Source organism: Lepidochelys kempii, chromosome 13 (assembly GCF_965140265.1).
Source record: "Lepidochelys kempii isolate rLepKem1 chromosome 13, rLepKem1.hap2, whole genome shotgun sequence".
Lineage (NCBI taxonomy): Eukaryota > Metazoa > Chordata > Testudines > Cheloniidae > Lepidochelys > Lepidochelys kempii.
In genome coordinates, this window is record NC_133268.1 from 30,604,159 (window position 1) to 30,853,607 (window position 249,449).

At 43.8% G+C, this 249,449-nt stretch overlaps 1 protein-coding gene across 10 annotated transcripts; it reads right to left on the reverse strand.

The window, feature by feature from the left end:
• Nucleotides 1-20,478: 20,478 nt before the first annotated feature.
• PHF20 (PHD finger protein 20) lies at nucleotides 20,479-210,608 on the reverse strand. 10 transcript variants are annotated; one of them, XM_073310010.1, is made up of 19 exons: nucleotides 210,485-210,607; nucleotides 180,956-181,070; nucleotides 165,655-165,826; nucleotides 165,131-165,215; nucleotides 163,142-163,221; nucleotides 149,098-149,485; nucleotides 142,513-142,620; nucleotides 129,345-129,524; nucleotides 127,934-128,062; nucleotides 116,955-117,230; nucleotides 104,452-104,640; nucleotides 79,322-79,411; nucleotides 64,340-64,504; nucleotides 56,746-56,921; nucleotides 46,992-47,091; nucleotides 43,655-43,850; nucleotides 33,513-33,912; nucleotides 27,032-27,215; nucleotides 20,479-23,304 (listed from the first exon to the last, which is right to left on the reverse strand). In XM_073310010.1, the coding sequence occupies exons 2-19, from the start codon at nucleotides 181,036-181,038 to the stop codon at nucleotides 23,162-23,164; spliced, it is 3,144 nt and encodes a 1,047-aa protein (XP_073166111.1). In that variant the 5' UTR covers nucleotides 181,039-181,070; nucleotides 210,485-210,607; the 3' UTR covers nucleotides 20,479-23,161. The 10 variants fall into 10 exon arrangements, with proteins under 10 accessions (XP_073166111.1, XP_073166110.1, XP_073166117.1 ...); XM_073310009.1 differs by having other exon boundaries at nucleotides 127,886-128,062; XM_073310016.1 differs by lacking the exon at nucleotides 116,955-117,230 and having other exon boundaries at nucleotides 127,886-128,062; nucleotides 210,485-210,608.
• Nucleotides 210,609-249,449: the final 38,841 nt, after the last annotated feature.

Sequence of the window (249,449 nt, forward strand, 5' to 3'; positions counted from 1 at the left end):
GCCTGTTTCTGAACTGATGTTAAGGCAGGAACAGAGCAGAACAGTCCTTATTGCTGATTATGGTCACCTTTTGTTTTAGGATAAGTTTTCATGATAGTATTCACTATAAGGTCTTGTTTCTTATCTGCCTTGCAAATAAAGTTGTGCAAGATTCTTTTGTAAACCCTTTAGTAACCATATAACCCTTTCTAAAATGTAATCCTGTCTGAAATTCTCTGTAAACTTGTTTGGTGTGAGTAAAGGATGTGTGCATGGTTAAGGAGGAGTGTGAAAGACATCACAAATGTCCAGATGGTCAAGAAGAAGTGAGAGACTTGTGTGTGTGTGTGTGTGTGATTGAATGCATATGCTAACTGTTGTATTTTCAATAAACACAGCGTATTGCCTTTTCCCTGAAAAAGATCCCATGTGTTTCTTATAAGTGTAACATTTTTGGTGGAGAATTGCGAAAGGGGGAAGACATGCACTGTGATCGTTGAAAATGCTTTTAAATATTGCTAAAAGGTATACCATATGTGTAAAGCGATTGATCATTCAGGTGTGCACACCCCCGGCCATAGAAGTGCTGGGCAATAGGGGGAGGGTTAGAGTCCTCGCTCCAATCCGTCTGTTGGGGAAAAACTGCATAGGTGAATATACCCTTGGTCATAGCAGGATCAAGCCCAAAGGTGGGGGGCTTAGCGTTTCCCCCTCCTGCTCTGTCAGGCAGAGTTATTTTTAGTGGGTATAAACTTTTGTGTTGTGTAAGTCCCACCATGCACGTGGGCATGGAAGAGTTATAAAGGTAAAAGAGATTAATAAAGTAATATGTTCAGACAGTATTTTCTATGTGAGACCCAACTCTGAAGGACATAGGAGTGTAGGCAAATAGTGGTAGCACCCGTGTAAGAAACGTTTAAAAGGAAGCAATCCAAAGACGATACTTTGTTCAAGAGATTACTCCTTTAAAACAGATCTTGCTCTGTTAAACCAAACTCTGAAGGATATAGGAGTTTGGGCAGTGTAGTATTTTTTGTGAGTGATACTGTGGTGATTTCACAATTTTGAAAGAAATGTTTAAGGAAAGGGACCAGGAGGGGTGGTGGCTAGTTGAGGAGCCCACCCTCCTTGCTAAATTGGTAGTGGAACAAAGCCTGTGTCCATGAAAAGGGACGGTTCAGTGAGGAAAGCAGGATCAGGCCCAGACAAGCAGGCAGGCAACAGATAAAAAAAATTGGAAAACAGGTTGGAAGCCCTGAGGGCATAGTGGCAAGAGTAAGAAAAAAAAGTAAGTACACGCATGGGAATTTCAGATCCCTGGGACAATACTTGCAATGGTGAAATCTGAGCTAATGAAGGTATCATTTTGGGAGATATGCCAGTTATTTAAGGAAAGAGAGTGAGAAGTTCAACTGCTTAATTCCCTCCAGCCTCTGCAGAGTTAACATTGTGAAACTGTTAAAAAGGAAAAGTGTTATAGGAAAACAATTCTTAGTTTCATTGCAGCCATTCTGAAGGAAAAATGGGCCCTTTTCCAAAGGAATGTCTGTAAATAATTCAGGCAGAGAGACAATCTGATTGAAATAATTTGACTATGGACAATTTAGTTAAATTTGCTAAAAGAACATAAGGGGTTTCTGTTGGAACTTAACTGCCCCAAATGTATAAAGGAAATTTAATCTATGTACAGCTATGTAAACATAGAGCAGTGTAAGGGATGTTGTGGAAAAAAGAATGTGTGTATGTGTATGTATATAGATATGTATCAGAGTAACAGCCGTGTTAGTCTGTATTCGCAAAAAGAAAAGGAGTACTTGTGGCACCTTAGAGACTAACCAATTTATTTGAGCATAAGCTTTCGTGAGCTACAGCTCACTTCATCGGATGCATACTGTGCAAAATACGGAAGATGTTTTTATACACACAAACCATGAAAAAATGGGTGTTTATCACTACAAAAGGTTTTCTCTCCCCCCACCCCACTCTCCTGCTGGTAATAGCTTATCTAAAGTGATCACTCTCCTTACAATGTGTATGATAATCAAGGTGGGCCATTTCCAGCACAAATCCAGGTTTTCTCCCCACCCTCCCCAACAAACCCACTCTCCTGTTGGTAATAGCTTATCTAAAGTGATCACTCTCCTTACAATGACAGGTTTCAGAGTAACAGCCATGTTAATCTGTATTCTATGCATCTGATGAAGTGAGCTGTAGCTCACAAAAGCTTATTCTCAAATAAATTGGTTAGTCTCTAAGGTGCCACAAGTACTCCTTTTCTTTTTTCTCCTTACAATGTGTGTGATAATCAAGATGGGCCATTTCCAGCACAAATCCAGGGTTTAACAAGAACGTCTGAGGAACGGAGGGAAGGGGGTAGGAAAAAACAAGGGGAAATAGGTTACCTTGCATAATGACTTAGCCACTCCCAGTCTCTATTCAAGCCTAAGTTAATTGTATCCAATTTGCATGAATATATATGTTTCTATCTCTGTGTGTAAACATATTGTGTAAATATGTGAGGTTCTAAGGACCTAAACCAACACCTGGTTTGTAAAAACTCTTGTTTTATAGGTTTAAGATAAATTGCTTTTGGTTTTAATAATGCCACTAAAAATCCATTTGAATCTTTAATTCAAAGTTGCAGAACCGACAGACCTTTTTGCCAAACACAGGTAATTAGTGTTGTTGGCTTTGGAGTTTAGCATTTAACCATGAAGGGGTACCCTGATGCTTTACAAAGTTTAATATGTTTTTAAATAAAGACCAAAGTCTCCTCATATGGGACCCGTTCCAAACCCCTAATCATTTTAGTTGCCCTTCTCTGAACCTTTTCTAATGCCAGTATATCTTTTTTGTGATGAGACCACATCTGCATGCAGTATTCAAGATGTGGGGGTACCATGGATTTATAAAAAGGCAATAAGATATTCTCCGTCTTATTCTCTATCCCTTTTTAAATGATTCCTATCATCCTGTTTGCTTTTTTGACTGCCACTGCACACTGCATGGATGTCTTCAGAGAACTATCCATGATGACTCCAAGATCTCTTTCCTGATTAGTTGTAGCTAAATTAGCCCCCATCATATTGTATGTATAGTTGGGGTTATTTTTTCCAATGTGCATTACTTTACATTTATCCACATTAAATTTCATTTGCCATTTTGTTGCCCAATCACTTAGTTTTGTGAGATCTTTTTGAACTTCTTCAGTCTGCTTTGGTCTTAACTATCTTGAGCAGTTTATTATCGTTTGCAAACTTTGCCACTGCCCTGTTTACCCCTTTCTCCAGATCACTTATGAATAAGTTGAATAGGATTGGTCCTAGGACTGACCCTTGGGGAACACCACTAGTACCCCTCTCCATTCTGAAAATTTACCATTTATTCCTACCCTTTGTTCTGTCTTTTAACCAGTTCTCAATCCATGAAAGGATCTTTCCTCTGATCCCATGACAACTTAATTTACATAAGAGCCTTTGGTGAGGGACCTTGTCAAAGGCTTTCTGGAAATCTAAGTATACTATGTCCACTGGATCCCCCTTGTCCATATGTTTGTTGACCCCTTCAAAGAACTCTAATAGATTAGTAAGACAGGATTTCCCTTTACAGAAACCATGTTGAGTTTTGTCCAGCAATTTATGTTCTTCTATGTGTTTGACAATTTTATTCTTTACTATTGTTTCAACTCATTTGCCCAGTACTGACGTTAGACTTACCGGTCTGTAATTGCCGGGATCATCTCTAGAGAGCCCTTCTTAAATATTGGTGTTACATTAGCTATCTTCCAGTCATTGGGTACAGAAGCTGATTTAAAGGACAGGTTACAAACCATAGTTAATTGTTCCGCAATCTCACATTTGAGTTCTTTCAGAACTCTTGGGTGAATGCCATCTGGTCCCCGTGACTTGTTACTGTTCAGTTTTTCAATTGATTCCAAAACCTCCTCTAGTGACACTTCAGTCTGTGACAATTCCTCAGATCTGTCACCTGCAAAAGATAGCTCAGGTTTGGGCATCTCCCTAACATCCTCAGCCGTGAAGACTGAAGCAAAGAATTCATTTAGTTTCTCTACAATGACTTTATCGTCTTTAAATGGTCCTTTTGTACCTCAATCGCCCGGGGCCCCACTCGTTGTTTAGCAGGCTTCCTGCTTCTGATGTACTTAAAAAACATTTTGTTATTACCTTTTGACTTTTTGGCTAGCTGTTCTTCAAACTCTTTTTTGGCTTTTCTTAGTACATTTTTATAACAAAATACCTTTAACAAATGTGATGCTAATGTTAATATTAAACATTGCGATAAGTTTAATGTTAATGAGTTAATGTTACCCCTATAACAATGTATAGTGTGCATGATTTCTCAGGAGGGGGGGAGGGGAGAGGAAGCACTGTAGTAATAATGCTTCTCAGCTATCACCTGTGAATAAACTGAAAGCTTAGAACAGCAAAGAAACTATTAAAACCTGGCCTGCCTATGGAACAAAAACACAGGAAAGTAGGGAGGTAATACTCGATTTTGCCTGCAATCAGCAAGGATATTTGTAAAAGAAAGGGATATTTTAAGCAATAATCTGCCACCCCAAAAGGGGTAGAAAAATGTTCATTTTGTCTTTCAGAATTTCAGGAAAATCTGGTACCAGCTGAAGAGCAACCCAGAATGCCATGAATCTACTGTCACAACAAAAATTATACTGCATGAGGCAGAAAAGGATTAATAAGCATTTAAACCGTATTTACAGATGCAAATGATCAGAGGTCAAGGAATGCCAGTATGTTAACAGGGAAACATCCCCAGGTGGTGCAGGCACATTTAAAGGCAAAATATGCATGGGACATGAGGCTTATTTGTTGGTAAGAATGTAAAAACTGGACTTCCCAACAATGGGTAAGCCCCAGCTTACCAATCCTAGAGGAGCCTTGCTCCGTGCAAAACAAAAAGCTAGCAACATGCTACTGAGATAAATTGAATAACAGCACCACCAAAGTATACTATGATGGAAGGAGCTGTGTCGGTGCTATTGGGCCAAAAGAAGTTGTATGCCAAGAATGGTATACCCTAAAACCCCCTGTGCAACAACGTATGTGTAATGTAACCGCACGCTGCACCCCTGAGCTGATGTACTATTTCTTGGTGCATGAAGATAAAAATATGAATGTAATGGCTAAAACTGTAATGTTATTCATTTTGATTATCATTAGAAGTTAATTGGAGAGAGCTATATCATTAAATTTATAAAAATAAACAAATTAGCCAACTAGCTAATGCCACTCATGTTCAAATTCAAACACACAGTTTGGCAATTTTACATTAAGGGTCTGAAATTTCAGATCAAGCTAAACAAGTATTCATCACTGTTATAGTATTTTTAGGGGATGGTCACCTACCTGGACCTCCATCTTAAATACTGCATTTCACCCTATAATTGTTATTATGGTGCTTATTAAACTCATGATCATTGCAATGTGTTGTATGTATTGTTAAATTAAAAAAAAAAAGTACTTGAAGCTAAAACCACAAGCTCAAATTGCCTCTCAGTGCATTGCTTTGAAACAGCTGCATAAGATATGACCCACTCAAGAATTGTTCTTGAGAGTTCAAAAGGGGAACATGGAGTAGTAGGATTTGATGTTTGTATTTTGTATGACTAGAATGAAGGATAAAGGATAACAATGGAGTATGTGTTCTGGGTTCAGTGCTGCAAAGCCTAAGATCAGGAGAGACAGAACACAGCTCCTCACTCATGCTCAAGCTAACTGGCCATTAGATTGACTCGAGCGCTGACAGACTGGTAAGTATATGATCATCTGCAGGATGTGTGTGCGTGCGCATAAGTTTAACGTACCGAGAGCCCAAACTGGAGCCCCCTGAACGGATAGTACTGGCCACGAATCTCAGGAATCATCTATGGGTTGGGCTATTGGATATATGGAAGTACGCATCTTTCAAGTCGAGGACTGCGTACCAGTCCCCCGGATCCAGGGAAGGAATGATGATGGCCAGAGAGATCATGAAAAACTTAACCTTCTTTTTGAATGTGTTGAGGTCTCGCAGGTCCAGGATAGGCTGGAGCCCACCCTTGGCCTTGGGGATGAGAAAATAGGGGAAGTAGAACTCCTTGCCCCTGAACTCCTGAGGAACCTCCTCTATTGCCCCTAGAGCGAGAAGTGATTACACTTCCTGCAAAAGGAGTTGTTTGTGAGAAGGGTCCCTGAAGAGCAATGGGAAAGGGGGGTGGGAACAGAATATCCCATCCCTACCATGCTGAGGACCCAATGATCTGACGTGATCTGGGACTAAGCACTGTAGAAGCGGGAGAGTTGATTCACAAAGGGGAGGGAAGGATCCGAGACTGAAACTGATACTCTGTCCTCAGGCGCATCTTCAAAAGTTTGGCTTCGGGCCTGGGGGCTGTTTTGCCGAACTCTGGCCTTGGCCTGAGGAGGACTAGGGCAGGTGCCTCCTATTATTTCTGCCCCATGTCCTTGATGAGTCCTGCCTAGGAGGCCCAGAGTAGAAGTGAGACAGGGCTGAGGCTTAAATGGCTTTCCTTGGGGTGTGGATCCCCAAAGACTTCAAAGTTGCTCGCGAGTCTTTAAGGCTGTGCAGGCAAGACTCCGTATTTTAGGTGAACAGGACCAAAGGGGAGGTCCTGGATTGTGTTCTGGACCTGAGGTGGTATCCCCAAGACCTGGAGCCACGCACTGCACCTCATTGTGATGGTGGTGGCCATGGTCTGAGCTGCCGAGTCCGTTGCATCTAACGCGGCCTGGAGGGAGGTTCTGGAGACCACCCTGCACTCCTCAAGGAGTATGCTAAACTCCTTGCACAAGAGTCAGCCAGGAGTGACTCCTGGAACATTGCCAACGACCTCCAAGAGTTGAAAGCATAGCAGCTGAGCTCCGCTTGAAGTGGTTGGCCACTCAAAGCTGGAGCCCCCCGGCTCGAGTAGACCTTCCAGCCTCAAAGGTCCAGCTTCTCAGCATCAAGTGACTTAGGTGTGGGACCCGGCTGTCCTTGCCTCTTTTTGTGGTTTGCCACATCAACTACCAGAGTCGCCGGTTGCGGGTGGGTGAAAAGGTGTTTGTACCCATTCTGTGGCACAAAATAGTGTCCTTCCACCACTTTAGCGGTGGGTGGGATAGAGGCCGGAGTCTGCCAGAGCACCTTAGTGCTGTTTTGGATCATACTTATGAGGGGCAAGGCCACCCTAGAAGGACCTTCAGGGGCAAGGATGTTCACCATCGGGTCAGAATTCTCTATGACCTCTTCTGCCTGGAGTTTGAGGTTTATGGCCACCCTCCTAAGGAGGTTCTAGTGTCCCTTAGGGTGGTGGTGGTGCCCACTACTACCTCGTAGGGCAAGAAGGCCAGAGGGACAGGGTGCCCTTCTGGAGGCCGAGTCAGGTACCTCAGAGCCTCTGGTGAATGGAGGTGGCTCTAGTGTCACTGATTGCTCGGTTCGGGTGCTGCGTCTGAGTGTGGGAGCCCTGGGGGTGTAGCGAGCCAGCGATGTTTGGGGTGGGGGTGGGGGGGAGGAGAAAGATGCCAGTGATGCCGGCCTGGAGCCCTGACCCTGATGGTTCCACCGGTCTGTGGTGCCAGGACTGGGAGCAGTAGTGGCTGCATCTAGAGCCAGAAGACTCAGCGTCTGACTCGGACGAGTAGTCTGTGTCCGACCGCGGGGGGAAGCAGAGCCAGATGGTGCCAGGGAGCGGTACGGGCGAGATGAGCAGCGCAGTAACATCATAGGCTTGCCACGGTGATGAAGCAGAGGATAAGCAGACAAATCCTTACATATGCAGGTTGCTGCCACCCCTTCCCATCCAACTTCATTAGCCTCTAAGGATTCCAACTCAGGATTTATAAAAGCCGTTTAGTGGGACTCAGCTGACACCGATGTCATCTGCTGTCATGTTTCTAACTATGGCTAGTTAAGCACTGCACTAGGTTACCAAGGGGGCTGTGGAATCTCCACCCTAGGAGGTTTTTAAGAACAGGCTAGATAACTTTCCAGGATCATCCAGGCATACTTGGTCCTGCCTCTGCATGGGCAATGGCCTAGACTACCTCTAGAGATCCCCCCTGGCACTACATTTCTTGGCCAATTGGGTTTTGACTAAACATTTTTCAGGATAAGCATTTGCATTCTGCAGAACATTTTTACTTTTTCCATCAAAAACAAATCCCCTCCAGAGTGCCCTTTTCATAAGACCTAGAGGGGGAAACATATAGGAAGCATCTGAACTCAGTCTGATGGGTTGAATTAAATCAAGATGTAGTCAGGTGGGATCATAGTGCCTGAGTTCATGAGCAATGATCTGGAATGGTGTAGGGTTTTTAAGACTTCCATGGACTGTATCTAAGAATTAATTTACTCATCTGTAAAGATTAATATCAACCTTATAGTGTAGCTATTTGCAGATGTGTTATAATGGATCACCTGATGATTAACTGCTCTGTTCATTCCCTCGGGTGCACCTGACATCACCCACTGTTGGAAGACAGGATACTGGTCTCAGTGGACCTTTGGTCTGACCCCGTGTGGCTGTTCTCATGCTGAGCCAGTGTGGCTGTTCTCATAGCCACCCAGCAAAATGTCAGTTTACACAGATTTAAGTTCTGCTCCTGCCTAAATGCAGGAGAGCACTGTCAAAATGTCCTTTTCTTTGCCAGCTGCATCAGTTGTTACCTCAGAAGGCTTTCGCACAAAAGTAAGTGTACAAAGTGACATTATATAGTCAGCTGTTCAAGTAATTCTGCTGCAGGAGGGTCAATCAGTCCATATACTGTAGACAGTTATTAAGATCATCCCTCTAAACAATTGCTCTGCTCATGAGTAAAAGATTGAAATGGCATTAGAAAACTCTTTCAGTATGTACAAAACCCAAAAAGACCTGGGTATCAGGCAAAGGTTTTTAATGCACTTGCAAACTCTGACCCAAGTGGCACATTTCACCGAGCAGAGCAATTGCTCCCAGACATGGAGGTTTCTCTTGCATTTAATACCATTATGCAATTTTCAAGCAGGACAAAACCATGGCCCTGAACCATGACAATGCATCTAGAAAAGTAATATTGGAGCATTCAGAGGAAGTGCTGAGGCTACAGACCCACTGAGTTAAACAGGAGCTAGGGAAGCCCTATAGGATCCAGCAGCAAAAGCCTGCAATGGAACATTTGCCAGATGGGGGCCTGTCTTGTGGAAAGCAATGGCACTGAAAAGGACTCAGGGGATGTCTATACTGCAGCTGGAAGCATGCCTCCCAGCCTGGCTAGACAGACACGCACTAGCTCTGCTTGAACTAGCATGCTAAAAACAGCAGCACGCATGGCCCTTGCAGCACACAGTGGCTTGGGACAGCCACCTGAGCTTGGAGCTCGGTGGTCTGGCAGGCTTGGATTCAGGCAGCTAGCCCAAATCGTTGTTCATGCTGCAACATCCACATTGTTATTCTTAGTGTGCTAGCTTGAGCAGAGCTCGTGAGAGTCTGTCTACGCAGATCGAGAGAGACGCTCCCAGCTGCTGTGTAGACATAACCTCGGGAGTTAACGTGAATACACTGAACAGGAGCTACCAAGTGTGATGCTGAGGCTAAGAGGGCTAACACAATCCTCAGCAGGGGGATAATACAGAGTAGGAACAGGGAGGTGGCATTACCTTTGTAAATGGCATTGGTGACCCCATGAGTGGAATAGCGTGTGCTGTTCTAACGCCCGCATTTCAAAAAGGAGGCTGACAAACTGGAAAAAGTTCTGAACAGAGCGACAAGAACGATCTGAGGTTTGGTAAACTTGCATTACAGCGAGAAACATAAGCAGCTCACTATATTTTGGTTACCCAAGGTCAGAAGGTGATTTTATCAATCTACAAGCACTCACATGAAGAAGAGATTTCTGATAGTCGATAGCTTTGTCATTTAGCAGAAAAAATGCAAACGACACCCAATGACTGAAATCGGAAGCAAGACAAATTCCACTAGAAAGAAGCCACAGATTTTTAATAGTGATGGTGATTAACCACTGGAACAATTTACATAGGGATATAGTGGATTATTACCCATAATTTGAAACATTTAAATCAAGACTGGAGGCCTCTTTCTAGAGATGTTCTACTCAATCAGACGTTATAGGCTTGATTCAGGAACAACTGGGTGAAATTCTCTGACCTGTCCTATGCAGATTAGACTACATCATAAGAGACAGATACCTTTATCCGTAACTGGCGTTCTTCGACATGTGTTGCTCATGTCCATTCAACTTAGGTGTGTGTCCTCACCACATGTACGGGTGCCGGAAGTTTTTCCCTGGGCAGTATCCGTAGGGGACTGGCTCCAGTGCCCCCTGGAGTGGCACGCACATACTGTGGAATAAGGGGTGCCGCCGGTTCCCCCCACCCTCCTTCTTGCCAGAAACTCCAACAGAGAGCAGGTTGTGGAATGGGCATGAGCAACACATCTCAAAGAACACCAGTTATGGAAAAAGGTAACTGTCTTTTCTTCTTCGAGTGATTGCTCATGTCCATTCCACTTAGGTGACTCCCAAGCAGTACCCCTCAGAGGTGTTCATGGACACGTAGATTGCATCACCGCTCTGCCGAACCCAGCATCGTCCCTGCTCTGCTGAGTGACGGCATAGTGAGCCATGAACATGTGCACTAAGGACCATGTCCCGGCTTGACAGATGTCCTGGATCGGGAAGTGTGTCAGGAAGGCCGCTGAAGATGTCTGCGCTTTGGTCGAGTGGGCTCCGACGTTCGGCGGCAGAGGGACTCCCACTAACTCGTAGCAGGTCTGAATGCAAGAAGTGATCCAGTTAGAAATCCTCTGCATGGACACCAGGAGGTCCTTCATCCAGTCAGCTGTGGAGATGAAAAGCTGAGCTGACTTACAGAAAGGCTTTGTCCCATCTAGGTAGAAAGTCAGAGCCCTTCCCATGTCTAAAGCATGAAGGCACCTCTCTTCACTCGTCTCATGGGGCTTAGGGCAGAAGACTGGAAGGAAGATGTCCTGGCTCATGTGGAAAGTAGACACTACTTTGGGAAGGAAGGCCAGGTGGGGCTGGAGCTGGACCTTGTCCTTATAGAATACCATGTATGGCGGTTCTGAGGTCAGGGCTCGCAGCCTCGCCCCACCAACATCACCGCCACCAGGAAAGCTGCCTTCCACAATAGGTGAGACAGGGAGCAAGAGGCCAAAGGCTCAAAGGGCGGGCCCATGAGCCTGGACAGAACCAAGCTGAGATCCCACTGAGGGGCCGGGGACCGGACTTGCAGAAAAAGTCTCTATTCGACATTGGTGAGGCCTCATCTGGAGTACTGTGTCCAGTTTTGGGCCCCACACTTCAAGAAGGATGTGGATAAATTGGAGAGAGTCCAGCGAAGGGCAACAAAAATGATTAGGGGACTGGAACACATGAGTTATGAGGAGAGGCTGAGGGAGCTGGGATTGTTTAGCCTGCAGAAGAGAAGAATGAGGGGGGATTTGATAGCTGCTTTCAACTACCTGAAAGGGGGTTCCAAAGAGGATGGCTCTAGACTGTTCTCAATGGTAGCAGATGACAGAACGAGGAGTAATGGTCTCAAGTTGCAGTGGGGGAGGTTTAGATTGGATATTAGGAAAAACTTTTTCACTAAGAGGGTGGTGAAACACTGGAATGCGTTACCTAGGGAGGTGGTAGAATCTCCTTCCTTAGAGGTTTTTAAGGTCAGGCTTGACAAAGCCCTGGCTGGGATGATTTAACTGGGAATTGGTCCTGCTTTGAGCAGGGGGTTGGACTAGATGACCTTCTGGGGTCCCTTCCAACCCTGATATTCTATGATTCTATGATTCTCGAAACCTCTGAGGAACCTGATCGCCATGTCATGGGAGAACACTGTCTGCCCCGGATGGCTGGAAGAAAGGCGGAAATGGCCACCACGTGTACCCTGATAGAGGGGTGTGCCAGGCCCTGGTTCCTCAAATGAAGCAGATAGTCCAAGATTGACTGCACCAAAGAACGCGAAAGGGAGATGCCCTGTTTGGCTGCCCAGCGGGAGAACCTCGTCCATTTTGACAGGTAAGTCTGTCTAGTCAAGGGGTTTCTACTCTCTAGGAGGACCTTCTGGACCTCTTCCGAACAGGCCCATTCATCCGGGTTCAGCCAGGCAACATTCACACCGTGAGGTGGAAGGACGCGAGGTTGGGGTGCAAGAGTCTACTGTGATCCTGTGACAGCAGGTCCAGTCGGTTCGGCAAGGGCCATGGAGGAATTGCTGACAGGCTCGAAAGCGTCCCAAACCAGTGCTGCCAAGACCACGCTGGGGCAATCATGGTAACCTGAGACTTGTCTCTCTTAATGTTCACTATGACCTTGCTGATGAGCGGAATCGGAGGGAATGTGTACATCATGCTTCCTGTCCACAGCAGGAGGAAGCCGTTGGAGAGGGAACCCTTGCCCAGACCCTGTCGGGAGCAAAACCTGTGGCATCTCCTGTTCTGCCTGGTGGCGAACAGATCCACTTGGGGAGTTCCCCACTTCTGGAAGATCATGCCAGCTACCTCCGGGTGAAGCACCCACTCACGGTGAAAGAAGTCCCTGCTTAGGCGATCCGATAGCATGTTCTTGGCACCTGGAAGGTGACACGCTTCTAGGTCGATTCCATGGTCGATGCAAAAGTCCCAAAGATGGAGTGCCTCTTGGCAGAGGATTGCATTCCCCCTTGTCTGTTGATGTAGGGCATGGAGGCTGTGCTGTCCATCAAGACTCTGACCACTTTGCCTGACAGGTGAGGTAGGAAGACCGCACATGCTCTGTGCATTGCCCTGAGCTCTTAGATGTTTATGTGTAGCATCGTTTCTTCTGGGGACCACATACCTCGGTTCTGGAGGGTGCCGAGCTGTGCCCCCCAGCCGAGGCGTCCGAAACCAACTCAACTGAGTGAGGAGTGCTGTCGAAGGGGACTCCTTCCAGAACTTTCTCAGTGTTGGTCCACTATCACAGCGAGATAAGTACAGTCGTGGGGATGGTAAAGACTTTTTCCATGTGGTCCCTGGACTGGGAGTAGACAGTTGCCAGCCATTGCTACAGGGGTCGCATCTGGAGCCTGCTGTGATGCACCACATATGTACACGTTACCAGGTGACCTAGTAGGTGCAGGAAAGCCCTGGCACAGATCGAGTCAAGCACTGCTCTGAAGAACTCTATCCTCTGTACTGGAACTAATGTGGATTTATTATGTCGTTTACCAACAGGCCGAGGCGATGACAGGTGGCTAACAACATCGCAGCATGCCTTTGGACCTGGGTCCTGGAGCTGCCCCTGACTAGCCAGTCGTTGAGGTACGGGTAAAACTGGATACCCTGATGTCTGAGGTAAGCAGCCACCACTGATATGCACTTGGTAAATACCCATGGTGCTGTCGCTAGGCCAAATAGGAGGAGTGCAAACTGACAGTGGTTGGGACCTACTGTAAACTGGAGGAAGCATCTGTGTCTCTTAAAGATGGCAATATGAAAGTACACATCTTTCAGTTTGAGGGCGGCATACCATTCACCTGGATCCGGGGAGGGGATGATGGAGGCCAGGGAGACCACACAGAACTTCAGCTTCACTTGGAAACTGTTCAGGTCTCACAGGTCCAGGATAGGCCGCACACCACCCTTCGCCTTTGGGATTAAAAAGTAGCAGGAATAGAACCCCTTGTTCCTGTACTCCAGAGGAACGACCTCCACCGAACCTAGCTGCAGTAACCTCTCTACCTCCTGTGCGAGGAGACTCTCTTGAGAAGGTTCCCTGAAGAGAGACAGGGAGGGAGAGTGGGAAGGAGGGGTAGAAAGTAACAGAAGGGTTTAACCCTGCGCCACTGGACTGAGGACTCATTGGTCTGATGTTACAGAAGCCCACAAAGGGAGGAAAGAAGAAAGACGGCTGGCAAAATAAGGGAGGGAGGATCCTGGGAACAGTCCGGTAGGTCGCCCTCAGGCGTACCCTTAAAATGAGTGCTTGGCACCTGCTTATTGCGGGTCGAGCTCGACTGAGAGGTCTGCGAAGGCTGTTGGCTAGAAAGCCTCTGGATTTCTTACGGGGAGGCTCCTGGCAAGGGTGGTTCCCCTGGCCCTGATGCTGCTGTGGCTTAAACCGCTTGCAGGCAGGGCTGGGAACATACAGGCCCAGCATCTTAAGGGTCATGCAGGAGTCCTTTAGGCCGCGGAGCTTATTGTCCATCTGTTCTGCAAACAGGGCTTGCCCATTGAAGGGAAGGTCTTGCATCAACTGCTGAGCCTCCATGGACAAGCCAGAGGAGCAGCCAGGATGCCCAGCACATGGCGATGGCTGAGGCCGTGGTTCTGGCGGGGGTGTCCGCCACAGCCGGCGGCACTTGGAGTATCACCCTGTGTGACGAAGCGGGGATTTTCCCTTGTTAGGTTGTATGAGAGTCTTGCTGTTTTGCATGAATACTGTGTATGCCTCAGTTCCCTGTGTGCTACACCAATACCTCAGTGGTGGGAATAGGGGTATGTGACTTCGGCTGAGACTCTACAGCAGGTGAGGGGTGTTCTTCGTAACCTGAGACCCAGGAGGGATGACCAGGTGATTCTTTGCCTGGGAAGCGAGACAAAGACAAGGAGGAGCAGCAACGGGGGTGTCTAAGGTCAGGTCACTGGAAGCCTGCCGGAGGTGGGGGGGGCTGGAAGAGGGGGAGTCCAGGCCACCTGGCCCAGTACTCCCCAAGATGGACTTGGCTGAAAGTCACTGATTTCTGTGATAGCAAGCTCTGTTCTACGCTGTGTTCCTGTCAACTAATAAACCCTTCTGTTCTAAATGATGGCTGAGAGTCACGTCTGACTGTGGAGTTGGGTAGGATCCTCTGGCTTCCCCAGGAGCCCTGTCTGGGCAGATTCGCTATGGGAAGCACACAGTGAGGAAGGGGATGCTGAATGCTCCGAGGTCACACTCAGGAAGGTCGAAGCTGTGTAAACTTCTTGCCCTGGCAACAGTATGCTCAGAGAGAGGAGGCAGGCTGCCCCAGAGTCCTGACTGGCTTTGTATGGAGTAGTTCCAGAGCATTGCTCGGTGACTGCGACAACCTGGCAACAGTCGTGCCCTCTTCCATAATAGGCCAGAACTCTTTACAAGAAGGCTCAGGAAGAGAGACCTTGAACTTGGCCATGGCTTACCACATGTTAAAATCATAGTGGCCCAGGAGGGCTTTCCTGTTGTGGGAATTCTGCTTTCCCACAACTGCTTGGAGAAGTATGCCACATAAGAATGGAGAGCAAAATGCTGATCAAAGAGGAAAAAATTGTGTGTGCAGCATCGAGTGCAATAAAACTTATCAAAACACTAGTGATGACCCGAAACTATGGTTTCTTGGTCAGTATAAGGGTGGGCCAACGTGTGCATTGACTTCTATGAGTGGCAAATGATGGGAATGTGCTGCAGTCAAGGGCTGTGTGTTTGGGGTTGTGTATTCTGGTTCCCCGGGCCTGCCTCTCCTGGTACCGCGTCTTCCCCTCCCCCCAGATTTCTGCCAAGGTTCACACCAGAATGCAGCCAGCAGCAGCCTTTTGGCACTGTGCGGGAGGGAAGGAAAGGGGGTGTGGAGAGGGGAGGGATGACCTGGCCTGTGTCTTTGCAGAGGTCCTCTTCCCCGCCCCCTATGGCTGGAAGCAGCTTGTCCCTTCCTGACCGCAGTGTCCAAAGGCAGCTAACACCTCCAGGCTGCTGCTGGCCACTGACAAACCAGCTGCCTCCTATCCCCTGGCTGCAGCACCCGGGCAGGAAGGGGTTAAGCTCTAAGGCTGCATTGTGCACCAGGGCCCATGGAACCTGACTGCAGGGGAGATTGCCTATGGGACAGAGCAGCCCCATGCTCCCTGGGTGCAGGACCCGGGCGGGGGGGGGGGGGGGGGGAGGAGGAGGAGAGAAGAGGTAAAGAGGGAACTAAGTCCCTGCCCCCGGCCGGCTGCTGTGGAGTCTGCAAGTTTGGGACGTGAACAGGCTGGAAATCCCTTCCCCACCACCACACCAGAGCTTAGCTGAGGGGCAGAGAGGATTCCCTGTGCCAGCACTGTTCAGGACTTTCGCACATGCAGGGCTCGGCTCCTCCTGGCCAGAGGGTCTTGGGCTTTCCCAGGGCGCCAGCCCGGCTGAGGCAGGGGGGAAGTTGGGCACAAAGGGGAAAGCAGGGAGAAGACAGTGAAAGGGGGAGCAAATAAAGGGCCAGTGGGTGGGCAGCAGAAGCAAAATGTAACCGGCTGCTGCCTGGCGCCTGCCCACACTCACCAGCCACAACTTGCAACCAGTGCCAGCCGGAAATGGGACGAGGGGGTAGGGCCCTGCTGTCCGAGAGCCAGCACGCAGCGGGGGGCTGTGCTGACGGATCAGCAGGGGGAACCGCTGGCTATGCCTGCTGCAACTTTGCCCCATCACCAGCCTTGTACACCCACCCCCATTGTCAGCCACTGGCCCCCCCACACTCACTGCTGGTGGGCAGCTGGCAAGTGGGGATCTGGCCAGCAGGAGGACCCACCAGTAGTGATGGGGGAAAGAGAAAATTTGGAACAATTTCCCTGTTTTTAAGAAAAAGTTGGGACACCTGCAGGAGGGCTTAAAAATGGGACATCTGGTCACCCTAGTTTGGGGTTGGTGTGTGTACTGGGAGACAGGTGTTTTGTGTGGGTAGCAAATGAGGGGGGTGTGCTGCAATGAAGGGCTGTGCACCTTTGGGGTAATTATGTGTGCTGCTTGTGTTGTTGTGGTTTTGAAGAATTGTGGCAGATGCATCAAGTAATCCACCATCTGTGCAGTTTCCCTCATACAACCAATGAACTGCTGCATGCAAATTAGCTGCTGAGTGAGGGTGGTAATTGGGTGAGTTAACTCTTATATCACAATGGTCTGGAACTCTTGGCATAACATGTCCTCCAGTAGCCCATGCTGTCACACAACTATAATTCATAAAGTGAAAATGGACGAGAACTTAAAAATTGGACAGTAACGGACTACAAAATCCAGTGATGATTGAATCTGGTAACATTCTAAATGAAATGAGCTCTCACTCACCCATATAGCCATTTCCATGGCCTTGTCTACAGGGAAAAGTCACTCTCCCATCAACTCCCCTTACCCTTCTCAAGCTGGTGGAGTCTTCACTCTTCACTAGACCCTCTAAAATCGACCACCAATGCACCGATCACCGTGCATCGTAGACCAGCTCCATGGCTTCACATTGACTCAGACATTCTAGGTTTCAGAGTGACAGCGTGTGACAATCCTGGAATCTTATTCTATAAACTGTCTCCTCACCCAGTGCAGCCTTTCCAAACTTATTTAACACTTAGCAACTAACTCCTTTATCTCATTTAGACCCAGTTAACCATCAAACTATATTTCCATCTGAAAATGATGTACTTGCTCATTACAAGCGTGCCAAAAAATTCTGTTACAGAGACAGAAAACGGTTTGGTACATATGGCAGCACTGTGTGTAGAGTCAGCTTCACTTCACGTGTTGCTTTAGGGGAAGCTCTTCTGTACACTCTTCCCCAAGCCCTACTTTTGGGAGTGGGGGTGGGGAAGGGGACACCTGCTTTGGGTAGGACAGGATGCTCACATGCACACTTGCTCACTTCCAGACACAATGATTGGGTTGTTAACAGTAGCAGAGCTGCTGCTTTTTAAGAACGTTGGGCCAGGAAGGTGTTTCTCTCTTTCCTGGAGCATTCCCAGGCCAAGGGAGAACCAGGGCAACTGCATCTCACTCTCCATATCTCTGTATGAAGGCTAACAACAATGCCAACCTACCACCCCTTGATAACTGAACTGAAAGACTTCTTGGGATGGATAAAAACCTATTGAAATTAGATTTTAAAATGTAAATTAAATACTTTTTAAAAAAAAATAAGCCTATTTAAACTTAAATTTGAAATTATGACAACCTATGTCAAGGCCTAAACCTACTATAATCTACTAAAACATGTAAATTAAATAAAAATATTAAATACTGCATGTTTTACATGTATCCAAATATTACATATTTGCTGAAGTTTTAAAGAAAGTCAGACTACAATGAACTGGTGATATCACTGGCTAAGCAGCTGGAATCAGAGTTTGCTGAAATGCTACACCAGCTTTTGACAACACTAGCCTCTTTGGGTGCAGAGAGAATATTTCCTTCATTTCAATTTATTCAGCTAGTTCAGTTCAATGCCTAATTCATTTGAAGTTAAGAAACTAACTGGGAATTGCAAAAGCAGGTAAGCTTGTTTTCCTCTTCTAATCTAGGAATAAAAACTAGGTGCAAGAAGATGAGAACTACCAATTCTAAAATCTTGAAGGGCATGAACAGAGATAATCAGTTCAATTCACTAAGCGCAGATAATGCTTCTTTTGTTTGTTAAACCAGTCAGTTTTAAATGCAAAACATGTTTGATAAACTTAAAAAAAAAGTATCCCACACATTTAAGAGGTAGGTTTAGAACACTAATAAAAAAATGGAATTTAATTAAAAAAGCACAACAGCAGCAATTTCCATCCAAATGCAGCTTGAAAGAAATCACGAGTAAAAAAATTTATTCATCTGGTAAATGAAAAATGCATCATTTACCATTTTCTAACCATAAAAATGTTAAGATTAAGACTCGAAATAAATATGTATTAAGCTATATATAGCTGCTTAAATAAAACATATATAGACACAGTATAACCTCTGGTTTAGCAAAATTGTACCAAATTTAGAATCACAGAAGATTAGGGTTGGAAGAGACCTCAGGAGGTCAACTAGCCCAACCCCCTGCTCAAAGCAGGACCAACCCCAACTAAACCATCCCAGCCAAGGCTTTGTTAAGCCAGGCTTTAAAAAGCTCTAAGGATGGAGATTCCACCACCTCCCTAGGTAACCCATTCCAGTGCTTCACCACCCTCCTAGTGAAATAGTGTTTCCTAATATCCAATCTAGACCTCCCCCACTACAACTTGAGACCATTGCTCCTTGTTTTGTCATCTGCCACCACTGAGAACAGCCTAGCTCCATCCTCTTTGGAACCTCCCTTCAGGTAGTTCAAGGCTGCTATCAAAACCCCCCTCACTCTTCTCTTCTGCAGAATAAATAAGCCCAGTACTGTAAAGGCTGTATTTATAGCTGCAAATCAACAGGTTTTAATGCTGGATGGGCAAACTTTTTGGCTTGAGGGCTACATCGAGATTCCGAAACTGTATGGAGGGCAGGATAGGGAAGGCTGTGCCTCCCCAAACAGCCTGGCCCACACCCCCTATCTGCCCCCTCAAAAACCCCTGCCCCATCCAACACCCCCTGCCCCCTGACTTCCCCCCCGACCCGCTGCCCCTAACCACCCCACCCCCCGCTCCCTATCCCCTGACTGCCCTGCCCCCTATCCACACCCCTGCCCCCTGACAGACCCCCCAGGACTCCCATGCCTATCCAACCACTCCCTGCTCCTTGACTGCCCCCCAGGCTCCCCTGCCCTTTATCCAACCTCCCCACTCCCTGCCCCCTTACCATGCCGCTCATAGCACCAGGACTGGCAGCCGTAAGTAGTACATTCCTACAGGGAGCAATTTAATAAACTACACCCAGCGACTCTTGCAGCTGCGCTGCTTGGCAGGAGCTCACAGCCCCACTGCCCAGAGCGCAGGCAGCACAGCGAGCTGAGGCTGTGGGGGAGGGGCTGGGGGCTAGCCTCTCTGGCTGGGAGGTCAAGGGCCAGGCAGGACCATCCCACGGGCCGGATGTGCCCGGAGGCTGTAGTTTGCTCACCTCTGTTTTAATGGTTACTAGCCAATAAGAATTGACCTCTTTTTAGGTAAAAAAAAGTACAAACGGAAAACAAGATTAAAATTGGTTATTTAAACCAAGGTTTCCTGCATAGTGATTTAAATCATGATTAAAACTGGCAATTTAAATCACTGTTTTAAATTAATCCACCCTGATCAGTTGAGGCTCAAGTCCAGTGTTCTGTTTCTCTCCTGCTGCATTCTTTACAATGACAGAAATATTTGTGATGCTATGAACTCATGCAAGAGAAACTTCAATTCTTGCAGTCAGGCTTTGATTGGTAAGTGGTGAAAGAACTGCTTTATAAATATTTGGTTTAATATTATACAGGGTTTTTTTAAGCCTATACATGTATCTTGTTAATTTCAGTGACGTTTTAAATTAAAAAATATTTTATTATAAAATATTCCACTTTAAGCACTACACTGCAGAGAAAAGGTCAGTTTATTTATTGGGAATTCTTATACATGACATTTTTGAGGAATTGATCAATCTAGTGAGTGTTGGGTCAGTATTACTCCTGCTAAACTACAGTATCTAACTTAGAAGAGCTCTATGTAAGCTTCAGAGCTTGTCTCTCTCACTAACAGAAACTGGTCCAATAATATTATTGGTCCAAAATATTAATTCACCAACCTCATCTCTCTAAAGTCCGAAAATGACCTTTTTAATGTATAACTAGTTTGAATAATCGTTACACTGAAACAGAAATAGACTTTACTAAGACTTAACCAACAAAAACCTATTTATTTATTCCAAACACCAAGATACAGAAGTTTTCAAGTTTTGCAAATATTGCTCCAAAGCAAAATTCTATATACAACGCCCTCAGTTCTAATAGTGCATAAACAAAGACATATATACTTATGTATCCACAGTGCAATGTTTGCTCATTTTATCAAGGCTCCATGTCGCATTCACTTACCAGTGATTTAAAGAAACAACAAAAAGTGATTTGCCAGACCAAAATAGTGTTGGTCAACTATAAGGAGAGCTACAAATGTGGAAACTTATAAAAATAGGGACAAAACAATTCAGGCAGAGTACAATACAGAACCTTTCCTGAACGTGAAAAGCACTAACCTATTTCAAATAAATATTTTCAGTCATCCAGATCTGTTTCATCAGCAAGGGGTTCCCTATTGTATAATCATTCTGCTAACGGAAAACAAAACCTTCAGTATTGCTATTTACCAAGTGGAATTTTCTTTGCCATGAGCAAAAATAAACTGGCAAAGCAAACTTAACATGAACACTCCAAAACCAGTTACTTGCAAAGTGAAAATTTCCATTTCTGGAGAGAAAACTCAAACTTGGGGATTAACTACTCCATTGCTTTAAACTGTAACGAAGTTGATTTGTGAATGTACTTGTATTTAATTATTTTCCAGTCTGAGTGCTCGTTATACAGATTTCAAACAGGGAATAATTTACTGGTAAAACAGTAATCTGATAAAAACTTCACAGCTGTTGTTTAAAACCCTTGTTTGGATAGCCGCCTTATCATTTGGTTACTGCTGTCTGATATAGAACTGCACAGCGTGTTACTCATAATTCAGATGTCATTAAGAGGAATGACATCATTTAACCATTTGTTTTTACCTTTAGAAAGCAAAGTGACATTTAAGATCATGTAAGCTTTATTCCAACTGTGTTACAGCAAAATAAGTTTATTCTCCTGCTGTACATATGTCAAATTCATTATATACCAACTAGTGCCATAAAATGATGAGACATAAATTATTCCCTGAAATGAGTCTTGGCATAAAAGCCTTAACTACTACCTTGAGTAGCCTAGTTATTCCATTTTCTGAAGGAACTAAACTGATCAAAATATTCATTGTAGATATTGTTATTCCTATAATGATAGTGGATATTTCAAGTTTACATAGTAAATCATTATTCTTTGCAGCATATAAACTTTACAGATTCATATATCCATAATTAACAATTTGTACACTTCTGGGTCTTTTGATTACAACTGTGCTTTAATTTTAACCCTTTGGTGGTACCATCACAAATAGAACTATAAGAAAGATCAAGATAACAGAAAAATCCTGCTTTTTCAGGACACCCTCTCAACGCAAAAACAATTTACCCTTTTCCACGGTGAAGTTACACTCATCAATATTTGGGAATTAAAAAAAATCACAACCATTATTTATGGAGATATGAGCCGCACGTAAAAGGCTTGTAACATACCAAATACAATACACTAACATTTCAAAAGGTACTATATAATGTATCTTCAACTTAAGCAGCATTTTCATCTTGATCTCACAAAATAATACAAACTAGAAAATTAAAACAAAGTATAAAAAGAGACTGAGAACATATACTATTTAACATAATACCTCACTGTGAGGACAGTACCTCATGCATAGCTTTTGAGGCTTCATTTAAACAAACATAAAATAAACTGATTCCCAAAACCACACATTCATAATAAGTCTTTACAATGTGCATGTTTAGAGTATTGAAAAAAGTCTACATTTCAAAATATAACAGGAATGGAAATTAACAAATGGGCAGAAAACTACACACCTTAAGTTTGGAACTTCTGGTACATCTCCCATCTTTTAGACATAGCACTGTGTACTGTCACAAAGGTGAACCAGTAGCACTAGTTCAAGGAGGCACAGTACGGCCAAATTTAAAAGTTCAAGAATGCACAAGAAGCACAATGTAAATGGATTTCCCCAGTACCGTAGAGTCATGTGATAGTGACATGATAAATATGGAAAACAATCATTTACTATGAAACTAAGTGCAACGCAACTGTGACCACCTGCTACCTCTATTTAAATCAACAGAAGTGGGGTTTTAGGCCAGTATTACTTGAAAACCTCCATGTAAGAGTTTACAATTAAAGATGGACATTCATATTTGCTATGCTTGAAAATTGTTATAACATTGCCTATTGATTAAATACTGTGCTGTGCATAAACCAGTAGGAATAAAGCATGACCCGACCTGGTATACAAGTCGCTTAAATAAACTCTGTAGAACATAATTTACAACCTTCGTCAACTAAACATTTTTGGCTCTTAGAACTCTTATCTTCAGTGGCACAATTTTAAGTCAGTTTAATTATGCAAAAAGTTTATTTCATTCAACAACTTGTTGTAAGGAATGAAAATCTAAGAGTATATTTTGTCAGCCTGCTCCTACCCTTGAATACAAGAGTAAAATCCCCTTCCATATTGTTAAAATTGCCTAGTAAATCCCAAAAGATCAAAAGATAAGGATAACCTTGTTACTGCTTTCAGAACAGTCATACTTCTCCACAATCCCTGAAGTCAGTCTGCATCACATGCAATCAGCATGCTAATTTCATTTAAATATATAGAGCTGTTTGTGTCAAACACTCCGCGTTCATATTCAACAGCAATTTCAAGAGCTCTCTAATCTCATGTTGAGCAGCAAAGAGCAATTTGTTGCACCTTGCCTAGGTCCGTAATAAGCTGTTTTATACAATGTTTGAGTTGTGGAAGTCTAGCTAGTGGTTCTGGTGGTTCCAGCTCTCCTGTGTAATCCAACCAACTCTCTAGAACTGCAAAAGAAATAGAAAAAGTTAATACTATTCACTATTCTTATTAGCTGGCAAATATATACATATATATTTCCAAAGCAATAAAACTAAGAAGAGTTCTTGAAATAAATATATTTTGAAAGACAAACTACAGTACTTTTAACATATACAATATTTTAGAAATCAGAGAAAACAAAAACTTCCCAAATAGTGTTTGGTAATTTACAGAGCTACCATGTGCTTACATCAATGTGTTCATATCTGCAAGGCAAAAAACATCTCTGCAAGGCAAGTTAAAGAAGTATGGATTGGATAAATGGACTATAAAGTGGACAGAAAGTTGGCTAGATCATTGGGCTCAATGGAGAGTAATCAATGGCTCAATGTCCAGTTGGCAGCTGGTATCAAGTGGAGTGCCTCAGGAAGCGGTCCTGGGGCTGGTTTTCTTCAACATCTTCATTAATGATCTGAATTGTACGCTCAGCAAGTTCGCAGACGACACTAAGCTGGGGGGAGAGGTAGATATGCTGGAGGGTAGGGATAGGGTCCAGAGTGATCTAGACAAATTGTAGGATTGGGCCAAAAGAAATCTGATGAGGTTCAACAAGGACAAGTGCAGAGTCCTGCATTTAGGATGGAAGAATCCCATGCACTGCTACAGGCTGGGGACTGACTGGCTAAGCGGAAGTTCAACTGAAAAGGACCTGGGGATTAGAGGACGAGAAGCTGGATATGAGTCAACAGTGTGCCCTTGTTGCCAAGAAGGCTAACAGCATATTGGGCTGAATTAGTAGGAGCATTGCCAGCAGATCGCAGGAAGTGATTACTCCCCTGTATTTCATAGAATAACAGAGTTGGAAGGGACCTCTGGAGGCCATCTAGTCCAACCCCCTGCCCAGAGCAGGATCAATCCCAACTAAATCATCCCAGCCAGGGCTTTGTCAAGCCTGACCTTAAAAATTTCTAAAGGAAGGGGATTGCACCACCTCCTTAGGTAACGCATTCCAGTGTTTCACCACCCTCCTAGTGAAAAAGTTTTTCCTAATATCCAACCTAAACCTCCCCCACTGCAACTTGAGACCATTACTCCTTGTCCTGTCATCTGCTATCACTGAGAATAGTCTAGATCCATCCACTTTGGATTCACCTTTCAGGTAGTTAAAAGCAGCTATCAAATCCCCCCTCATTCTTCTCTTCCATAGACTAAACAATCCCAGTTCCCTCAGCCTCTCCTCATAAGTCATGTGTTCCAGACCCCTAATCATTTTTGTTGCCCTTCGCTGGACTTTCTCCAATTTCTCCACATCCTTCTTGTAGTGTGGGGCCCAAAACCGGACACAGTACTCCAGATGAGGCCTCACCAGTGTCGAATAGAGGGGAACGATCACGTCCCTCGATCTGCTGGCAATGCCCCTACTTATACACCACAAAATGCCACTGGCCTTCTTGGCAACAAGGGCACCCTGTTGACTCATATCCAGCTTCTCGTCCACTGTCACCCCTAGGTCCTTCTCTGCAGAACTGCTGCCTAGCCATTCGGTCCCTAGTCTGTAGTGGTTCATTGGATTCTTCCGTTCTAAGTGCAGGACTCTGCACTTGTCCTTGTTGAACCTCATCAGATTTCTTTTGGTCCAATCCTCCAATTTCTCTAGGTCCCTCTGTATCCTATCCCTACTCTCCAGCGTATCTACCACTCCTCCCAGTTTAGTGTCATCCGCAAACTTGTGAGGGTGCAATCCACACCATCCTCCAGATCATTAATGAAGATATTGAACAAAACCGGCCCCAGGACCGACCCTTGAGGCACTCCGCTAGATACCGGCTGCCAACTAGACATGGAGCCATTGATCACTACCCGTTGAGCCCAACAATCTAGCCAACTTTCTACCCACTTTGTAGTGCATCCATCCAGCCCATACTACTTTAACTTGCTGACAAGAATACTGTGGGAGACAGTGTCAAAAGCTTTGCTAAAGTTGAGGAATAACACGTCCATTGCTTTCCCTTCATCCACAGAACCAGTTATCTCATCATAGAAGGCAATTAGATTAGTCAGGCATGACTTGCTCTTAGCGAATCCAGGCTGACTGTTCCTGATCACTTTCCTCTCGTTTAAGCACTTCAGAATTGATTCCTTGAGGACATGCTCCATGATTTTTCCAGGGACTGAGGTGAGGCTGACTGGCCTGTAGTTCCCAGGATCCTCCTCCTTCCCTTTTTTAAAGATGGGGACTACATTAGCCTTTTTCCAGTCATCTGGGACCTCCCCCAATCGCCATGAGTTTTCAAAGATAATGGCCAACGGCTCTGCAATCACATCCGCCAATTCCTTTAGCACTCTCAGATGCAACGCATCCGGCTCCATGGACTTGTGCACGTCCAGTTTTTCTAAATAGTCCCGAACCACTTCTTCCTTCACTGGTGAGACCACATCTGGAGTACTGCGTCCAGTTTTGGGCCCCCAGCTACAGAAAGGATGTGGACAAATTGGAGAGAGTCCAACAGAGGGCAACAAAAAGGCTGTTCTCAGTGGTGGCAGATGACAGAACAAGGAGCAATGGTCTCAAGCTGCAGTGGGTGAAACACTGGAATGGGTTACCTAGGAAGGTGGTGGAATCTCCATCCTTAGAGATTTTTAAGGGCTGGCTTGACAAAGTCATAGCTGGGATGATTTAGTTGGGGTTGGTCCTGCTTTGAGCAGGGGGTTGGACTAGATGACCTCCTGAGGTCTCTTCCACCCCTAATCTTCTATGATTCTAAACCACAGATGGCTGGGTGTGGGGAGGCAATCCAGGACTAGTGGTAAAAGTGACACCTTACCCCTCTACTGAGCTAGAAATGAGGGCTTTATGTAACTTGATAGGGAAGATTCCCAGCTTTCTGGTGGGACATGGTGCACTTGCTTTTAATCCTTGTAGAACCCAAGATATCAGACTTCAAAATCACAATATTTTTACGTATAAAAGCCATTTTGCATTAAAACTCAGACTGATTAAATGTTTAAAAGACGTATGTCTGTATAGGATTATACAATTTTATACACATGTGCAAGCCTTAATGGATCCACAACCAGCTCCTCGCCCTATTAAACATTTCTATTGTAATGAATATTTTCCCCAAAACTAAAGTGAGAATAAAAAAGATGAAAATACAAAGTAAAGAAATAGAAAGGGAGGGAAAGGAAAGGAAGGGGACCACTCAGGAAAAAGATCTTGGAATCAGTGTGGAAAGTTCTCTGACAACATCCACTCGATGTGCAGTGGCAATCAAAAAAGCAAACAATGTTAGCAACCATTAGGAAAAGGATAGATAAGGAGACAGAAATCATCATAATGCCACTATGTAAATCCAAACCTTCAATACTGAGTGCAGATCTGGTCACCCTATCTCAAAAAAGATATATTAGAATTGGAAAAGGTCCAGAGAAAGGCAACAAAAATGATCAGGGGTAAGGAACAGTTTCTGTTTAAGGAGAGATTAAAAAGACTATTGAACTATATCAAAAGACTAACTATAACTATATATATATTACATAGTGACTATATCAAAACCAAATTTACTCCTAAAAACACAACTTTCGATTATTACAGCTGGCTAGTGTGATAAAAATGATGCTGGTATCTTTGTAGATCTGCAGAAATAGGACACGGATCTCAAGACAATGCATTTTGGATAGAAACAACATAATCTGAATGGTACAAAAATATACATTCTGTTTAATCTGTGAAAGAAAATACATTTAATTTACCATCCAGTTCCTTCTCAATGAAATCCATCCTGTGTGTAACTTCATCTTGTAGAGATTCAACATGGGCTAGAAGGTTAAGTTGCCACTGCAGCTGTGAGTTCACAACTCCTTCCTTTTCTTTTTCCAGCAGTTTCATTTCAATAGCTTCCTCTGAAGGGATTTTCTTAGACACACATTCTCTTACCTGACAAAGGTACATAAATTAGTATTTATCATAGTTAAATGGAAATATGTCAGCCAGCCAATCAGGCTGCATGGATCTTTAGAAAATGACAGGTTCAGAGTAGCAGCCGTGTTAGTCTGTATCCACAAAAAGAAAAGGAGGACTTGCGGCACCTTAGAAACTAACACATTTATTTGAGCATAAGCATCCGCTGAAGTGAGCTGTAGCTCACGAAAGCTTATGCTCAAATAAATTTGTTCGTCTCTAAGGTACCACAAGTTCTCCTTTTCTTTTTGCGGATCTTTAGAGTTCCTGAAACTAATGGTAGAGTTTCCCCCCAGTTATCCAGTCCCCTACATTCATTTTTTTTTTTTTTGCTGTACTCATGATTTGCAGAATTATTTCTCAATAACTAGTCTGAGAATCCTTATTGTCTGACAGCTGTTGCTAGCCCATCAAAATGCAGAGATAGTTCACTAATATGAAACATGAATATTAAAAAGTCTCTATACTCCAGTTGTCTACTAATAAGAATTTAAAAAAACTCTTTACCAGCAACGAAGATGCTGCCTCAGCTTCACACTGTTGGATGAGGCACAAAAATACCAACATTTAAAACGAAAAACAAAATACTCAAAAGCAAAAGAATGTGAGTCTGACACTGAAGAAACAGACTGTTTAAACAGAAGATTTGTTTCTTGATTTCCTGTCTAGGACTGCCCTCTTCCCCAGTCAAAAATATTTGGGCTGCACTACCGTTCTGGCTAGTAACGGAGGAAGTTTAGACTAATTCACAAAGTTCCAGGGTTAGCAACACCCCTTCCTTTTCCTCTCGCCCCCAGACTACCATTTTAAAAAACTGTATGGAAACACTAAATCTTTATTAGCAGATTAAATGTAATTGAACAGAAACACCTAATTAGCTTGTGTTTAATGTGCATATGGTCCTCGGAGAAAGCCAATTGTTAAGATACCGAAAGGACTTATCTGACATAAAGCAGCTCAGTTCCAGCAAGGAAATCATCTGGTAAGAAGCTTTCCATTCTGGATCCTGACCACTTCCCCAGTCCGAGATGTCTGGGCTACAGCAAGCAGTAAAAAGTGGTTACTCACTTTGTGCTGTAACTGCAGTTCTTTGAGATGTGTCCCCCTCTGGGTGCTCTGCTTCAGATGCACATGAACCTCTTGAGCCCTTGATTGGAGATTTTCCATTAGCAGTGTCCATTCAACTGTGATTCATCCTCTACCTCCTTGTGCCACACACCGAGGCTATCCAGAGATGCGCGGTCAATGGTCCTCAGTTTCTTATCCATCCAAATATTCCATATAGACTAATCTGAAGCAGGAGGGCGGGTAGTTGAACATCCATAGGGGGACACGTCGAAGAACTGCAATGACTGCACAAGGTGAGTAACCTCTTCTTCTCTGAGTAGCGTCCCTTAGAGTGCTCCACTTCAGGTGACTCCCAAGCAGTATCCCCACAGGGAGGTGTGAGGTTTGGGACTGAGTCCAGAACTGAAGGAAGTATATTGCATTTACAAACCGCCACATTGGATCTGAAGGCGTGGATCAAGGCATAATGATTAGAAAACGTATGTAGTGAAGCCCATGTAGTGGTCGTGCATATTTCAGATACTTGCACATTCTTGGATACTGCTGGGGCTGTTGCTTATGTTCTGGTAGAGTGTGGTATCACCCTTTGGAGGGGGGATGAATGCTAGTTGCCTCATAAGTGATAATACACCCAGAGATCCACATTGACAGCCTCTGAACAGAGATTGAGGACCCATGGGATCAATCTGTGATGGAGATGAACAGCCTAGGTAACTATTGTAATTGTTTGATTCTATATAAGTAGAAAGCCAATGCTCTTCGAATAACCAAGGTATGATCGTATGTCTCCTGCAGAAACTTGCGAGGTTTTGGAAAAAACTGGCGGATGAATGGACTGGTTAAGATGAAACACTGATAGTATCTTAAGTAAGAATTTAAGGTTTGGGCACAGAGACTTTGTCCTTTCAGAATACTGGAGGGAGGGGGAGATCCGCCATCAAAGCTTCAATCTCTCCAATCCTACATGCTGATGAGATAGCCGCTAAAAAGGCAATCTTCACAGATAAGGAGAGCAGAGAACTGGTTGCCATTGTATCAAATCAGACTCTCATGAAGTAATTAAATGACCATGTTAAGGTCCCAGTTGGAGTGGGGTAGAGATTCCCTAAACCCATTATAAACCTAGACCAGTAGTGCACAAATTGGGACGCACACCAGAGGTTCTTTGTGGGGCACAAAGAAACTGGGATCCTGTGGGTCCCACAGGATCTGCTACCATAATAGTGGGAGCAGGATAAAAATAGAGTGGGTACTGCGGGGCAGGACGGAAATGGGATAAAAAAATAGTTCTCCCACACAGCAAACACGAATACCCCAGCCAGCAGCTGCTGCTCTCCAGCTGCCCAGCTCTGAAGTCAGCACCACCGCCAACAGCAGTGCAGAAGAGAGGGCACTGCCACCCTTACTTCTGCACGGTTGTTGGTGCTGCCTTTAGAGCTGGGCGGCTGGAGAGCAGCAGATGCTGGCCAGAGCATTCACGTTGCTTGTGCTGCAGGAAAACTATTTTTTAAATCCTGCTCCCATCCCACCCCACAATACCTACTCCTGCATTATCTGTTGAATTTTTATCCTGCTCCAGCTATTACGACAGCAGGATCTCAGGGTAGAGCCCTTGGAAAAAAACTGAAACAGTTTGCGATTACAAGTAATGGAGGGTGAGGCACAACAAATTCTGTGAATGATAAATGTGGTGGGGGTGGGGAGATATGACTGAAAAAGTTTGTGAACTACTAACCTAGACAACACAGGGTCAGCAAATATGGAGAATCCTGCTACTGGAGGATGAAAGGCTGATATTACAAATGGACCTTAACTGAACTGATAACCCCGATTTCTTTAGATCTAACAGTTATCCAAGGTGACAGAGCGGCACAGATTCAGACACAAAAATGTGGTGACAACAGCAAAGGAAGAATCTCTTGCACTTCTGCAGGTAAGTAATATGGGTTGACTCCTGATGTTCAGTAACACCTGTGGCACTTCTGCAGAGCAGGAAGATTCTAACCCCACAAACCATCAAGGAATCACACCCGGAGGCGGAGAACCCTAGGCTAGGATGAAGCACATGACTCACAGCCTGGGAGAGGAAATGAGGAATGGTCAGAAATATGAACAACAGTTGGATGCATAGGTGAAGCAGGTCAGGGTACCAAGCTTGTCTCAGCCAGATCAATATTATAAGGATAACTCTGTCTTTGTTCTGTCTGATCTTGTTCATCACCCTTAAAAGCAGTGGTGTTTTAGAAAATGTAAAAAGCAGATCCCGCTGCCAAGATAGAAGAAAGGCATCTCCCAAAGAGTGGCGGCCCAGACCTCTTCTTGAGCAGAATGGAGAACACTTTTTGTTCCTGAAGGTGGTGAAGAGATCCACTTCTGGTAGTCTCCACCTTTGGAATAAAGTGTGGAGTATATGAGAGTCTAGCTCTCATTTGTAGTGCCGGGATAACAGTCTGCTGAGAATATCAGCTATAGTTCTGAATATATGGGAGATAACTGAAACTTGGAGCTGATGGATTATACACCAGTTGCATAGTTTCATAGCTTTGGCACACAGAGGGGGATCTTGTCCCTCACGGCTTGTTGATACAGAACATGAAGGGCATAGGTTGTCCGTCATGACTCTGATTTGCCGCAATGAGTGGCAGGAAATGAAAGCAGGCATTTCTGACCACCTTGAGTTCCAGCAGATTGGTGTGGAGACAGGTTTCCTGATTTGTCCATCTGCCTTGAGTTGTGAGGGCATTGAGGTGAGCTCTCCATCCCAACAATGATGCAGCTGCTGTCATAGTTACTAATGGAGCTGGCAGACAGAAAGGAACGCCTGCACAGATGCTGAGGGTCAAGGCTTCCGAGATCGTAGATCTCACAACGGGAATCGGGGCCCTTTAAGAGCTGGCTCCTTAAGATGAAAGTCCACACTCCTCTTTTTGAAACCTGCCCTGAAGCCTCCAAAAGCCCTAAGGTTGAGGAGCAGTCAACAGTCTCAGTTTAATCTCTCTGTTATTCCTTGTCCTGGATTTGAGGGTCAGGTAGAAGCTGCACTTCTGGGAGACATGGGACTCCCTCAAGCAACCAAGACACAAGAGTGGCTGTTGCTAACAAGTATAGCCTCTCTGCAGGTGATCCAGGCACGCCCTGCCAGGAGAATAAAAGACTCCGGAGGGGGGAGAGAGGAACAAGACAATCCAATCACCACTTATCTCTAACTAAATAGCTATCACTAACAACTAACTAATCCTAAACAAACTACTACAGGAAACTGTAAACACAAGACACCTGAGGCCCGACATGCTAAGGCTCTGCCTCAGGTCAAGGCAGTTGAGAAGGAACTGATGGTAGTTTGCCCGCACATCCCTATATAGCCTTGGTACGTGGCATAAGGAAGTACTAGATGCATGTGGGGGCTGAACGGTCATTGCTACTGGAAAATCTCCGATCAAGAGCTCAAGACACGTTTGCACCTGAAGTGGAGCACCCATAGGGACACTCCTCAATGAAGGAGGTATTAGAAGGAAGAGAGTGCTAAATAGGAGAAGAATATGCTCCTTTCCCTCACATCAGAAATATTTACTTATTTTGGGGACACATCTTGGGAGCACCTTCCTGCTAAATGATGCTTCTCCACAGAATGAAGTTCAAGACTAGCATTTTACAAACATGTTGCTGGATGACTAGGTGGCAGTTTTATAGGTTTCCTTTGTGGTAGCTAACACACTTTTTGCCTCAGATGCTTTCATGATGCCGTCCAGAAAGGCTAGGTATAACGCACTTAAAGCGAACACATGAGCAGGTGAACAGGCAATGCTAACAGGAAAGTTTCTGGGATGTATCTGTAGGTCCTGATGACTTGGTGAGTTGCATATTTGGTTTGATGGTCTCTGTGAGGGTCATATAGTTGAACTTTTGGGCCTCTGAAAAGGCCCAGTGAGCGGTTGGTTTCCTTGTGTCTCTAATGACCATGTGACTGGGGCTATGTGACCTTTGATCAGGCCAGGTGTTTGAAGTCTGAGTGGTTAATCCCTCCCTAATAGCAAGGGTGTAGTACTGACCAACAAAAATAATGGAATTTGAAAAAAACAAAAACCACCTGAGCAGGCTAACAGAGTTTCTGACAGAGTTTGCAGCAGAGAGAGAAGGAATATTTTTCCCCCGGTACATTACCAATACTGACCACCAGCAAAGGACTAGTTATTGGAACAGACAGACTTCTTATGCAGGAAGTACAAGTTGATGGCTGTATAAAAGGAAAAGTTTTATGATCTTCAAAGGCAACTACTGACCCTGAGTGGCATCAGAGAGGCAGAAGAGTTCTTGCATAAACAGATTAAGGTAGCACAGCCAAATGTTCAATTGGAGAATAATATGGTCTCCCACCGTATTCTTGCCAGCAAGTTAAAGTAGTATGGATTGGATGAATGGACTATAAGGTGGATAGAAAGCTGGCTAGATCATCGGGCTCAAAGGGTAGTAATCAATGGCTCAATGTCCAGTTGGCAGCCGGTATCAAGCGGAGTGCCCCAGGGAGCGGTCCTGGGGCCGGGTTTTCTTCAACATCTTCATTAATGATCTGGATGATGGGATGGATTGTACCCTCAGCAAGTTCGTGGATGACATTAAACTGGGGGGAGAGGTAGATATGCTGGAGGGTAGGGATAGGGTCGAGAGTGACCTGGACAAATTGTAGGATTGGGCCAAAAGAAATCTGATGAGGTTCAACAAGCAAAAGTGCAGAGTCCGGCACGTAGGATGGAAGAATCCCATGCACTGCTACAGGCTGGAGACTGACTGGCTAAGTGGCAGTTCTGCAGAAAAGGATCGGTGGATTACAGTGGACGAGAAACTGGATATGAGTCAATAGCGTGCCCTTGTTGCCAAGAAGGCTAATGGCATATTGAGCTGCATTAGTAGGAGCGTCACCAGCAGATTGAGAGAAGTGATTATTCCCCTGAAGCCACATGTGGTAAGAAGGGTGGGTGGAACAACACTTTGCAACATGCCCTCAGATTGGGGGGAGAGCATGTGCAACCCCAATGGACACTGCTGACCAGAAAATTCTAGACCCTGGAGCATGAAGTAAACATGCATCAGCAGTGGGGATCAACACAGATAATACTCAAAGCAGTCAAGGATTTTTAGAAAGCATATTGGATTAGCCTGGTAAAAACAAATGCCCTAGAGAAACAGGGCTATACCAATATAACATACCTTAGAGTAATTATGCTTGGACTCATTCTCCAACTTGTATAATTCTCTGTCCAGATTCCATCCAAATCTCTCTGACAGGGCATCATCTCCATTCTCCCTTATTCTGTTCACTCCATCGTCCATGGCTGAACCTCTGGTTTCCACAACTAGTCTCTGCTCTATAGCAGGGTAGTAGGCCCGAGGTTTCTGGTAACAGTGTTCACTAGTAATATAGGATTCCTCCATAGAAGGAATGGTTGAAGGTTTCTCAGCTGTCCCATTGAAAGTTCTGTAACTTACGGTCTCTTCTTTGCAGCAGTTTTCTTCAATATGAATGATGTGTTTCGTATGAATTTTTTCATCCACTGTAAAATGCTTCCAAGGATGACACCAAAGTTTTAAGTCTGGATGCTCTTTATTTCTGTTTACAGATAAAACAAGTAAAAATCACTTTTTAAATTTAAACTTTTTAAAATGACAGAGTTTCTTTATTACCTTATTTTACAAAGAAGTGAAATGAGAACATTCTATTTAAACACATCAGAACTGATGAACTTCCTCACAAGTAAGCTTCCCTAAATATTCTGGGGTGAGATTTCACTTTCCAGTGATCTCTGTTCAGTATCTTTCAAAAGAATCTTTTTTCATTAGAGTCACTCTTTTTAATAATGCTTTCTGCTTAATGCCATGGCATTAGTTACCCTCTATCCCACAATGTTTAGGTATAGCAGGCATAGTGCAATTTGGAACTACTTCAAATTTGGCATGCTCATATCACCATTTTTTGCGATGCAAATACTTTTGTTAAATTTCAATTATAAAATTGTGTTAACTAAATTCAGAGAAAATATTTTCAGTTATTGGTACATCCCCTGAATCATCTATGAATTTTCTTTATGAAAGCAGAAATTTGTTTTCATGTTTTTATTTTGATTGTAAGAAAGAAATATTTAAAAACATTAGAACTGAGAAACTGTTTGCTCTAAAACAGGTGATTAGTTTATGTGTATACAGAGCTGAAACAGTCCTCTATGCCTACAAACATAAATACAAATTTCATTAGAGTAGTAGGAATGAACCTCTAGAAAGTATGGCCAATAACAGATTACAAGCCCATAAATCAAAACAAAAAAATCCCAACACTCCCACCCCCAGCCTCTCACACATATAAAGACGGCAAACACGCCCAGTATTTGGCTTTAACAATAATTCTCTAATGTATTAATAGCTGAAGAAAAACTTGTGAAAATGAATTCAAACAAACTCTGAGATCAAGAAATTTTCCCAGCAGGAAGTATATTTCTTTGATGAGTATGCCAGGAATTACTTGTGCATTGTGATTTGTTTGACAATTAAGTATTCTTTTCTCTATTATTCTAAAAAAATGTTCTGATTTTACCATGGAAAGCAATAATCCATTACTTAATAAAAACTGGAAAAATAGTTGATATTTGCTTTGTGTTCTTATATACATGTCATTTATATGAAACTAATTTACTGTTAATAAACAAGCTGTAATAAAGGAACAGGAAGCAAGGCACTTCAAATGCAAGCTTCTTAAGTCAAATGAACTTTCAGATCACAGCACTGGAAAGGTCCTTCTGGGTCATTTTAATTCATTCCTAGCAACCTGTACAGAATTGTCCTTCAAACTAAATCCATAAATCTAATAATACATGTCTGTACTGGTTCCTCAATGACCCTTCCTTTGAAAATTATTCCATTACTTAAGTAAACTGTTTGAGCAGTCTCATACCTAGCCAAGCCTATCTTTGTGTACACCAGAACCCCATACCTTTCCCACTAAACTATTTTCTAGAAATTTTTTAGTTTACTTCAATTTCTATCAGGTTGAACAGTACAGAATAACCCTGCAAGAATTTATTTCAGCAGCAGGGGGACTGGGTATATTTATAAATAGTGTAAGGAGGAACCAAGAATTTTAGATAAATATGAATACTAGGTTTCTGTAATTTTCATTGAGGTCCTTCACTTATCCATTAGGGGTCAACAGCAACAAAAAGGAAAGCAAAGTATTTAGCATCTTCGGAATGTCTGCACAAATTATACCCACATAGACTAGAACCAGGCTCAAACGAGAAGAAATGACAGCCTGGGCTAACTCCTGAAAGAATATTGGAGAAGATCCTGGAGAAGTATTCATCTAATTTGAAATCCAAAGTAATTGAAATTGAAATCCCCATGCCACTGAACAGTCTATCAAGACTTGTCTTCACAGAATAAAGAGCCAGAAACAAAAAAACATATTCGAACAGCTCTCTGAAGACATGATAAATGGATAATACTGGGCTAAAGATGTTTGCAACTGAGCTGTCTGCTATATTCATCTTATAGGCAACATATCACAATTGCACAACTGAAACAGTCCAATCAAATCCATGCTAGAGTGGCTAAAGTTTCCTTTCTACATGTTGTAGGAGACTATTGTTGGTACCTGTGACAGATATTGCTAACATATGCAGCATCTTCGGAGACTAATGTTTCAACTTTATAAATGGTTTCAGAGTAGCAGCCGTGTTAGTCTGTATTCGCAAAAAGAAAAGGAGGACTTGTGGCACCTTAGAGACTAACCAATTTATTTGAGCATAAGCTTTCCTGAGCTGCAGCTCACTTCATCGGATGCATTCAATGCTATCTGGACGTTAAGCCAAACCTTGAAAGCATGAGAACTTCAGAGAGACGGTCTGAAGTGGTCCAGACAATATGGGCCCAGAGACCTTTGTACCAATACATGTTATATGTATTTGTGTACTCCTGGCTCACTGTGTGGATTGCTTGGGGGATCTGAGATCACTAAGCGGTGATTTATGCAGAATCCCAATGCTGATTATGGAGACACCCAGACTTTGAAGTACTGCCCCCTTGGCAAAGGGACAGTGACTGGTTTTAGCCGTTTCAGGAGTCCTGGGAACAAAGTCTTTTGGGATATAATGGCTGCATTTAAATTGATTCAGGGGCCTGATTTTGAGCCAACCGACAGCAAGTGGTGGTTACCTGCTAAAGAGTCTGAACGACTGGAACCTGCCAGGGTTTCCACATACAAGATGGGGGACCTCTATAAGTTTAAGCACGTATTTAAATGTTATTGTTTTATGATGTTTTCTGTAGTGCTTTTGTCTTAAATAAAAGTAGTTTACCTGGTGAGGACTGCGTGGTCACTGATGAACCACTGTCATTGTCCCTGAAGAAGGTGAAACTGCAGGTGCTAAGTAAGCCATAAGTCAGACCTGCTGGGATAATCACAGTGAATTGCGGGGGAGCTAAAAGCCTAAAACACTGCTCTGAGGGAGAGGGAGGCAGCTCCTGGCTCAGTGAGTTGGAGGCCTGAGACCTAAAGAGAAACTCCTTGAACAGACCATGGAATGGCAGTTACTCCAAAACTGACAAGTGCTGCTTTAATAAAACAAATCTTCTTAAAAGGGCAAATCTGGTCAGTAAAGGGCTAGAATTCCCCAATAAAAATAAGGATTTCAACATGTGACAGTGTCCACCTCTCTAGAAGTGCCTTCAAGTACAGGTTTATTCACCAATTTAGGAGGCTTACATAGATAAGTTTTTTCCAATCCAGTTCTAGAAACACAACTACACCTTCTTAACCTGGTGTTGTAATTTAGCCTTTTTGGTTTGATATTGCATGTAGCAATACAGTCCCATTAGTGCAATTACTGTTATGGCTTGTATTTCTATCAGTATTACACTAAGGGTTTGTCAGGGTCACCAATGTGTTGGTTAGCTTCACAAGAGAAGCAACACAAGTCAGTCTAGGATAGATTGGCCTATTGCAGACAGGAGGAACATCTGAAAGTGAAGCACCCAAGGAACACTGATCCCAGGCGCTGGCCAAGGAACAAACTAACACTGACCCCAGGCACTGTTCACTAACAGCCTGTGAAAGCTGGCTCTCACTACACTGATTCTGTCAATGCCAATACTGATCTTTTCACCTTTTTCCTTCAGGAGTGCTGAAGAACACTCTCCAAATATTTTCCAAAAGGATATAAAGAGGTTTTTCTCAACTGTACATCAGTATGAGACACTTACTCACCTTGTGCAGTTACTGAGATTCTTCAAGATGCTCAGGTGATTGTGTGCCCCTAAACTTCAAGTCGGAGAATTTTGACAGCAGTGCCTGGTTAGGCCACACATGCACTGTCTCCCTCTTGCGCCTATAGTGGCAGTTAACTAACGCTGTGCGACCAACCCCCCTCGGTTCCTTCTCTACCACAGAAGATCTTGCGAGAACTCTGAAGTATTGGGGAGGAGGGTGGGTACTGGAGCACCCACAGTGGGACACATTTCAAAGAATCTCAGTTACTACATAAGGTGAGTAATCGTCTCTTCTTCTTCTTCAAGTGATGTACTTGTGGGTGCTCCACTTCAGGTGACTGTAGAGCAGTGCCTGTCGGTGGATAGGAGGGGCTTCGAAGTTGGGTCTATGATTGATGATAGGACCATGAGTCCGAGTAAAGTATCAGATGTTGAATCTCTCCTTATTGTGTAGTGCTGAATTAATGTATGGGCTGATGCCCAAGTGGCTGCTTTACATAGGTCTGTAACAGGTACATTATTAAGCAAGGCTACTGATGTAGAGAGCTACCTGCTGGAATGTGTTCTAGCCCCTGGTGGGGGTTGTACTTAGTGTTGGTGGAAGCAGAGATGGTGGAAACACTCTGAAATTCATTTGGAGAGTCTTTGCTTAGATAGATCCCCTCCTTTAGATCTCTCTGTAGTTGAGAGAAATAGTTTTGATGCCTTCCTGAATGATTTAGTCCATTTGAGATAAAAGGCTAGTGCCCTTCTGACATCTAGAGCAGCGGTTCTCAAACTGTGGGTTGGGACCCCAAAGTGGGTCACTAACCCATTTTAATGGGGTCGCCAGGGCTGGCGTTAGACTTGCTGGTGCCCAGGGCCAACGCCTGAGCCCTACTGCCCAGACTTTGGACCCCCACCTAGGGTGGCAGGGTTTGAGTGGCCTCAGTCCTCTGTCCCCCTTTCTGGGGTTGTGTAGTAATTATTGTTGTCAGAAGGGGGTCATGGTGCAATAAAGTTTCAGGACCCCTGAACCAGAGTATGGCGTGCCACATCTTGCCTGTTCTTATGAGGTTTAGGAAAGAATGCAGGAATCTTGGATGGGTTGGTTGAGGTCGAATGAGAAGGGTACTTTACACAGACATTTAGGATGTGGTCTTAGAGTTACTTTGTTCTTGAAATAGATTGTGTATGCGGAGGGGGGTATACCAAGAGGGCCCCAAGTTCTCCTACGGGTCTTACAGATGTGATGGCAACAAGAAAGGCTACTTTCATTGAAAGGTATGATAGTGTACATGTAGCCAAGGGCTCTAACAGATGTCCGGTAAGAGAATGAAGTACTAAATTAAGATCCCATGGAGGCATTGGGACTCTGAGTTCAGGATAGAGGTTCCGGACACCTTGTAGGAATTGCTTTGTAACTGGATGGGCGAAGACTGAGAACCCAACCATTTTATGGTGGAAGGTTGTGATAGCTGCAAGGTGTACTCTGAGTGAGCTCAATGAAAGACCTAATTATTTTAGTTGAAGCATATAGTAGAGGACTAGTGATGGAGTGGAAGTGGTGGCTCTGATGTGTTTGTTCTAGCAATGTGTGAACACACTTCCATTTGTGGAGGTAGGCTGAACGTGTAATCAACCATCTGCTGTTTAGCAAGATATCCATCACCTCTTCTGAACAGGTCATCTCGTTGCCTTGGTACTGTGGAGGAGCTATGCTCTCAGGTGGAGTATCTCCAGGTTTGGGTGCAAGATCTGGCCTGCATCTTGTGACAGGAAACATGGAAGAAGTGGGAGAACGTGCGGTGGACATGCCAACATCTGCTGCAGGTATGGTAAACCAAGCTTGCCTGGACCATGTGGGGGCTATCAAGATGACTCTGGATTGATCAGTCTTGATTTTTTGTATGGTCCTGGACAACACCGGAGTAGGAGAGAAAGTGTAAAGAAGAGGCGCGTCCCATCTGAGGAGGAAGGCATTACCCCTAGATCCTGGCCCTACTCCTGCTCTGAAGCAAAATGTTAGACATTTGCTGTTCTGACTTTGGATGCACCAGTTCCCCAGTCTTAAGGCCTCAGTGTAGAAGGAGTGTGACCTTGCTCCTCCCTGGTTTTTTTATATAGAACATTCAAGCGACATCCATCAGGATTTGTATGATTTTGTTTTTGATCATAGGAAGAAAATGTGCATGTGTTGCAAACTGCTCGCAGTTCCAGAATGTTTATGTGCAGTGTTGGTTCTGGAGGAGACCACCTGCTCTGTGCTGTTAAGTTGCTTAAATGGGAAGCCCAGCCCAGTAGGGAAGTGTCCATTGTGATCAGTGTTCCCTCTAATTTTTCCCAGGCATGTGTGGAATGAATTTTGTTATGTGCATCAATATGGACGTGATGCGAGACAAAATTCATGTGACGGGGGCTGGGGCCGAGGGGTTCAGAGTGTGGGAGAGGGCTCAAGGCTGGGGCACAGGGTTAGGGTGCGGGGTGTGTGTGGACTCCAGCCAGGGGTGCTGGCTCTGGGGTGAGGCTAGGGATGAGGGGTTTGGGATGCAGGCTGCCCTGGGGCTACGGCACGGAGAGAGGACTCCCCCCACAGCAGTACCTGGGCTAGTGGGGAGAGGTGCCTCTCCCCTGGCCGCGGCAGGTCCGGGGCTGGGGGAGAGGCATCTCTCCCCACCGCAGCCCTGAGCGCCTGTGTAGCACTTAATAGGCTGCTGGGCGGCCACGCGGGTTAGAGGGAATTTATGTTGTGACTATCATTGTAGGGGGAATCTGTGAGCCTCAATGAATTCTAGTTCTTGCACAGGTGTCAACATTGACTTTTGAATGTTTATTTGGAGACCGAATTTTGTAAAGAGTGATACTGTCTTGTGTGGCTTCAACAGTTTCTTCTCGAGTTGGGTCCTTGATTAGACAATCATCTACATTTGGGTATATCATGAGTCTCTGCTTGCGTAGGTGGACTACCGCCACTGCTAGAACTTTGGAAAAAACTCAGGGAGCCATGGAGAGGCCAAAAGGCAGAACTCTGTACTAACAGTGATCTTGTCCCAAAACAAATTGGAGAAACTGCCTGTGCGATGGATGTATGGCGACATGAAAGTATGCATCTTGCAGGTCGAGGGCCGAAGACCAGTCCCCTTGTTCCAGTGCTGGAATTACTGTTGCTAAAGTAACCATTCTGAACAGTTTTATTTTGACAGTTTCTCAGGTCGCGAATGGGCCTCCAACCCCATGTCTTTTTCTGGGTTTAAAAAATAATGGGAACAAAATCCCTTCCCTTGGTTACCCAGTACCAGCGCTACCACACCCAACTGCAGGAGCTGATCTACTTCCCGTCGTAGAAGGTATTCGTGAGAGGGGTCCCTGAAGAGGGTCAGGGAGGGAGGGTGGAGGTGAACTGGATGGAACAACCGGTGGTGATAATTTCCAGTACCCATTTGTCCAAAGTAATAATTGCAAATAACTGCTGGGTAGAATGTAATAAATGTCTGTAAATGGATGTTTGGTAGAAAGTGGTTTCAGCAACTGGAATTGGGGGAGGTCTCTCGGGCCCTTGACCAAACCCTCAAATTTGATGTTTCAATTCAGGTTGTTGGGAGGTGGTAGACTGAGATGGAAGTGGCTTATGCCTTGTGGGTCTTTGCCTCTGCCGCTGGGTTATCGTACTGCCTCTGTGGCTGTGTGTAGGGCACTGGCCTTGAGCACTGCGATAAGTAATATCTGCCTTGTTATCGTTTTTGTGCAGGTGTGTAGATGCCTAAAGACCAAAGAGTTGCTCTAGAGTCTTTCAATGTATGGACGGACTCAGTCTTAGTGGCAAATATTTATGGACCTTCAAAGGGAAGATCCTCTACAGTAGATTGCATCTCCCCCCTTGGGAATCCAGACAGATGGAGCCAAGAGTCCTGTAGCATGACTAGGCGGTTGCAATGGATCTTGCCATGTGTCTGCTGATTCTAAGGAAGCCTGTACAGCTGTTCAAGCCAGGAGGTGATCTTCTGAGATGACTGACCTAAATTGCACCTTTTATTCTTCCAGGATAAAATCAATACATTCTTACAGTTTGGAGTAATGTGTATGGTTGTATTTCACCATCAAGGCCTCACACTTTACTATGCTGAACTGTAATCTCGCTGATGAATAGGCCTTATGACCAAAAAGATCCAGTCTTTTCCCCTCTATCATATGGGCTGGACCTTGAATGGTGTTGCCTGCCCCACTTGTTGACTGCCTCTACCACCAATGAGTTTGGCTGAGGGTGTGAAAATAGAAATTCTAGGGCTTTTTTTTTTTTTTTTTTTTTTTTTAAGGAGACAGGTCCCTCCTGTGCAGAGTCAGTGAGGGAGGTCTGTCAGAAGCTGAGGTAGGTGACTGGGAGGACTTTGCGATTCCGGGAGGAGAGATTTCATCATAAAGATAAGTTTGAGTTTAAGGTCCCTCACTTTCCTCGTGCGGGTCCTAAGGTTGTAGCAGTGGAAGCACGTCTCTCTCTCCCCCAAGCAGCACAAAAGAAAAGGGATAGGAACGAGTTCTAACTAACCAATCTACTACACTATGCAGCTAATCCTGAATCTAAATCTAAGGTAAGTCTTGTAGAGGCACTGCTGAAGCTCCGACTCGGACCAAGGGCAGTTCAGAAGGAACCGAGGGGTGGCTGGTCACACTGTGCTAGAACTGCTGCTATAGGCGTGAGATGGGGATAGCACATGTGCTGCCCAATAAGGCACTGCTGTCAAAATTCTCTGACTAGAGGTGCGGGGCACACCATCACCTGGAGTGGAGCACCCACAGAGACATCACTCAAAGAAGAACATCAAGTTACTCTTTCTTCAAATCTAGAAATCTCTTGAAGATTGTTTAATGATGCATTTTATGAGAAACCGAGTTAATGCAGTACAATACCTTACAGCCCGGTCAAGATAAGATGGAAGCCAAAAGGAAAAAAATTCCATAAGCAAAACACTCGTGTATTGTTCCGTACCTTAATGCCACAAAACAGATATTGTGTTCAATAGCTGAAGAATCCTAAAGATCTAAAACTCTCATGTCCCCTTGTTGTACAACACTGGGAAGAAAGGTCCTAAAGATCCTGAGATATTTAAGTTTCACCTCCTTCCTACTAAGTAGAAAAGTATTCCACAGAGGTGATTAAGAAATCCCATGATGAACGGATACATAGTATTTCCATGATGCATGACCCTGTATCTTTTTTTTGCAATCCACTATTCAAACGCTTACAGGTATTGCAATTATCACATTGCAGACACAACAGATTGAGGGGAAAGGAGAAGAAGTTCTAAAAGAGGCCCAAGACACCAAGAGCTTTGCTTTCCAAATGGCTGCTGCTATGTGACCGACTGATCAGTGAATGGAGAAACATTTAAGAAATCACATTCTGAAACTGATGGATTTGACGTTAGGATAATTAATTTTTTTCATCCCCAGAACATTAAGGAAACTGGAAAAATGTTGCTCAACTCATAAAAATGCAGAAAAAGTTGGTTATTGACTGTCCATATCTACTAATACATATATGCATGTATAATGGAACGTTTTGTAATTTTTCTGGTTGCGTTGGTAACCACAAAATAAAGTTCATATAGATTATAAAGTGGTGGGCAAGCCACTGAAAGGCTGCTGAGATATTAATGTTCTCATTCCACTATATATAATAGAGAAATAAGAGATGGGCTAAAAAATAATGTTCCCAGTAGCAAAATTATGGTTTAGTAGCATTGAGATGGAAAAGATAGATGTATACCTGTCATCCATATTCTGCTTTTTTCCGTATTCTGTTTAAATATTCTAGAAGAGTTTTCTTCTATACTTTGCTTGCTCTCTCTTTCTCCAGGCTTCTGTTTCAGTATATCTACACCCCACACCAATATTTTATTTTTTATATTTTATAAATTAGTTTCACTGCACCAAGGAGCAAGCAGCTTTTTTTTTTTGGGGGGGGCAAATCACAACTCAACAAACCAAACTCCATTCCTATATACCCATGGAACAGTATATGAAATCAAAATAAATCTGCATCATCAGTTATTTTTCTACTCTTTGAAATCTGTTTCACATCTAGTACATGCCAATTAAGACTTCAAAACACTGCTTACTGTAGAATGCTCATCTTCAGCTGCAGTCCATGCAGTACTTCTATCACTTTCTGCACATCCCCAAGAAGCTGGTGAGTGGCTACAATCTTCTTGGCATTCTGGTGGGAATAATTTTCTTCCAGAAATGCTAAGCCATGCATATGACCATTACTTAACCACTCCTTCTCATACCAGTATTTTAAGCTGGATCTCTGACCTAAAGCAACAGTAATGAGTGGAATAAAATAATCATTAAGATAACTTTGGTATGTGAACATTACTGGTAATAGTTGTCATTAGCTTGATATCGACTAATATAAATCTTGCATCAGCTTATTAATAGTAACTCTTCTTAACAATAGCACTAGTAAAAGTCTATTTGACATGGGACACTCCACTACCCCAAAGACAGAAGGAACATATGAAGTGGGAAGTACATATGACACCTTGCTCCAAGCCAGGGAATTCTACCCAAGTGTAAAGCAGCAGTATTCAGTGAGGACTTCCACGCCAGACAGTTGCAACTGATGGACATCTTCATCTTTTTGATGTATTCTTATTAACACAATACTGCACATTCCAGTAACTAAATCTTCAGGCATAAAGACATTATATAATTCAGTGCAAATGATTTTAAAGAGTCTGTGGACAGACAAACAAATACACGACAGGGCTGTGAACTTCCCATCACCAGTAGTTTCTTTGATGCCTAGTCAGTTACGTTTTATAAGTAGAATGCATGTACCAAGATGCAGTCATTGAAATTTACAATTTTGACCAAAGCCTCCTGCAAATATATGAATACCCCTTGCTGAGGAGGTTGGGGTGTCACAGAAACAGCTGAAATGCATCTGCGTTATCACATTATAAAATAGATGGGATAAACACAATAGTAAAAACAAATTAAGAAGCCAAGCCAAGGAGCATCAATAAAAATCGTGGGATGGGCCTGGAAATGCATTCTGGCTGGGCGCTAACTGATTAAAACAGAGGGTCTCTCTGAAAAGTAGACTATTCAATAGAAGTGTGCTTGTTTTGGAAGAGCAGAAGTTGGGCTTCTGCAGCTGCCCCAGAAGAGCTTGTTCCACAGCCTGGGGAACATCAGAGCAAAGAACAAGTCACCTGCTCATATAAGGCCCAAAACACTTACAACACAGACCTATCTGAAAGAGGCTCCCAGAAGAATTTTAAAATATAGCTAGGTCAATATCCATTAGGGGGTTTTGACAGCTAACAGGGCAAACTTAAAATCAATGCACAATTTTACGGGCAGGAGGTACATAAGAATGCAGAGTGGATGCATGTTACGAACATCATTGCTCAGTGTAGTCATTGCCTATGCTGCTGCATTCCGCACCAGCAGGGAGGATCCCCTGTTCAGAGCCCTACTAAGGGAACTGTAATCATGGAACCTCTGTCACAAAGCCTTGTGTTGCTGTTCAATGGTCATTACGGGATAAATAAAGGCAAAATATTTTCATTCCATGCACAGTATGAATTTCCATGGCTAAGGTGTGGTTGAAAATAATGTCAAGATTAATGTCAACTAAGCTCATTATTTCCAAACATGCCATCTCCATGAGCAGGGATGGGAAAGGGGAGAGAGCACACTCATAACAATCACTAGGCTTGGCTGGCAACAATGTGAGGTCTTGTAGGTATGACTAGAACCACTGCAAAGGAGTTCCAGGCACACCAGCAACATCCCTTAGTAAATAAAGCAACAACATGTGGTCAATGGTAGGAAAGCTGCCAAATACAACGTCAACTCATCCTAATCGAAAATCTACAGATCATTTAGGACCCTGACTGGCAGTCTCAACTCCCTAAGATAGACTGAATCTGGACTTAAACCTATCCAGGATGTCACTGATTTAGAGGTGGACCTGGAGCCAAAAGGCCATTACCCTTCTGGTTTACTGTCTCCTAAAAAGAAAGGTCAGACAGGGAGAGTACTAGCAAGCACTCCTGTGACTTAAAGAGGGGTGAACTGCCATAACCAACTGGCATCCACCACTTACTAAGTGATGTATTGATAATATCCCTTCAACAACAGCAACACAATGGTAGCAAACAGCTTTCTAAGTAGCCAGAGTGGGCACAGATCAGAGTATAAAACACAAAAACCCTTGAAGATATTGGGTACAGTGGAGAAGACAGTTTGTCAGTTGCCCCAAGTTCTGACAATTAAGAGAACTGGAGAGACAAGCCCCAGACTTCTTAATCGTCTCCAAAAAAATTCAGCAAACTTGTTAACAGTGATTAATTGAAGGAATTACTAAATCATAGAGTGTAAGTCCAGAAGGGACCACTGTGATCATAACACAGGTCATAGGATTTCCCTGAATTAATTCCTGTATGAACTAGAATATGTATTTTATATTATTTCCAGAATGGATAAAAAAAGATATGTGGTGATGTAATCTGAATAAATTTAGATTGTGCATGACACAGAGGAATTAATTTTGATGGCTTCTTACGGTATCTATGTTGACACAAAAAGTGGATCACAAGTGCATTTCAGAGATGAGAGGAGGGGAGAGGAGAGATAGTGATGACTGTTAGGAAACAGCCTCCTGCTGGCTAATTTCATGAGGTAGGTCTGGCACCACCTTAAAGGAGTCTACAGGATTGCTGTTGATGAGCCTGCCACAGCCATCAAAACAGGCATATTTAAAATAAAAGTGGTGGTTTGTAACAACAGTCAGGCACAGGTTCCATCACATTGCTACATGCTGAGAGGCCTGTGTGGGAAAATACCACTGTCATAAATATTACATATCCAAAGTGATGCAATATTAAATTATTCCATTTTTAGTCTATTTACCATCTTTAACATTACTTAGTTCAATATTACATCAATTAATTGCTTTGGCTAACTAAGTTCAAACTATAGCATTACCTAAAGCTTCCTAGCACTTAGTCAACAACAATTTACCATTAGTCTCTAACAAATTTAAAACTCTCAGGAGAGCTCAAAAATAAAACAGACTGAAAAATTAGACAACTTGATCTGTATTTTCCAGTCAAATAGTACACCCCAACTTAAATCTGTGTTACCAGCAAAATATACGGTCTATGCGGAGTATCTTTACAATTATACACATTTAATTCCAACTTCTGTTATGGTTTCACGTAACGCATCTGAACAATGTTGACTAAACAATAACAAATGAAAGCAAATTAAATTCACTTTTTAAAAAAAAACCAATAATCTAAAAAGGACAGACAAACTAACAGGGCAGAAATTAGTGGTATAAGAACAAAAACTATACATATATACTTTTTAATAGATATAAAAAGCTAATAAAATTACTACATGTATTAGAAGGGTCTGTAACCTTAGAAATCTTTGTACCTGGAGGATCTTGGCAAATATAGCAGGTATATTTCTCAGGTACATTATCTTCCAGTAAACCCATACAGACTCCATGCTGCCAGCACAGACACTCTTCACACTGTTTGAAGTCAAGAATTGCACATCAACAAATGAAACCTCAATACGAATACCTTAATTAGTAAGATTAATATGTGTGAGTATGTATGTATATAGTGTCTGTGTAACGAAAAAGCCAATAAACTTAAGAGAAATATAGGCCTAGAAAACAACATCCGGATCCCTCCTTATTTTAAGAACAGCAATTAAATTAAAAGATTGAAAATTTCATTGTAGTTCCACCTTCCCCACTCATTTTTCATAAAAATCACAACCATTTTCGAGTGAAATCAGAGATCATAAAAAGTAGCAAACTGATACCCCTTGAGACCAAAATCCTCTAGTAGATGAGCACATAGAGCAAGCGTCGTTGCAGCCATATCTGTCCCAGGACGTTAAAGAGACAAGATGGGTGAGATAATATCTTTCATTGGACCAGCTTATTTTGATGAAAGAGACAAGCTTTCCCAGACCCGAAGAGCTCTGTGTAGCTCGAAAGCTTCTCCCTCTCACCAACAGAAGCTGATCCAATAAAAGATATTACCTCATCCACACAGAGCAAGGGTAGCCATAGTACAAATTCAAGCTTCCCCTATCAATGTACCTAAAAAACTCCAGAAGTGAGAGGATAGCTGAGTCACCTTTATTCAATCCTTATTCAGAGCATCACAATCCAGGTATATCATCGAACGTGAAGATACCCTGAAGGCAGAGACATACAATCCTGGTCTAAAGTTAACCAGTATTAAACTATGTCAGTATTAAAGAGGTACAACTTTCTAGTGTAGATAAGGTTGTAGCTGCATTTTGTGTTTCTCTCTTTTTTTTTTTAAACCATGAAAAGTACCCAATTGCAATTTCCAAACAGCTCCTAGAAGTTACCACTAGTCCCATGTACACAGTCTAAAACAGGATACAAAGAACCTTACAGATAAATAAGATAACCAAATCTCTCCTCTAAGGCGTTTCTAAGTTTGATAATGAAAAAGATGGTGGAAGTGGGACAAAACTGCACGAGGGAACATTATTTACAGGACGGTGTTATGGCTCTATCTTCTTTTACATAAACCTGTTACAGAGAGGCCTGAGAGGAAAAAACCTTCCTGACTCTCCCTCATTCCCTGCGTGGCTCTCTGCACAGGCTGTACTGACAGGAACAAAGGTGTTTTTCAACTGAATTAGCTCAACCTAATAGTTACAAAATGGCCAGCTCAAACAACCTTAAAAGTATTAAACTGTACCTACAGGGGCATGAATTGGCTAACTCAACTGAGAAACATGTTTATTGTCCCTACGGCCACAGAGATTGTTTAGACTAGAGTTTGGGCCCTGTTTTGAGAGAACTGATTTCCAATTAACTGAAGTTATCCTTTTAGAAATGTAAACTTAGACACTACACAAATGCCTGTAGTTAACTCCTGCAGTAAACTCTAGTCTAGACATATCCTTTGGGACATATCTTCCATCTATGGGGAGAACACATGACTGCAAAGTACATTAGAAAGCACCAACAGATTCTGAACACCCAGGTTCATGGTTAGATCCAGTGACCTTGGGGCAGAGACAGAGAAGACCATGGAAAGGGGGTGGGGGAGGAGAGCACTACACGAAAGGTGGAGAGGGACATGTGGAAGAAGAGAGAGACTCACCCCCTGCCCCACAAATAGACTGCAAGATCCATGTACCAAGTCTCTGAGGAGGCTGGGATTAAGGAGAGCCTCTCCCAAAAAATGGGGAGAGGAAAAGAGGAGGCATTCCGTCACCCTACGAACTGGAGGGGAAGAGTGGTGCAAAAAATAGGAAGGAGACAGGCCAGTCAAGAAGGATGGGGTGGAAGTAGCCCCTCTTCTCACCACTAAGACAATGGTGGTAAAATGGGCAACAGCAAGATCAGTTGAGAAGAAAAGACTCTCCATCCAAAAAAAGAAAAGGCAGGTACCCCTTCCAAAACAGGTCTCCCCAATAAGGGAAGGGAAGAGGAGGCAGAGAAATCCTGCCAAGGGAGGGGCCAGAGGAAAACCCAAGGGAAAGGATGGGTTAATGGGAGGAGGGAAAGCAAGCAGAGGAAAAAGGAAGCCAGCCGAGGATGTGTCAAGAACAAAGAGGAGAGCTCCAGGCCCTGTCTAAACTAGCACTTCTGTAAAATTCCCCATGGCTGCACAACAGCGGAGCTGCACCAGTGAGAGATTTTAGGGAATGTGCTAGTGTAGACTGGGTCCAGAGGGGAAAGGGCAGAAAAGTAAAAGGGTGTTGTAAAACTGAAACCCACTCTGCTTAAAAGCATGATTTAAAAATAGTGCCAAGGCACTACTACACTGGGCAACAAACGAGCTGACAGAACAGTATTTTCCTCCAATTTTTCAATTCTAGTAATCTCAAGGATTACTGGTAGCAATCACACACAAAACATGTTCAGATAGAAGTGGTTTTTAGTTTATACATCTTTAACTGGATGTAAAGCAGACACTGAAAAAGCAGAAAGAAAGATTAGTGAGTACAAAAGGAAGGAAAAGTCACGGAAAACTAGAAAGATCAGGACAAATAAAAAGGAAAGAAGTCTGTTACTTTTGTTTCAAAGTTTTACAGCAAGTTTATAGAAATGAAACAAAAAAACACACAGACATTCAGTTTGAGTTACTATACTGAATCAGGAGATATCAAAGCATGGGACTGTGGAATGAGGAAGACTGGGGAGACTCTCATAAGCCCATTATCACTGTATAAGGGGCAAGGGAAAACCTGTTTTGGTTTTAGATGTTGACCTCCTGACATTTTGAAAATACATGTGTGCAACAGAGATAAATGAGAAATACGCAAAGCATAATTTGCCACACAGGCAAAATACCCAACTACAGAATTCAAGACAGCTGTTTTAACTAAAGTGAATGTTTTGAAATGTCTTCTAAAATGCGGAAAGTTGCCCCAGACACTTCAGAGCATTCCATGGAAGGACACAATGCTCATCACCCTTTTTTAACTGTCTGTCTAGTGCTTCCCACTTTTGCTTCCTGGCTACAGACCCACTGTAACAGGTGAGAGGAAGCAGACTGAGCCAGAGTATAGATTAGTAATGGAAAGTGAGCTAAAATGAGGAGCTAGAGATTTTGAAGGAGGAGAAAAGGTGGACAAGGGGGGGGAAGAGAACAAAAGGGCTAAAAAACCAAACCAAACAAATTAATTATATATACAAAGAAGGTGAGGCGTGAATTTCCCCAAGCTGGTATGTGGAGCAGCTCCATATCTTCCAGAATTAAAACAAAAAATTAAACTAAAAGAAAGACGCACAACCCCCACAAAATAATAATAATAAAAAAAAAAAATCAGGAACTAAACCCAGAAGAGATTATGCAGACTTGTTCTATTTGGGACAAATTGTTGTCCAGACCTTACCTTGGGGATGTTGGCCCCAGGAGAAAGTCTCATTCCCCTCCAATAAAAGGGTGATCAATGTAAAAACTGAATTGCTGCCTATATAGCTCTAATAGCAAAACCCTATGGCCCCTCCAGAGTTAAGCAGAGACCAGGATGAAGCCTAGGTGACAATTTGACACAGGTCCATATTTAAATAAGGTTTTGTTTCAGTTCTAGTACTATTAACTTAGTAATTCTTGCTATACAAACATATTATTTCAATGCAAAAAACATGTACGTACCTTTCTGTAACTACTGTTTTCAGACACAAATGGTTAAAAATTTTATACTATATATTAAACTGTACATGGTATAGTTGAAACTTTAACATGCTGCACTTCCTGTTACTGGGCCCAATCCTGCTCCAACTGAAATCAGTGGGAGGTTTATTGTCAGCTTTTAAGGGAGCTGCACCAGACCCTTTGTTATTTGAACTGTGCCAATATTAGAATTGCATACAATTTTTGTATGTAATCTTTTTATAAAGAAAAATAAAGATATTTTCCATGGCTAATGGCACTGAACTTCTTAGAGATGACCAGAGTGGGGAAGAGAATATTACTCACTTGTAATTCTGCCTTTTTGTAGATAAGATCTCACAGGAGTCCCACTCACAGGTCTTGCAGCCCCAGTGACAGTCATGCATAAACTACTCTAGCTCTTATGTTTTTGATGCCTCAAGACACCTGTGCGTTGACACAAGGGCTCCCTGGAATGTGTATGCTCCAACAAGCACCTCAGAGGTCCCAGAAAATTCTAGCCGGTTTCTTTCAGAGCAGTAAGAAAAGGCAGCATTTTGTCCCATTCTAACTGGCATTTAGAGTGCTCACATTTAAAAAAACCAGAAGTCAGCAATTCCTCCAGGAATGGGCAAATCTCCAAATAACTGCTTTGAGGGCAGATAGAGGAGACACCTCAAATCTGAGCTTCCAAATTGTGAGGTAAGGTAGAGGTCTGAGTGCTAATCTTCTGGGGGTGTGGGGGGGAGGGAATATCTTCAACAATGCAGATTTACAAGTAAGTAGTTTTTTCTTCTTTAAGATTACCAACTGCACAGGATTTTCACTCTTTCAAGAGTGGCTTGGGGGATGACTCAAAAATAATTAGAACGCTCCAAGAAGCAGTGTCAAAAAGAGGCTGGTACCCAATAAAGAAGAAGTCGTCTCTCCCCTCTTCCCCCACCCCTCATACCTCAATAGGATAATGAAAAACATACATAAAACAGCATCCAAGGATGCACCCTTCTAAAACAGAAACTTTCTAAAGCTGGCCAACTCAAATAGGAGAAGTCTCAGTATGTGAATACACAGATGGAGAAATACAAATCCATATAAAGAAAAGGAGTACTTGTGGCACCTAAGAGACTAACAAATTTATTTGAGCATAAGCTTTCGTGAGCTACAGCTCACTTCATCGGATGCATTCAGTGAAACAAATCCATATGTATTCTTCTGTTATACAATTCCCCAGACAAGACAAGCATAGAGAGTCTAGGCAATTACTTAAATAACTAAGCGTTTCTACCAAACTAAGATTTGATGTCCTAGTCAATTTTAATTACAATGTAGGCAATGCAGCTAAGAAAATAACCCAACGCCACCTAGATATCACAACCACCATGGACTTCTTCAAATTACAGCAATTCCCATAACAAAGCCAGCCATGCACGAGACCCCTTCACCCATGCCTTTGGGCACGTCTCTGAAGTATAGACAGCTTCACTCTCCTGGACAGACAGCCCCCTCCTCACGACAGCCAACCAGAGCAATCCACCATCACTATTTTTGTGAACCAACAAAATTAGTTCAACCCTAAAAGCTCTTGGCCCCTCCCCCCCAAAAAAAACCTTCCAGAAGACCCTGTAATAGAGACATCCAAAATGAAGACAGACAGACACCGAGCTACCACCATATGTGGGTGGTCCCTTGTGTTTTGCAATAATAGAATTTACCATAGAAATCCACCCCTTGCCAGAAAATTGTACTCCAGCATCTAAATTTTAATTTCTAATCAAGTTATACTTCTAGCCCTCACATCTATGAAATAGGAGAGCAGTTTAACTGAAGAAATTATATTTTCCTGAGTCTGCAGATAGCCTGAAACAATAGCATAGAGAGATGTGAACTTTCCCAATTCAGCTCTATAGGGCATTAAGTCTGACATCTACGCCTGATAATCGTAAACATTACTATTTCACTGCTGATCATTTTAGGACAACCCCAAAGCTAATTATGTGTATATCACTCCCAACAACTTCCTGCATGTTCTCAAGTACTAATTGTGCCTATGCAGCTGCTACAACACCAGTCCCCCATCCCAATAACTACTACCATGGAAAACATGTTATCCATATAAAAATCTGCTGCAAATCAAAGACTGAAAATATGGTAACATAAAAGACAATATTAAAATAAAAATACATGCTACTGTACTGATTGCATTATTCAATTTCATATTACATTTGTAAAAACAGAAAGGTAACTCAGGAGCTATAATTTTTAAAGTACATTATGTCTCTATATATTCCAGTTTATGGGAGACGCAGCCTTGGCACTGCTGAGCCTTAGAAACGTTTTAGAAAGAAACCCTTATTGGGACTGCACAAGTACCCTCTAGTGGTGCCTACTTTTACAGCAGAGATTAAAAAATAATGGTAATTTATAATCAACAAAAGGGTAATATGATGAGATGGCAGACACATACACTTCCGCTGAATACAAGGAGAGACTGAAAAACGTTAACTACAGTAAGAAGTCTAAGTTGAATAATATGAAAACAGATTGCAGAGAATCTGCTACTCATGGTGAAACCTCTTCCGCTTCTGAGAAAAATATTTAACAAGTAGTTTCCTAGACTGTAATAGGATTTTCCCCATTTCCACAGTACAAGTTAGGTCAGTCAGCATCCTCTCATTCAAGATGTGAGGATGCAGCATGCAAAAGCCTTTCTGGGTCAAGATGTCTGATATCACTGGTAGGAGATATGGCAACTCCCATCAAGTCTGAAGAGATATGCATACAGGTAGTGCTAAGTCAATTAGCATGACTCCCCAAGCTTGTGCACATTAGTGGTGTGAAAGATTTTGGCCAAAGGGTCACTCATCCTCAAAGAATCCAGGCAACCAAAAAGATAAATAAAACCACTAGTTTTTGTCATGTCTCAACTTATATCCACTCTCAATGCTCTTTAGGCTCAAGGAAAACAAAAGTCCCCAACCCCTTGAGTCAGGAACAAACAAAAGCAATCTCTGATCCTCCCTGCTCCGGAGGTTAAGGTAAGCAAAAGATTTAAAATCCCTTTGCCTCAGGATTAAGAACAGTCTCTAATTGTAAAGACACGAGAAATTCACAACCTAGGGATATTTAAAAGGCAGGCAGCCAGTTCCCCTCAAAGCTTCCAACAGACAGCATCTGATTTCTTCTTTTTCCTCCTATGTCCCAGACTGGTTTCCTGCAAGGTTAATGAGACTCAGCTACTTTTAAACCCTGCTCACTAATCCTCATGTCCTATGACATAAAATGGCCTATTCCAGCTTCTTAAGGACTCCTAATCCACACCCCATGCAAGACCTATCCCAGAGAAACAGCTGATGGCATAACAGGGTGAGGTGTATTTCTTTTCTGCCACTTTGAACTTGGGGAGAAAAGTCTGCAGTGTCTTCCATACTTTCTCAGGCAATTGGGTCTGAAATAAGATGCAAGGGCAAAGAAAGGGCTTCCAGTCAAGTTACCAGTCAAGCTTGATTGTTGAGGACAGAAACTGATTCAAACCCAACTGTTTTAGCCAGCTGCTTTATACATCTGAGGCAACAGAGGGATACTGGATCCTCCGGAGCACAGTAACTGTCTTTCTGTTCCTCTGCTGCAGATATGTATCCTGCCTCTGAAAAATTCTCCCCAGCAAATACTTATCCCCACTCAACCTCTTGCATTGATGAGGGTAATGCAAGATTTGTCACTGCTTTGCAAGTAATGTCAGCTGAACCAAGATATTTCATACAAGGTTATTTCAGAGTGTTAGACCAGCTTGCCTTGCACAGATGAATCCTACTTCTAGGGCACATATATTGATGCTGGAATAAACGGTGGTCCCATACCACCAAGTGCTCTGACAGATTTAGGCGTTGAATATGGTGCCATTATGACACTATATGACTAACCTGAAACACTTGAGTATTTCCACCAACATGCACTGCTGCCATCAAGTTTCTCCAAATGCTGCTCCCTACTTGGATTGGGGTATCTGGAGCCTTTGAGTTGGGAAGCTTGGAGTCAAAGGTGATGCACCAAAGGAGAGCTAGCTCTCTCTCAGAGCTTCCTGAACTGCATTTTTCATTAGATGAGTTGGAGCTCAGCCACTGACTTGGCACACGAATGCACCAAGGGTATCAAATCATCACTACTTTGGAGACCTCTGCTTCAAAATGGATGGTTCAGATTGCTTTGATACACCTAGTAAAGCAGATCTGCTAGGTCTGTGTCAACAGAAACGGCAACAGGCCAGAATTATGGGCATCTGATGGCAGCCGCCAGGACTGATTCCAGATGATCCTTTCAAAGCATATACAACCCATATATCTAGTCACATTGACGCCAAGTTCCTCTCCCAGATGCAGAGCACACCAGCCATGCCTACCATTGAGATATTCCAGCCACTAACACTTTCTCAAATTGTTGAGCTTCTTTACATTCTCCTTTTTGCATGCAACAGAATTACAAAGTAGCAGTCAGAGATAATGACCAATCAACAAAGCACTAAAAAATATAATATGAGATAAAAGACTATATTGGGTGCATTTATGAGCCAAAAGGTAGTACAGACTTGACTTGAAGTCTTGCAACCAAGCCAAACTAACTAAAGGGGTTTGGGGATTCAAAAGTGAGCCAGGGAGCTTCAAAAACATTCCTAAAACTGACCATTTCCCAAAAAGGGAGCCAAGAGCCCATTAACAACTGGTACTCCAGGCACAAAGTATCAGCAACCCAAACCACTCCACAGAACTGATTCAATTATTTTCACCACTGGCCAAAATTCAGAGAAATGATCAAAAGATACCAGGCAACTTGCCAAAAGAGCAGTGGTGAACAGAGCTGGAGCAACAACAGTTAAAATCAAAACATTGGCTGCCAGGTGCTTTTTTGCTGATTGAAGTTAGTATGGAACTGGCTCCAATGGTCTGTAGTTGGTGCACATTCAGTAGGTAGATCTCTCCTAACAACATACATATGCCTCAGAGCATCAAAGCACTTAAGAGCTAGGGGAGCTCCCTGAAGCCCCAAGTGTGGAATCTTGTGCGGATATTTATAGAGAAAGGGAAAGTCCCACATTTGCTGCTGCTATTGTGGGGCTGGAAACAGGTATTTTTACAAACTAGGCTGAAAGGAGAGTAGTATATCCAGATTGAATGGATGGATCTTCAAAAAAGTTAAAACTTAGAATGTGCAGATTATTACATAATGCATCAAGAATTTCAGGACCCACCTGCACCCAAAAGAGCAGGTTTAATTTTTTAAAATAGACCACCATCAGATTTTTTCCTGCCCCAATGTTAAAAAATATTTTTAGAGGATTTTACTAAGGCATTTAATAATATCCCTCATGTAAACTGAGTCAAGCACTAACTCGCTGTACTTGTTCATCCTTTTGACTGGGCCAAGTATGGTGAATGTATATTGTGATGAGGCAGGGCTTTTAAAATGAGCAGATAAATAGCTTCTGAGCATGCTCAGAAGCTTGAGGAAGGTTTCAAACCAGTTTCAACATTTTAATTTTAATATATTAACCTAGCAAAGACACTATCTTCAAAGAGAACTATGTCCATGACAAGTTAAAAACTTCAACCATTTTTGCTGTAGCTCTGTTTTTTTTTTTTTAAAGTGTTTTTGTAAAGAAGTAGGAACAATGTTTCCCCCCTCCCATTCACCCTTAATTCAAAAGTAACTGGAGATTTTACTCAAACTTTCAAAAAGGCAACATTAATGGTGATGGTCCTAATGAACTTACATGGAACAAGAATTTCTGAGGTGAGCTACCAAAATATAATTTGTTCACCTGCTACCATGGAACAGTTGCTTGCCCCTGCTAAACTAATTTTTTTTTTTTTTTTTTTCTTTTTTGAGATGTCAGGGCAGAGCAATGATACATTTTGTAAGGGATCCACTCTCACATATTCCTACGTAGATTCTTCCACCGTTGGGCTTCAGATGACATCCTTTCCTGTATTTACATTTACTTCACTGCACATCCACAGTCTACAATCATATACCTGAATCATAAAGTCATTTTCTTCTTCCACTTCACAAATGCACCGAACAATCCCAAAGTCACTGTCTTCTTCATCGAATTCCTCATCGGGGTTAGTGGTTACGTCAATGTCCTGACTGCAGTCATCATCACTCCAAAGCAAACTATCTGTAGATGACTCACTCAAGGTATCTTCCTCTGTGTCAAAAAGTTAAATTGAATAAATCTGTCAGAGTGATTACAGGAAAAAGCCAAATGGGGTGGCCATTCTAAATTACTGTATATCTGGGGATACGCACTGCAGGCAATATAAAATATGTCAAAGCATCTGTGTTTAAAGTAACAGTACAGTATGCAGGGGTGAGGGATAGCTCAGTGGTTTGAGTATTAGCCTGCTTAGCCAAGGGTTGTGAGTTCAGTCCTCGAGGGGGCCATTTAGGGATCTGGGGCAAAAATTGGGGGATTGCCCCTGCTTTGAGCAGGGGGTTAGACTAGATGACCTCTTGAGGTCCCCTCCAACCCTGATATTCTATGAGTAGTAGGCTTAGAACGTGTTGAATTTGTATATTATTAGTTAGCAAAATCATATCTGCTAATTAATAGCTACTCCAAAATACCTTTTGCCTTATCAAAACCTTCAGAATTCGTTAAGATTTTAGTTCCCAAAATATATCTGAAAGTGTCTCAAAACAAAAACAAAGTCACAAGATTCCTTTCCCACTAAGTGAGACCTGTTCCTACTTCTGTAGAAAAAGCAGAAGTGAGAACCACAATCTGGAAGAAAAGTATATTTGTTTCTGGAATGAGGAGTTCACATCTCTGAGATGGCCAATTCCATCCAGACAACTAACAAAAGTTTGTGTCTTCAAGGTCTGAATTTATTGAAACCGGGACGGATTTTGTGATGCTATTCCCAGCTAGATGTAGGAGTATCTAGAGGAACAAAAATTTATCTTCTTTGAGGCCAAAGATTTTTTTTCCCTGTCACGTGTTGTTTTAAAATCCACTGAAGTTCCTGTGGCAACACCTAAAAATTTAATAAGCTCTTTATCAATAACTCAATATTTACAGAGTTGTAACTGCTTTGATAATAGGAGATCAGTTACACATTTCAAAGCCACACCCTGTAGAAGGAGACAGTGCTGTAGAACATTGCACCACTGGGAGTCACTACCTGCCCAAAAGACACGTCTCCCAAGAACGGTCACTGTACTGCACAGTGACGGGGTACATACAGCATGCATCCCTACCACGCAGTTGCGCTGCTGTATCGCTTTAGTGAAGATACTCCTACACTGATAGGAAAGCTTCTCCTGTCAACATAGTTAAGGTATGGTATAACTACGTTGCTCAGAGGGATAGATTTTTCACATCCCTGAGTTACATAGTTATACAGATATAGGTCTGTAGTGCAGACCTAGTCCCAGTCCCCACACAGGGAATCAAGGAGTGGAAGGAAAGCTTTGAACTCGCTCTTTCTTGTGCATCAATACAAGTTTGTCAGAAGGTGGAGATGGATGGCAGGAGGGGAAATCACTTGATTGTTATCTGTTAGGTTCACTCCCTCTGGGGCACCTGGCATTGGCCACTGTTGGTAGACAGGATACTGGGCTGGATGGACCTTTGGTCTGACCCAGTATGGCCATTCTTATGTTAAGTTGGGAACAAACCGAGCTCTTCATACATATTCAATATCAGAAACAATGTTGATTTGTTTTAAGTTTATAATGAATTAAAAAAATGCTAGGGTTAAGGCTGCCCAAGCAAACTTAACTCTGCCCTCTTTTGCATATAGTTTATAATTACATTAAAACATACTATTTAAACAAATACAATGAAACCAATACTGTACAGCCCCAGATATATGACATGTTGTAATTTCTTCATTTATTTTATAGGGCTGTCAATTAATCAGTTAGCTCATGCGAATAACTAAAAAAAATTAATCAAATCGCAGTTTTAATCGCACTGTTAAACAGAATACAAACTGAAATTTATTAAATATTTTTGGATGTATTTCTACATTTTAAAATATATTGTTTTCAATTACAACAGAATACAAAGTGTACAGTGTTCACTTTATATGTAAAAAAAATTAAACAGATTTTTCAATTCACCTCATACAAGTACTGTAGTGCAATCTCTTTGTTGAGACAGTGCAACGTACAGATGTAGATTTTTTTTTGTTACATATCTGCATTCAAACAAAACAATGTGCCTACAAGTCCACTCAGTCCTACTTCTTGTTCATACAATCACTAATACAAACAAGTTTGTTTACATTTACAGGAGATAATGATGCCTTCTTATTTACAATGTCACCTGAAAGTGAGAACAGGCGTTTGCATGGCATTTTTGTAGCAGGCATTGCAGGGTATATGCGTACCAGATATGCCTTTCATATGCCCCTTCATGCTTTGGCCACCATTCCAGAGGACATGCTTCCATTCTGATGATGCTAAATGTGTTAATTAAATTTGTGATTGAACTCCTTGGGGGAGAACTGTATGTCTCCTGCTCTGTTCTACCCACGTTCTATCACATATTTCATGTTTAGCAGGCTCAGATGATGAGCCAGCACACGTTGTTTGTTTTAAGAACACTTTCATTTCAGATTTGACTAAATGCAAAGAAGGTACCAATGTGATATTTCTAAAGATAGCTGCAGCACTTGACCCAAGGTTTAAGAATCTGAAGTGCCTTCCAAAATCAGAGAGGGAAGACATGTGGAGCATGCTTTCAGAAGTCTTAAAAGAGCAACACTCCGATGCGGAAACTACAGAGCCTGAACCACCAAAAAAGAAAATCAACCTTTTGCTGGTGGCATCTAACTCAGATGATGAAAATGAACATGCGTCTGTCCGCAAGGCTTTGGATCATTAATGAGCAGAACCCGTCATCAGCATGGACTCATGTCCTCTGGAATGGTGGTTGAAGCATGAAGGGACACATGAATCTTTAGCGTATCTGGCACATAAATATCTTGCAACATCAGCTACAACAGTGCCATACAAACACCTGTTCTCACTTTCTGGTGACATTGTAAACAAGAAACGGGCAGCATTATCTTCTGCAAATGTAAACAAACTTGTCTGTCTGAGCAATTGGCTGAACAAGAAGTAGGACTGATTTGACTTGTAGGCTGTGAAGTTTTACATTGTTTTATTTTTTAATGGAGTTTTTTTTGGTACATAATTGTACATTTATACGTTCAACTGTCACGATAAAGAGATTGCACTACAGTACTTGTATAAGAAGAAGGCAGCATTATCTCCTGTAAATGTAAACAAACTTGTTTGTCTTAGTGATTGCCTGAACAAGTAGTAAGACTGAGTGTACTTGTAGGCATATTGTTTTGTTTGAGTGCAGATATGTAACAAAAAACAAAACAATCTACATTTGTAAATTGCACTTTCACAACAAAGAGATTGCACTACAGTACTTGTACTGAAAATACTACTTCTTTTGTTTTTTACAGTGCAAATATTTGTAATAAAAATATAAAGTGAGCAGTGTACACTTAGTATTGTGTTGAAATTGAAATCAATATATTTGAAAAGGTAGAAAAATCCAAAAATATTTAAATAAATGGTATTGCATTATTAACAGCACAATTAATCACTCGATTAATTGCAATTAATTTCTTTAATCATTTGACAGCCCTACTATTTTACTTACACTAAAATGTTTGTCAGAATGGTCCAACATCTTTAATTGACATTGATTTGTTTCTTCTCTCATTTAAGTATTCGAGTAACTTTTGTGTAGTATACATTTTTCTATTCAACCATCAGCACAAACTTTTAGATACAACTTGGGACTGAGGCAGTTAACTATAAAAGATAACTGCCAATTTAGGAAGCCTATACATGTTCAGTAAGGATAAGTGCAGGGTCCTGCACTTAGGACAGAAGAACCCAATGCACAGCTACAGACTAGGGACCGAATGGCTAGGCAGCAGTTCTGCGGAAAAGGACCTAGGGGTGACAGTGGACGAGAAGCTGGATATGAGTCAGCAGTGTGCCCTTGTTGCCAAGAAGACCAATGGCATTTTGGGATGTATAAGTAGGGGCATAGCGAGCAGATCGAGGGACGTGATCGTTCCCCTCTATTCGACATTGGTGAGGCCTCATAGTATCATAGAATATCAGGGTTGGAAGCGACCCCAGAAGGTCATCTAGTCCAACTCATCTGGAGTACTGTGTCCAGTTTTGGGCCCCACACTTCAAGAAGGATGTGGATAAATTGGAGAGAGTCCAGCGAAGGGCAACAAAAATGATTAGGGGACTGGAACACATGAGTTATGAGGAGAGGCTGAGGGAGCTGGGATTGTTTAGCCTGCAGAAGAGAAGAATGAGGGGGGATTTGATAGCTGCTTTCAACTACCTGAAAGGGGGTTCCAAAGAGGATGGCTCTAGATTGTTCTCAATGGTAGCAGATGACAGAACGAGGAGTAATGGTCTCAAGTTGCAGTGGGGGAGGTTTAGATTGGATATTAGGAAAAACTTTTTCACTAAGAGGGTGGTGAAACACTGGAATGCGTTACCTAGGGAGGTGGTAGAATTTCCTTCCTTAGAGGTTTTTAAGGTCAGGCTTGACAAAGCCCTGGCTGGGATGATTTAACTGGGAATTGGTCCTGCTTTGAGCAGGGGGTTGGACTAGATGACCTACTGGGGTCCCTTCCAACCCTGATATTCTATGATTCTATGTCACCAAATTGTCACTATTCCTTCATGTGTTTTTCTAAATAAATTGTAGGTTGTGTAAGTATGACTTTTATGGACTGTCTGGCACATATGAAGAGCATGTATTATCATAAGCTGCTATACTTGTGCATCTACAGTTGCAAAGAAAGTATAATGCATCATATTGTTTGAGAAACAGTAGGTCATCAGGCAACTGAAGACAAACACAAAAGGGCAGAGTCAGAATTGTGCATCTAATCTTTATAATTCACCCCCCCCTTTTTTTTAAAGTAATTAATCACACATCCTTTATGTTTACAACATGAATTTCCTGGACTTTTTTTTGGGGGGGGGGAGAAGGGCTAGGTGGGGTATTTTTTTTTTTTAATGGGAAAAAAAGATGGAAAACTGAAGGAGCTTCACTCTTCAGGACTTCTGAATTGTGCTGGCTGGCAAAAAATTGTAAATAGCTTGTATAAATTCTACGATATGGAACTCTCTGGCAAGGACTCAGACCTACATAATATTGTGCACTTTGTCCCCAATCTAGCAAAGGACTTCAGCAAGTGCTCAATTTTAAGCATGTGAGCAGTACCCAAGACAGCAACAGAATGCCATGTATCACACACACACACCCCTTGGGAATACTGCAGATGAGGGGTTCCCTTCCGCACTCATCAGGAGTTAGGAAGCTAAGCAAGGAACCTAAAACAAGGTTTTTAAAGGAATTTAGGGACATGGCTACCACTGATTTCAAATATTGGGGATGTTTATTTTACTACCTCTCCTCATATTCAAAAATGATTGAAATGTTTTTGCTCAAAATTTCCAAAAACGAAGAGTTGCTTTTGAGCAGAAACCAAATCTGGCCTTCAGCCTGAAACTTCAAAGTTCTGGAAAGATACGAGTTATCGAAATGAGATTTAATGAGTAAACTGTTACACAACCTTAATAAAGTGGCCACTGCTGCTCTGTTATTTCCTGATATATCAGTAAGCTATTACCTTGCTAATTACTTTGAGTTATCCTCCTAACTGATTTTTGTCAGACACACATATGTAGAGTGGTGTATCTGGAGTTATTCTCAACCCACTCCCAGATTCATCACTCTTTATATATTTATCTTTTTTACTTCCAGCTCTTCCTAAGAACTTGTGAAAGCCAAAACTTTGTGGCTGTTTTTGAGGCTAGAGAGAAGAAAATGCTTCAACTCCATTTTTTGTTTGATGGTTAGTATTCTATACTTTGTCTAGTGCTTGTCTAGGTAGACAGTTATATTTAGAATAAGGAATGAAGGCTATGGCTACACTACAGCTTAAGTCGGCGTACGTTATGTTGCTCAGGGGTGTGAATTAGCCACTCCCAAGCAACCTAACTTATGCAACTAGCGCTGGTGTGGATGGTGCTATGTCAGCAGGAGAGCTTCTCACACTGACACAGCTACCGCTGCTCACTGGGAGTGGATCAATTAAGTCGAAGGGACAGCTCTTTCCCCCATTTGTTTAGAGTGGCTACACCGAGAGATTATAGTGGAGCAGCTGTGCTGTTGTAAGATCTCTAGTGTAGCCAGAGCCGAAATCACACACACCTGAGCAACACAGTTAAGCCAACCTAATCCTTGGTGTAGACAGTTCTAGCCTGATAGAAGAATTCTTCCCTCAACCTAGCTACCACCTCCCCCAGGGAGAGGGATTACTTACACCCACAGGAGAACTCTCCCATCAGTGTAGGTACCGCCTCCACTGAAGCGCTGCTGCAGCATGTCAAGCATAGGCAAGCCCTGAATCAAAGTGAAGGCAGTACTTTCATAGAGGAACTGGCAGTGAATATTTTAGTTGGTGGAACTGGGCATTTGATTCTAGACCAAGAACACATGGAAAGCTGAGTAAGGCATTAATGCTGCACTCGACTCATTAAGACAACATTTTAATTCATCAAAAGAACTCAATTCAGTCAATTCTATTACTAACTAGGCCTCATGACACTTTGTGAAAGACATCAACACACACTAATAGCTCCCTTTAATATCACGGGATTAATCTTCAGATATCAAACACGAGGACACAAACATTTAAATTAAAAAGGAAAACTTTGCAATCACCTGCTGGTACATGTTCTAAGAAACTTAGCAAATGACTATTTATTATTAATTTTAAATTTTGCTCCCCTTATGAGATATAGCGGACACTATTTTCTAGAAATCTCCAGTCTCAGGCACATGAAATGCATGTGTATACCAGTTGAGGAATACGCATAGGGACAAGTACTTGAAGAACCACCATGATTTACAACCATCTATGAACACCTTCTACTGATGTACTTATAGCACATACGACTCTGTATACCACATATTTATAAACATCTATCAATCATTTATTAGCTTTATGAGCTACGTATAAATAGAAACTTAATAGAATGTATTTACCAAAGGCTACTTCTGCTGTAAACCACATACTGTGTTATGAAAAAAAAACAAAAGGTGACCAGGAGAGATTGAGAGACAGCTGAGTATACACTCAATAGTAGCAACATACTTTGCTATGTTGCTGCTAAGTGGCTGCTGCTGTTAAGGGTAGCGTCAACCATTCACAATAGGAAAAGTGTTCCCAGGGGAAATGCTGCTCATAAGCGGCGACTGCTCTTAGAAGGGGTTGCTGCAGACAAGCGTCTACTGTACTTTAAAAGAACCATTATGGAGTGAAACTGAAAAAAAGCCAAGCAGCAGCGTGTAACCTAGGCAAGTAAATTGGGTTTAGCTTCTTCAGGATGGCAGGGATGTGTAAACAAAACACACCTGAACTGTATAAATGAATTTGCACCACTAATGCTGCTTAAATCCATCTGCCATGACACACTACACATTTCCCTTTTACTTACATTTACTACTACTTACACACGAAGCTATCAAGCCACAAATGATATCCATCTTACCATTTACTTTCACTCTGTCTCTATGGTGCCCAGAATCAGAGACATTTAACGGTGTACTTAGGTGGGGATAAGATCTATTTGAAGAATTATATCTTGTGGTGATGAGTGATTTTGGGGGGGAAAGCTCCTGGGAAATGTCAATGTTTTCTCCACTGCCAGGGTATTCTGTAAAATTATAAATATGTTAGTACTGGGGAAAAAAACAAAAAACACTAACGTTGGGATCTATAAGTTGGGCATTTAGAAATACTAACAGCATTACTGTCCTGTCCTCCTGGAGTGGAACAATGGTGGCTTCCAGGGTGGAGGGCAGGCAAAAGGGGGGTGGAGAGGTAGCCTTTGGACTCTGCCTGATGTATAGGAGGGGAGACTACTTAAAGATGTTATTGCATGGGCTCTGATGCCAACTAAAGATTAAAGGGACACTGGACACTTTACACGTAGTTATTTAAAAAATGAGTGAAAACTAGTTTCAGATACTACAACTACACAGACTTTTTGATCCTTTTCTGGTTTTAATAATTAACATCTTACACACACCCTTTATAACAATCCTTCAGTTCCTCTCTGCCTCCAGAAACCTCTTTTTTAAGCTGGGCTCCAAAGCAGAGGAGAAGAAGGGTCATTGCGGGTCTGTAAAAACAAACAAGACCTGAGGAAACCCAAAACCCAGCAAATAACTGACAGAAAATAGCCCAAGGCTACAAAAGTTAAATCAATACTACGTTCAGCTATCTAAACCACTTAATTTTTACTTGTGTTATGGTATGCCTAGAGGTCCCAACTGAGATAAGACCACCACTGTGCTAGGCATTGTACAGACACATTAGGTACGTGTACACTGTGATAAAAAACCCACGGCAGCAAGTCTGGGTTAGCTAACTCAGGTGTGCAGGGCTCAGGCTGCAGGGCTATAAAATTTCAGGACAGATGTTTGTTTGGGCTCAGGATAAAGCTCGGGCTATGAGATCCCATGAACGGGGAGGGTCTCAGAGTCCAGGCTTCAGCCGCAAATTCACACCGCAATTTTAAAACCCCACAACCCGAGCCCCATGAGCTCAAGTCAGCTGACCCAAGCCAGCCATGGCTGTGCTGCGGGTCTTTTACTGCAGTGCAGATGTACCCATAGAGACAATCCCTGACCCTGCAAGAGCTTACAGGTCTAAATAGACAAGACCTGCTCTAACCACCAGACCATGCTATATGCTATAGTACATATACACACTATGTATTATATGAAAACGAAAGCAATATAGAGAAGGAGAAGTTCTGTGGCTGGACAGACAGGAACAGAGTAGTGATGGGTTTATACACTCAATCCACGGAATGTTGGGGAGACTGCGCACACATTCCAACTGACAGCTATTGCTCAAAAAGATGATCTGCGACTGCATGACTAGGCTGTGAGTCCTACAGTAGACTTCTTTGTAGGAATGTTGAAGAAGAAATGAAAAAACAAAAACAAAAAAACACTGCCCCCCCAAGAATTTGAGATTACTGGGAACAAAGGAAGGTAAAAAAAACATTAAGGCAAGTGTGATTTTGGTGGTTGACTGTGTTCCTGCAAAAATTTATTCCGAATATTTGTGATAAGATGGTTTTGTGATTAGAGATCACTGTTATCTTTGATTGCTTCCATACAGTTTGTGCTGTTTAAAGAAAGTCTATGCGCTATTTAATTAAGACCGTCATGAATGAAGGAGAGAAAGAAAGCTGCATTTGAGAGAATATATCCAGAATAAACATAATATCAGGGGTCAGTTTAGGGTGGTTCAGCAAGCCAGTACTTCTCCCAAGTGGATATGTTTGAGCTTCAGAATCAAAGCTTTTTATTAATAAAAAGTTACTAGCCCTTATGGTTGTGAAGAAAACATTCAAAATGTCAACTGGATATAAACTAATGCAGTGACATCTGCCTGAGACTGAAGACAGCCTGAAAAGACTGGTTACTTACCCTACAGTAATTGGTTCTTGAATATGTTGTAAACAGCATGGATCCCACCATTGCACATGTGCCTCAGGCATGCACAATCAGATTCTTTTGAAAAGCAGTGCTCACTGGGGCGGTGCATGCACCTGTTTCTCCTCATGCTCCTGTGTGATGGACGAACAGGCGAAAAATATGCAACTCCCCCTTAGTTCCCGCACAACATGAAGCCCTACTAACAGAGTATTCTGAAAGGGAAGGTCCCGGGATCCACACTGACATCATCATCTTGAAGAACCAAAGTTACTGCTGAGTAAATAATCTTTCTTCTTTGAGTATGTGTCACTGTGGATTCCATTATATGTGACTGGCAAGGCATATCCTTTCTGGATGGTGGGATAGTGAGTATAAGCGGCATCAGTCCCACAAGGACTGCAGTACTGCTATCCTGAATTTAGCATCTGCCCTGGCAGCTACATCCAATGGATAATGCTTGACAAAAGTTTGTGGGTTCCTCCATATCTATATTCTATATGCCTTCTATATTTCAGAAATTGGCTCATTTCTGAAAGAGTGAGCACAGATGTTTAGTGGGAGAGGTACATCAGCTAATTGGTATCACAGTGAGACACACTTATCCATTTAGATATTCTTTGTGATGAGCTGGACTGGCCTTTGGAAATGTCCAATGTATGCCCCTTCATCTCTCCTGATGAAGTGGGGTTTTTCGGAAAACAGACAGGTGGACCAATTCAAGTGGAATTCCAGACCAACCACCCTGAGATGAACGTGGGGTGATAAGTTTCAGCACTACCATGTCCCTCTGAAATATCATGTAAGGAGGGTCAGCCATAAATTCTTAATTCAGAGTACATGCCATTTTATAATAAATTCCAGTTTAAGAGGGTCAGGACAAATTTGACTTTGCCCCGCCCAATGACTAGATAATGGCCATCAGCTATTTCTTTTTTTTCATTTTGACACCTTCACAGTCAAAGCTGCATCTTTGAGTCTTCACAACATAATACCCCACATGATTTTTGCGGTCTTGCCAAGTGCTGCTAAAAATGGTGATAACATCAATATAAGCACATGCAAAATCTTGTAGCCTATGTAACACCTGGTTAACAAGCGTCTCTGAACTGCGTCTTCTGAAGTGATTAGTCCAAACAGTAACACTTTGAATTCATAAAAACCCAAATCAATTATGAAGGCAGGTTTTTCCTGTGCCTCATTGTCTATGGGATTTGCCAGTATCCTCTGGTAAGATGTAAAGTGCTCAGGAATTTAGCAACTGCCAGCACGTCATCAGTCCTGAACATAAAATAAGGATCAAGTACTGAGACACTATTTTCTATAGCCAACACAATCTTATAGAACCCTCCTTTTTGGTGGACCATAACAAGAATATGTTACTCACCTTACAATAACTTGAGTTCTTCAGGATGGATAGGGATGGTGTCCCTAGCCTGTTTGCCAGAAATTGGGAATGGGCGACAGGGGATGGATCACTTGATGATGATCTATTCTGTTCATTCCCTCTGGGGCACCTGGCATTGGCTACTGTCAGAAAACAGGATACTGGGCTAGATGGACCTTTGGTCTGACCAGCATGGCCTTTTTGTGTTCAAGATGTCTTGTCCCTATGGGTGCTCCACCACAGGATGTGCACATGCTCAGGAGCTCTCAATTGGAAACTGAAAAATACTGTCCACAGGCCCACACCTGTGCAGAGTAGCACGTCATGCTTCAAACGAGGGCATAGAAGAGGTGTCATGTCTGGAAGTAGATAAGATGGCACAATGCTTGGCAAAGGCATGTATAGAAGATCCATGAAGCAGTCCTGTAGATTTCTGCTATGGGAATATCCTTCAGTAGCGCTACAGACGTGGACTGAGCTCGAGTGGAATGTGCCGTTTTTCTGTGAGGAGCCTGCATCCCAACATTTTCCTAGCTGGTCCACATGCAACCCAAAATCCATTTAAGCAGCCTTTGTACGGAAATCGATTAGCACTTCAGCTTTTCTGCAAATGATATAAAAAGCATGGGAAAGGCCCGAAGGTTTTAGTCCTGTCTATGTAGACAAGGACCTTTCTGACATCCAGTAAATTAAGGTTTGATTCCTCTTGGCATGCATGAGGTTTTACGTAGAAGACTAGAAGGTGTATCTCCTAGTTAATGTTATATTTCAGTGAAACCTTTGGATAGCATGACTTTGTCCTTATAAAAGGTGGTGTATGGTGGGTCAGCCATGAGAGCTCCCAGATGCCCCATTCATCTTGCTGAGGTGATGGCAATTAGGAACAAAGTCTTGAGGAAGAGCAAGTAGCCACTGGTTGGAAGCGGGGTTTCTTTAGGGCATTTAGAGCCAGATTGAGGTCCTATTGGGGAGCTGGATGTCAAACTGGAGGAACCAAGTGGGGTAATTCCTTGAGGAATCTGACTGATAGGGTGGGCAAAGACTGAGAAGCCCCAAGGTAGGTGAGTGGAGACTTTGATGACAGCCAGAAGTACTCTGATAAAGCTTATTGAGACAATCCATGTTTTTAGTTCTAATAAGTAGTTCAAGTTCAACGTCCAATGCTTGAAAAGATGGGAGGGAGCACCAGGATAGGATGCATTTCCACTTTTAGAGGTCAGTCTTTTGAGTGCTGGACTTTCTACTAGATAAGAGAACTGACTGAACTTTATCTGAAAAGGTTAGCTCCATGCTTGAGGGCCATTGAGGAGCCATGCTCTCAGATTCAGAAAGAAGGGGTTTGCATGGATGACAGCCCCCGAGTGGTGTCAAGAAGTGCTTCATGACAGGAAGCCTGAGAAATATTACCTTCAAGAGGTGGATAAGATTTGAATACCACACCTGTCTTGGCGAAGCAGGTGCTAGGTGGATAGCTCTTGTTCATTCCTGGCGCAGCATAAGAAGGATTAGCAGTATAGGTGGATAAGCGTAAAGGGTATGGGACCATAGCATTACCAGGGCAACCTTGACAAAGTTGTGTCTGTAACCCTCTTTGGAGCAGAACAGATATTTCATGTTGGTTAGGGTGATGTACTGGAGTTACTCCTGGTTGACCCAGGGTCTGGAAGATGCTGCAGAAGACAGTCTTTGAGGTCCCAGTCATGATCTTGTCAGAAGTGTCTGCTCAGGGAGTGTGCAATTGTGTTCTGGAGGCCTGGTAGATCGTCTGCTGATATGTCTATCCTTAGCGACTGCACATAAGGACTGGGGATCTTGCTCCGCCCTGTTGGTTAACCTAATACATCGTTGTCCTGTTGTCCAACATTACTCCGAGAGATGCCCTAGGATATGAAGGAAGTGTTGGCAAGCATATTGTACTGCTCTTTGTTCCAGGATATTGATATGGAGCATTGATGCCTGTGCGGACCATTTGCCCTGTGCTGTCTCCTCCCGTAGGTGGGCTCCTCATCATAACAGAGGCACATCTGTTGTAAGTGTATTTGAAGGTTCTGGATGCAAAAATGGGGTTCCAGCTCAGGCACACTTTCCTATCATGTAAGAGAGTCAACTCCTTCCGAGACACTAAGATTCATCTACAGAAGCTGTGTATTTGGGGTATACGCTGCTCTTAGCCATGGCTGAAGGCATCTGAGGTGCATCCTTGTGTGCGGGAGTCACATAAGTGGAGGCTGACATGTGGCCCAAGATCTGAAGGTAAGTTCTTACAGTAGTTTGCGGACTGAAGTGTAATGTTGATATTAGGTTGGACAGGGTGGATAATCTCTCCTAGAGTGGGTACGTTCTTGCACTTGAGTCTAGTGTAGTTCCTGTGAGGTCTATTCATAAATGATCTGGATGATGGTGTGGATTGCACTCTCAGCAAATTTGTGGATGATACTAAACTGGGAGGAGTGGCAGATACGCTGGAGAGCAGGGATAGGATACAGAGGGACCTAGACAAATTGGAGGATTGGGCCAAAAGAAATCTGATGAGGTTCAATAAGTGCAGGGTCCTGCACTTAGGACGGAAGAACCCAACGCACAGCTACAGACTAGGGACCGAATGGCTAGGCAGCAGTTCTGCGGAAAAGGACCTAGAGGTGACAGTGGACGAGAAGCTGGATATGAGTCAGCAGTGTGCCCTTGTTGCCAAGAAGGCCAATAGCATTTTGGGATGTAGAAGTAGGGGCATTGCCAGCAGATCGAGGGACGTGATCGTCCCCCTCTATTCGACATTGGTGAGGCCTCATCTGAAGTACTGTGTCCAGTTTTGGGCCCCACACTACAAGAAGGATGTGGATAAATTGGAAAGAGTCCAGCGAAGGGCAACAAAAATGATTAGGGGTCTGGAACACATGACTTATGAGGAGAGGCTGAGGGAACTGGGATTGTTTAGTCTGCAGAAGAGAAGAATGAGGGGGGATTTGATAGCTGCTTTCAACTACTTGAGAGGTGGTTCCAGATAGGATGGTTCTAGACTATTTTCAGTGGTGGAAGAGGACCGGACAAGGAGTAATGGTCTCAAGTTGCAGTGGGGGAGGTTTAGGTTGGATATTAGGAAAAACTTTTTCACTAGGAGGGTGGTGAAACACTGGAATGCGTTACCTAGGGAGGTGGTGGAATCTCCTTCCTTAGAAGTTTTTAAGGTCAGGCTTGACAAAGCCCTGGCTGGGATGATTTAATTGGGGATTGGTCCTGCTTTGAGCAGGGGGTTGGACTAGCTGACCTCCTGAGGTCCCTTCCAACCCTGATATTCTATGATTCTATTCTCTGTACTGGGGTCAGCCTGGACTTTTTGTGGTCAATATGAATGCCCAGAAATTGGAATAGTTATACCCTGGACATTGTTGAGTGGGCTTCTTGAGCTGACTGGCCTCTGAGAAGCCAGTCATTAAACATGGAAATACTGATATTCCCCGCCAGTGGAGACAAGCTGCTACCATTAAGAGAACCTTTGTGAACATCCTCAGGGCCACGGAGCATCTTGCACTTCTTTACTGGGAGTAACATTAATAGCAAGTGTCCCACATCAAATTATCTTTCACAGGTATTTCTGTTGTTCCACTCTTTCTATGCAGCGTGACTCTTCAGAAGACTTTGCTGAACTAAATTCATCATGGATTTTATATCCGCTCTAAATTTGGTTACATATTCAAGTTATGGGCTCCCGTCTGGTTCAGAGTCCTCCTCCCAAGAATCTCTAATAAGACTGAGAGGACCTCAGACCTTTCTTCTATAAAGGAGGTCAGACAGGGAAGACACCATGGACTTTTGAGATACTTCCCTACAAGCAAATAATAGGGCAATAAGACATCCCAATCTCCCGCTTTTCTGTACACATGCATTCTTAGCATGGACTTAAAAGTTCCCTTTGAACCTTTGTTTCTGGGTGATAAAAGCAGATTAACTATTTTACTAAATATTGGGCACATAAAATTTGACCCTCTAGATGGTAATTTCTTTTAGAAAACCTACTCTGCTTAATATAGTGAAACAGTGTATGTGCAACCATTGCAGCTTCCACATTTGCCAGGGTGACTGCCTCTGGATATCTGGTGGAAAATCAACCACCACTACTACTACATATCTTTTTCCATATTTGAATGGCTTGGGAAATGGTCCTTGGATTCCATGGCAAACCTATGGAATGCTTCTTTAGTCTCAGATAAAAGAACAGAGACCAACAGATTTCTTCTGCTTCGGACATAAGTCACATGTCCTACAATATTCCTTTACCTCATCCTGAACATGGGGACAATTAAAGATTTTCTTAAGCATCTCTAAAGTCCTTTCCCTCTTCAAGTGACCAACAAATAGCTCTGCACGATATTTTTTGGGCACTACAAGGTGCCTGTAGGGCTTGTTGTTCTTACTCAGCTGGGCTTCCTTGTATATTTTACCCTCTTGCATAAAGAACTTACCCCTATTTCCCTACTGGGACATTACAGCAGATAGCCTCCCTATTACCTTCTAGAGAAGGGTCAACACCTTGTTCTGTGGCAAACTTTGCTGTACTTGTGTTTATACCGGGGTGGGCAAACTTTCTGGCCTGAGTGCCACACTGGGTTTCTGAAATTGTATGGAGGGTCGGTTAGGGGAAGCTGTGCCTCCCCAAACAGCCAGGCCCGGACCCCGCCCCCATTCAACCCCCCCGCTTCTCACCCCAACTACCCCCCCAGGGACCCCTACCCCATCCAACCATCCCTTCTCCCTCCCCGCCCCTCTCACCCCTAACTGTCCCCCATCCAACCCCTCCTATCCTTCCTGACTGCTCCCTAGGAATCCCTGCCCCCATTCAATCCCTGTTCCCCACCCTCTGACCGCCCTGACCCCTATCCATGCCCCTGACCACTCCGTGAACTCCCCTGCCCTCTATCCGCCCCCCCCCCAAAACAACAAAAAAAAACCCTTACTGGGTTGCCTGGAGCACCAGCGGCTGGCAGCATGGCTGCACCAGGACAGGCAGCCGCGCAGCACAGAGCACCGGGTCAGGCCGAGCTTTGCAGCCCAGAGCATTGCGCTGCGTGGCGGCATGGGAGGGAGGACAGCCTCCCGGGCCAGAAGTTCCGGGGCCGGGCAGGACGGTCCCGCGGGCCAGATGTGGCCTGCGAGCCGTAGTGTGCCCACCTCTGGTTTATACTCAAAGCTGTCTTAGACAAGGAAGCTGATTTAGCAGGAGTGTTGTAAACAAGAGAAGTAGTAATTCTTCCATTCTACTCCACGCTGATAAGGCCTCAACTGGAGTAGTGTGTCCAGTTCTGGGCACTACATTTCAGGAAAGATGTGGATAAACTAGAGAATGTCTAGAGAAGAGCAACAAAAATTATTAAAGGTCTAAAACACATGATTTATGAGGAACAATTGAAAAAATGGTGTTTGTTTAGTCTGCACAAGAAAAGAGAGAGGAAAAGAATAATAGTTTTCAAGTACATAAAAGGTTGTTTTATGGAGAGGAAGAGGGTGAAAAGTAAGTTACTCACCTTGTGCAATAATGATGGTTCTTCAAGATGTCCCCCCCCCCCATTGAGCGCTCCACTATAAGTGTGTCTGTGTCCCTGAGCTTCTGATAGGAGATCTTTGGTAGCAGTGTCCATTCAGACTGCACATGCTCTTTCCCTCCCTTGTATTGTGTCTCAAAGCTAATTAGCATTGCATGGGTGAACCACTCTCAGTTCCTTCTCTACCACGAAGCCTCTATTGAGAACTCTGAAGTAGATGGGAGGAAGATAGGTTGTGGACCACCCACAGGGACCCACATCTCAAAGAACCATAGTTACTGAACAAGGTAACTCCCTCTTTTTGAGTAGTCTCTCTAGGGGGTCCTCCACTGTAAGAGACTCCAAAGCAATATCCCCAATGGGAGGTTGGGGCTTCGGAGTGGAGGCCGTTATGGATGACAACATTGTGGAGCCCAAGATAGCGCTGTAAGCAGAGTCTCCAATAATAGCATAGTGTTCTTCAAAGGCACGAGCAGATGCCCAAGTCTTTCCAAGATAGGGACATTCTTGAGGTAGGCAACAGAGGTGGAAACGGACTACTTTGAGTGTGTGTAGATTCCAGATGGAGATAATACACTGTGAACATGATAGTATTGGTTAATACAGTTCAAGACCCATTAGGAATGTTTTTGGGCTGATATTTCTGCCCCTTTTGACCTTTCCACAATATAGAGGAAATGCTTAGGAAGTTTCCTAAAGGCCTTCATTCCATCCAGATAAAAGGCTAAGGCTCTCCTAACATCTAGCATATGCAGTATAGCCTTCCTGTTATGGTGAGGTGTAGCATAAAAAGTTGGAAGATGAATCAGTTGGTTTATGTGAAAAGACAAGGTCACCTTGGGGATGAACTTTGGATGTGGCCTGGTTTTTAAAGAATACTGTGAAGGGGGTTGTGATGGGATCCACCCAGGGTGCAGCCTGGAATCGTGGGACTGCTGTGCCCCCTTAACTCTCTCCTGCCTGGGCAGTCTCTCACAATGCCTTGCTAGTGATCAGCAGCAACCCCTCCAGGTGCTGTTATCACTCAGCACAACCACTTGAGGAGACCCCACACTCAGCTAGATTGCATGAATGCCTCCAGAGCCAGTCATGAATCACACAGAGAAAGGCACCGGAGCCAAATCCCCCCAGCTCCCAGCATTGTACCACAGGAATATACAGTCTTGCACTGCTCAAGATGAAAGAGGATATACACTAGCCTTTGTACCCTGAGCAGATTTACCTCACACTTAATACAAACTCACTTGTAAAGTTAAACAGTAAAACAAATTTATTGACTATAAAGGGTGGATTTTAAGTGATAGGCAAAAAGTCAGAGCTAGTTACCAAAAGAAATAAAATACAAGCATGCAGTCTAAACTCTCAACCCTATTAGACTGGGCAACATCTAGATAAAGTAGTTTTTCTCACCCCACTGGATACTGCAGTCCATTGTATACAGATTTCACCTTTGAAATCTGGGCCAGTTCCCTCAGTTGGAGTCTCAAGTCTCCAGCATCCTTGTTGTTTGCAGTTCCATAGCTTTAGCACTTCCATGCACAGGGAGGATGAACTATGTTGTCTGTCGTACTTTGTGTGTGAGTATTTCTGACCACTCTGAGTTCAAGGAGGTTGATGTAGAGAGTCATCTCCATGGGTGACCACTTGACATGAGTCTTAAAGTTGTTGAGCTGTACTCTGCAGCCAATGAGGGACGAGTCTGTAGTTAGAAGCAATGTCTGGGGGGGGGGAGGGAGGGGAGGGGTAGAGAAGGAGATGAGAGGGAGGTTGTGTGAACGGGACCCCCCATACAGACATTTGTTGGGTCTTTCCAAGAATCCAGAGAGTGTTTGACCCTGGAGGAACTCGAGAGAGGTTTGTCTAACCTGTCTTTCTTTGGTCTGTAAATAGATCTGAACCATGCCTGTAGATACCTCATGTGTAGTCTGGCATGAAATATGTGCCTTTGAAAAGGAGGTCCTCTACAACCATCTATATCTCCTTTGGCGCCCTGAAAGAATAGGGCACAGTGCCCATCGCATCACCACCATTGTTAATACTGAGCAGACTGCTGTGTCTGTAGCATCTAGTGCAGTCAGGAGTGCTGTTCTAGACACTTACTTACCCTCATGTACGATGGCCTGAAAAAGTCTTCTCGTTGTGATTCCGGCACATGGTCAATAAAAGCATTAAGCTTGGCATAGTTCACGTGGTCGAGTTTCGAAGTTAAGGCCTGGTAATTTGCAATTCTGATTTGAAAAGTTGCTAAAGAGTAGTCTTTCCTTCCAGACAAGTCAAGTATTTTCCCATCCCTGTCATAAACAGTGGATTTTGTGTGATGTTGGCGGCCATGGGCATTCACCGCATCTACCACGATGGAACTAGATGCAGAAAAAAGGAATTCTGTATCTCTGTGGGGTACATAGTACTTTTTATTGGCCGTTTGCATGTTGCCGTGACCAAGGCTGGTGTTTCCATATAACTTTAGCTGGATCCAAAAGTGCATTAATTGGGAGGGCGATCCTTGAGGAGGACCTATGCAGTATGTCCAACAACTTATGGTGGGTGTCCTTCACCTCCTCATGAGGGATCTGCAATGTATCTGCCACTCTCTTTGCAAGGTCTTGAAATCATCTGCCATGGATGCTGGAAGGGGCATTATTGCCTAGTCTTGGGCTGGCAGAAGAGTGGATAGGGGGCGTCCTGCCAGAACAGCTAACCAGCATCCCACCCGCTGGAGCAGCAGCTGGGGTTGTGTCAGCCCCCTGGGACTGGAGCAGAAGCAGTTAGCCCCCACCCCAGGAGCAGCTGCAAGTCCTGGCAGCGCTCTGTTTGCCCCCCACCCCAGGTTATATTTAAGGTAAGTCAGGGAGAGGTCGCTGGCTTCCATAAATTTTTATTCTAGATGACCTATTGAGGTCCCTTCCAGTCCTACACTTCTGTGCTTCTATGATTTCTCAAGTCCCTGCTCTGAAGACATGCTGTTATTACCAGCTGCTAAAGGTGCAGTGATCTCACCTCCCTCTACAGGGTCCATGTTTGGGGACAGTGTTGTCTACCCTTAAAGTGCCACAGCTCCACAGCTGTAGCACTTGGGTGTAGAGTAGACACAACCTATGCCAATGGGAGGGATTCTTTCATCAGCGTAGGTAATCCACCTACGAGAGGAGATAGCTAGGTTGATGTAAAGTCTACAAGGCTACTCAGCTTGGCTTAACTATGCCGCTCAGAGCATAGTTCCACGCCCCTGACTGACATAGTTAAACCAACCTAATTTTCTAGTGCAGATAGGCCTTGGTGTTATGCTCTTTCTTACTAGGAGTTATAATATTAATAGCTTTACACACAGGCATGGTATCATTACAAATTAGTACATCTGCTGGAATGCTTTCCAGTATACCAACATTTAAGTGTTACCAGTCCAGCTCTACTGGAGTTCATTTAAAATTTTCCCAATGCAAGGAGTTTTAAATTTTGCCTTGGGAGCATCTCAGAATCCATAGCCATTTATCTTCCGACCAAAGAAATCTGGGCACCAGTGTCCCTCCAACTTTGGCATACCTTGCTGTTCCCGTGCATCTTTGATAAATGTTTTGCCAACCTCCAACAGGTCAGATCTTACAAAATTCACTAGGATCACCTAAACCACCTCCTGGGGTCTTAAGTCCAAGGTAGATGCATTAACCAGGGCTGAACAGGGTTTTTATTTGGATTCCCCTTGCTTAGGCAATCTCTTTTCATGTGCTCAGTGGAACCACATGAGTAACACTTTCTTGGGCTATTCTCCTGTGTTAGAGGCCTGTAATTACGATTATCAGGAGGGGATGGGTTCTGGGGTGGGGTGTGCTTTCACTCGCCACCGCCCCCCCTTTTCCTAGAGATAAAATGGAGCACCCACTTTCAACTGGGCTTCTGCCGTTCCCTCTTGTATCTGTGCTCACTGAAGTGTCTGGCTTGTACGTGAGAGTCAGCAGTATCAGCTGCTTCCTATACAGTGGGAGGGGTTTTATCCCAAACTGCTGCTCTGACTTCTCTTGTCATGCTTTTAGAGGTTCCTAAACAACCTTAAACGATACACCTCAGGGATGATCTGAAACCTTTGCAACAAAGCTTTTTAAAATTCAACATATTTCAATGCCTCCTCCATGTCCACCTCATTAAACACTCGCAGTACTTTATCAGACGACTTGGAGATCAGTGTGGATACTCTTTATTCCTCTGGAATCTTTTGCAATGCACATATCCTTTCAAAAATGGAGAGATACTTTTTAATCTCTCTGTGTATACAGGGCAAAGCTTGTCCCTGCTGGAGGCCCCTGGGGGAGTATTACCCATGGGCTTTTGTAAGGCCAGTATGTTCAGTGCATGCAATCTCTTTCTTTTCTGGGCTTCAATTTCTGCCACCCTCTGCTGGCACTCACACACTCTTCTTCTGTTAGTTCCAGCTTGCAGAGCTCTATCATGGCCAACTCCAGCTCCTTTGTGATCATGCTAGTGGTGGTATCAGGCAGATTCTCCGAGTCTTCAGGCACACGTTAATTGTCATATGCCATGAGGAGGACTTTCAACCCATCCGTATATTTTTCTGCAGTGAATAAGCAGCGTTCTGCACACAACACTTCTGCTTCCTAGTGTGCTTTGCATACATTTATTTGCTCATCTTGCCTTTTCTGCAGCTTTATTCCCCTTCCCGAAATAAACAGAAAAGAAAATATAGACTTTTCTTTGTTTCCAACCTCCACTCTTTTTAACTTCTCAGTAACTGGATTACAAAAGCAAATGACCTTCTCCCAGGTGAGGCAGTTATTTTTCAAAGAAATCATGGCACTTTGCCTCTGGAGTTGAAGTAGTGCTGAGAAGTATGCTTTACATAAAAACAGGACCAACTTCTTTGGATCTTTGTATTTGGGAGTACCTTTTAAGGACTAAATTTGTCCTGAACTGTGGACATCCCCCCCCAAATAGCCTATGTTTGGGTGAGCATAAAAACATTCAGAGCCCTTTGGGGTCACCTGATGTCTTTTAGAAATGGAAGAGTGGCCCAGGTTTGCCAGAGTCCCTTAGCTGGCTCCAGTATGCCCTCACTGATGGGGAGGACAATCCTGGACAGAGTTATTGAGCTTAGAATATAGATGTGTCCATCAGTAAGAGGGATGAGACCATCACAGGATGAGTAGGGTTTGAACCCTGACTGTTTAGAGCCCACCATGTTGGTGCAAAATGCTTCACCCTGCTGTTCAAGGGTGGTCTCTTCTCTCTTTTTTTTTTGAAAGCCCAAATAAAAGAAAAAAAGCAAGAAGAGGGGTGAACATAAATTTTCTTCATGAATCTAGTCAAAAAGGGATCAAATTTGAAGCTCTGTAGAAGTACTGCGTCAGAAACACTCTGGGTTCTGTCTTACTGTCATTGACAGTTCAGAGGGAACTGAGGGACACTGAAGACTCCTCTGCCCTTTCTGCAGAGTCTCACGTGGAAGCACAGAGTGGCACAGGCGCAGACCCGAAGGACAATGCTATTCCAAAGAATCCAATCATGAGCACATGAGAGCATGCACACATACCGTGGGACCCACACTGACACACAAGTCAAAGAAGAACAATAGCTATGAAGGACAATGATAAGTTGGGGTGAGATTTTCAAAATCCTCAACTAAGGCTACATTTTCAGAAGAGCTCAGCTCCCAATAAAGCAACTAAACAAAGTGGCCAGATTTTTAAAAGTGGTCAGCATTCAGCAGCTCCTACTGAGAACAGTGACAGAAAAGAAAAAAATATTGTCACATCACTACTTCAAGGAGCACTGATTTGTACACTTTTTGGGGAGAGGGATGTTTTGGAGAAGTTGTCCTTGGGCACATCCATTTATTTACTGATTCATTGGTTTTTATCAGCCATCTACCTCAATGGCTGTGCCCTTCAATCAGCAAGAAAATGCCATGCTATTCACACTTCACCTTTAATGGATTATTACATCAGAACTGGTGGCGATTAAAGACAAAACAGTACAATCTCTCCTATATACGGTCACTGGTCATGGAAAACTTTGAACTGGGGTCAAGAGAGTGTCAAACCAAAAAACTAAGGCCACTTTCTACAGGGGAAAAAAAAAGTGTATTTTACCAGACTTAAATTTCTTTTTCTTCTTCTTCGACTTTGACCTTACAGCGTTTTTGGATTTCTTCTCTTTATTCTTCTCTTTGTCATTAACAGCTGAAATTGGATAAAATTGCAGTTTATTTTAGAAAGGACAGCTCACAATTAGTCTCCCATTCTGCGTCATACACATTTTAACTTAGGTCTATGTTACTTTATGCAACTATGGACAGAAAAGATAAACAGTCTTCTGCTGGTTGTTGCGATTTCCTATCACTGTGTGCTCGAGTATTTTTCAGCAGCACTAAAGTTAAGCGTGCCAAATCAATACAAATTACAGTATTTATTTGTATTATAGTAGCACATAACAATGCCAACCAAGATTGCAGTTGTGCTGTACATATATAGTAAAAGAAAGTCCCTGCCCAGAAGAGCTTAGACAAGACAAAGGGTAGAAAAAAAGAAGGTATTTCCATTTTATACGTGAGAGAAACAAAGATTAAGCCATTTTCTCAAGGTCCTACATGGCACAGCAAGGAATTTACTGTTGACAAAGAAACGCGCACATTCTATTGTTTACTAATTCTGGGGCTGGTTTTGTTCAGTATCTTTTATTAATTATCTGGAGGATGGCATGGATTGCACCCTCAGCAAGTCTGCAGATGACACTAAACTGGGAGGAGTGGCAGATACGCAGGAGGGAAGGGATAGGACACAGAGGGACTTTGACAAATTAGAGGATTGAGCCCAAAAGAAATCTGATGAGGTTCAACAAGGATAAGTGCGGAGTCCTGCACTTAGGAAGGAAGACTCCCATGCACTGCTAAGGACTAGGGACTGAGAGGCTAGGCAGCAGTCCTGCAGAAAAGGACCTAGGGGTTACGGTGGACGAGAAGCTGGATATGAGTCAACAGTGTGCCCTTGTTGCCAAGAAGGCTAACGGCATTTTGAGCTGTATAAGTAGGAGTAGATTGAGGGACGTGATCATTCCCCTCTATTCGGCATTGGTGAGGCCTCATTTGGAGTGGGATCCAGTTTTGGGCCCCACACTACAAGAAGGATGTGGAAAAGTGGAAAAGAGTCCAGCGGAGGGCAACAAAAATGATTAGGGGGCTGGAGCACATGACTTATGAGTAGAGGCTGAGGGAACTGGGATTATTTAGTCTGCAGAAGAGAAGAATGAGGGGGGATTTGATAGCTGCTTTCAACTACCTGAAAGGGGGTTCCAAAGAGGATGGATCTAGAGTGTTTTCAGCAGTACCAGATGACAGAACATGTAATGGTCTCAAGTTGCAGTGGGGGAGCTTTAGGTTGGATATTAAGAAAAACTTTTTCACTAGGAGGGTGGTGAAACACTGGAATGCGTTACCTAGGGAGGTGGTGGAATCTCCTTCCTTAGAGGTTTTTAAGGTCAGGCTTGACAAAGCCCTGGCTGGGATTATTTAGTTGGGGATTAGGTCCTGCTTTGAACAGGGGGTTGGACTAGATGACCTCCTGAGGTCCCTTCCAACCCTGATATTTTAGGATTCTATGAACCCATATCTCTGCTGTCAGCCTGTCTCCGTTTTGGTCTAAACCATCTGTTATGTCATATTTTAGATAGTAAGATCTCCGGGAAAGGAACCATCATTTTATGTATGCTTGAATAGTGTCTAGAACAATGGGGCCCTGACCTGGTTGACCGCTCTAGGTGCAACCATAGTATAAAGGAAAGGAGAACTATATAATCTGAGTAACCCTTTGGTATATACCATTCACAACCAAATTTTTAAGAAGATTATTTCAGTTTCTGATTATTAGTAATCAAAATGATTAAGGCCAAAGATCATGGAGTGTGTCACATCATAAATGCCTTTCTACACACAAAACACTATTAGAAGACAGGTTTCAGAGTAGCAGCCGTGTTAGTCTGTATTTGCAAAAAGAAAAAGGAATGCTAGTGGCACCTCAGAGACTAACAGTTTATGTTCCTCAAATGATTTCATCAATAATGCAAAACCACAAAGTGCAGGAAATAAATAGTGATGCCAATAGATCCAAACACATCCTACACATAGATCTCTAGTAACCCATCCACCATATGCAGCACATATCACACCTAATTTAAAAAACACTCCACAGCAAATGCACATCTATAATCAGTCTGGTTCATCAAATTGAAACTCTCAGTTTAGCAACAGTGATTTGGCAGCTGCCACAGGAATGGGACTCTTAGCTCTGTCCCTACACAGCTTTCACACTGTCTTCCCCTCTCCCGGCTTCTTCAGTGTCCCCCGCTATTTTGGAAAGGTGCAAGAGGGGGAGACATACTGAACTTCTGTCAGCTACAAGGTCTCCTCTTCCAGCAGCTGCCCCAGCCAGCTAGCCATCTATAGCTCACTGGTTGGCAAGTGTCAATCTGACAAGCCACAAGAAGTTCCTCAGACTGGGACTACCAGTATATGGACAGAAAATACATTTACCTCAGCCAGGAAGCCTTAATGCAGGGACAACAGGAGTGTGTTAAGGGAGACATGGATGGCAATCCCAACCTCATATATACCTACACACACACTCACGCCCACCTCTTTCCACCCCCTCCCAACAAATGGTGCATTCCCACCCCATTTCCTTTCCTCCTTGAGACAGCCACTATCTCCCAGGTGCTCCAGCTGCCAATTCTTCCTCCCTGGTCAGATAGTGAGCTCTGCCATTTATTCTTGGTGAAACTGCTTACTGTCATGATAAATTAGGGGGAACAACTTTTTAAATGTTCAATGTAAAATGTAAAGATTTTCAACTTGCATTGGCAGACACAGGTGACTAGTGTGTATGTAAAGTTTGTGGTTTGCAGGGACTGTGGGTATTTAGCAAGAGAAACCTGGAAAAAAAATAAAGGAGAGAGAACCCTAACCTAAGTTTCATAACAGTGTTTTTTTAATGTTTATATCTTAGTCCAGGCACCCTCACCAGTGCTTGCAATATCTTCAAAAACCTCAGACATGTCCGTTTTTCCATTCTGAGGTTTCTAAAGAAGGCAATTGGGCAAAACGACAGAGGTTTTAAATACCTGACTAAGCCAAATTTGGTGCAATTTTAACTTATGGAGCTACTCCCAGCACCTAGAAATTACTTAGAGGAAAGCACAAAGACTTTTTTTTTTAAAAGCACTTATATTTAGATTGAGTTGTATCGTGTGATTGCAGTGAAATCAGGAATCATTTTTTGGAACCAGATGCAATCTGTCTAAGCCAGCGAAGAAAGTGTTATCATGGGAGCACCATAGTTCAGGTTAGCAGAACTTTTTGTTTAGAGTTAATTTTCAAAGGTCTCTAAAGCGCATATGAATACTCAAACTAAAATAAAAACTGCTATACCAATTGAGATAGGGGATAGAGTCAATATGAATATTTGGGTTTATTTGGTCAAGAGGTTCCTGAAATCCCCCCCCCAAAAAAGGCTAATATAAAATACCAAATTTTAAAACATTTTTTGCCCACAACAAAAAATGAATATTAACTTGTGACCTGAGACTTAAAACTTGTAAAACTTTGAAATGGCTCTGCAGATTCACACTTATGGATTCTACGCCGCCTTGTGGTGCCTTATGGTAAAAACTTCTTTCTAGCAGTTTCAGAGCACTCTTGCACTCCCCTTCCCCCAGGGTCAGCAGACACTGACAGCAAGATTATGAAGCGGGCGGAGTGCCCTCATCACCTCAGTTCCTTCCACCGCAAAGCCCGAGACACAGAACAAACAAGAAAAGGAGTACTTGTGGCACCTTAGAGACTAACCAATTTATTTGAGCATAAGCTTTCGTGAACTACAGCTCACTTCATCGGATACATACTATGGTTCCTTCTGTCCCTCCACCCCCACGAACACGATACAGTTCTGTGGTGACCTAGAATCCTATTTTCAACATCTCCAACTCAAGGAATATTTCCAACATACCTCTGAACAACATACTAATCCACAGAGACCTCCCTACCAACACTACAAAAAGAAGGATTCTAGGTGGACTCCTCCTGAAGGTCGAGACAGCAGACTGGACTTCTACATAGAGTGGAAAAGCAGCATCACTTGCCCCATAACCTCAGCCGTGTGGAACACAATGCCATCCACAGCCTCAGAAACAACTCTGATATCATAATCAAAAAGGCTGACAAAGGAGGTGCTGCTGTCATCACGAATAGGTCGGAATATGAACAAGAGGCTGCTCGGCAGCTCTCCAACACCACTTTCTACAAGCCATTACTCTCTGATCCCACTGAGAGTTACCAAAAGAAACTACAGCATTTGCTCAAGAAACTCCCTGAAAAAGCACAAGATCAAATCCGCACACACACTCCCCTGGAACCCCGACCTGGGATATTCTATCTACTACCCAAGATCCATAAACCTGGAAATCCTGGGCGCCCCATCATCTCAGGCATTGGCACCCTGACAGCAGGATTGTCTGGCTATGTAGACTCCCTCCTCAGGCCCTACGCTACCAGCACTCCCAGCTACCTTCGAGACACCACTGACTTCCTGAGGAAACTACAATCCATCGGTGATCTTCCTGATAACACCATCCTGGCCCCTATGGATGTAGAAGCCCTCTACACCAACATTACACACAAAGATGGATTACAAGCCGTCTAGAACACTATCCCCGATAACGTCACGGCTAACCTGGTGGCTGAACTTTGTGACTTTCTCCTTACCCATAACTATTTTACATTTGGGGACAATGTATACCTTCAGATTAGCGGCACTGCTATGGTACCCGCATGGCCCCACAGTATGCCAACATTTTTATGGCTGACTTAGAACAACGCTTCCTCAGCTCTCGTCCCCTAACGCCCCTACTCTACTTGCGCTGTTATTGATGACATCATCATCATCTGGACCCATGGAAAAGAAGCCCTTGAGGAATTCCACCATGATTTCAACAATTTCCATCCCACCATCAACCTCAGCCTGGTCCAGTCCACACAAGAGATCCACTTCCTGGACACTACAGTGCTAACAAACAATGGTCACATAAACACCACCCTATACCGGAAACCTACTGACCGCTATTCCTACCTACATGCCTCCAGCTTTCACCCAAACCACACCACACGATCCATCGTCTACAGCCAAGCTCTGCGATACAACCGCATTTGCTCCAACCCCTCAGACAAGGACAAACACCTACAAGATCTCTATCAAGCATTCTTGCAACTACAATACCCACCTGCGGAAGTGAAGAAACAGTTTGATAGAGCCAGAAGAGTTCCCAGAAGTCTCCTACTACAGGACAGACCTAACAAAGAAAATAACAGAACGCCACTAGCTGTCCACCTTCAGCCCCCAACTAAAACCCCTCCAACGCATTATTAAGGATCTACAACCTATCCTGAAGGATGACCCAACACTCTCACAAATCTTGGGAGACAGGCCAGTCCTTGCCTACAGACAGCCTCCCAACCTGAAGCAAATACTCACCAGCAACCACATACCACACAACAGAACCACTAACCCAGGAACCTATCCTTGCAACAAAGCCCGTTGCCAACTGTGCCCACATATCTATTCAGGGGACACCATCACAGGGCCTAATCACATCAGCCACACTATCAGAGGCTCGTTCACCTGCACATCCACCAATGTGATATATGCCATCATGTGCCAGCAATGCCCCTCTGCCATGTACATTGGTCAACCTGGACAGTCTCTCCGTAAAAGAATAAATGGACACAAATCAGATGTCAAGAATTATAACATTCATAAACCAGTCGGAGAACACTTCAATCTTTTCGTCACATGATTGCAGATATGAAAGTTGTGATATTACAACAAAAAAACTTCAAATCCAGACTCCAGCGAGAAACTGTTGAATTGGAATTCATTTGCAAATTTGATACAATTAATTTAGGCTTGAATAGAGACTGGGAGTGGCTAAGTCATTATGCAAGGTAACCTATTTCCCCTTGTTTTTTTCCTACCCCCCCCCCCTTCAGATGTTCTTGTTAAACCCTGGATTTGTGCTGGAAATGGCCCACCTTGATTATCACACACATTGTAAGGAGAGTGGTCACTTTAGATAAGCTATTACCAGCAGGAGAGTGGGGTGGGGGGAGGTATTTTTTCATGCTTTGTGTGTATATAAAAAGATCTTCTACACTTTCCACAGTATGCTTCTGATGAAGTGAGCTGTAGCTCACAAAAGCTAATGCTCAAATAAATTGGTTAGTCTCTAAGGTGCCAGAAGTACTCCTTTTCTTTTTGCGAATACAGACTAACACGGCTGTTACTCTGAGAACAAACAAGGACTCACAGGAGAAGCTGGGTGGGAAGTGTGAATATGCAGAAACATCTCAAAGAACTCCAGTTACAAGTAGGTAACCTTTATTTCTTCTTTGAGTGCACATTCCCGTGTATGGGGGTAGACTGATAAGCAGTTCTGACAACCAACCAGGAGGTGGGAGCTGAGTTCTAGTTGAAAACAGTGCTTTGCCAAATCCAGCGTCCACCCTAGATGCCAAGTATAGAGCATCAGGCTTAGTGAAAGCATGCACTGAAGTCCAGGTTGCAGCTTTTGCAAATTTCAGCAACTGGGATCTGCCACAGGCAAGCAAAGTAAGTTGTCACAGCTCGTGGAATGTGGTCAAATCACAGCAGGTGCAGGAACTTTTACCAGTGCATCGCATTCAGTAATATACCGTTTAATCCACAGAGAAATGGTCCGGGAAGACACTATACATGCCATGTGGTTCTCAGCATAAGACGCAAACAATCTAGACAAATTTCCAAAAGCTTTGAGTTCTGCCCAGGTAAAAGGTGAGGGCCCTTCTGACACATGAATTATATAGGACAGATCAGGTTGGCCAACCTGTGGCTCCGGAGCCACATGCAGCTCTTCAGAAGTTAATATGTGGCTCCTTGTATAGGCTCCGGGGCTGGAGCTACAGGCACCAACTTTCCAAGGTGCCAGGAGGTGCTCACTGCTCAACCCCTGGTTCTACCACAGGTCCTGTCCCCACCCCGCCCCCTCCCCGAGCCTGCCGAGCCCTTACTCCTCCCTCTACCCCCCAGCCTCCTGCACGCCACGAAACAGCTGAATGCGAGCTATGGAGAGGGAAGAGGAGGTGCTGATCGGCAGGGCTACCAGTGGGCAGGAGGTGCTGGGAGCGGGAGCTGATGGGGGGCTCCTGATGTATTACTGTGGCTCTTTGGCAATGTACCCTGGTGAATTTTGGCTCCTTCTCACCCTCAGGTTGGCCACCCCGGGATAGATCCTCACTTATTAGAGTGATTATTAATTAATGGTCTGATAGATGTAAAAATCAGACAGCACTTAGGTAAGAATCTGGGATCAGGTCTGAGAACTACCTTGTCCTGATGAAAAAGAAGCGAAAGGTGGATCAGCCATAAGGGCATTCAACTCACTTACTCTCCTGGTCAATGTGATGGCAATAATGAAAGACGTTTTGATAGATAAACTGAAGAATCAACATTTAGCCAAGGGTTCAGAGGGCTATTTTACCAGCATGGCAACACCAAGCTGAGATCCCAAAAAGGGACAGGACTGCTAATAGGGAATACATGTTTGACAAACCCGTCAAATCTTTTAACCAAACAACCACCAACCGGTGACCTGCTATCAACTAGAGTATGATATGCAGAGATGGCTGCCAAATGCACTTTTAATGAAGAGTTAGATAATGTACTTAAAGAATCAGAAGCTAAGTATTCCAGAACACAAGGAATGAAAGCAAATACAGGGGAAATCAGAGCTTTCCCTCACCCACGTCTGAAATCTGGTCAACTTTAAATGGTTCTAGTAGACTGTTTTGAGAATTAACTAGCATATGCTGCACAAAGAACACTGGTCAAGCACAGAGTGAAAGTACAACTACTCACACCATCAGGTGAAGAGACTGAGTCTGGATGAAAGATCCTGCTCTCCTGCTGGTACAGGAGATCTGGGGACAGAGGAAGATGCATTAAAGACAGCTGAAGATGATCAATAAACCACCGCTAATGTGGTCAAGCTGGGACGACGAGTATTCATCCTGGCCCTGTCCTGAAATGTCTTACAACCGTCTGGATCAATAGAAGGGGGCACACAAAGCGAACATGAAGCCACTCCCACAGTGTAGAAGAAAGGCATCAGACAGGGATTGACTGTCTCTGCCCGCTCTGGATCAGAAGAGATGACACTTTGTTGATCCTTGCTGTGAACAGATCCACATCTGGTCAGCTCCCGCTAGATGGAGAATATGGTCTGAACTAACTGAATTTGGGAACTCTGTCTGCTGAGATGATTCACAACTACACTTTCTCCTGCCAAGTGTGGGGCTAAAAAATAAATTTCACAGTGAATACACTAATCCCATAAACCTACAGCCTCTGTGCATAGGAGAACAGAGTGAGCACTCCTCTGCTTGATGATGTAATACAACACTGATCTATTGTCTATCATCTGCATGACCATCCCCTGAAGGTGGGAGAGAAACAACCTGAAGGCCAAACGAACAGCCCTAACACACTGATGTACAGGGCTCCCTCCTGAGAAAAAAATCAGTGCCCTAGAATTGTCAAATGATTCAGATACAGCCCCCAACCCTTGTTTGATGTATCTGAAGTTACTGTCAGGGATGGATCCAGAGGACTGAACTCTACACCCCAAGAACATTCGCCCTGACTGACAACCATTTTAGAGAAGTTATAGTACTCTTAGGCATCATGATCAACATCCGAAGGCTGTCCCAGTTTGGTCTGTGATAACCAGTGCTGCATAGATCTCATTCTCAGATGCACAAATGTAGTGGCTGCCATAAGGCCCATGAGATCCAAAAAGAATTTCACATATCTGTAACATACAAGGAATCTTTAACATACACTGACTCATTTTAAGAAATCTGTCCTCTTATAGTGACTCTGGGAGGCTGCAGGTATTGCAGACATATTTGGCTTAATGTAAAATAAAACAAAAGTCCAGGGGAAGAACTGCCTCTGGAATTGGAAAGTGACAGTGGAGGGCCTCATTCTTACAGAGAAAGTCAAGCACAGAGAACAAGCCAGCGATCTCATGCATTTGAGTTTTTTCAGTAACTAACCTTCTTTTCCTCTGAAAAGACATTCTCTTAATTAAGATGCGGTTACTTGCCTGTAACTGGAGGTTCTTGGAAATGTGTGGTCCCTATCTGTATTCCACTAAGAGTTACACATGCGTACCATGTGTCCAGAGCCGCAGAATTTGAAAGTAGCGTCCATTGGGCCGCACATGCACCTTGGCTCGCCTCATACTTCCGTCTGAGGTGATAAAGGGTAGGACAGAACAACTGCTTCTCCAGTTCCTTTTCCACCACGAACCACACAGATCCGGAGAAGAGGGGAAGGAGGGCAGGAAGTGAAATACAAATAGGGACCACATATCTCAAAGAGCCTCCAGTTATAGGTAAGTAACCCCCTCTTTGAGCGATTCCACTAAGGGTGATTAACAAGCAGTACCTAAGTCAGAAGAGGATGTGGAGAACTGCCATGCCAAAGGAGTTATCCACTACCAAGTCCTCTGTGAGGCATAGTGTGCTGCACAAAAGGTGTGCACAGAATTCCACATGGCTACCCTACATATGCCCATAAGTGGCACATCCTGAAGGGAGGTTGAAGCCTGAGCTCTCATGGAGTGGGGGGTCGGGGGTGGGGTAGGCCTAAAGTTTAGTAGCAGAGTTGAATGCAACCCAAAATCCATTTAGAGATTCTCTGGGTGGAGATGGCCTGCCCCTCAAGTCTTTCTGCTATTGCAACAAATAGCCTAGGGGACTTCCTGATAGGTTTCATTCTCTATAGGTAGAAGGCCAGAACTCGTCAGACACCTAGGGAATGGAGTCAATGTTCCTCTGCAGAGGAGTGTGGTTTTTGGAAGAAAACAGGTAAGAGAATGGATTGACTGACATGAAACAAACACAATCTTTGGTATAAATTTGGGGTGTAGACGTAAGGAGACTATCCTTGTGGAAGAGCGTGAAACATGGGTCTGCCATCGTAGCTCTGAGTTCCCTGACCCTTCTTGCGGAAGTGATAGCAACGGAAAGGAGGGACATGGAGCACGATGCTAATGGTTCAAAGGGTGGTTTCATTAGCATACAGAGAACTAGATTAGGTCCCACTGGGATGCGATCGTTTGGACAAGTGAGAAGGTTCTGATGAGGCCTTTCCAAAACCTAGGGGTTAGCGGATGTGTAAAGATGATTCAACTCTCCACTGGATACACCAATACGCTAATAGCCACCAGGTGGACTCTCAAGGAGTTGAGGGAAAGACCCAATGACTAAGAATAGAACGTAGTCCAGAATGAGGGGGATACTTGCTGATTCAAGTAAAACTCCTTTTTGTTGCACCCAAGATAAGAAACGTTTGAACTTAGCTTGATAACACTGCCTAGTGGAGTTCTTCCGGCTGCTGGAGAGGATGTCTTGCATGGCTGAAGAGCATGTCTGTTCTAAAGCAGAAGCCCATCCAAGTACCACACTCTGAGGTGGAGCACACGTGGACTGGGCTGTCTGATCTCGACATTGTACGTGGTCAGAAGATAGGGGAAGATGGGGATGAGAATCAGTGGATGGGATGGCATGCAGAAGAGATTACGAAACCAGAACTGTCTGGGCCAGCAGAAGATGATCAGAACGACCATTGCTCTGTCTTGCTGGATCTTGTGCAGTATTCAAGGCAAGACGACGTAGCTGATTTGGTCACCTACGCCCTGAGAGCATCGCCCTGAGAGCAGTAACTGAGGCCTTCCCTGGAGCAGTATGTGTTGCATTTGCTGTTCATTTGTGAAGCGAATAGGTCTCTGGTTGGAGTCCCCCATCAGGTGAAGATACCACATACTACAGAATTGTGAAGTTTCCACTTGTGGTCGATTGCAAAATGTCTGCTGAGCAAGTCCGTGAGTAGAATCATAGAATATCAGGGTTGGAAGGGACCCCAGAAGGTCATCTAGTCCAACCCCCTGCTCGAAGCAGGACCAATTCCCAGTTAAATCATCCCAGCCAGGGCTTTGTCAAGCCTGACCTTAAAAACCTCTAAGGAAGGAGATTCTACCACCTCCCTAGGTAACGCATTCCAGTGTTTCACCACCCTCTTAGTGAAAAAGTTTTTCCTAATATCCAACCTAAACATCCCCCACTGCAACTTGAGACCATTACCCCTTCTCCTGTCCTCTTCTACCACTGAGAATAGTCTAGAACCATCCTCTTTGGAACCCCCTTTCAGGTAGTTGAAAGCAGCTATCAAATCCCCCCTCATTCTTCTCTTCTGCAGGCTAAACAATCCCAGCTCCCTCAGCCTCTCCTCATAACTCATGTGTTCCAGACCCCTAATCATTTTTGTTGCCCTTCGCTGGACACTCTCCAATTTATCCACATCCTTCTTGAAGTGTGGGGCCCAAAACTGGACACAGTACTCCAGATGAGGCCTCACCAATGTCGAATAGAGGGGGACGATCACGTCCCTCGATCTGCTCGCTATGCCCCTACTTATACATCCCAAAATGCCATTGGCCTTCTTGGCAACAAGGGCACACTGCTGACTCATATCCAGCTTCTCGTCCACTGTCACCCCTAGGTCCTTTTCCGCAGAACTGCTGCCTAGCCATTCGGTCCCTAGTCTGTAGCTGTGCATTGGGTTCTTCCGTCCTAAGTGCAGGACCCTGCACTTATCCTTATTGAACCTCATCAGATTTCTTTTGGCCCAATCCTCCAATTTGTCTAGGTCCTTCTGTATCCTATCCCTCCCCTCCAGCATATCTACCACTCCTCCCAGTTTAGTATCATCCGCAAATTTGCTGAGAGTGCAATCCACACCATCCTCCAGATCATTTATGAAGATATTGAACAAAACCGGCCCCAGGACCGACTCCTGGGGCACTCCACTTGATACCGGCTGCCAACTAGACATGGAGCCATTGATCACTACCCGTTGAGCCCGACAATCTAGCCAGCTTTCTACCCACCTTATAGTGCATTCATCCAGCCCATACTTCCTTAACTTGCTGACAAGAATACTGTGGGAGACCGTGTCAAAAGCTTTGCTAAAGTCAAGAAACAATACATCCACTGCTTTCCCTTCATCCACAGAACCAGTAATCTCATCATAGAAGGCGATTAGATTAGTCAGGCATGACCTTCCCTTGGTGAATCCATGCTGGCTGTTCCTGATCACTTTCCTCTCATGCAAGTGCTTCAGGATTGATTCTTTGAGGGCCTGCTCCATGATTTTTCCAGGGACTGAGGTGAGGCTGACTGGCCTGTAGTTCCCAGGATCCTCCTTCTTCCCTTTTTTAAAGATTGGCACTACATTCGCCTTTTTCCAGTCATCCGGGACTTCCCCCGTTCGCCACGAGTTTTCAAAGATAATGGCCAATGGCTCTGCAATCACAGCCGCCAATTCCTTCAGCACTCTCGGATGCAACTCGTCCGGCCCCATGGACTTGTGCACGTCCAGCTTTTCTAAATAGTCCCTAGCCACCTCTATCTCCACAGAGGGCTGGCCATCTCTTCCCCATTTTGTGATGCCCAGCACAGCAGTCTGGGAGCTGACCTTGTTAGTGAAAACAGAGGCAAAAAAAGCATTGAGTACATTAGCTTTTTCCACATCCTCTGTCACTAGGTTGCCTCCCTCATTCAGTAAGGGGCCCACACATTCCTTGGCTTTCTTCTTGTTGCCAACATACCTGAAGAAACCCTTCTTGTTACTCTTGACATCTCTGGCTAGCTGCAGCTCCAGGTGCGATTTGGCCCTCCTGATATCATTCCTACATGCCCGAGCAATATTTTTATACTCTACTTTTATACTCTTTTATACATTCTGTGTCCCCAGAAGATAAAATGCGGACAAGAGGATCTGGTCATTGAGGCACCAATTCCAAAGACTGAGCACTTCTGAGCACAGAGCAGCTGATCTCATTCTCCCGTTTGTTGATATAGAAAAAAATGGTGATGCTGTCTAACATGATGAACATGACAGGAACAAAAACTGAAGAAAGGATTGGCATGCCTTTCTTACAGCTTGAAGTTCCAGGATATTTATGTGCATCCTGGATTCTTGGGAGACCACATTCCCTATGTCATGTGATTGTCCATGTTGGCTACCCAGCCTACCAGGGATGTGTCGGGGAGGAGGGAAGGAAGGGAATCCCCACGCATATGTGACATGGGTCTGCCCACCACTGGAGGGATGACAGTAACTTGGCGGGAACTGTCAGCATGAAATCCATGGAGTGATGGTTTGTTGAGTAAACTGACTGGCACCACATCTGAAGACAGCAAAAGACATCACACAGCGAAAGTGGAATCTTGCAACAGGGGTCACTCTCATACATGAAGCCACAGGCCCAGGAAAGACAGGCAAGTCCTGGCTGGGATATAAGGATTGCTCACAACGTTAGTTATGTTGTCACTCATTGCCTAGAACCTGACTTTTGGTAAGTAGGCTCATGCTGTGACTGAACTGATGATCGCTCCTATGAAGTCCAGAGACTCCATGGGGTCTAGGATCAACTTCTCAATGTTGATGTGGACTATGAAGGAAGAAGGGTGAAATTATCTCAGACCCCTTGACAGGAACATAACGCTTTTCAGACCCTTTGGGGGTAGCCGTGCAGGTGGCAGAGGAGTGCCAGGCTTTTGTGTCAGGCTCCAGAAAAGCGTTATTAATTAGCTGGGCAATTCTGGCTGTTCCTAGGGTGTGGAGAACATCAAGCAGCTTATGCTGGGTGTCCTGGATTTCTTCCAAGGGAATCTGGAGTTTCCCCATGACTTTCCATAACAGTTCTTGAAATTGCTTGAAGTCATCCAGAGGAAAAGGGGATGCTGCGGTCACCACTTCATCCAGAGTAGAAGACGGACTGCTGGGACCGGACTAAAGGGCTCCTCCAACAGCTGATTTGAGTACCTGTTAGAAGGATCCCATAGGGAGAAGGCAGGCGAACAGTCTCTCATGGACCAAGATGGTTCCGAGAAAGGGTTTTGGGACCATGGTGCCTGCCCAGTATAACCAACAGGCTGCATGTGAAGGAGGTTGTAGTGGTTCCCGCAGCATGGGGTACCAATGGTTCTGAGGTGGTGAAAGCGGTGGATGCTGCCCTGGATGTCTCCATGAAGGCATGTAGGGGTGATAAGACACGGTCAGTTCCTCTGCCACTTGATTCATCGGAGGAGGAGAAGGTGGACTCCAGTTCAAATGGTGGTACCGGAGGTGGTACAAGGGTATAGGTTATTGGAGCAGATGGTAAGAGGTCCCATACTGGGGGCATATCCCATGGCAGAGAAATAATCTCTCTAGCGGTGATGTAATACCAGAATTTGACCAAACTAAACCGCAGACATTTTGGTTGTATTTAGCCACCACTGATTAAAAGCAGAACATGACATAACTAGGAACAATTGCATGGCTCACATAGGCAAGGCGAGATTGCTGCAGTTGCAGCTTTGCTTATCAGAATGGGAGGAGCTGAAAGGAGTTAACAGACCATAAGAATGGAAGAAAGTAAGTGGACAGAGACATCAGATTTGGGTGCCCCAGACATACAAGTTTATTATGGCAAGAAATACTAAAAATGGTTTGTTGATAAGAGATGAGTAATTTGTTAAAGCTAGGAGAATTGCAGACGAAATCAGGGTTACTATGGTAACCCACTGCAACTGCAGCAATTTGGTTCTGCCGAATCCAGCAACTAGGGGTTGTGTGTTTTGTGAGAGTTAGCTATAAAAGGTTAAGAAAAAGTAAGCACCTGGAAGCAGTCCTGAAGGAACTTTTCTTTGGGCAAAGAGCTGACTCCCGAACTCATCATCAGCTGGACGGAAGGAGGGTCCCTTAAAGCCCATCTGATGATCACTCAAAACCATCTCAGACTTTGGGTAACTATGTTTGGGTGCTCTGAAGAGAAAGTTACTGCACAGGGTGAGTAACTGAGGTTCTTCAAGATGATTGTCCCTGTGAGTGCTCCACTTTAGGTTCATATGCAGCACGGCGCTTGTAATCAAAAGATTTTTAGTAGCAGTGCCTGGTTGGGTTGCACACAGAATCGCAGGACTAGAAGAGACCTCGAGAGGTCATCTAGTCCAGTCCCCTGCACTCATGGCAGGACAAAAAGAGTTACTAACATTCCATAACTGTTGCTCTTCGAGATGTGTTACTCATGACCATTCCAATATAGGTGTGTGCGCACCACAGCCACAAAGTTTTTCCCCTCAGTGGTATCCATCGTGCCCCCTGGAGTCATGCCCTCATAGCACCGGTATACAGAGCCCTGCCACCCCCTCAGTTCATTCTTGCCAGCTAACTCCAACAGAGGGGTGGTGGCAGGGGGTAGGGGTTTGGATGGACATGAGCAACACATTTCAAAGAGTAGCAGCTATAGAAGGTTAGTAACTGTTTTTTCCTCGACTGCTTCCTCATGTGCATTCCAACATAAGTGACTCCCAAAGCAGGTATAGGAGAAAGATTTGGAGTTCACTGACCAGCAGACTGAAGCACTACCCTGCTGAACGCAGCATTGTCTCTAGTTAGTTGCAAAAGTGTGGACTGAAAACCACGTTGTTGCTCTACAGATATCCTAGATGGGAACTGTGCCACAAATGCCACTGAAGACGCTTGTGACCTTGTGGAATGTGCCGTCAGGAGCAGGGACTTTCACCATGTCGTAGCACATGCAGATACAGTAAGTGATCCATGATGAAATTCTCTGGGCTGAAACTGAAAGACGAGCCTGTCTGCCACCACCATGAAAAGCTGAGTAGTTTTCTGAAGTGATTTAGTCCTTTCTATGTAGGAGGCAAGTGCCCGTCAGACATCTAGCGAATGGAGTCTCTGTTCCTGGTTGTTGTCAGGCGGCTTTGGGTAGAACACTGGGAGAAATGCGTCCTGGTTATTATGGAATTGTGACACTACCTGTGGAAGAAAGGCTGGGTGAGGGCGCAATTGGACATAGTCCTTGACGAAAACTGTGTATGGAGGTTCTGAAGTAAGGGCCTAATCTCCGAGACCCTACTGGCCAAGGTAATGGCTATCAAAGACAAGTATAGAACACATAGCCAAAGGCTTGAATGGAGGACCCATAAGCCTTGATAGCACCAGTTTAAGGCCCTTCAGTGGGATAGGCTGTCTCACCTGTGGGTACGTTCTGTCCAGCCCCTTAAGAAAAAGGCTACAGATCAGGCTTGCAAAGATGATTCAGCAATTCACCCATGGGTGACAAGCTGAAATCACAGCCAGGTGGACTCTGATCGAAGACACCAACAACCCTTTTTGCTTCAGGGGTAGCAATTAGTCCAGGACACATGATACTGATGATCGTGTGGGTGAGACCCCTAACTGTTGTGACCAGATCAAGAACCTTTTCCACTTTGCCAGGTATATAGTCCTAGTGGACAGCTTTCTGCTCACTAAAATCTTCCTGAACTGTACTGGAGCATGCTAGCTCCAAGGACGTTCAGCCACGGAGCTTCCAGGCTGTGAGATGAAGGGTGTGACTGGGGTCCCGGGGGCAATGCTGAGGTTGTTCAATTAGGTCAAACTGCAAAGAATGGGGCAGACAATACTGAGATCCACCAAGCTAGTAACAAATCAGCTTCTAAAATACTTTACTGGTTACACAGCTTTAGCCAAAACAGTTTCCATAAAGCAACCCAGTCTTCAGCTTCCTCCCCAGAGAGCCAAGTCAAATATGATGGGGATTACTGAAAATCTTGTTCATCAAATGAAAAGTTCTACCAATCCCAAAGGACTGGACACATTACCAACCAAGTTAATGAATATTTCAGATCTTACCCAAATACATGCTTACATCCAATTCTTTGGTATCTAATATCTAAAGATTTATTTATAAAAAGAAACAGGTGAGTTAAAATTGGTTAAAGGAATCATATACATACAATAATTGTAAAGGTTTCAGAGTAGCAGCCGTGTTAGTCTGTATCCGCAAAAAGAACAGGAGTACTTGTGGCACCTTAGACTAACAAATTTATTTGAGCATAAGCTTTCATGGTCTACAGCCCACTTCATCGGATGCATAGAATGGCACACACAGAGAGAGAGAGAGAGAGAGAGAGAGAGACAACATGAAGAGGTGGAAGTAGCCATACCAACGGTAAGAGGTTAATTAATTAAGATGAGCTATTATCAGCAGGAGAAAAAACTTTTGTAGTGATAATCAAGATGGCCTATTTAGACAGTTGACAAGAAGGTGTGAGGATACTTAACATGGGGAAATAGATTCAATATGTGTAATGACCCAGCCACTCCCAGTCTCTATTCAAATCCAAGTTAATAGTATCTAGTTTGCATATTAATTCAAGCTTAGCAGTTTCTCGTTGGAGTCTGTTTTTGAAGCTTTTCTGTTAATCAGGTTTAAAGCAATGACGGCATAAACTGCTAAGTGGTTACATCTCTGATTGCTCCCAATTTATTGTAAGGTCCTCAGTGGTCTCTTGGTTAGAATGCTCCCATTAGTATAAGTCCATAGTCCAGAGCAGAAAAGAGGCAAAATGGAGCCTTTTACAGTTTCTGCCATGTGGAGGGAAAACCTCATTGTCCCAAACAAAACCCTTAGTATAGTGTGTGGAAAAGTGCAGGCACACAAGATGGAGTTTAGTGTCACCTGGTTTAGGCACATGCCCTTGCATGCTTTGATGAGTCAGGTTAGCCATTACCCACACACTATCTAGAATGTCCTCAGGAAGGTTCATCAGGTGTGGATAGGCTTCTTTCATGGTCCATTGTGAGTTAAGTGTTCTTTGATGGGCCATTCAACTTGAATACAATGTGCTGGCTAAACAATGTGCTTGCTAAATGCCATGTGGATGTTACCCAGGAGCAAACAAATTTGAAATATACTGGTATACAGCCAATATTTATAATTTCAGATACAAACATGATATATGCATACAAATAAGATAATTACATCAGCAAATCATAACCTTTCCATTGACAACTTACATAACGTACTTTGTACAAGATTTGTTGCAATTATATATATCAGTGGTAGCAACAATGATCTACATGGTTATTTTAATCATTTTAATCATATAACATCACAAAGGGATCAGGTGATGTAAGCATCCGTGGTCTTGGGAGATGACGTTTCCACTGAGAGGTTCAGAATGGTGGTAAACCAGTGCTGACGAGGCCAGGCCAGGCTATCAGGATCAGGTTCGTTCCTTCCTCTCTGACCTTCAACAGGACCTTGTGTATGGGGGGGGGGGGGGGAGGGAGGGAGGAAGAGGAGGGCTCACAGAAGAGATGGCGTTTCCACGAGAGGGAAAATACAGGTCAGTGAGACCAGGATGTGACTCAGGAAGGAGAAAAATTGTAGGCACTTTGTTGTGTCTTGATGCAAAACAGGTCCTATTTGGGGAGTTAAAAGTCTGGGCGGATGGACCATTCGTGACTGGAGAAGGATCTGTTGAGGCAATCCACTACCTCATTCTGTGCCCCCAGGAGACAGGAGGCTTCAAGATGGACTGAGTGGGATACGCAGAATTCACAAAGGTGGACAGCTTCCTTGCATAGGTGACAGGAGCGCACTCCACCCTGCCTGTTTATACAGAACATTGCTGTCGTGTTGTCTGTAAGCATCAATATGCATTTGCCTTTTAGATGGAATTGGAATGTCTGGCAGGCAAGGCACGCTGCTCTGAGTTCTCTCACGCTGATGTGTAGTGAGAGCTCTGCCTGGGACCAGAGGCCCTGGGTTCTGAGGACCCCCAAAGGAGCCCCCCAAGCAAGCGCATAAGCATCGGTGACTAGAGACATGTACGGCTGAAGTTTCAAGAATGGGACACCTGCATACACTGTCTCTGGATCCAGCCACCGAAGGAGGGTAGTGACCACTGAATGGTTAAGTGTGACAACCATGTCCAAGCAATCCTGGCTCTTCAGTACACTGATGCTACCCAGGATTGAAAGGGTCTGAGTTGCAATCTCACATGTTTCACCATGTAAGTACATGATGCCATGTGCCCCAAAGTTTCAGGCAGTTTCTTGCTGTGGTGATAGGCTGGTTTCTGATGCTTTCTATGATTGAGCCCAGGACCTGGAACTGGGCTTCTGGAAGAATGGCCCCTATGATTTCTATCCTTTGGACAGGGGAAAGTGTCAACTTCTGCATGTTTATCAATATGCCTAGCTTCTGCAAGGTTGACAATATTAACCTTACCTCTACCTCCACCTGGGCCCTGGTCTGACATCTAATCAGACCCTAGGCAATTTATTCCAGTGCTTAACTACCCTGACAGTTGTGGATACCTGTCATTTCATGATCACTTTCACCTAAGCTGCCTTCCACTTTCAAATTCTTAACCAGTTGTCAAAATGAAACACCTATTTGATCAAAATGAAATCTAGAACAGCCTCTCCCCTAGTAGCTTTCTCTACTTTCTGAAATAAAAAATTGTCTCCAATACATTCCAAGAATTTGTTGAAAATCTGCCCCTTGCTTTTTCCCCCCAACAGATGTCTGGGTAGCTGAAGTCCATCATTATCACTATGTCCTGTGCTTTGGATGATTTTTAGTTGTTTTAAAAAAGCCTCAGCCACCTCTTCTTCCTGGTTAGGCAATCTGTAGTAGACCTGTACAATGACATCACCCTTGTCTTTTTACTCCCTTTATCCTTATCCAGAGACTTTCAACAAGTTTGTCTACTATTTCCATCTCTCAAACTCAGTCCCAGTGCATATATATTTAATATATGAGGCAACACCTTCTCCCTTGTTCTCTGCCTGTCCTTCCTGAACAAGCTGCACACTTCTATACCAATTTTCTAGTCGTGTATTATCCAACAAAGTTTCTGTGATGCCAACTATGTCATAGTTTAACTAGTATTTCAAATTCTTCCTGCTTATTCCCCATACTTCTCAGATTAGTATTCAGACCTCTACAATACCGATTTGATTCCCCCCCCCATGTTCTCTTTCCTCTACCCTATCCCTGCTATAATGACCCATGCTCTCCCCAGATTCCTAGCCTTCTCCCAGGTTTCCAGGTTTTTGACTTACCACATGCACTGTTCCCATCTTGTGCCGATTCTAGCGGTTACATAGTGCTATGTGGCCAACCGCTTCCTCCGTTCCTTCTCTACCACAGTCTTTAGCGTGAAAAAAATGTGGACGTAGGGGGGAGGAGGGAGGGTAGTGGAGCACTCATAGGGACAGCCATCTCAAAGAACTTCAGTTACTGCACAGAGTGAGTAACCTCCTCTTCAAGGAGTGTCCTTGTGAATGCTCCACTTTAGGTGACTGCAGAGCAGTGCCCCTTCTGTTGAAGGGAGGAGCTTCGGAGTTAGCGTTTTGTCATCTGCCACAACTGCAAGGCCAAGTAGAGTGTTTGATGCAGAGTGTTGCTCTATGGCAGTGTTGTGTGAACGTAGGGGCTGACACCCAGTTTGCTGCGTTGCAGATGTCCAGAACAGGCACATTGTTGAGGAAGGCTATCGATGTAGCATGCGCTATGATGGAGTGAGTGCAGGTCCCTGGTGGGGGTTGTATCCGGTGATGGCTATAGCAAAAGTTAATGCAGCCAGAGATCCATTTTGACAGCCTTTGTTTGAATATGGTGCCTCCCTTAGATAGTTCCATGATGGAAAGTAATAACTTGGAGACTTTCAGAAAGATTGTCTTTTTCAATGTAAAAAGCTAGCACCCTATGGACATCTAGGATATAAAGTGTTGCTTCTTGTTTGTTCCCATGGATGGGTTGATACAAATGGACAATGAAACTATTAAGGTAGAAAAGTGGGAAGTGGTCATAGGATAACAATTTTTTGAAAATTACTGTGTATGGGAGATGTGCCATGAGGGCCCCCAGTTATCCCACTTGTCAAGCGGATGTGACAGCAATGAGGAAGTCTACCTTCATCAAGAAGGAGAACTGAGCATGTCGCTAATGGTTCAAAAGGGAGCCCCGTAAGACATCGTAGCACCAGACTGAGGTCCCATGATGGCACGCAGGCACGTATTTCCACGTAGAGGTTACAAAGACTCTTGAGAAAACTTTCAGTGGTAGAGTGAGTGAAGATCGAGAACTTGTCCACTTTGTGGTGGAAATGCCATGATTGCTGCAAGGTGTATTCTGATGGAGCTCATTGAGACACCCGATTTCTTGAGTTCCAGTATGTAATCCAATGCCATTGGAAAAGGAGAGGTAGTTACTGTTTGCCTATTCTGGCAACATGTATGGAATTTCTTCCATTTGTGACGGTAGGTATGCCTTGTAGTAGACCTTCTGTTGTTAATATCTCTTACCTCCTCTGAACAAGTCATTTCATTGTCTCTGAACCATGGACAGAGCCCTGGCATGGATACAAAATTGGTATATGCAAATGTGGATATCCATGGAGTTGCAGAACTTTAGCGACAACAAGCGAGACCAGCAAGGCCAGGGCCAGCAACCAAGCCAGGAACCATAGTGGAAAAAGCAGTGACATGTTATGCTACCACTTGCGGGAGCCAGCACCCAAGCCGGGGAGCTCCTCCAGCTCGCATCCAGCCCTGCCCACTGGGGCAGGCACCAGTCTCACTGGCAGCTGTCCCTGGTCATGCTAGTGTGTGCAAGCAGCTCACACGCTCCCGGACAGGAGATGCAGGAAGCATGAACATGCACTGCGGACTGCCCGCAGCTCCAATAAGTTCACATGTAATGTTGATTTTCATAGCCCCCAACCTAGCAGCTAGGTATCCATTGTGAGTATCATCAATGGGGGATCTGAGGAACTTCAGTGCAAACGTTGTGTGTTTGAGTTCACCAATGTAGAGAATTTTTTACTTGCTTGACATTGTAGGACCTTGGCCCTCACAAATTTGGGGTATAGTATTTTATATGTATGTATGCTTAAGACCTAATTTAAAAAGGCAGTTTTAGGTAAAAGCTTTCTGGTTTGTATCAATCATTTCATCAGACACAGGAGCTGTGTCCCTATTGATTTGTTCCTGACACCACCTGGAGAGAAACAGTGATGTTACCACTGCTTTGGGTTCTGAAACCCATAGTTTTCAGGTGTGGCAAATACTGCACCTGCATGCGATGTGAGCTTCTCCCAAGCAGTAGAGGCAAATTTCACAAACTTGAAACCTTATCTTCTGCTTCTTCGATTCTGCCATGCCATGGAACGGGGCCGGGGGGGGAAGAATCTCAATCTCCCCAACCTTAACTCTGCCCCTGTGGAGTTGGCAATCGGCATTGGGAATATAACAATCTTACAACTCTCAAAGAAAATCTGCCGTTTTCTTTGTGCCCATCCCTCTCACCTACCAGATATGTTCTCCTATTCATACACTCCCATGGATCCTTGCTGTGTTCAATGCAACATCATCTACCCAGAAAGTACAAACAAAGGGTCACTAGACAGCACCCTGGATAATACGGGTTTCTCTTCACTTACAGCGCTGCAGCTGCACTGCTGTAGCCCTTTTGTGAAGACACTACTATGTTGGCGGGAAAGCTTCCTCCCATTGACATAGTTAATTCACCTGCACGAGGTGAAAGTGCTCCTGTCGACATAACACTGTCTACACCAGAGGATTAGGTCAATATAACTACATTGCTCAGAGGGTGCAGATTTTTCACACCCATGAGTGACGTACTTATACCTATGTAAGTCTATAGTGTAGACCTGACTTAAGACTAAGTGAGATGTAATATGATCGTCCTGAGGGATTCTTTAGAATAAGAATCAGAATCTTTTAAACATTTAACATTTTAGTTTCCCTGTCACTGTTCTTCACCACCACAGTTGACCTCCAAACATGCTGCCCCTGAAGGATCCCTCCTTTAGGCCACTGTGAACAAAAACAGGCAGTGTAAAGGTTGTGGTGGGGAAAACAAGACTGACTGTAATTTTTTTATATCTGTGTGTTTTGTGTGGTTGAGTATTTGTTGTCAGTGAATTTATATTACAAGGGGGCTCTGGGCACTAGTGTGGAGAGGGGGCCCCATTGTGATGGGCACTGTGCGTACATGAAATAGGACAGTCCCGTCACCAAAAAGATATTTACGAGTGAGAATATTATTTCTTTAAAAAGTCATAAATCATAGGGACACAGTAAAATATTTAAGATGAGGTCAGCAATATTCACTTTAAAATGCCCTGCAAATACAAAAATTAGCTGACATTGTTTTTTGCTTCCTTACAAGATATAAAGGAGATCTGATTTTTTTTTCTTTTTTATAGAGAAGAAATTCAGGATTTGTTAAATTTTTTTTATTCTGGAAGACTATGGACAGCTGGAGAACTAATGGGATTATGACAGACAACATGCAAGTAAAATTTCACTGAGAAGGGATACAATTTTTTTATACACGTTTTTAAAAATCTTTTAAACCTATCTACCTCAAATACCTGAGAAACAACTGGGAGAAATGATTCAACATCCCCATTCCACCAACTACGAGCTGAGAAAGTTCACAATCCACAATTCTGATACCTCCAAATTAGGCCAAGGAGGACCAGACTTGACTATCTGGACTTCTCTGATTTAAAAAAAAAAAAGCAGAATTCATCATTTCCTTTATATTTTTTACATATCATCATCATACTGGGTCAGATCAGTGGTCCATCTCATCCAGTATCCTGTCTGACAGTGGCCAGAGCCAGATACTTTTGGCAGTTGGAGGTTTAGGGACACCCAGACCATGGGGCTGTGTCCCTGACCATCCTGGCTAATGGCCATTGATGGACCTATCCTTCAGGAATTTCTCTTTTTTTGAATCCAGTTATGCTTTTGACCTTCAATGAATTCCATAGGTTGACTGTACATGGCATGAAGTACTTGCTTTAGTTTGTTTTAAACCTGCTGCCTATTAATTTCATTGGGTGACTACTAGTTTTGTTGTGTGAAAAGGTAACTGGCACTACCCTATTCACTTTCTCCGCTCATGACTTTTTAGACCTTTATTATATCCCTCTCTGTCATCTCTTTTCTAAGATGACCAGCCCCAGTCTTTTTAATCTCCCCTCATACGGAAGCTGTCCCATACCCCTAATAATTTTGTTGCCCTTCTCTGTACCTTTTCCAATTCTAATATATCTCTTTTTGAGATAGGGTGACCAGATCTGAATGCAGTATTCAAGGTACCATGGATTTCCATAGTGGCATAATGATATTTTCTGTCTCTATCACCTATCCTTTTCCTAATAGTTCCTAACATTGTTAGCTTTTTTGACTGCTGCTGCACAATGAATGAATATTTTCAGAGAACTCTCCACAATGACTCCAAGGACTCTCTTTTGAGTGGTAACAGCTAATTTAGACCACAGGAGGGTGAGGTAATATCTTTTATTGGACCAATTTCTGATGGTCAGAGGGACAAGCTTTCAAGCCATGCAGAGCTCTTCTTCACGTCTAAGGGCTCATCTTCACACACAGTGCTACAGTGGTGCAGCAGCATCAGTGCAAGCACACTGCTGTAGCGTTTTAGGGAAGATGCTACTAAGTTGATGGGAGACCTTCTCCCTCAGAGATGTGGTAGCTATGTCGATAGGAGAAACAGTTAGGAGTTTAAGCTTCAAGGCTTGTCTTTTTAATGTGTTGTGCAGGTTCCCTTTGAGGATGAGGATTGATGGGTCAGAAAGAGTGATCGCTTAAGTGTTCACCCATACGTGATAGGGTGTTGGTCTTAACATTTTCACACAGCTACACAGTGAAAGAGGAAGTTTCACATTGAGGGATATACAGACTATATGCTGGGGAACTATAACCTTTATCCATTAAATCTGACAAACCATAATTTATCATTCACATGTATTCCTGACACGTGCTAATTAACAAATACATTGGTGTTTGAGGTTAAGTGTTCTCTCACAGCTTATCTTAACTGCCTATTAGATCTTGAAGTGACTGACAATTTGGGATACCACAAATGATTTTTTTTTTGGGAAAGGAATGGAGTTTCATGAGCAAATTATTAGGATTTTCAGGCAGAATTCAGCAGAGGAAACTGCTTTGTGACAAAGAGCTCCTATTTAAGAATATTTGAAACAACTAAAACACTGAAAAATACTGCTTAATGTTCTCTTCAAGATTACAAAAGTATCTGAGAGGGGACAAAGGTAGGCCAAAGAATCATGTACCAACATTTATAACAATTTCTTATACTGCACTGAAGTTCCCCAACATAATCCCATGTTAGACCAGTTAAGAAGCCATACCATTTTCAGTTCTTTCCCTTTCTTGATGTTTCTCATGTGATCTGTCTATATGGTTCTCTTTGCTTTGCTCTCTAAGGGAAGACTGGTGAGCCTTTAATGAATTTACTGAGGAAGGAGCTGAAGTTCTTCTCTTTTCTATTTTCTCATCTCTATGTGGTGTAGTCCTTAGGGCTATGTGAAGAGGAGCATCTATAAAGAGAATAAAAATGAGTTGCATGCGTTAATATTTTTGTTTCAAAACTCCACCTAGAACCATGAAAAAGAGGTACTTGCCAGCAATAATTCTGGTTGTCTGAATGTATTGCCTCCCTAGAGCTACACTGTAGGATTTATATGCCTAGCTGTGTGACCACGGATCTGCTTATAAGCAGCAGTTAACAGCTGCTGGAGGGTGTACATAAAAAAAAAAAAAAAATCAATCACAGCTTTCCATATACAGAGGGTATAAATACTTTGCCCACCAGTCTTTCATCAGAAATTCTACCTCCAGAAGTATCCAGACTTTGAAGCAGAAAGGAGAAGGGAGGTGAATACGGCTCTATGGAGGCAACTGATTCAGATAAACTCTTTATCAATAAGAATTCTTGTAACACTTCTTCCACAAAGTGCCACTGTAGCAACCTAACAATGACAAGGCTGAGGGGTTCTTTTAGTTTAATAGTATCTGAAGCACTGCTCTCCAAAAACCACCCTCTGCCCTCAATAAAGCATCAAAGAGAATACTGATTCACAAAGATGTGAACCAAAGCTGCATATAGTAGCCCTACAAATTTCAAAGGATACATCTCAAAAAGGGCATAGTGGAACTGGAAAAGGTTCAACAAAGAGCAACAAAGATTATGAAAGGTACGGAATGGCTTCCATACGAGGGGAGACTAAAAAGATTAGGGTTGTTCAGGTCAGAAAAAAGATGACTGATGGGGGATATGATAGGGGTCTATAAAGTCATGAACTCTGTGAAAAAAGTGAATTTAGAAGAAGAGCCTTACTCACCTTGGGCAGTAACTGGAGTTCTTTGAGATGAGTGGCTACACTTCAGGTTGTTTAAATCCCTTTGGCCCATTCATGCACCCTATACTTCCTTGTGCCCCGCTCTGAGGCTAAAAAGGGTTACATGGGCAAACTACCCTCAGTTCCCTCTCTGCTGCAAGGGCACAGAGGAAACCCTGAAGCAGAGGAAGCACGCAAGCAAAGGAGCACTCATAGGGACACACATTTTTAAGAATGTCAGTTACTGCACAAGGTGAGTAACCTCTCGTTCTCAGAGTACTGCGTCTATGGGTGTTCCACTTCCGGTGACTACTGACCAGCACCCTGAGCTGGAGCAGGGGGGGTTTTGGAGTCAAGTCCAAGACTGAAGACAATACTACATTTCCAACACAGCATCTGATCTAGCAGTCTGGACCACAGAGTAATGCTTGGAAAAGGTATGTATGGAGGTCCAAGTGTCAGCCTTACAAACATCCAGAATAGGAAGAATTCTTGAGTAATGTCACTGTTATAGAAAGAGCTGTCGTGGAATGGGCCAGCATGAATCAACAGACACAACCTCATTCTATCATAACATAATACAATACAATCAGAAATCCACCTGGAGAGCCTCTGGGTGGAAATCGCCAAACTGTCAGACGTATCCGCAATAGTCATGAACCGTCATGGTTATTTCCTAAAAGACTTAGGCTATGTCTACACTACACACCTTACAATGGCGCAGCTGAAAAAACAGGAAACAACTGAGATGGGTGAACTGCAATACAAAAAGAAAAAAAATCCTGAAGTGCAAGGGCCGAAAACCAACCCTCTCCTCCGTTCTAATGACAGAATTACAGCTGAGAGAGATACCATCCTGAATTTTTGTGATTTCACAAAACTGTTTAGGAGTCTTAGATCTAGAATCATAGAATATCAGGGTTGGAAGGGACCTCAGGAGGTCATCTAGTCCAACCCCCTGCTCAAAGCAGGACCAATCCCCAATTAAATCATCCCAGCTAGGGCTTTGTCAAGCCTGACCTTAAAAACTTCTAAGGAAGGAGATTCTACCACCTCCCTAGGTAACGCATTCCAGTGTTTCACCACCCTCCTAGTGAAAAAGTTTTTCCTAATATCCAACCTAAACATCCCCCACTGCAACTTGAGACCATTACCCCTTCTCCTGTCCTCTTCTACCACTGAGAATAGTCTAGAACCATGCTCTCTGGAACCACCTCTCAGGTAATTGAAAGCAGCTATCAAATCCCCCCTCATTCTTCTCTTCTGCAGACTAAACAATCCCAGTTCCCTCAGCCTCTCCTCATAACTCATGTGTTCCAGACCCCTAATCATTTTTGTTGCCCTTCGCTGGACTCTCTCCAGTTTATCCACATCCTTCTTGTGGTGTGGGGCCCAAAACTGGACACAGTACTCCAGATGAGGCCTCACCAATGTCGAATAGAGGGGGACGATCACGTCCCTCGATCTGCTCGCTATGCCCCTACTTATACATCCCAAAATGCCATTGGCCTTCTTGGCAACAAGGGCACACTGCTGACTCATATCCAGCTTCTCGTCCACCGTCACCCCTAGGTCCTTTTCCGCAGAACTGCTGCCTAGCCATTCGGTCCCTAGTCTGTAGCTGTGCATTGGGTTCTTCCGTCCTAAGTGCAGGACCCTGCACTTATCCTTATTGAACCCCATCAGATTTCTTTTGGCCCAATCCTCCAATTTGTCTAGGTCCCTCTGTATCCTATCCCTGCCCTCCAGCGTATCTACCACTCCTCCCAGTTTAGTATCATCCGCAAATTTGCTGAGAGTGCAATCCACACCATCCTCCAGATCATTTATGAAGATATTGAACAAAACCGGCCCCAGGACTGACCACTGGGGCACTCCACTTGACACCAGCTGCCAACTAGACATGGAGCCATTGATCACTACCCGTTGAGCCCGACAATCTAGCCAACTTTCTACCCACCTTGTAGTGCATTCATCCAGCCCATACTACTTTAACTTGCTGACAAGAATACTGTGGGAGACCGTGTCAAAAGCTTTGCTAAAGTCAAGAAACAATACATCCACTGCTTTCCCTTCATCCACAGAACCAGTAATCTCATCATAGAAGGCGATTAGATTAGTCAGGCATGACCTTCCCTTGGTGAATCCATGCTGACTGTTCCTGATCACTTTCCTCTCCTCTAAGTGCTTCAGGATTGATTCTTTGAGGACCTGCTCCATGATTTTTCCGGGGACTGAGGTGAGGCTGACTGGCCTGTAGTTCCCAGTATCCTCCTTCTTCCCTTTTTTAAAGATTGGCACTACATTAGCCTTTTTCCAGTCATCCGGGACTTCCCCTGTTCGCCATGAGTTTTCAAAGATAATGGCCAATGGCTCTGAAATCACAGCCGCCAATTCCTTTAGCACTCTCGGATGCAACTCGTCCGGCCCCATGGACTTGTGTACATCCAGCTTTTCTAAATAGTCCCTAGCCACCTCTTTCTCCACAGAGGGCTGGCCATCTACTCCCCATGTTGTGATGCCCAGCACAGCAGTCTGGGAGCTGACCTTGTTAGTGAAGACAGAGGCAAAAAAAAGCATTGAGTACATTAGCTTTTTCCACATCCTCTGTCACTAGGTTGCCTCCCTCATTCAGTAAGGGGCCCACACTTCCCTTGGTTTTCTTCTTGTTGCCAACATACCTGAAGAAACCCCTCTTGTTACTCTTGACATCTCTCGCTAGCTGCAGCTCCAGGTGCAATTTGGCCCTCCTGATTTCATTCCTACATGCCCGAGCAATATTTTTATACTCATCCCTGGTCATATGTCCAACCTTCCACTTCTTGTGAGCTTCTTTTTTATGTTTAAGATCTGCTAGGATTTCACCGTTAAGCCAAGCTGGTCGCCTGCCATATTTACTATTCTTTCGACTCATCGGGATGGTTTGTCCCTGTAACCTCAACAGGGATTCCTTGAAATACAGCCAGCTCTCCTGGACTCCTTTCCCCTTCATGTTAGTCCCGCAAGGGATCCTAGCCATCTGTTCCCTGAGGGAGTCGAAGTCTGCTTTCCTGAAGTCCAGGGTCCGTAATCTGCTGCTTACCTTTCTTCCCTGTGTCAGGATCCTGAACTCAACCAACTCATAGTCACTGCCTCCCAGATTCCCATCAGCCTCCACTCTCTGATCTTCCCTCCCTCCATGCTGAACTGGAACTGGTTCTATAGCACTTATTCACAGAAGGGAATTGACTTCTTGCTTTAAGAGTTATTCATGAGAGGGGTCCCTGAGGAGGAACAGAAAAGGGTGGGGGGGAGCAGTGGCATAAGGGAGGGAGGTAAAATGGATAGCGTACTCCAATCTTATATCCTCCAGCACTCAATTGTCTGATACGATCCTCTCCCACATGGACAGAAAGTGGAAGAGACTGTCTCCAACAGGTGCATGGTGGGTAGAACGGTGTGGACACAGTTTGATTTTGTGAGGTTGTACCGGGTCCTTGACCAGCCTATCAAAACTGATGCTTAGATGATGATGATGATGAAGGCTCAGCAGCGGATGCACAGGGAGTAGGCAGTCTTTTCCTCTAGAACCTTGACTTCTTCCTGGGTGACGCATAAGTTCTTGAATTCTGGGAATGAAGCAGGGTGGGATCTTTGAGCCGTTTGGGAACTACTAAATTTGTTTGTTTGTAAGCATATAAATCCCAAAAGATCTCAACATGGCTCTGGGATTCTTAAGGGTATGCGGGGATTCATCAGTGGATTCAGCGAAGAGCTTGAGGTCATTCAAAGGAAAGGTCCTCAACCATGTTTTGGACCTCCTTTGGGAATTCAGACAGCCAGGATGCCCTCCGCATGCCTGCCGCCGTAGAGACAGATCAAGCTGCAGTGGGGACTGCATCCAAGGAGGCTTGTAGCAAAGTTCTAGCATCATTGCTAACAGCTTGAAACAGCTCACACTGATCAACCGGCAGATACTGAATCCAGGTGTTGAAATTGGCATAATTTGAGTGATTGTACTTCAACATGACAGCTTGATAATTTATAATCCTAAATTGAGGCATCAACCAGGGAGTTTGGTGCTGGATGGATCTGCAAAAGTTCAGAGTCATTTGCTGGGAAGCAATATTTCTTATCGGCCTGTTTACATGTTGGCAGTATCATTGCAGAGGTCTGCCACATGGGTTTGGCAGGATCCAACAGGGCCTCATTAATAGGCAGGGCGGCTCAGGGAAAGGGAGTCCATTGAAGGATATCCAGGAGCTTATGCTGAAACTAACTGAGCTCTTCAGAGGGAGCTGCAGGGAATCTGCATTATGCTTAATTAACTTATGGAAGTGTCTGAAGTCATCAGCCATAGTTGGTTAGGTAAACATTACAACTTCATCTGGGGAAGACAAAGAAATATTTGTTTGCGGAGTAGCCTCTTTATCTGCCCTGGCTCCTCAAATGATTCTTGCACTTGAGGTAGAGGAGAGGGGAGACACTCCTCTACTCCAACTATTCCCCACAAGAAACATTAGGGGCATGGAAAAACTGCTGTCAATATGCAGCTCAAGGATCCCCATATGGTCACTAGGGATTGGGGGTGTCCAAAGGGCTTGAACCAGATAGGGTGAACACAGGCCCATCTTTGATGCAACTCCCCTTCCCCACTCCACCCCTCTTTTCGAAAGCATCAGAAGGGAAAACCCTTGTCTGAAGAGTAGGGGAATCTTGGACTGAGACATTCAAATAAGAGGAGAATTCCTCCTCCTCAGCAAGGGCAGCTTCAGCACTCTGACAGTGGTTGAGGGTCAAGCAGTACTGGGGAAAGGCCCTAACTTGGAGACTCTGCATGTTTTGTTACCAATAACCTTTCAGTACCCACTAATAAGGCTGACTCTGGTTCCTCCAAAACAAGTAAGTCCTTAAGGAATCTGAACTCCTGCAGTACAGGGTGGATTTGAAGAATGGGGCCCCGTTCTGTAGTTAGTACCAAGGGTAAATGTTATTCCAGCAAGTCCCTTCTGGCCCAAGTAGTTGGTACTGATGATGATGCCTTGGGAGGGGTCAAGACCCTATATGAAATGTGGTGTCTTCCCTGTACTGAAGCAGTCTTTGTGGTCAACTCTGATGAAGACGTTACCGAAGGAGTTGTGGGTACCCTTCTGTCAGGAGGTGAGAATGCTTCATTTATGCAATGTCCTGTTTCTGCAGTACAGAAGGTCTTGGTACTGAGTCATGCTTGTTTCCCTTTTTCTCAGATGAGTCCGGAGCCATGGACACAGGATTAATACTAAGAGCATCTGGAGCCTCAGCCGTACCCAAAGCGGGATAAGATGACGCCACAGCAGTCTTGCTTTGCAAGGTCACAGGTTTTTTTGAGGTAGACTTCTTCTGCAGAGAATGGCTCCTCTTTCTATGCATCTCCTCTGTGAATTTACCTCAGGTAGACTCAGGTGAATGTGCCAAGAATGACATGTTCACAGAAAGACCTATGTTGGGGGGCGAGAGTGGGGGAAGAGATCTCCTGTCTGGGAACTGAGGGTGGCTGGAGGGAATGCTCCGTCATTAAACATCTCAGTTTTAAAATCCAATTTTTCCTTGCCCTGCCTTTAAAAGCACAGCAAATGGATATACAGGATAAGATTACCCCAAGCTACAGATAAACGGGAATACCCATCACTGACCAGGAAAGTCTCCCAAGAACCTCCCGAAAGCCCAGAGAGCCTGGCATATTCCAAGGTAACAGTAGCTAGAAGGGCAAAGTTCCCACCTCCCTTAAGGGAGAAAGGGATTGAGCAAGGCTTCCCCTAAACACCTAAATAAAATACAGCAAATAAAATAAATAGAATGAAGAAAGGTAACTAGACTAAATTGTCAACTTAAAATAGTACAGCACACTAATGCTTGTCTCAGGCCAAGGTAGTTGAGAGGGAACTGCAGGCAGTTCACCCACGCAGCCTTATAGGGCCTTGAAGCAGGGCACGAGGAAGCCATATGCACAGATTGAACAGACACTACCACCAAAAATCTCAGATTAAAGGCATAAGAGGTGTGAGTACACCTGAAGTGGGGAGCCCATAGGGACACCGCTTGAGAAGTTTTATTTACTCTTTCCCACAATGCAAAACCAAGGGTCATGTGATGAAATTAATAGGCAGCAGATTTAAGAGAAACAAGAAGTATTTTTTCCACACTAAACACAATTAACCTGTGGATTTCATTGCCAGGGATGTGACGGCTAGAGGTACTGTATTCAAAAGAGAACAAGATATCCTCCATGAACTTTAACCAAGACAGTCAAGGATGCAACCCCATGCTTGGGGTGACCCTAAACTTCTCATTGCCAGAAGCCAGGAGAGGAAAATTGCCCTGCTCTGTTCACTCTCCCAGAAATTCTGCTATTGGCCACTGTCGAAGACAGGATACTAGGCTAGTGGTCAGACCCAGTATAGCAGTTGTTACAATGTTCTTATTGCAGATATATGCCACTGAAGCTGCTGTGCGCCTAGGTGAGTTTGCATTTATAATACCTAAGTGTCTCAAAGCTCTCTAATTCATAACATGACATGATGCATAGTCTTATCCACTAGCCATCCTTTAGCTGTCTAGCTGTTTTTTGTTTTAATTATAAATGCCACAAATAGTCTGCTTAATTTTCTGAATGGCTTAGTCATGTTTAACAGATAACCAGCTCTTCTCCTAGTATTATTTTGGGGCTTTGGGAAAGAGACCAGGAGAAATACTGACAGACTAAGTACCACCTGGTAATTTTGGACTGTGGTGTCAAGTAGGCTGGACAGCAGAGCCTGCAACACCAAGACCCTCCTGGACAAGTTGGCAGCCAAGAATAACAACCTTTCACAGAGATCTAAAATCGCTGTGGCACAAATGGACCATCTATATGCTTGGTTAATAATAAACTCAACTCTAAAGGATCATTAGGCCACTGAGAAGGAGGTAGAAGTTTAAAGTCTTTAAAAATTGTTACACTAGGAGATGAACAAACTCCATGACTCTTCACATGGACAACAGAAATAGTAGCTAAACAAACAGTAAATGAACATTCTGTAGCCAGAGATATCTGTGAAGACATCAGAAACATGAGAAAGGAAGTCCAAGACAGCAGGAACCACAAAAAAAAACCTGAGTCAAGGACTCTGGCTTGAGCATGCATTTCAAACTGGTTCCATCTGGCAGCACAAAAGTTATCTCAGACCTGCCTTGATCTCCACAGAAAAGCACAAAACCCTCTGCTCTAGAAACCTAGCAGCCATGGTAAAAGGTGCAGGGACTGACATCCTTGATGGTCCACCCTGGTGTTCTACTGTGACAAGACTTGACTCAAGGAAGACTGATTGGACAATCTTTGTCAGGGCTAGAAGTTCTGAGAATCAGGTCTCCCACAACCAGGTTGGTGCCACTAGAATCACCACTTCTCTGTCTTACTGAATCTTTGTTAGTACTCTGGAAAGAAGGGAAATGAAGAAAAGGCATGAAGGAGTTCTTTCCCTCTGTATCCTATTTTTGAGCCGAACCTTGAACACTTTCTGATTTGTAGCAAAGAAAGTCAAATATCAGAAGGATTGCTGAGTCTCATCTCAAGTTGTATGCAATGTTGTTGTAGCCCTGTTGGTCACAGGATATTGGAGAGACACCGATATTAGAAATGTACTCTAAATACATTTCCCAGATCCGAAGTAGAGCTCTGTATAAGTCTCTATCAACAGAAATTGGTTTAATAAAAATTACCTCACCTACCTACATTAATAATGCATCATTCCCACAGATGGATTATCAGTTACACAGAGGTAACCGAATTCCCCTTATTTGTTCAGGTAATACATTGCAAACACACTATCCGAACATTTCCATTGTCTGCCCTCTGATGTGTGAAAGAACAAATGTGAGAACCAGCCTAATGAGCCTCAGTTCTAGCTAGTTTACATGGAGTCTCTTTTCCTGAGGTCTCCAAAGATCACAGACAGTGAAAATTTCCCAGATATGTTGTCCCAACCCCCAGATTGTAGGCATCCATGCCTATCATTATTTTAGTATAAGGGTGTGAAAAGCAGATCTCCCTCTCTAGCAGCATTAACCATAGTAGAAAGTTTTCAACTAGCTTTCGACAGATGGGAGAGATTATCAATAAGTCCAAAATGTGAGCGACTAATCCTTGTAAAGGCTGTATCTATAATCTTGCAAAAGTGTGTCTTTTGGGAAGATGGTAAATATGCATCCACTATCAGGCCCAGTGCTATGTGAACAAGTATAACATACTTCCTTATCTACTTTTTCCACATCAGATTGTGTAGATGTCTATCATATCCCCTTTGTGATCTCTTTTCTAAGATGAAAATCCTAATCTTATTAATCTCTCCTCATATGGAAGCTATTCTGTATCCCTAATAATTTTTGTTGCCTTTTTCTGTACCTTTCTAACTCCAATATATCTTTTTTGAGATGGGGTGACCATATCTGTATGCAGTATTCAAGATGTGGGCATACTATAGATTTATATAGCAGCAATATGATATTTTCTGTCTTATGATCTATCCCTTTTGTAATGATTCCCAACATTGTTATCTTTTTTGACTGCCGCTGCACACTGAGTGGATGTTTTCAGAGAACCATCCCCAGTGATTCCAAGATCTCTTTCTTGAGTGGTAACAGCTAATTTAGACCCCCCATCATTTTATGTGTATAGTGGGGATGTTTTCCAATGTGCATTACTTTGCATTTGACAACACTGAAGTTTAAAGAATCCTTATTGCGGTAACAGGGACAAACTATCCCCATGTGTAGAAAGAATAGTAAATATGGCAGGCGACCAGCTTGGCTTAACAGTGAAATCCTTGCTGATCTTAAACACAAAAAAGCAGCTTACAAAAAGTGGAAGATTGGACAAATGACCAGGGATGAGTATAAAAATATTGCTCGGGCATGCAGGAGTGAAATGAGGAAGGCCAAATCACACCTGAAGTTGCAGCTAGCAAGAGATGTTAAGAATAACAAGAAGGGTTTCTTCAGGTATGTTAGCAACAAGAAGAAAGTCAAGGAAAGTGTGGGCCCCTTACTGAATGAGGGAGGCAACCTAGTGACAGAGGGTGTGGAAAAAGCTAATGTATTCAATGTTTTTCCTTTGCCTCCGTCTTCACGAACAAGGTCAGCTCCCAGACTACTGCACTGGGCAGCACAGTATGGGGAGGAGGTGACCAGCCCTCTGTAGAGAAAGAAGTGGTTCGGGACTATTTAGAAAAGCTGGATGAACACAAGTCCACGGGGCCGGATGCGTTGCACCCGAGACTGCTAAAGAAGTTGGCGGATGTGATTGCAGAGCCATTGGCCATTATCTTTGAAAACTCACGGCGATCCAGGGAAGTCCTGGATGAGTGGAAAAAGGCTAATGTAGTGCCCATCTTTAAAAAAGAGAAGAAGGAGGATCCCGGAACTGCAGACCAGACAGCCTCACCTCAGTCCCTGGAAAAATCATGGAGCAGGAAAGAGTCCAGCAGAGGGCAACAAAAATGATGAGGGGACTGGAACACATGACTTATGAGGAGAGGCTGAGGGAACTGGGATTGTTTAGTCTACGGAAGAGAAGGATGAGGGGGGGGATTTGATAGCTGCTTTCAACTACCTGAAAGGGGGTTCCAAAGAGGATGGCTCTAGACTGTTCTCAGTGGTAGCAGATGACAGAACAAGGAGTAATGGTCTCAAGTTGCAGTGGGGGAGGTTTAAGTTGGATATTAGGAAAAACTTTTTCACTAGGAAGGTGGTGAAACACTGGAATGCGTTACCCAGGGAGGTGGTGGAACCTTAGTCTATTACAAAAAGACTAGAATTTCTATAGATCAAATTATTAAAAGAACTAGAAATGCAGCTCAGAATCAGATCCTATAAAGTAGGAACCATCACAGACACAGACGAGACAGGAAGCAGAAGAAGCCCATCTCAATCATTCTCTTAAGCATTAGCAGTTCTCCACAGTATTTTTTCCACCACTACTTATTTAGCTTGTTTTAAATGTTATGTATAGTAAAACTATAAAGGGTAGTTACCGTTAAAAGCATTCCCCTCTAACTCATTTAAGAAAAATTCTGCCTACACTTTTAGTCCAATTTTTTTAATTTTGCTTTTTTTTTGCGCAAACTGTAAAACTACTTGGAATGTAGGATTTTTAGTTTTGTAGGATGCTAAAAACTACTTTCAGATATGTAAGTGGTATATGAACAGGAAAGGCAGCCTCTCAAATGAGGAACCATTGTCTTTGCAAGGATATACATGAAGATAATCTAAAGATCATGATAGGGGGTGTGTTTAAAGCTATATGCATCTTGCTTTAATTCTGGTTTAAAATAACTAGCTGCTTCTTTTTAATTAAACACAAAAATTTTGCAAGTTACATTATTTAACTGTATAAAATAATTAATTTTACAAAATGTTAATGCAACATTAACGCTTGAGATTTTAAACTAAGAAAAGCCCAGAAATTGAGAATTTAGGTAAACACTGTAGTCTTGTTTTTATCCCTATGCACTATAATGTGGCACAAGAAGATATATTTCGAAAAAAATATTTTACAAATATGGGCTAAGAGCAGAAGAAAATCCATAAAAACTCCTATTTAAATGGAACTACAATACAAAAAAACAACAAACCTAGCCCAGAGTTTATCTGAAATATCATGCATAATTCTAGTGAGCACAGTGTTGAGCACAGCAAACAAAAATATAAAGCAGAACACAACCAATAAGATTCCATTTTGAAGGGTACAGGTGGGTGTCACCTAATGAGAATCCTGCATTTTCCCATGTCCTTCTGATTTTTCCCCTCTTCTACTCAAGTAAATTATACAAAATTATTTCACAAGAACTCAACTCCTACACCTGTAGTCATGCAGAACAGGATTCTTGTCAGAGTTCCACCAGCAGCTTAAAAGCAAGCAACCGTAATTACCACAGAAATCACAAGTGAGATTGGACTTTTAGTTACTTTTATCCCTTCTTCTGAATGAGGAGAGTGAAAGATTGAGAAAGAAATGAGTTAGATATTTAGATTGGTTGATGAAAGAACTTCTCTTGTCCTTTCCTCTTCTGAGAGTATTGTTTGGGGAAGAAGGACATTGCCAAGCAAAAATAAAATGAAAGGATTCCAGTATTTCAGGTGTATTTTTTCTTTTTTAGTTAAACACACAAAGGTTTAATAGTGGAATAAATTGCTGAAGGGGAGGAAAAGAAGCTGCTAGGATAAATCAGTTCATGAAGTAACTTGGCCACTTTCTGGAGGGCATCATCTTCTCTAACCTCTAAATGATATTGTTACATTATACCATTTGTATTTATGTTTCTAAATAACGTCTCTCAATTCAGGTAGATATTTAAAAGAAGAAAAAGAAGATGAACCCAAAGGACCCTGATATTCTATGATTCTATGACCCTTCTTTGCCTAATATCTATCATGTAATTGAAATGTTTTCCACTAATTTTCCTTTCCATTCTAGATACTAGAATGCTCCTTAGAAATGAAGATATAGCCAACATACTTACACAATGAACCAGACGTAGTCCGCCTTCTGTTTAAACTTCGTTTGGCTTTTTCAGAAGCCAAAAAACCTCTTGTTTGAATATTTCTTTGTACTGGACTCTGCTGTGGTTCTGGTTCTTTCTCCACTCCATGAAAATATTTCATATGATAATGTAGCAACTTCGCTTTGCGGAATGATTTTGAACAGTCCAAGAGCTTGCATCTAAACTTGTGATCTTGGTCAACAGTCGCAGCTTTTGAAGCAATAAAATCATCTGTTCTCTTAAAAGTTTTTGTTACTGTAAGGACAAAACAAATAAGATTCCCCCATGCTTTTGCTATATTTATCAAATGATTCGCTAAACTTAAAAAAAATTAAGAAACTAACATGTATTTAAACATAAAATACTATATTAGCTATGAACAAAAAGTATTGTTGCTATTACCTGCTTTTGAGATCAACAGCCTAGATAGGGACTAACCTGAGACTGTTTTCCTTATTGTCCTTTGATGAACTACTACTGAAATCTCCATAAAAATGTTCATTAACCAACTGCTATTGTAATAGGGAACACAATATATTAGAGAGACTTTGCTTAACTGAGCTTACTTGGGCCAATGGTACGTATCACTGAAGCCTGGAGTACAACAGTAGTACCAGTGATGCTGTCCTCTATGGAAGCAGCATGAATGCTACATTTAGGGCTAAATACACAGAGGCAACATGGAGCAGGAAAGTAAATTGTTCTGGAGCAACTGCATCTGAAATGCATTCAGTTTTGGGTACTACATTGTCTGAAAGAAACTGACAAACCTGGAAGAGTTCAAAGAGAGAAAAGCAACAGAAGTACTCAATAGTGCAAGACAGACTGACTCCTGGGGAAAGCAGGACAGCTTCATACACACACAGCAGGTTGCCGAAGAGAAAAATGGAGAGATTTAACAATCTACAGTTATTTACTGGGAGCGAACAACGAGAACAAAGACATTTTTTTAGGGTTGTGCATGGGGGAAAATAAAGGAGAAGGGGGAAGAAAAAATTAAGAAAGGCAAAAAATTTAGGCCTGGGATCAGTAAGAACTTCCTGACAATGAGGGATTTCAAATTATTTTGTTAATTTCAACAAACCTAAACAGGGCCATGCAAGTGGGTTAGCAAAATTTGCCAACATCAAAACCTAAAATATTGTATTCATAAAGAACAAAACATATAACGGAAGTGGAAGGAAATCTGATTAAATTTACAAGTAACATGAAGTTGGGAAAATATTGTTCAATTGCAGCAGAGAGGACCAAGAGGATCTCAGGCTTCAATAAAAGAAATATTCTAAAGATGACATGGGAAACTATTGTACAATTGTCATGATTAGACCCTGTTGAGAGTCCTGTATCCAAGCTTGGTGCATCTTTCTTCCACAGGTTGCAAAGGTACAGAGAATAGCTTCTAACTGATCTGATAAACTGAAGTTTGGAGAAGAGGAGGCAACAGAGGAATTGAGGATGGGCTGGAAGGAGAGAGAAAGGAAGGGAGAACTTACTGCAATGGGCACAAAGGAATCTATTCAAACTCTAGGGCAACAATACGAAATACACAGACATGCCTGAATTTCGAACTACAAAGTTCAGATTATCACCACATACAGGCATTTTCCCCCCCTTCATACAATAATGCCCACCTGGAATTCTCTGCTCATGGGAATTAATATAAAGTTGGTGTGCAACTGTTCTACCCAGGGAGACTTTGGGAAAAAAATTGTACCCCAAGGAAGTACAATCTCTCCCAAGATTGACAGTAGGAAAGGAAAAAGTGTGCAGAGGTGGAAGGGGGAAGCTCCTCCTCTCCCACAACAGCCCAGGAAAAACTGGACCTTGATTACTGTGATTCTTGGTCACATGCACTAGATATTAACAGGAATTATCCAATTTGGGGACAGTAAGGTACTTTTTACTGAGGACATACTAGCAATGAACTTTCAGAGGTTCCATCTTTTTCTGGAGCACTTTTTCTGGGGGGGACGGGACAGGGGGAAATGAACTCAATATTGCAAACAAGCAATTTCCAGTGAATATTGATGTCGATCAGTGTGAGCCCTCTATGTATCCCACCATTTATTTTGGGGTCCTTATAACCTAGAATGCTGAAAGAGAAAATGACTTACCATAATTCTGGCCTTCTGCCACAGATCACCAATCCATAAATCATATATATCTTAAACCTCTGGCTTGTGAGGGATCCTATCTGGATTTAGAATTTTCATCTAAGCTGTTGGGTAATAACCAGTAGAGGGCACAAGCTAAAGCATGCAGACTTTCTGACAGTCAGTAACTGCTTATCCTTAAATTGCTTTTCATACAAATAGGAACTCTTCTGAACTCTACCTCTCACCTACCCACTGACCACTCAATCTACTGCTTCATGTATCTTCAGAGGACAAAATCTTCAGTTACATGGGTTATTCTGTTTTCTGTTTATTCTTTTAAAACACGGCTTTCTTCTACTCCTCTGGAACTTCCCCATTTTCGAAACTAAGGCCACGTCTACACTAGAGTTTTGTCAACAAAAGTTATGCCAATTAAACCACTGTTGCATGTCCACACTATGTCCGCAGACCACATCCACACTAGCAGCTCTTCCATTGACACAAAGCAGTGCACTGTGGGTAGCTATCCCACTGCACAACTGGCTGCAGGATGCTTTGGGAAGGCTTTGAAAATGTCTCATGAGGGCAGGTACAGCTCACAGAGCTCTTCACACTGAGCAATGTCAAAGCTTCCCAGAGCTTTGAAAGGGCAGGGGTGCATGCCTGCAGGGAAGCCAAGTTCAAAATAGTGAGCAGAGCAGTCATGATGGGCATTGTGGAATATGGGGGGAGACCAGTTATGTCAACATAACGAATGGCGGCATCTACACTGATGCTTTGTCATTTTAGCTTTGTTGCAAAAAGCTGTAAGCCTCTCGGAAAGGTGGTTTTATTTTGCCACCAAAAGTAGCTTTGTAGTGTGTACACCTCCACTGTTTTGTTGGCAAAACCTGCCTTTTACTGACAAAACTGTGTAGCATAGACAAGGCCTTATTAAAAATTAAGCCTGCGAAACCAGGATTTGAAAAACTACTCTGATCGCATTACTTACGTATTGTACCTCTTTCTAGCATCTTGAATGTTTCCAGAACCCACTGCAATAAAAATGTTGCTGTCTAGAGTAAAAATGTCGAAGTCCTCAATTAGCAGCCTTTCAGCGTACAAGATTACTTGACCCATTGCAAACGGCACCTGAGACACCAATTACACCTGAAGTTATGAGGTTAAACGGAGCCACATAGCCCAAACATTTGCTTCACCTGTGCCAGCGTTAAAAGGATAGAGGAACTGGAATACAAAGAACACACTGAAAGATTGGACATGCAAGCACAGAGTGCACAACCAGTGCAAACTTCAGCACATGCTTCAGAGCTGGGGAGATGAGGCAATTTAAAGCCTCCCCCTTCAGATCAAGAGGTGGATTCAGCCCTTCAACTTTATTCAGTGTGATAAAGTGGAACGTTGAAGATACTGAAATGGTTCTCTTGAACCTATATCTAATGACTTGTCAAAATGCCAGTCTCCAGTGCAGAGCCACTGGCTGAGGCAAAAACTTTGACTCTACTCTTTTCTAGAGCAGCCAGGTGGCATGATGCTTGCCCATATTCACTGGCTTGAGTTGATAACTTTTATGGTACCTTGGGAGGAATCATGACCCATGCTGCTGCAGGATATGCAACAGTCCTGTCAACTGGAGGCAAACATTTTCTGCATTTGAAGGGACTAGACTGCTTCTCCTTACCTGAACACCAAGGCCAAAATGACTAAAAAGTTTGTGACTAAAAACCTATGTAGACTGAATCTTTGATGCATGTCCAAACTAACACACTTCAAGCATAATCTTAGAAAACAACACTAGGAACTTCTCAGCAGAATCACGGAAGCATAGAAGGCATTTTTAAAATCAGAAACCAACCTCTGAGTATCAAGCATGCCCATGAAGAGCCTAGCACCAAGAATATCTGTGGAGTGATTTTGAGCCTGTTCGCAGACAGAAGAGAAAACTCGTACTAGCTGTCAGAACAGCTGATGAGCACTCTGGCTCACATCCTATTAGTTGGAATGCCTCTTGACTGAGTTAATTCCCATCAACCAGTCACCCCTCAGAAGCAGGAGATCCACAAGATGGAAATCTACTGTACCAGTAATCTTTTTTCCTCATCATTTTTTACCAATTCAAATACAGTAGCAGAATATGACCATTATCCTTTAAAATTTTAACTAATTTTTATATATATATTTTTATAAAATGTATGTATGTATCAGTCACATGCAACACTATTGTTGAAAATTATATCAAAACTTCAGGAAATTTAAAATTTAAGTTGCATAAAGCAATATTTTGCCTATGTTAAGTATACTATACATGAAGGTATACATTAAAAGCCTAACAAGCAATGAAAAGTATAATAGATGCACATTTTGAATTGGTTAGCAATGCTAAACAGTGCAGTGTGTCATGTTTTGAGATGGATGTGGCTGCACAAACCGAACCCTGAACTCAACTCTCAGCAGGTAACAGAGAAGACACCAGTTTTTAAGCAGTTTTATGTTTAAAAAGTTATTGTTAATGTTCCCACACATACAGATTGTGTGCGCGCTGCATGCAAATTACACAACAATCTCACAGCTAAACATGCAGCACCAATACCACACACAGCCAAGGATTAAAAATGAAGGCTAGTCATTTTACTTGACTTTGGAATATTCTCCCAAAAGGAAGAGATGGAAATTCTATTCCTTGTGACATTAGAACTAAGCTGTACAAACAACAGATGAAAATATTAGGGAAGAATGCTCCATTTTCCTGAGATGGTAGGTCATTTCCATCTCCGATTTCCAGGATCTTACATTGCCAATTTAAGAGCATGCACACAACAGTAAAGGCAGTCTGCGGATATGGTTGCTCAACAAGGTATCCAAGCTGAACTCTCAAAAACAAATAGCTGAAGCAACTTTCCTGTTTGGTCATTTAAGATATTTGGATGATTCATTCATGGAATGAATCAATTCAGCTTTAAAACCACACAAAGCACCTTTTTTTGCTTTCATCTCCACAGATACAACCCCTCTTTGAGAGACAAGAATACACAGACACAGAGTCAGCACAAGATAAACCAGGCATACAGCTAGAACAATGCATATTTAAAACCAAGAGTTTTCATTATCCTTTTTAAAGACAAATGAGGGATGAAGAGGAGAGTTAGAGTGGAACCTGGTTACTACCTGGAGTGCAAGTTTTACAAGCAAAAGGAGCTGATTCCTAAGGACTAGTCTCCACTAGATAGTTCTGCCAGTTTAATTATATCAATATGGTTAAAGCAGCAAATGTTCCTAGTGAAGAAACAGTTTTATATTGATACAAGTGCTTACACTGATATAGCATATTTCAGATCCCTGACTGGCATCAGCTACATCGGTATAAGCACTTTTATAACAAGTAACTAGAGCTTTTAGCAGCACAGCGATGCTGGCAAAAATCACACCCCTCACCAACATAGTTATGTTACCAAAACCTGCTAGAATAGGCCTGCCTTAAATCTGCAGAAGAACAAAGTTATTCTGAGACTGGTTGACCAAGTTGTCAGTTTCTAAGGAAATAAAAAGGGACACGGAGAGTCAAGTGCAGACACACCAAAGTAAGTTGGCCACTCCCCAATGTCACAATCTTAGTTTTACTGCATCCCAACGTAGGCTACCTGTATGTTTATGGAATGATAGAACTTTTTTTGTTCATCAGATAACAGTTTGGGGTCAATGGTCTGCGAGGGATGGATGTGCACCCTGGAACCCAGGATAGATGGGAAAAAGATGGATCTCAGTGATATCTCCCATGACTGCCTACTGCTGATGTGCTTCTCATTTAAAGTGAATATATTGATAATTTCTCCTGAGAAGATCATGCAGTCAAGTCTGCGATGGGATGCAAGACAGTTACGCTACAGATATGGCTGCATTCACTGATAGTAATCAATAATACTAACACTTTTAATCACAGAAAATCTATTTTGGTCAAATCAACAGAGACTGGTTCTCTGATAAGTATAACCACTTAAAGGCTTCCATGGTTAACAATGGGTTGGATAGGTTTCAGAGTAGCAGCCGTGTTAGTCTGTATTCGCAAAAAGAAAAGGAGTACTTGTAGCACCTTAGCGACTAACAAATTTATTTGAGCATAAGCTTTCGTGAACTGTCAGGGATGGGCTAGGTTTAATTAGTCCTGCTTCAGCACAGGGGGCTGGATTTCATTACCACTTGAGATCCCTTCCAGCCCTACATTTCTATGATAACTGAATATGCTATCAAATTAATGTTTTACTTTTACTTTCTGACAGCACTTACTCTTTGAAAAAATAAGTGAATGATTCCTATTCTTAAAATCTTTCCAATGAAATGTCAGCAAAACAAACTCAGTGTAGTTACATTCAGCATATCTTGTGTATGTCCATCTATAAATACTTGACATTTTTATATTATGTATATTTTACTAGAAGAAGTGGAAAATGAAATGTCAAATCCAGAAAATCACCTCTGATTTCCAGCAGCCTACGTTTAATGACCCCAAACCAGAGTCAGAGGAAAAGAAACCACAAAGAAAAGACCAGAATTTTTGAGGTAGGGACAAGTACACCATGCACCATTATATACCGTATTTATTGTGCCTTTAGAGTTTCAATAGTTCATTCAGTCTCATACCCTAAATCAACTTCTATGTTTCTTTAGAACAGCCATGGCCTGAGCAAGCTCTCCCATTTGCAGTCTGGCAATCAAAGTCAATCAAGTTATCTTACGACTCTTGAAATGATTAAGGCACTGCCAGTTTTCTACAGAATTCTCAGAGATGTATGCACAGTCAAAGCTCATCTCTACATGGGCAAAAACAAAACTACACACGCTCCAGGGTCATGAGCTAACTGCAGATTTCCCTTCTCCTAGGCAAGGGACCAAACAGGTTTGTGAATGTAAGAAAAAGGGCAAGTGAGGGGGATTAGTGTTCCTTGAATTCATGAATATTTGATTGCACACCAGCATTATCCTCTTCTACTGTGCCCTGTAGTAAGCAGAGCTTCCATCTGACAGCAGCTGCAGGTGTGCTTCACAGAGCTCTGCACTAGAAACCTGAGAAACTCCCTCTTGGAATTCCAACAGACATTCAACTAAAGCTCCTGTTTTGTCCTTTTCCTCCTCCAGCCCCATACAATCCCAGCTCAAACACCTTCTCACCTCAGCAGGAGGAGGGTTCTAAGAGGGAAAAGACGTCAGGATCCAGACTACTGTAGGGAACATGTGGAATCCTGAACTCAAGACCTGGGAGGCAAGTGAAGGAGGAAAAGATTTGCAATTGTTTTAATTTTTAATTCAAAGGATTACTTGAATTTTTTCTAAAACTAATAGAACATACTGTTTGAGATCCCAAATCATTACAAAACATGTGGATGTACAGATCACAAATAAACACATTTTAAAAGGTGTCAGAACCCGAGTTAAGATTGCTCTGGGTTGTCTGTTTCTACTGTAATATTTGATATTACAAGAAAAAGTATTCTTTATACTGCTATAGTTAGTGATGCCTTCAACTCTTGTAAAGGAAACAGAACTCTGAATTCAGATCTTGAGAGGTAACTAAAGGAAAAACCAATTTTCAGCTACTTTCAGCATTTCAGTTTATAATTATTTGGAATCAAACATTTTTGAAACTACTTAAAAACTTTGCATTCTAAATGAATATATAAAGGTATCATGGTAGCTTTCCCTTTTCTAGCTTTTTATTAAAGTTAACTGTTAATCCAAATGTTTTACAACCTTTCCCTGTTATAGATTCCCAACGCCAAATGGGACCGTTGTGATCATCTAATCTGGCCTACTGTATAACACAGGGCAAAGAACTTCCCCCAAAACATCCAATCTTGGGTTAAAAATGGTCAATAATGGATAATCCACCACAAAACCTGGATAAATTGTTCCAATGATTAATTACTCTCACTGTTAAAAATTAACATCTCATTTCCAGTCTGAATTTGTCTAGCCTCAACTTCCAACCACTGGATCATGTTTTACCTTTCTCTGCTAGACTGAAGAGTCCACTGTTAAATATTGTTCCCCATGTAGATATTTATAGACTAATCAAGTCACCCTGTAACTGTCTCTTTATTAAACTAAGGAGACTGAGCTCCTTGAATCTACTGCGATAAGGCATGTTTTCTAATCCTTGAATCATTCTCGTGGCTCTTCTCTGAACCCTCTCTAATTTATCAGCATCCTTCTTGAACTATGGACACAAGAAAGGGATACAATATTCCAGCAGTGGTTGCACCTGTGCCAAATACAGAGGCAAAATAAGCTCTCTACACCTACTCAAGATCCCCCTGTTTATGCATCCCAGGATCACACTCGCTCTATTTGGCCACAGCATCACACTGGAATCTTATGCCGATTATCCACCACAATCACCAAATCTTTTTCAGAGTCACTGCTTCCCAAGATTGAGTCCCCCAACCTGTAAGTATGGCCTACTTTCTTTGTTCCTTGGCATATACATTTAAATTTTGCCATATTAAAACACGTGATTTACTTGAGTACAGTTTACCAAGTGACCCAGATTATTCTGTATCAGTGACTTTCCCTGTTCATTTTTTACCAGTCCCCCAACATGTGTGTCATCTGCATCCTTTATCAGTGATCATTTTATATTTTCTCCCAGGTCACTGATTAAAAAAAAATTAAATAGCATAAGGCCAAGAACCAATTCCAACAGGACTGCAAACACACCTGCTCAATGACAATTCCCTATTTATAATTACATCTTGATACCGATACGTTAGCCTGTTTTTAACCCAAAGTGTGCCATGTTAATTTTATATAATACCAGTTTTTTTAATCAAAACGCCATGTGTTACCAAGTCAAATATCAACATTACCTTTATCAACCAAACTTGCAATCAAAAAAAAGCTATCCAGTTAATGTGATAGGATGTGTTTTTCATAAACCTAAGTTGATTTGCATGAATTACATTACCATGCCTTTAACCCTTTTCCAATAGTCACTAGTTCTATTAAATTATAGAATATAAATTAAGTACCATACATATGAGAACGTCATAATCCAAAATCATATTATATGGAGGCATCAACTGCAGCTCCATAGTTAAGGCTGAGTTTGCATTTGAAGTTCAACCACTTTATGTATGAATAGAGCATATTGTACCCACTGAAATCACAGCACTTGCAGAATTAATGTTCTAAGAATTTACATGTAAATCTATTAACTAATTTATAAAAATTAATTTAAAAATGAGTCCTTTAAGAAACTGAATACTCTGTGTCAAAGAAGATCATTCAGAATTTACAAATTCTAACGTATTGTCTATCAGCAGACATTGGCAGAGAGGTAAAGATTGAGTGGAGCTGATGTGACAGGTAGGATTTTTCCCTTCCGTTATTTTTATAACAAAGTTTGTCAAAGGCTGAAGATTAGTAATCTCCTTCAGGGATACACAAAAATTCTCCTCTTTCAAAATGGTCATGATCAACCATTGTTTTGAACAGGACTGAGGCCACAGGATACCCTTAGTAAAGATGGCCACCACCTAATTCACCAGTTCTTAACAGTGTTCCTAGGGGCATCTTCCCTGAAGGTTGTTTGGCTTCATTGCCACCGGGAACAATGGGAAACAGGGCCCATCCTAGCTGAGGGTAGATTGTATCTCAGTCCCATTGAGAACAGTGGAAAATGGCAGTCATTTTGAAAGAGGGAACTTAAGGAATTTCTCTGAAGGAGATTTTGTGCCAAAGCTACTCCTGAAGAAACTTTTGGTTATGAAGAACAGCAGCAAAAGATGACCCTTAATCCCCAAAATTTCTTTTAAAAAAAAAATCTATTTTTGCATCAGATCTACTTAACAGAGATGGGAGATGGAGGGAAAGGGACTGTGAGGTATGTGTACACAGGGACATAGAAGGAATCAAGTGTGTATAATCTAGTACTCTAACAATGTCAGGCAGCTGTAAATCCAGTATAATCGCTCAAGATGCTCTCGCTGCTTTGCACTAGTTCAGAATGGCATACACAGGCAAGAATTGATGAATCAAGCCTTAAAAGTTAATTTTTAAAACTTATCTTCAAATAACTGGAATTTTCACAGCATGACACTCTCTTGGGGCTTCTAATTTGTTGTTTATGTATGAAAATTCTAATTATAAAATACATAAAACTCCCACACAACAACTATGTTAAAATGGAGTGAAGATCGAAAGTACGTATTATGATGTTTAGGGTAAAGAAACATTAAAGAGATGTTAATCATCCCCACAAAGAAGAATTATAACTCCAGAAAATTCAAAGTTAAGGTTAATTTAAGGAAATCCATACATGTTACAATTTGGAAATGCACAGTTAGGATACCCCAACAACCTTAACTCTCTCCTGCAGTGATGATAAAAAGGGGGGAAATATACTAAAGAAATTAATATCACTTTAAACATCAGTTTAATCTTATTTTGGACCACAAAACACAAATATATTAATCATGATTGTATGGTTATTGCATATATGAGACTGTAGAGTTACCCTACCTTTCACATAGCTAAAACCTAATAATTTGAAATGCAAAATTACCACTATGTTTACAAAAAATTGTTCATAATTACCCCAAAGTTAACCTATAATAGCAAAACTCAGAGCATCAAAACCCAAAGCATGTATTTTTCCTTTATACAGCATTCATAGAAATGCTCCCCCCCTTTTTTAATTTGTAAATAATCATGTAATAGAGAAATGTTTGAAAAGAAAAAAGGTGCCTAGTGCCAGTGTTCTATCATAAATACACAAAAATACAAAGGCATCACATTTTAAATTTGTTAAATCTAAATTTGAACCTGTAACAGAAGGCTCTTGGGTTTCAGTAGATTTAAAGGAGAGCTCACGGTCATCAACTTTTTCTTCCTTTAAACTGCTGTTCACATCAAGCGGTGTGGTCTGTGATACATCTCCAGAAGATTGATGTGCTTGTTCACAGGAGTTTTGGTCAGACTCAACAGGAATTTCTAACTGAACTAGAAGAAAAAGAAAAAAAGGAGTTTGTGGGAGCAAAATACACAAAAACATCAGATAGCCAAAGTACTGGAAAATACAGCTCTACATCACAAGATGCTGAAGACTTAAGGCAAAAGCAGATGTGTTTGTCTCACCATATTCTGTTTTAGGTGGATAACAGAAATGTGTGAAACAAAACCTCCACTCCCTTCCCTCTTAGCGTTTGAATATCACATCCAGTCTTCTTTTCAGCATATGAGCAACGTGGCACATGACCAGTATTCATCACTGAATCTGGTCCACTGGTTGGATAATTAGCTTCCCCGGCCCAGGGTAGGTACTGATGGGGAGCGTGACATTAACGCCATTCCATGCCCCCCATCAAATCCAGTGATTCCAATAGACCACACAGTCCGATTGGGTTTAATAGATCGGATTTCCTGAGAAAGTCGGGGAGAGAATGGAGTGGCTCAATCAAGGTATTTAAACTAGGGCTGTCAATCGCATTTAACTTGCATGATAAAGAGATTGCACTACAGTACTTGTATGAGGTGAATTGAAAAATACAATTTCTTGTTTTTTTACAGTGCAAATATTTGTAATAAAAAATAAATAAAAAGTGAGCCCTGTACACTCTGAAATTAATACATTTGAAAATGTAGTGAACATCCAAAAATATTTAAAATAAATGGTATTCTTTTGTTGCTTAACAGTGTGATTAATCACAATTAATTTTTTTAATGGCTTGATAGCCCTGATTTAAACAGTACAGTTCTCACTACACCATGATATCTTAAGTACCTGGTGGAGGTTCTACAAAGGAGAGAGTGAAATACAATAGTTGGAGATTGTTCTAGTGTGGGGGGAGAAAGGTTGTAAAAGGGAAAAAAAGCATCCATCCAAACAGATGTAAGCACTATAAGGCAGGTACTGTCATTTTATTTGTGGTTAGTTCAGTGCCTAACAATGGGGTGCTAGTCTATGATGAGGGCTCCTAGGCTGAAATAGTAATTAGGAAGTGAATAAATGAATGGATATTCTATATGGTTCAACTAGTTCCAACAGGGATCCCTTAAACCTTAGAGAAACTTTTACTCTGGATTATCTGGGCAATCTGTCCCCAGTTCAAGTGGATTCTAATGTATTAACTGCACATAAAAGCTAAACATAAAATCAGTTTTATCAATCTTCTTTACAAGTTAAAGTCATTTAAACTTCATCTTAGTAATTAGTTATAACACATGACTAAACAACTCTCCTTCATAATGACCCAAGAGCATACCATTACAACAAAGTACTTACATTCCTCTGGTTCCTTTGGACTAGACGCTGGATCTTTCAAAGGTCCAATTTCAGCAAAAGTTGTTGTAACAATATCTGTATTTATCATCTCAGGACTACCATTGGATGACAGCCTTGACGATCGTCTCCTAATTTGGTCTCTTTCATTGATGCCTGGAGAGTTTTTCAACTTTTCCTGAGCTAAAAAGCATAATAAAATTTAATTTCATTGTGCAAATAGGTTGTCAATCATGAAAAACATTGAAGTTCGACAATGAGGTACTACTGGCTATGTGGTTAACACCTGTAGATCACTTATGCCTCTACCCCCAATAACTGGAGTTCTGATTATGAACAGGTAAGTAACTTCCCATTCTCCTTTGAGTGATTGTCCATATGCATAATCCACTGCTGGCGACTCCTAAGCAGTGATTTTATGTAATGGAGGTGGGAGTCTGAAGTCTTTTGGAAAATAAAGATTGCAGCACTCTCCTCAATGAAGTGATGGTGACTAGAAACAGTTTTCATTTACATATGAAAGAGCGAACCTTTCGGTAACTGTTCAAAGCTAGACTCAGAGCCAACGGAGTGACAGGGTCCTTGACTGATAACATTTTAATCAGGCCTTTGAGGAACTTGATCACAGGTGGTTAGGAGAAGGTTGTACGGCTGTCTATAGGTGCATGATGGACTGAGATCGCCACCAAGTGTACTTTGACTGAATTCAAGGATAAATTACTTTGTTTTATCTCCTGTGAGTAATTCAGAATTCAGGATATCAAGCAGTGATGAGGGGTGATGGACTTCCACTGGCACAAGTGAGAAAACCTGGTCCATTTCTCCAGGTAAGTTTCCCTCATAATGTCCCTTCCTGCTATTTATGAGGGATGAGCCTAAGAGCCAATGTTCAATGTTCTACCAGCAACTCCTGTCAGGCCAAATTCATAACACTGACCACACTGTAGTCATAGTATTTATCTATAAAAAAAAGGTCATGTAAGGTATCAAATGAAAGCTGATGACACACTGATCATTAATATAATTGTGAAGGGTATGTATTAACACTACAACAGAAATTATGTATATCTACTAATATTAAACTTTGAAGTCTGTAACCAAAGGAAGAAACAGGTTTCTTCCAGTCAGGCAAGCAGGCAGGCAGAGTTGTCTCTCTGTCAAATGTAAATTAAGCACAGCAAGCCAAAAACAATGGGAGCGACATCTGCATGTCAAGTCAACCAGAAACAGAGGTTGGCAAGCGTGTGTGAATTCAATATGGCGCCAGCACACCGAACGAACGACCAAACCAACCAAACCAAACCAAACGTCTACTGAACTATAACAGGGGGTGCCAGGACAACACTTCATTATTCAGTTCACTGAGGAACACCTTTGGCAGAGGGGGATGACTTCTGAAGGAATGAATCCTGGATTCACTGAAAACCAGCAAGCTCTGCAGAAAGACTGAGGGCAAGAAACTGCTTTAGACAAGGGTTGGGGCATGTGACATTTTAGTCTCAAGAAATGGGGTTTTACTTTAGTTTTATTTATAACAGTTTTATTTTTACTCTATACTCACTTGAATCTGTGCATCTCTGAACTTTATACATTTGTTTTCACCATAAGAACATAGGAGTGGCCATACTGGGTCAGACCAAAGGTCCATCTAGCCCCGTATCCTGTCTTCTGACAGCGGCCAATGCTAGGTGGCCCAGAGGGAATGAACAGAACCACTAATCATCAAGTGATCCATCCCGTTGCCCATTCCAAGTTTCTGGAAAACAGATGCTAGAGACACCATCCCCACTGCCCATTCCAATTATCCCCTAGCCAATGAACTTATCTAGTTTTTTTTTAAGCTGTTCTAGTCTTGACCTTCACAACATCCTGAGACAAGGAGTTCCACAGGTTGTGTTGTGTGAAAAAATACTTCCTCTCGTTTGTTTTAAACCTGCTGCCTATTAATTTCATTTGATGACCCCATAAATAGATTACAGTGCTGTATTAAAGGACCTGATCCTGAGCTGTAACCTTCCAGCTGTGTACACACTGTCTCTTGGGGAACAGCTTACCTGGTAATCACTGAGAGGGTCCAGTGACAGGGTCTGGATGCTACGAAGAACACTCTTCAAAGGGGGTTTGGGGACTGAGGTACACCTGCGAAGCAAAACTGAGCTGGCAGAGTCTTGAGGAGTGTGTTTGAGTAGTTGAAAGGCTGGCGGTGTACAGGAGCTGACAAAAAGCTAACACAGGATGAACTCCCTCACACTGGAGACAAGGGACCCACAATCCTGGGCACCCAAGAAACTGCCACATGAGGATGTTCCTGACTGAACAGAAGCAGGCATACTTTACCATCGACAACCAGCCAACCTCCATGCCCTGAGATAAAGATATCTCCGATCCACATGTAGGATTTCCCCCTTGTTTTGTGATATCAAGATCGGGAAACAAAGGTAAGGTTTTGGGCTGGGAGGCTGACAGGTTCAGAATGTCCAGGAACCAAAGCTGCCACATACATCCTGGGTCTACAGGGATCAGCTTAGCTGAATCCTGTTTGATCTTGCAGAGCACTCTGGGGACCATGGGAATTAGGAGACAGGCATACATCATGATCATTGCCACTGATATGGTAGCAGTATCTGCTGAATCCAGAGCAGCTTGTAGGCTCACCTTAGCCACAAAATCATATTCTGAGACTCTTCCCAAATTCTCCCTTTCAGGTCTGAGAGAAGTTTGTCACAAAGGCCTATATTCTTTCATAATTCCTGAAGTTACAGCAAGCCAGCAGGACTTGGTAAATGGTAACCCTCAACTGAAGGCTCATCAATGAGTACACTTTTCAACTCAATAAATCTAGTTTCTCTGGATCCTTGTCTCTGGGTCTTGATTTATACTGATGGGATTTTTCATTGGCCTTCAATACCAACAACGAAGGTGGCATTGGAAGTACATGAGAGAACTGAGGCCCTTTGGGTGGAACCTGATATTTTTGTCCATTTTACAAAAGGCAGGAGCTACTGTGTATGGGTGTTTCTGACAATACTTTCACTGGGTTCAATCACCAGAATGGCAATTTTTCCTGGTGTGAAGGACCGGGGTATATACACCAATTTGTGGGTCTGCTCCTGAACTTCTTCCATGGGGATTTGCAGAGTCTGCACAATCCTCTTAAGTTGCTGTTTGGAATTCCCAAAAGTCATCAATTTAATAGACAGACGCTTTAATAGAGCGTCTGCTGGACAATAGCTTCACTGGGGATGATGATGACGGTACCACCAGAGCCAATATATCACCTGGTAATGAGACCTAATCCAAGTCCTCTTCTTATCCTGGTGAAGGTTGGGGAGGTGCTGGCTCTGGCACACCTTATGATGCCATGGTTGGTGGAAGTAACCTTGCAGATTGCTGGAGTCTATACTGAGGCTCTGCCCTACTGTAGGAGAACCACGGGTCCCAATATGGCCAAATTGGAACCCACAGGCACTCTCCCAGCAGCCATGGTGTGGGAAGCCAGGGACCTTGTGGAGGAGTCTCCTAGTATCCTTCCCTGGAGGAATGTCCAAATCCCCTATAATAAGAGTTTAGGTCCCATCCAGATTCTCTCTTATCACCTGAAGCCTCACATGAGGTTGATGAGAATACTCCACATCCATGGGAAAAAGCTATTGCTCATGGAGCAAAGCGTAAGGCTAGCAGGGTAGCGGGAGAGAAGTTATCAACATTGTTTTAGTGCAGCAAATGGCAGCAAAGCAGATAAAAGAGGTGACCCTGGCTCCTGCACAATCAGCAAGTCTCTGCCATAAACTCCAGTGCCAGCTGATGCAGTGGTGTGGCCAGAAGTGCCACTGGGTTACGAACACTAACCGTGGTGCCACGGCTGGCATCTTTCAACGCAAAGGTCTTTGATGACGCCACAATCATGTCAAGGATTGCTATCTGTGCTGAGTCTCTCGAGAAGTGAGGTTTCAGAGGTTCTGATTTTGCTTAGTGTCAGCTCACTACCAGTTCCTATGGACCAATATGGAACTGAGCTTACACAAGGACTACATGGAACGGTGAAGTCTGAGAGGGAATAGTGCTGATGGGAGTAAGAATAGGTGGGAGATCTCCCTGTAGGGCTACCCGCACTCTGAGTCTTGCCCGCCAATTTCTTGGTGGATTTGGATGAAGAAAGGGTCCCCCTAGGGATAAGGAGCCTGCACTTTCGGTCTTTGGCTCTGACGGAGGGGTGAGGGGCACCTCAAGAGCTAGGATCGGAAGCCGGTCTCAGGGACTTAGTCATACAAGTACATTTCTGTCTTTTCTCTGTCCAGACACTAAATGACTTCTAAAACAATAATTTCTCAGATATATGCAATTCTCTTAGGCAATAATGGTATGAGAAATAACATGATTTTGGCAATTAATTGATCTTTAAATATTCATGGTAAATAGGCCTGATGGGATGTTAGATGGGGTGGGATCTGAGTTACTACAGAGAATTCTTTCCTGGGTATCTGGCTGGTGAATCTTGCCCATATGCTCAAGGTTTACCTGATCGCCATATTTCGGGTCAGGAAGGAATTTTCCTCCAGGGCAGATTGGAAGAGTCCCTGAAGGTTTTTCGCCTTCCTCTGTAGCATGGGGCACGGATCACTTACTGGAGAAAAAAGAAAAGGAGTACTTGTTGCACCTTAGAGACTAACCAATTTATTTGAGCATACGCTTTCGTGAGCTACAGCTCACTTCATTGGATGCATACTGTGGAAACTGCAGAAGACATTATATACACAGAAACCATGAAACAATACCTCCTCCCACCCCACTCTCCTGCTGGTAATAGCCCATCCAAAGTGACCACTCTCTTTACAATGTGTCTGATAATCAAGGTGAGCCATTTCCAGCACAAATCCAGGTTGTCTCACCCCCCCCCCTTTTTTTTCCCCAAAAACCACACACACAAACTCACTCTCTTGCTGGTGAGAAAACCTGGATTTGTGCTGGAAATGGCCCAACTTGATTATCATACACATTGTAAGGAGAGTGATCGCTTTAGATAAGCTATTACCAGCAGGAGAGTGGGGTGGGAGGAGGTACTGTTTCATGGTCTCTGTGTATATAATGTCTTCTGCAGTTTCCACAGTATGCATCCGATGAAGTGAGCTATAGCTCACGAAAGCTTATGCTCAAATAAATTGGTTAGTCTCTAAGGTGCCACAAGTGCTCCTTTTCTTTTTGCGAATACAGACTAACATGGCTGTTACTCTGAAACCTGTCACTTACTGGAGGATTCTCTGCTCCTTGAAGTCTTTAAACCAGGATTTGAGGACTTCAATAGCTCATAGGTGAGAGGTTTTTTGCAGGAGTGGGTGGGTGAGATTCTGTGGCCTGCATTGTGCAGGACGTCAGACTAGATGATCATAATGGTCCCTTCAGACCTTAATATCTATGAATCTATGAATAAAGGTACTTAATGTGACCATCGTAAATAGGCAGTGCTTTATTGTATGCTAGACAGAACAAAGCCAAGAGACCTTATGAGGCCACCCTGTAACTTGGATACTTATCGGCTAACATTACTTAAAACTACTAAAATTAGAGAAAAGTGCCAATGGGCACATGATCTAAAGCAAGGGTGGGGAAACCTTTTCTACCAGGGACCACTGACCCACAGAAAAAAAATATCAGTTGCGGGTGACACTCAGCCCCGCAGGCAGGGGAGGCGCAGAGCTTCCCCTAGGCTCCAGGATGGGGCCAGAAATGAGGGGTTCAGGTTGCAGGAAGGGGCTCTGGGCTGGGATGTGGGAGGGGGTGAGGGCTCCATCTGGGGGTGCAGGCTCTGGAGTGGGGCTGGGGATGAGGGGTTTGGGTGCAGGAGGGGGCTTCGCACTGGGGCCAAGAGATTTGGAGTGCAGTAGTGGGATCAGGGCTGGGGCAGGGGTGCGGGAGGGGGTTCTGACGTGGGGTAGGAGGCTTGGGCTCCGGCCAGGCAGTGCTTACCTTAGGCAGCTCCCGGGCAGTGGCACCTGCTGCTGCCAGAAGCGGCCTCAATGTCCAGCACCTAGGTGGAGAGGCCGGGTGACTCTGTGCAGTGTCCGCAGGCACCGCCCCTGCATCTCCCACTGGCCATGGTTTCTGGCCAATGGGAGCTCTGGAGCTGGCACTGGGGCAGCGCACAGGGCTTCCCTGATCGCCTCTGCTCCTTGCGGCTGCAGGGACATGCCCGTTGCTTCCAGAAACTGCGCTGACCCAACTGGAATTTTAACAACCTGGCAAGCCCAGCTTGCGGCTCCAGCCCTGGGGGGGAGAGGGGGAATCAGCACACACCTCGGGGTTTCCAGCCCGCAGTGCAGAGACTTGCCATGGGCCAGATGAAATGAAGCAGCGGGCCAGATCCAGCCCACGAGCTATAGGTTCCCCACCCCTGATCTAAAGCTAACATATAGCTAACAACTAAACATAAGACTAGCAAAAAGTTGCTGACAGTCACAGGGTCAGCAAGCCGCTTCACTTCGAAGCTAAGGGTATGTCTACACTACGAAATTAGGTCGAATTTATAGAAGTCGGTTTTTTTGAAATCGGTTTTATATATTCGAGTGTGTGTGTCCCCACAGAAAATGCTCTAAGTGCATTAACTCGGCGGAGCGCTTCCACAGTACCGAGGCTAGAGTCGACTTCCGGAGCGTTGCACTGTGGGTAGCTATCCCACAGTTCCCGCAGTCTCCGCTGCCCATTGGAATTCTGGGTTGAGATCCCAATGCCTGATGGGGCTAAAACATTGTCGCGGGTGGTTCTGGGTACATATCGTCAGGCCCCCGTTCCCTCCCTCCCCCCGTGAAAGCAAGGGCAGACAATCATTTCGCACCTTTTTTCCTGAGTTACCTGTGCAGACGCCATACCACGGCAAGCATGGAGCCCGCTCAGGTAACCGTCACCCTATGTCTCCTGGGTGCTGGCAGACGCGGTACGGCATTGCTACACAGTAGCAGCAACCCCTTGCCTTGTGGCAGCAGACGGTACAGTACGACTGGTAGCCGTCATCGTCATGTCTGAGGTGCTCCTGGTCGCCTCTGTGAGGTCGATCAGGAGCGCCTGGGCAGACATGGGCGCAGGGACTAAATTTGGAGTGACTTGAGCAGGTCAATCTCTTTAGTCCTGCAGTCAGTCCTATTGAACCATCTTATGGTGAGCGGGCAGGCGATACGGACTGCTAGCAGTCGTACTGTACCATCTTCTGCCGAGCAGCCATGACATGTGGATGGCATGCAGTCCTTCTGCACTGTCTGCTGCCAGCCAAAGATGTAAAAGATAGATGGAGTGGATCAAAACAAGAAATAGACCAGATTTGTTTTGTACTCATTTGCTTCCCCCCCTCCCCTGTCTAGGGGACTCATTCTTCTAGATCACACTGCAGTCACTTACAGAGAAGGTGCAGCGAGGTAAATCTAGCCATGTATCAATCAGAGGCCAGGCTAACCTTCTTGTTCCAATAAGGACAATAACTTAGGTGCACCATTTCTTATTGGAACCCTCCGTGAAGTCCTGCCTGAAATACTCCTTGATGTAAAGCCACCCCCTTTGTTGATTTTAGCTCCCTGAAGCCAACCCTGTAAGCACCCCTCCCAGCGTCAGAGCAATGGCAAACAATCGGGCATCTGAGAGTGCTGCCCAGAGCACTCACAATGGAGCACTCTGATGGGGTTAAAACATTGTCGCGGGTGGTTCTGGGTACGTGTCGTCAGGCCCCCGTTCCCTCCCTCCCTCCCTCCGTGAAAGCAAGGGCAGACAATCATTTCGCGCCTTTTTTCCTGAGTTACCTGTGCAGACGCCATACCACGGCAAGCATGGAGCCAGCTCAGGTAACCGTCACCGTATGTCTCCTGGGTGCTGGCAGACGCGGTACAGCTTTGCTGCACAGTAGCAGCAACCCATTGCCTTCTGGCAGCAGATGGTGCAATACGATTGGTAGTCGTCCTCGTCGTGTCCGAGGTCCTCCTGGCCACGTCGGCTGGGAGCGCCTGGGCAGACATGGGCGCAGGGACTAAATTTGGAGTGACTTGACCAGGTCATTCTCTTTACTCCTGCAGTCCTATTGAACCGTCTTATGGTGAGCGGGCAGGCGATACGGACTGCTAGCAGTCGTACTGTACCATCTTCTGCCGGGCAGGCGATACGGACTGCTAGCAGTCGTACTGTACCATCTTCTGCCGGGCAGGCGATACGGACTGCTAGCAGTCGTACTGTACCATCTTCTGCCAGGCAGGCAAGAGATGAGGATTGCTAGCAGTCGTATTGTACCATCTTATGCCAGGCAGGCAAGAGATGAAGATGGCTAGCAGTCGTACTGTACCATCTTCTGCCGAGCAGCCATGAGATGTGGATGGCATGCAGTCCTTCTGCACCGTCTGCTGCCAGCCAAAGATGTAAAAGATAGATGGAGTGGGTCAGAACAAGAAATAGACCAGATTTGTTTTGTACTCATTTGCCTCCTCCCCTGTCTAGATCACACTGCAGTCACTCACAGAGAAGGTGCAGCGAGGTAAATCTAGCCATGTATCAATCAGAGGCCAGGCTAACCTCCTTGTTCCAATAACAACGATAACTTAGGTGCACCATTTCTTATTGGAACCCTCCGTGCAGTCCTGCCTGAAATACTCCTTGATGTACAGGCACACCCTTTGTTGATTTTAGCTCCCTGAAGCCAACCCTGTAAGCCGTGTCGTCAGTCGCCCCTCCCTCCGTCAGAGCAACGGCAGACAATCGTTCCGCGCCTTTTTTCTGTGCGGACGCCATACCAAGGCAAGCATGGAGGCCGCTCAGCTCATTTTGGCAATTAGGAGCACATTAACCACCACACGCATTATCCAGCAGTATATGCAGCACCAGAACATGGCAACGCGATACCGGGCGAGGAGGCGACGTCAGCGCGGTCCCGTGAGTGATCAGGACATGGACACAGATTTCTCTGAAAGCATGGGCCCTGACAATGCATGCATCATGGTGCTAATGGGGCAGGTTCATGCTGTGGAACGCTGATTCTGGGCTCGGGAAACAAGCACAGACTGGTGGGACCGCATAGTGTTGCGGGTCTGGGACGATTCCCAGTGGCTGCGAAACTTTCGCATGCGTAGGGGCACTTTCATGGAACTTTGTGACTTGCTTTCCCCTACCCTGAAGTGCATGAATACCAAGATGAGAGCAGCCCTCACAGTTGAGAAGCGAGTGGCGATAGCCCTGGGGAAGCTTGCAACGCCAGACAGCTACCGGTCAGTTGGGAATCAATTTGGAGTGGGCAAATCTACTGTGGGGGCTGCTGTGATGCAAGTAGCTCACGCAATCAAAGATCTGCTGATATCAAGGGTAGTGACCCTGGGAAATGTGCAGGTCATAGTGGATGGCTTTGCTGCAATGGGATTCCCTAACTGTGGTGGGGCTATAGACGGAACCCATATCCCTATCTTGGCAGCGGAGCACCAAGCCGCCGAGTACATAAACCGCAAGGGGTACTTTTCGATAGTGCTGCAAGCTCTGGTGGATCACAAGGGACGTTTCACCAACATCAACGTGGGATGGCCGGGAAAGGTGCATGATGCTCGCATCTTCAGGAACTCTGGTCTGTTTCAAAAGCTGCAGGAAGGGACTTTATTCCCAGACCAGAAAATAACTGTTGGGGATGTTGAAATGCCTATATGTATCCTTGGGGACCCAGCCTACCCCTTAATGCCATGGCTCATGAAGCCGTACACAGGCAGCCTGGACAGTAGTCAGGAGCTGTTCAACTACAGGCTGAGCAAGTGCAGAATGGTGGTAGAATGTGCATTTGGACGTTTAAAGGCGCGCTGGCGCAGTTTACTGACTCGCTTAGACCTCAGCAAAACCAATATTCCCACTGTTATTACTGCTTGCTGTGTGCTCCACAATATCTGTGAGAGTAAGGGGGAGACGTTTATGGCGGGGTGGGAGGCTGAGGCAAATCGCCTAGCTGCTGGTTATGCGCAGCCAGACACCAGGGCGGTTAGAAGAGCTCAGGAGGGCGCGGTACGCATCAGAGAAGCTTTGAAAACCAGTTTCATGACTGGCCAGGCTACGGTGTGAAAGTTCTGTTTGTTTCTCCTTGATGAAACCCCCCGCCCCTTGGTTCACTCTACTTCCCTGTAAGCTAACCACCCTCCCCTCCTCCCTTTAATCATTGCTTGCAGAGGCAATAAAGTCATTGCTGCTTCACAGTCATGCATTCGTTATTCATTCATCACACAAATAGGGAGATGACTACCAAGGTATCCCAGGAGGGGTGGTGGAGGAGGGAAGGAAAATGCCACACAGCACTTTAAGCACAGCACTTTAAAAGTTTACAACTTTAAAATTTATTGAATGACAGCCTTCTTTTTTTTGGGCAATCCTCTGTGGCGGAGTGGCTGGTTGGCCGGAGGCCCCCGCACCGCGTTCTTGGGCGTCTGGGTGTGGAGGCTATGGAACTTGGGGAGGAGGGCGGTTGGTTACAGAGGGGCAGCAGTGGCAGTCTGTGCTCCAGCTGCCTTTGCTGCAGCTCAACCATACACTGGAGCATACTGGTTTGGTCCTGCAGCAGCCTCAGCATTGAATCCTGCCTCCTCTCATCACGCTGCTGCCACATTTGAGCTTCAGCCCTGTCTTCAGCCCGCCACTTACTCTCTTCAGCCCGCCACCTCTCCTCCCGGTCATTTTGTGCTTTCCTGCACTCTGACATTATTTGCCTCCACGCATTCGTCTGTGCTCTGTCAGTGTGGGAGGACAGCATGAGCTCGGAGAACATTTCATCGCGAGTGCGTTTTTTTTTCTTTCTAAGCTTCACTAGCCTCTGGGAAGGAGAAGATCCTGTGATCATTGAAACACATGCAGCTGGTGGAGAAAAAAAAAAGGGACAGCGGTATTTAAAAAGACACATTTTATAAAACAGTCGCTACACTCTTTCAGGGTAAACCTTGCTGTTAACATTACATACATAGCACATGTGCTTTCGTTACAAGGTCGCATTTTGCCTCCTCCCACCGCGTGACTACCCCCTCAACCTTCCCCCCTCCCTGTGGCTAACAGCGGGGAACATTTCTGTTTAGCCACAGGCAAACAGCCCAGCAGGAATGGGCTCCTCTGAGTGTCCCCTGAAGAAAAGCACTCTATTTCAACCAGGTGACCATGAATTATATCTCACTCTCCTGAGGATAACACAGAGAGAGAAAGAACGGATTTTGGTTGAATGCCAGCAAACATACACTGCAATGCTTTGTTCTACAGTGATTCCCGAGTACGTGTTACTGGCCTGGAGTGGTAAAGTGTCCTACCATGAAGGACGAAATAAGGCTGCCCTCCCCAGAAACCTTTTGCAAAGGCTTTAGGACTACATCTAGGAGAACCGCAAATGCCAGGGCAAAGTAATCCTTTCACATGCTTGCTTTTAAACCATGTATAGCATTTTAAAAGGTACACTCACCAGAGGTCCCTTCTCCGCCTGCTGGGTCCAGGAGGCAGCCTTGGGTGGGTTCGGGGGGTACTGGCTCCAGGTCTAGGGTGAGAAACAGTTCCTGGCTGTCGGGAAAACCGGTTTCTCCGCTTGCTTGCTGTGAGCTATCTACAACCTCCTCCTCCTCCTCCTCTTCTTCGTCCCCAAAACCTACTTCCGTATTGCCTCCATCTCCATTGAAGGAGTCAAACAACACGGCTGGGGTAGTGCTGGCTGAACCCCCTAAAATGGCATGCAGCTCATCATAGAAGCAGCATGTTTGGGGCTCTGACCCAGAGCGGCTGTTCGTCTCTCTGGTTTTCCGGTAGGCTTGCCTCAGCTCCTTCAGTTTCATGCGGCACTGCTTCGGGTCCCTGTTATGGCCTCTGTCCTTCATGCCCTGGGAGATTTTGACAAAGGTTTTGGCATTTCGAAAACTGGAACGGAGTTCTGATAGCACGGATTCCTCTCCCCAAACAGCGATCAGATCCCGTACCTCCCGTTCCGTCCATGCTGGAGCTCTTTTGCGATTCTGGGACTCCATCATGGTCACCTGTGCTGATGAGCTCTGCATGGTCACCTGCAGCTTGCCACGCTGGCCAAACAGGAAATGAGATTCAAAAGTTCGCGGTTCTTTTCCTGTCTACCTGGCCAGTGCATCTGAGTTGAGAGTGTTGTCCAGAGCGGTCAGAATGGAGCACTCTGGGATAGCTCCCGGAGGCCAATACCATCGAATTGTGTCCACAGTACCCCAAATTCGAGCCAGCAACGTCGATTTAAGCGCTAATCCACTTGTCAGGGGTGGAGTAAGGAAATCGATTTTAAGAGCCCTTTAAGTCGAAATAAAGGGCTTCATCGTGTGGACGGGTGCAGGTTTACATCGATTTAATGCTGCTAAATTCGACCTAAAGTCCTAGCGTAGACCAGGGCTAAGAGCTGGTGAGTAGAACTAAGTGGCATTTGGTACACGCCACCTTTCTATGCCCTTGATGCAGAACAAGAGGACTCTTGGCGCACATGTGCATCATATACTGCTCACCAAAAGACTCCAAACTTGAGTACATGAGGAAAATGTGTACCATCATCAGTGGAATGTGCATATGGACAATCATACAAATAAGCTAAAAAGAAATTGAGCTCCTTAAATCTCGTAGGGCATGTTAAGGTCCAGAGGGAACATTATTACCGAGGTATTAGCAGAAGGCTCATTAATCTAGTATTCAAAGGCATAACAAGATCCAAGGGCTAGATGTTGAACCTACATAAATACAGTTAGAAATAAGGTGAAAATATTTTTTAATAGTGAAGATAAATTACCCAGTCGAACAATCTAGCAAGGGATGTGATGGATACTCCATACTTGACATCTTTAAATCAGCACTGGAGGTCTTTAGAAAAGATATCCTATAGTTAAACCACAATTTATTGGGATTAACTCAGGAATCACTGGGTGAAATTATACGGCCTCGACTACTTAAGGAAGTCAGAATTGGACACAATGATCCCTTCTAGCCTTAAAAATCTATGAAATCTTTCTTTCAAGACTTTTGTGGGGACTACTTACAATATTGCTACATTTTAATACCCGACGTAAATTATTGCAACAGATTCCCTATATAACACATTTAGCCTTTAGACCATCTAAAATTAAAATGCAAAGACAATATTATAGAAAGAACAATGTTATAAAATGCCCTAAGTTACAAATGTTGAAGTACTAAAAATACTCACACAAGTTTTTTTCAACCCTGGTGCGTTTTGATGGGACTTCCCCTCCTTTAGGTATTTTCCGCCTTCTTAATTCCAATGTTATTGGCTGCAATGTTTGAGAACTTTGCTCTACAAATTTACATAAAACCAGAGGAATGAGAGTTGACTAAATATAACATTAAAGTTACTTAAAATACTCAAATTTTTATATTAAAAAAATACAAACTCACTTTTTCAGAGCTTTATAAAAAAAACTATTAGTATCTCTCCATAATTCTGCAATTTTCTTTATTTCCTTTCCTATTATTAGCTATTTTGGTACATCATGACTGACTCTTTAGTAAAGATATTCATTTTACCATATAATCCCATTTATATCATCACATATTGTCATGTTAGTGTCGACACATCAGTTCTGCAATTCTCTCCTTAAAAACCATGTCTCTATTACTAAATTTTTAGACCTCTCTACCAATGTTATTTAAACACAACCAAATATGTTGCTGGTTGTCATGACCCGAGGTTGTAATGAATGAGCTAAAATAAAAGGAGTACTTGTGGCACCTTAGAGACTAACCAATTTATTAGAGCATAAGCTTTCGTGAGCTACAGGTTTTCTTTGCCTGGAGGCAGGGTACTTAACTCCTGCAGGGAAATTCACAGTCTTCCAACCCAGAGTTTTTTTTTTCTTTTCTTCCTAAAAGTAAATGGGGGGGGGGTGTGCTCTACCCATTTGCCTGGAGACAAAAGTGGCAGGGTTTTTTTTAGGATTTTGATTTTTTTTTGTTTTACAAGGAGCACAAGTTTGAAAAGAAATTTTTTTTTTCTTTGGGCTGGGTAAGCAGGTTTCCAAGTAGTTGGAGGTTTTTTGCTTTAATTTGGGCCCAGAGCAGAGACAAGGGAATTGTCTTTTTCTGTAGGCTGACAATCACTATCAGAGAATAGGTATTCTATTCCAGCACAGCAAAATTTTACAGCCAAGTTTTGTTTGTTTATTTCTAAACCTCGGGTGTAAAGTTAGTTAAAAACAGAGAGGTTAGAATGGCCAAATCCTCGGCTCGACTACAGCTGGAATTAGCCAAATTTCAGGCTGAGGAAAAACAAAGGGAACATGAAAGACAGATAGAACTCATGCGGCTGGAGGAGGTGGTACAGGAGGCTGCCCACAAGAGGGAAATGGAGGCAAGGAAGCATGTGGAGGAGGAGAAGGAAAAAGAGAGGAAGCATGTGGACGAGATGGAGAGGATAAAGGCCCAGCAGAATATACCAACAAACCCTAGCAATCCTTCTCCAGGTACCACTTCCCATCCCAGAAAGTTCCCCACCTACAAGGCAGGTGATGATACTGAGGCCTTCTTAGAAAACTTCGAAAGGGCCTGCCTTGGGTACAACATCTCTACTGACCAATACATGGTAGAGCTGAGGCCGCAGCTCAGTGGACCCTTAGCTGAGGTGGCAGCTGAAATGCCTAAAGAACACATGAACAAGTATGAACTGTTTAAATCCAAGGCGAGAGTCAGAATGGGGATAACACCCGAGCAGTCTCGTCGGAGGTTCAGAGCCCTAAGGTGGAAACCAGACATGTCATTTACCCGACATGCCTACCACATTGTGAAACATTGGGATGCCTGGATATCAGGAGCAAGTGTTGAATCTCCAGTAAATTTGCCCTTCCTAATGCAAATGGAACAATTCTTAGAGGGTGTTCCTGAGGAAATAGAAAGATACATCCTAGATGGGAAACCCAAAACTGTAATTGAGGCAGGAGAGATTGGAGCCAGATGGGTGGAGGTGGCAGAGAAGAAGAAAACTGGTCGCAGTTGGAGCGGAGACCAGAAGGGACCACCCCAGACCACACCCGATTCCCGGGGGCCGCCCAAAGCCCCACCTACCTCCCAAAGAACCCTCCAGACCCCTTATCGTCCCACCACCCCGTTCTCTAGCAACCCTCCTCGCCCCAGTGACCCGTCAGCTGGACGATGTTTTAAATGTAACGAGCTGGGGCATGTAAAGGCCAACTGCCCCAAGAACCCCAACAGATTACAGTTCATTGCACCGGAATCACACCAGAGGTCCACAGGCCCAGATACCTCCCAGATACCCTTGGAGCAGAGGGAAACTGTGAGTGTGGGCGGGAAGAAGGTCACCGCGTGGAAGGACACCGGAGCACAAGTGTCAGCTATCCATGCTTCCTTAGTGGACCCCAATTTAATCAACCCAGAGATCCAAGTGACTATTCAACCCTTCAAGTCCAACTCTTTCGATTTGCCTACAGCCAAGTTGCCTGTCCAGTATAAGGGCTGGTCAGGAATGTGGACTTTTGCAGTCTATGATGATTATCCCATCCCCATGCTGTTGGGGGAAGACTTGGCCAATCATGTGAAGCAGGCCAAGAGGGTGGGAACAGTCACCCGCAGCCAGGCTAAACAAGCCGTGAGGCCTAGCTCTGTTCCGGAAACTTCTATCAGGACCCAGTCAGAGGTGATGGACCCGGACCCCAGGCCAATGTCTGCAACAGCAATAGTGGATCCAGTCCCAGAACCGGAACCAGCCAAACAACCAACACCAGACCCCGTGCCAGCACTGAATCCAGTACTTGCAACCTCAACACCAGAGGGCCCCACAGAACCTGAACTGGCAGCAGCCGATAACCCTACACAAGAGGCTCAGCCGGAGCCTGAACCCCAACATAGTGCACCAGCGGAGAGCGGTTCACAGTCAACAGAAACAGCTCCATCCCCTATATCGCTTCCAGAGGGACCAAGCCTAGGTCCACAATCCCATGAGGAACTGATGTCTCCAGCATCAAGGGAACAGTTCCAGACCGAACAGGAAGCAGATGAAAGCCTCCAGAGAGCTTGGACGGCAGCACGGAGCAACCCACCGCCTCTCAGCTCTTCTAATCGATCCAGGTTTGTTGTAGAAAGAGGACTTTTATACAAGGAAACTCTTTCTGGGGGACACCAGGAAGACTGGCATCCTCAGAGACAGTTGGTAGTTCCAACTAAATACCAGGCCAAGCTCTTGAGCTTAGCCCACGATCACCCTAGTGGCCATGCTGGGGTGAACAGGACCAAAGACCGTTTGGGGGGGGGGGTCATTCCACTGGGAGGGAATGGGCAAGGATGTTTCTACCTATGTCCAGTCTTGTGAGGTGTGCCAAAGAGTGGGAAAACCCCAAGACCAGGTCAAAGCCCCTCTCCAGCCACTCCCCATCATTGAAGTTCCATTTCAGCGAGTAGCTGTGGATATTCTGGGTCCTTTTCCGAAAAAGACACCCAGAGGAAAGCAGTACATACTGACTTTCATGGATTTTGCCACCCGATGGCCGGAAGCAGTAGCTCTAAGCAACACCAGGGCTAAAAGTGTGTGCCAGGCACTAGCAGACATTTTTGCCAGGGTAGGTTGGCCCTCCGACATCCTCACAGATGCAGGGACTAATTTCCTGGCAGGAACTATGAAAAACCTTTGGGAAGCTCATGGGGTAAATCACTTGGTTGCCACTCCTTACCACCATCAAACAAATGGCATGGTGGAGAAGTTTAATGGAACTTTGGGGGCCATGATACGTAAATTCGTAAATGAGCACTCCAATGATTGGGACCTAGTGTTGCAGCAGTTGCTCTTTGCCTACAGAGCTGTACCACACCCCAGTTCAGGGTTTTCCCCATTTGAACTTGTATATGGCCGTGAGGTTAAGGGGCCATTGCAGTTGGTGAAGCAGCAATGGGAGGGATTTACATCTTCTCCAGGAACTAACATTCTGGACTTTGTAACCAACCTACAAAACACCCTCCGAACCTCTTTAGCCCTTGCTAGAGAAAACTTACAGGATGCTCAAAAACAGCAAAAAGCCTGGTATGATAAACATGCCAGAGAGCGTTCCTTCAAAGTAGGAGACCAGGTCATGGTCTTAAAGGCGCTCCAGGCCCATAAAATGGAAGCATCGTGGGAAGGGCCATTCATGGTCCAGGAGCGCCTGGGAGCTGTTAATTATCTCATAGCATTCCCCACCTCCAACCGAAAGCCTAAGGTGTACCATATTAATTCTCTAAAGCCCTTTTATTCCAGAGAGTGAAAGGTTTGTCAGTTTACAGCCCAGGGAGGAGACGACGCTGAGTGGCCTGAAGGTGTTTACTACGAAGGGAAATGTGCTGGTGGTGTGGAAGAGGTGAACCTCTCCATAACCCTTGGGCGTATGCAGCGACAGCAGATCCAGGAGCTGTGCACTAGCTACGCGCCAACGTTCTCAGCCACCCCAGGACTGACTGAACGGGCATACCACTCCATTGACACAGGTAATGCTCACCCAATTAGGGTCCAACCTTACCGGGTGTCTCCTCAAGCTAAAACTGCTATAGAACGGGAGATCCAGGATATGTTACAGATGGGTGTAATCCGCCCCTCTGAAAGTGCATGGGCATCTCCAGTGGTTCTAGTTCCCAAACCAGATGGGGAAATACGTTTTTGCGTGGACTACCGTAAGCTAAATGCTGTAACTCGCCCAGACAACTATCCAATGCCACGCACAGATGAACTATTAGAGAAACTGGGACGGGCCCAGTTCATCTCTACCTTGGACTTAACCAAGGGGTACTGGCAGGTACCGCTAGATGAATCTGCCAAGGAAAGGTCAGCCTTCATCACACATCTCGGGCTGTATGAATTTAACGTATTCCCTTTCGGGCTGCGAAATGCACCCGCCACTTTCCAAAGACTTGTAGATGGTCTCCTAGCGGGATTAGGAGAATATGCAGTCGCCTACCTTGACGATGTGGCCATATTTTCGGATTCCTGAGCAGACCACCTGGAACATCTACAAAAAGTCCTTGAGCGCATAAGGGAGGCAGGACTAACTGTTAAGGCTAAGAAGTGTCAAATAGGCCTAAACAGAGTGACTTACCTTGGACACCAGGTGGGTCAAGGAACTATCAGCCCCCTACAGGCCAAAGTGGATGCTATCCAAAAGTGGCCTGTCCCAAAGTCAAAGAAACAGGTTCAATCCTTCTTAGGCTTGGCCGGTTATTACAGACGATTTGTACCGCACTACAGCCAAATCGCTGCCCCACTGACAGACCTAACCAAAAAGAAACAGCCAAATGCTGTTCAGTGGACCGGAAAGTGTCAGAAGGCCTTTAACAAGCTTAAAGCGACACTCATGTCTGACCCTGTACTAAGGGCCCCAGACTTTGACAAACCGTTCCTAGTAACCACAGATGCATCCGAGCGTGGTGTGGGAGCAGTTTTAATGAAGAAAGGACCTGATCAAGAATTCCACCCTGTAGTGTTTCTCAGCAAAAAACTGTCTGAGAGGGAAAGCAACTGGTCAGTCACTGAAAAAGAATGTTATGCCATTGTCTACGCTCTGGAAAAGCTACGCCCATATGTTTGGGGACGGCGTTTCCACCTGCAAACCGACCATGCTGCACTAAAGTGGCTTCACACCATCAAGGAAACTAACAAAAAACTTCTTCGGTGGAGTTTAGCTCTCCAAGATTTTGATTTCGACATCCAACACATCTCAGGAGCTTCTAACAAAGTGGCTGATGCACTCTCCCGTGAAAGTTTCCCAGAATCAACTGGTTAAAATCGTCCTTGAGATGGGAAAATATTGTTAGTCTTTATGTACTTGGTAGTATATTTAGAGATGCATGTGTCTTAACTGTTTTTCCTAGAGTTCCAGGAAGAAATCCCAGCCAGTGTTTCACCCTAGCTGAGATTTGGGGGGCGTGTCATAAATATAAAGGGAAGGGTAAACCCCTTTGAAATCCCTCCTGGCCAGGGGAAAGCTCCTCTCACCTGTAAAGGGTTAAGAAGCTAAAGGTAACCTCGCTGGCACCTGACCAAAATGACCAATGAGGAGACAAGATACTTTCAAAAGCTGGGAGGAGGGAGAGAAACAAAGGGTCTGGGTCTGTCTGTATGCTGCGTCTTGCCAGGGATAGACCAGGAATGGAGTCTTAGAACTTTTAGTAAGTAATCTAGCTAGGTATGTGTTAGATTATGATTTCTTTAAATGGCTGAGAAAAGAATTGTGCTGAATAGAATAACTATTTCTGTCTGTGTATCTTTTTTGTAACTTAAGGTTTTGCCTAGAGGGGTTCTCTGTGTTTTTGAATCTAATTACCCTGTAAGATATCTACCATCCTGATTTTACAGGGGGGATTTCTTTATTTCTATTTACTTCTATTTTTTATTAAAAGTCTTCTTGTAAAAAACTGAATGCTTTTTCATTGTTCTCAGATCCAAGGGTTTGGGTCTGTGGTCACCTATGCAAATTGGTGAGGCTTTTTATCCAACATTTCCCAGGAAAGGGGGGGTGCAAGTGTTGGGAGGATTGTTCATTGTTCTTAAGATCCAAGGGTCTAGTCTCTAAGGTGCCACAAGTACTCCTTTTCTTTTTGCGAATACAGACTAACACGGCTGTTACTCTGAAACCTGAGCTAAAATAAGTGCTGTAAGAGCACCATTTATTTCCATTTACTTAGTACAAAGATCCCCACACCACAAATCAGAAAAGAATGCAGTACTGAGCTGCTCAGCATCTCCCATTCCCTACAAGATTTTATACAATACTGCCTAAATACAAATCTTTTAAGTACTAACCTGTTGGGGGTGTTATAGGTGGTCTACCACGTTTTCTTTTAGTTTCCTTTAGGTTTTCTGGTGGACTCTTCACATTGTCATTTTCAGATTTCTTCTCAATTTGAGTATCTACTGAATATTCCATATCATGTTCTGATATATTCTCTTTGTCTTCTTTCCCATTCTTAGGTATATTTTTTTCAGAAACTTTGCCTTTTTCTGAGATGACTATTATTTTTCCTTCTTTATCAGGTTGTTTTGATCTTTTTTCTGTCTTTAATACCTTTTCATCCTTGTCCTTCTTAGCATTCTCTGTTGCTTTCCTCTGTTCTTTAAACTTCTCCCGTTTTTCAGGAGATGAAGGGATTTCATTACCTCTCTCTTTAGGCCTAGCATTACCCACAATATTCTAAAATAGAAAAAACAGGAAGTGAAAAATGCATGATTCTTTGCATTTTGAAATTTGTGTACATTTAACATAATTAAAAAAACAAAACATAAGCAAAGGAACAGGGGTCCAGGTGTCATGTCAGTATAACCCATAAATTAAAAATTTAAGATTATAGGCAGAGAACTACAGTAAAACCTGCCAAGAGTGACCACTCATGGGGGCTAGCAAAAGTAGTCGTTTGTAAGAGGTGGTCTCTCTTCAAAGGCTTGATGTAAAATGGGCACTCTTACAAGGTACAGAAAGGCTACTAGTGTTACCAACGTTTCGTGTTTAATTTTAATTACCTATTAAATGAACATTAGATACAGTATACAAAACAGTACTGTATTTCATAGAATCATAGAATATCAGGGTTGGAAGGGACCCCTGAAGGTCATCTAGTCCAACCCCCTGCTCGAAGCAGGACCAATTCCCAGTTAAATCATCCCAGCCAAGGCTTTGTCAAGCCTGACCTTAAAAACCTCTAAGGAAGGAGATTCTACCACCTCCCTAGGTAACGCATTCCAGTGTTTCACCACCCTCTTAGTGAAAAAGTTTTTCCTAATATCCAATCTAAACCTCCCCCACTGCAACTTGAGACCATTACTCCTCGTTCTGTCATCTGCTACCATTGAGAACAGTCTGGAGCCATCTTCTTTGGAACCCCCTTTCAGGTAGTTGAAAGCAGCTATCAAATCCCCCCTCATTCTTCTCTTCTGCAGACTAAACAATCCCAGCTCCCTCAGCCTCTCCTCATAACTCATGTGTTCCAGACCCCTAATCATTTTTGTTGCCCTTCGCTGGACTCTCTCCAATTTATCCACATCCTTCTTGAAGTGTGGGGCCCAAAACTGGACACACTACTCCAGATGAGGCCTCACCAATGTCGAATAGAGGGGAACGATCACGTCCCTCGATCTGCTCGCTATGCCCCTACTTATACATCCCAAAATGCCATTGGCCTTCTTGGCAACAAGGGCACACTGCTGACTCATATCCAGCTTCTCGTCCACTGTCACCCCTAGGTCCTTTTCCGCAGAACTGCTGCCTAGCCATTCGGTCCCTAGTCTGTATCGGTGCATTGGATTCTTCCATCCTAAGTGCAGGACCCTGCACTTATTCTTATTGAACCTCATCAGATTTCTTTTGGCCCAATCCTCCAATTTGTCTAGGTCCTTCTGTATCCTGTCCCTCCCCTCCAGCGTATCTACCACTCCTCCCAGTTTAGTATCATCTGCAAATTTGCTGAGAGTGCAATCCACACCATCCTCCAGATCATTTATGAAGATATTGAACAAAACCGGCCCCAGGACCGACCCTTGGGGCACTCCACTTGATACCGGCTGCCAACTAGACACGGAGCCATTGATCACTACCCGTTGAGCCCGACAATCTAGCCAGCTTTCTACCCACCTTATAGTGCATTCATCCAGCCCATACTTCCTTAACTTGCTGACAAGAATACTGTGGGAGACCGTGTCAAAAGCTTTGCTAAAGTCAAGAAACAATACATCCACTGCTTTTATTTAAAATCTCTTGGTGGGTTTATTAATTCAGTAGCACAGTATGTTAATCAAAAGAGGAAATTCAGTACACTAATTAAAGTGCATATTTTCTAGACTGAAGCAAAAGACAATTTTTACAATTATCTGTGTTATCAAAAAGTCTTGGTTTCAGTCTACAGTAGCTTGTATTTATTTGAAAACATCACTTATTCTTGTCTGCCTCTGCAATAGGAACTTGTTTACCATTTTTTTCTGCATCGTTGAATAGCTCTAAAAGTTGGTTATTGCCCTTTTGAATGGCAATTGCTTTCATGTTTTTAATCATATTCTTGGCTTCAATCATAAAAATTATTCTTCCTGGTGTTCAGAGACACCGTTGCTATCCCCTCCATCATCAGTTTTTGTGTCACTGTGAGAGTTGTCACATATCTATGAGTCTATGGTTTGACATTTTTTAGGTTTGTAGCAGGCGTTGACCTGTCAGTGACCTCATCAGTTGTTGCAAGGTTCTCATCGATCTGGTACATCCTCTCAATCAGCACGCCAAAAAGACTTTGCAACATGTTAACTACTGCAAGAGGAAGCTCATGTTCATCTTCTAAATGATGATCTGCATTTGGCGAGTCCGCATTTAGCGAAGCATTTTTTGATGGTGCTTGGCTCAGTCTCACTCCACGCTCAATGAACCCAGTGTATTCACGCAAGAGTGAAACCCTTTTCAAATGCACTGGACTCGATGAAGTTACGTCAGATTCCATTTGATGAAGAATAAATTGCATTTGCCTGTTCCAAAATTTCAGTTTTGAATAACACCAGCATCCATAGGCTGTTACACAGATGTGTTTGGGGGGAAAGAAACAAAGTTTAATGTTTGTGAGTTGAACAGGGAGGCGGCATGGGGCATTTTCCACAAACTGAATTTTATGTCACTGTAGTAGCAGTCTGCAATCAAATCTTAGTAACCATTTTTCAAAAAGCTCTGAGTTCATCCATGCTTTTTTGTTGAATTCATATTCCACAGGCAACTCCTTGATATTCACCTTGCCAAAGCCCCGTGGGCATTGGGATTTACCAATCAGTATAGGCTTTTCTTTATCTCCATTTATGTTGATGCATAATTCAACAGTGATTCTTTCTTTTGAATGTTTCCCATTTGAACATTTGACATGGAGGGTTTTGCTAATGCTGCTGTCTTTTAAAAAACAGTCCAGTTTCATCCATATTATAGATTTCAGAGGGTTCATAATCCTGTATAACTTCAGCTATCTTTTGCTTCTAATCTGAAGCCACTTCTTGGTTAATGTCTCCACATTTACTGCATGCTGTACCAAAGGCAAGGCTGTGCCTCCTCTTAAACGATTCAAGTCAGTCATTGCTGGCTTTAAACTCCCGTTTTCCAACTCCGCTGCAAATTTCGTGTCTTGCGCCTTTAACATTGAACCAGAGACATTTACATGATGAGCGACAGTGGATTTAAACCACTGGTAAGTGAGAAAACTGACTTCGTTTCCAGTTTTAGCACATTTAATTTTCATTGAAGAATTTGCATTTGACACAATCAGTGAGAATTTGTGCCTTCCATTGTAGTAGGTTTTGGATTTGTGTTTTTCCAACTCCAAACTGTTTGGCAATTTCACGGCAACTGGTACAAGCTTCTAGCTGTGATACCGCTTTAACATGTTGCTCCAGTGTAAGAAACGCTTTGGATTTGCATTTTTTCTTTTTCTCTTCCATGGTGAATTCTTTTAGCTTTAAACTGTAACATACAATAGTGTATACATTCATATCTTCCTTTAAAGTTCCTGTCTGTTCAAGTTCAACTTCTGGTTCATGTCGAGTATGAGGCCGTATGTTGCAGAAATCGTAATGTAAAAAAGAAAAAATATCTTTTGCTGGAAACTTTAAAGAAACAGACTAATAAGCGAAGACCAGTTTCTCCTACAGGTTTGTTTTTATGAATGAGAGTAAGAAAATGTCATCACTGGTCGCAGCTGACTGGTCGTTGCTCTTCACAGTTAAATTATAGGGCAGTGGTTTTCAAATTTTAGCGAGCTGAGGACCCCCATTTTAATTTACATTTTTCAGGGACCCCCAAGCCACCCCACTGAGCCCCAGGCCGTGCCCCACTCCACCCCTTCTCCCAAGGCCCCACTCCTCCATCCACCCTCTCTCTGTTGCTTGCTCTTCCTGACCATCACTCACTTTCACTAGGCTGGGACAGAGGGTTGGGGTGCAAGAAGAGGTACAGACTCTGGGAGGAATTTTGGGTGCAGGGTGAGGGCTCTTGGCTGGGGCAGCATGCTTGGGGTGCAGGCTCTGGCTAGGCTGCGCTTACCTCGGGCGGCTCCCGAAAGCGACTGGCGTGATCTTTCTGGAAGCAGTTCCTAGGCAGGGGCGCCAGGGGGCCTCAACATGCTACATGCCCACAGGCACCACCCCCGCAATTCCCGGGATCTGTGGAGTTATGAGTGCTCTCTATAAATATATCATAGGGATAAATACCGGAGAGGGAGAGGAATTACTTAAGCTCAGTACCAATGTGGGCACAAGAACAAATGGATATAAACTGGCCATCGGAAGTTTAGACTTGAAATTAGATGAAGGTTTCTAACTATCAAAGGAGTGAAGTTCTGAAATAGCCTTCCAAGGGAAGCAGTGGGGGCAAAAGACCTATCTGGCTTCAAGATTAAACTCGATAAATTTATGGAGAAGATGGTATGATGGGATAACATGATTTTGGCAATTAATTGATCTTTAACTATTCATGGTAAATAGGCCCAATGGCCTGTGATGGAATGTTAGATGGGGATGGGATCTGAGTTACTACAGAGAATTCTTTCCTGTGTATCTGGCTGGTGAATCTTGCCCACATGCTCAGGGTTCAGCTTATCGCTATATTTGGGGTCGGGAAGGAATTTTCCTCCAGGGCAGATTGGAAGAGGCCCTGCAGGTTTTTCGCCTTCCTCTGTAGGATGGGGCACAGGTCACTTGCTGGAGGATTCTCTGCACCTTGAAGTCTTTAAACCATGATTTGAGGACTTCAATAGCTCAGACATAGGTGAGAGGTTGACTGCAGGAGTCAGTGGGGGAGATTTGTGGCCTGCATTGTACAGGAGGTCAGACGATCATAATGGTCCCTTCTGACCTTAATATGAGTTGGCACTCAGTGCAGGGGCAGCGCACGGAGCAGGTTAGGAAGGGAGAGTGCCTTAGCCCCATTGTGCCACTGGACTTTTAGCACCTAGTATCTACTGGTTTAGCTTTAGTAGCCTCCAGGAGATAGAGGGAGGGGGAGGAGTTGACGGAAAGAGAGGGAGGAGTTGATCAGCAGGGGCCATGGACCGCCTTGAGTACCCTCAGGGATGCCCAGGGATCCGCAGACCCCAGTTTGAGAAACACTGTTATAGGTGAAAATGTTCTGTGGTCTCTGCAAGTAGTCTCTCATGACAGGTGGCCCCTCTTCAGAGGTGGTCACTAAGGCAGGTTTTACTGTATTCCGATACTCACTGAGCAATAGGTTATCAGCATAATTCATTACCACACATCAAAACTCAAATACTATTCAAATATTTTTTAAAGGATAATTCCAGACTTAAACCAAATCATCTGCAAAAATGCTACTAGTACTATCAGTGTGTTTTAATTTTCTACTTGATATGGTCACCTGCCACAAAGATTACATCATGCTATTCAATTCTATGAACTGAGCTTCAAGTAACAGATTTACAAGTTGCAAGTACAAGCACATTAAAACGTAAACTTCACCAACCCCCAGTATAATGGTCTCCAAGTCTTTCTGATACAGTAACCCCAGCTAGGCTACAGCATGTCTGAATATGCTATTTGATCCAGTTCAAAAGCCACTGGCCTGACAGTGTTTTCACTTTATTACCTTCCTATCAGAAAGAATACAAACTGCCAATATCCCTTTTAATATCTAAGATATGTAACTAAGCTGTACTTGGAAGACTAATATTTCAGAAAACACTGAAAACAATAAATGGAATTGTAAAATCAAATATGGATGACATGTCAAAACTATTTCAAACTGCATAATGAAATTGTATAATGTACATCTTCCAACCCTTGAAACTGCTGATATCATTTAGCCACTAGGAAAAACTTTCCACAATAAATACAGGCTACCAAAGTAGGGACCAAATTTCAGTCTCATGATTTCACTGATCAATAAGTTGGACGATAAACATTCACATCTTTGAGAAATCTTGTTCAAAGATTAAAAAACCTGAACCCTTCACCCTCCCCCCCCAAACGGGGATACAGTAAACAGAAATAGCTGTTATAGCAAATATACTTGCACTATTGGTAATCCCAAACCTATCAAGGATAAGAGAAAATCCAACCCATTAAGTCTCAGATAAGAACTTGGAACCCCATCTTTGGATACTGCATGGTCTTTTCAGTTGTTCCAAAAGCAGACTGATGGCCAAAAAAAAAAATGTAAAGGATTCACCACCACACACCAAGTCCTTCAGATTCAAACATCTGTTATTTATGTAGCCTGCTAAGGCATGTTTCACTCTTTACAGATATAGAGCTGAAGGAATTACTTTGTTCTGAATGCCCACTGCCTACACTGCTTCGTGACATAACAAGAAAATCTGGAATCCTAGCTTCCCCTTTCAGCAACAAATAACCAATGATCTGTGTGAGAATCTGCACAGCCTGTTCCCTAGCCAAAGGAACATACAGAGAAGGGTCAAAAACAGAGTCAAACTGTTTTTCCAACCTTGCAGACAATGAGTCTGCAGTCTCACGAAACAGATGAATGTGACTTTCTTGCCACCAAATCCAGTAACCCTTGATAAAAACTGATTTAACCATACAGTTCATAGATTACTCCTGGGGGAGTTCTGTGCCACTGCACAATGCAGAATTTGCAAAGAATTAATGTTCTGCGCAGAATTTCATTTTCCCCCACAGAATGGCTGCTACAGAGTTGCTGGCCACTACCAGGTACTGTTGGATCCAGCAGAGCCCAGCTCTCCAATACAGGACATGACTGGGAGGAGGGGGAGCTGGAGCGTTCCAGGCAGCTTCAGTCCCCCGCACATCATGAAGGAAGGAGGCAGTGGGCAGGAAACTGAACCATCCATCAGAACCCACCATCAGGCGGTTTCTCTCTCTCTCTGGATTCCTGGGCTCTGGGAGGTAGGGGATGCGGGTGTCTAGGCTGGGCGGCGCTCCGCTGCTGGGCTCTGGGGAGTAGGGGGTCAAGTGTCAAACTGGAGGGGTGGAGTTTTCCCTCAACATGTGCCCAGCTGGCACATGTGACAAACCCAGACCAAGAAACCCAACAAAAGCATAACAGAGAAACAGGAACTGGACTGTTGTAGGGGTTTCTAACTCCCTACTCTTTGGGGAAACTTTTTGTCAGTACTGTTACAGACATACTTGCTGACAGTATTTTGAAATAAATTACCAAAATAATTGAAACTAGTGTGATTATATTGTGTTATTTTGACAAATAAAATGTGCAGAATTTTAAAATATTGTGCACAGAATTTAATTTTTTGGCACAGAATTCCCTCAGGAGTAAGATTCCAAGGCCAGAAGGATCAATGTGATCAGTCTAATCCGTATAACACAGACCAGAAAACTTCCCCAAAACAATTCCCTGAACAGATTTTAGAAAAACATCCAATCTTCATTTTAAAATTGTGACTTATGAAGAACCCACCACAACGCTTCGTCAACTGTTCCAATGCTTACTTACTCTCACCATTAAAAACGTATCCTTATTTCCAGTCTGAATTTATCTAGCCTCAACTTCCAACCACTGGATCATGTTATACCTTTCTCTGCTAGACTGAAGAACCCATTATTAAATATTTATTCCCTATGTGGGTACTTATACACTGTACTCAAGTCATCCCGATCTTCTCCTAAATTAAATAGATTGAGCTCTTAGAGTCTATAGAAGGCATGTTTTCTAATCTTTTAATCATTCTCTTGACTCTTCTCTGAATCCTCTCCAATTTATCAACACACTCTTGAACCGTGGGCATCAGAACTAGACACAATATTCCAGGGCCAAACAAAGGTACAGCCTCTCTATGCCTGCGCAATATCCCCCTACTTATGAATCCCAGGATCACATTAGCTTTTTGGTCACAGCATCATATTCGGAGCGCATGTTCAGCTGATTATCCATCTTGACCCTTTAACAGCACCTGTGGGAGGCCTAGTATGGGTCACACACTTTTACCCCTGGGGAAATTCTGCGCCAGTGCATAATGCAGAATTTTGCAGAAATTCATGTTGCGCACGCACAACTTCCTTCCCCCCCACTCCTCGAAATGGGCTGCAGAGTTGTTGGTGGCCACTAAGGGCCGCTGGACCTGGCAGAGCTCAGCTTACAAATAAAAGACAAGGGGGTGGGTAGGGGAAGAGAGAAAGAGAACTGGAGGGTTCCCAGCAGCTGCAGTTCCAAGCATACACTGGAGGAAGGAGGCAACAGCGGGCCGGAAACTCCGTGGAAGCCTGGGACCCAGCATCAGGCTGTTTTTCCCCTCTGGATCCCTGGGCGGTAGAGGGTGTGAGCATCTGGCCTGGGAAGGAGGGGGGCCCTGCAGCTGGCCTCTGGGGGGGAGGGAGGGGAGAGTCTGGAAAGGATGGTATTCTAGCAGAACTGTATAAAGTAGCAGGCCCCAAGGCATTCCATGACATCTTGAGTAGCATTTGGGAGGAAGAAAAAATGCCACAAAACTTAAAAGATGCTATTATTGTAACACTGTTCAAAAACAAAGGCAGCGAAGCGGACTGTGAAAACTACAGAGGCATTGCTCAACTCTGTACAGTAGGGAAAATGCTAGCTTGCATTCTATTGAACAGATTTATTGCAAACATATCTGAGGAGAATCTGCCAGAAGCAGAGTGTGGTTTCAGATCAGGTCATAGTACTATGGACATGATCTTTGTCCTAAGGCAGGTCCAGGAAAAATGTTTAGAGCAGGACATGGACCTGTATGCAGTTTTCATTGATTTAACCAAAGCTTTTGATACTATCAATAGAGGGGGTCCATGGGCTATTCTGCATAAACTGGGCTGCCCAAGAAGGTTCATACAAACCATCATCTGTTCCATGACCACATGACAGTACAAGTGCTCACCAGTGGTGACTTTTCACACTCATTTTAAATCTCTAATAAAGTAAGGCAAGCCTGCGTACTTGCTCCAGTGCTGTTCAACTTGTTGTTTGCCTGTGTCCTCAGCCATGCCACAAGGGATTTGGATCAGGGGATATAAATCCACTACCGACTCAATGGCTCCCTCTTTGATCTTTAAAGCCTCAATGCCGAGACCAAGATGCTGGAGAGACTTCTCATCGAAGCACTTTTTGCAGATGACTGTGCCTTGATGGCGCATAGACATGACCTTCAGGTCATGGATAGATTTTCTGAAGCATCCCAGCTCTCTGACCTCACCATCAGTCTCAGGAAGACAGAGGTCTTGTTCTAACCAGCACCTCATTCCAACGGCCCAGTGCCAGCCATCTCCATCCAAGGCACACAGCTGAAAAATGTGGATCAGTTCAAGTATATGGGCAGCACCATCTCAACTGACAGTTTCCCTGATGAGGAAATTTCCTCCAGAATTAATAAAGGCAACCAGGTCCTTGGCTGACTGTGAACAAAAGTCCTTAACCAAGACAACATTTGTGTCTCCAACAAATTGACTCTCTCTAGTGCAGTGGCTCTAACGTCTCTCCTGTATGCATCTGAGACGTGGACTCTTTATAGACATCAAATTAAACAGCTTGAGCAATTTCACATGTGCTCCCTCCACTCAATAATGAGCATTCTCTGGAAGGACAGAGTGACCAATATTAAGGTCCCTGAAAGAGCAAACAAGACCAGTGTTGAGGAAACGTTACTGAAAGCACAACTTAGATGGACGGAACATGTCATCAGAACAGACCACCATCTCCCAAAAGAAATCTTATATAGGGAGCTGAGTCAGGGCAAAAGAAAGAAGCGTTGTCCATATAAGCACTTCAAAAATAATCTGAAGAGCAGTCTCCAGTGGGCTGGCATCAATCCCGAAGAACCTGAGCAAATGGCTCAGAACAGGACTCACTGGTGGTCTGACAACATTAGCATGTAACAGGTTTGAGCACGATCAACAAATTCATCTTCGGGCTGCAAGTGAAAGGTGCCACAGAGCTGTATCATCAAATATCATAAATACAGCCTTCGCATGCCCTTAGCGTAACAGACTCTGACTTCAGAGTCATATATGTAGCAATAGATGAGAACTGCGACAGTATCGCCATACTCAGCAATGGACTACCAACAACATTTATTGTAATCTTGTGCACAAGCTACATGTGCAGAAATTAGGTTGGAATTAAGCTAAATTACTGATTGTTGTATCTGATGACTATGATTATATAGGCTACAGAGAGGCTCAAAGTAACAGCTCAACTAAGTCTTAAATGACACTGTGACATCATAGTAACTAAACTAACCAGCACCCCTTATGCTACCACTACTTTGTATGTAACAATTCTCATGATTGTAATCACCCTGGCATGAGGAAAACTAAACACATGTCAAAAATTCTCAGCAGCAGATTACTAGGCCCAACTGTCATTGCTCTTCAATGATTCCATGGCTTCCTGATAGCTTGGACATTGGTGTTTGAAAGGCTCCTCATGGCATGGCACAGGGCAGGGGGAACAGACAGAGGAATGCACAGTAAGCCTTTAAAGCACAGACATTGGGATCCAGGGTTCTGCCCTCCCGCCCACACAGACACCCTAATACAACCCTCTAAACCAACAAGGCAATTACAAATTAACAGTCAGATTAACCACTTAACTCTGGCTGTTGTGCCCTGCTCTGGCAATGCAAACAGCTATAAATCTAGCTTAACTGGCCAGCAACTATGGCTGCTTTGGTGTGCCAACAAATCTGCTCTTACATGGTAAGAAAAAAATTAATTTAAAAACTTATGGTTGATATCTTTAAAACATCAGAAACACTGCATAGCAGATTCTTTTGCGGTTTGCTACTTCCGGTTTGTGTATGAAATCTGCTAATTTTAAAAATTCAGGAAATTGCCAGACCAAAAATACTCCATTAAAATTCAGTTAATATTGAGATTATGTATCTAATTTAAGGGTTAAAAAAATTACATATTACAAGGATGTTGTAATCATCCCAAACCAAGCATTATGAAGTCAGGAAATTCAGAGTAAAGGTTATACTTATAAGAAATACACCCAAATAAATGAATTCTACCCAGTAGCGATGCCACAAGGATAAAAATCTACAAAAAAAATCTGCCTTTAAAAATCAGTTCAACCATAAACTAAAATGCCTTAATAATAATATAATATGATTATTACATGGTATTACTAGAGAGCACAGTTAAGATTGTTTGGGTTATACATTTATACATTTCTTACCTTAACATATTTGGATTTCTTTTAAGTGTAACGTTAACAGAATTTCATGGGTTTTTTATGCTTGGTTTTTCCTTAATTACAACATCCCTGTAGTATTAAATTACCGTTACATATGTTTAACCTTAAGTCTATCTTCACACAGTTCTTTTGTCTGTGAATAAAATATTAGAAGAGTATTTTTGGTCTTTGGACTCCAAGACCAACTTCCCTACGTTACTCAACCCTGAGACACCGAATGGGAAACAGATGATTTCAAGAGCTTTGAATGTGACTGGACTGTTTACCAATATCTAGATTCTTGCATGCTGTGATGATAAAAAGGTGCCATCACTGCCACACATGGGGTGAACTCTGAAAAGGGTCTCCTGGCTTACTTTGCAAGTTATTTGATTCCTACCACAGGGATGTGCTGAGGCAGTGTCATAAGAGGAAAAACCTTTCATACACCTACACAATTTTGTTCCCTTCTGCAATCAGTTTTTTTCAAGCAAAAAAGCAGTGGGAGGTATTTGTACAGCGGAAGTTTAAAAAATCTGAAGAATCCAATACACAAATGCTTTATGGCCACTCCAAGTCTGAATCCTGAAAGACTTTGGGGGAGGGATAGCTCAGTGGTTTGAGCATTGGCCTGCTAAACCCAGGGTTGTGAGTTCAATCCTTGAGGGGGCCATTTCAGGATCTGGGCCAAAATTGGGGATTGGTCCTGCTTTGAGCAGGGGGTTGGACTAGATGACCTCCTGAGGTCCCTTCCAACCCTGATATTCTATGATTCTATGACTAGCAACAGGATTTTTCCTCTACGTAGAAAAAAATAGCAATCCAAAACGTTTGCTTGATTTTCTCTTTATCTTTTAGTTATTGTAATTCAAATGCCTTTTCCTTTACTGGAGGATTAAGTAAATTTAATGGAATCATACTTAATTCCAACTGGGGATGTTAGTTAACATATGCAGAAGGACTTAAATGACTTAGGAACCTAATTCCCCTTTTACTGCGACTTGAGCTAAGTCATTCAGGTTCTTCTGAAAATTTTACCCTTTCTCCCTAATTATGATACACTAGAACATAACCAGAAAATTTGTCCAGCACAGCATCTCCCTTACAACTACAAAAGAATGGTATCATCCAGCATCAGAGGCCACCCCCATGGTTACTGATAGGGAAAAATCTCCAGCACCAGTGCACGAGACACACATGCATGCCTTCAGAGGAATGGACGTATGTAATCAAATAAAAAATTATGCAGAACATTTCATAAAAAGATCATTCAGTGAAATAAGATACACATTTTAAATAAAATAAATCCACTTGTCATTGCAATGAAGATTCTTCCAGGATCTCCTCCTGCATTGACAACAGAAGAGATTAGCCAACAGACTCTCGCCTGACAATTTCTGTTGGCATGACATCTGAATGAAGAACCATCAAATCTAGAATTCACTTCCTCCACAAGTCTGACAGATGCCCAGCCTACTGGCCTTCAAGTTTTGGTGCACAGCTTTTGCCTAAGGACATGACTGTGGATTATGTTTACAACCTAGAGCTGGAGTCTGACATTTTATTTGACAGTGATCAGCTAGTCAAATAAAACGATAAACGTGGTCAGGAACAACTGTGTGATGGGTATACGTTTAAAAAACAAAAAAGTTATCACAGGATATTATTAGGGCAGAGCTGATTAAAGTATTGACAATACATGACAGATATGATACAAACTTAAATCACAATCCTGTAGTGATAAATTTCTAATATTTATTTAAAATCATTTACTGGTTAAGAGTCTCGATAAAAACAGTATTACAGAACTTTTACTATAAGCCTACACTAAAAAGTTACACATCCTATTACTTTAAATTTACAAATTACAATGAGGAAAAGAGGAAGTGCTTCATTCTGCTATCATGCAGGGGGTGAAGGGGGGGGGGGGGAGGGGAGGTCTTTAGAAGTGACCCAATTCTTGTTTCTGCCCTTGGCTAAAGGATATCACTGTGAATGGCGAGGGGGAGTAACGTGCCTTATCAGACAAAAGAGATCCTCCATGGAAGAAGAATGTGGGTGAAGAGAAAAAAAAAAATGTATCTCCCTAATGCATCTATGAAGTGAAAGCTTACACCACTTAATGTAGGAGGCCCTGAATCCTCCCTCATGGAGGGGTCCTGAAGGGTAGTCGACACTGAAGGGTAGTCAGACTATAACTAGGTGAATTCTGGGCAAGTATTATATGGGATAGGAAAAGAATTATTCTTGACACATGCCCACGCCCACCCCCCCTTTTTAAAAAAAAAATTGGGCAATTTTAGCAGTTTTGTTTCTACTGATATATTACTCTTTAAAATAAGTAAGACACTTGTGCTACGTTTGAAATGACCCCCTATAAACCTAGAATGTGTCCATTTTGAATCATCCATGAATCGAAGAAAGGAGCCTTAACCAGAGATATACAACATCTTTGTTTCAAGACCTATTTCTTCTGAGAACAAGCAGCAGCAAACTTTAATATTCATGAGCCATACCATAAATTGTCTTTTTTCATTTACTAGGTTTTCTTTGCCCAGTGGGTATCATATTTAGTGACAGATAAGTGTTCACTTGATGGATTTTTTACTGACACCAACATGAACAAATCAATTGAATTGTCAGATTTCAGCAATAGCTAGTCTTTTAGAATTAAATTGGAGAAAACACAACATTTCTCACCTGATCTTTGGAAAAAGCTTTGACGTGAATATTTTTGACAGTCTGAACTACTCCATCATAAAATTTCACAGTGTAAGTACCTAAAATTTGAGAACACATCCTGATTAAGAGTGTAATTTAACTTGCATTTTGATAACTATTCAAAGAATAAACACTGAGCATTCCAGTTCTAGAGATACACATCTGGTTCTAAGTAAAAATTCACTTTTTTAGGGTTACGAAAATGTTTCATTAAAGATGTCTAAAGTTTAAGGATATACATGTATGAAGGGAGAATACAGTCTATTTCTTCTAGTTTTGTCTATTAACGTAAGAATTAGTTTATTAATAAAAATCATGAGTAAAACAATTTGTCAGTACACACGAACGCATGCATGTTGGGACTGATGAAATTATTTCTCAGACTCCATGCTTTCAACTAAAAAAATAAAACAAAAGAATTAATTTTGAGACTAACCGATCGAAAGGGAATCAAAGTCAAATTAAAGAACATGAGCAATTCCTTCCCGTTTACAGTACTCACACTGGTAGTGCCAATGAAGGCAGGGCGTGCAGGAAGTAGGAACTGGCCCTGTGTGATTAACCTGTAGGTTCTGCAATAATTAAGTGTATTTTGTAGGTGTTCCTGGAGTTTTTGCAATTGGTGATTGACTGATTTTGCTTAAGCTTTCTGCAACTGAGATGTTTTGTACTATTTTGCATCTCTCCTAAATTATGAAAATATTCCTATAGATTAAAAAAAATTTAAAATTTAAAAAAAAAAAATGTACCCCCATGTGACCTTGTTGCAATGACCAAGTTGCAAACACATTTATAAATGCCTTACATCCTGCTGAACAAGAGAAGAGCCGAGAAATTATGATGCCAAATACATCTAAACTCTGCTCCTGCATAGCAGTGTGTCAGACTCAAGTGTTTCACATTTCTACCCATTTCTCTCATATTTTAGTGACCTATATTAAGAATCATTAGGCTGAAAATTATTCTGTAACTCTCTATAATCTCTTAGTGATATCCACAGCAAATAATCTTGAGAGAGCTGTATTAAATTGTGGAATAATCTCCAAAAGAAACTGACACAAGCTTCATTGTTTGACTCTTTAAAACTGATACTGGACCATATTCTATTAGCTGATCCAGCCTACAACTCCCAAGCAGCGTTCCCTACAGTATATTTTCCAGAAAGCATACTGTAAAGGTAAAAAATTTGAATTCCAACTTCTATGAGGAGGAAAATAACGCATTCTGCTGAAAGTAAAGCATACCTGATTTAAATGTAGAATAATTTAAGTTTCAACAGAAAATACATGTCTACGCTCTTTCCCACTTTTATGTATTTAATAGTGGGCCTGACACACTCATCAAGAATACAGAGATAGTTTTGGTAGAAGAATGCTTTGTGCATGTCTGAAAAAGAAAATAAACCTCAGACCGCTGCATTTCAAGGAAGATGAATTCAGCAATACATAATATGGTCCCAGATATTTAAAAAGACCTTTGTATTTTATTTATTTAGCCTGTGTCTTCCAAATATAGAAAAAATACATTAAGGGTGAAAGCATTAATGTGAATCTTAGAGAAATAATTTCTTTCATCGAATTGGATCCTCTCATTTAAGACAAAAAGATTATGTTGTGCCTGTTCTCTGCTGCCAGCACTTCTTTAGCAATTATGTGAAGTAGCTTTAAAAAAAAAACGTAATTGCTTCTCCTCCCCCCCCCCCAAGTTAGGTCATTTGGCAGCTCGTGCTAGCCACTGGAGGAAAAAAACAAAACAAAAATAACCGCACAACATACCCACTTTACGTATCAACCATATTTAATGCGAAGTTATAGAACAGAACTAACTTTTTCATAAAATTAACACACTGTAGTGTAATGACTTTTCTTTCAAGAGATGTGCCATGTTCTCTGGAAGCATGAGGAAATTCTGAACACAATGGAAGTTACCCAGTTATTAAGTACAACAAAATGAATAGCTGTGACTTACCATCCTTGTTAACAGAAGTGACTCTGGCGGGATAAAAACGACAATCAGACCAGCAAGCCAATACCTGATCGTTTATACGAAATCCCTACAAAGAGAAAATAAAACAATTTATACTTCCTGAATTAGAGAAACAAAATTAGGAAGATTTAAAATATACTGCTTCATAAAAACACTAGAACTATTTATTTGTTAAAAGTAAAAAAGCAAAAATGAAAAGAACACCCCATATCCTTCAACAGGCAGCCACTGCAGCAGCACTTGTGCACAAGAAAGAACTTACTTTGGGCTAGATATGTAAAAAAGAGAAGTTCACACCATTCTATTGAGACTGTAAGCTCCTTCAGGCAGGGACTGTTTCTTCCTCCATCTGTACCACACCAATGACATTGTCAGCACTCAGCTATAATAATAATCACAAATTATATCTGACCACGTATTCAGGGACCTTAATGGGTTTGGATGAAGACTTTGTACATAACTAGCTGAATAATGGGAATTCATTGAATACACTGTTTTCAACTTACACCACATCCATCTTCCTCATGTAACCCCTCTTTCCGTAGCTGTATCTTCTCTAAGGGACGCAGATAAGGACTGTCCCAACAAAACCATTCATCATATCGGTGATTCCAGCGTTTGAAATGGATAAGCACTTTTCCTTCTTCATAGTCAATTTCTTCAATATGAGCTGGATACCTATGGAAATAAAGAGTTCACTAAAATAACTCTGGTGAAGAATAAAATGAGATGCCTCAAAAATTAGTAGGATTATTACAATAAGGCCATACATATATCTAGTGGTTCTGCTGACACTAGCAAAAATGAAAAGAATGATGCTTAAGCAGTCTACAGTGGTACCGAGACCTGAAGATATGGGAACAGCTTTTTCCCATAGTTTCTCTATTTTTGTTTTATTTGTTTTATGTATAGCTTCTACAAACAGTAAAATAAAACATCTCTTCTATCCACATAAACTTCTATGTTTTATCTCACTGTCTTTCCAACAAAGGTAGCAAGACTCAAACACACAATTTTGGGATGCCTCTTCAATCAACAGGGCTAGTACTCAGAGACAGCATACTGGACTAAAGTAGATCATGCATCTGATCTAGCATGGCAATATCTATCTTCGTAAGTACACAAGATTTAACTGTATTAAAATACATATCTGATTGTGCCTAGTGATCCAGATTGCTCAGTATATATGACCTGTCATCATCATTTACCAACCCACCAATTTGCGTCATCTGCCTAGTTAACCAGCAATAATTTTATATTTCCTTTCAGGTTACTGATCAATATTGAACAACACTGGGATAAGAGCTAATCCCTCTGATACATCCCTCTAGATACACCTTACTCAAACCCTCAACAAGTTTTGAGATTTATCACTTAATGGGAATATTGATTTTGTACATTTTTTTAAGTCAGGATATAATGTAGTAATAAATCAATTATCTAACAGAAAAAGTATATTACACAAGTTACCCTTACCATTCAAACCTGTAATCTTGCCAACCAATCTGATATTGTACTTTGAGAAGAACCTATTTCCAATTACAATTAATTTTGATTGGTAAAGTTTGCCATCAGCAGTTCCACTACTTTGCCCAGTATGGATGTCATAACCAGCATATTATCAATGTCATTTCATTATAAATTGCTTTATGTTCTCCTTAATCTTTATGCATTGTTTAAACCCAATAACTTTGCTCAACCTCCATATCTCTCATGCCTCTGTTCTCCAATAATGATAGCGTAAGTGGTGAAGTATCATTCTGGGTTCAGTACACAACTCCTCATCAATTGAGGGATCTATTTCAGAAGATAGAAGAAATAGTGGACTGCAAGTGGGACCACCCAACAATTAGTAGTAGTGACTGAACCTATCAAGGACTTATCAGTAACACATTAACTTTAGGGAGACCTCTCACTGCAGCTACCATTTAACAGCCTGCCACATGTGCAGACAGGAACCTCATGGATATAGACACTACTCCTATTTTTCCCACCCAAGGATAAAATACATAATTTCTCAAACTGGTCCCTGGTTGCCACAATACCCTTTCTATCCAATAACTATATTTGACCACATGCCAGTAACAAGAGAACACATCCAAAATCTCAACACTGAGATTATACACCAACATCTTTGAAGGCTAAATTTCATTGACATAGTTAAAAAGATACTCCAGTTTTAAATCTCTCCAAGACCATATTAGAGTTTCAGGAGCATCCAAAGCCGTTACACAGGGTCTTCAGAACCCCCAACATGGGCAACTTAACTCTTTTACTCCAGCTAGTGTAAGGTATAAAATCAAACAGGAACTCAGTGATTCTGTCTGATCAAGGAGTAATGGAAGTAAGCATGCTCATCTAAAAAACTGCAGTTTATTAGGATTTAAGTAGTGCTGTCAAGCAATTAAAAAAATTAATCGCAATTAATCACGTGATTAAAAAAATTTATTGTGATTAATCGCACTGACAATAATAAAATACCATTATTTAAATATTTGTGGATTTTTTTCTACATTTTCAAATAGATTGATATTACAACACAAACAAAATGTACAGTGCTCACTTTATATTTATTTTTGATTACTAGTATTTGCAATGTAAAAACAAAAGAAATAGTATTTTTCAATCAAAGTACTGTAGTGCAATCTCTTTATCATGAAAGTTGAACTTACAAATGTAGAATTATATACAAAAAACCTGCATCAAAAATAAAACAGTGTAAAATTTTAGAACCTGCAACTCCATTCAGTCCTACTTCTTGTTCAGCCAATTGTTCAGACAAACAAGTTTGTTTACATTTGAGGGAGATAATGCTGCCCGCTTCTTGTTTACAATGTCACCTGAATGTGAGAACAGGTGTTCTCAGGGCACTGTTCTCATGGCACTGACCAGTGTTGCAAGATAGTTATGTTCCAGATGCGCTAAAGGTTCACATGTCCTTTCTTGCTTCAATCACCATTCTAGAGGACGTGTGTCCATTTTGATGACCGGTTCTGCTCGGTAAAAGTCCAAAACAATGCAAACCAACACATGTTCATTTTCATTATCTGAGTCAGATGCCACCTGTAGAAGGCTGATTTTCTTTTTTGGTGGTTTGGGTTCTGCAGGTTCTGCATCAGAGTAGTTGCTCTTTTCAGACTTCTGAAAGCATGCTCCACACCTCATCCCTCTCAGATTTTGGAAGATTCTTAAACCTTGGGTCAAGTGCTGTAGCTATCTTTAGAAATCTCAAAAAAATCATCTTTGCGTTTTGTCAAATCTGCAGTGAAAGTGTTCTTAAAATGAACAACATGTGCTGGGTCATACTCCAAGACTACAATAACATGAAATATATGGCAGAAGGCAGGTAAAACAGAGCAGGGGACAAAATTCTCCCCCAAGGAGTTCAGTCACAAATTTAATTAACGCATTTTTTTTTAAATGAGCAACTTCAGCATGGAAGCACGGCCTCTGGAATGGTGGCCGAAGCATGAAGGAGCATACGAATGTTTAGCACAGGGATTCTCAAACTGGGGGTCGGGACGAGGTTATTACATGGGGGGTCGTGAGCTGTTAACCTCTACCGCAACCCCGCTTTGCCTCCAGCATTTATAATGGTGTTAAATATATTTAAAAGTGTTGTTAATTTATGAAGGGGGGAAGGTAACGCTCAGTGGCTTACTATGTGAAAGGTGTCACCAGTAAAAAAGTTTGAAAACCACTGGTTTAGCATATGTGGTACGTAAATACCTTGCAATGCTGGCTACAAAAGTGCCATGCACATACCTGTTCTCACTTTCTGGTGACATTGTAATTAAAAAAAAGAGGGCAGCATTACCTTCTGTAAATGTAAACAAGCTTGTTTGTCTTAGCCATTGGCTGAAGGAGGATTGAGTGGACTTGTAGGCTCTGAAGTTTTGCACTGTTTTGTTTGAGTGCAGTTATGTAAAAAACACTACATTTGTAAGCTGCACTTTCACAACAAAGAGATTTCACTACAATACTTGTATGTGATGAACTGAAAAATACCATCTCTTATCATTTTTACAGTGCAAATATTTGTAATAAAAAATACACACTGATTTCAATTACAACACAGAAGGGTGACAATCCCATACCATGCCATCCTTACTCTCGTGCTGCTGCTGGCAGCGACTTTGCCTTCAGAGCTGGGCTCCCAGCCAGCAGCTGCCGCTCTCCATCTGCCCAGCTCTCAGGCAGCTCTGCTGCCAGCAGCAGGGCAGAAATAAGGGTAGCAGTACCACAACCCCCCCACCCCACACACACAGAATAAGAGCTGGCAGTGCTCTCCGAGCCCAAGGGCGATCTTCAGCCCAAGGGGGGCCTCTGTACCAGATAAGGCCCCATGGCTTGTTCAAGCAGGTGCTGCTTGAGGCGAAGGTCCTGTGCCACCCGATTCCACTTTTTAAACAATTTTAAAATTAAACAGCATTTCTTAAGGTGGGCCTTACTTAGATAAAGCAAGCACCATGTGTGCGAGTCACTCTTGGGGATCTTCCCTGCACAAAAAGGCATGTCTGAACCCTGGTAAGGGCAGCACCAGGGAACACTAACTACCCACTAACACTAAGTAACTGACGATATACAACAATAAACTAGGCTAAGACCAAATGAGAGTTTGAGAGACTACAGCCACAAAGAACTCTGACTCTCATCGCCATGGGTGATAAGGAACTGAGGGGGGTCAGGGTGGCACCCTCATATAGCCGGGGAGGGGGCACAGCCATGAGGTGCAAGAGCTGACCCCCTACGGGTACTGCTAGGGAAAAGGCTCCGGCACATGCATACACTTAAGTGGAATACACATCTGCATCTACTCAAAGAAGAACCAGAAGATATCTTCAAATTATTGGAAACTTTTTACAAGCCATTATACGCTGCAGAAAGAGATGGAAGTCACAATGCTACCTAACACTTTAGGACATTCACCTTCTACAATTTTCTCAAATAGAGAGAGATGTTAGATTAGGAAGTGTGGTCAGTTAGGTGCAAGTGCGCTTTCTCCGTGTGCTGTCCCACCCCAGCCCAGATAGTTGGTTCAGCAGACCTCGACAGTACTACCCAGAAAGACCACAGACTCAAGTTTGGCAACGAAGGCACTCAGCCAGGTTTATTTCCCTCAAGACACAGTCCTAGCACCCTGGCTCCATGGTTACAGGTACACAATATGAGTGCCTTGAGGCAAGGAGGAGCTCAGTCCACAGCAGGAGTCTCTGCTGTCCCATTGGCCACACAAAAGGTTACAGCAAGGTACCCCAACATTTATAGAACAAACAACTTACCTATCACCTTATGCATTTCATGACATCTGCTTGTTACTCCCCTTGTATCATGCTCCAGGTGTCTCGGGCAAAACATCCTCTTATTTGGTGTTAGGTCAGGATGTTCTTGGGCTATCTTTTGGAGTGTGTTCTCACATACACCCAGTAAGTGTTACATCTTAGGAATGCCTATGTTTTAGCAACACTAGCAATACTTTTGCCAAACTCATATGTTGAACAGTGAACTTGCAAACATCTACTTTAATACATGGCCTAACTTTGGTTCATAGCCTCTGGTTCAGGCCTCAGGTCATGTGCCAGGCCCAGTGCTCCAGGATCTCTCACCTACAGGGAGCATCCATGAAAGATGTACTGAAACCCAATCTAAAAACACTGCCAACAGCTCGATCATACCGCCTGCATGGCTCCCTCTAAATTCTATAAGATCTCAATCACTATGATCTATTTGGCAGTAGACCACAACAGACATTCATAAAAGGTGTGTACTCTAGAGATACACAATTACTCCTACCCCCCCAAAAAGAATAAAGATGTCCTATCTTGCTCTGCCTGAAGACTCTTAAAAGACAGACTTCAAAGTCAACACACATTATCAAACAATCATATTTTACCTATCATCCTCCATCTCAATCAAGCAGGACTCATGAAAGGTGGAACGACCTCTGACAAGAATTTGAAAATCAATCCCTTCATCGGTCGTGTCCAGATATACACAAGAGACCTTCCTACTAGCTGAGAATGCCAAAAGCGTTTCAGTAAGGTTGAATAGCTCTTAAAATTAACTCTGTACCAAATTTTTCTATCAAATAGTTGGCGACAATGTATAATAAACCTGTGTCTATAACTACAACATACTTAAGTCATCTGCCTTTGCTTGGAGAAAGGGGTGGCCTTGTTTGGTGCTCTTTCTGCCACTCTCTTCCATTTGGCACTAGTACTCGTAGCAACAAAGCTCAGACATTTTGAGGAGGCAGGCATACCAGTATCATCCATTAAACATAAGCTCATGTATTTCCTGCACAAGGCAGCAGGATCAGAGGGCCGCCTAGTAAAGGCTGGCTGAAGACAGACACACAGATAAATGAATTGCACATTAAAAATAACAAAAGTTAAGGTGTTTAAACAAAAAAATTTAGTCTACTGAGCTACCTTTATTACTTACCTTTATTATGGTTGCATGATTAGGCAAGCAAAGCTATAATCACCACAAATTTCAAGTTAACACAACCTTTACTCTGCTCCTTGTGCACAAGCATTATAACAGTCTAAATTACATGACCACATACTTCTCAAATACTACATTATAATGTCAAACAATTTTTCCACTACAACTTTAGATGGATACACAGCATCCTGCGGTAAGGTGTACTATTCTATATAAGAGGACAATCTAGAATCATGAAAGTCAATTGAAATAAAAATGCAATAAAACACGCTACACAATGAACATATACAGTAGCATATATAAGCACTTAAGTGAAATTGTACATTAACTCTTTCAATAGCTATAGTACTATAAGTGGGTGTTTCATTAATACATCTCTTACTTTAAATACACTTACAGCTTAATACGAAGACTTTTGCCTCTGAATCAGATTTTTGTTTTATGCAAAAAAAAGTGTTCAACTTACCTGTACTTGTCCAATCAGAACTATGTTGAAAACTTTCTAATCAGTTGCACAGAAGTGAAAAGTGTCTACACAAATTCTCATTTTATTAAATTTAACAGTATTATGAATCTGCCATAACTGACTACAAGGTACTACTAAACATAAACACGAAGCATGTACTCTAGGGATATTTTATTCGAATCTAATCACAAGTACATCCAGTTCTCAGCAAACCTAATATTTTAAGATTCTTAAGGTCCTAGAGGATAGCTCAAATGAATACGAATTACAAAACAGTTACACTTCTACTTAAAACAGTCAATCATACATGTACAATGCAAAAGCTTGTGAAACACTAACAAAGTTACTGTATCTACGTGCAATAGAAAAAAAAACAACCTCGTAAATCCTTCAATTGAATGCTGATAATTTTGTTAAAAATACACAGCTTAGAAGGAAAGAGTAATTATATACAAAAAAATCTCAAAGCCAAATCTTTACTGGTGCTAAGCATCTGCAACTCTTGCAGAAGACAGTTATGATCTGCACAGAAAAGCTGACAAAGTTGACACGTTTAATATATTTTGTGGTGGATGTATGTTAACATTGCTGTTGGAAATGCACTTACATTTCCTGACTATTTTAACTTTTAATGTGCACTTTTAATATTGAATCCTAGGATTTTTAAAGAAATACGAGACGAATGGGTTGATGTGCAGGGTGGGGGTAACAATCAATATACAAATCCAAGAGGCATTAGTACATTTCTTTCTAATTATCACATGGGACCTCTATTAAATACATATTCTTTCAAGTGCATCATTAATTTTGTCCAATTCCAGGAATGAGCAATTGAGGGAGGCATCTCTCTATAACTGCCTCTATAAAATCAGTTAGGAATAGACTGGTAACCTACTCCCCACTGGAATAAAGAGGACCTGGGACTGGCTTCATGAACTCCTCTAACCAGAATGAATATCACCCAAAAGGGATGCCTGGACAATCCTGCAGCCAAGAGGAAAGTGTTCCCCAGTCACTCATTTAAATTATGCAGACTTTAGGCCCCACGGCATTCCTGAGCACAAACCCTCCGAAGTCCAATATTTTTTATTGAATATATGATCTAATAATTACACTTTGAAAGTATTTTTAAAGTAGAATGAGGAACATAAAGGTCCAGTTCACAATGCACCAGCCACGCAATGGCAACTTTGTTCAACACACAACATCATGATGGGATGAACCCTGGAGTCAGCTGAACAGGAAGCAGAGTAGAGCAGCTCCAGCTAGACCAACAGCAAAACTCAAATACAACATAAAACAAATATTTTGCTCTCCCAAAATGATGGAAGACAGACCTTGCATGCTCCATTTCAGAGGTTCATTCCAAAGGGGGGAAAGAATCTCAGCTTCCAGAATTACATTCCAGAGCTACCTGTATTGAGCAGAGAATATGCCACGTGGAATTGCAAAATTGAGCCAAGAGGCATGCAGCAAACAGAAGCAGTTACAGAAGTTACTGAAGAAAAAAGAAAGGAGCATAAATTTTGGCAAGTCAAGTATAATTAGGCAGGCCAAAAATAATTTGAAGAGCAACCAGCAAAAGACAAAACCTAACAGCATTTTTTTTTTTTTTTTTTGGTCCATCAGAAGCAGGAAGCTTGCCAGTCAGTGGGATCACTGGATGACATTGGTGCTAAAGGAGCATGCAGGGAATACAAGTCCATTGCAGAGAAGCTACATGAATTCTTTGCATTGGTCTCCCCTGCACATGATGTGAGGGAGACTCCCACACCTAAACCATTCATTTTAGGTAACAAATCTCAGGAACTATCCCAGATTGAGGTGTCAATAGAGTAGCTTTTGGAACAAATCTATAAATTAAACAGTAGAAAGTCACTAGGACCAGATGGTATTCACGTAAGGGTTCTCTAGGCACTCATATGAAATTGCAGGACTACTAACTGCGGTATGTAACCTATTGCTTAAGCCAGCCTCTGTACCAGATGAGTGGAGGGTAGCTAATGTAATGCCTATTTTAAAAAAAAAAAGGCTCCAGAGGCAAATCCTGGCAATTACAGGCTGGTAAGCCTAACTTCAGTACCAGGCAAACCGGATGAAACTATAATAAAGAGAATTATCAGACACACAGATTAACACAATACGGTGGGGAAGAGTCTATGTGGCCTTTGTAAAGGGAAATTGTGCCTCACCAATCTATTAGAATTCTTTGATGGAGTCAACAAGCACATAGACGAGGGTGATCCAGTCCATATATTGTCCTTGGACTTTCAGAAAGTCTTTGCCAGAAGCTGGGAATGGGCGGCAGGGGAATGGATCACTTGATGATTACCTGTTCTGTTCATTCCCTCTGGGGCACATGACATTGGCCACTGTCAGAAGACAGGATACTGAGCTAGATGAACCTTTGGTCTGACTCAGTATGGCCGTTCTTATAGTTCTCTGCAAACATCTGCTCAATGTGCAACAGCAGTCAAAAAAGCTAACAGAATATTAGGAACCAATAGGAAAAGGATAGATAAAACAAAAATATGAAAATATAAATCAATGGTATGCCCACATCTTGAAAACTGCATGCAGTTCTGGTTGCCCTATCTCAAAACAGATATATTAGAACTGGAAAAGGTACAGAAAAGGGAGAGAGAAAAAAATTAGGGGTATGGTACAGTTTCCACATGAGGAAACAGACTGTTTATCTTGGAAAAGAGACAACTAAGGGGAGATACGATAGATGTCTATAAAATCATGAATCGTGTGGAGAAAGTGAATAAGGAAATATTTACCTGTTCACATAAAAAACAGTTATCCACCTATTTGTAACTGTTTGAGATGTGGTGCTCATGTCCATTCCATTCTAGGCGTGTGCGCACCCACTAGCATGGTCGTCAGAGATTATTGCCTTAGCAGTATCTGTAGGGTCAGCTGTGGTGCCCCCTTGAGTGCCACGCTCATGCGTCACTATATCAGGCACCTCCAGTGCTACGCCCTCTCAGTTCCTTCTTGCCGGCAACTCCAGACAGAGGGGCAGGAGGGTGGGTAATGGAATGGACATGAGCAACACAGCTCAAAGAACAACAGTTACAAAAAGGTGGGTAACCGCTTTTCCCTCTTCAAGTGCTTACTCACGTCGATTCCTTTCTAGGTGGCTCACAAGCAGTGTCCATGAAGGTATGCTCAGAGTTCACAGTTGTGCAGCTTGCAGCACTGCTCTGCCACAACTAGCATCGTCTCGAGCTTGCTGACTAAGTGCATAATGAGACACGAATGTGTGCACAGAAGACCAGGAGGCGGCTCTACACGTCTCTTGGATTGGAACCTGCACCAGGAAGGCCACTAATGACACCTGTGCCCTGATGATTGCCGGCGGAGGCACATTTGCCAGCTCATAGCAGTAGCAGATGCAGGCAGTGATCCAGGACAAAGTCCTTTGAGCAGACACTGGGCGACCCTTCATTCTGTCTGCCACCACAACGAACAGCTGTGTCGACTTACGGAACGGCTTTGTCCTGTCTATGTGGAAGGCCAGCGCCCTCCTGACGTCCAGAGCGTACAGCCTGTGTTCTTCATCTGATGTATGAGGCTTTGGAATGAAGACAGGTAAGTATATGTCCTGGCCAGTATGAAACTGGGAAACGACCTTGGGCAGAAACACAGGGTGTGGTCGCAGCTGAACCTTATCCTTGAAGGATACTGTATAGGCTGGTTCTGAAGTAAGTGCCCTGATCTCAGACACCCTGCGGGCTGACATTATCACAACCAGGAAAGATACCTTCCAGGAGAGAAGCAGGAAGCCAGGGGCACAAAGGGGGGGGGGGGTGTCCATGAGTCTCAACAGCACAAGGTTCAGGTCCTAGGAAGGGACAGGATCCCAGACATGGGGGTAGAGATGCTCCAGACCTTCCAAAAATCGGGTCGTCATATCGTGAGCGAAGACAGACCTGTCTTGGAATGGAGAGTGGAGCCAAAATAGCAGCCACGTGGACCCTGACTGATGACAGGGACAAACCTTGAAGTTTGAGGTGCAGAAGATAATCAGGATCTCCTGCAGCGAAGACTGAATAGGCCGTTCCAAGGACCAGCACGTGAACTTTTTCCATTGGCCAGGTAAGCAGCTCTGGTGGAGTTTCCTGCTACCCGATGAGACCTGCTGAACCGGGGCTGAGCGTTCCCGTTTGTCTATGTTTAGCCATGCAGTAGCCATACTGTCAAGTGTAGTGCTGCCACGCTTCAGGTGCGGAAGGCTGCCTTGGTTCTGGGACAGAAGATCCAACCAGGAGAAGCAGTTGCAGCGGGGCGGGTACTGAAAGGTTCAGCAGCATGCCGAACCAGTGCTGGCAAGGCCATGCATGGGCTATTAGGATAATCTTCAAGCTGTCCTGCTTGATTTTCACAAGGACGCTGTGAATCAATGGCACTGGTGGAAAGGCATACATCCAAGCCCCTGACCGCGGGATGAGAAATACGTCTGACAGAGAGTCCCTGTCCTCCCCCATATCAAACAGAACGCGTGGCACTTCCTGTTCTGCCTGGACACGAACAACCGGAGAGGCCCCCCACCTCTGGAAGATTATACTAACCACCTCTGGATGGAGTGACCACTCATGGTGAAACGAGAAGGTCCTACTGAGGTGATCTGCTAATATGTTCCTGGTCCCAGGCAGGCAGGCAGCTACCATATGAATGGTGTGCCGCACACAAAAGCCCCAAAGGCAGAGAGCTTCTTGGCAGAGGACCGATGACCTGGCTCCGCCCTGCCTATTGATGTAATACATTGCAGCGGTATCGTCTGTCAGGACTTGCACCACCTTGCCCTTCAGGTGGGGCAAGAAAGCCTGGCAGGCCACGCACACTTCTCTGAGCTCCCTGACATTGAAATGGAGGGCCAGATCATCCCGCAACCAGATGGGCTCCCCCGCCCAGGTCCGAAGCATCAAAGACCAGGGTCAGTGACAGGGCCGCGAAAGAACTTCCTCCAACAACCACCCAGGGTCCAACAACCAATCCAGGGATGAACAGATGCGATCCAGTACCCTGACTACCTAACCTAGGGTCGTTCCTTTTGGTGATGTAGATCAACGCCAGCCATGCTTACAGAAGCCGGAGATGGAGCCGGGCATGACTGACCACAAATGTACATGTGGCCCAAGAACCACAGGCATGTGTGAGCTGTGGTGAGTGGGTCGTTCTTCACATGGGAGATCAGGTCTGACATGGCCTAAAAAACACACTTCCAGGTCAAAAAACATCCCAATGAACTCTATTCGCTGGACTGGCCTAAAGGTAGATTTTTTCTCGTTTATTAACAGGCCCAGATCACGGCAGGTGGAACACACCATTTCGAGGCTCCTCTGCACTTGTTCCACAGACCTGCCCTTGATGAGCCAGTCGTCAAGATATGGGAAAACCTGGACCCCCTCAACGTCTCAGGTAAGCAGCCACTGACGCCATACATTTTGTGAACACCCTTGAGGCTGATGAGAGGCCAAAGGGCAGTGCCGTGAATTGAAAATGGCATTGGCCCACTATGAAACTGAGGAAATGTCTGTGACCTTGGAATATGGAAATACGCGTCCTTCAAGTCAAGGGCAGTATACCAGTCTCCCAGATCCAGGAAGGGAGTGATGGAGGCCAGGGAGACCATGAGAAACTTCAACTTTCTGAGAGACTTGTTGAGGCAACGCAGGTCCAGAATAGGTCTGAGGCCCCCTTTTGTTTTCAGGATTAGGAAGGAGCAGGAATAGAACCCCTTTCCTTTCATGTCCCGAGGGACCTCCTCTATTGCCCCCAGGTGCAGGAAGTTCTTGACCTCTTGAACAAGGAGTTCCTTGTGAGAAGGGTCCCTGAAGAGGGATGGGGAAGAATGGGGGTTGGAAAAAGGGGCGGCAGCTGAGAATTGCAGGGTATAGCCCCAAGATGTTATTTCTAGCACCAAGCGGTCCAAGGTGACCCGCAACCAGGCCAAACGGTGGGGATGAAGACTGTCGAGGAAAGAACAAGGTGGATCCGGGGAGTTGACTGGGGCATCACTCTCGAGCGCACCTTCAAAATGAGGTACTTCTGGCCCCCAGGATACTTTGCCAGGCCAGGCTGCATGGGTGAGCAGGAGGAGGAGGGGCGACGACTACTAAAGCTCATGTCTCTAATACCTTCTCCTTGCAGACCCGTCAAGTCTGCCATGGTCTTGGTGGTGGGGGTGGCCAGAACTGCTTCCTTGCAGACTGCGGCGTATGAATACCCACTGAGCGTCCTTCAACCCATGCAGCCTAAGAGTCCATTCCCATTGAATGGGAGGTCCTGAATGGAGGTCTGCATTTCTTGGGACAGGCCAGCAGCTGCACCTCATGACCACCACCGATGTGACCACCCTAGCCGCCAAGTCCACCACATCCCACACCATTTGGAGAGAGCACCTGGCCATTGTGGTACCCTCCTCTACCAGGGTGCCGAATTCCTAGGCCAAATCTTGGGGCAGAGGCTCCTTGAACTTAGAGAGGAAGTTAAAACTGTACCTACCCAAGAGAGCCTGGTGGTTCACCACCCAGAACTGCAGGCTGGCTGTCGAATAAGTTTTCCTCCCGAAAAGGTCCCATTATTTGGCCTCTTTGTTTTTGAGAGTTGGAAGTGGTGTGCCCCTGCTTGTCCCTCTAGTTGGCCACAGAGATGACCAGCAATCCCAGAGATGGCTGGGTATATAGGTACTCAAACCCTTTGGCTGGGACAAAAGTACTACTTTTCAGCCCTTTTGGTGGTAGGAGGGATGGAAAACAGGGTTTACCAGAAGGCCTTGGCAATTTTCAGGATCCCATCAGGCATAGGGCCGACAGTGCCTGATATACTGACACATGAGCACAGCACTAACGGGCACCACAATCGACCCTAAAGATACCACTAAGGCAAAAATCTCCATCTGCGCACATGGGCGCATGAACACCTAGAATGGAATCGACATGAGCAAGCATACGAAGAACAATAACTAGGGTTCACTCAATGAAATTAATAGGCAGCAAGTTTAAAACTAACCTAAGGAAGCACTTCCTCACACAATGCACAGTTAGTCTGTGGACTTCATTGCCAGGGGATGTTGTGAAGGTCAGAAGTATAACTGGGTTCAAAAAAGAATGAGAAGTTCATGGAGGATGGGTATATCAGGGGCTATCAGCCAAGATGGTTAGGGATGCGACCCCGTTCTCTGAGTGTCCCTAAACCTGACTGCCAGAAGCCAGGACTGGATCACGTGATAATTGTACTGTTCTGTTCATTCCCTCTGAAGCATCTGGCACTGTCAGACGACAGGTTACTTGGCTAGATGCACCGTTGGTTTGGCCTATTATGCCTTTCTTATGTTCTCAAGAGTATTTTTGGAATGTTGAAGACTGGCATGGTGGAGGACCACATAAAATATAAACCCTATAGTAGCTGTAATGGAGTATACATCTGGGGAGTACTTCACATACACAAGGTGTGTTACAGGCAGTCTTGGGAATTACATAGTGTCAGGATGCCAAATTTCTCTAGTGAAGAAAAAACCAGAGAGGGAAGAAAACCACAGATGCACAAAGATTCAGGACAGAACCATAATCAAAACAGTCCTCCTAATCTGAGCAAAAGCTAACATGTTAAGATAGGACGTAAATTCTCTTAAATATTTGTAGCTGTAAAACTATCATGGCAACCTACATTCTTTCATACCTCAAACTCAGCCAAGCAGGATTTAAGATCTGATGTCTTTAATTTCCTCTATCTTTTAACTAACAATGTTACATTTCAGATGCAACAGCCTGTTTTTGGACAAGTGCTGTAAAGAGTGTCAATAAGCACTTCATCCTCCTAGAGGGGCCTCAGGGGAAAAATCTAATTTGTTTTCATCCTGCTGACAAATCAGAAGAAGCAAGACTGATGAGGGAGATGGACAGACATTTGGGTTGCAGTACTATCTGTAGGCTGACACAGGCAAAGAGCTGAGTACTATCTCTGTAATTAAAACAGTAACCTTAATTGCCTGTGCCAAACCAAGATTGCTTCTTGGAGGAAAGCAAGGCTCAATCCATATAACATGGAGTTGATGCAGGCAGCCAGAAGGAAAAAATACAGTCACTAGTGAATACTGACTGATCTTTGCATTCAGAAGGTAAATCTATGGTTCCAGTGATTTTCAATTTCAGGGGCAATATTTGACCCCTTATTGCTATTCTTAGATTCCTATATGACAGTGATGGTAAAAGGCATTTCATGCTATCTTCAGATGGCTCTTCTCTGACATGGATCTCTCCATGCTTATCACCTACAAATTTCGCTAGCATAGGGCACCACAGGTATCTGGAACTACTCTTGAAGATCACTCAGAACCTTCAGATAGTGCAAACAGAATGCAGCCTCCTGCTTAATGAGCAGGCCCAGTAGAGAACACCTGGGCTCTAAACTAGCTTGACTTAAGTACAATTCAAGATGCTGAGAAGTATCTATAAAGCCTAAAAATACTCCAGAATATACTCTCTCTCTCTCTCTGCACCATCATAGAATTTATAGTCAACAAATATTCTTCCTCAAAGTTCAACGCCAAAGGGCGGACAGCCCTTCAATCCAGTATTTGGCCACCTTTAGAAATCAGTACAAGATAGCAGGTCTTATAATCTATCTGAAGATTAAATACTGCTGGATGGGAGCAAGGTGAGGTTCTGTGTTGGATATTTTGGGCTGAAAAAGACTCCACTTTATAATTTGTATATTGTACACAGATAAGCCTGTTAAAAACAAATAAACTAATTTTCCACAAACCAGTGAACAGGTTCCATGAACATTTGTGATAAGAATAAAACTGTAATATCACCAAGTCTTTGTAACATTCTAAAACTTTTTGTGATAGTTAATATAATATTAAGTTTTAAAAAAAATACCAGTTTTTTAATCTGTCACGGGCTTCCAACTGGGCTCCCACCTCAAAGTTGATCCCTCTTCTATTCGGTGGATGTTTTGTCATTTTGTAATATCAACACCGCTGTTTTTATTCCCCTGAAAAATGCAATTGAATATCAATCACTAATAAAGACACATACAAAAATAAATCTATGCACTGTAAATCCAAAACATCTAAATGTTAAAAGTATTCTTAAATAATTCATTGCTCAATGTTTCCTATTTACAAGGAATAATCTAGTGAAAGTGATTTTCTGAGATTCAAATCAATATTAAATTCTTTACAACCAAATTTTTGAGGTATTCTCGGTGGACTGCTAATATCTTTTAGAGTGGAGGGGGGCGGGGGAGTTTAATGCTAAAAAGTTATCTATCCATGGTGCACTTTTACTGTGTTCATGGAAAATATGGTGTAAAACAAAAATCAGTTTCAGAAAAGGAACAGTTTTCAAGAATATACAAAGGAATGAAAGAATATGGAACACTTAATGTAGTGAAACATGGCCTTTCCCTATTGCCTGCGTGTTGAGTCTTCCGATGTTAAATTTCAGAACCCGAAAAACAAAACAAAAAAGGACCAAAGGATCTAACAAACAGTAAAACTAGTGAGGAATCTTTTCAAGAGTTAATTATGTACAGAACTAAACTGCCATTTTAATGAGCTTCCTGAAAACACTGAATTAGCTCATCCTTTCTCTGCACACTGCAGTGTACTTTACTATGACATCATCACTGATACAATAAAGACTGAATTTAAGAATTACTACAGTTATGATTTATATTTGTCACTTCAGAGCTACGATATCACCTAGTATGATATTTCCCTTTCCTGTGTTATCTATTTATTCTTTTAGTCTTCTGTATTTTATTGGAAACTATTTTTAAAAATAGCCAATTGTTGTGAATGCCTTCAGTACTACTTAAAACACACTAAGGAAGTCTTGCCTTAGTAGCTCATTAATTTCAGGGTCCACTTAATTGCAAAGTCCTGTTCAACAGCAACTTTTCCCAAAATCTGTACCTCAGAATTTTAACCTAAGAATTCGATACAGACTACAGAGGCTTACAAAGAAGCTTTCTCTGGGGGGGGGAAGATTATCCCATAACTGCCTACTATAGGGATTCTTCCTCTGAAACATATGGTTCTGGCCACTGTCCGAGACAGGATGCTGGATGAGATGAACAAGTGGTGTGATCGACTCCGGCAACTGCTATGTTCCTAAACGAGAGTTGAGCCCTTCTGAAAGTCTAGTCCCAAATTAACAGTTTGAGGAAAAGGTATTTTAAAAAGTAAAAGACTGTTTTTACCAGAACACAAAAAACAGAAACCACGGTCCTCCAACGCATGGAAAGTAGTAATCAGAAAAATTGTCATCTGACAATACATATAGCATCCAGTGTTGTCATAGTTGTATTGGTCCCAGGATATTAGAGACACAAGGCAGGCGAGGTAATCTCTTTAATGGACCAACTTCCGTTGGTGAGACACGCCACCATCCTCTCACCAACAGAAGTTGGTCCAATAAAAGATATCACCTCACCCATATTTTCTCTAATCCATATAGCAAGTACTTAATCTCAAAGTTAGTTTTCATAGCAAAACCCATTTAAATCTCAAAAACATGTATGATGGAAACACCAATAGGTTCTTAACTATGCAAATACCAATTATTCTCCTCACTTGCATCAGTTTTACACCAATGTTCCCCCATTTACTGGATTTATTCCTAAGTAACATTAAGTGAGGCTAATCAGGTCCCAGACCTGCAAAGCTAGTTAAAACTAGACAAAAATAAAAAAGTATTTAACCAGAAGTTAAAGTGGGAACAAAAGAGTATAAGTCTATTAATACCCCACCACCACACTCCCTATTGCCCTGTCTTTGGTGGCAGCTGTGCCTCCATACCTCCCATTGACCCTCGTGGTTCTCTGCCCGCCTCCCCAACCTGCCCCTTTTCTGGGGTGGCTCACTGCAAGCCCTAACTAGAACTAACAGAATGAAATTACGAAAAGAAAAAAATGTAGCCTGGAATAAAACAGTTTAGGAAACTCTTTCTAACTGTGAAATCTGTTAAACTGTTGAATAGTCTCCTAGGGAAGTGATGGAAGCCACCCTGTTTGTGATATTTAAAACAAACCAGAAGAAAACACTAGAAAATATACTGCAGGGAAAGCCCCAAGCAAGGGCCTCCATACGGCATGGACTGGATCAGTGGCTCTTAAACTGTGGTCCATGAAACACTTGCTGGTGTTCTATACAGAGCCGGCATGTCACCTTGTGTTGGCTAGCTTTCTTCCTCAGTTCCAGGTACTTCTATGGTGGCCAGGCTCCTCATTCAGAAGAGAGCGCCAGGAAAAGACCTGTACAAGCAGCCATCCTGGCTGTCTTTACTAGAGTCTGTTGAGACATGACAGTAAAAAGCCTCCCAAATGCACTGCAACATTGCTTGCATCCTTTGGAACATGCATGACAACAATAGACAGACTCAAATCTCAGCAAGTAGTATTTGATCCAATTCGTAGTGAAGCCAACAGAAAGATTTCCACTGGGTCAGACCCATAGTGAATGAGAATCTTAATGAAGTAGAGGGGCAGAAGAGTCAAATAAGTGGCAAGAGTTGGTGCTGGGCCCAGATGGCACAAGAAAGTCAACCAGCAGGTGAGGGTAGGATCAGGAACCAAGAGGGAAAGAAGAACAATTGAGATCCAAGGACTAGTAAAGGCCCCTCTTCTGGATGTGGTATAGATTCAATGAACCTGCACAATCTTTCAATATTTGTTCTTTGAAGTGCCAGTTTTTAAAAGGAGCCACAGTATAGTTACAGCTGCTGTTTTTGCCATTCATTATTTCCATTCAGTTTTTTTCATAATGGAGCTAATAAAAATACTGGCAAAATGCCAGTACTCGTGAACAAATGGCATAGCAAAGGTGTCTTTTCCCTGTTTTGGAGGCACTCCCGTACAAGGTGATTGCCAATGAAAACAAATGAAACTCCCTCCCAATGACACCATATCAACTCTGTCCATGCAGAGCAGAATACTTAGTTTCAGCCTGAAAAGTATAACAAAGGGTTAAAAAATTAGAAACATTCCAACTATATTTGCAAAGTTCCTAATAAGATAAATTTGTGATAATCTAAGCTCTATTCAACCTGCATTTGTCCTAGGTTTTTGCTTTGTTTTTTATTGATTTTCTGTTCATATGGTTTTATTCTATTTACAACTCTATCACCCCATGTAACATTTGTCCTTTTTTAGTCAATGACTCCTTATGCCAAAGACTCAGTGGAAAGCCTGCTTTCTCCATAACACATCAACTAATATATTTGGGGCAATCACTGATTAAGGATCAAAGACAGACATTCTGTCAAGAATTGCGCAAACAACAGCAACAGTGGCAAAGCTAAAGCCAATTTGGAGGACCAAGAACATCTTTCTGGAATCCAGACAAACTGCTACACACACTGGTCACCTCCATTTTTCTGTATGAGTGCAAGACATGGACCCTTATGGCAGAACTTGAACAGAAAACACAGGTAGTAGAGATGAGATACTTCCGTAAAATCCTGGGCATCTCAGACTTCAACCACGTCACTAACGAAGAGGTCCACAACATCGTCACCCAATACGCTGGGTCATATGAAGACCTCTTGACGAATGGTACAGCCATGTAACAAGATCATCTGGCCTATCCCAGGGACAGTACAGGGGAAGAGAAGAGATGGACTGACCACATAAAGAGTGTACAGGAATGGACTTCGGGGAGATTCAAGTATTGACGCACAATCATCAGGGTGGAGACAATTGGTTGATTGTTCATCAATGATGGTGCCCCAACGATCAATGTGGCTATGGGACCAATGATGAATATATTTTTAATACTTCATTGGCTCAGCCAACACTGGTGTGATCTTCTATGAAAGACTTTTGGTATCCCTGCTTTCCCTACTCTCCCAGGCTTCTTCTGTGTCCCTGTCTGAGCCCTATAAACCCTTAATTTTATCCCACTATAGCAGTGGTTCTCAAACTTTTGTACTGGTGACCCCTTTCACACAGAAAGCCTCTGAGTGTGACCCCCTTATAAATTAAAAACACTTTTTTGTATATTTAACAACATTATAAATGCTGGAGGCAAAGCAGGGTTCAGGGTGGAGGCTCACAGCTTGTGACCCCCCCCCATGTAATAACCTCACTATCCCCTAAGGGGTCCTAACCCCCAGTTTGAGAAGTCCTGCACTACAGGTATATTGTGGCCACTGCTCCTTCTAATCAAAAAAAGTTAATTGGGGCTCCTTTCCAATCCCATTAACACAACTCTTTAAAATTGGCTAATTAACACTGAGCCGTGCCCGTCCCTTCCCAACACACAATCATGGGAAGCATCATACTTCTACATCATACGCCTACTGCTAGCACAACAGGACACCAGGAGCAGGAACTAGTATGCTAGGAGACAGTGCAGAATGAGGGCCATTGTGCTGATTACAAGCTCTTTTGACTTAAGCTAAAGTCAAAAGCTTTTAAGAATAGATTTTATTTTATTTTTAAAATAGATATGTTCTGAGCTAGAGCTGGGGGACTGACTTCGCTATTCTGATGAACATTCTCTGTTACTTATCTGAAGCCACTGGCTTGCTATTATCAATAGTTCAGACAGGATCTATTTGTTCTCTTCACTGATGTTTTCTTTTCCCTCCTCCCTCTTCTGAGTCTGCAACTGGTTGATCTCAAAAGCATTCACCCCATCATAGATAGAGAAATGTTTTCACTGTCCCAGTTCTAGACTATGTTGGGGCAGAAAAATTAAACACTTTCCATCCCGCAAAACCCAAGGTCATATATTTAATTCTCTCTCTCAAAACTAGTAGGTAGCAATGCTACCAGTAACACATTAAATATGCCAGAATCTCAGCAAGATAAAATTTCAACACATCTAAGCAGACGACAAGGACTATCATAAGACCAGGATTCCCAGAACAGCACAAATACATGGAGATGACAATGAGCTGAAATGATTTTCTTCAAAAATGTGAACCTTTTGCTCCTATTAAAATGTATTAACTATACCACATTCAATAGTATTTTCCTAATGTAGTCAAATTATTAAAAGACTGAAAATGTGCACACTGCAGCTAACAGTTATTCATATTAATGAAGTGTCCTTCAAGAAGTCTATGAAAGAGCTGTGCACAAAGAGAAAGTGCCTATAAAAATCCTGATACCAAAAAAAACTTTGCAGAAAAATCACTACTAAAAAAGTAAAATATAAATGTTCCACCAAAGCGTGGGGGGTTTTTGTTTCTGGATTGGTGGTGGTTGGTTTGGTTTGGGGGGGTGGGGGAGATTGGGGGGGGTGATGCCCAGAGAAAATCTGAGGGACATGCATATGATCTAGGGACCTATCAATTTTGCTGAGATAAGGATGACAGTGCAGAAGAGAGGTGGTCTGTTTGGGGGCTCTTTCATGCTCAATCTGCAGTCTAGCCCACTGAGATCAACAGGAGCAAAGAGAAAAGACAAAGGTGCAGTAGAAAAAGGGCCCAACTCATCCAGAGAAAGGTGATTTCTTGAAGGCAGAGCTGGGTCCCCTTTCTCCTAAGGATTGGTGTTTTCTTTTCCCGCCTCCCCTTGCTGTCCTCAGTAGTTAACTCTGTAGCAGAAGCTCTTTATGTTAGATGGGGTGGGATCTGAGTTACTACAGAGAATTCTTTCCTGGTTATGTGGCTGGTGAATCTTGCCCATTTGCTCAGGGTTTAGCTTATCACCATATTTGGGGTTGTGAAGGAATTTTCCTCCAGGGCAGATTGGAAGAGACCCAGGAGAGTGGCAGCTGCTGACTGAGGGCCCAGCTCTGCAGGCAGCAGCACAGAAGTAAAGGTGGCAATACCACACCATGCCATCCTTACTTTTGCACTGCTCTGCCTTCAGAGCCAGGTTCCCAGCCAGCAGCCACTGCTCTCTAGCTGTCAAGCTCTGAAGGCAGCACAGCCAACAGCACAGATGTGAGGGTAGCAGTACCGCAACACACACACACCCCATAATAACCTTGCGACCCTACCACAACTCCTTTTTGGGTCAGGATCCCTACAATTACAACACCGTGAAATTTCAGATTTAAATAGCTGAAATCATGAAATTTATGTTGTTAAAACCCTATGACCGTGAAATTGACCAAAATGGACCTTGAATTGTAGGACTCAACTGATAAGCAATTCCTTGAAGCGGAGCTCAGTGCAAACCGGAAGAGAAAGTACACCCAGCAGACAGCATGCACTAACAAAAGGAGCCACAGTTTTTTCTTGTCATGATCCCAAAGATGTATGGAATCGTTTTTTACACACACACGAAATCTGTAGGTGTGCTGGATGGAGGAAGTCTGCGAACTGCTGTCCTAAACTCTTGTGTTTTTAACCTCTCCGACCTCTAAATAGTTTATTTCCTCTCAGTGTGGGCAAGCAATGCCATCTGCCTTACAACTACTCCTTCCAGACAAGCTTGACAGACTATGAAGAGGGAGTTTTTAATACATGAAGTGTATAAAAGTTTACTGTATACAATTTTTAAAGGACTAAAAAATAAAGAATAGCATTTAACTAAAGACTGACAATAAAAGTATCTCCTAAAATCTGACTGAGAAAAGTTAACATTCAATGACAAATATCAGTCCAAGGATTCTTAATTTAAATCTTCAAAAAGTCTGTTCAATAAAAATGCAAGGTGGCCATTAATTGTAACAGACCTCAGTCTCTCTACATTTGGCACCTTTTCAATGAAATGATTCCACTGGAACTTAAAGATTATATTTTATTCTTCTTCATCCACTGCTACTTAAATAAAATGTATCAAAACGGAAATTTTGCCATGCAACCTAGTGATGTACACAAAAAAATAAAGAACATACTGCAAGGAACAATCCTGCACTGACAAAGGGCTGGACTAGATAATAGGGTCTCTCTCTAATTTCCATTATTAGGAATCCAAACTACATAATGATTTTTGATTCAGAAGCCTCAAGCTTGTTTCATAATCACTAATACTTCATCTTTTGGATTCTAATATGTCAGATGTGTCCAGCTTCATTCACAAAGACCACAATTAAAAGCTCAGATTTCTCTCCCCTAAGCCCACTACATTCAGGCAAAAGATATAATCCATCCGTCTGCTTTAGATGTCTGAGGTCATCAATCATACTAAGGTAACAAAGAACCTGGAATTTAACAAGTAAAGAGGTGATTGAGATTCAAGTATTTTTATTTTCAGTTTTTAATTCTACATCAAGACTTGATCAATTCAAATGCCAGCAGCAAATAAGAGGCTTTCTATGGAGAGACCAGAGGTCTAAGTTCAATGCCAGGAATATTTTTAAGCTTTCTCTAAAAATGAAAAGGTTTCCAGTACCCTATAGTTATGAATGTAACCAAATATATAATGTTGTGCTATGAATCTGTATAGTGCTTTCATACCGAACGCCTGATCTTCATTGTTTTGCCAAGCTCTAGAGGAAAACCAGGGTGGATAAAAATAAATGATTGATTTTTTTAAACAAAAACAAAAATTTGTTAAATAGGTTTTTTCCCTCAAAAAGCATTTTATAAAAAAAAAAAAAAAACTATCTAAAGATAGTTAAAACTAAGATACATTATAGCTCAAAGATATCTCATTCTATAGTATGAGACAATATATTTATGTAATGTTTAAGAAAAATTTTGTAAATGAGTTCCAATAGTTCATGGATTAGGGACCCATTCTTATGGAGTCCCAGGGGCTTCTGTATAGATTATTTAGATTAAACTTCCTATCTACCCAATGGGACTCAATGATCAGTCTAGAAGATACCATCAGAGATGCTTAGTTTTGCAGTTCCCAAACTGCGGATTTGCGTCTCCAGAGATAACATGTTTGTTAACAGCAAAAATGTTTTAAAATAAATATATAAAGGGGAAAAATAACAGACCTCAACTCTATTGTCCCACTGCAAATTTGCGTACACAGAGTCAATATCCCTTACCTCTCTCTAAAAGTGCAAAGTCTCAAAAAGTTCAATGAATAGAAGATTGTTGGGTGTGGAATAAATCTGGACAAGGAGGAGTCTGGAAATAAATGTGAGACGAGTGGGACAGGCAGTAGAAACAACAGTGAAACTGCTTGAGCAGCATATTCCAGAAGTCTTGAGGTCTTTCTGAGTGTAGCCTTCATTGATTTGAGATCTACCATACCATTCTCTCATTAGAAGGGAAAACCTATAATGGAAGCAGGCCGTAGAAGAGACCCAGTTTGGAAATATTTTAACGAAGTTGCTCTACTTGGGGGTAAGACAGGCATGTGCGCAAAATGCAAACAGTGCAACAAAGAAATACAAGGCCTGGTTGCCCAAATGAAACAACATCATGAGAAGTATCCCTTCTCAGGAGGAAGCTACGTTGAAGATGATGAAAGGAATGTGTCTGAAGATACAGGATCTTCAGGTTGGTAAACTTTTTTATTTCATACTTCTTTCTTAAGGACTGCCTGTCTTCCTTCTGAACTATTCTTGAATTCTCATGTTTGAGCCAAAAATATAGTTACTTTATGGTACTATCATTTTAGATGCAGTTGTGATGAAAAATAAATAGCTGAAATAGGCAGCTCTTCCTTTCACAATTTCACTTTAAAGCAGCATGGAGTGTCAGTGACTGCAATGACTAATATTAAATGAGCAGTATGGTAATAATAATTAAATAACTGCATTGACTTATTTTGTTTAGGAGAATCCATCCTCAACATACAGGATTCTGAAGACTATCCACCTTCAAGATCACCATCATTTTGAATAGTTTCAGAGTTATCGGCCAATGACAGCATTTCAGTCACATCATGTATGTCACATAGCCACAGTATACCACCTGTAACAAAAAGAAAAAAAAACCTCCCTCTTCCAGAAACAACCAGAGATAAATTTGTGATAAGAACCAGCAGATTACAAAAAGAGGTAACTGATGAAAAAATTACCCAGTTTGTTTACGCAACAAACTCTCCTTTCCGTATGACTGAGAACCCACACTTCATTAACATGGTTCAGTCATTAAGACCAGGATAGAGTCCACCCAACAGAGCAGCTGTCGCAGGCAAATTGCTGGATCAAGTGTATGAAAGAGAAACTGAGCAGCGTGCAAAAGGTCTAGAGGGTAAAATTGTTAACCTGAGTCTTGATGGGTGGAGCAATGTCCACAATGATCCTCTTGTATGTGCTTGTGTGACAACAGAAGGGAATGTCTTCCTTACAGAAACTACTGATACATCAGGAAATGCACACACTGCAGAATACTTACAAGTAGCAGCAGTAAAAGCTATAACAAACTGAAAAAAAATTCAAATGTCTTGTACGCAGCTTGGTCACAGACAATGCTATGCTGCAAATGTATCCAAAATGAGAAGAAATTTAGAAGAGAGTGCAGACAGTCCCAAGCTAACAACATACGACTGCAGTTCTCATCTGATGCACCTCCTAGTCAAAGACTTCAGTGTTCCAGAAATAAAAGGCTAATGCTGTTGAAATTGCAAAATACTTCCGTAACCACCACTTTACAGCAGCTGCTCTGAAAAAAGTGGGAGGAACAAAGCTAACACTCCCACAAGGTGTGCAATGGAACTCAGTAGTGGACTGTTCTGAGCCCTGTATCAAGAACTGGCCTAATCGGATGACAGTTTTTGAACAAAATCGTGAAAAAATAGATGGCACTGTCACAGCCAAAGTTCTCAACATTGGGCTTAAGAGAAATGTTGAACACATGCTGAGTACCCTGAAGCCTATTTCCGTAGCCTTGAACAAAATGCAGGGAAATAGCTGTTTTATTGCTGACACTGTTGAAATTAGGAAGGAACTGAGTGAGATCTTAAAAAGAGAAATATGCAATGACAGAGTTCAATTACAAGCATTAAAAAAACAAATGGGACAAGCACTATCTCCAGCTCATTTTCTTGCAAATATTCTCAATACTCGGTACCAGGGTCAAACCTTAACTGCTGAAGACGACAAGTTGGTTATGACATGGACATCCAGCAATCACCCCTCCATAACACCAACTTCAGAGCGAAGGGTGAACCGCTCAAGAAATATATGTTTGCTGATGTTTTAAAGAAAGTCACACCAATGAACTGGTGGAAGTCGCTTAAGCACTTGGATTCAGAGACTGTTGAAGTGCTCATCTCACTTTTAACAGCAGTAGCTTCTTCTGCCAGTATAGAAAGAATATTTTCTTCCTTTGGACTAATTAATTCCAAACTGAGAAATCATTTGGGACCTGGAAAAGCAGGAAAGCTTGTTTTTCTTTTCCAGATTATGAACAAACAGGAAAATGAAGGTGAAGATGACTGAGTTAGCTGCAGAAGCCAATATTTTAAGTTTCTCGTGTTGAGCTGGCTGACATCATAATAAAACTATTTTAATCGACTATTTAAATATTTCAGTTAAAAACAATTTTAACAAAAACAAACCTGATTTTTAAAAACGTGAATGTTTAAATTCAAAAATTCATATCCTTGTTTTGTTAAAATATTATATGGTTGCTGTTGAAGAAAAAAATCCAGAATACATAATGATGTTGTTCTAGTTAAAAACAAACAATTTGGTTTGTTTTGATGATGTTCTGGTCTGTCTGGTGATGTTCTCCTCCTAATACAGCATGGCAAGAAAATCCTCCAAATATTAATGATTAACCTGTTGAACTGGAGATAGTTCACCTCCCAATGACTTCATAAATATTGGCTTCAATTATCTTAGTTAAATGAAATAACCAATCATTCATTTTCGGATATATCTGTCAAACTAATCTGAAAAGTTTTCAAAATAAATAACTTTAAAAATGTATAGTGTGTATGTCTAAAAATGAAACCTACATCTCTCTCTGAGTTGTGAAGAATACGTATTAAGGTTATAACAACCAACAAGAATGCACTTTTACGTAGAAATCCCTGATTAAATCAAGACTTCCTGACTAGTGATTTAAATCATAATTTAAATCAAATCCACCCTGACCTAGGACAACAGCACCAGGCCCAGAGAGGCACAAGACTAGAAATAAAAATACATTCCACAGAATAAAAAAAAATTCCACAGATTAAATGTCCCATAACAATAAGTAAGTAGCTCCTAGTAACACCTATATCTATAGGTTTGTCCATTTTATCTTTTAGGTTGTAAGCTCTTTGAGCCAGGAGCTGTATTCTACACACTGCCTAGTCTAACAGACCCTAGCACTACCAGAATACAAATAACTTAATAGCTACCTGCCTCTGTCCTACTTTCCAGGTAGGTACTCGCATAGGAATATGGTGGTGATAGCACTAAAGAGCTCCAGAAGTGAGGTGGAGGCAGCAGAAAGTCCTATCCCCTCCTAGGTCCAAGGCAGGAAATGGGCAACCAGGCCACCTGTCATTCTGTGAGGTGATATTTGCCACACCTATCACTCTTAAGAACACTGGAACTGATCCTGGAATTAGGATGAGCTGGTAGACTGAGGTTTATAATGGACAGCCATCTTAGCCAATCATTCCTCAAAGAGGACTTGGCCGAACTTGTGAAGAAAAAGCAATCAAGATGCTGAGCTGCATATTGCCTATGTAAATAGTGATTGGCAGTGCTCTATAGGCAACTATTAGGAATAAAGGCTAGAGAAAGAAGAAATTTTACTGTGTGGGTCTACATATTCAAAAGTGGTGATTTTGTGTTCCTAACTTCAGACAACTTAAAGTGGCTTGATAGTGGGTAGGTGGCTCAGCAATTAGGGCTTTAAGTCTATAAAGTTTCATGTAGCTATTACAGTGTTGGAGGACAGAGGGGAAAAAAATTACATACAAATGAGATTAAACTCTCTCCTACAGAAAGAGATTAATTTTTTTTATATTCAGGTATAATTCAATAACTTGTAAAACGTTTACTTCCATTTTGTTAGATTAAATCTCCTAACTAGAAGAACAGTAGGACAATGCAACGGACTTCATAGGGAGGCTGTAGAAGCTCTTTCATTGAAAGTTTTCAAAAGGAGGCTGGATAGCGATCTGTCTTTAGATGCAACACATCCTGCACCTTGGCAGGGGGTTAGACTAGACGAACCTTGTGGTCCCTTCTAACCCTATGATTCTACTCAGGAGAAAAAAAGAGTAGCACACCAGAAAAAGTCCAACACCATCAAATAGGACAAAGCATTCCCAAGAGAGATATATGTGCAAGAAACATCACAGAGTAGTTTACATGGGTTTAGATCGGGGTACGCAACCTATGACACGCATGCCAAAGAGAGCACACAAGCCGATTTCCAGTGGCACTCACGCTGCCTGGGTCCTGGCCACTGGTCTAGGGGGGCTCTGCATTTTAATTTTAAATTAAGCTTCTGAAACATTTAAAAAACCTCATTTACTTTACATACAACAATAGTTTAGTTATATATTATAGACTTATACAAAGAGACCTTCTAAAAACGTTAAAATGTATTACTAGCACACAAAACCTTAAATAGAGAGAATAAATGAAGACTCAGCACACCACTTCTGAAAGGTTGCCGACCCCTGGTTTAGATTATAACCTACACTTTGTAACAGTAACAAATGCAAATATCAAGATTTCATAGATAGGCCCAAAGTACAGGAGCTCCTCGCTTAAAGTCACCCTGGTTAACATTGTTTTGTTGTTACCTTGATGATCAATTAGGGAACATGATCGTTTAAAGTTGAGCAATGCTCTACTCTTACATTGCTTAGCTGCCTGCTTTCTCCACAGCAGGCAGCCTCCCTGAGCTCCCCCGAGCGTTTCCCACCCACAACCTCCTGCCTGCGGCAATCAGCTGGCTTGCTGCGTTTAGGAGGCAAGAACGAGGACTCAGCGCGCAGGCTCCTCCTCCCTCTCCTGCCTCCTAGGAGGGAGTAAGCAGCCTGCGAAGTACAGTAAAAGGGGATGAGGTGGGGGGGGGAAGAAGAGGCGAGTCACGGGTGGGAGCTTGGGGGAAGGAGTGGAGTGGGCGGCCTCAGCAAGTTTTGATGAGGTGGAAGAAGCCAACATTACACAACTTCTGCAATCACACGGAGAAGAGCGAACCAATGAAGATCTGATGCAACTACAGGTGACGAGAGCAATTGAAGAAGAGGGCCAAGAAGTAGAAGAACCACCAACCCATCGAAATTAACTACCAAACGTCTTTCTGAAGCGTTCCAAATGATTGAAGCTGGCTTGCAAACCCTGAGTCATGACGATCCTGACAGGGAATGCCACTACAAAGTGATTAGGGGAGTTGATCATCTAATGACTTGCTATAAAGAAATTTACTAAGGGGAAAAAAAGGAAAGCAAAACAACAATCTCTAGATGTATTTTTTCGAGTTCAGAAAGTTCAGAAAGAGGAGCAACCGGACAATCCACTCTCTTCCACTCGGACTCCTCCACTTCAACCAAGCTTCATACTCGACAAGGACAGCAGTATTAAACTGCTTGTTTAAAATGTGTATAATGCCTTTTGTCTGGCAAAAAAAATTTCCCTGGAACCTAATCCCCCTTATTTACATTAATTCTTATGGGGAAATTGGATTCGCTTAACATCGTTTCACTTAAAGTCGCATTTTTCAGGAACATAACTACAATGTTAAGTGAGGAGTTCCTGTATGATCTTCCTTCTGTACTATTTCCCATTCCACCTAACCTAATAAGTACATACCACATACAGCATTAACTTATCTATGGTTGTTTCATCACTTCCTTTTGGAGACTACCCCAATACTGCTGGATTTGTTATTATGTCAAGCAATACTAAGCAAACAATTGCCAGACGTTTTCCTCCATGCACAAAAGGCTATACTATGCTGTGAGGGTTAACAGTAAAAGACACATCTACAATGAGAATATCTGGTATAGCTAAACACTGCTCTATTTTAAAACTCAGGTGAGTGTGCTTATAGGCAGCCAAAGCTCTTTAATGCCCTGCATTAGAATTTTAGACCTGCACACATTTAGCATGCAGAGTCTGTAAGGTTTAATAACCTCAAATGCTTTTATTATAAATTCCTAACTTCATGTTTACATTTCAGTTGCTCGGAATTACTGTGTCAGAGCAGCCGCACATCTGAATAACCATGTATGCGTATTACAACTACACACATTTACAGCAATTTACAGGGCTGCAATTAACAAGAGTGGTGTTCCCTGGAGTCCCTCAGATGAGGGAGTCATCAGGCGCACAACCAGGTTTGGTGCATCTGACGAAGTGTGTATTCACCCACGAAAGCTTATGCTCCAATACGTCTGTTAGTCTACAAGGTGCCACTGGACTCTTTGCCCTTTAACAGGTTTGGGCATTTCAAGAAAAGTTTTATACTAATATAAAAGAGAGCCACTCCCACCCAGCCCCCCAACATGCAGTGCAATGATATAGGCAGAAGCCCCGTTTGCAACATGCCACCAACCACTCACTGCCCCCTCAGCGTGGAGGAAGCCCCATGTCTCTTGCTGGTCACTGTCAATGCCTACAGAGTATTCCCCAAGCTGGTCACTGTCCTCAGCTGCACTAAGCAAACAGAAGACTGAGTAGATCTCTGGACTGCTCTTGGTGGTGAGCAGCATCCCCAATCTGCCCACTGGGGGAATCCATATTCTGGTGCATGGCCCTGCGGAACGTATGTGGAGGACAAACATGGACACACCTGGTGGGATGGTGGAAGTGGTACTCTGATATGGCTCCAGCTCCCTTGTGCATACTGAGTCTGGGAGCAATCATGGTACTATCTCCTCACACAAAGGCCCCAAGGCAGCACAAAGATCCAGCCAGTGAGTGTGCAAAACCAAGGTTTGACCTGCTTCACTTGCAAGGCCCAATCCAGGTTACTTCTTGGTTATCACTAAAAGCATCGCTCTGTCCTAAGCCCAACCAGTGGCCTCAGTTATCAAAACAAACATTTATGATTTAAAAAATTCAGATTCTAACCTGGAAATACAATAAAAACCAATCTGAATGCATTAATCACATCACTATGAATAGCAACATGACACTTTACGTGGACAGCGTCTCTAAAATAAGATTTACTTTTAAGCCTATAGGCCCTTCACTTACAACAGCTGTCATTACTTCACTATAAGCCTCAAATGCAACTACTGCTATTCCCACAGGCATGCTTTTTTCATGGTATTTTAAAAAGACCAAGCTCGGGGTCATTTTGCAATCATAAAAGAAATCAAGAATTTCATCTGCTGACACAGTAAATGGCATACTTTGCACTTTAATGACAGTTGACCCTGGCTTCACAAAAGCCCAGAGGCCCACTTAAATGCTCAAGACCACTATCAAAGCAAGGAGGTCACTTAACTAGGCCATTCCCAGAGTTCTGAGATCCACCTCCAACACTTCACATTCCACTCTGACTACTAGGACCACTTCCTAACCCTGGAAGACCAATACCTGAATGAGGATAACTACTACTTCCAATTTGGTCTGCAAATAAGTACTCAGAACTAGCTGTTAATGTGCATGAGTAGGGTTCACATGTACAGTTAGTCTGCGGGCAGGCTAGTGCGGAGTAGTCAGACCCCAGTTTGCCACAAACTAAAGTTTTGTGTTAAGAAGCCCTTCATCTGATCCATTTCCATTATTTCAGTCTATGTACTGCATCTGCATATGTACCTCATCATCTCAGAGCCCATGAAAAGAATCTTTTCATATCAGATTTCATTGCAGAAAAGGAGCATTCCATGGACACTGACATAAAAAAAGGGGGTAATAGGAAAGGGTTTCACACTACTTGCATCCAATGAAGTGAGCTGTAGCTCACGAAAGCTTATGCTCAAATAAACTGGTTAGTCTCTAAGGTGCCACAAGTACTCCTTTTTTTACACTACTTTTGAGAATTCATCTGAGGATTTATAGGATTACTGAGACACAATCACTGGATTCAAACGGTTGTTCATATTCACTGATATTCCAGGCCCATTTATTCAAGTACGTAAAAGGTGCTATGGCTGGAGGTTTCACAGGAGACATTCCTGGTATTACTGATGGTACAGAAGGCACCAGGGGAAATGGAGGAACAGGAAGCAGGGAAAGTACAGGCCATGGGACAGGTTATGGGGAATAGAAAGCATTAGTGGCTAAGATGGCATACCAAGCACTGGTGAAGGTGGTACTGTGTTCACTGAGGATACTGTACTAAGTATAGTTGAGTTAAATTCTGGGCTAGCAAAGGCAGCACCAGGATTTGGAATGCATTTCCCATACTGGCCATAGAGAACGCAGGTTATGTTTTGGTTGCCTTCATGTACAAAAGTAGCTGTAGTTGCTACACCAAGGACTGTTAGAATTTGATACTACAGTAGGTAAGTTTACCCTAGCACTGAACACAGAACTAGGCGGTGGTCAGACCTGCTGGAGGCATATCTGAACTGGCAGTTCTATCATGTTTTGCATTTTCCATAGTGCTCAGCAAGAGTTACTTTTGACTCTTTAATGGTACCCCCTGCACCCATCATAAACACATCTTGCACCTTCTTCAGTGGCAAAAAATGAAGAAAGCCTCACCCAATTCACCCCCTACAATATGCAAGCCCCCATCAGGAATGGTCAATCCAGAGAAGTGGTGAATGTCCATGGTCCCCCACCACAATAAGAAGACTGTGCAAATGGATAACCACAGCCACGCTGTGCTGAAATACACACCTGCAGATAAGAAAAGGCAATGTCTATATCAGACAACGATTTATGACACAATGTATTTACTGACACCACCTAATATTTACAATCCTAACGATCTCGTGACAATTAAGTGTAAAATTTTCACATGGGTCTAAGTAACACAGGCTCCCTAGTTCCATTATCAAGAGTGATTTAGACACTTGTTGAAAGCCAACTGAACTTAAGCTCCTAAATCACATTGGTGCTTGTGAAAATGTTACGTTAAAGTATATCTAATATTATGCCTCCAAATGCACTTGGCAACTCTAGAGCAGTTTTAACAACAAAACCAAAGCTTTATTTAGTGACAGTTAAGGTTGCATCAGAAGACGTCGAGGGATGGCTCACTCAGCCATTGCCTCCCTTGCAAAAGTGTGGCATTTCAAAACATATGAACGTTTGACTGGTGAAAATCTTAATTTTTTCCATAGCAACTTATGGATGTGAATCCTGGGAAACTAATGCTGCTGACAAGAGAAAAACTGACATCTGAGATGTGGTGCTAGCAAAGACTTGAGTATCTTATCTTCTGGACGGAAAAGACAAACAATTGTGTTGAAGTATTACTGGAGAGAAGCTGACACTTGTCAGAAATGAATAGGCACACACTTATGTACTTTGGTCACATCAGGCTTAGAGATGGAAATAATCTTCAAGAAAGGCACCATGGAAGGAATTGTGGTAGATAATCACAGTAAGGGAAGTCTGCAATGTCACTCGCGTCCCAAAATACTCCACAGCTTCTTGCGATCTTCTTGAAACGCACTACACCCAGGAAGAAAAGGAGTACTTGTGGCACCTTAGAGACTAACCGAATACAGACTAACACGGCTGTTACTCTGAAACCTGTCACTACACCCAGGGGTATCTGCAACAGCTGGATGTGTGCCTGTGCTCCAGCAGCGAGATTTTGCCAACTGTATACCTTGTCCCTGCCGGCATGAAGCACACCTCTTAATGCACGCTGTGCCATAAACTGAAGGATGTTTTGTCACCATGCAATTTATTAAACCAGTGGGTTTTTGTTTTTGAAGAAAATGAATACGGTTATCAGTGAGGTTTGAACCCTGTATCTTCAGATCCACAGTCAAGACCTCTACCACTTGAGCTAAAGCAGTAACAAGAAAAACTCAAAAATCAGTAATAAGGATAATTAACTATCCGAATAAACTACCAAGCATACAATGGACTCCCCATCAGTTCATCTCAAAAAGATGAACTCTGTCCAAACACAAGTATTGGCTTGACGCAGTAATAACTTGGTGAAATTTTCTCACCTGTCCTACGCAAGAAGTCAGACTAGATGATCACAATAGTCGCTAACGGCTTTAAAAAACCATTAATCTACTGTTATCCGCTATGTGAACTAGCCACTAGAACAGGATGCCACATACTTTGCCTGGGAGTTGCACAATTATTCGCTAAACAGCAGTAGGATGTTGATATCATTAATCCTGGGCATCTATTCCAGGATCTGGAAGGAAGAGGTTATCTAGTGGTTATAGACAGGATAGCTAAATCCATAGATTCGGCACATTCATTCTGAGACACAGTGAGTCTCAGTTAGTAAGATTTGGATCTACTGTATTTGAAATCCGCTTACTATCCTGTTTAACACAGACAATGTGAACTCTCTCAGTTAACCTACTTGTGTAATGAGGAAAAATGATTGTGTATCTGGCCAGTCCTTCTAGAACAAAGTATGAGCACCTGCTCAATAAAGGACTCCAGTTTCCAGAAATATGAACAGAAACCAGGTGAGACTAGAATTCATGGTCCCCTGGCTCCCAGGTCAGTGCACCTTCCCTAAACTACAGGATATTTGTGGGGAAGTCAGCCTCTTCCTTCCCCTCTCTGCCTCTTACCCTGATGGGGGAGGGAAGGACACTTGTGAACTATGAATGCAGGGACTGGGACCAATCTGGAAGTGAAGACTAAGCAACAGGAGGTATAATCCATCAAACAACAGGAATTCAAAAATAAAAGAAATCCTCCTCTCCTTGAATTGCGAAGAGTGATTTAAAAGGAAGGTGTACTCATCACCATTTATGGAATTTTGTTTTAAAATCTCTTCAGTCAGAGATATATTAAAAATGATTGATTAAATTAAAAGATACTTGCTCTAATTTTATGTCAGTACTTTCTAGAAGTCCCACAATGTGAATGTGAATGTGAATTAAAAATGCAAAGCAAAAATCGTTAAAGTCAAGCTTGCTTGTTCAATTTTACCAGAATAATATGAGCTAGGTGAATTTTTTTCTAAATAGAAGCATTAGAACATGCTATGAATAAGTTAACTGCTACTTCTGTATTATTCAAACTGCCATGTCTACAAAAGCAAATCTGCATCTGAAACATATGTATACTTTGTTTTAAGCATACCAACATTATTTGTTTGATTTGGGAGAAATATTAACTGATGGATCTTTTATGGGAAGACTATAAAAAGAGTCAAACTAGGTATTTATAATAATTCTGAAATTTAAGAAGAGCAGTACTACTGAATTGTTATAAAAGAGCTGAACTTATATGATTATACTGCTCACCTAGAAAAGACCTGCTTATATAGTTGAAAACATTCCAAATGTTTAACCTATGACTACAGGAAGGGGGGGGGGGGGGGAAGTCATGTCAGTACTACAAAGGTATTTTAAAGTTCTGAAGAACAGTTACCTAAAGGAGTAACTTTCGGTCCCCAAATAATACAGCTAACACCTTCAGAAACTCCCAACTTTTAAACGTTAAAGCACTGTAAATATTGAGGCTTAGTAACTGTTTAGTGCGATCCTTGTTAAAAGGCATACCATGCACAGTCAACTCATGGAACTCCTTGCCTGAGGAGGTTGTGACGGCTATGACTATAACAGGGTTTAAAAGAGAACTAGATAAATTCATGGAGGTTAAGTCCATTAATGGCTATTAGCCAGGACGCGTAAGGAAGGGTGTCCCTAGCCTCTGTTTGTCAAGAGGGTGGAGATGGATGGCAGGAGAGAGATCACTTGATCATTACCTGTTAGGTTCACTCTGGGGCACCTGGCATTGGCCACTGTCAGCAGACAGGATATTGGGCTGGATGGACCTTTAGTCTGACCCAGTATGGCCATTCTTATGTATAGACATTTATTTTTTATTTGTATGCCTTTAAATATCAGAAATCTTACACTAATTACTTTATCCTTTCCTAAACAGAAGTTGTTTTGTCCACACGGCCTCTCAGTTGGTGAGCCAACCACCTCAGAAGAGCTTTGGGAAGAGTTAACTAAAAGCTTAATTACTACAGAATACCTATCTTCCACCCTTGCTTGATGTTTGTGCAACCCTCCCATTGTTGCTAGTTAAAATTCTGCTGTGCACTAAACAGGAGTGTAGGGTCTTAAACTTATACCCTAATCAATTTTAAAAGTATGGAATTTGGCTCTTTCCCCACAATGAGTTTGATACCCCTTTAATCTAATTTGTTCTAACATACTCTGGATTCTAAATAGGTGTTTAAATCTTCTAGTGTTACAGTTCATGTAAAGAGAACTTGTTCAACAGCTGTTAATTCTTCCTAAAGCAATTCTACTTTTCCCTTCCTACAGCAACTCCCTATTTCAGTCCTTGTCCCCACATACTTCACTCCCACTGCCTCATAGATCTCATCTGCTAAAGCGATCACCAATTAAAGATTACATCTGCAGTGTCGCTGTTTGGGCTTCTATAAATTGATGACAGACAGATATGGCAGCTAGACAGACTCACTGACCTGACAATAAAGGTGCGTTTGTTTGAGGGGTAAGAGATAGGCACTTCTGAAAATTTTACACCAAGTTCCATGTTCAAAAGTGACAGATATTCAGGAGCATAAGTCACTTAGTCACTTCTGAAAATTTGAGAGTCCAGAATTCAGTGAATCAAGCCCTTGTTAATTGGCCAAGATAGAAGATCTTTCCACATCATCCTAGAGAGAGATCCAGTAAGTGGTTTCCTACTTGTAGGAGAACGTTCTGTACTTCTGCAGAGCACCTTTTCTCAGTATTATGCTCAGCCAGTCAACTTCTATTGGTCAGATACAGGGACCTGGGGTGATGGAGCCTCCCCTGATTTTGAGACCTGAACATGAGTGGGACAGGTCATACAGCAAGCTAGATGTAGTGACCCAGAACTGTCTCACCGAAGAAGCAGCCGTGAAAGTCACTGTGGCTGCAATTTGTCTCATCTTTCTGATAACCAAGGATGAGAGGAGCCAGTGGGGAAGTCACACAAGACCTGACCAAGAAAGGCATTTGGGAGAGAACCTAGGTTTCTTCCCCCTTCCTCTGAGGCAGAATTTTGCCACCAATCAGAATAAGACTACCTAAAGAGAACCTCATCCACAGAAAAGGAATTCAGAGAATCCTCCAGGGACCACACATGATGAGCTCTGTACTGCCTGATGCAGTAATCTGCTAGGCCAGTGCTATTCGAAGTGGAGCACTGGTCCGCGAGCCATCGGCTGCTGGTCTGCGTGCACATTGGAAAAAAAAAAAAGATTGCTGGTCCCCCACATTAGATAGCTTGAGAAGCACTGTGCTAGGCTATTGCTCACTCCTACATCTGTGAAGAGCTGTCATGTTTAGCATCAAATAATGCCATCAGCTTCAAAATTTGATTGGTTTCTGACACAGAGGGGAGGGAAGATCAAGATCTATGTATTGTATCTGAAGACTGACACTTCAGTAAAGGAAAGAAAAATTTGTAGGCAAGACTGCCCTGTGCTTTAATATATTTATGTGAAGAGCTGACTCGAGACCCCGAACCTTATGTGCGCAAAATGATCAAAGTGTAATCCCCATCCTTATGTGGTAACATCTGTTACCTGTATCGCTGAAAAAAAAAAAGGAAAGTGAAAGGGCACCCCTTTGCAGACTGTCTCCAGGTTTATCCATCACCTTATAGAGGAAAGGATGGTGGAAAGAACAAAGAGATCCTTGTCCATATGGGACTGAGGACTGGAATACTGACTTCAGCGAATGTTGGAAAGGGTGGAGATGAAGCCTAGCAAGCGCTCAAGGACACCCTCATCAATCAGCATAGCTACCCTACCTAGCTACTTTAACTGCAATATTTCAAGTAGTTTGTATCTTTTCTTCCACTGACTGCTCAATAACTGGTGTTCAGTAATTCTGTGTAGTCTTGGAATGCCCTGTAATCACTTCAAGGACACCAGTTAGGAGTAATGTTTCATAAGGAAACAATGATAGGCAAGATGGCCCTGAATCTGGGTTAAGGTCCTTCCACTCTTCCTAATGAAAACTCTGGCCAGTCCACTAGTAGATCTGACGCAGGAGGAAGCTCTAAGTAATCTCTGAGGAGACCTAATAGTGAGGCACCCTTTCAGGAAAGGTAGGTGGAGCACAAATTGCCTGGTATTGCCACGATGCCACCCTCTGGGGATGCCCCTGGTGTGGTTGTAGGACCTGGGAAGAGTCAAGAGGACCATCAGATTATCTAAAAGGGGGAACTGTACAGTGGGCTTCAAATGTCAATTCTGGATGGCAGCAAGAATGACCGCAACCCCTTGAGTGGGGTTGTACGTACAGGGGTTCCAAGAATGCCACAGAGGAAGTATAAATGAAGTCAAATGTGATGCAGATCTCCCCAGATTAGGGAACATTCGGGTGGCACGAGCAGAGCTTCTCAGCACCAAAGGCAACAATGTGGTCAGTACTGGTATAAGGGGTATCAGCACCTAGACAGATGACACAGGTAAAAGCCTGGTGATGTCTCCAATGCAAGAGATGATGGCACTGAGGCAAATGGTGCCTGGGAAGCCCGTGCCTCCATGGCATAAGCCAATTCTATATCCAGTCCAGAGATGTGCTGCCCAAGGACAGTCATAACTCCTTTTTCTTCTTCCCTGGAAGAGAGGAAGATGACTGGCACTGAGTCACCTTCCAAGCAACTTTCTGTTCTGCCTAAAGAGCTCAGTGCCAAGGTCAATGTGGCACTGAGAGCCAGTTCAGAGTCCACAGATACTAATGTGCTTGGCTTCAGGGACCATGGGCAGATCAGAAATGGAACTAACCCCACCACACCCATCCCAGTGACACAGGACCAAATATGTAGAGTTCTGGCTTGCGGGAGCACTAAAGAAGCAAGACCCCTTAGGGGAAGTGGTCTGATGCTCGGAATTTGATGCCATCTTTGCTGACCATTGATAAGTCTGTCCCTGGCCCAGAGGATCCTATTACAGAAGGACCACCAGAGCAAATATCAATTAGGCACATTCCCTTCTCTTGCGGAACAAGAACTGACTGTTGCAATTGCAGGAGCAACAGGGTTTGCAGCCCAAGGTTTTAACACCAGCCACAAAGTGAGAAAACAAGTTGTGGTGCTCACCAAGCAATCAAATGACCAACAGAGTAAAAACTACCTACAGGGTAGATATTTTTTCTTTTAAATATACAGAAAAACTAGCTAAAGGAATACAAAGTGAGATAGTGTTTTGTTTTGTGTTTTAAAAAGGGGGGGCGGGAAATCTGTGAGGTAAATTTGCTACAAGGAGAAGGGAAAGACGCTGCTGAATTCCAATTCACTGCCATGAGTGGTAAAGAAACAGAGCAGTAGTAGGGAGGCTGCACACCCCTATATGCCCTCAGGTGGGGAGGGATGCAAAGGCATATATGGTGCATGTACAGACTCATCAGACAACACCAGCAAAATGTTTCAAACCTGTGAACACAGGGATGCACACAGGAGCAGCCGTATTACACTCAGAGCTGTAGCTGTTAAGGACGTGCAGGACTATTAGCTGCCACTGTCACTTACACTTAGTATCCTAAATTACTACACACTAGGACAACATTGGCACAGAAACCACCATCACCAATAGGAATTAGATTTACCAAGACAAACTGCACACGGATGCAATTTTTATTATAAATATCTGATAAAAATAATAGAAATGAGGACTGGAAGGGGACCTTGAAAAGCCATCAAGTCCAGCCCCCACATTGTGGCAGGACCAAATAAACTTAGTTCATCCCTGACAGATATTTATCCAACGATGGGGAATCCATAACCTCCCTTGGAAGCCTATTCCAGAGCTTAACTATCCTTATTGTTAGAAAGGTTAGATATTAGGAAAAACTAAGTTTCTCTTATTGCAGATTAAGCCTATTACTGCTTGTCCTACCTTCTGCAGACATGGAGAACAACTGATCCCCATCCTCTTTGTAATAGCCTGTAACATATCTGAAGATTTATCAGGTCCCCCCTCAGTCTTTTTTCAAGACTAAACATGGCCAGTTTTTTCACCTTTCCTCATAGGTCAGGTTTTCTAAACCTTTTATAATTTTTTTGCTCTCCTCAAAACTCCCTCCAATTTGTCCATATCTTTCCTAAAATGTGACACCCACAACTGGACACAGTACTACAGCTAAGGCTTCACCAGCACCGAGTAGAGTGGGACAATTACCACCTGTGTCTAACATATGACACTCCTATTAATATACTTCAGAATTATATTAGCCTTTTTCACAACTGCATCACGTCGTTGACTCATATTCAATTTGTGATCCACTATAACTCTTAGATCCCTTTCTACAGTGCTACCACTTAGCAAGTTATTCCCCATTTTGTAGCTGTGTATTTGCATTTTCTTAAGTGAAGAACTCTGCACTTGTCTTTATTGAATTTCATCTTGTTGATTTTACACATTCTCAAATTTGTCAAGGACATTTTGAATTCTGATCCTGCCCTCCAAAGTGCTTGCAACCCTTCCCACTTTGGTGTCACCTACAAGCTTTTAAAGCATATTCTCTAATCCATTATCCAAGTCATTAATGTAAATACTGAATAGTACCAAACCTAGTACTGACCACTGCAGGACCCCACTAGATAAGCCCTCCCAGTTTGACAGCAAATCATTGATAACTACTCTTTGAATAGTCTTTCAATCAGTTATGCATCCACCTTATAGTAATTTCATCTAGACCACATTTCCCTAGTTTGCTAATGAGAATATCATGCAGGACTGTTAAATACCTTACTAAAATCAAGATCTCATATCTACAGCTTTCTCCTTTATCCACTAGGCCAGTAACCCATCAAAGATGGAAACTAGTTTGGTTTGCCATGATTTTTTTCTTGACAAATCCATGCTGGCTATTCCTTACAAACCTGCAGGTGCTTACAAACTGACTGTTTAATAATTTGTTCCAGTATCTTTCCAGATATCAAAGTTAGGCTGACTTGTCTATAATTCCACAGGTGGTCTTTGTTCCTTTTAAAGATTGGTACTATATCTGCCCTTCTTTAGTCTTCTGGGACCTCACCTGTCCTTCAGGAGTTCGCAAAGAAAATTACTAACAGCTCCAAGATTCCTTTAGCTAGTTCCTTGAGTACCCTAGGATGAATTTCATCAGGCCCTGCTGACTTGAATATATCTAACTTCTAAATATTCTTTAACCTGTTATGTCCCTATTTTGCCTTGTGTTCCTTCCCCCTTGTTATTAATTATGTTGAGTATCTGGTCACTATTAACCTTTTTAGCGAAAACTTAAGCAAAATAGGCATTAAACACCTCAGAACTTCCTTGACATCATCCATTATTAGCTCTCATTCCTTCCTTTATCTACTTTGTCTTCTTCCTCTTGCTCCAAATGTATTTAAAGAACCTCTTCTTACCACCTTTTATGTCCCTTGCTAAGTGTAACTCATTTTGTGCCTTAGTCCTTCTGATTTTGTTCCTACACATTTGTATTATAAGACATGTGTTGGTCTTATTATTCATACTTATTGTTCCTAAAAATGTCTTGGGTCAGAACAGAACTAGAAAACTGCATGTTTCCCATTAAAAGGAAAATCCTGAAGCAACCTTTATTTGTGGAGCAGTTATCAACACCATTCAAATGATTTTACAGGTGTGCAATACAACTACTGATGTGTAGACAGATACAATGAAATCTTCAAATCAAAATCTCTTAAAGAAAAACATCTTTTTTTGCAAGTAGGCAGCGGAAGTCCTATAGGCAACCAAGCAAAACAAACTTTTAGTTTACGAGGAATAAAGGAGGTAAAAATAAATAGATGCCATACAAACAGCAGCAGTCTACAATGAACTATGTATTAAAGCTCAATTCTGAGACCATATACTACACTGAAGCATACAGTATCCATAAGTGTGCAAAATGTGATCCCTTCAAGAGCAATCAACAACTAAGTCTTCAAGTCATAATTATGCCCTAAGAATACAGATTAACGGGCAGAATTAATGTTACAGACTTTAACATATCCAATTTGCTTTTACTTTGCCGGGTATTACTTTCTCAATGGAAGTTTCAATTCCTCAAATTCTACTTGTAAAATATTACCCTTTCGCTTATAGTATACAGTTCTTGTGATGACCTTGAGTGCAAACAGTACCTTTTGCTGAGCATTCCCTTCAAAAATTACATATATCAACATCCTTAGAAGGGCCACGAAGAACAGTTGAAATTAAAAATAAACCCACACACTAGACACTCATCACTTTGCAACAAGCTTGCTTCCACACAAAACTGGAACAATCTCTTGTGAACCCATATTTCCTAGAATGAAGGCTACAGCCCTACAAATCTAATTACAATCCAATATAAAATTCAGGTCCATGTCATATTGCTTTAAACTCAAGATTATTGAAGTTCTATTCTGGAGGAATCACAAGTGACCAAGAAAACTGGAAGATTTGACAGAACTTTTGTCAATATCTAGGCTTAAAGATCTCCAAATAACTATTCATCAGCAACTATTTATTTGCTAGCCCGAAGTACTGTATAGTGTGAGAAATGGTCTCTCTCGGAGAAGGTTTGTTAAGAAAAAAAGTGAACATGTGACAAGAGTTTGTTAATTTCTTATGATGTTTCAACACAGGCGGTGCCTATTATGAACAAATACTGTCTACATTCATCCACAAACTGGTTTATAAAGAAAAGCAATTGCTTATAATCCAGAACAATACACTATCAGACTAAGATTAAGATAAAGACAGTCAAAAGGCCCTTCAGGAAACAGGGCATGATGAACAACAGAATTTAGAAGACGGTAGGGTAGAGGGAATGTAAACTGAACTCCCAAAAATTAGATTTTGGATTAAATTGACCAATACACCCATCTCCAGAACAGAAACACTTGGGTGTTTTTTTTTTTTTTAAATGAAAGTTCTTTTAACACCCGACAACCCCAAATCAGGAGGACTTTGCTCTGTGCTTCCAAACTAGCCAGTTTCAAACAGTTATGTACAACACACACACAAAGATGCAACAACTTTACCACTTTTGCACCAACACACAGCTATTTAAGTGCAGATTTAGAACAGATCTTTTGTGCGCACGCAACATTTCACTAAAAGAATCCCATGTCACCCAAAGCATTTCTCAAAAACTTTCTAGTTGTGAACTTCTATACAATTATCTAGAAACTAACAGACTAATAAAAATATTTGAGGTAATACCTCTGGCGTGACAGAGACTGAAAAACTTCACATATCATCCCAAACCATCTAGAATACGGATTTTTCAAAGATCCTGTTTGAATCTACCCAGTCTCATGTATCCCTTTACTTTGGATCAGTGTTGTGATTTCTATATACAAATGTTAGGGTCTGCATAACATTTAATGCTGCACCTTCTAATTTGGGGGCATAGAGCTATTTTTCCATGGTCAAGCTGGTTCTCAAAAGTGAGGGAATTAACTGCCCATAGTGAAATGAAGAAAAAACAAACATATTGCTTTCCCATACAGAATTACCAATAAACTTCAATTCTGACCTAACAACCTGTGTTTCTAGTCTTCCTTGAACAGATTCAGTTCTGCCAGATGTCCCAGTAAGTTTGTAATCCAACTTCTTTTTGGTGGAGATATAAGCAATGATTTGAACCCAGGTTCTGTAGCACTGAGAACTCTGTACAGATGCACTTTACCTATTTGTCTGAAGTAGGAGGTGGAATAATACTCAATTACAGGAACAGTAAATAATACTGTGCAACAAAAATGTCTGAGCTTTCCTCCCTTTAAACATAACTAAATGCATTTTTCTGTGGACTCATGTTGAAGCCTATTTTCTTTATTTTTATTTTTTTATTTTTATAAAAATCTTTCAAAAAGGCATATTCCTGATTTTTGTGATAAACAATAAATTTCCTATTAGTCTTTTTTTGCCTCCTTCTCCTTAAGAACAGATAGGCATTTTATAAACCTTTCCAGAACAGCTTCCTGTTTCACCAAGACCACACACTCACTTTGATGTCTCACCTCAAAGAGGAACAGAGCAAAAGGTTTCATGTAAAGCTAACAACGCTAAGAAAAGTACAGTAGAGAGAGACAGCCTACAGGCACCCTCACTGAAATATACCCACAACTGTTCCATATCCACTAACAATCTCGGGTAACCAGTCTAAAAGACAGGTTTCAGAGTAACAACCGTGTTAGTCTGTATTCGCAAAAAGAAAAGGAATACTTGTGGCACCTTAGAGACTAACCAATTTATTTGAGCATAAGCTTTCGTGAGCTACAGCTCACTTCAGCTGTAGCTCACGAAAGCTTATGCTCAAATAAATTGGTTAGTCTCTAAGGTGTTAGAAGTACTCCCAGTCTAAAAGAGACTGTTCGCTGTATTTGCTATTATTGAGAAGTGGGTCTATTCAAAACAAAATGAATTAGAACTAAGGCATGCCAGGATCCTCTGACACACACCAACCAGTAAAACAATGTGAACCACAGAAAAGCAGAATTCGATTGCCACAAATGCATAGTCAGCTCACCAAGAAGTGTAAAAAAAAAAGAGTACTTGTGGCACCTTAGAGACTAACCAATTTATTTGAAGTGAGCTTTAGCTCAGGAAAGCTTATGCTCAAATAAATTGGTTAGTCTCTAAGGTGCCACAAGTACTCCTTTTCTTTTTGCAAATACAGACTAACACGGCTGTTACTCTGAAACCTAACAAATAAAAAGTGTTGTGCTTACACCTTGTATCCAGCTGGCCTATGAGGGTACAAACATCACCATCACAACCTAATAGTGCCATTGCTTTTATTTCTGCCCCTTCCCAAAGGCATACAAGCTTCACGTCAATTTGTTGTCACGGTCACGGCAGAGCACTCCTTGCACGCACTGAGGGAGCCATCACCCACGAGCGCCCCGAGACGCGGGCACGCTAAAGGCGAGTCAGTATCCAGCTCACTCCTGTTTCCCATCCTCCGCTCCGAGGCCCCTGGAGCCAAAGCCCCGCGCCGGGACGGGGCTCACGCTCAACAGCCCAGCGCACAGACGGGCGGAAGCCGCCTGGCTGTCTGCGAGAAGAAAACACGGCTCCGCGGCCAGGGCACTCCACGCCCGCCCGAGCGCGCCGCCTGGGCCCGCGGCGGCCACAAGGTCTGGCGGATTGCGGCTGCCCCACCAGCGGCGCTGGGCGTCTCCGCAGGCTAAGCCGGGGGCGCCCCGGAGACCCGCCCGGGCCCGGCCAGCGCCTGCGCTGCGGGCGCCGCCAATACTCACCTACGCCGCGCAGGGGCCGCGCAACCCGCATGGGCCGCTCCGAGCCGCGCAGCTCAGCGGCGCAGGGGCCAGGCTCTGCCCCTAGGGCCCCGGGCGACAACGGAGCCCTGCGAGCGCGGGCGGAGACACGGGCACGCTGGGGCCCGCGCCCCGGGCAGGGGCAGGAGCCGCCCAGACCTCGGGTCCCCCCACCCAGTCCCTGCCCCTCCCCCCTTTGTGCGGCTGGGAGGACACGTTCCGGGCCGGACCCGGCCTCCCGCCGAGACAGGGCCCTGCCGCGCGGGGAGGGGGCGGCTGAGGGGCGGAGCTGGCCCCGACGCTGCCGGTTTCTTACCGAGGAATCTGTACGGAAAAAGGGTTAGAAAGGAGCTAATCGCCGCCCGGGCCCCGCTCCCCGCGCGAGCCCAGCGCCACCGACCGAGCAGCGCCACAAAATGGCCGCCGCGGCTGACGCGCCGCCGCGAGGGAGGAGGGGGCCGGCGCGGGATCTCAGGGGAGGGGGAGGAGCCAGTAGGCAAAGGGATGGGGCGGGGTAGAGAGAGTGGTCCCGAGAAAGGGGCGGGGACTTGGGGAGGAGCAGGTGAAGGGGCGGGGCCTGCGTTGCGGGCCGGAAGGGGCGGGGCCGAACTCTCACGCCCTCTCCCTTTCCCTCCCTTTCGGGCACGTGTCAGGCAGGGTCCTGCCCTTCTGTGGGGTTCCTGCTGCTCCCAGAGGTACTGGTGCAGCCAGAGAGGCAGCTGGCCTGGTCCCAGCCAGTACCAGCATCAGCAGCCCAAAACACTCCCACCTGCTGATGCCTCAAGCCTGACAATCCTGTTTCCCTTGCTTGTCACCCCAAAGAGATTGGCCCAAGAGCTACCTTGTACCCCAAACACATGGGCCCAACACACCAGCACCCCACCTTCCCTGAAGACACAAGCCCCACAGCCCCTGGGACTTCTAACTGCATGAGACACAGGCCCCAGCGTCCCCACCTGCACCATAAAGGCACTGACCCAAAAGACTGCTTCCATCCACCGTCCTTTGGGCTTTTCCTGTTGTAGATAAATGCCCACTCATACACTTATTATTTCACAATCTAGGTGTTAGGGCACAGCAAATGGACAAAAAAAGACAAAGTGAGGGTAGGTTGGACGAAGACAGCTACAACAAACAAGGTTTAGCAGAAAAGCAGAAGTCACAGCTTGCCACTTGTCTAGCTAATGCCAGATGGTGATGATGTGTAGGAATCACAGCACAGGTAGGTTTGAGGAGGATTTAAAGGTGTTCATTTTATAGAGGTTGACAGGGCGTTTCCCCCATGTATTAAGGTTGCGGCATTAGAGACAAAGGTACTTGAGGGGAAAATGAGCAAGAAATATTGCTAAGGCTCTAATTAGCAGAGCAAAGGGGCAACGGCTCAATAAGTTAGTTGATCTGTGAGATAGGGCCACACTAAATGGTGAAAGGCCTTAAAGGTAAAGACAAGGTGCTTAAGTTTGAAGTAGTGGAGGAGGCAAAGCCAGTGGAACACATTAAGAGGGGGATGATATGGTCGGCGCATGGAGCAAGGAACATAATCCCATCAGCAGTTTTTTGAATAGTCTTCAGCCAGGAAGAGATTACAATAATCAAGACATTAGATAATGAGGCCTGAATAAGAGCTTTGGTTGGCTGAACAGACAGAAAAGGCAGAATTTTAGAAATGTTATGTAGAAAGAAACAACAAGAACTGGACATGGCCTAGATGTGTGCATCAAGAGAAAGGGTCAAGTTTAATATAATGCTCATATTGCAGGCTTCAGTGATTAGGAGAATAGTGGTGTTACTCATGATGACAGAGAACATTTGGGTGGGAGAAGATCAGAAGCTCAGTTTGGGCCATGTTGAGTTTAAGCTGGACATCCACAAGGAAACATCTGAAAGATAAGCTAAGATGCAGAATCAGATGGTTGAAGACAGGTTTTTTTAGTGGAAAGGTAGATTTATGAGTTTTCAGCATGAAGATGGCATTCAAAACCCATGGTTGTAGATGAAAGCACCTAGAGATAGGGTGTGGAGAAAGAAGGCAGGGGACTAAAGAAAGAGCCTTGGGGATGTCCAGTGCTAAAATAAGGCGGCAGGAGGAGAACCTACCAAACAAGATACTGAAGATCTGATCAGAGAAGAAAGAAGAGAACAATCAGAGAACAATGCCTCAAATGGCAACAGATAGAACTTTTAAAGTAGGGAGTCGTCGATGGTGTCACTGGTCACCGAGCAGTCAAAGAGAATGAGAATGGAGCAGAAACCCTGGGGTTTGGCCAAGAAGAGGTCAGTTGAGATTATATTGGGATCCATTTCAGTGGAGTTCAGGGGGCAGAAACTGGATTGAGAGGGAAAAGGTGTGAGAAGAGGAACTCAAGGTAGTGGTTGTAGAAGCATGTTCAATAAGATTGAAGGTGTAAGGGAGATGGTGTGATAGCTGCAGAGGCAGATGTGGTCAGAGGTGAATTATTCCATGATGAGGAAGACTGAAGCATGCTTCTATTACAAAGGGAAGGATCCAAGGTGCTGAAGAAAAAGGTGTGAGAATGGGGGCTGGGGAGGTACGCTTGGGATAGGGTCACACAGGAGTAGATGGAGGGCTTAGAGGAGGAGAAAAAATGAGAAATGGTGTCAGTGCTTGGGAAGGAGGAGGAGAGTGTGTTAAGAGGTAAGGGAATGGAGAGTCATGGGTGAGGGAACTAGGGGTGCTGCTGCACCCCCCAGCTTGAACTGGTTTCCAGTATATATAGGGTTTACAGTTTGGTTCAATGGCTCTCAGTACCCCCACTAGACAAATTGTTCCAACACTCCTGTGGAGAGCTCATGTCAGATCTTGTGCAAAAGTCATCAAATTCCTAAGCAGTGAGAGAAGTGGGAGAGGGGAGGGAGATGGTTTAAGGAGGGAGACAAAGGTGTCAAATTGCTGACTGGGATTGTAGGTGTGGGGTTCAATTATAGTGAAGAGGTGGACTTCCTTGGTTAAAAAAATGACAGAAGTGAAGGAGAACAAAATAAATCTAGTGGAGTCCAGCATCATTGCAGGACTTCTTCCAGAGACTTTCAAGATTTGCTTCTCCCTTGCTTGGATATGGTGCAGGGTGCCATCAGGGAGTCGGGTGAGGGTCCTTGATTCTGCATCACTGAGCCCTGGCACTAGTTGGAACTTCTGAGGGGCTACTGTGACATTCTGTACCTCAAAATAGCACCCTGAAACCCTCATATTCACCACTTTGATATGATTATGATATGTTTTGTACAAAGTATGCCTGTGAGGTATCATTTGAGAAGTCATGATCTATTGAACATTACTACCCTGTTGAATTGTATTGTTACCATTGTATCTGAAGTTGTGAACTATTGCTGTGTGTGTTATTGAAATATGTCATGAGGTTGAGAGGCGCCCACAGCCAGTCTTTCAGTGGCAACAAAGGAGCACCTAATGAAACAGATTTACATCAGGACCACCCAGATATATGTTGATGGTCCATCCCAGAGACTCCCAATGCCCATCTCAGAGGGCACGTATACTGTGGAGGTGATCTAACTCATGTGACATAGCAAGGATCTTTCTAGCAGCTGGAGGAAAGTTTAAAAAAGGGACAGCGACATCACCAGATGGCCTCTCTACTCTCCCATCTCAACTTGTGGAAGACAAAGACTTTGAACTGGGGAGATTAGTCCCATGCTGAAAGGGAATTCAGTCTGTGTAATAAAAACTGTAAACTGCCTGAAACATTCATTGGGGTGAGAGACTGATTCAAACCTTACTTAGTCTGTAGAATTCAGACTGAAAGTTTATTTTTTATTTCTTGTGTAACCAACTTTGATCTCTATGCCTGCTACTTATAATCATTTAAAATCTATCTTTCTGTAGTTAATAAATCTGTTTTATATTTTACCTAAAACACTCTGGTTTTGGTTGAAGCGCTTAGAGCAGAGGTTCTCAAACTGTGGTCTGTGGACCACCAGTGGTCTGCGAGCTCCATTCAGGTGGTCCGCGGATAGTTCCCTCTATGGTGCGTGCCTGAGTGGCTGCACACAAGAGTATGAAGGGCCACCTACCTAATCAGTGAAGCTGCACAGGCATGGCTCCATTAATTAGATGCCTGGACCCTGGAGAAAACACATATACAAGATGAGGTGGTGGCCTTGCAGGGAATAAGGGGTTAGTGGGAGGGGGCAATGTGGTGAGAAGAGGGGTAGGGGGAATTTGGGATGTGCAGGGCTGCGGCGGCGAGAGAAAGAGGTGACTTTCCCCAGCTCCAGGGCTGCAGCTGCTGGGGAGAGACAGCCCTCCTTCCCAGCCTCAGCTCAGGGGCTGCTGTGCTGGGGGAGAAAGGGTACATCCATTGCATTAGAAAGGTGAGACTACTGATATTAAAATATGAGTTGTGTGCTTTTATTTGTAGAACAAAAAATGTTAATTATTATTAAGGGGTTTTTTTTAGTATAGTGCTTTTATCCAAAGCACTTTACACTAGTTAGCTAACTGTACAAACATCATTTGGAAAGATCATTGAGTGGTCCATCAAGACCCTCAGCAATTTTCAAGTGGTCTGGGAAAAAAAAATGTGAGAACCACGCTGTTTCATGGCCCTGCCTTGCCTAAGAGCTGGAGCTCTAATTCCTGAGAAGGGGCTCACCCCAGAGACATAGTCAGGCACAGTGGCCTCCCACTGAGCTGGACGGGGAGGGACCATTGCTAACCCACTACACTTGGTGAAGAATGCGGGCATTGGCCCGGCCCCTGTAATAAGGGGTCCAGAGCAAGTCACACCCCACACATCCTTGCTGTTACCATAGAGCTGGACAAACTGTGACAAAGTCAAGCCAGACTGCTGCAAGAGAATGTGGGAAGGCAGATACGTTAACCCTAGAATGTTAAAGGTCCTCTTCCCTATAAGATGAGGAGGAGTTACCTCAGGTCAATTAGGAACCTCTGGATCCAGTTAAGGGCTGCCTGAGACCTTTTAAAACCAGGAGGGAGAGGGAAAAGGAGAGGGAGAGAGAGACAAGCCGCTACCAGGCTAGTGGCAGCAGGGAAGTAAGCTTCTCCATAGGGGAAGCAGACTAGCCTGAGTGCCTGCTAGGGGAAGGACAGACACCCGGGGGCAGACTACAGGGCAACACCCAGCCCCAGCAAGGAGGCAGGGGAAGATATCACCCTTTGTTTTTGTGTTTATGGGACTTATTCCCCTTTTGTTTGGTAGAGAATCATCCTATAGGCCTACCCTGGAAATACGGCCGAAGGAGCACAGAAGGGGATAGGACGAACACTGCCCAGAGGGAGGTGGGGCTAATTTAATCCAGGCCTGCCATCACTAGAGGGGGAAGTGCTTGGTCCACTGAGACGAAGGAGGTGCCTTGTCACACAGGAGGTAGGATCTGACTTTGATGGAACCGTCCCAGGGGAAGGTAAATCACACACACACACCCAATGGATGATGTAATAAGGGCTCTGGTATAGGCCATGACAGCCCTACAAGAGGCTACCATGGTCCAGATGTCTGCACAACAGGAATTGGTGCGGCTACAGCAGTAAAACGAATCAACTGCTGATGACCCAGGCAGCCCAGGACCGAGCCACTCTGCAGGAGGTCATGAACCAGCTGAAGGCCCTGACCGCTCTGATGCATGGCCACGATGGGACCTGGTCCCTTCGGGCCAGTAGTCACCTACAAAAGAAAGATGATGTCGAGGCATACCTCCTTACCTTCGAGAGAACAGCCTATGTGAGGCTTGGCCCCAAGACCAGTCGGTCAGCATCCTCACCCCCTTTTTGTGTGGGGAGGCCCAGAAGGCCTATTACAACATGGCAGTGGAAGCAGCTACAGATAACCCCCAGTTGAAGGCGGAGGTCCTGGGGAGATCCAGGGTGACAATAGCTATAAGGGCCCAGAAATTCCAAGAGTGGCAGTACTGGGACGGCAAAGCACCGAGGTCCCAGTTATTCGACCTGATCCATCTAATGTGGAAGTGGCTGTGCCCTGAGACCCACGGTCCAGAGAAAATTATGGAAATCATAGTGTTGGACAAGTTCATGAGGGGACTACCGCCTGACCTAAGGGGATGGGTGAGCCAAAATGACCCCTCCTCCTATAATGGGTTAGTCGCCCATGTAGAGAGACGCTTAATGGCCAAAGAACTTTCTTTGACTATCAGGGAAGAGATGCGCCAGGTCAAGAGGCCAGTCCCCGCCCTAAGGGCCCTGGCTTCCAAAGCACCAGGCAGAACTATGATGGGAAGGAAGGATGCTAAAGAGCGGCCAGAGGCCACAAAGAGACTTGGGGAACTGGGGAGAGAGGGTCATGGGGTAAGGCCCAATAACCCAAAGAATAGGGGAATACCCCAAGCAGGATATAGGTGTTATGCATGTGGGGAAGTAGGACATATAGCAGCCAGTGTCCTAATGTGGAAGAGACCATGCAATGTAATCTGAGGGATCCTGAAGATCCATGTGGCTTGATAAACCTCATGGGAGTTGTGATGGCCCCCCATAGGTACATGCAGCCAGTTAAGATGAATGGCATAGAGACCATTGCCTTAGTGGACTCTGGGAGTGCTGTCACACTTTTCTCAGGGAAATTATTGGACCAGGACCAGCTGTCTTGGGCTAAGCGCACAGGAATAACCTATGCACACTATGCATTATCCGACCATCCCTGTACAAATTGAGGTCCAGGGGAATACCACAAGAATGATGGCAGGGGTGGTCCTGAAGCTCCCATACATGGTCCTCATAGGACTAGACTTCCCAGGGTTTGGAGGCCTACTCCTTATTGATGAGTCAGAGGAGGGTAGTGACCCTGGGATCAATACGATGGCCCCAGTAGCTAACCCTCCCCCAGTCTTCCGTGAATTTGCCCAGGATCTATTCTCTACAGGTGGGAAGCCCCGGAAGACTAGGCGAGAAAGGAGGGCAGATAAAAGGTTGGGAACCAGAATCTTGACCCAGAACCAAAAGGCTGCGCTTGTAGGGAAGAAGTCTGGTCCAGCTGACAGTGGGGGCAACGCAAATGACTGACGAGTCGGAAGCTGGACCCAATTCCATGGAGGCTCCCCCCAGGAAGGAAACAAAAATAGGTCTCCTTGAGTTTGGGTATATTGGACCCTCCTTTGAGAATTTTGGACAGGATCAGGCCAATGATCCGCTATATGATAACGTTAGGAAAGAGGTAGTTGAGGTGAATGGGGTCCCGGTGGAGGGGAAAACCAAAGGCCCAGAGCCATACTTCATGATAAAAAGGGACTATACAGGGTAGTCCAAATGCAAGAGTGAGAAGTAGAGCAGTTCTTGGTAGCTCGAAGACACCAGAGGGCAGTTTTGGACCTCACAGTCATTTGTTCGGAGGACATTTAGGAGTGGATGAAATCCTCAGCCGAATCCGTCGGAGGTTCTTTTGACCAGAAGTTTATATGGAGGTCCGACAATATTACACTTCCTGTCCAGAATGCCAATTACATGGCCCCTGACCACACTTAAGGGCCCTTTTAGTGCCTCTGTGAATTATAGAAGTCCCATTCGAGAAGATAGCCATGTACCTGATAGGTCCACTGGAGAAGTCACCCCAGGACCATCACAGTGTGCTCGATATACTGGATTATGCCACCTGATACCCAGAAGCTATACCCTTACGAAACACAATGACCAAGACGATAGCTAAGGAATTTTAATCCAAATTTTCTCTAGGGTGGGGAAACCCAAGGAAATCTTGACAGAGCAAGGGACCCCCTTCGTGTCCAAGCTGATGAAAGGCTTGTGTGCAATGCTCCACATACAGGCCCTAAGAACGTCAGTCTACCATCCACAGACTGATGGCCTCGTCAAACGCTTTAATAGGACACTGAAGACCATGATACGGAAAGTGGTGAGTCAGGATGAGAAAAATTGGGATATCTTACTACCTTACCTGATGTTTGCTATAAGGGAGGTCCCCCAAACGTCAACTGGGTTTTCCCCTTTTGAACTATTATACGGTTGTCACCCCCGCGGCATACTGGACATTTCCAAGGAAGGCTGGGAAGAACAGCCTAACCAGGAAAAAAGCATCATTGGGCATGTGCTGCAAATGAAGGACAGGATAGCCCAAAAAGTCCTGTGGCACATTATAGACTAATAGATGTATTGGAGTATAAGCTTTCGTGGGTGAATACCCACTTTGTCGGATGCATGTAGTAGAAATTTCCAGAGGCAGGTATAAATCTGCAAGCAAGAATCAGGCTATGGATAATGAGGTTAGTTCAATCAGGGAGGATGAGGCCCTCTTCTAGCAGTAGAGGTGTGAACACTAAGGGAGGAGAAACTGCTTTTGTAGTTGGCGAACCAGTCACAGTCTTTGTTTAATCCTGAGCTGATGGTGTCAAATTTGAAAATGAACTGAAGCTCAGCAGTTTCTCTTTGAAGTCTGGTCCTGAAGTTTTCTTGCTGCAGGATGGCTACCTTTAAATCTGCTATTGTGCGTCCAGGGAGGTTGAAGCCTTCTCCTACTGGTTTTTGTATATTGCCATTCCTAATATCTGATTTGTGTCCATTTACATGCATCTGACAAAGTGGGTATTCACCCAAGAAAGCTTATGCTCCAATACATCTGTTAGTCTATAAAGTGCCACAGGACTCTTTGCTGCTTTTACAGATCCAGACTAACACAGCTACCCCTCTGATACAGGATAGCCCAAGTCACCCCCATAGTGCGGGAACACATGGAGAAGGCACAAGAGGCCAAACAGATCTATTACAATCATAGAATCATCGAATATCAGGGTTGGAAGGGAACTCAGGAGATCATCTAGTCTAACCCCCTTCTCAAAGCAGGACCAATCCCCAATTTTTGCCCCAGATCCCTAAATGGCCCCCTCAAGAACTCACAACCCTGGGTTTAGCAGGCCAATGCTCAAACCACTAAGCTATCCCTCCCCAAGTGATGGCCCGGAAATTCCAAGTGGGAGATCGGATAATGGTGCTGGTGCCCACAGCAGAGAACAAACTCCTGACCAGATGGCAGGGGCTATATGAAGTGATAGAAGCCATTGGGGAGGTCGACTATAAAGTTCGACAGCCTGATCATCAGAAACCGGAACAGATCTACCATATCAACCTGTTGAAACCATGGCAAAACAGAGGTTAATCTGGTCACTCTAGAGACACCACCCCAAGGAAGCAAACCTCAGGGGCAGGTGAGAATATCCCCTGAATTGACACCTTGTCGTGGGGTAATGTCTCACAGCCGCAGTGCCTCCTGCTAGTTGTCCAGGGAATTTGCTCTTTTCAGCCAGGAGTGCCCTCTGCCAGTTGGTGTCTCGACTGTCACTGGCCCCATGCCCTTCTTGGACACTGGTGCCCTTCTAGATTAGGGTTCTGCTCCCCTCCCAGTGGAACCCCCAACCCCCTATCCCTCCCTTGCCTCTGTGGCTACCGTCAGTCATTGTCTAGCCCCCGCTCCCTGGGGCAGACTGCAGTCTGTACCACTCATCATCGACAAGGGGTGGTCGGACCAGCTGCCTCTGTCTAGGTCTGGGCTGCTCTTCTGCAGCCTTAGTACCCCTCTGTGGGCCTTTACCTCGGCCTGCAGCTGTGCTAGGCTGGAGCTCCCCAGCTCCCTCTGCCCTTCCTCAGCACTGCTCTGCCCTAGGTACCCTCCTCAGCTTCCCAGGCAGCCAGGTCCTCCTCTCTCCATGTAGCTAGAGAGAGTGTCTCTCTTAGCTCCTAGCTACCAGCCCTCTTATAGGACCAGCTGTGGCCTGATTGGGGTGTGACCCCACCTGTGGCTACTTTCCCCAATCAGCCTAGCTTTCCTCCAGCTACAGCCCTCTCTTAGGGCTGTTTTAAGCCCTTCGAGGCATGGCGGGATGACCACCCCCCAAACCCCTGAACAAGCCAAAGTCATCAGTATGATTGAACGAAACCACAATGTGTTCTCAGAAAGGCCAGGCAGGACCACAGAAGTTCACCATCAGATCATCACGGATCCTGGAATAAAGGTGAATGTTAAGCCATATCTGATCCCCGAGACAAAAAGAGAGGAGATTAAGACCCAAGTTAGGAAAATGTTGGAGCTAGGAGTCATTGAGGAATCCCATAGTCAATGGTCCAGTCCAATTGTCCTGGTACCTAAGCCAGATGGCAGCAGGAGATTCTGCAATGACTTCCGAAATTAAACGAGGTGTCCCAGTTTGATGCCTACCCCATGCCTCAGATAGATGAGCTAATCGACCAACTGGGAAAAGCACAATTCTTGTCCACCCTTGACTTAACCAAAGGTTATTGGCAAATCTCTCTGGCCAAGGAGGCCAAAGAGAAGACTGCCTTTTTGACACTGGAGGGATTGTACCAGTACACTGTCCTCCCTTTTGGGCTATATGGTGCTCCTGCAACCTTCGAGCTGCTCACAGATAAGCTGTTACATCCACATGGCAATTATACAGCTGCTTACCTTGACGATAAGAAAAGGAGTACTTGTGGCACCTTAGAGACTAACCAATTTATTTGAGCATAAGCTTTCGTGAGCTACAGCTCACATAGCCCAGACTGGGAGACGCACCTAGGAAAGGTGGAAGCGGTATTGGACACCCTAAGGAAGGCGGGTCTCACTGCAAATCCCTGCAAATGTGCATTAGGGCCACCAGAAGCCAAGTACTTTGGGTACATCATGGGAAGGGGCGTTGTCAAGCCCAACTGAACAAATTAGAGGCAATACAATGTTGGCCTCGACCAATCTGGAAGAAACAGGTCTGAGCATTCCTGGGGATAGTTGGGTACTACAGATGATTCATTCCCCACTTTGCTACCAGAGCATACCCATTGACGTATTTGATAAAAGCCAGAGGCCCAGACATAGGGAAATGGACCAGCGCAGCTGAAGAAGCTTTTGCAAATCTGAGAACCTCCCCCTGTAGTAACCCGTTGCTAGTAGCCCTGGACTTTGAGAAGGAGTTCTTGCTGCAAATAGACGCCTCCAAGGTTGGGTTGGGAACTGTACTTTCGCAAATGGTAGGAGAGGAAGGACACCCAATCACATTCCTTAGTAGGAACCTCCTGCCCAGAGAACAAAAGTATGCTGTAGTGGAGAAGGAATGCCTTGCTGTAAAATGGGCCATGGAAACCCTCCGATATTACTTACTCAGATGGAGGTTTACCCTTGTCACTGACCATGTTCCCCCTGAAATGGATGCATCGGAACAAAGGAAGAAATGCAAGGGTAACAAGATGGTTCCTGTCGTTACAACCCTTCCACTTCAGGGTGCAGCACAGGTCAGGGGTCAGGCATGGCAATGCTGATGGCCTATCATGGGTACACTATTTTTTGACCCAAGTAGACCAACCCCATGGTGTTGAGCAGGGAGGGGGGATATGTGACAAAGTCAGGCCGGATGGCTACAAGAGGGTGTGGAAAGGCAAATATGTTAGCCCTAGAATGTTAAAGGTCCTCTTCCCTATAAGCTGAGAAGGGGTTACCTCAGGTCAATTAGGAATACCTGGATCCAGTTAAGGGCTGCCTAAGACCTTTTAAAACCAGGAGGGAGAGGGAGAGGGAGAGAGAGAGAGACAAGCCGCTACAAAGCTAGTGGCAGCAGGGAAGTAAGCTTCCCCATACGGGAAGCAGACAAGCCTGAGTGCCTGCTAGGGGAAGGACAGACATCCAGGGGCAGACTACAGGGTGACACCCAGCACCAGGGAGAAGGCAGGGGAAGGTATCACCCTTTGTTTTTGTGTTTATGAGACTATTCCCCTTTTATTTGGTGGAGGATCACCCCGTAGGCCTACCCAGGAAATACGGCCAAAGGAGCACAGAAGGGGGTAGGACAAACGCTGCCCAGCGTGGGCTGATTTACCCCAGGCCCACCACCATCAGAGGGGGAGGTGCTTGGTCTGACAAGACAAAGGAGGTGCCTTGCCACAAAGCTCATCAAGTACTTGGCTAAGAGCCACCAGCAGCAGCTGGTGCAACAGCTAGGGACCTATAAGCAGCAGCTCCTCTGGGAGTTGGAAGCCCAACATCCTGAAGAGCAGCAGTCGTGCCTGCAGCAGCTGGAAGCCCTGCTGTCCAGTTCTGGCGGGCCCCACCAGGCAGAGACTATGACCACCTCTATCCCCACAGTACCAGTACGGCAGTCAAAGATGCCTTCCTCATGATCTTTGAGCGGTCGCCTCAGCAGCTGAGTGGCCACCTGGACAGTGGGCCACCTTCCTGGCCCCATATCTTATGAGTCAGGGCAAACTGCTTACCAAGGGCTACCAGACTACGAAGCCCAGGTCTATGGACAGGTGAAGGCCACCATCGACGGGGGGAGGGATAGCTCAGTGGTTTGAGCATTGGCCTGCTAAACCCAGGGTTGTGAGTTCAATCCTCAAGGGGGCCATTTAGGGATCTGCGGCAAAAAATTGGGGATTGGTCCTGCTTTGAGCAGGGGGTTGGACTAGATGACCTCCTGAGGTCCCTTCTAACGCTGATATTCTATGATTCTATGACTTCCGAAAGGTGAATGCAATCTCTAAGTTCAATGTCTACCCAATGCCCTGGATTAACAAACTCCTTGACTGGCTCGGGGAGGCCCAATACTTTATGACCCTTGACCTCATGAAGGGATATTGGCAAATCCACCTGGACCTGAGCTCGAGGGAGAAGATGGCATTTGCCATCCTGATTGGGCTCTATCATTTTACACAAATGCCCTTCAGCCTACATGGAGCTCTGGCAACCTGCTTGTGGTTAATGGACCACCTCGTGCAGCCCCACACTATGTATGTCGCACGCTACTTAGATGATATGGTGGTGTATAGCCGGAGCTGGGAGGAAGCAACTGTCCTTCGGGCACTGTGAGTCACTGGGTTGACAGCGAACCCAAAGAAATGCCTGATTGGGTGGCAAGAAACCACATACCTGGGATACACCCTGGGGCAAGCTCAGATATGCCTTCTCATAGGGAAGGCCCCGACCACAAAGCAGCAGGTGCGACAGTTCCTGGGGCTGGCCAGATGTTATAGGTGATTTCTACCCCCTTGACCAAGCTCCTAAGGACAGTCCCCACTGAGTATGCTGGTCAGCAGAATGTGAAAACACCTTCCAGACCCAGAAGGAGCACCTGTGCTGGGAACCGGTACTCTTCAGCCCTGACTTCAACCAGGAATTTATTGTCTAGATGGATGCTTCAGAGGTGGGACTCGTGGCCATCCTTTCACAGGTGGTAGAAAGGGACGAGCACCTGTCGTATACATCAGTAGGAAGCTGTTCCGGAGAGAGTGGAACTATTCCGTCATTGAGAAAGACGCCCTCACTGTCAAATGGGCGGTGGATGCCTCAGGTACTATCTCCTCGGTGCCCCCATGCCCTCTTAAAATAGCTGAACACTATGAAGAACACCAATCCCAAGTTGATGCGGTGGTACCTCAGTCTCCAACCACCCACATTCACCCTCAGACACCGACCGGGTAAGGCCAATGCTAATGTCACACCAACAGACCCCAGTCGGCGTTGGGTGTGATCGAACCTGGGACCTCTGGAGCTAAATGCATGAGCCTCTACTATATGAGCTAAAAGCCATATGGCTATTAGCTAAGTCTGTACAGAAGACTCATTAATCTCTCTCTAAGTGGTCTCGGTGCCACTAGATGGGACAGACCACCACACCCAGAAAGCATGTGGGTTACACTAACATGGACTTTTTGTCACACCTGGGGAAAAGCAAGGACGCCAGCCCTGAAAACCAGGAGCTGGACTTGAGTGGGGACTGTCTAGTGCAGTGGCACCCAAACAGGGAAGCCGGAGGGCCATGGCCCATCCATTTTTTGCCATGGCAACCCCACCCCCTCCCCTCCTCTTTCCCCCCCATGACCCCAGCCAGCCTCCTGGACTCCTCACCCAGGGCAGATGGAGGGTCCCTGCCACAACTCCCTACAACTGCCTGCGCGGCTCTTACCATGGCTGAGCTACAGCTCTGAGGCACTGTCCCCTGGACGGAGCCAGGTAGGGGTGAGAGCGGTGCTGTGTGAGCAGCTGTGGGGAGCCTGGGTCCCTCCACCTGGGACACTGGCAGTGGACTGCTTTTGGCCCCTGGGCGGGGGGGGGGGGGGGGAGGGCAGGTTCCCCAGCCCTGTGCCTGCTTGGCCAGGGCCACGGCCTCTGGGGGAAGAGGAACCAGAGGACATGAACAGAAGAAATTCCTGAATTGCTTGTACACCAGTGCTAGGAGCTTGGATAACAAACAAGAGGAACTGAATTGCTCCTGTATTAACATAAATTTGTTTTAGTTGGTGTTGCTGAAACCTGGTGGAAATTGTCAGGGATGAGCACCTGGACTAGCTGGTTTAGTCTCCAAGCAGACTAATGAGCCCAAATGGGCTATAGCAAAACTGCCTGACTGGCTGACCTGCCTGGTTGGTTGAAGGGAGCCCGCAGATGTGCTCTTAAGCCCAGCAGCATTAGCAGGTTGCCAGCTGCCGAACACTTACACCCACAGCTGCGATTGCTCCTGTACCTGCCTTGTTCCCCTCCTTGCTCCTGCCCTTGGCCCTGGCCCTTGGTGTAAGAACCCAGGGGCCTAGAACCAGGATGTGAGGGAGGTGCTGCTTCCTCATTGCCACCAAGAGCAAATGAAAGGCTAAGCTCTGAAGGAAATCCCTCTCTAAGGGGTTTGGAAGTATAACATTGTCTAAGTATAGCGTTGTATAAGGGGACATGCTGGGTACATTGTATATGAGAGGGCATGCCAAAACATGTTACAAAGTATCTGAGGGAGCACACGTAGGGACAGTTAGCTTTTGAATGGAGAAGCAATTAAGATAGAGCCAGCACGTCTAAGAAGCAGGCATCAGAATGGAAGGTGTGAAGGGCAATTAGTTAAGTTAACTGGAAGCTGTTAAAGGAGATTGTTAAGGGTGGCAGGTACTTGAAGATACGTGACTGGTCTCAGGGATCTCGAAGGGTGGTGACTAAAATCTTTTTTTTTCTTTTGTCTGTAACTTCTCTGTAACTTGTTCTCCAAAAACTGTATAAATTAAGAGACACAAGCCCCACTCGGGCGGCTCACTTCTAAATGTATTAGCAGAGCAGCTTTGCTAATAAAACAGAGTGGTCTGATAAATTGTGAGTCTGAGTCAAACTTTGACAGGGGCATAAAGGATAGCCTTTTGTGATTGATTACCTGGCACTCCTCATATAAACTAGGATGCCATTTCTGGGAGTTCTCTGAGCAATACAGGCCTTTGGTGTCCTTCTGCCTTAAACCCTGCTCACTGCAACTCACCTTGATCCCAGACTCCCAACTTTTGACTTATGCTCAGCTCCCAACCCTGATTCTGGTTTACTGGCTTTGGTGTAAGACTATTGCTGACCCAGATGAAAGACTCTGGCCTAGACTGACACCAATTCTCACCTCAAGCTCTATTTGGTAATGGACTCTGATTTTGAGATTTTGACCTGGCCTGGCCCCAGATTGATCTCTGACCTTTGGCCCCAATACTGAGCACTCCATGGCCAAAGGCCACCCAGGACCCAGGGCTGACCCTTGGCTCTGACTCCTGGTTCCTGACTCTGACTCCTGGTTTCTAGCTCTGACACTCAGAGCTGGTCCTGGCCTCTGATGCTGGCTCTGACCACGAGGATGGACTGCCCAGTACTGTGACCACTAGGCATGATCATCCACACCCTGGTCTTGAAGAGATGATTCCTGTGATTGGAATGTTAAAATCAATAGTTATAACCTATTTGGGAAGGATTGAGTGGGCAAAAATGGAGGAAGAGTGGCATTCTGTCAAAAATTCCTTTCGTTCTTAGTTTTCGAAGACTGAGATTTTCTCTTCAGTTTCATTGTTTTCTTGTTAACTTTAATGGCCCATCACTTGTCTTCTCCTGGGTTGGGCAATATAGGTGGCTGGAGCTAGTCTTGACTGTGTGGGGAGGCAACCCCTTCCTGTCTGACCACTGCCTTGTTGTGAGGTGCAGCTGATTGTTTCAGCACAAAGGATGAGCACATTTTTGTATCGACACAAATACATAAATTCATAACCACAGTCTGTATAAATATCTCAGAATGACCATCAAGCTTAGAATATTACAAGCTTTCATAAAAGACCTTGCCTGACATATTTTCATACACAGTAACATTATATACAAGCAGTTGATTGTTTATTCTTTGGGGATTCAGACCCCCTGTTTTCTCCTTGTCACACTGATTTATATCCATTACTATCAACTTCCCCTTTCTTCCATTTGTGTTAGATTTTTTTCTTCCTTTTTTTTTATAGCTGCCTTCACTTTTCTAAACCAAGTCTTTTTTTTTCTTTTTTTTTTAAACCGTCACAGCCTTCTTCCTCAATTGTGGCTTTTTGGACTTCTAGTAAGGTGTTCTTAAATGGTTCCCTATTATCATACATTTCTGATCAAATTATTTCCCCCAGTTGATTTGTCTTGTAATTCTTTTCAGCTTTGTGAAATTGGTCCTATTAAAGCACCAAGTATATATATCACAGGTCTGGACTTTATTCTGCTTGCACTTTATAAATGTTATCAAGTAATAAGCACTTATGCGTAAGCTACAATTGATTTTTAGATCTGCAAGCAGTTCCTCTGTCTATTAGGACAAGGTGTAATAAAAAATTCCCCCTTGTTTGCTGCAATACTTTTTGAATTAGGAAATTGTCATCTCTAACGTTAAGATATTCCAAGGATGTTTTAGTACTGATAGCCTGAGACCTCCAGCATACATCACTCATATTGAAGTTCCCCATGATCACACAGCTTTTTTCCCTACACATTGCAGACAGGTATATAAGGACCAATCATTCTGTTCCCCAGTGTGATTTCAGGTCTGTAGCAGACACCAACTAATACCCCATCTTGTGCTTTATCTGTTAGGACTTTGATCCATAAGCATTCAAGATAAATTGGAAGAAAATTATCAATGACTTGGAAATAGGTAATGCCATTTTTAACATGGGGGGCCACCACTCCCCTACCCTTTTGCTCACTCAATCCTTCCTAAATAGCTTATAACCATTGATTTTAACATTCCAATAGTGCAAATCATCGAACTAGTTTTCAGTAATATCAACTAGATCATATTTATGCTCATAAATGAGCAAATCCAGTTCCTCTTGTTCATTACTCAGGCTCCTAATATTGGTGCAGCCGCAATTCAAGAATTTCTTCTCTTCATGTCCTTTGGTTCCTTGATTGTGTTCTCCACATGTTGATTTTGTGCTCATATCTTCCCTCGTTTGTTATTAGTTTAACCCCCTCCTGACTACTTTTGCCATCCTGTCCCTGAGAAGATTGGTCCCTATTCTACTGAGGTGGAGGCCATCCAAACTACACAGCCCTCTTTCTCCATTGAAGGTTGGAGAACCCAAACACTCAACCATACTCAACCATACTCCACTTATCTAGCCAGGTGACAGGTTTCAGAGTGGTAGCCCTGTTAGTCTGTATCAGCAAAAAAAACCCCAGGAATACTTGTGGCACCTTAGAGACTAAACATATTTATTTGGGCATAAGCTTCCATGGGCTAAAACCCACTTCATCGGATGCATGCGGTGGAAAATAAGGGAGGAAGATATATATACACAGAGAACATGAAAAAATGGGTGTTGCCATACCAACTGTAATGAGACTAATCAATTAAGGTGGGCTATTTAGTCTCGTTACAGTTGGTATGGTGACACCCATTTTTTCATGTTCTCTGTGTATATATATTTTCCTACTGTATTTTCCATTGTATGCATCCGATGAAGTGGGTTTTAGCCCACGAAAGCTTATGCCCAAATAAATGTGTTAGTCTCTAAGGTGCCACAAGTCCTCCTTGGTTTTTTTTTACCTAGCCAATGGTTCAATTCCAGAATCTTCTGTCTTTCAAAGTTCCCTGACCTCATCTACGATCTGCAAGACATGCGGTGATGCAGTGCCATTAGTGCCAATATGAAACATCACCCGTGGATCTTTTTCAGAAGCCCATCCAGTCTTAGAGTAACATCTTGTGTCTTGCCTCTGGGAAGCCAGTACACTTGTCCTGGGTCTAAATTAGCTGTTACCACTCAAGAAAGATCTTGGAGTCATTGTGGCTAGTTCTCTGAAAACATCCACTCAGTGTGCAGTGGCAGTCAAAAAAGGGAACAGAATGTTGGGAATAATTAAGAAAGGGATAGATAATAAGACAGAAAATATCATATTGCCTCTATATAAAACCATGGCATGCCCACATTTTGAATACTCCATGTAGATATGATTGCCCCATCTCAAAAAAGATATATTGGAAAAGGTTCAGAAAAAAGCAACAAAAATTATTAGGGGTATGGAATGGCTGCCATATGAGGAGAGATTAATGAGACTGGGACTTTTCAGCTTGGAAAAGAGACAACTAAGGGGGAATATGATTGAGGTCTATAAAATCATGACTGGTGTGGAGAAAGTAAATAAGGAAGTGTTATTTACTTCTTCTCATAACACACAAACTAGGGGTCACCAAATGAAATTAATAGGCATCAGGTTTAAAACAAACAAAAGGAATTATTTATTCACACAATGCACAGTCAGTCTGTGGAACTCTTTGTCAGAGGATGTTGTGAAGGCCAAGACTATAACAAGGTTTAAAAAAGAACTAGACTAGTTCCTGGAGGATAGGTCCATCAATGGCTATTAGCCAGGATGGGCAGGGACAGTGTCCCTAGCCTCTGTTTGCCAGAAGCTGGGAATAGGTGACAGGGGGTGGCTCACTTGATGATTACCTGTTCTGTTCATTCCTTCTGGGGCACCTGGCATCGGCCACTGTTGGGAGACAGGATACTGGGATAGATGGACCTTTGGTCTGACCCAGTGTGATGTTCCCCTGGTGTTATCTGGACCGGTGATCTGCTAGGTCACTCCAATCCTTGACTATGGGAGTCAGCCTTACCTGCTCTGCTGTGAGAACCCTCACTCCTGGGCTATTCATGCACAGCCTTTAGCATGTAAGCTGCTCCTTGGATTGTGCAACCGAATAACACTACCCAATATTTCCAGTCCCAGATGCAATACTAGGAACCTCCTTCTTGCAATGTCCAGTTATGCCTGCTAGATGCTCCAAGCTTATATGAGTTCGTCAATTTAACAAATAAATTGATATGTACCAGGCTTGTTATCCCAAGGGGAGTCTCTGACATGCTTCAAACCAAACACACTGCTTCAGGTAGAATAAACAGATTTATTAACTACAAAGATAAATTTTAAGTGATCATAAGTCAAAGCATAACAAGTCAGATTTGGTCAAATAAAATAAAATAAAAGCAAAACGCATTCTAAGGTGATCTTAACACTTTCAATGCTGTTACAAACTTCGATGCGTCTCACCACAGGCTGGCTGGTTGCTTTTCAGCCAGGCTCTCCCCTTTGATCAGTGCTTCAGTCGCTTGGTGTGGTGTCTGTAGATGTAGGTGGAAGAGAGAGGGAGCATGGCAAACGTCTCTCCCTTTTATCATGTTCTTTCTTCCCTCTTGGGTTCGTCCCCTTCCCCCTTCAAAGTCAGGTGATCATTACCTCATCGCAGTCCCAAACTGAGCAAAGGAAGGGGGGTGAGTAACTCGAGAATCCAACAGATACTTTTGTTGCTGCCTAGGCCAGCGTCCTTTGTTCCTGTGAGGCTGGGCTGAGTTTGTCCCATACATGCCCTGATGAGGTGTGAACTGCCCCTCTGTTCTTGGAGAGTTTTTGCCTGGGCTTATTTGAAGCCATGAAGACACATTTTCAGCCTCATAACTATATACATGAAATTACAATCTACAACATTACTATAACAACAATTACAATAGCATCACTATAACAACAATGCTCAGTGCATCATGAGCCTTCCGAAGACACCTGACATGATAACTTTGCATTGGATACCACACAATCATATTATAAGGATGAACATGGGGGTGTAGGGTGTTCCCACGATGTACAGAATGTCACACCCAGTATGACCATTCTTATGTTCTGTTGTCTGCCTGCCCCTTGCAGAATGTTCTTTCAACTCTTCTGAGTATTGAATCTCCAACAAGAATTCCTTGGATGGTAGGACAACTCTTTGCTGATTTTTTCTTACAGGTTGGGCTGAGCTTCCATCCATGTGTGTGTCCTGTATATCCAGGGGTGATAGTAAGTCGAGTGACTTACCAGTACGCTGGGGCCAGCTCTAGCCCCCGGAAGGGGCAGGGCCTAGGGTGGAAGGGGCGGGGCTGAGGGGGGTCAGAGCCAGCCCCAGCCCACCCTGTAAGGTAAGTGCCCCCCCTTCTCGTCCTCCCCCGCTCCCAACTGGGGTAGCAGCAGCAGCCTGGGGCTCTGGGGGCTTTTTAAAGGGCCCAGGGCTTCCTTGCTTCTACTGCCCCGGTCCTTTAATTAGCTGCTGGAGCCCTGGGGAAACAGCTGGGTTCCAGTGGCTATTTAAAGGACCAGGGCATCAGAGGCACCTGGAGCCCCGGCCCTTTGAATAGCCCCCGGAGGCCCCTCTACCCCAGGCCTCTGGGGGCTATTTAAAGGGCCTGCAGCTGCCCTGCTTCTACCTCCCTGGTCCTTTAAATAGCCCCTGGAGCCCTGGAGTAGCAGCGGTGGGGCTCCGGCGGCTATTTAAAGGGCCGGAGTGGTAGAAGCAGGGGAGTCCCGGGCCCTTTAAACAGCAGCCGGAGCCCTGCAGCCACTACCCCAGGGCTACAGCAGCAGGGCTCTGGAGACAATTTAAAGGGCTTGGGGCTTCAGCCACTGCTGGGAGTCCCAGACCCTTTAAATTGCCCCCTGGGGAAGCTGGGCTGCCCCAGTATGATGCACTGGCTCTTGCCGGTATGCCATACCAGGGCGTACCGGCTTACTTTCACCTCTGTGTATATCCCTCCATTTTCTTGGACCTGCTGGTTCTGGAGAGGTATCTTCCATGGTTTCCACACTGAGGACATGGTATCGATTTGAAACTTCTAGCTGTGTGGAATTCTTCCCTGTCCTCTTCCATCTGGTGGCAGTTGCCTGCTTCTCCTAATTCTTCTTTGAACCTGGGGTACTGGTGTTTCCCAAACCTGGCTGTCTAGGAACTCTTCAGCTTCTGTGATTCTCAGTAGCATCTCTACATGCCTTTCCAGTCCAAGAATCTTCTTTCAGCACAGCCACCAATTTGCACTTCATGCACAGGAAATGTTTCTGGCTTCAGGCAGGAAAGAGAACATGGCACATCTGTTGCAGGTCACCACTACTGTTCTATTGCTGGGCATCTGGATATCATACATAGTATTGAACCTGGAAGGAAAGCCACTCTCACTCACTCCCTCTCTCTCTCAACTCCCTCTGAAACTCTCCTGTTTAGCTGCCTCTGTTTACAGCTCTCGAATTCACCTTGCAAGGAGCTTTTTTTTCTTTTTTTAACCAAGTCTGCCATACTTAGCTCATCTCAGCCCCTCACCACCAGGGAGCGATTAACCACTCAGACATCAAACACCTGGGGTGATTAAAGCTCCCAGGGTTAGAGCCTCATGGCCTTGAGCAAGGCACTGATCAAAGCTCCAAGATTGTCAGCAATCAGGGTTTACAGCAGACCCAGTCTCCAGGCAGCCTCATCACTACAGCTGGCCTGCAGCATGCTGCCTGGTTGGCCACACCAGTTGATTGCCTGAAGGGACCAGCAGGCCAGCTCTTAAGCCAGCAGCAGCAGCTCACTGACTGCTCAGTGCTCATGTCCACCACAATGATTGCTCCTGTGTTAGAGGAATTCATTCAAGCTATGTTCATTATCTTTGATGACCCCAACCAGGGACACCAGAACAGGGGGAACCAAACGGCCCTCCCACTTTTCACCATAGGCCCAGTTCTCTGCCCCTCCTCTTCCCCCAAGGCCCCGCCACCCCGGCCAGGCTGAAAGCTGGAGCCCAGCCCAGGTAAGAGCCACCCAGGCAGCTGTGGAAAGCCAGAGACCCTCCACCTACCCTGAGTGTGTGAAGGCCTGAGAGCAGCCCCCAGCCCATGTCAGCCCCGCCCAGGGCAGATGAAGGGTCTGCAGCTTCCCAGAGCTGCCCAGTTGTGGCTCTTCAGCCCCCGAGGCCCCCCTCCAGCCAGGCAGGAAGCTGGAGCCGGGTTGGGGTAAGCGACGTGTGGGCAGCTGTGGGGAGCCACAGACCCTCCCCCTGCCCTGGGCAGAGGGTCTGGGAAGGTGGGGACACAGGCTGGGGGCTGCTCTCAGCGGTCTCCCGACCCCAAGCAGATGGGGGGTCCAGGTTCCCTGGCTTTGCTACAGCTTCTGGCTTGGCTGGGGTGCAGGGCCTTAGGGGGAATAGGACAGGCAGGGGCAGGGCCATGTAGGGGAAAGGACCTCGTGGCCCCCGCATGTTTAGGAAGAATCCGTCGTCCCAACCCCAACCATATGTGAACCACTGAGACAACCCTTCAGGCCTTACAGCAGGGACGCCAGCCCATTGCCACATATGCTGATGAATTTTGTTGTTTGGCTTCTGACACTGGATGGAATAAGGCAAGACAGTGCTACCATTTCCCCCTGGCGTTAAACAAGGCTAAAAAGGACAAGATGGAGCCTTCACCCAGTCGGAACATTCTGATTGACTTGTACATTAGAATCAACGATTGCTTCATGAAGCTTCATCGCGAGAGTACCAGAATTCTCTGAAGGTCACTAGCCACCCTGCCCATGACACACCAAACACACAGGTCTTCCCTGGCAGAAGAGCTCTTGCAAGCCAGCCAGGTTCACTCACATCTCTCCGACTTGGAGAAGAACTGACACTTTATGTTAGGCTTGTGCTTGTGTCGTGGGGAACCCAGCCATCTTGCCTTGACATATCCAGCAAAGACTTGGGTGGAACTGGGGCTGGGAAACACCATGTCCCCAGTGCTAAGGAGCAGGTCTGGGCAGAGCTGGTCTTCTACCCCTTCCTGTATTTCCTAGCACCCACAGGCCACAATCAGCACAGCAGGACCCTCATTTCAGTTTCTATTGTAACTCCAAATACTTCTATTGATTCAACTACCAGGAAGCTCTGAAATTCACATAGAGGCTCTAATCAACGTGGTGGCCTCAGGTAACTTTATTGTCTTGAACTTAGCTAAGGTCCATGTGGTTCCCACCATATGCAAGGACTCTCCAGTTGTAGTCAAGACTACTGATTGGTCCTCTCTCTTCAGGACCAGTAACCTACAGGACCTTGCCAGTAATGGTTATCACCCCCTGGGGGAATCAGGAAACCCTCTAATTAGGATGATGGAAGCCCCAGATTAATCCAAGGAATGCCCTTTCTTACACTCATGACCCCCACATTTGTTGGCAGAAGGGGAACTGATGCAGGGTGGGGGGGAGGGGTTGGCTGTGTGCTCCAGGCCAGCATCACCTATTGATGAGTGTCCAAATGTCAGTTTCCCCGGCAGTTATGGCTCAGGGTAGTGTCACTCACTGGTGAGAGTCCAGAGGCCACCTTGCCTAGCAAGAATAGCTCAGGGTAGTGTTGCCCACTGGCGAGAAACCAAAGACTTCCTTGCCTAGCAGTGACAACTCAGGGTAGTGTTGCTCACTGGCGAGTTAGGGGAACCCAGGCCCACCCTACTCCATTGGGTTCTGATCCAGGGCCCTTCGAGCCAGTAGCCCATATACAGGGCCTAGGGCCTGATACCCCTGAACACACCCCCTGGGTCACTTCCTACCATTGTTCCAGTTCCTCTGGCGGCATCTTGGGGTCTCTCCTATGTTTCCTGCTGATCTGTCTCTTGAGTCTCCTCCGCTGTCAATGGGGAGTCATCAGCTTCAGCTCCCATGATTGACGGGCTTCCAGCAGCTTGGCTATGAGGCTTGGTCCTGGCAGTGTGGATCCCTGGTGACTTCCCAGCAGCAGGCTGCAGCACCCAACTGCTCTCCTCCACTGTCAGCCCAGACTGAGTTTAGTCACTCCCTTTTAAATGCTCTCTCCCCCTAGCAGCATGCCCAACAGAGGCGAGGGGGTGTGTCCTGTTGGGCCCAAGCAGCTCTTTAACCCTCTCCTCACCAGTGCAGCATTGGTACACCCCATCACAGTACTCTATACTGTAGTTCCCAGCATTCAAGAACCAGACTGATATGCCCTGAGGTTCACATTACCTTCTGGAAGACCCCAACCCTCAGGCAGCAAGACCACCAGTGCCCTCAGTGTCCCCTGGAGCTGCACCTGCCATGGCCAAGATCCCCCACAAATCCTGTGACTTTGCTGATGTTTTTGAAAAGGAGAAGGCAGACATCTTGGCCCACTTTGGACTTATGATTGCCAGATCACTCTCCAATCCGAAGCAGAGGTCCCATTTGATCAGGTATATGCACTCTCTGAACCTGAACTTTGGGTTCTCGCATGTACTTGTAGGAGAAACTTCAGAAGAGTTTCATCCACCCATCTATGTGCTCAGGGGGTGTTCTGATCAGTTTTGTCAAGAAGAAGGATGTCTCTTTGTAAGTATGTATTGACTATCAGGCCCCAGGCAAGCTGACCATATGAAACCACTCCCCCTTAACAACAAGCTCCTAGACCAGCTACACAGGTCTGACATTTTCATGAAGTTAGATCTGTGTGGGCCTATAACTTGGTGCACGTGCAAGAGGGAGACAAGTGGAAGACCACCTTTCACGCTCAATACAGCCACTATGGATGTCTAGTCATGCTATTTGGCCTATGCAATGCTCCAGCAAGTTTTCAACTCTTTATGAACAATATATTCTGAGATATGCTAGACCACTTTGTCATTATATACCTTGACAATATAATTTTCTCTGAAGACGCAGCTCTTCACAACCAGCTCATGCATAACATTCTTGAAAGACTACACCAGATTATCTATATGCCAAGCCAAAGAAATATGCATTGTACTGAGACATCCTTGAATTTCCTGGATATATTATCTCACCCATGGGACTGGCAACAGACTCCTGCAAGGTGACAGCCATCATGGATTGGGTGGCACTGAAGGATGTCTGAAGAATCCAATGGTTCTTGGGTTTTGCTTATATTTATAGAATATTTATCCCAGGATTCTCTGCTGTGGCCAGTCCTCTAACAGTCCTCCCCTTTCTGCGAAAGGGAGTCCAGTTTTCAAGGTCCCCAGAAGCACAGGCTCCCTTTGATAATTTGAAACAGAGATGTGTCACAGCTCACAACTTGATCCACCCAGACCATTTATGGTGAAGGCGAATGCTTCAAACCTCATGCTAGGGCAGTCCTTTCCCAACCTGCTCCTCTCAAAGATCAGTTTCACCCATGCGCTTTTTACTCACAAAACCTCACTTCCACTGAAATGAATTATGACATCCTGAACAAAGAACTGCTGGCCATCAAAGCAGCCTTTGAAGAATAGCACCATCCTTTGGAGGAGGCAGGATCCTCTGAACAGGCCAGACCCCCTTACCTGCAGGGAAGGGGCACAGCAGACCAAGCTCATGATCTAGATTAGTGTCCCAAGTGATGCTTTTAACATCATGGCAGCCCAATGCGAGGACCAGACCATTTGGGAGGGTCTTACCTACAGGGTGGCTGTGAGAGGAGTGTTCACAAAAGACTGCACAGCACATAGTATCCCCTGGTTTGAGTTGTGCAATGGGTTGCTGTGCTGGGTGGAGAGAGATTCTCAACCAAGGATCTCCAATACTAGCTCCTGGTGCCTAAACTCGCTCAGTGGGAGCTCCTACAGCAGGCCCATGTTATATCATGGTAAAGTTGAAATCCAAGAAACATTGCCCCAGTGTTTCTGGCTGGGGATGGATGATGTGGTAGCAGACTTCTAATGTCCTGGCTGCCAAAAGGTCACTCCAAAAGGTACGGGTCAAGCCGCTTTAATTCCCCACCCCTGACTACAACTCCCTTTGAGACAGTGAGATTTGGTAGAATCAACCCCTAGAAAAAAGCACCTTAGGACACAGTCCACCAGCCCCAGATGAACCTATGCCACCCAGTACCCCAAGGCTGTTCTCCCATGGGACACCACAGCTTCCACACTTGTGCAGGAACTAATCCAGATATTTTCCTGGGCAGCCTTCCCTCAGACGTCCTCATTGACCAAGGAACTCATTTCGTGTCCCAGCAGCTTTGGGCACTATTGAAAGTAAAGCCTGATCCACAGATGGGCTGATGGAAAGGGTGGGAGGCTCTGGGGGAGGGGAAGATGATAAGGGGCTACCAGTGGGTGCTCAGCACCCACCATTTTTTCCTGGTGGGTGCCCCAGCCCCAGAGCACCCAGGGAGTTGGCACCTCTGCCATGGGGTAAGGTAGGTGCTGGCCTGTTTTGTGTGATGGAAGGCAACCAGGTGTGGTTTCTGGGTGAACCTCTCCTTTCCATTTCAGTGTCCAAAAGTGGAAAAGTTAACATTTTAACGAGTCACTGAAAAAAAAAAAATCATAAAGGCATGTGGGTCCAGATGTGGGCAGGTTAAAAACAGGAACCTCCAAACACTAAAAAAAATCATAAACATCCAAGCCTGGCCTGGCTGATGTGCCCTGTGTATCATAGGAACCTGCAACGGGTGCCAACTATGTTACAGTCCGATCCTTGTGATGGAGGGCAAACCGTTGTATTTCCTTGGTTAAGTTTTTCCATGGTAGGGTCCAAAAGTGAGCTACAAACATAAAATAGTTCTGGCTGAGGAGGATTATGTCAGGGCAACAATTGAGGGACACAGCTACAAGGCTGCCCTCTGTGGAACCCCTTGCAAGCCATATTGCAGGCATTGTACAAGGGGTGGGGGCTCAGGTTGGGGGGTGGGGGGTGAGGGGCATGTAGCTGTAATTTAGACAGGCCCTAGAGCTGGCTGAATTACAGCAGGGACTGTCAGATTTTGGAAGGCACTTTAGATTCTTAAACCTTGGGTCGAGTGCTGTAGCTGTCTTTAGAAATCTCATATTGGTACCTTCTTTGCATTTTGTCAAATCTGCAGTGAAAGTTTCTTAAAACGAACAACATGTGCTGGGTCATCATCCAAGACTGCTATAACATGAAATATATGGCAGAATGCGGGTAAAACAGAGCAGGAGACGTACAATTCTCCCACAAGGAGTTCAGTCACTAAGTAATTAACACATTATTTTTTTAATGAGCATCATCAGCATGGAAGCATGTCCTCTGGAATGTTGGCTGAAGCATGAAGGAGCATACGAATGTTTAGCATATCTGGCATGTAAATACCTTGCAACGCCAGCTACAAAAGTGCCATGTGAACGCCTGTTCTCACTTTCAGGTGATATTGTAAATAAGAAGCAGACAGCATTACCTCCTATAAATATAAACAAATTTGTTTCTCTCAGCGATTGGCTGAACAGGAAGTAGGACTGAGTGGACTTGTAGGCTCTAAAGTTTTACATTGTTCTGTTTTTGTAGGTGCTAAAGTTTTGGATCAATTATGTACCAAAAATCTACATTTGTAAGTTGCACTTTCACAATATAGAGTTTGCACTACAGTACTTGTATGAGGTGAATTGAAAACTACTATTTCTTTTGTTTATCATTTTTACAGTGCAAATATTTGTAATAAAAAGTAATATAAAGTGAGCACTGTACACTTTGTATTCTGTGTTGTAATTGAAATCAATATATTTTAAAATGTAGAAAAACATCCAAAAATATTTAATAAATTTCAATTGGTATTCTATTGTTTGAGTGTGATTAAAACTGTGATTAATGGCAATTAATTTTTTTGAGTTAATCGTGTGAGTTAACTGCCCTAGTAGAAACAGCTAAAACTCACCCAAAACTTTAGATATAATCTTAGATTTTTGTAGATTAATTTTTTTTTATTTCTCTGAACATTTCATTGTGGTATTTTTAAAGTTGATTTATAAAATGTATGTTTTTAACTGCAGTAAGTTTCACTGGAGAATTCTTTTAAATGAAAAAAAATCAGAACATTATCTGATTCCTCATTTTCCATGAGACTATATGCCCCAAATTCTCATCTTCTCTGTGAAAATAGTGTTTCTAGATATTACTATTTCTGAGACCACAAAAAGGAAAAACGCACATTTTAAAATTTAAAATTGAAGATTTTTCAGTTTCAGTAATTAGGGGGGAAATTTCAAAGAATCATACCATATTTTCCACTGTGTTTTAACTTTTGTGTTAGGATTTAGCATTCAGAGTCATGGTTAGGGTTAACTTAATTTCATATGCATGTCAAAAGCATTTAAGTAGCTTAGGTTGACCACAGTGTGGCAGCCTCTCCCAGAGAACACTGCAACTCATCAGCCTTCTTGAACGGCTCAGGTTTCAGCTCTGTCTCTGGGGTTTGTTCCTGTTTGTTGATCCAAACAAAGGCTGCTCAGGTGGGGCAGGAGGTTCACGCTGAAACAACAAGCAACAGAGAATGTGCTTGTATGTCACAAACAGGGCCTGTCAGAGCTCATGCCCACTTGGTATCCACTCAGCAGTGAGCTCAGTGTGTCCAGGATACTGGACACGCTCAGACGGAGGGAGACACCTACTAAAACCTCTCCAACGCATCATCAAGGATCTACAACCTATCCTGAAGGAAGACCCATCACTCTCACAGATCTTGGGAGACAGGCCAGTCCTTGCTTACAGACAGCCCCCCAACCTGAAGCAAATACTCACCAGCAACTGCACACCACACAACAGAACCACTAACCCAGGAACCTGTCCTTGCAACAAAGCCCATTGCCAACTGTGTCCATATATCTATTCAGGGGACAACATCATAGGGCCTAATCACATCAGCCACACTATTAGAGGCTCGTTCACCTGCACATATACCAATGTGATATATGCCATTGTCATAAATATAAAGGGAAGGGTAAACCCCTTTGAAATCCCTCCTGGCCAGGGGAAAGCTCCTCTCACCTGTAAAGGGTTAAGAAGCTAAAGGTAACCTCGCTGGCACCTGACCAAAATGACCAATGAGGAGACAAGATACTTTCAAAAGCTGGGAGGAGGGAGAGAAACAAAGGGTCTGTGTCTGTCTGTAGTCGTCTTGGCCGGGGATAGACCAGGAATGGAGTCTTAGAACTTTTAGTAAGTAATCTAGCTAGGTATGTGTTAGATTATGATTTCTTTAAATGGCTGAGAAAAGAATTGTGCTGAATAGAATAACTACTTCTGTCTGTGTATCTTTTTTGTAACTTAAGGTTTTGCCTAGAGGGGTTCTCTATGTTTTTGAATCTAATTACCCTGTAAGATATCTACCATCCTGATTTTACAGGGGGGATTTCTTTATTTCTATTTACTTCTATTTTTTATTAAAAGTTTTCTTGTAAAACACTGAATGCTTTTTCATTGTTCTCAGATCCAAGGGTTTGGGTCTGTGGTCACCTATGCAAATTGGTGAGGCTTTTTATCCAACATTTCCCAGGAAAGGGGGGGTGCAAGTGTTGGGAGGATTGTTCATTATTCTTAAGATCCAAGGGTCTGGGTCTGTAGTCACCTAGGCAAATTGGTGAGGCTTTTTACCAAACCTTGTCCAGGAAGTGGGGTGCAAGGTTTTGGGAAGTATTTTGGGGGGAAGGATGCGTCCAAACAGCTCTTCCCCAGTAACCAGTATTAGTTTGGTGGTGGTAGCGGCCAGTCCAAGGTGTAATATTTTGTACCTTGGGGAAGTTTTGACCTAAGCTGGTAAAGATAAGCTTAGGAGGTTTTTCATGCAGGTCCCCACATCTGTACCCTAGAGTTCAGAGTGGGGGAGGAACCGTGACAGCCATCATGTGCCAGCAATGCCCCTCTGCCATGTACATTGGTCAAACTGGACAGTCTCTACGTAAAAGAATCAATGGACACAAATCAGACGTCAAGAATTATAACATTCAAAAACCAGTTGGAGAACACTTCAATCTCTTTGGTCACTCAATTACAGACCTAAAAGTTGCAATTCTTCAACAAAAAAACTTCAAAAACGGACTCCAAGGAGAGACTGCTGAATTGGAATTAATTTTCAAACTGGATAAAATTAACTTAGCCTTGAATAAAGACTGGGAGTTGATGGGTCATGACACAAAGTAAAACTATTTCCCCTTGTTTATTCTCCGCCCCCTCTCCCCCGCTGTTCCTCAGACATTCTTGTCAACTGCTGGAAATGGCCCACCTTGATTATCAGTACGAAAGGTGTGTCCCTCCCCCCCCCGTCCCCCTGCTGGTAACAGCTCACCTAAAGTGATCACTCTGGTTACAGTGTGTATGGTAACACCCATTGTTTCATATTCTCTGTGTATATAAAATCTCCCCACTGTATTTTCCACTGAATGCATCCGATGAAGTGAGCTGTAGCTCACGAAAGCTTATGTTCAAATAAATTTGTTAGTCTCTAAGGTGCCACAAGTACTCCTTTTCTTTTTGTGAATACAGACTAACACGGCTGCTACTCTGAAACCTACTAAGTGGTGGTGTGGAAAGACTGGGCTTCAGGTTAAAGAACCCACCATACACCTCCCTTGGAAACAAATGATTTGCAAACAGTGAGGTGCTTACCTCAGGCTCCATCCTCCTTCTCTGTGAGGAGCTCTTGCTTTCTCTGCTTGTCTCCAAAATCTTTGAGTGTCAACATTTGACATCACCCAGGGTGTCCTCTCTCCCCACTGAATCTGTCTGTGAGGTGCCAGTGGGACCGACCAGGATACTAGTGAGGCCAAGTCAGTACGTTTAGAGCCTTGCCCCTGTTGGTGGGAGATGAGGAAGTGTAAGTGTAACAGGGTGGCTTGCCCATGGCCTGGAGAGCCTGGGACTAAACCAGTTTGATTACAAGATGAGCCCCACCTGAGAGGGATCAGGTGAACCCAATACAAAAGGCTGGTAGGGGCAGAAATGACCAGGAAACAGCAGCCTGAGGAGCTGGAGCTGCCTTGAAGAAACAGCTGCAGGAAGCAAGTTTGGCCCCTGCAGACACTGAACTGTGACCCAGGTCTGAGAAAGAGGGCTGGAAACCTCCCAGCTAAGGGAGAGGCACTGAACTGGGGTTAGGCCTAGAGTGCCAGCGTGCACCTGAGGACTGAATAAATTGGACCCAGGAGGGGAATGTTTTAATTGCCTGTGGACTGTGCTGAGTTTATTTAAGGAGACCTGGAAAAGTGGAAAACAGAGGCAGGGGCCATAGAGTGACCACTGGCCATGAGGGGAAGCTGGCAACCCTGTTAGAAACTGGCATAGTTGGTAGGGCCTGTGACCTCCATCATAGAATCATAGAATAACAGAGTTGGAAGGGACCTCTGGAGGCCATCTAGTCCACCCCCCTGCCCAGAGCAGGACCAATCCTAACTAAATCATCCCAGCCAGGGCTTTGTCAAGCCTGACCTTAAAAACTTCCAAGGAAGGGGATTCCACCACCTCCCTAGGTAAAGCATTCCAGTGTTTCACCAACCTCCTAGTGAAAAAGTTTTTCCTAATATCCAACCTAAACCTCCCCCACTGAAACTTGAGACCATTACTCCTTGTCCTCTCATCTGCTATCACTGAGAATAGTCTAGATCCAACCTCTTCGGATCCACCTTTCAGGTAGTTGAAAGCAGCTATCAAATCCCCCCTCATTCTTCTCTTCTGTAGACTAAACAATCCCAGTTCCCTCAGCCTCTCCTCATAACTCATGTGTTCCAGTCCCCTAATCATTTTTGTTGCCCTTCGCTGGACTCTCTCCAATTTATCCACATCCTTCTTGTAGTGTGGGGCCCAAAACTGGACACAGTACTCCAGATGAGGCCTCACCAATGTCGAATAGAGGGGAACGATCACGTCCCTCGATCTGCTGGCAATGCCCCTACTTATACACCCCAAAATGTCATTGGCCTTCTTGGCAACAAGGGCACACTGTTGACTCATATCCAGCTTCTTGTCCATTGTCACCCCTAGGTCCTTCTCTGCAGAACTGCTGCCTAGCTATTCGGTCCCTAGTCTGTAGCGGTGAATTGGATTCTTCTGTCCTAAGTGCAGGATTCTGCACTTGTCCTTGTTGAACCTCATCAGATTTCTTTTGGCCCAATCCTCCAATTTGTCTAGGTCCCTCTGTACCCTATCCCTACCCTCCAGTGTATCTACCGCTCCTCCCAGTTTAGTGTCATCCGCAAACTTGCTGAGGGTGCAATCCATACCATCCTCCAGATCATTAATGAAGAGGGATGATGTAGCCAAAATATGCAGATACTGTGTTTGCTGAAGAAAAGTCCACCCTCCCACTTCAGTTCCAGGGGGCAGCTAAGCAGCCAAACCAGGTCCAGGTGGTTCTCCAGAAGCTCCTAGAGAATGAATAGAAGCAGTGGGGAATCTGGCTATCTTGGAGGAGCAGCAGTAGCAACATCTGTTAGAGATCCTGCAAAGGGAAATCATCTGCGGCCACAAGGGCTGTGAAAGAAAAGGATATTCAGGGGCTAGGAGGCCAGAGGCACAATTTAGGATCTGCCATGCCTGTGGATAAAAAGGGCACAACATGAGAGCATGGCCCTATGTGAGCTGTACTGAGAAGGTTAACCCATGAGAGCAGGGCTTGAGAACCCGGACAAGCATGGCCTAATGCCTAGAGGGGGACCAGAGTTATTGGGTTTTGGTGCAGAGAAGCAGGCCATATAAAAAGACACTGCCCCCCTAGGAAACTGCAGGGTGGCAAAAGGAGGGGTGGGGTCCCAAGCATGTAGAAAGAAAAGAGGATGTCCCGTGCCCCAAATGCTCTTGAGGCAGGCACTGTGGTGACAGATGAGGACCTTGCAGACACTAAATCAGCATACTCAGGAGGGTGTTGCAGGCAGCTGAAGGATGAAATGGTTGGCACAGAGATGAAGCAGGCCAAAGTAGGGACAAATACAAGGGTAGGACAGTCCAGGTGGGTCCTCAGACCCTGATGGAAAAGTCTCTGACGGATGCAGCGGCAGAAGCAAAAAGGCTTTAGGAGAAGCTAGTGGCTTCAGAACAGGCCATGCAAGCAGCTAATAATGAGAATGAGTTGCTGCAGGAGTGTCGGGACATTGCAGAAGAGAAGGATCTCCTCCTAATTATGATGGGTAAGCTGAAGGGGACTAGAGGTGGACAGGGTCCAGGCCATACAAGCATGTGGCCGGCAACACCAATGAGAGGACAAGGAATGAGGCTTGGACAGCAGTAAAATTTGCCCCTCGGGTGGGCAAAGTTCTAAGTGGGTAGGTGTATGTAACAGTGGGCTGGTGGGCCTGGGGCTAAGCCAACCTGGCTACAGAATGAGCCCCTCCCCCCATGGGAATCAGGCAATCCCTCATAAAGGGCTAGGCTTAAGTGGTGACAAAGCCCAGCGGGGGACAGAGCTGGAGTGAAAGCCATGTAGGCAGCTCAGCAGGAAGGAAAGCTCCTGAGGCAGGGAGGGCAGGGAGCCCCTGGCTAACCAGGCACATGACAAGGAGACCAAGAGGGGAACTTGAGAAGAAAGGTAGGAAGTGGCCCAGGGAAAACCACAGCAGAGGTCAAGGAGCAGAACAAGCTGTTGGTACAGGCACAGGGGCCAACTTTTGTCAGTGTCGATGGGTGCTCGTGTCTCCCTGGTCCTACCCTGCCCCAACTCCACCCTTCCCTGGCCCTATTGGATCCCTCCCCAAATCTCTGCCCCTGGCCCTGCCTCCTCCCCCAAGTGTGCCGCGTTCCCCCTCTCTCCCAGGCTTGCCGTGTGAAACAGCTGTTTTGCAGCACAAGTGCTGGGAGGGAGGGGGGAAAAAGAAGGACGCGGCAGTGCACTAAGGGGAGGTGGCGGAGTGGAGCAGAGGCAGAGGTGAGCTGGGGCAGGGTGGGGAGCTGCCGGTGGGTGCAGAGCACCCACCAATTTTTCCCTGTGGGTGCTCCAGCCCTGGAGCACCCACGGAGTCAGCACCTTTGAGTACAGGGCCTTGTGCTGGAACCTAGAGTCAAGAGAGACTGGGTTCACGGACTGGCCTCAGAAATGGTTATTGAGCCCACCGAGGGGACTGTAGCCTGAGCTGGAGACAGGCTGAGGAAGAGCCCAAGGCAGGGGTGCAGGAAAAGGGGGGGCCAGGGTTCTTCCCACTTTTTACCGTCCATAAGGGCAAGTGATGGGGCGAGGGCTTGGAGAGGAGTGAGTCAGGGGCAGGGTCTTGGAGGGAAGAGGGAGTGCAAGGGCAGGGCCTCAGAGGGAAGGGGCGGTACGAGGGCAGGGTCTCAGGGGTGGCATGGTGTGTGGGGGGCCGGGGCCATGATTTGGCTGCCTGTGGGGCCCCTCCCCCTTTTAGGGCACTTCCTCCACTCCTGGCCCCAGTGAGGGTGGAAGGATTTGTTTTCTTCTTAAAGATCTTTTTGACTTTTAGTTTAGATAACTGTGACCTTGGAAAGGGTGGACTTAAAATGGTGACCTGACCGGAGGGGCAAATTATGAGACAGAGAAACTGCCACAGTGACTGTTGGCAGGGGCATTGCCCCTTGAGAGAGCTGCAATGTCCTGCCTGGCCATGAGGGGCTGCCTAGTGGTGAGTGGACCAATTGCAGAAAGGCTAAACTTGTTTTTGAGACACAGTATCCCAAGCAGGGTCACAATGGTACTTATTGTAGTGTCTCGTTACTGGAGCTACAAACTTTAACACATAAATTGGGCTTCTTCACTCCTGAAGCAAAATCACTTCTTTTCTATAGGAGAGGCCCCCTGCCTCGGGTTCTCCAGTGCGAATGGCCTTTGCAGACAGAGGGCCAGGGATGGACAGAGTGTCTGATTCTTCCTCAGCATCCAAGCCCTGATGGAATTCTGCCTCCTTGGGCCAGCTAGCTCATTTCTCCAAGCCTGGCTGGATTCTTTGTCCAGCCCAGAGGCATCCTCATCTCAGGGGCGGAGAGCTCACTGGAATGGTGCTTTCAGCCCACAAATACTCAATGCCCAGGCTGACTCTGTCCCTGATTGACAGGCTGGACCACTTAGAGGTTTGGGAGTCTGCTCCAGCCTCCCAGCTAAGGAAGCTGTTCTTTAGTTCAGGCAGTAGAGGCTCAAGCTCCGAGGTCCTCCAGGGCTTGTACCCCACAAATTCAGCTGACATTTGGAACAAAGCTCCGACAACCTGGAAATTTAAGTGCATGAGTGGGACTCTCGGCCCTGCCTCCACCTCCTGAGGGGCTGATGTTGATTCAGGCCTTTTTACCTGGGCATGTACATGGCCTTCTGAGCACCCGACAGTCTTTAGTGTAGTTCTCCTGCCTGCACTCCTGGACTGCGGGGGTGGGGTGGGGTGGGGGGCGTTATTATCCCTTTTTACAGATGGGGAGCTGGAGTACAGAGAGGCTGAATGGCTTTCCCAAGGTCACACAAATCTGTGGTTGAGCTGGGAATAGAGCCCATGTCTCTTCAGGACTAGTCCAGTGCTCTGGCCACTAGACCATCCTTCCTAGACTTGTGGACGGTGTTTGCTCACCCAATCTATCCTGCCTCAGGGCTGTCCTCAGGGCACAGGGCTCCCTGAGATCTCTGCCTCACACACACCTGCCCCTGAGGTGGCAGAGTAGAGCTTCAACACTTTTGTAATTCAGAACCACATTTTTAAGGCTGCCCAAAGCACCTGCCATGGAACATTTCACATTTAACAAGTCCCTGCATGAGAATTATTATTCCTCCTCAAAAACAGGAACAAAAGGGGGAAGACCATTTAGAAGTGGTGCTAAGACCAGGCTCACCAGGTGGCACGGTTACACAGAACCTTCCAAGCATATGAACAAATGCTCAGTCCTGGGAAGACTGCAACTGTGGTTCTGTGAGATGTGATGCAGACGTGTGTTCTAGTTAGGTGTGTGCATGCCCAGCGCACCGGAGTTGGAGAAATTGACTGGCAGTACCCATTGCACTCTCAGCAAATTTGCGGATGATACTAAACTGGGAGGAGTGGTAGATACGCTGGAGGGGAGGGATAGGATACAGAAGGACCTAGACAAATTGGAGGATTGGGCCAAAAGAAATCTGATGAGGTTCAATAAGGATAAGTGCAGGGTCCTGCACTTAGGACGGAAGAACCCAATGCACAGCTACAGACTAGGGACCGAATGGCTAGGCAGCAGTTCTGCGGAAAAGGACCTAGGGGTGACAGTGGACGAGAAGCTGGATATGAGTCAGCAGTGTGCCCTTGTTGCCAAGAAGGCCAATGGCATTTTGGGATGTATAAGTAGGGGCATAGCGAGCAGATCGAGGGACGTGATCGTTCCCCTCTATTCGACATTGGTGAGGCCTCATCTGGAGTACTGTGTCCAGTTTTGGGCCCCACACTTCAAGAAGGATGTGGATAAATTGGAGAGAGTCCAGCGAAGGGCAACAAAAATGATTAGGGGACTGGAACACATGAGTTATGAGGAGAGGCTGAGGGAGCTGGGATTGTTTAGCCTGCAGAAGAGAAGAATGAGGGGGGATTTGATAGCTGCTTTCAACTACCTGAAAGGGGGTTCCAAAGAGGATGGCTCTAGACTGTTCTCAATGGTAGCAGATGACAGAACGAGGAGTAATGGTCTCAAGTTGCAGTGGGGGAGGTTTAGATTGGATATTAGGAAAAACTTTTTCACTAAGAGGGTGGTGAAACACTGGAATGCGTTACCTAGGGAGGTGGTAGAATCTCCTTCCTTAGAGGTTTTTAAGGTCAGGCTTGACAAAGCCCTGGCTGGGATGATTTAACTGGGAATTGGTCCTGCTTTGAGCAGGGGGTTGGACTAGATGACCTTCTGGGGTCCCTTCCAACCCTGATATTCTATGATTCTATGATTCTATGATTGAAGAGTGGCGTTTGTGCCTCGTGGCTGTGGCCCCTCCCTTAGCTAGATGAGGTAGCGGCATCCCAACCCTGCTCCGTTACTCACATAGAAAGCCCATGAGAAGAGCCTCCAGTGCAGAGGGGATGGAGGTTGGGTTGTGGAATCCACGTCTGCATCACATCTCAAAGAACTACAGTTACAGTAACCATTTGGTCTTCGAGTAGATGCAGCCGTGTATTCTACAGAGGTGACTCACAAGCAGTACCTCTCCCAGGAGATGGGGCTCGGAGTCTACCTAATAAGAATTGCAGGACCACCCTTCTGAAGTTTGCGTCTGCTCGGGAAGATGTGGTAATGGCGTAATGGTTTGTAAAAGTATGTAAGTACAACCAGACAAGAGCCCTGTAAATGGGCAATATGGAAATGTCACTGAGGAATGCTATTGACGTTGCTTGTGCTCTTGTTGAATGAACCTGCTGAGGGCCGTAGCTGAAGTTATCTCGTATATAGTCTTGATACACGATGTTACCCATTTAGAGATGGTCTGTGAAGAGACCGCTTGACCCTTTATACAATCTGCCTATGACACAGACAAGTGAGGCGAAGCAAGAAATGGTTTAGTTGTAGCCAGACAGAAGGCTAGACATTGCCTCACATCCAAAATTGGGAAATGCTGCTCCTATGGAGATGAATGTGGCTAAGGAAAAAACACAGGTAAATATGCGCCTGGTAAACTGAGACACCACTTTAGACAAAGATTTTGTGTGTGGTCATAAAGTCACCTTGTCTTTGGAGAATTGCGTAAAGGAGGCTCTGCCATCAGAGCCTGCAACTCACATGCCTGCCTTGTAGATGTAATTGCTACCGGCCAAGCAATTTTCTGACACAAGAGAGACAGTGGACAAGACAGTAGGGACTCAAATGGAGGACACATCAGAGCTGCCTTGGGAAGCAGCTCTTGGACCAGAGGATGTAGACAGGAATGCCATTTTAGGAATCTCGTCACCATTAGAGAAGACTGATTTTCCCTGAACAGGGTGAGGACCACATCAAAAAACTCTTCTATTTCACTACATAGGCCATTCTGCTAGAGGACTTCCCACTGTTGAGCAGGACTTGTTGGACGACCACCAAACATTGCTCCTCGTCTTCATTCAGCCATGCAGCAGCCACCCCATGAGATGTAGGGAGCTGAGCACAGCATGCAAGGTACGGCTGTGACTCTGAGCGAGCAGATCATAGAATCATAGAATATCAGGGTTGGAAGGGACCCCAGAAGGTCATCTAGTCCAACCCCCTGCTCAAAGCAGGACCAATTCCCAGTTAAATCATCCCAGCTAGGGCTTTGTCAAGCCTGACCTTAAAAACCTCTAAGGAAGGAGATTCTACCACCTCCCTAGGTAACGCATTCCAGTGTTTCACCACCCTCTTAGTGAAAAAGTTTTTCCTAATATCCAATCTAAACCTCCCCCACTGCAACTTGAGACCATTACTCCTCGTTCTGTCATCTGCTACCATTGAGAACAGTCTAGAGCCATCCTCTTTGGAACCCCCTTTCAGGTAGTTGAAAGCAGCTATCAAATCCCCCCTCATTCTTCTCTTCTGCAGGCTAAACAATCCCAGCTCCCTCAGCCTCTCCTCATAACTCATGTGTTCCAGTCCCCTAATCATTTTTGTTGCCCTTCGCTGGACTCTCTCCAATTTATCCACATCCTTCTTGAAGTGTGGGGCCCAAAACTGGACACAGTACTCCAGATGAGGCCTCACCAATGTCGAATAGAGGGGAACGATCACATCCCTCGATCTGCTCGCTATGCCCCTACTTATACATCCCAAAATGCCATTGGCCTTCTTGGCAACAAGGGCACACTGCTGACTCATATCCAGCTTCTCGTCCACTGTCACCCCTAGGTCCTTTTCCGCAGAACTGCTGCCTAGCCATTCGGTCCCTAGTCTGTAGCTGTGCATTGGGTTCTTCCGTCCTAAGTGCAGGACCCTGCACTTATCCTTATTGAACCTCATCAGATTTCTTTTGGCCCAATCCTCCAATTTGTCTAGGTCTTTCTGTATCCTATCCCTCCCCTCCAGCGTATCTACTACTCCTCCCAGTTTAGTATCATCCGCAAATTTGCTGAGAGTGCAATCCACACCATCCTCCAGATCATTTATGAAGATATTGAACAAAACTGGCCCCAGGACCGACCCTTGGGGTACTCCACTTGATTACCGGCTGCCAACTAGATATGGAGCCATTGATCACTACCCGTTGAGCCCGACAATCTAGCCAGCTTTCTACCCACCTTGTAGTGCATTCATCCAGCCCATACTTCCTTAACTTGCTGACAAGAATACTGTAATTCTAATCTAATCAGGCTGGAGAAGAAGCTGTATGGGAGTCTGAATCCACAGCGTGAGAAAAATCAGAGAACCAGCACTGTCCTGGCCAGGCCAGGGCAATGAGAATAAGCTTGCCCCAATCTGCCTTCAGCTTGAGGATGACCTGAGGGATGATCGGGTGTGGGGTAAAACAGGAGGGGGTTTCTTCGGGGAGGGGCCTGCTCCAGAACATGAAGCAGCAGTGCTCTTGCAGCCCAAGGGCCATCTCCGACTTGATGAGGGCCTCAATACTGAAGCAAGCCGCATGGCCTGTTCGAGCAGGTACTGCTTCAGGCAAAGGT

Excerpts from the sequence above, each read along its gene's own strand:
- PHF20 (XM_073310009.1), bottom strand. The coding sequence starts at position 181,038 with ATGACAAAACATCCACCGAATAGAAGAGGGATCAACTTTGAGGTGGGA. Across the intron at positions 165,827-180,955 it reads CGTGACAGATTAAAAAACTG|GTATCCAGCTCATATTGAAG; the intron begins GTATTTTTTTTA and ends TTATTTCCATAG. Across the intron at positions 33,913-43,654 it reads CTGAAGATGAGCATTCTACA|AAATAAAGAGCATCCAGACT; the intron begins GTAAGCAGTGTT and ends ATCTGTAAACAG.